Raw genomic sequence first — 288,358 nt, 5'->3', positions numbered from 1 at the left:
TGCAGACAATTCCCATTCAATCGACTCTATACGAGCCGCTTTCCATACAATCGACTCTATACTAGTCGATTTCCATCCAATCGATACTATTCTAATCGATTTCCATCCAATCGACTCTATCCCAGCCGATTCCCCTACGACTCTATACTATTAGATTTCTGTCAAATCTACTTTATCGTAATCGATCCTTATCCATTCGACTGCATTTTCGTGGATTCCGAACCAATTGGCTCGATTTCAGTCAATTCATATACAATTGATTCTATTCACGACAAGTGTTTAATAATACATTTATTTATGGATTTTAAAACAAATTTGAAATAAAATGTGTATGAAGCAGAAAAAGAAATTTGTGCAAATTATTAAAAGTTAAATGTACTTTTGAGTAAAGATTATACCATTTCTTCAACCGATTGCATGACGCATATTAAATTGCCAAAAACAATACCGCATAACATAGATAAACAGGTAGTATTTCTCAATTCAAATAGTCCATAAATGCTAAAATCAAACTTTCGATATTGAAACTGCAACATGGTCCATTCCAACTAGAAAAAGTGGAAGAGAAACCAATCACCAAATAGATAATTATCCAATTCATATTATTATTTTAAATAAGAATTCTCAACTAAGCAAATTGTATAACATTCGCTATAGAATTTCAAATTTTACTCACACTTAGAATCAATTCATCTTTGGGAAACTCTTGGCTGACATTCTGAGTTGCATATAAACTAATTTGATAAGCCAACTGACCCATATCGTTAAAACTATTTATGATTAATTCACAAATATTAAACAGTAATAGAATATTACATAACATTAATATAAACAGAAATACAAGTAAACTTAGGTGCGTTAGAGTTACTAAATACATAAATCTTATAAATAACTGTATTAAAGTAAATGTTAGAGCCACTAAAGTTAATAATAAACTTAGCAAAAGAAATAATAATTGTATTTTGAAAATGCTTAAAAACTCTTCGCAAACATTTTTTAACTGACACTCATCTTGGGCAATTGCAAAAACTTGTCGGCTTAATTTCTGTCGCCATATTTTAAGCCTATTAAGATCAATAACATTCTGTTCTTTAGAAATCTGCATATCCCTTTCCAATCTTCTTAAACGTTCCAACAACATTTGCACAAACATATAGATGAATACCAAAGCAATATAAATATTAACATCCACCAATATGTAGTACATATCTACGATAATTGATAATATGTTATTGATCATATAAGTAAAATCACAGTTTACACAGTATTAGGGATGCCAAACGGGACTGGCTTTTACAAATCCCGGGATTCGGGATTTTGAAAATTGCAATCCCGGGATCCCGGGATATTTCGGGATCCCGGGATTTTTCGGGATCCCGGGATTTTTCGGGATTTCGGGATTTTACGGGATTTCGGGATTACATAAATTTAATTATTTTATACATGAAAATCTGAAATCTTCATGTTTGTGAAGAAAATTGTTTAATCTTGTGAAAATTAATCGACAGAAGATAAATTATTTATTTTTCATAAAAAATTTTTTGAATTTTACCTTAATTCCGATGTATTTAAGCAATTTATTGATGAAAAACTAAATTTCTAAAAGGCTTTATATGGGAGCTAGGGTCAAATATGGGCCGATCCTCAAACATTTGGGAAGAGGCATGTAATTTTATATAAAGGTTAGTTATGCTGAATGTCATCGCGATACTAATGGTTATAAGTAAATTTTTGGACGTTTAAGATATTTTTTAATGGGGGCTAATGTTAAACGACGACTCAGAAAGCGATTCTGATTCGATCGGTATACTTTAAGGTGGGTGTAGGACCAATAGGTTATAATAAATATAACGTTCAATCCTTCGAATATCAGGTTAGATCATAAATGAACCTTTTCTTTGAAACATGTTATCTACATTCAGAACAATTTAATTTACCTTTACTGTTATCACTCAGATTTATAGAAAGCATTCCAGCAAAATTAAAACGAAGTACTTCCAAAAGTATACCATTTATCACCACTTTAAAAGTAGCACTAAGTGAATTTTTTAACCTTCTGAGGAAGTGATGTTTAAAGACTTCCGAAGATTGGAAAATAATTATATTTTTTCAAAGCTGAAGATATTTTTTTGTTCTTACATTCTTGGGAGATAAAACATTTTACTTTTCGGCTTCTGTTTTATTATATGTATCTATTACCCTTTATAGTTTTAAAATTATTTAAGGCAAATTAGTTGTATTCTATAATAATACAATTTCACTTTCGAATAACTTGCAAAAAATTATCATAAAAATTACTTCTTGAGAATGACTTCAGAAGTAGTAAATTTGGAATCAAATAAAAAGGACATCCCTCCTATGACAAGCCTGTGTTAAAATCATCACTTCTTCAGTTATTTTTCAGTACTTCCATGGAGTAAATTCTACTTCTTTTTCGCTTCTTTGGAAGTTCTTTTTTTGCTGGGTTGTAAAGCAAAACATTCTAGATATCATTTAAAAATTTATTTTATATTTGACTGTGCCGAAATAAAATAAATAAATATTCCGGTATGTGATGGAATTCGAACAATTTGAAATCAATAGATTTGAAAAGGTATGATTAATTTCAATCGAGGAATGGTTTATTATTTCAAAATACTACGCAGACAACAAAATACTTTCCATTTAAGAGAATCAATTTAAAAAATATGATAATTTGTATGAAAAGCCGCAGAAATTGAATATTACACAATTTTTGTATTATTTTTGTTGATTCAAATCGATTCTATTTTAAAAATGAATCTCATTAAATAGCTGATTGGTCAATACATTAATATTAGCATCAAATTGGTTTTCAGAGGAGGTGCTTTTAGGATTTCTTGTGTTAATTTTGGTCCAAATTTATGTCTACTATAGACAAAGAATGTGTATACTTTTTGGGTCTACGACGAAATGAAAAAATAAATTTGTATGTACTATATTTGGTATCATACCACTTTAAAAAATAAAAGGTTCAAAATGTACAAGAATAGCTGTGCTGAATAAGTCAAAAATAAACAAAGATCGTAATTTTGAAGCGAATTGAATGAAATTATGGCTCAAAAAAGAATTAAAAAAAATTTTTTAGTAATAAATCCCGGGATTCATTTTGAAAAATCCCGGGATTCGGGATATCCTAATCCCGAAAAAATCCCGGGATTTATTTTGCAAATCCCGGGATTCGGGATTTTCTAATCCCGAAAAATCCCGGGATTTTCGGGATCGGGATTTCGGGATTGGCATCCCTACACAGTATATATTATACTTTCGCCATTTAAGTTCCATAAAGAACATGATTAATTCACAAAAACATAATAGAAATTTCTTTAGTAATAGTTTTCTGACCAAGAGTATAAATTTACGATTTGCCTTTAAAGCTGTTAGATGATAATTAAATAATTGTTTAAATTTATTCAAAATTTCATAAATCCGTCGCCTTTTGGTCCAACTTTCGATCAGAATAGTCATAAAGGTGACATAAGTTAAAATTGATACTGATATATCCATTATTATAATAGGTTTTAGATGTGCACTATTGATGTTCCACATTAAAACAAGATAATTAGCAAATTGCACAAAAATTGCTATGGCTAAACTAATCAATGCAGAATAGCCTATAGTGGGCCAGTGGTATAAATTGTAATTATCTGTCCGACGATTATAGTGAATATTAATAACACCAATGGCAACGTTAAGATAATGATAGATCCATAATATAATAGACATGCCGGATGTTTTAAAAATTAACCAAACTCAAGGTATTTTTAAATATTTTATTTTATCCCGCTTTTTTAAAGTTTTCACGTAAAGTTTCTTATTTAAACTAAAGTAGTGAGCGTTTTACTTTACATATACTATATCTATTTGGATTTCCCTAATGATTTTTGTTTTAATATGTAATTAATACTTTTACAATTAATTTTATAAAGTTTATATAAAACATGTTTTAAGTTATTGCATTTTAATTGTAAGTTGTTGAACGTGCCAAATAGATCAAATCATTTTCAAAGATTCAAGCCCCTTTTTCAGGGATGACAGTTTTTTAGAAAATATATTCTCAACAAGTTTTTCTTAGAAATATTTATTTTCCAGACAGTTTCTTTTAGAAAAGCACCTACTTAAGTCTTTGTTTCTTCTTAAGAAAGTAAAGTTTCCTTTCAAAATAATTTTCTTTAGAAAAGTCTCTTTTTTTAAGAGAGTTTTTAAAGAAAAGTATTTTCTTCGGAAAATTGTTCACAAAATGTGTTCTCAAAAAAGTTTTTCTTAGAAATATTTCCAAGGCAGTTTCTTTTAGAAAAGCATCTATTTAAGAAAGTTTTCTTTCTTCTTAAAGAAAGTTTTCCTTTCAAAATAATTTTCTTAAAACAGAAAATTTTCTCAAAATAGTTTTCTTTAGAAGAGTAATTCATAAGGACTATTAAAAAAGTATTTTATGTAAATTTTAAAACATTTTTAAAAACACTCTTATAGAGATAGATTTCTTAAGAAAAAGTCTCTACTCGAGACAATATAAAAGTATCTTCTCTTTAGAAAATATTCTTATAGTTACAGTTTTCTTTAAAGAAATTTCTTCTAAAGACAGATTTCTTTAAAAAAATTGTCTAATCCATGAGACATCATTTATTTCGATTCTATTATAGTCGATTTCCCTTTAGTGTTTAACCACTATTCTAGGCAATTCCAATGCAATCAACACTATTCTAGTCGATTTACATCCAATCGACACTATTCTAGTTAGTCGATTCCCATCTAATCTAGGCTAACCTAGTCGATTCCTCTACAATCGACTCTATACTAGTCGATTTCCATCCCATCGAATCTAACCTAGTCGAATCCCATCCAATCGACTTTATCCTATTCGATTTCCATCCAATCGAATCTAACCTAGTCGAATCACATCCAATTGACTCTATTGTAGACAATTCCCACTCAATCGATACTATTCTAGTCGATTTCCATCCAATCGACTCTATCCCAGCCGATTCCCCTACGACTCTATACTATTAGATTTCTGTCAAATCTACTTTATCGTAATCGATCCTTATCCATTCGACTGCATTTTCGTGGATTCCGAACCAATTGGCTCGAGTCGATTTACATTCAATCGACACTATTCTAGTTAGTCGATTCCCATCCAATATAAGCTAACCTAGTCGATTCCTCTACAATCGACTCTATACTAGTCGATTTTCATCCCATCGAATCTAACCTAGTCGAATCCCATCCAATCGACTTTATCCTATTCGAATTCCATCCAATCGAATCTAACCTAGTCGAATCACATCCAATTGACTCTATTGTAGACAATTCCCATTCAATCGACTCTATACTAATCGATTTTCATCCCATCGATACTATTCTAGTCGATTTCCATCCAATCGACTCTATCCCAGCCGATTCCCCTACGACTCTATACTATTAGATTTCTGTCAAATCTACTTTATCGTAATCGATCCTTATCCATTCGACTGCATTTTCGTGGATTCCGAACCAATTGGCTCGATTTCAGTCAATTCATATACAACTCTATTCTTATTGATTCCACAACAAACGACTCCATTATAGTCTAATTCAATCCATTCAAACATTTTCCAGTTAATTCTTAGCCAATTTACTGTTTTCTCATCGACTCCAAACCAATCGACTTTATTCTCGTAGATTCCGAATCAATCGACTCGATTTCAGCCAATATAAAATCGATTGTATTAATCCATGAGACATCATTTATTTCGATTCTATTATAGTCGATTTCCCTTTAGTGTTTAACCACTATTCTAGGCAATTCCAATGCAATCAACACTATTCTAGTCGATTTACATCCAATCGACACTATTCTAGTTAGTCGATTCCCATCTAATCTAGGCTAACCTAGTTGATTCCTCTATAATCGACTCTATACTAGTCGATTTCCATCCCATCGAATCTAACCTAGTCGAATCCCATCCAATCGACTTTATCCTATTCGATTTCCATCCAATCGAATCTAACCTAGTCGAATCACATCTAATTGACTTTATTGTAGACAATTCCCATTCAATCGACTCTATACTAATCGATTTTCATCCCATCGATACTATTCTAGTCGATTTCCATCCAATCGACTCTATCCCAGCCGATTCCCGTACGACTCTATACTATTAGATTTCTGTCAAATCTATTTTATCGTAATCGATCCTTATCCATTCGACTGCATTTTCGTGGATTCCGAACCAATTGGCTCGATTTCAGTCAATTCATATACAACTCTATTCTTATTGATTCCACAACAAACGACTCCATTATAGTCTAATTCAATCCATTCAAACATTTTCCAGTTAATTCTTAGCTAATTTACTGTTTTCTCATCGACTCCAAACCAATCGACTTTATTCTCGTAGATTCCGAATCAATCGACTCGATTTCACTCAATATAAAATCGATTCTGTTAATCCATGAGACATCATTTATTTCAATTCTATTATAGTTGATTTTCCTTTAGGGTTTAACCACTATTCTAGGCGACTCTAATGTAATCGACACTATTCTAGTCGATTTACATACAATCGACACTATTCTAGTTAGTCGATTCCCATCCAATCTAATCTAACCTAATCGATTCCTCTACAATCGACTCTATACTAGTCGATTTCCATCCAATCGAATCTAACCTAGTCGAATTTCATCCAATTGACTATATTGTAGACAATTCCCACTCAATCGACTCTATACTAGCCGCTTTCCATAAAATCGACTCTATCCTAATCGATTTCCATCCAATCGACTCTATCCCAGCCGATTCCCCTACGACTCTATACTAGTCAGTCAATTCATATACAATTGATTCTATTAACGATAATTGTTTAATAATACATTTATTTATGGATTTTAAAACAAATTTGAAATAAAATGTGTATGAAGCAGAAAAACAATTTGTGCAAATTATTAAAAGTTTAATGTACTCTTGAGTAAAGATTATACCATTTCTTCAACCGATTGCATGACGCATATTAAATTGCCAAAAACAATACCGCATAACATAGATAAACAGGTAGTATTTCTCAATTCAAATAGTCCATAAATGCTAAAATCAAACTTTCGATATTGAAACTGCAACATGGTCCATTCCAACTAGAAAAAGAGCAAGAGAAACCAATCACCAAATAGATAATTATCCAATTCATATTATTATTTTAAATAAGAATTTTCAACTAAGCAAATTGTATAACATTCGCTATAGAATTTCAAATTTTACTCACACTTAGAATCAATTCATCATTGAGAAACTCTTCACCGATATTCTGAGTTGCATATAAACTAATTTGATAAGCCAACTGACCCATATCGTTAAAACTATTTATGATTAATTCACAAATATTAAACAGTAATAGAATATTACATAACATTACTATAAACAGAAATACAAGTAAACTTAGGTGCGGTAGAGTTACTAAATACATAAATCTTATGAATAACTGTATTAAAGTAAATGTTAGAGCCACTAAAGTTAGTAATACACTTAGCAAAAGAAATAATAATTGTATTTTAAAAATGCTTAAAAACTCTTCGCAAACATTTTTTAACTGACACTCATCTTGGGCAATTGCAAAAACTTGTCGGCTTAATTTCTGTCGCCATATTTTAAGCCTATTAAGATCAATAACATTCTGTTCTTTAGAAATCTGCATATCCCTTTCCAATCTTCGTAAACGTTCCAACAACATTTGCACAAACATATAGATGAATACCAAAGCAATATATATATTAACATCCACCAATATGAAGTATATATCTACGATAATTGATAATATATTATTGATCATATAAGTAAACTCACAGTTTACACAGTATGTATTATACTTTCGCCATTTAAGTTCCACAAACAACATGATTAATTCACAAAAACATAATAGAAATTTCTTTAGTAATAGATTTCTGACCAACAGTATAAATTTACGATTTGCCTTTAAAGCTGTTAGATGATAATTAAATAATTCTTTAAATTTATTTAAAATTTCATAAATACGTCGCCTTTTGGTCCAACTTTCGATCAGTATAGTCATAAAGGTGACATAAGTTAAAATTGATACTGATATATCCATTATTATAATAGGTTTTAGATGTGCGCTATTGATGTTCTTCATTAAAACAAGATAATTTGCAAATTGTACAAAAATTGCTATAGCTAAACTAATCAATGCAGAATAGCCTATAGTGGGCCAGTGGTATAAATTGTAATTATCTGTCCGACGATTATAGTGAATATTAATAACACCAATGGCAACGTTAAGATAATGATAGATCCATAATATAATAGACATGGCGGATGTCTTAAAGACACAGTGTATTTCAAATATTTTATACCGCTTTTTTGATGTTTTCACTTAAAGTTTCTTATTTAAACTAAAGCAGCGAACGTTTTATTTTACATGTACTATATCTACGCCGATTTCCCTAATGATTTTTGTTTTAACATATAATTAATACGTTTACAATTAATTTTATAAAGTTTGTATAAAACATGTTTTAAGTTATTGCATGAACGTGCCAAATAGATCAAATAATTTTTAAAAACTCCAGCCCCTTTTACAGGAATGACAGTTTTTTGGGAAAGTTTTTTCGAAAACATATTTTTAAGAAGTTTTTCTTAGAAATATTTATTTCCAAGGCAGTTTCTACTTAAGGCATGCAGCATCTACTTAAGTCTTTCTTTCTTCTTAAGAAAGGAAAGTTTCCTTTCAAAATAATTTTCTTTAGTTAGTTTTCTTTAGAAAAGTGTCTTTTTTAAGAGAGTTTTTAAAGAAAAGTTCTAGTTCAGTTCTAGTTCAGCTCTAGTTCTAGTTCAGTTTTAGTTCAGTTCTAGTTCAGCTATAGTTCAGTTATAGTTCAGTTATAGTTCATTTATAGTTCAGTTCTAGTTTAGTTGTAGTTTAGTTCTAGTTCAGTTTTAGTTCAGTTATAGTTCATTTATATTTCAGTTCTAGTTTGGTTGTAGTTTAGTTCTAGTTCAGTTATTGTTCAGTTATAGTTCAATTATAGTTCAGTTATAGTTCATTTATAGTTCAGTTCTAGTTCAGTTCTAGTTCTAGTTCAGTTCTAGTTCAGTTCTAATTCAGTTCTAGTTCAGTTCTAGTTCAGTTCTAGTTCAGTTTTAGTTCAGTTCTAGTTCAGTTCTAGTTCACTTCTAGTTCAGTTCTATTTCTAGTTCAGTTCTAGTTCAGTTCTAGTCAGTTCTAGTTCAGTTATAGTACAGTTCTAGTTCAGTTCTAGTTCAGTTCTAGTTCACTTCTAGTTCACTTCTAGTTCAGTTCTATTTCTAGTTCAGTTCTATTTCTAGTTCAGTTATAGTTCAGTTCTAGTTCAGTTCTAGTTCAGTTCTAGTTCAGTTTTAGTTCAGTTCTAGTCAGTTCTAGTTCAGTTATAGTACAGTTCTAGTTCAGTTCTAGTTAAGTTCTAGTTAAGTTCTAGTTAAGTTCTAATTCAGTTCTAGTTCAGTTATAGTTCAGTTATAGTTCAGTTATAGTTCAGTTCTAGTTCAGTTCTAGTTCAGTTTCTAGTTCAGTTCTAGTTCAGTTCTAGTTCAGTTCTAGTTCAGTTCTAGTTCAGTTCTAGTTCAGTTCTAGTTCAGTTCTAGTTCTAGTTCAGTTCTAGTTCAGTTCTAGTTCAGTTCTAGTTCAGTTCTAGTTCAGTTCTAGTTCAGTTCTAGTTCAGTTCTAGTTCAGTTCTAGTTCAGTTCTAGTTCAGTTCTAGTTCAGTTCTAGTTCAGTTCTAGTTCAGTTCTAGTTCAGTTCTAGTTCAGTTCTAGTTCAGTTCTAGTTCAGTTCTAGTCAGTTCTAGTTCAGTTCCAGTTCAGTTCTAGTTCGGTTCAGGTCTTCTCAGTTTATCCTAATAATATTTGTGTAGGGCATTTAATAGAAGAGCAGCACTAATGTGATTAATCAAAATCAAATTAAACAATAACGCGAAAAAGGGCATAAAAGGCTATTCTTCAAAAACATGTTTCACATGTTAAGAAACAGTTTTTGTTCTGTAAACAAAAGGTAAAGTGAAATAATAAAACATTTAAAACATTTTACGACATTGGTTTATGGGCCCCTTATTCGCCAGAATAATGATTTTGAGACGAATCATTTGGGAATTTTAATTAAGCATACAACAAAGTAACAATATTATATGCAGATTTATAATGAAAATATTTTGACAGTTTAAGCAAAGTAATACACAGTAAGACATTAAAAAACCGGAAAACAAGGAAAAAATTTTAAATTAAAAACTTTATATTGAAGTTTGTTTTCTTAAAAAATGTCCGAAATTTTGGGCATCTATTATTATCTGAATAATGCCATGGGCGTATTTAATATACATTATAATTCGCTAACAAATACCTACAATTTGAACCACTGGCCCACTTTGATCTATTGTGTCTCGTTTAATATACTTACCACTTTTTTACAGCTACTAGCCACATACCCTCTTTTGAAGTTTTTTTTTTATATTGTGTGCCTCTAGGTTTTCCGGTCATAATTAATATTTTTATTTTAATTTCCAATTGTGTTCTCTTTATCTGTATCGCAGCAGAAAGTTGGCGCAAAAGACAACGTATTTGTAAAATCTGTAATAAATTTAAAAATTTATTAAATTATTATTTATCCGATAAGAGTATTCAAGAAAATTATGATATTGTAATGCATAACCGAAAGATAAGTAATATAATTTTATTGTATAATATTTGTGAGTTATTGGTAAATAGCTTTAAGGAAATGGGCCAGTTGGTTTATCAAATTGATATGTATAACTCTTTGGGTACTAGAGATATATTTCTCAGAGATGAATTGTCTTTAAGCGTGAGTATGAAAGGTTCATATATTAATTGTTATTGAAAATATTAATATATATTTTTTTTTAGTTGGAGTTGTTTTTGCTACGGATTCAATATCGTGAATTAAAATTTAGCGTTTGTGGCTTATTTGTGATTAATAATAGTACTTGTATGGCTTTGTTAATTTCAGTTTTTTTAAATTTATTGTATCTTATACAATCAGTGTTTTTGGAATTTTAAAAAAATAAATTTATCAAAATTGTCATTGTTAAAGAAAAAAGTTTGGAACATTTTCATGAAATTTTACTAAAATCGTAATTAATATACTTGATCATAAACAATTATCCCCCTATTTTAGACATATATAACCAATCACAGATTCGAATTCTAACGATTCCTTTCCATCTTGACGCGATTTGAAGGCTTAAGTGCAATGGCGGAAACAACATTTCCCAAGCAGGCTGCCTCTAAGGGGCTACCCTTGTTAGTATAGTATGCAACGAGTACGATACTAAAATCTACCCCTCCCACCTGGCAGACTTCTGTCTTCCACATTGGGCGGTCTGTTAGGAATACTCTGTTGATTGCTTTTCCTGTCACTGAGACAGAACAATCAACAGAGAAGTCCGGATACCGACACTTAAGTGTGGAGGTCTGAAATTCATCTTCCAATATTGGGCCGGCGTTGTATCAGTTCTGGCAGTAGGTTATTAATAGTCCATTGGTAACACTATGCTCTATTGGCTTTAAAACAGTTGCCTATACCGACGATGTAGAAACTTTGTCTTAAGATTGGAACAATCTCTAAAGATCATTAGCTCATGTAAAAATCCAAATAAAACGGAACTTGTATTATTCTCCGTTAAATAAAAGATCTCTCTTTTTCATCTTGCTCGGTTAAATGGATAGCGCAAAATATTTTCCAGTTATCCTCGATAGGAAGTTATCGGGGGATATTAAAGTATTCTTTAGAACATCTCTGGTGCTTGAAGAACAATTCCCTCAAAGGCGTTGTTTGCTGTGCTCAACTGGCTTTCAGTACATCTTTTAGCCAAACAAATGTCAATGTGTACTGATGCCAGATTATGTTTAACTTGCAAATGGAATACTTGTTCCAGAGGTCACACGAAAATCACTAAAGACCCCAAAATGCCGTTGATTATTGCATCTCGGAATCGTCTCTATTAAGACAATTTCAATATCATATCTCTACGGAGTCGCCAGTATCCCTACTTCGTTAAATAGTTGTTTGTGTTGGTACACAGATGTATCTAAGACAATGAAAGTAGCTGGTGGTGGCAACTTCACTGAAGAATTTCGGACTAAAATCACTTTGAGTCTGTGCATTATTCTTTAAGCTGCAATATCAGCAATCAAGAGGGCATCATATTGGATAAGGTACTATCGCATATCTAACAGAGATATCTAATAGTCAAGCTGCTATTAAATATCTTATTGGTGTGTTAGAATTGTCCACGATTGACGGATGTCTCTCAATGAGAGGCATTCAAACATAACACTTATATGGGTCAAAGGATAGGGGACTACATATGGAAATTTATTAATTCTATGGAGTTCCACCACCTGTAATAAAAAGACAGATTATAGACATTTGTTATACCAATGTTCAGGACGGTTGTTCGAGTGAGTATGCCTGCTCGATCGCTACAGCGTTGTAGCTTCAGATGCTCACACGTAGACCTACTTCAACGACCTACTTCAACGATCTATCTGTTCTATCTAATGTTCAATTAGAACTATTCATTACAGTTTTGAAACTGTCAAAATGGGTGTGAACTTCTTACTAGGTTGGACGTAATCTTTATTTCTTTCTGTCTCTTTTATCTCTCTTTCCACTATCTCTATTCTTCTTGGGACCCAAGAAATGCAGTATTGACAACCTGTAAAAACCTAACCTGACCTACTCGACGCTAATCCAGTGGAATTCTATATAAACGATGATATATTATAGTCGATTTAAATGCTATAACTTTATTCTAGTCGTTCAAGTCAAGTCAATCAAATCCATTCTAGTCGATATTCCATCGAACAGCTCCTGTATATAAGTATTCACGATTCTAATCAATTTCAGTCAATTCATGTTCAATCGGCTTTATTTTAGACGATTTTAATGCAGTCGTATATATTCTAGTTGATTTCAAAACAATCGATACCATTCTGATCCATCTCAAGGCAGTTGATCCCATTTTAGTCGATTGTTAATCCAAATTAAGGTGAATTTAATTAACGTGAATTTATTAATATTATTTAAGCAGTGTAAGCAATATTATTATATATCCAATAAGAAAATGCAAATATGTATCGAATTAAGAAAGTTCTTCAACCGATTGTTGAACACACAATAAATTAGCTACAACTATAGAGTATATCATAAAAAAACAAGTTGAATTGCGCATTTCGAAAAAACCACATATATCCAAATCAATAGAACGATATTGAGATTCCAACGATAACCACTCCAACTGAAAAAATATCAAAAGACATTTAGAGATATGTACATTTTAATTACAAACTTAAACTTACTTTTAATACCAAATCATCTCTACGATATAATTCTGCAGAACCCATAGAGGCGTATAAAACTATTTTATGAACTAATTGACTAAAATCGTCAAAATTTTTCTTAATTTCTTCACAGATGTTAAACAGTAAAAACAGATTACTAACGACCATTACAGTCATAGATGTAAGAAAATATAAATGCTTTAGAGGTAAATATAGAAGTAATTTAGCAAAATACTGAAGCATAAAAAATATTAACACCACCAAACTAATGCATTCACTTAGAAATAACGTGAATAGTTGCAATTGATATATTTTTAAAAAATCGTTTAAAAAATTTTTCAACTGACACTCATCACGTGTTATTAGAGCTATTTTTTGGCCTAATAACAGACGTCTTCTTTTAAGCCTATTAAGGTTGACAACAACATTATCTCCCGTAAACCTTGTTAGACGATAAATTATCTTGACTTCTTTCTCCAGCTCCCTCAAACGTGCCATTAACATTTGTGCACACATATAGATGATTATAAAACCAATATAGATATTTATATCAAAAACTATGTAATAGAGATCAACTAGGAAAAAGAATATATTACTGATGGTGTGAGGCAAATTACAATTTGGACACACATGTAAATCCATACGATCGAGAATTTCCAAATACATAGCAGTTAGTTCACAAAGACATATTATACATTTTACCATTAGCAAAAATCGGGCTTGACGTATATAGGCATGCTTCTCAGGCGTATTCGTTACATAGTACTTGATCAAATTTTGAAACTTATTTAAAAGTCTATAGACACGTTGTCTTTTTCTCCAACTTTCCACTAATATAGATAGAATAAATATATAAATCGAAACTAAATGTGATAAATCCAATACTACTACAGCCGTAAGTTTTACATATTTTAAAGATCCTATCCAAAAGATATAGGTAGCAAAATGCTGATATATTAAAACGGCTAAATTAAACAAGCCACAATAGATTATAGTGGGCCAATGGTATAATTGATAGGAATTTCTACCAGGATTATAGTGAATATTTATAATACCAATAGCCACATTGAGGTAATGATATAGACAGCTGATAATGGACATGTTGAAAACTTTTTTTGTTGCCTTCCGCTTTTGAACTTTTCACCTACAGCTAATAACTTTAACTGGAAGAAAATACTAATAATTATAAAACGTTTAATCCGTCATATTTGCCTATGAGTAAGTTTAGTTCCCTTAAGATTTTGTAGTTTTTGTTTTTAAAGGTTAATTAAATTGGCTGCAGTTTGTGATGTATTAATTGCAGTATATAAAATATTGATTTTAGATGGACTATTTCCGATTTCAAGTTCACAATGTAACATTTGATTGTTCAATATAGAAATTTGTATTTAAGGTACTATACACTTTCATTTCCTTTGCTGTAATCTATCCAAGTTGTTTGTAATCTAAACGACTTTATCTTATAGGATCATCTAGGGACGATTTTTCTTCCATGAACTCTATTCTAGAGTCCTATTTATATTTCATTAGACTCTATCCAAGTTGATTTTAATCAAATCGATTCAATCCTAGTAATTTTTCCTGCAATGGACTCTATCCGAGCCAATTCTAAACCAATCAACTCTATATTAGTTTATTATTTTCTAGTTGATTCCACTGCTATCGGTTCTACTCTAGTTTATTATTTTCTAGTTGATTCCACTACTATCGGTTCTACTCTAGTTGATTACCTATTTTGTTCTAGTCGCTTTTAGTCCAATCTGGTTCTACTCTAGTTGATTACAATCTACTCTATTTTAATTGATTCTAGTCGACAAATTGACTTTGTTCTTATAGCTTTTAGTCCAATCTAGTTGATTGTAATGTTATCACCTTTATTCTAGTTGACTTCAATGAAATAAACTCCAATTCTAGCGGCTCAATTAAAGTCGATATATACAAAACTCTGGTAATGCAATCGACTCTATTCCTACCTATAACCACTCATCCAACTCTTTTTTCAGCTGAGTCGAATCCCATTAACTCCATTCTAGTCTGTTACTAGACTTTTGTTATATAACGTATTTGATTCCAAGGCAATTAACTTTATTATAGTTGCCTCCAATGATATGCAGTTTATTGTAATTGATTCCAATACTCTCTACTTTAGTCAGTTTTCAATGCAGTCGTTATTAATCTAGTTGATTCTTATCCAAGATATTCTATCCTAGTCGATACTAAAGCATACTATACTATACCCTTGTTGTTTGCAATATAATCGGCTCTATTCGATTGTGCTATAATCGGCTGGCTAGGATAGAGTCCATTGGATGGAAATAGACTAGTATGGGGTCGATTGGGTTTTAATCGACAGATTGCATTAGTATCAACGAGAATAAAGTCGTTTAGATGGGAATCGACTAGAATAGAGTCGATTGGATGGGACGTAATCTTTATTTCTTTCTTTTATCTCTCTTTCCACTATCTCTATACTTCTTTCTGTTTTTTTTTGGAGCCAAGAAATGCAGTATTAGCAACCTGTAAAAACCTAACCTACTCGACGCTAATCTAGTAGAATTCTATATAATCGATGATATATTATAGTCGATTTAAATGCTATAACATTATTCTAGTCGTTCAAGTGAATCAAATCCATTCCAGTCGATTTTCAATCAAACGGCTCCTGTATATATGTATATTCCAAACTAGAGTATATTAAATTGGAATCCAACAAGAATGTAGTCAGTCAATCGGTTTAGAATCGACTAGCATAGGGAATCGACTAAAATGAAGTCGATCACAATCGAATCAAGAAGAATGGAATTAATTTGGAATCAACTAGAACAGAGTCTTTTGCATTGAAATTAAGTAGATTAGTGGGGATTGGATGAAAATCGATTAGTTGAGAAGTGATTAAAAGTCTATTGGTTCGGAGTCGACGAGAGTAGAACCTATTAGTTTGGAATCGACAAGAATACAGTCGCTTAGTTGGAATAGTCGATCGCATTCGAATCAAGAAGTATGGGATTAATTTGGAATCAACTTAAATGGAGTTTATTGCATTTGAATTGACAACCATAGAGTCGATTGTATAAAAATCGACTAGTAAAAAGTCGATCGCATTGAAATCGACTAGAATAGAGTCGTTTGCATTGAAATTAATTAGATTAGTGGCGATTGGATGAAAATCGAAAAGAAAAAAATCGATTAGTTGAGAAGTGATTAAATGTCTATTGGTTCGGTGTCGACGAGAGTAGAACCTATTAGTTTGGAATCGACAAGAATACAGTCGCTTAGTTGGAATAGTCGATCACATTCGAATCAAGAAGTATGGGATTAATTTGGAATCAACTAGAATAGAGTTTATTGCATAGGAATTGGCAACCATAGAGTCGAATGTATAAAAATCGACTAGTAAAAAGTCGATCGCATTGAAATCAACTAGAACAGAGTCGTTTGCATTGAAATTAAGTAGATTAGTGGCGATTGGATGAAAATCGAAAAGAAAAAAATCGATTAGTTGAGAAGTGATTAAATGTCTATTGGTTCAGAGTCGACGAGAGTAGAACCTATTAGTTTGGAATCGACAAGAATACAGTCGCTTAATTGGAATAGAGCCGTATAGTTTAAAATTGTATACAAATGGCTCGATTGGTTCAGAATCTGCATTAAAATCGAGTTGATTAGAATCGACGATTATAGAGTCGATTTGATTGAAGGCGAGTCGACGAGAGTAGAACCTATTAGTTTGGAGTCTACCAGAATACAGTCGCTTAGTTGCAATAGTCGATCACTTTCGAATCAAGAAGTATGGAATTAATTTGGAATCAACTAGAATAGAGTTTATTGCATTGGAATTGACAACCATAGAGTCGATTGTTTAAAAATCGACTAGTATAAAGTCGATCGCATTGAAATCAACTAGAACAGAGTCGTTTGCATTGAAATTAAGTAGATTAGTGGCGATTGGATGAAAATCGATTAGTTGAGAAGTGATTGGATGTCTATTGGTTCGGTGTCGACGAGAGTAGAACCTATTAGTTTGGAATCGACAAGAATACAGTCGCTTAGTTGGAATAGAGCTGTATAGTTTAAAATCGCATACAATGGGCTCGATTGGTTCGGAATCTGCATTAAAATCGAGTTGAATAGATGGAAATCGACGATTACACAGTCGATTTGATTGAAGGCGAGTCGACGAGAGTAGAACCTATTAGTTTGGAGTCTACCAGAATACAGTCGCTTAGTTGCAATAGTCGATCACTTTCGAATCAAGAAGTATGGAATTAATTTGGAATCAACTAGAATAGAGTTTATTGCATTGGAATTGACAACCATAGAGTCGATTGTTTAAAAATCGACTAGTATAAAGTCGATCGCATTGAAATCAACTAGAACAGAGTCGTTTGCATTGAAATTAAGTAGATTAGTGGCGATTGAATGAAAATCGATTAGTTGAGAAGTGATTGGATGTCTATTGGTTCAGAGTCGACGAGAATAGAACCTATTAGTTTGGAGTCGACAAGAATACAGTCGCTTAGTTGGAATAGAGCCGTATAGTTTAAAATCGTATACAATGGGGCTCGATTTGATTGAAGGCGACTAGAGTAGAGCCGATTTCATTGGAAACAACTAGGGTAGAGTCTATTGCATTGAATCGTCCAAGAATAATGTCGATTGGATGAGTATCAATTAAAATAATGTTGATTACATTGAAATTGACTATAGTAGAGCATTGGAATTAATCAGGATAATGATATAACAAACATTGCAATGCAATTAAATTAATATTAAAAAAAAAAAACTTTAAAATCTTATGGGAATGAAACAAAGTCATAGGCAAATAACATTAAATATTTTTTAATTAATAGTTTTTTTTCCAGTTGAAATTAATAGTTTTAGCTGAAATGTTTAAAAACAGAAAGCACGAAAAAGAAAAATAATAGAAATCTTTAACTGATAGTTAAATAATAATTTCCAAATTTTGTTAACAATAAAGTTTTCAACATGTCTGTTATCATCTTCTTGTATTATTATCTCAATGTGGCCATTGGTATTATTAATATTCAGTATAATCCTCGAAGAAATTCATACCAATTATACAATTGGCCCACTATAATCTATTGTGGCTTGTTTAATTTAATCATTTTAATTTATCAGCAATTTTCCACATATATTTTTTGGATGGAAAGTTTAAAATATGGACAAATTACGGCTCTAGTAATATTGGATTTATCACATTTGGTTTCTATTTATTTATTTATTTTAACTATTCTGATGGAAAGTTGGAGAAAAAGACAACGTGTCTATAGGCTTTTAATTACATTTAAAAAATTAATCCATTACTATTTATCGGTTACGCATGAGAATCGTGTGTATATACGTAACGCCCGATATTTGTTAATGGTGAAAAGTTTTATATGTGTTTGTGAGCTAATTTCTTTCACTTTGGAAATTATTGAACGTATGGCTGTGCATATGGGTCCAAACTGTAGTTTGCCTCACACCATCAGCAATATATTCTTTTTCTTCATTGATTTCTATTATATTTTTCTGGATATCAATATATATATTGGTTTTGTTATCATCTATATGTGTGCACAAATGTTATTGAAACGTTTGCTGGAGTTAGAAAAAGAACTCAAGTTAATTTATAGCCATTCTAGGTTTATCGGAGTGAATGTTTGCCACCTTAATGGTCTTAAAAAAAGACGTCAGTTATTAAGCCAAAAACTAGATAGAATAGCAAGAGATGAGTGCCTGCTAAAAAATTTGTTACGCGAATTTTTAAATATATATCAATTGCAACTATTTCTACTATTCCTAAGTGAATGGATAACTTTGGTGGTGGTTATATTTTTCCTGATTCATTTTGTTAATATGCTTCAATATTTTTCCCTGAAGCATTTATTTTCGCTTTTTTCTATAGCGGTAATTTTTCTTGGTAATATCTTTTCATTGTTTAATATTTGTGAACAAATTAAGAAAACTTTTGAGAAAATGGGCCAATTGGTCCATCAAATTGGCATATATGCTTCTATGGGTCCTGCGCAAGTATTTCGCCGAGACGAATTGTTATTAAGGGTAAGTTTAAGTTTTTAATTAAAGCTAAATAACTGTAATATTTCTTTTTTGAATATTTACCAGTTGGAGTGGACAGCATTACAGTTCCAATATCGTGCTGCTGATTTGTCTGTATGCGGTTTTTTCGATATGCGCAATGCAACTTATTTATCAATAATATGCTCTATAGTTATAGCTAATTTATTATGTGTCCAACAATCAGTTAAAGAGGTTGTTTAATTGAATATTTAAAATTATTTCAGAAATATTTATGTTGCTTGACACTGCTTAAATTTTTATTAATAAATTTACTTTAATTTTAACAATGTACTACAATATTTATAGTCCATGCTGTGGAACCAATCGACTATAATAGAGTTATAATCGTCTGGCTAGAGGGGGATGGATGGAAGTCAACTAGTATAGGGTCGATTGAGTTGGAATCGACTAGATTGCATTAGTATCGTCAAGGATAGAGTCGTTTAGATGGGGATTGCATGGGAAACGACTAGAATAGAGTCGATTGTATTGGTCGACTAGTATAGGTTCGGTTGGGTTGGAATCGACTAGATTGCATTAGTATCATTAAGCATAGAGTCGTTTAGATGGGGATTGCATGGGAATCGACTAAAATAGCGTCGATTGTATAGGCAAAGGCTAGTATAGAGTAGGGTTCTATAAATCGACTTTCCGAATAATCGAGCAAACGACTTTTTGTCGAAAAAAGTGGAAAAGTCGAAGGCGACTATTTTGTTCCAAAAAACTCGACTATCGTCTATGAAAAAAGTCGAAAAGTCAACTTTGTAAATAAAAGTCGAAAAAATTCGGAAAAAGTCGAAAACTCGAAAATAGTAGAAAAAAGTCAAAAATAGTCGAAAATTTAAAAAAAAGTGGAAAAAAGTAAAACTCTAAAATAGTCGGAAAAACTCGAAAAAGTCAAAAAATATTCGAAAAAAGTCGAAAGAAGTCGAAAAAATAGTCAAAAAGTCGAAAAAAAATCGAAAAGTTGGAAAAACTCGAAAAGTCTACTATTTATAAAATACTAAAAGTCTACTTTTAATTAAATGAAAAAAGTCGAAAAATCGACTTTTCATAAAATGCAAAAAGTCGACTTTTAACTAAATGCAAAAAGTCGACTTTTCGTTTCAACTATAGAACCCTAACATAGAGACTTGACTAAGATACAGACTACTGAAGTGATATTTTAGTCTAGAATAGAGTCGATTGAATTAGAATTGAGTAGAATTTTATCGTTAATCGGATCGTTTGGATATGAATTGACTGAAATCGGGACGATTTGTTCAAATTTCACAAGAATCAATAAAGAATTTACAGGAATTGGATTTAATTGGAATACAATGGAATCAGCTAAAATAACAAATAATATCTAATAGTTTAAAATCGATTGGATAGAAATCAAGTAGAGTAGAGTCGATCGCATTGGAATCTAGCAGAATAGGGTTAAGTTCATTAGAAAATAGTTAATTGCATTGGAAACGATTGGAAAAGTCTATAGAATAGTAAACGACAAAACTAGAATCGATTAAATTGGAATTTAACTAGAAGTGGATCAGAAACGATTGGTATAAAGACAACTGTAAGGGAATCGATTAAAATTAAGTCGATAACATTCGAATCTGGTATAATAGGGTTCATTTGGTATCAACTAGAATAGAGTTTATTGCATTGGAATCGACTACGATGGAGACGATTGGATAGAAATCGACTACTATAGAGTCTATCGCATTGAAATCCACTAGAACATAGTCGATTGCATTGTAATTAAGGAGATTAGTGTCAAATTGATTAAATAAGAATATAATAAATTTGATTAGTGGAGAAATGACTGGATGTCTATTGATTCGGAGTCTACGAGAGTAGAATCTATTAGTTTGGAGTCGACGAAAATACCGTCGCTTAGTTAAGCACTGAGTGGAATAGAGTCGTTGGGATTTAAATCGTACACAATGGACTCGATTGGTTCGGAATCAATGAAAATAGAGTAAACTGTATTAAAATCGTTTAGCTATAGAGTAGAAAATCGATGAGTACGGGGTCGATTTGATTGAAATAGACTAGAAAAGAGTCTATTGGGAGGAAATCATTGAGAGTCGATTTTCATCCAAGCAACACTATTCTTGTCGATTTCCATCGACTCTATTCTTGACAATTCCCAACCAATCCCACACGATTCCCATTTAATCTACACTATTCTAGTCGATTCCTATTCAATTGACTATATCCTAATAGATTACCATCTAATCGCTTCTATCCTAGTCGTTTCGCATACAATCGTCTCAATTCTAGTTGATTCCCATTCAATTGACTCTATCCTAGTCGATTTATATCCAATCAACTACATCATTAGTATTTAAGCCAGACGTCTCTATTCCTCTCATTTCTTAACTAATCTACAGTATTCTCATCGACTCAGAAACAAACGTCATACAGTAAAATATTGACAAATCGATTTATTCTATTCCATTTTAGTCCATTCGAACTCAACTCTGTTGATTTCAATGCGATCGATTTATTCTATTCCATTTTAGTCCATTCGAACTCAACTCTGTTGATTTCAATGCGATCGACTGTATTCTAGTGCTATCGACTCTATTCTAGTTGGATCCAATGCAAACGAGTCTATTCGATTAGATTTCTATCCAATCGACTTTATCATAGTCGATTCTTATTCATTCGACTGTATTTTCATAGATTCTCAATCAATCGTTTCGATTTCAGGCAATTCATAACGACAATTGGGTATGTATTTAGTGATTAATAATACATTTATTTATGGATTTAAAACAAATTTTAAAGAAAAAATGCAGTACGTGAAAAAAATTGTGCAAATTATTAAAATTTTAAATATCATGAGCACTTTTGAGTAAAAATTTTCTTAAATCATTTCTTCCACCGATTGCATGACACAAATTAAATTGCCAAAAACTATACCACATAACATAGATAAACAGGTAGTATTTCTTAATTCAAATAGTCCATAAATGCTAAAATCGAAATCTCGATATTGAAACTGCAACATGGTCCATTCCAACTAGAAAAAGAACAAGAGAATACTATCAGATCAGTTACTAAAGTAAAATGTATAACATACGCAATTCATTTTTTCAAATATACGATTCAGTTACTCACACTTAGAATTAGTTCATCATTGAGAAACTCTTCACCGATATTCTGAGATGCATATAGACTAATTTGATAAGCCAACTGACCCATATCGTTAAAACTATTTATGATTAATTCACAAATATTAAAGAGTAATAGAATATTACACAACATTACAACAAACAATAAGACCAGTAAACTTAGGTGCGGTAAAGTTATTAAATATAAAAATCGAATAAATAATTGTATTAAAGTAAATGTTAGAACCACTAAAGTTATTAATATACTTAGTAAAAGAAATAATAATTGTATTTTAAAAATACTTAAGAAATCTTCACAAAAATTTTTTAACTGACACTCATCTTGGGCAATTATAAAAACTTTTCGACTTAATTTCAGACGCCATCTTTTAAGATCGTTAACATTTTGACCCTTAGAAATCTGCTTATAAGACGGCACTTTAATTTCCCTTTCTAAAAGTCTTAAACGTTCCAATAACATTTGCACAAACATATAGATAAAAATCAAAGCCATATAAATATTAACATCCACCAATTTAAAGTAGAGATCTTGAATGACTGATAATATGTTATTGATCATATAAGTAAATTCACAGTTTACACAGTGTGTATTATACGTTCGCCATTTAAGTTCCACAAACAACATGATTAGTTCACAAAAACATAATAGAAATTTCTTTAGCAATAGATTTCTGACCAACAGTATAAATTTACGATTTGCCTTTAAAACTGTTAGATGATAGTTAAATAACTGTTTTAATTTCCTCAAAAATCCATAAATACGCTTCCTTTTGGTCCAACTTTCTACCAGAATAGTCATAAAAGTGGTATAAGTTAAAACTGATAGTGATATATCCATTAATATAATAGGTTTCAGATGAGCGCTATTGATATTTTTAATTAAAACAAGATAATTTGCAAAATGTACAAAAATTGCTATGACTAAACTAAGTAATATAGAATAGCTTATAGTGGGCCAGTGGTATAAATTGTAATTATCTGCCAGAGGATTATAATGAATATTAATAATACCAATGGCGACATTAAGATAATGGTAGATCCATAATATAATAGACATGGCGGATGTTTTAAAAATTAACCAAACTCAAGGTATTTTAAATATTTTATTTTATCCCGCTTTTTTAAAGTTTTCACTTAAAGTTTCTTATTTAAACTGAAGTAGTGAACGTTTTACTTTACATATACTATATCTATTTGGATTTCCCTAATGATTTTTGTTTTAATATATAATTAATACTTTTTTACAATTAATTTTATAAAGTTTATATAAAACATGTTTTAAGTTATTGCATTTTAATTGTAGGTTGTTGAACGTACCAAATAGATCAAATCATTTTCAAAGATATAAGCCCCTTTTTCAGGGATGACAGTTTTTTTGAAAACATATTCTCAACAATTTTTTCTTAGAAACATTTATTTCCAAGACAATTTCTTTTAGAAAAGCATCTACTTAAGTCTTTCTTTCTTCTTAAGAAAGGAAAGTTTCCTTTCAAAATAATTTTCTTTAGAAAAGTGTCTTTTTTAAGAGAGTTTTTAATGAAAAGTATATACTTCGGAAAATTTTTTAGAAAATATATTCTCAAGAAGTTTTTCTTAGAAACATTTATTTCCAAAGCAGTTTCTTTTAGAAAAGCATCTACTTAAGAGAGTTTTCTTTCTTCTTAAAGAAAGTCTTCCTATCAAAATAATTTTCTTTAGAAAAATGTTTTCTTAAAACAGAAAATTTTCTCAAAATAGTTTTCTTTAGAAAAGTAATTCCTAAGGAGATTAAAAAAAGTATTTTATATAAGTTTTAAAACATTTTTTTAAACACTCTTATAGAGAAAGTTTTATTAAGAAAAAGTCTCTTTTCGAGACAATATAAAAGTGTTTTCTCTTTAGAAAATATTCTTATAGTTACAGTTTTCTTTAAAGAAATTTCTTCTAAAGACAGTTTTCTTTAAAAGATTTTTTTTATTTTTGTTTAGGAAACTGTCACCTAAGACACTTATCTTTGACAAAATATCTTTTAAAACCCGTTTTATTCAGAAAACTGCTTTCTAGACATTAGTTTTCTATAGAAAAGTGTATTCTCGCAATGGTTTTTTTTAGAAGAGTTTCTTATAAACACAGTTTTCTTTATAAGGGAGTCTTTTAGAAACAGTTTTCTTTTAAAAAATTTATTATAGAAACAAATTTTCTTTAGATAAGTTATTCTATATAAAGTTTTCTGTATAGAACTTCCACAAACAGATTTCTTTAGAAAATTTTCTTCTACAGTTAGTGTTTTCTTTAGAAAAGTATCTTCTTGAGACAGTTTTCTTTAGAAAAATGTCTTCTAGAGATAGTTTTCTTTAGCAAAATGTCTTCTAGAGGTAGTTTTCTTTGGACAAGTGTCTTCAGGAGACAGTTTTCTTTAGAAAATGTCATCTAGTGAAAGTTTTCTTTACAAAAGTTTTTTCTAGAAAGATTTCTTTAGAAAAGTTTCTTCTAGAGACCGTTTTCTTTAGAGAAGTGTCTTAAAGAGATCTTTTTTTTTAGGAAATTATCATCTAGGGGAATTTTTCTTCTAGAGAAAAATGTCTTTCTTTTGTTGAAAGCTTTCTATTTAGAACAGTATTTTTCTTTAGAATAGTGTCTTCTAGAGACAATTTTGTTTAAAAATATTTTTTCTCTATAGTTTTAATTATATTTTTAGGCACTTTTCGTGCTAATTCTGTCTTCTAGAGCCTGTTTCTTTAATACATTCTTTTCTCGAAAAGAGTAAGCTTTCTCTCAAGACATTTTTCTGTAGAAATGTGTCTTTTTACAAAAGTTTTCTTTAGATGTATTGTTTTAAACTCTTACCCCTTATATTCTAACGACATATAATATCGTGAATATTTTTATTATTTTTGCAACTATTTTCTTTTTATTTCTTTTTACTGCCATAAGGATAGCTGGAAAACGTAAATTAAATATATTAATCATTAATAAAGAAAAATAAAATTACCTTTTTTTTCTTGAGCCCATTTAACAATTATGTTTTTTACTTCATTCTTAAAATACGTTTCAATACTACAATTTGGCTTTTGTTTAAAACGTTCCTAAAATAGAAAAACAAAATAAGAATTAATACTAATGTTTAATCTTCTTACAATCTTAATGTATTTAAATGGTTTTTTTGTTTGTGGATGTTTAAAATGTTATGTTTCTTTTCATGAAATAACTAAAATTTATAGATAATTTCTAGTTAATAATTTTTTGTTTTTTGTTATGTTTTAGTTAAAATATTTTTTTTTTTTCTTTTCAAATCTTAAAGATCTTATAAAATAATTTACATTAAAAACTAATATGTTGTAAACATATTTGATATTTTCTTAGAAAAAAATATTTTTTTTGTTTATGTTTAATAATATAATATAATAACACGACCTAAATAATTTTTTCTTTTTTTATCATTTTGTAAGTTTTTGTTTTGTTTGAAAGTTAACCTTAATTAATCACAAAAAATGGCATAATAAATGAAAATTTTATAATGTAATGAAAATAAAAGGAAATAGAATATGAGAGTTTTTTGCCTTTATGAAGAGGAAATTAAATTTACAAAATATTTATAATATACACAGTTTATAAATTGTTGCATTTTGTTGGTTTTTTTTTTTGTTAGTTGTATATAGTTAAATTGTAACATAATTATTTCGTTGCTTAATTATTATTTTTTGTTGTTGTTGTTAAGTGATAAATGATTTGTTTTAAATTTATAGTAAAATAAAGAAAATTTGAAGAAATTTCTTTTAAGATTATCACGTTGTTTTTTATGTTTTTTTTTTTTGCATTTGGCAAAATGCTTATTTAAATTTATACAAAAAATACAAACAAATATTTTAAAACTATTATTATTTTTTTGTTTGTTTGTTTGTCTTTCCTTGTTTTTGTTGTGGGTTGATTGTAGTAAGTATTACACAATTTTTAAATAAAAAATAAAAAAACCTTTTCTTTTGTAATCATAAGCACTATATAGTAATTGCGCACATTTATAAATATAACTTTTTTTGTTTGTATTGTGACTATAGGATGTCTTTTTTCATCTCCTTTTGCAAATAGTTTTCTTTTATGCCACAATATGACTATTTTTATTTAGATCTGTTAAAAGTTCTGCATCTAAATCTTCTGCTTCGAGCAAATCAGTACAGGCATCACCATTAGGTATAATAGGTCTGGTTGTAGTATTAGAATTTGTTACAACAATAATATTGTTATCTATAGAATTTTGGCGTCGTTCACGTTCTCGAACTATGTGTGGTGCTTCATTGAATTCATCTAATTCATCCATGCCTAAAGGAATTAAAAAAATTAAGAAATTAGTTGGTGTTTAATAAGTGAGATAAGTGACATTTCGGGTTATATATTTTAGAAGTTTCTTCTAGAGACAGTTTTCTATAGAAAAGTTTTCTAGAGATTCAAGTTTCTCCTAGAGCCAGTTTTCTTTAGACAAGTGCCTTCCAGAGACAGTTTTCTCTAGAAAAATTTCTTCTTTTAGTTTTATTTAGCAAAGTGTCTTCTAGAGACAGATTTCTTTTGAAAAGTTCCTTCTACAGAAAGTTTTCTTTAGACAAGTGTCTTCCAGAGACAATTATCTCTAGAAAAGTTTTTTCTCGACTTAGTTTTTTTTAGCAAAGTGTCTTCTGAAGATAGTTTTCTATAGATAAGTTGCTTCTCGAGTTAGATTTTTTTAGCAAAGTGTCTTCTAGAGACAGTTTTCTTTTGAAAAGTTTCTTCTGGAAACAGTTTTCTTTAGACAACTGTCTTCCATAGACAGTTTTCTCTAGAAAAATATCTTCTCGAATTAGTTTTCTTCAGCAAAGTGTCTTGTAAAGACAGTTTTCATTTGAAAAGTTTCTTCTAGAGAAAGTTTTCTTTTGAAAAGTTTCTTCTAGAGAAAGTTTACTTTAAACAAATGTTATCCATAGACAGTTTTCTTTAGACAAGCGTCTTACATAGATAGTTTTCTCTAGAAAAGTGTCTTACATAGATAGTTTTCTATAGAAAAGTTTCTTCTAGAGACGTTTTGTTAAGAAAAATTTCTCCTAGAGTTAGTGTTCTTTAGCAAAGTGTCTTCTAGAGACCGTTTTCTTCTGAAAAATTTCGTTTAGAAACAGTTTTCTTCAGACAAGTGTCCTCTAGAGACAGTTTTCGTTAGAAACGTTTCTTCTAGAGACGGCTTTCTTTAGAAAAGTTTCTTCTCGAGTTAGTTTTCTTTTGAAAAGTTTCTTCTCGAGTTAGTTTTCTTTAGCAAAGTGTCTTCTAGAGACAGTTTTCTTTAGACAAGTATCATTCATAGTCAGTTTTCTTAAGAAAAATTTGTCCTAGAGACTGTTTGTCCAGAAAAGTTTCTTCTAGAGTTAGTTTTCTCTAGCAAAGTATCTTCTACAGACAGTTTTCTTTTGAAAAGTTTCGTTTAGAGACACTTTTCCTTAGACAAGCGTTTTCCAGAGACAGTTTTTGTAAAAAAACGTTTCTTCTAGAGACGGGTTTCTTTAGAAAAGTTTCTTTTCGAGTTAGTTTTCTTTAGCAAAGTGTCTTCTATAGACAGTATTCTTTTGAAAAGTTTCGTTTAGAGACAGTTTTCTTTAGATAAATGTCTTCCAGAGATAGTTTTCGTTATAAAAATTCCTTTTAGAGACTGTTTTCTTTACAAACGTTTCTTCTCCAGTTAGTTTTCTTTAGCAAAGTGTATTCTAGAAACAGTTTTCTTTTGAAAATGTTCTTCAGAAAAGTATCTTCTAGAAACAGTTTTCTTTAGAAAAGTGTCTTCCGAAGACAGTTTTCTCTAGAAAACTTTCTTTTACAGACAGTTTTCTCTAGAAAACTTTCTTTTACAGACAGTTTTCTCTAGAAAACTTTCTTTTACAGACAGTTTTCTTTAGAAAAGTTTCTTCTAGTGAGAGTTTTCTTAAGAAAATATTCTTCTAGAGACAGTTTTCTTTAAAAAACATTATTCTTGAAGCATTTTCTTTAGAAAACATTCTTCTAGAAATAGTTTCCTTTAAAAAAGTCTCTTTTTGAGACAGTTTTAATTAGAAAAATTTCTTCTACAGACAGTTTTTTTTGAAGCATTCTTTCAGAGGCAGTTTTCTTTAGAAATGTCTATTCTAGAGACAATTTTGATTAGAAAAGTTTCTTCTAATGACAGTTTTCTTTAAAAAAAAAAAATGTCTTCTGAAAGCAGTTTTCTTAGGAAAAATGTATTTTTGAGATAGTTTGCTTTAGTAAAGTTTATTCTAAAGAAAGTTTTCTTTAGAAAAAAATTAATTTGTCTCATCTAGAGACAAATTCCTTTAAAACAATCTCTTTTCCAGAAACTGTCTCATTAGAAATGTATCCTAGAGACAGTTTTCTTTAAAATGGTCTCTTATCTCTCTCGTTTAAGCTGTCTCCCTTGAAATGCCAAACATTTACATCAAAATCTTTTTCACTCACCTGCATATTTTGTACCAGTTAAAAGTAGATATTGTCCAGAACGATTTGGCCACAATAAACCGGTCATAACACAATAGGCCAAACAATCAGCTGAATTTGTAATACCCAGTAATAGCTTATAACGCCACATGGGACTAACCTGTAAAGCCACTATAGCCACAATGGGTAAATAAATAAACCAAACAAGACTTGAAGCTCCTAAATGTAAAAGAAAATCTAATTTCTTAGTCGAATGCTCATATTTCATAGTGTTGCGCAGTTCATACAAAAACCACAACATAAAAGTGGTGCTGGAAATATATCAAATAAAACAATTTAAAACAATTCTTAGAGAAGTTTAATACAACTCAACTTACCGCAATATTAAAACAATCCATCCCGGCCAGGTTTGATATTCATCAACATCGGATATAATATCCACCTCGGTCTTGAATAAAAAAAAAACACCAAAATTATATTTAAACTAAAAATTAAAAACTCAAAACTAAACTTACTCTATCCCAGTAGTAAAGGAACACATGAAAAGCACAATAGGGTACCCAGATACTCATTAAAATAATCCAGCCGGTGCGGCTAATTTGTTGACGAGTCACAGCCCAGCCTTTGGCCAACAATAGTAAAATTAACATAAAAGTAGTCTAGAGATATTAAAAACTTTTATTAAAATCAATTTCTTTCCCTCAAGCTTTCTATACAACTTACCCTACTAAATATATCTAATATGTCACCCGATGTTTGTACATTTGGCAAACCTTTACCATTCATGGCAAACTTTATCAAATGCGCTGATATCAATGCTAAGCTCACGAACTCGCTTAACAGACTCAGCGTAAATAATTTGGTAACAGGATGCTTTTGTAAACGTACAGCATAGATTTGCATTGGCAGGAGTATCATATAGACTAAGAAAAATATTAAATACATTTCTAAAAGATTTTGACGATCAAATGAGAATTCATAGGTTAACGGATGAGCAGCTGAATTATTTGGATGTCCATTCACTACGTGTATATCGTAGTGTATTTCGGAAATGCTGTTATTTAGAAATGAGGCAGGCGCTGTTAGAGTATCATAAGCATGCCATTTACATGTGGTGCGATTGCGATAACAAGCCACCATGGCAACGTACCAGAATCTAAAGATATTGATCAATGGTGGAAAATAAATTAAAGGAAAATATATTAACATTTCACTTAGTTTACTTTTTCATCAATATAATGAGTTAGTTCATTAATAAATGTTTTTGGCCGGAAGTATTTTTTTAGTATTAATGTTGAAGTTATGAAGCAGTTAAATCGAGGAAATGTCTGTAGTTGAATCATTGTTTATTCAGCTGTTTTAGCTGCATATTTTAAGAATTTAATTTTGAGGTTATTTCCCTTTGTTAGACACAATTCTATATTTAACTCTCTTCTTTAAACTCTTTTTTATTAAAAATATATCTCTAGTATACTTCTTTCTGAAGCAAAATTTTAGCATTTTGGGACTAGAACTGAACTACTACTAAAACCGAACTAAAACTAAATTAGAATCGAACTAGAACTAATATATAGAACTAAAAGTGAACTAGAACTTAACTAGAACTGAACTAGAACTGAACCAGAACTGAACTAGAACTTAACTAGAACTGAACTAGAACTGAACTAGAGCTGAACTAGAACTGAACTAGAACTGAACTAGAACTGAACTAGAACAACTAGAACTGAACTAGAACTAGAACTGAACTAGAACTGAACTAGAACTGAACTAGAACTGAACTAGAACTGAACTAGAACTAGAACTGAACTAGAACTGAACTAGAACTGAAGTAGAACTGAACTAGAACTGAACTAGAACTGAACTAGAACTGAACTAGAACTGAACTAGAACTGAACTAGAACTGAACTAGAACTGAACTAGAACTGAACTAGAACTGAACTAGAACTGAACTAGAACTGAACTAGAACTGAACTAGAACTGAACTAGAGCTGAACTAGAACTGAACTAGAACTGAACTAGAGCTGAACTAGAACTGAACTGGAACTGAACTAGAACTGAACTAGATTTGAACACGAACTGAACAAGAACTGAACTAGAACTGAACTAGAACTGAACAAGAACTGAACTAGAACTGAACTAGAACTGAACTAGAACTGAACTAGAACTGAACTAGAACTGAACTAGAACTGAACTAGAACTGAACTAGAACTGAACTAGAACTGAACTAGAACTGAACTAGAACTGAACTAGAACTGAACTAGAACTGAACTAGAACTGAACTAGAACTAGAACTGAACTAGAACTGAACTAGAACTGAACTAGAACTGAACTAGAACTGAACTAGAACTGAACTAGAACTGAACTAGAACTGAACTAGAACTGAACTAGAACTGAACTAGAACTGAACTAGAACTGAACTAGAACTGAACTAGAACTGAACTAGAACTGAACTAGAACTGAACTAGAACTGAACTAGAACTGAACTAGAACTGAACTAGAACTGAACTAGAACTGAACTAGAACTGAACTAGAACTGAACTAGAACTGAACTAGAACTGAACTAGAACTGAACTAGAACTGAACTAGAACTGAACTAGAACTGAACTAGAACTGAACTAGAACTGAACTAGAACTGAACTAGAACTGAACTAGAACTGAACTAGAACTGAACTAGAACTGAACTAGAACTGAACTAGAACTGAACTAGAACTGAACTAGAACTGAACTAGAACTGAACTAGAACTGAACTAGAACTGAACTAGAACTGACTAGAACTGAACTAGAACTAGAACTGAACTAGAACTGAACTAGAACTGAACTAGAACTGAACTAGAACTGAACTAGAACTGAACTAGAACTGAACTTAGAACTGAACTAGAACTGATTGAATTAGAACTGAACTAGAACTGAACTAGACTGTACTATAACTGAACTAGAACTGAACTAGAACTGAACTAGAACTGAACTAGAACTGAACTAGAACTCAACTAGAACTGAACTAGAACTGAACTAGAACTGAACTAGAACTGAACTAGAACTGAACTAGAACTGAACTAGAACTGAACTAGAACAGAACTAGAACTAAACTAGAACTAAACTAGAACTGAAGTAGAACTGAACTAGAACTGAACTAGAACTGAACTAGAACTGAACTAGAACTGAACTAGAGCTGAACTAGAACTGAACTAGAACTGAACTAGAACTGAACTAGAACTGAACTAGAACTGAACTAGAACTGAACTAGAACTGAACTAGAAATGAACTAGAACTGAACTAGAATTGAACTAGAACTGAACTAGAACTGAACTAGAACTGAACTAGAACTGAACTAGAACTGAACTAGAACAGAACTAGAACTGAACTAGAACTGAACTAGAAATGAACTAGAACTGAACTAGAAATGAACTAGAAATGAACTAGAAATGAACTAGAACTGAACTAGAAATGAACTAGAACTGTATTAGAACTAAACTAGAACTATAACTGAACTATAACTGAACTATAACTGAACTATAACTGAACTAGAACTGAACTAGAACTGAACTAGAACTGAACTAGAACTGAACTAGAACTGAACTAGAACTGAACTAGAACTGAACTAGAACTGAACTAGAAATGAACTAGAACTGAACTAGAACTGAACTAGAACTGAACTAGAACTGAACTAGAACTGAACTAGAACTGAACTAGAACTGAACTAGAACTGAACTAGAACTGAACTAAAACAGAACTAGAACTGAACCAGAAATGAACTAGAACTGAACTAGAACTGAACTAAAAATGAACTAGAACTGAACTAGAAATGAACTAGAACTGAACTAGAACTGTATTAGAACTAAACTAGAACTGAACTATAACTGAACTAGAACTGAACTAGATCTGAACTAGATCTGAACTAGAACTGAATTGGAACTGAACTAAACAGAACTAGAATTTAACAAGAACTAAACTAAAAATTAACTTGAACTTTACTAGAACTGAAATATTTATTCTAAAGAATTTTGTCTAGTAAAATTGCTATACTAAAAACGTCTGGTAATATGTCTAGTTTGTTTACTTAAAACCTTGTCCCTTCTCACGTTAAATTTAAATAAATATATACCAAATACCAATAGACTAATTTATTAAACTAATTTATTTAAAAGAAAGGAAAATAAATTACTTATTTTTATCTAAAACAACAAAGCAAACAAATACGTATTCAAAATGCAAAAAAGAACGTAAAATGTTTAGTAGCAACTGCTGCCAGAAGAAACCTACAACATTATCTTATCATTGAGGGACGGCTCTTATAAGATTTTTCAGTGATTTTTGTTAAGTTTTATATTGTTATTGTTTTACGCTGACAGAGATGGACACGTGTATAGAAACTTGTTTGCTGGCAAAACTAATGGGTGTAGAACTGTAGAAAAAGACTAATGACCCTGAATGTTTGAACCTTAAGTGTGTAGTTTGCCAATTGGCACTAAAGCAGCAGATGGCACTTGTAATAATGTGTTCAGGCCAAAGCAAACATTTGGTTTGCTCTACTTTTAAATATACAGCACTCACCTTGGCTGGGATACCTCACTGATAACGTAGGTAAATTGATTGCCAGCTATAACATTGTTGGGAGCATCCTCATCCACACATAATTTGCCCTGGGGACAGGGTATGCGCCTTAGAAAGTCCCGCTTGCCATGAGGATTGCAGTCTACATCATAGGCCAAAAGTTGGACATGTTGGAACATATGTTGACAGGCCAATTCACGGGCATAAATACTCAAACTACGATTGTTGTAGAAATCCACAAATGTTGATTTATCCAAGACCACCAATGTAACTGGCTGATGAAATTCTTGCTGAGAAGTGACATTGCCATAGATGTAACCAAACGAATCTTGTGGTCGATGCAGTTCAGCCTTTTGAAAACCGAATTTAACAATAAATTTAAAAAAATCTTGAGTATCAAAAGAACCCTTGAGATGAGTGGCAGCGACCCTGTACTGTTGATAGCAAACCAGGAAGGTTATAAGATGTAGGAGTAACCTTAACTGGGTACTCCCTTTTAAATTCATGTTTTTTTGCTTACACTTTTTTTCTTTCTCTTTTGTTGTATGTTTTTCTATTTTCTTCCTTTTTCTCTTACGCAGGAATTAATTATTCACCAAGTGTTAAACGTATTCAGTTTTTTTACTTTTACTTTTTTTCCTGTATGTTTTTTCTTTAACAATTAAAAAATTAAGCAATTATTGAAAAACAAAAACAATTTATCAATTACAATAACAAAAACACACTGTAAATTAATTGTCGCGTTGGTTTTGTTGTTCCACTGCTGTTGGGTGTGTGTATTTGATGTTTTTTTTTCAAGAAGTTTTATATTTTTTCCTTTTTCTAAACATTTGTTTTCTTTTTATTTATAATTAACTATTTGCCACATTATTATTATGTTTATATTTAATATTTCTAAATATAAATAACTTTATTTTCACTTAATTAAAACTATAAAAAAAACACCGAGCAATTCGCGTTTTGTGCAAATTTCAAGAGAAGTAAAATGTGAAAAAGAAGAAGAGGCGGACAAGTGTGTGGAATACAACAATAAAAATAAACATAAAAACAAATGTTGACGTGTATATTCACCATGCCCAGGGGTGTTAGATGTGACGTTTTTACGTCATTTTAACGATTTTTTTTTTGTAAATTTTTGATACAAAAATACTCGTATTTTGCCAATTTGTTCAAAATTTAATAAAAAAAGTAATATTTATAATTATTTTATTAATCACATTATTAAAATTTAGTTTGTCTCTCATTTATGTTTTTAATAAAATATAACAGGAGAATAATGAAAAACTCTTTAAGAGTTTGTATAGCACTGAGCTTGTGTTTATAACACAGATAAACAAAAAATAGCAAAAACAAAACTCTTATTAGAAAGAGGTGAGAAATGCAGAGTTTTTACAGTCAGGAGTTGTCGTATACGTTATTTAGATAAGACAATAAGAAAATTTAATTGTTGTTGTTGTTTTTGTTTCTTTATCAAACATGTCTGAAGGTTGGATATAATAAAGAAGGTTTTGCATCAAACACAACAGTTCTACATTAAAATTTCTATTGGAAAAATTGTTCTACATATATTTTTATAGAAAACTATTATCTTTCTATAAAAAAACTGTTCTACATATGTATATAGGGATAAACGAAATTTATATATAGAAAAACTGTTATACCGATATTTATCAGATGAAAAAACTGTTATATGATTTTTTTATAGAAGAAACTATTACAAAAATTTTTATCGAAAAAACTGTTATACTCAAATGTTTCTATAGAAAAAACTTTCATAATCAAACTTATGTATAGAAACAAAGGTTATACACAAACTTTTCTATAGAAAACCCAGTTATAAAGAAATTTTTCTGTATAACAGATTTTTTTATAGAAAAATATTTTCTATAAAAAAATCTGTTATACACAAAATTTTTATATAAAAAAATGGTAAATAGAGCTAATTGTTATACTGAAATTTTCCATAATTTTTAATAGAAAAAACTGTTATACTCTGTTTTTCTTATACATTTATTTTTCTATAGAAAACGCTATTATACACATATTTTCTATAAAAAAAACTGTGTATGTATAATATTTTTCTATAGCAAAAAATTTTTTTTACACAATTTTTTCTATAGAAAAACTGTTATACACAAATATTTCTATAGAATATACTGTTATACATACATTTTTCTATAGAAAAAACAAATTTTTCTATAGAAAATCATGTTATACAATTTTTTTTCTGTAAAATAAACTGTTATACACTAATTTCTGTAAAAAATAAACTGTTATACACAATTTTTTCTACAGAAAAATCTTTTGTACACATTTTTGCCATCAAAAAAACTGTTATAATAAGCATTTCTTGAAAAAAACACAGTTAAACACACTTCATAAATTTTTTATAGAAAAAACTGTTATACACATATATATATATCTGAAGAATTTACTGTTATGCACACATTTTTCTATAGAAAAAACTGTTATACATTAACTTTTCCATAGAAAAACTTTTATACCAAAAATTTTTCTATAGAAAAACTGTAATAAAAAAATTTTTCTACGAAAAAAACTGTTATACACAAAATTTTTTCTATTAAATAAACTGTTATACACTAATTTCTTTAAAAAAGAAACTGTTATACACAATTTTTATCTATAGAAAAATCTTTTGTACACATTTTTGCCAACAAAAAATAGAAAAAACTGTTATACACAAATATATATTTCTATAGAATATACTGTTATATACACGTTTTTATACAAAAAATTTTCTATAGAAAAAAACAGTTATACAAAATTTTTTCTACGAAAAAACACAGAAATTTTCCGTTACAAAATCACGTTATACAAAAGTTTTTCTATAAAATAAACTGTTATAGACTAATTTCTTTAAAACAGAAACTGTTATACATAATTTTTTCTTTAAAAAAAAATCATTTGTACACATTTTTGCGAATAGAAAAAACTGTTATAATAAGCATTTTTTGCAGAAAAAGCTGTTAAACACAAATTTTTTCATAATTTTTTTTTATAGATAAAACTGTCATATACACATTTTTTTGACAGAATAAACTGTTATTATACAGATTTTCGTATAGTACAAACCTGTTGTAGACAATTTCTACTATAAAAAATCTGTTATATACTAATTTCTGATTAAAAGAAACTGTTATACACAATATTTTCTATAGAAAAATCTCGATTAAACCATTTTTTCTAACTAAAAACTGTTATACAAGTATTTTTTGTATTAAAACCTGTTATATAAACATTTTTATAGAGAAAAGTATTCCATAGAAAAACTATTATCCATAATTTTTAATGATAAAAATTATTCTAAAAAATCATTTAATAGAAAAAATTTTTAACACATATTTTTCTATAAAAAAAAACTGTTATACATGCAATTTTATAATATTTCTTTAGAGAAAACTTTTATAAATAACATTTCATTTGAGAAAACTGTTATACAAATTTTTTTTTTGTATCAAAAGTTGTTATAAAATTTTTTTCGATTATTTTTAAAATAGTTGATTTTTTATTAAAAATCCCATTTTCACTGTAATATATAATTTTTCATTACAAATTCTTCACATTCACTAAAAAAAAACATTTTCACCAAAATAAGTTTTTTTTCACTATAAATCCGATTCTTTACTGAAAATACGATTTTCCACTAAAAAATCTGATTTTTCACTGAAAATACGATTTTCCACTAAAAATATGATTTTTCACTGAAAATCCAATTTTTCAATAAAAATTAAAATTTTTCATTAATTATTATTTACAAAATTTCTATAATTTTTTACTATAACGATTTTTTAGTTTGATTTACTAAGTATGCACTTTGCAACAACTACTTTTTTCTAAAAATTCTTTTCCTTAATCAAGGATTAAAAATTTTTAGCAAAAATTATTTTTTATTTTTTTAAAAAGTTGACTTTTTATTAAAAATCCCGCTTTCACTGTAATATATAATTTTTCATTATACATTTTTCACATTCACTAAAAAAAACATTTTCACCAAAATAAGTTTTTTTTCACTAAAGTACGTTTTTTTCACTAGAAATCCGATTGTTTACTGAAAATACGATTTTCCACTAAAAAATCTGAATTCATAAGAAATTAACACAATTTTGTTATATTTTTTTTCTCTCAGTGTAGAATATCAGTGTAAATACAACACTGTCCCATCGAATTCACCACAAAACAAAGTTAACCTTTGCTGTTGATGTTATTACTCACCTCTCTGCTATTTAAACTACAAAAACAGTTACAATCAATTTTCATTTCTGTTTTTTACACATTTTTGTTTAAATCTTAATAAACTTAAACAATCGGGGCTCCCTTTTGTCTATATATCCTTTATTGTTTGTGTATTTATTTAGGTTAAATGTTTTAGTTTTTGTTATTTCATTTAACTTGATTTGTATTGATCATAAATAACTATTTTATTTACAATTCTATTTTCAATCTTTTGTTTATTTTCGTATCCCTCTAAATGTAATGAAAACTATTCAATAATCAGGCTACTAAAGAAAAAAAATTCGCTGACAATGTGCAAACACACACTTATGTATGTACGTTCACTCGTTTCCGCACAAATAAACATTGGAGTTTTGTAGCTGACGCATTGGCAGCAGTAATTCACTTGATTAATTTAATAAAATGGCAAAAAAAAAAAACGAAAAAAATAAATAAATTTTGGACACATAAGCAAAAAAGAGCGCTTCATACACATGCTGTAACAATTTGTTGGGCAAAAAGACAATTGGTCGCCGAAATAGCGAGTTTTGTTTGGTTTGTAAAAAAAAACTATTAATAAAATTGATGTTTTGCTGAAAAGTAATTGTAAATATTTGTTTGGGTTTTTTTTTGCGTTTAAAAAGAAGTGTCACTTAAAGCAGTAGGGAGTATGTAATAGTAGGTTTCTATGAAAAAGTTGCATATACATACATACATATGTATGTATCAAATTCCAGGTTAATATTTCTAGAAGAAGAAAAACTATAGCCTAGTCTATAGTCTAGTCTATAGTCTAGTCTATAGTATAGTCTATAGTCTAGTCTATAGTCTATTCTATAGTCTATTCTATAGTCTAGTCTATAGTCTAGTCTATAGTCTAGTCTATAGTCTAGTCTATAGTCTAGTCTAGTCTAGTCTAGTCTAGTCTAGTCTAGTCTAGTCTAGTCTAGTCTAGTCTAGTCTAGTCTATAGTCTAGCTCTAGTCTAGTCTAGTCTAGTCTAGTCTAGTCTAGTCTAGTCTATAGTCTAGTCTATAGTCTAGTCTAGTCTATAGTCTAGTCTATAGTCTAGTCTAGTAGTCTAGTCTAGTCTAGTCTAGTCTAGTCTAGTCTAGTCTAGTCTAGTCTAGTCTAGTCTAGTCTAGTCTAGTCTAGTCTAGTCTAGTCTAGTCTAGTCTAGTCTAGTCTAGTCTAGTCTAGTCTAGTCTAGTCTAGTCTAGTCTAGTCTAGTCTAGTCTAGTCTAGTCTAGTCTAGTCTAGTCTAGTCTAGTCTAGTCTAGTCTAGTCTAGTCTAGTCTAGTCTAGTCTAGTCTAGTCTAGTCTAGTCTAGTCTAGTCTAGTCTAGTCTAGTCTAGTCTAGTCTAGTCTAGTCTAGTCTAGTCTAGTCTAGTCTAGTCTAGTCTAGTCTAGTCTAGTCTAGTCTAGTCTAGTCTAGTCTAGTCTAGTCTAGTCTAGTCTAGTCTAGTCTAGTCTAGTCTAGTCTAGTCTAGTCTAGTCTAGTCTAGTCTAGTCTAGTCTAGTCTAGTCTAGTCTAGTCTATAGTCTAGTCTAGTCTAGTCTAGTCTAGTCTAGTCTAGTCTAGTCTAGTCTAGTCTAGTCTAGTCTAGTCTAGTCTAGTCTAGTCTAGTCTAGTCTAGTCTAGTCTAGTCTAGTCTAGTCTAGTCTAGTCTAGTCTAGTCTAGTCTAGTCTAGTCTAGTCTAGTCTAGTCTAGTCTAGTCTAGTCTAGTCTAGTCTAGTCTAGTCTAGTCTAGTCTAGTCTAGTCTAGTCTAGTCTAGTCTAGTCTAGTCTAGTCTAGTCTAGTCTAGTCTAGTCTAGTCTAGTCTAGTCTAGTCTAGTCTAGTCTAGTCTAGTCTAGTCTAGTCTAGTCTAGTCTAGTCTAGTCTAGTCTAGTCTAGTCTAGTCTAGTCTAGTCTAGTCTATAGTCTAGTCTATAGTCTAGTCTAGTCTATAGTCTAGTCTAGTCTAGTCTAGTCTAGTCTAGTCTAGTCTAGTCTAGTCTAGTCTAGTCTAGTCTAGTCTAGTCTAGTCTAGTCTAGTCTAGTCTAGTCTAGTCTAGTCTAGTCTAGTCTAGTCTAGTCTAGTCTAGTCTAGTCTAGTCTAGTCTAGTCTAGTCTAGTCTAGTCTAGTCTAGTCTAGTCTAGTCTAGTCTAGTCTAGTCTAGTCTAGTCTAGTCTAGTCTAGTCTATAGTCTAGTCTATAGTCTAGTCTAGTCTAGTCTAGTCTAGTCTAGTCTAGTCTAGTCTAGTCTAGTCTAGTCTATAGTCTAGTCTATAGTCTAGTCTATAGTCTAGTCTATAGTCTAGTCTATAGTCTAGTCTATAGTCTAGTCTATAGTCTAGTCTATAGTCTAGTCTATAGTCTAGTCTATAGTCTAGTCTATAGTCTAGTCTATAGTCTAGTCTATAGTCTAGTCTATAGTCTAGTCTATAGTCTAGTCTATAGTCTAGTCTATAGTCTAGTCTATAGTCTAGTCTATAGTCTAGTCTATAGTCTAGTCTATAGTCTAGTCTATAGTCTAGTCTATAGTCTAGTCTATAGTCTAGTCTATAGTCTAGTCTATAGTCTAGTCTATAGTCTAGTCTATAGTCTAGTCTATAGTCTAGTCTATAGTCTAGTCTATAGTCTAGTCTATAGTCTAGTCTATAGTCTAGTCTATAGTCTAGTCTATAGTCTAGTCTATAGTCTAGTCTATAGTCTAGTCTATAGTCTAGTCTATAGTCTAGTCTATAGTCTAGTCTATAGTCTAGTCTATAGTCTAGTCTATAGTCTAGTCTATAGTCTAGTCTATAGTCTAGTCTATAGTCTAGTCTATAGTCTAGTCTATAGTCTAGTCTATAGTCTAGTCTATAGTCTAGTCTATAGTCTAGTCTATAGTCTAGTCTATAGTCTAGTCTATAGTCTAGTCTATAGTCTAGTCTATAGTCTAGTCTATAGTCTAGTCTATAGTCTAGTCTATAGTCTAGTCTATAGTCTAGTCTATAGTCTAGTCTATAGTCTAGGTCTATAGTCTAGTCTATAGTCTAGTCTATAGTCTAGTCTATAGTCTAGTCTATAGTCTAGTCTATAGTCTAGTTCTATAGTCTAGTCTATAGTCTAGTCTATAGTCTAGTCTATAGTCTAGTCTATAGTCTAGTTTATTGTGTAGTCTATAGTGTAGTCTATAGTGTAGTCTATAGTGTAGTCTATAGTCTAGTCTATAGTCTAGCCTAGTCTATGGTCTAGCCTAGTCTATGGTCTAGTCTATAGACTAGTCTAGTCTATAGTCTAGTCTATAGTCTAGTCTATAGTCTAGTCTATAGTCTAGTCTATAGTCTAGTCTATAGTCTAGTCTATAGTCTAGTCTATAGTTAGTCTATAGTCTAGTCAATAGTCTAGTCTATAGTCTAGTCTATAGTCTAGTCTATAGTCTAGTCTATAGTCTAGTCTATAGTCTATTCTATAGTCTGGTCTAGTCTATATTCTCGAATCCATCCGTTTTTGCCTTTGAAAAATGAAGCACCATTTAATCCAATTTCCATAAACTGTCTTGCCCGCGGTATTGTGCTTAATGTTCAGACTTAATTTTAATTAAATTGTTGTTTTCAACCACTTTATTATTTTCTAGACACGTGTTTTTAACTAAAATTTTGCGAACTCTTCAAAATACTTGTTAAACTCTCCAGCAGCTTTCATATAAATTGCTGCCAAAATTGAAAATAAAAACAAAATATAAACTGCAGTATGGAACATCTTCTTAATCATCAAACAGTTGCAACAAGCTGCAGGAAAAAAATCACACAATAAGATTTGAAAAAAAAGAAAAATGCAAAAGAATAGACCCTCGAAACTTGTAACCTTAAAGGATGCCTGCAACATGTCTATAAACAAAGATAATTCTCACACACAAACAATTATATTTGGGATGCCTACAGCAGCTACCCACTACTTAAAAAGGATTTTATGGCAAAACACACATAGGAGCATAAAATAACGTTAGTTTAGATGTATGTGTTTGTGTGCAAGAGTTTGTAAGCCTTGTAACCTTTATGAATCCTTTGGCACTTTCATATATATAGAAAGTATGTTTTGCTGTTGCATGCCTGCTGTTGCTATTGCTTATGTATATTGCCACACATATGTATGTATGCATATTGGTATTCATATTCAACACACCCACCAACAGCTAGAGGTGGCGGCGGCGGCAGGAGAGTAATGTGAAGACAAAAAATGAAACGTTATGAACTCTTCTCTTGTTAAATGAATACAAATGAATTTTTAAACGTTGCAACCCAACCATACCCAGACATTTTCAATATAGCGCAAAAGGTCTATCTATATAACATTAAACAAAAAATTGCAAATACTAACACATATACACATATTTACACATATATAGTAAAACAAGGATCCACACGTCTACTACAGCCAGATTTATGCAAAAAAAAAGAATATGAAGTGTTTATATTTTCTGTGTGAGATGAGTAAAAATGTTTGGAGTTGTTATGCGGACTTTATTATCATAATGATGCACTTCAATGAGACACATATTGCACGTCCGCATACGTACACACTCGCACACAAACTGAAAGCAAAGATCCTTAAATACATATACATAAGTTTAGACTTTAATGTGAAAGCTTGTGTATATATGTTGCATGTTTACAGGGTTATTTCAAAAAAAGAGTTATTTAAGGCGAAACTAAATTTTAAGGGAATACCTAAAAATTCCCAAGGCTCCAGTGTAAAAATTACTCATCATGTCTTAATCTTCAAACTATCACAACTTTCCAGTCACACCCTTTATTTTAAATCTCTGCTTAAATGTATTCCCATACACGTAGGTGGAATATATTTACTCAAAAACCCTTAAATATTTGTTCAAGTCGAAATGATTAAAATTAAAAAAAAAAAAAAAAACGAAACGAACGAAAATTATGATTTTGTTTCCATTTTTATTTTCGAGTAATTAAAATGTGTGTGAGCATTTGAAATGTAAACGCAGAAGCATTTTAAGTAAATGAGAAATAATTTCAATATCATTAGGAGAATATTTTGGATGTGTCCCAGCTAGATAAAATAATAAAAAGTCTGTCATTATGACAAAAGATGTCGTTGACTTGATGGATTAGATGAGTTGTTTTTTTTTTTTTCAAGTGCGTTGTACTTTAAAGGGAAAGAGATTTGCATTGTTGTAAACAAAACAATAATTTCAAGATAACTTAACAAAAAACCTGATAATTGGCTAGACTATAGAAAACACCACAGATTAGACAATAGAATAGGCTATATATTAGACTATAGATTAGATTATAGACTAGGCTATAAAATGGAAAATAGACTGGACTATAAACTAGAATATAAACTAGATTATAGAATAGACTATAGATTAGACAATAGACTAGCCTATAGACTAGAATACAAAATAACATATAGACTAGACTATAGCCCAGACTATATACTAGACTATAGACTAGACTATAGACTAGATTATAGACTAGACTATAGACTAGACTATATACTAGACTATAGACTAGACTATAGACTAGACTATAGACTAGACTATAGACTACACTATAGACTAGACTGTAGACTAGACTTTAGACTAGACTATAGACTAGACTATAGACTAGACTATAGACTAGACTATAGACTAGAATAGACTAGACTATAGACTAGACTATAGACTAGACTATAGACTAGACTATAGACTAGACTATAGACTAGACTATAGACTAGACTATAGACTAGACTATAGACTAGACTATAGACTAGACTATAGACTAGACTATAGACTAGACTATAGACTAGACTATAGACTAGACTATAGACTAGACTATAGACTAGACTATAGACTAGACTATAGACTAGACTATAGACTAGACTATAGACTAGACTATAGACTAGACTATAGACTAGACTATAGACTAGACTATAGAAGACTATAGACTAGACTATAGACTAGACTATAGACTAGACTATAGACTAGACTATAGACTAGACTATAGACTAGACTATAGACTAGACTATAGACTAGACTATAGACTAGACTATAGACTAGACTATAGACTAGACTATAGACTAGACTATAGACTAGACTATAGACTAGACTATAGACTAGACTATAGACTAGACTATAGACTAGACTATGGACTAGACTATAGACTAGACTATAGACTAGACTATAGACTAGACTATAGACTAGACTATAGACTAGACTATAGACTAGACTATAGACTAGACTATAGACTAGACTATAGACTAGACTATAGACTAGACTATAGACTAGACTATGACTAGACTATAGACTAGACTATAGACTAGACTATAGACTAGACTATAGACTAGACTATAGACTAGACTATAGACTAGACTATAGACTAGACTATAGACTACAATATGGACTAGACTATAGACTAGACTATAGACTAGACTATAGACTAGACTATAGACTAGACTATAGACTAGACTATAGATTAGACTATAGACTAGACTATAGACTAGACTATAGACTAGACTATAGACTAGACTATAGACTAGACTATAGACTAGACTATAGACTAGACTATAGACTAGACTATAGACTAGACTATAGACAGACTATAGACTAGACTATAGACTAGACTATAGACTAGACTAGACTACAGACTATAGACTAGACTATAGACCTAGACTAGACTATAGACTAGACTACTAGGACTAGACTATAGACTAGACTATAGACTAGACTATAGACTAGACTATAGACTAGACTATAGACTAGACTATAGACTAGACTATAGACTAGACTATAGACTAGACTATAGACTAGACTATAGACTAGACTATAGACTAGACTATAGACTAGACTATAGACTAGACTATAGACTAGACTATAGACTAGACTATAGACTAGACTATAGACTAGACTATAGACTAGACTATAGACTAGACTATAGACTAGACTATAGACTAGACTATAGACTAGACTATAGACTAAACTATAGACTAGACTATAGACTAGACTATATACTAGGCTATATACTAGGCTATAGACTAGACTATAGACTAGACTTTAGTCTAGACTTTAGTCTAGACTATAGTCTAGACTATAGACTAGACTATAGACTAGACCATAGACTAGACTATAGACTAGACTATAGACTAGACTATAGACTAGACTATAGACTAGACTATAGACTAGACTATAGACTAGACTATAGACTAGACTGTAGACTAGACTATAGACTAGACTATAGACTTAGACTATAGACCAGATTATAGACTAGACTATAGACTAGACTATAGACTAGACTATAGACTAGACTATAGACTAGACTAGACTATAGACTAGACTATAGACTAGACTATAGACTAGGCTATAGACTAGACTATAGAAACTAGACTAAGACTAGACTAGACTAGACTACAGACTAGACTACAGACTAGACTAGACTAGACTAGACTAGACTACAGACTAGACTATAGACTAGACTACAGACTAGACTATAGAGTAGACTATAGACTAGACTATAGACTAGACTATAGACTAGACTATAGACTAGACTATAGACTAGACTATAGACTAGACTATAGACTAGACTATAGACTAGACTATAGACTAGACTATAGACTAGACTATAGACTAGACTATAGACTAGACTATAGACTAGACTATAGACTAGACTATAGACTAGACTATAGACTAGACTATAGACTAGACTATAGACTAGACTATAGACTAGACTATAGACTAGACTATAGACTAGACTATTATTATGAACTAAACAATACGTTCCCTTGTTTCCATCCCTGGTTTTTCTTAATCTTTCACTTTTTCAATATCTCTTAATTTCTGTTCTCTTTCAATAAAAATAATAAAAATTGCATTTAGATACCTTAAGCAATTTGTTGCTGTTACAATTGATCCTGTTCGGACGCGTTTATTAAGTTCATTTATTTATTACAGCAAAACACTAACAACAAACGAAATGCGACGACAAGCAAACAAAATTTCAACACAAAATATAGACTATAGACTAGACTATAGACTAGACTATAGACTAGACTATAGACTAGACTATAGACTAGACTATAGACTAGACTATAGACTAGACTATAGACCAGACTATAGACTAGACTATAGACTAGACTATAGACTAGACTATAGACTAGACTATAGACTAGACTATAGACTAGACTATAGACTAGACTATAGACTAGACTATAGACTAGACTATAGACTAGACTATAGACTAGACTATAGACTAGACTATAGACTAGACTATAGACTAGACTATAGACTAGACTATAGACTAGACTATAGACTAGACTATAGACTAGACTATAGACTAGACTATAGACTAGACTATAGACTAGACTATAGACTAGACTATAGACTAGACTATAGACTAGGCTATAGACTAGACTATAGACTACGCTATAGACTAGGCTATAGACTAGACTATAGACTACGCTATAGACTAGGCTATAGACTAGACTATAGACTAGACTATAGACTACGCTATAGACTAGACTATAGACTAGACTATAGACTAGACTATAGACTAGACTATAGACTAGACTATAGACTAGACTATAGACTAGACTATAGACTAGACTATAGACTAGACTATAGACTAGACTATAGACTAGACTATAGACTAGACTATAGACTAGACTGTAGACTAGATTATACTAGAATATAAGTAGACTAGACTATATTTATTTCCATCCCTATATTGTTTTCCATCCCTGGTTTCTCTTAATCTTTCACTTTTGCAATATCTCTTAATTTCTGTTCTCTTTCAATAAAAATAATAAAAAATTGCATTTACATACCTTAAGCAATTTGTTGCTGTTACAATTGATCCTGTTCAGGACACGTTCAATAACTTCATTTATTTATTACAGCAAAAACACTAACAACGAACGAAATGCGACGAAAAGCAAACAAAATTCCAACACAAAATTATTAAAGGCAGAGAAGGAGCAGCGCTGCTGCTATATTTTATTTACGCACTTACATACATATTTGATTTTGAACTTATTCTTTTTTTTAATTTCAAATTTTATGAAAAGCTTTTTTGCTAAACCACACTTTATTATAAACACTTTTTTTATAAAAAAATTTTATAAAAAACTTATTTTAATTTTACTAAATAAGAAGAAATTACAAAAAAAAAAAAAAAAAATATTTAAAATTAAATTTTATTTAAAACAAATTTTTAATTAAATTAAAACTGATATTTTTAATTATGATTTTGCTTTTTTATTACACTTTTTTTTATTAAATAATGATCACTCGCGGTATTTTCCGATCACCGAACCGTCTTAAATGAAATGCTGTATTGAACTAAAATTGATTAAGAATTACATTAAAAGCATAAGTGTCAAAAATTCAAGTTGATCAATTAACAGCAACAAGTACATCATCTTAATGAGTGAAAATAATGAAATGTGCTCAATTTGAAATCGTAAAGGAGAGAGAGGAAACAATAAGAGGAGAAAATGTAATGTAAATTAAAGGAGTGTAATGCAAAACAACATCAGGGTTGCCATATAGTTGTTCATATATTATTAAAGAAGCTTTGCCCTTCCATAATCGTGAATTGACTATAAATTAGAATCATAATGGATCATACCATAGACGATACTAAGGACTGTACTACAGTTTAGATCATTCTATAGATTTTACTATAGACTTGACTATAGACTATACTATAGTGTAGACTATAGACAAGACTATAGACTAGACAATATAATAAATATAGACTTGACTAGACTATGAACTACACTATGGACTAGACTATAGGCAAGACTATGGACTAGACTATGGACCAGACTATAGCCAAGACTACAGTCAAGACTACAGTCTAGATTATAGACTAGACTATAACTAAACTACAGACTAGATTATAGACTAGACTATAGACTAGATAATAGACTAGACCATAGACTAGACCATAGACTATACTATAGACTAAACCAGAGACTTGACCATAGACTAGACCATAGACTAGACTATAGACTAAACCATAGACTAGACCATAGACTAGACCATAGACTATACATAGGACTAGACCATAGACTAGACTATAGACGAGACTACAGACTACACTATAGACTAGACTATAGACTAGACTATAGACTAGACTATAGACTAGACTATAGACTAGACTATAGGCTAGACTATAGACTAGACTATAGACTAGACTATAGACTAGACTATAGGCTAGACTATAGACTAGACTATAGACTAGACTATAGACTAGACTATAGACTAGACTATAGCTAGACTATAGACTAGACTATAGACTAGACTATAGACTAGACTATAGACTAGACTATAGACTAGACTATAGACTAGACTATAGAGTAGACTATAGACTAGACTATAGACTAGACTATAGACTAGACTATAGACTAGACTATAGACTAGACTATAGACTAGACTATAGACTAGACTATAGACTAGACTATAGACTAGACTATAGACTAGACTATAGACTAGACTATAGACTAGACTATAGATTAGACTATAGACTAGATATAGACTAGACATAGACTAGACTATGACTAGACTATAGACTAGACTATAGATAGACTATAGACTAGACTATAGACTAGACTATAGACTAGACTATAGACTAGACTATAGACTAGACTATAGACTAGACTATAGACTAGACTATGACTGACTATAGACTAGACTATAGACTAGACTATAGACTAGACATAGACTAGACTATAGACTAGACTATAGACTAGACTATAGACTAGACTATAGACTAGACTATAGACTAGACTATAGACTAGACTATAGACTAGACTATAGACTAGACTATAGACTAGACTATAGACTAGACTATAGACTAGACTATAGACTAGACTATAGACTAGACTATAGACTAGACTATAGACTAGACTATAGACTAGACTATAGACTAGACTATAGACTAGACTATAGACTAGACTATAGACTGACTATAGACTAGACTATAGACTAGACTATAGACTAGACTATAGACTAGACTATAGACTAGACTATAGACTAGACTATAGACTAGACTATAGACTAGACTATAGACTAGACTATAGACTAGACTATAGACTAGACTATAGACTAGACTATAGACTAGACTATAGACTAGACTATAGACTAGACTATAGACTAGACTATAGACTAGACTATAGACTAGACTATAGACTAGACTTAGACTAGACTATAGACTAGACTATAGACTAGACTATAGACTAGACTATAGACTAGACTATAGACTAGACTATAGACTAGACTATAGACTAGATATAGACTAGACTATAGACTAGACTATAGACTAGACTATAGACTAGACTATAGACTAGACTATAGACTAGACTATAGACTAGACTATAGACTAGACTACAGACTAGACTATAGACTGGACTATAGACTAGACTATAGACTAGACTACAGACTAGACTATAGACTAGACTATAGACTAGACTATAGACTAGACTATAGACTAGACTATAGACTAGACTATAGACTAGACTATAGACTAGACTATAGACTAGACTGTAGACTAGACTATAGACTAGACTATAGACTAGACTATAGACTAGACTATAGACTAGACTATAGACTAGATATAGACTAGACTATAGACTAGACTATAGACTAGACTATAGACTAGACTATAGACTAGACTATAGACTAGACTATAGACTAGACTATAGAATAGACTATAGACTAGACTATAGAACTAGACTGTAGACTAGACTATAGACTAGACTATAGACTAGATTATGACTAGACTATAGACTAGACTATAGACTAGACTATAGACTAGACTATAGACTAGACTATAGACTAGACTATAGACTAGACTATAGACTAGACTGTAGATAGACTATAGACTAGACTATAGACTAGACTATAGACTAGACTATAGACTAGACTATAGACTAGACTATAGACTAGACTATAGACTAGACTATAGACTAGACTATAGACTAGCTATAGACTAGACTATAGACTATACTATACTATAGACTAGACTATAGACTATACTATACTATAGACTAGACTATAGACTATACTATAGACTATACTATAGAATAGACTATACTATAGACTAGTCTATACTATAGACTAGACTACACTATAGACTAGACTATATACTAGACTATAGACTAGACTATAGACTAGACTATAGACTAGACTATAGACTAGACTATAGACTAGACTAGACTAGACTATAGACTAGACTATAGACTAGACTATAGACTAGACTATAGACTAGACTATAGACTAGACTATAGACTAGACTATAGACTAGACTATAGACTAGACTTAAGACTAGACTATATACTAGACTATAGACTAGACTATAGACTAGATATGACTAGACTATAGACTAGACTATAGACTAGACTATAGACTAGACTATAGACTAGACTATAGACTAGACTATAGACTAGACTATAGACTAGACTATAGACTAGACTATAGACTAGACTATAGACTAGACTATAGACTAGACTATAGACTATACTATAGACTAGACTATATAGACTAGACTACACTATAGACTAGACTATATACTAGACTATAGACTAGACTATATACTAGACTATAGACTAGACTATACTATAGACTAGACTATATACTAGACTATAGACTAGACTATAGACAAGACTATAGACTAGACTATAGACTAGACTATAGACTAGACTATAGACTAGACTATAGACTAGATATAGACTAGACTATAGACTAGACTATAGACTAGACTATAGACTAGATATAGACTAGACTATAGACTAGACTATAGAGACTATAGACGAGACTATAGATAGACTATAGACTAGACTATAGACTAGACTATAGACTAGACTCTAGACTAGACTATAGACTGACTATAGACTAGACTATAGACTAGACTATAGATAGACTATAGACTAGACTATAGACTAGACTATAGACTAGACTATAGATAGACTATAGACTAGACTATAGACTAGACTATAGACTAGACTATAGACTAGACTATAGACTAGACTATAGACTAGACTATAGACTAGACTATAGACTAGACTATAGACTAGACTATAGACTAGACTATAGACTAGACTATAGACAGACTATAGACTAGACTATAGACTAGACTATAGACTAGACTATAGATAGACTATGACTAGACTATAGATAGACTATAGACTAGACTATAGACTAGACTATAGACTAGACTATAGACTAGACTATAGACAGATATGGACTAGACTATAGACTAGACTATAGACTAGACTATAGACTAGACTATAGACTAGACTATAGACTAGACTATAGACTAGATATAGACTAGACTATAGACTAGACTATAGACTAGACTATAGACTAGACTATAGACTAGACTATAGACTAGACTATAGACTAGACTATAGACTAGACTATAGACTAGACTATAGACTAGACTATAGACTAGACATAGACTAGACTATAGACTAGACTATAGACTAGACTATAGACTAGACTATAGACTAGAGATAGACTAGACTATGACTAGACTATAGACTAGACTATAGACTAGACTATAGACTAGACTATAGACTAGACTATAGACTAGACTATAGACTAGACTATAGACTAGACTATAGACTAGACTATAGACTGACTATAGACTAGACTATAGACTAGACTATAGACTAGACTATAGACTAGACTATAGACTAGACTATAGACTAGACTATAGACTAGACTATAGACTAGACTATAGACTAGACTATAGACTAGACTATAGACTAGACTATAGACTAGACTATAGACTAGACTATAGACTATAGACTAGACTATAGACTAGACTATAGACTAGACTATAGACTAGACTATAGACTAGACTATAGACTAGACTATAGACTAGACTATAGACTAGACTATAGACTAGACTATAGACTAGACTATAGACTAACTATAGACTAGACTATAGACTAGACTATAGACTAGACTATAGACTAGACTATAGACTAGACTATAGACTAGACTATAGACTAGACTATGGACTAGACTATAGACTAGACTATAGACTAGACTATAGACTAACTATAGACAAGACTATACTATAGACTAGACTATACTATCGACTATACTATATAACTAGACTATAGACTAGACTATAGACTAGACTATAGACTAGACTATAGACTGGACTATAGACTAGACTATAGACTAGACTATAGACTAGACTATAGACTAGACTATAGACTAGACTATAGACTAGACTATAGACTAGATTATAGACTAGACTCGACTACTATAGACTAGACTATAGACTAGACTATAGACTAGACTATAGACTAGACTAAAGACTATAGACTAGACTATAGACTAGACTATAGACTAGACTATAGACTAGACTATAGACTAGACTATAGACTAGACTATAGACTAGACTATAGACTAGACTATAGACTAGACTATAGACTAGACTAGATAGACTCTAGACTAGACTATAGACTAGACTATAGACTAGACTATAGACTAGACTATAGACTAGACTATAGACTAGACTATAGACTAGAGATATAGACTAGACTATAGACTAGACTATAGACTAGACTTAGACTAGACTATAGACTAGACTATAGACTAGACTATAGACTAGACTATAGACTAGACTATAGACTAGACTATAGACTAGACTATAGACTAGACTATAGACTAGACTATAGACTAGACTATCGACTAGACTATAGACTAGACTATAGACTAGACTAAGACTAGACTATAGACTAGACTATAGACTAGACTATAGACTAGACTATAGACTAGACTATAGACTAGACTATAGACTAGACTAGACTAGACTATAGACTAGACTATAGACTAGACTATAGACTAGACTATAGACTAGACTATAGACTAGACTATAGACTAGACTATAGACTAGACTATAGACTAGACTATAGATAGACTATAGACTAGACTATAGACTAGACTATAGACTAGACTATAGACTAGACTATAGACTAGACTATAGACTAGACTATAGACTAGACTATAGACTAGACTATAGACTAGACTATAGACTAGACTATAGACTAGACTATAGACTAGACTATAGACTAGACTATAGACTAGACTATAGACTAGACTATAGACTAGACTATAGACTAGACTATAGACTAGACTATAGACTAGACTATAGACTAGACTATAGACTAGACTATAGACTAGACTATAGACTAGACTATAGACTAGACTATAGACTAGACTATAGACTAGACTATAGACTAGACTATAGACTAGACATAGACTAGACTATAGACTAGACTATAGACTAGACTATAGACTAGACTATAGACTAGACTATAGACTAGACTATAGACTAGACTATAGACTAGACTATAGACTAGACTATAGACTAGACTATAGACTAGACTATAGACAGACTATAGACTAGACTATAGACTAGACTAGACTAGACTATAGACTAGACTATAGACTAGACTATAGACTAGACTATAGACTAGACTATAGACTAGACTATAGACTAGACTATAGACTAGACTATAGACTAGACTATAGACTAGACTATAGACTAGACTATAGACTAGACTATAGACTAGACTATAGACTAGACTATAGACTAGACTATAGACTAGACTATAGACTAGACTATAGACTAGACTATAGACTAGACTACAGACTAGACTATAGACTGGACTATAGACTAGACTATAGACTAGACTACAGACTAGATAGACTAGACTATAGACTAGACTATAGACTAGACTATAGACTAGACTATAGACTAGACTATAGACTAGACTATAGACTAGACTATAGACTAGACTGTAGACTAGACTATAGACTAGACTATAGACTAGACTATAGACTAGACTATAGACTAGACTATAGACTAGACTATAGACTAGACTATAGACTAGACTATAGACTAGACTATAGACTAGACTATAGACTAGACTATAGACTAGACTATAGACTAGACTATAGAATAGACTATAGACTAGACTATAGACTAGACTGTAGACTAGACTATAGACTAGACTATAGAGACTATAGACTAGACTATAGACTAGACTATAGACTAGACTATAGACTAGACTATAGACTAGACTATAGACTAGACTATAGACTAGACTATAGACTAGACTGTAGACTAGACTATAGACTAGACTATAGACTAGACTATAGACTAGACTATAGACTAGACTATAGACTAGACTATAGACTAGACTATAGACTAGACTATAGACTAGACTATAGACTAGACTATAGACTAGACTATAGACTAGACTATAGACTATACTATACTAGACTAGACTATAGACTAGACTATAGACTATACTATACTATAGACTAGACTATAGACTATACTATAGACTATACTATAGACTAGACTATACTATAGACTAGTCTATACTATAGACTAGACTACACTATAGACTAGACTATATACTAGACTATAGACTAGACTATAGACTAGACTATAGACTAGACTATAGACTAGACTATAGACTAGACTATAGACTAGACTATAGACTAGACTATAGACTAGACTATAGACTAGACTATAGACTAGACTATAGACTAGACTATAGACTAGACTTAAGACTAGACTATATACTAGACTATAGACTAGACTATAGACTAGACTATAGACTAGACTATAGACTAGACTATAGACTAGACTATAGACTAGACTATAGACTAGACTATAGACTAGACTATAGACTAGACTATAGACTAGACTATAGACTAGACTATAGACTAGACTATAGACTAGACTATAGACTATACTATAGACTAGACTATACTATAGACTAGACTACACTATAGACTAGACTATATACTAGACTATAGACTAGACTATATACTAGACTATAGACTAGACTATACTATAGACTAGACTATATACTAGACTATAGACTAGACTATAGACAAGACTATAGACTAGACTAGACTAGACTATAGACTAGACTATAGACTAGACTATAGACTAGACTATAGACTAGACTATAGACTAGACTATAGACTAGACTATAGACTAGACTATAGACTAGACTATAGACTAGACTATAGACTAGACTATAGACTAGACTATAGACTAGACTATAGACTAGACTATAGACTAGACTATAGACTAGACTATAGACTAGACTATAGACTAGACTATAGACTAGACTATAGACTAGACTATAGACTAGACTATAGACTAGACTATAGACTATACTATAGACTAGACTATAGACTAGACTATAGACTAGACTATAGACTAGACTATAGACTAGACTATAGACTAGACTATAGACTAGACTATAGACTAGACTATAGACTAGACTATAGACTAGACTATAGACTACTATAGACTAGACTATAGACTAGACTATAGACTAGACTATAGACTAGACTATAGACTAGACTATAGACTAGACTATAGACTAGACTATAGACTAGACTATAGACTAGACTATAGACTAGACTATAGACCAGACTATAGACTAGACTATAGACTAGACTATAGACTAGACTATAGACTAGACTATAGACTAGACTATAGACTAGACTATAGACTAGACTATAGACTAGACTATAGACTAGACTATAGACTAGACTATAGACTAGACTATAGACTAGACTATAGACTGATAGACTAGACTATAGACTAGACTATAGACTAGACTATAGACTAGACTATAGACTAGACTATAGACTAGACTATAGACTAGACTATAGACTAGACTATAGACTAGACTATAGACTAGACTATAGACTAGACTATAGACTAGACTATAGACTAGACTATAGACTAGACTATAGACTAGACTATAGACTAGACTATAGACTAGACTATAGACTAGACTATAGACTAGACTATAGACTAGACTATAGACTAGACTATAGACTAGACTATAGACTAGACTATAGACTAGACTATAGACTAGACTATAGACTAGACTATAGACTAGACTATAGACTAGACTATAGACTAGACTATAGACTAGACTATAGACTAGACTATAGACTAGACTATAGACTAGACTATAGACTAGACTATAGACTAGACTATAGACTAGACTATAGACTAGACATAGACTATAGACTAGACTATAGACTAGACTATAGACTAGACTATAGACTAGACTATAGACTAGACTATAGACTAGACTATAGACTAGACTATAGACTAGACTATAGACTAGACTATAGACTAGACTATAGACTAGACTATAGACTAGACTATAGACTAGACTATAGACTAGACTATAGACTAGACTATAGACTAGACTATAGACTAGACTATGGACTAGACTATAGACTAGACTATAGACTACTAGACTATACTATAGACAAGACTATACTATAGACTAGACTATACTATCGACTATACTATATACTAGACTATAGACTAGACTATAGACTAGACTATAGACTAGACTATAGACTGGACTATAGACTAGACTATAGACTAGACTATAGACTAGACTATAGACTAGACTATAGACTAGACTATAGACTAGACTATAGACTAGATTATAGACTAGACTATCGACTATACTATAGACTAGACTATAGACTAGACTATAGACTAGACTATAGACTAGACTATAGACTAGACTATAGACTAGACTATAGACTAGACTATAGACTAGACTATAGACTAGACTATAGACTAGACTATAGACTAGACTATAGACTAGACTATAGACTAGACTATAGACTAGACTATAGACTAGACTATAGACTAGACTATAGACTAGACTATAGACTAGACTATAGACTAGACTATAGACTAGACTATAGACTAGACTATAGACTAGACTATAGACTAGACTATAGACTAGACTATAGACTAGACTATAGACTAGACTATAGACTAGACTATAGACTAGACTATAGACTAGACTATAGACTAGACTATAGACTAGACTATAGACTAGACTATAGACTAGACTATAGACTAGACTATAGACTAGACTATAGACTAGACTATAGACTAGACTATAGACTAGACTATAGACTAGACTATAGACTAGACTATAGACTAGACTATAGACTAGACTATAGACTAGACTATAGACTAGACTATAGACTAGACTATAGACTAGACTATAGACTATAGACTAGACTATAGACTAGACTATAGACTAGACTATAGACTAGACTATAGACTAGACTATAGACTAGACTATAGACTAGACTATAGACTACTATAGACTAGACTATAGACTAGACTATAGACTAGACTATAGACTAGACAATAGACTAGACTATAGACTAGACTATAGACTAGACTATAGACTAGACTATAGACTAGACTATAGACTAGACTATAGACTAGACTATAGACTAGACTATAGACTAGACTATAGACTAGACTATAGACTAGACTATAGACTAGACTATAGACTAGACTATAGACTAGACTATAGACTAGACTATAGACTAGACTATAGACTAGACTATAGACTAGACTATAGACTAGACTATAGACTAGACTATAGACTAGACTATAGACTAGACTATAGACTAGACTATAGACTAGACTATAGACTAGACTATAGACTAGACTATAGACTAGACTATAGACTAGACTATAGACTAGACTATAGACTAGACTATAGACTAGACTATAGACTAGACTATAGACTAGACTATAGACTAGACTATAGACTAGACTATAGACTAGACTATAGACTAGACTATAGACTAGACTATAGACTAGACTATAGACTAGACTATAGACTAGACTATAGACTAGACTATAGACTAGACTATAGACTAGACTATAGACTAGACTATAGACTAGACTATAGACTAGACTATAGACTAGACTATAGACTAGACTATAGACTAGACTATAGACTGACTATAGACTAGACTATAGACGACTATAGACTAGACTATAGACTAGACTATAGACTAGACTATAGACTAGACTATAGACTAGACTATAGACTAGACTATAGACTAGACTATAGACTAGACTATAGACTAGACTATAGACTAGACTATAGACTAGACTATAGACTAGACTATAGACTAGACTATAGACTAGACTATAGACTAGACTATAGACTAGACTATAGACTAGACTATAGACTAGACTATAGACTAGACTATAGACTAGACTATAGACTAGACTATAGACTAGACTATAGACTAGACTATAGACTAGACTATAGACTATATAGACTAGACTATAGACTAGACTATAGACTAGACTATAGACTAGACTATAGACTAGACTAGACTAGACTATAGACTAGACTATAGACTAGACTATAGACTAGACTATAGACTAGACTATAGACTAGACTATAGACTAGACTATAGACTAGACTATAGACTAGACTATAGACTAGACTATAGACTAGACTATAGACTAGACTATAGACTAGACTATAGACTAGACTATAGACTAGGCCATAGATTGGACTATAGACTGGACTATAGACTAGACTATAGTTATAGGTATTTTAGCTTGAGCTTTCCACCGTAGATTAATTTACTTTTTATATTGTTATAATTACTTTTTATATAAAAAGCAAATAAACTTTATAACGGCAGTCGTTATATAACATTAATGTTATATAAAATATAATTGATATTATCGTATGGATAGTTACATACGTTCCCGTTTTTCTGCCTGGCAGTCAGAATTATCAACAACAATGATCATAAAAAGGAACCTTAATTGCTGGAAGCAATCCAGAACCATTTCATGCCAAACGAACGATATGAATTAAATAATTCCAGATAGTTTTCATGGCAGTGTTTTGGTTTTTATACATTTTTATACGTTTGTATAAAAAGAAGGAAAAACTATATGCACGATACAGTTATGAGCAAAAATACAGTGAATGTTAAAATTAATTAGACTTTTAATATTTTTAAATTTTATAAACATTTTGTAAACTATTTATAAAACCTATTTAGTTTAACAGACATATTTGATTAAGAACAAATTTTCTTATACGGCAGCTTAGTTAGATTATTTTGGCATTATTTGTTTTGTTTCGCACTGTACTGCAATAATATAACCTACAACGCCAAAAAGTATGCTCTTACAAAACCACACAAAATGTCATCATCCTGATGTTGATGATGAGCATCATGGATTCGTATGTTATCGTGTATACATGAAACATCAAAGGATTTTTTCTCACTACTACAACTATAAATATCCACAGACACCTACCAGGTTTTATACATACTCCTGAATGCGTGTGGGTTTTGGGTGAACATAAAAGTATACTCACCCTGGTTTCTGGACACTGACTATTTTCGGATTTTTTTTCACTGATGCAATACATGATCCATACAATTGTGACTTAAACAGAATTACAATTTTATTTTAATTTGCATTTAAATGAGCTTAATAGTAAATAAAAGAACATACACTCATACGAAAGCAATACAATTGACAAAAAAAACTGCATATTGTAGAATAAAGGATAATATTGGAAAAAAGTAACAAAACTTCGTGAAAAAACACAGAATTTACAAAAATAAGCGGTAAAATGCTGAAAAAAAACATTTACTTGTTAAATGATGTTCTGTTGTTGAGTTGGTTTGTCTATAGACCAATTGTGGGTGTGCGGTTAGGGAGTAGATGGAGAACAAAATGTAACAATAGTGTGTAGTATATGTTTCCATATGAGTACATTTAAATAATACCACATTATGTGGGTTTCAACAGAAAATTGCAATATTTTTTACTTAAAGGCCAATATTATTATGCTACATTTAAAGTGGATGAAAGAGGTAGTGCGTTACTTTTTTTTTTGGTTAGTTTGAGCTGATTGGGAAAAGATGTGGCACCACATATAAACTTTTGACTAAACTATAAAGTCTGGGTTTTAGTCTAGTCTGGACTATAGTCTAGTCTATAGTCTAGTCTATAGTCTAGTCTATAGTCTAGTCTATAGTCTAGTCTATAGTCTAGTCTATAGTCTAGTCTATAGTCTAGTCTATAGTCTAGTCTATAGTCTAGTCAATAGTCTAGTCTATAGTCTAGTCTATAGTCTAGTCAATAGTCTAGTCAATAGTCTAGTCTATAGTCTAGTCTATAGTCTAGTCTATAGTCTAGTCTATAGTCTAGTCTATAGTCTAGTCTATAGTCTAGTCTATAGTCTAGTCTATAGTCTAGTCTATAGTCTAGTCTATAGTCTAGTCTATAGTCTAGTCTATAGTCTAGTCTATAGTCTAGTCTATAGTCTAGTCTATAGTCTAGTCTATAGTCTAGTCTATAGTCTAGTCTATAGTCTAGTCTATAGTCTAGTCTATAGTCTAGTCTATAGTCTAGTCTATAGTCTAGTCTATAGTCTAGTCTATAGTCTAGTCTATAGTCTAGTCTATAGTCTATAGTCTAGTCTATAGTCTAGTCTATAGTCTAGTCTATAGTCTAGTCTATAGTCTAGTCTATAGTCTAGTCTATAGTCTAGTCTATAGTCTAGTCTATAGTCTAGTCTATAGTCTAGTCTATAGTCGTCTATAGTCTAGTCTATAGTCTAGTCTATAGTCTAGTCTATAGTCTAGTCTATAGTCTAGTCTATAGTCTAGTCTATAGTCTAGTCTATAGTCTAGTCTATAGTCTAGTCTATAGTCTAGTCTATAGTCTAGTCTATAGTCTAGTCTATAGTCTAGTCTATAGTCTAGTCTATAGTCTAGTCTATAGTCTAGTCTATAGTCTAGTCTATAGTCTAGTCTATAGTCTAGTCTATAGTCTAGTCTATAGTCTAGTCTATAGTCTAGTCTATAGTCTAGTCTATAGTCTAGTCTATAGTCTAGTCTATAGTCTAGTCTATAGTCTAGTCTATAGTCTAGTCTATAGTCTAGTCTATAGTCTAGTCTATAGTCTAGTCTATAGTCTAGTCTATAGTCTAGTCTATAGTCTAGTCTATAGTCTAGTCTATAGTCTAGTCTATAGTCTAGTCTATAGTCTAGTCTATAGTCTAGTCTATAGTCTAGTCTATAGTCTAGTCTATAGTCTAGTCTATAGCCTAGTCTATAGTCTAGTCTATAGTCTAGTCTATAGTCTAGTCTATAGTCTAGTCTATAGTCTAGTCTATAGTCTAGTCTATAGTCTAGTCTATAGTCTAGTCTATAGTCTAGTCTATAGTCTAGTCTATAGTCTAGTCTATAGTCTAGTCTATAGTCTAGTCTATAGTCTAGTCTATAGTCTAGTCTATAGTCTAGTCTATAGTCTAGTCTATAGTCTAGTCTATAGTCTAGTCTATAGTCTAGTCTATAGTCTAGTCTATAGTCTAGTCTATAGTCTAGTCTATAGTCTAGTCTATAGTCTAGTCTATAGTCTAGTCTATAGTCTAGTCTATAGTCTAGTCTATAGTCTAGTCTATAGTCTAGTCTATAGTCTAGTCTATAGTCTAGTCTATAGTCTAGTCTATAGTCTAATCTATAGTCTAGTCTATAGTCTAGTCTATAGTCTAGTCTATAGTCTAGTCTATAGTCTAGTCTATAGTCTAGTCTATAGTCTAGTCTATCTAGTCTATAGTCTAGTCTATAGTCTAGTCTATAGTCTAGTCTATAGTCTAGTCTATAGTCTAGTCTATAGTCTAGTCTATAGTCTAGTCTATAGTCTAGTCTATAGTCTAGTGTATAGTCTAGTCTATAGCCTGGACTTTAGTCTGGACTTTAGTCTGGACTTTAGTCTGGACTTTAGTCTGGACTATAGTCTAGTCTAGTCTATAGTCTGGACTATAGTGTAGTTTATAGACTGGATTATATTACAGTCTATAGCCTGGACTATAGTTATAGTCTGGACTATAGCCTTGCGTATAGTCTTGATTATACTCTATTCTATAGACTGCACTATGGTCTACTCTATAGTCTAGTCTGTAGTCTAGTCTATAGTCTAGTCTATAGTCTAGTCTATAGTCTAGTCTATAGTCTAGTCTATAGTCTAGTCTATAGTCTAGTCTATAGTCTAGTCTGTAGTCTAGTCTATAGTCTAGTCTATAGTCTAGTCTATAGTCTAGTCTATAGTCTAGTCTATAGTCTAGTCTATAGTCTAGTCTATAGTCTAGTCTATAGTCTAGTCTATAGTCTAGTCTATAGTCTAGTCTATAGTCTAGTCTATAGTCTAGTCCATAGTCTAGTCTATAGTCTAGTCTATAGTCTAGTCTATAGTCTAGTCTATAGTCTAGTCTATAGTCTAGTCTATAGTCTAGTCTATAGTCTAGTCTATAGTCTAGTCTTTAGTCTAGTCTATAGTCTAGTATGTAGTCTTGTCTATAGTCTAGTATGTAGTCTAGTTTATAGTCTAGTCTATAGTCTAGTCTATAGTCTAGTCTATAGTCTAGTCTATAGTCTAGTCTATAGTCTAGTCTATAGTCTAGTCTATAGTCTAGTCTATAGTCTAGTCTATAATCTAGTCTATGGTCTAGTTCATAGTCTAGTCTATAGTCGAGTCTATAGTCAAGTCTATAGTCTTGTCTATAGTTTAGTCTATAGTCTAGTCTATAGTCTAGTCTATTGTCTAGTCTATAGTGTAGTCTATAGTCTAGTCTATAGTCTAGACTATAGTCTGGATTATAGTCTAATTTACAGTCTGGACTACAGTATAGTATATAGTCTAGTCTATAGTTTAGTCTATAGTCTGGATTATAGTCTAATTTATAGTCTGGATTATAGTTTAGTTTATAGTCTGGACTATAGATTAGTCCATGGTCTGGACTATAGATTAGTCTATAGCTTGGACTATAGTCTAGTCTATAGACTGGACTATAGACTATTCTATAGTCTGGACTATAGCCTCTCCTATAGTCTCGATTATAGACTATTCTATAGACTCTACTATGGTCTAGTCTATAGTCTAGACTATAGTCTAGTCTATAATCTGGACTAAAGACTAGTCTACGCTCTGAGCTATAGTATAGTAGTTACAATCAGGCCAATAGTCAGATTTATAGACTGAATCATTGTCTTATTTATAGTCTGGACTATAGTCTAATATGTGCCCCTTATACATACCACTAGTTCATTTCATTCCGACATTCGCCGCCAAACCAATGAGTGTATCTTTCTTATTTGCAATTTTTTCCCCAATTTAATTGCCCTCTGCTCTTTTGTGTGCTTTTTTAAGAAAATACCACATATTTTTTGCGTTTATATTTAAACTTTTCGTTTTTAATTTCATTTTATTTCGTTTTTTTTTTCGCTCTGTTTCGACATAAAACTCATCAACAGATGCTCGCCCATCAAAGGGCATTTAAGTGGTTTTCCAATGAAGTCCTAAGAGATGCAGCAGTAATATGTAGATAGAATACAATGAAACATATGTGTATGATGAAAGTAAGTGTGAGTGTGTGAAAGTATAAAAGTGTCTTTATTAAACGGCAGTATTAATATCCTGTAAGTGCATTGGATTAAATTTTTAATAATACACTGTTACATTTATATTTATTTTTTATTTTCACAATAAAATAACCAAAAACAAAATTGACATGTACAGATATACACACGTATTTATGTTAATTGAGAGGTAATTCGAAAAGTCACTTTAACTTTTTCTGTCGAGTACTGCTGTGAATTTCTTTAATTTTTTCAACGAACTTTTTTAGATTGACCTTGTGCAAACAACTTCATACATATTTTGAAAACTGACTCATTAGCAAGACTCATTTTAATTGTGTATGTGTGTATTTAACTGTTAAACGGAACTGAAATGTTCAAAAAATATTTACCAATCGGCAGTCCCTTTGTATTGTTTTCAAGTATGAACGTCCCCTTTCCTTTGATTTCTCACAACAATCCCTTAACGCTGCATATTTTTATTTTACTTCCTTTTACACTTTCTGTAGTTTGCTGTTTGTATAAGTTCTTTTTAAAACTTTTTCTCGTGTTTTTATATAAAAGAATGTATGTTCATTTTTTATGTTAATCAAATAATGATAATGAAGTGGCTTTATTGTAAATACTCTTTTCTACATGATGACCGTAATGATGCTAGTGATGGTGGTGTTGGTGGCTTCCACCATGGACAATTGTTCAATGCTGGTCATTTTCTTTTAGTATAAATCCGTTGTCGTTTACCCTTTTTTGTAAGTTTCATTTAACAATTCTTTTATTATAAAATATTTTTTGCAGTAATAATCCATAAAGATTGATTAAAAATAAATGAACATTGGTTGTTGTTGGTTTTTAATGTTTGTTGTTACATTCCTTATTTCTGTGTGTTCTTTTAATGGCCATTTAAATTAAAATGTAAGTGTTTTGAGAGGGATTTGGTAAGAAAGTCATTTAAAAAGGGGATTTGAAATAAAGAAAATTAAAATAGTTTATAAAGCTATTAGTAAGGCCACAGACATGACTATATACTATAGACCAGACTATAGACTAGACTATAGACCAGACTATAGACTAGACTATAGACTGGACTATAGACTAGACATAGACTAGACTATAGACTAGACTATAGACTAGACTATAGACTAGACTATAGACTAGACTATAGACTAGACTATAGACTAGACTATAGACTAGACTAGACTATAGACTAGACTATAGACTAGACTATAGACTAGACTATAGACTAGACTATAGACTAGACTATAGACTACTATAGACTAGACTATAGACTAGACTATAGACTAGACTATAGACTAGACTATAGACTAGACTATAGACTAGACTATAGACTAGACTATAGACTAGACTATAGACTAGACTATAGACTAGACTATAGACTAGACTATAGACTAGACTATAGACTAGACTATAGACTAGACTAGACTAGACTATAACTAGACTAGACTAGACTATAGACTAGACTAGACTATACTATAGACTAGACTATAGACTAGACTATAGACTAGACTATAGACTAGACTATAGACTAGACTATAGACTAGACTATAGACTAGACTATAGACTAGACTATAGACTAGACTATAGACTAGACTATAGACTAGACTATAGACGACTAAGACTAGACTATAGACTAGACTATAGACTAGACTATAGACTAGACTATAGACTAGACTATAGACTAGACTATAGACTAGACTATAGACTAGACTATAGACTAGACTATAGACTAGACTATAGACTAGACTATAGACTAGACTATAGACTAGACTATAGACTGACTATAGACTAGACTATAGACTAGACTATAGACTAGACTATAGACTAGACTATAGACTAGACTATAGACTAGACTATAGACTAGACTATAGACTAGACTATAGACTAGACTATAGACTAGACTATAGACTAGACTATAGACTAGACTATAGACTAGACTATAGACTAGACTATAGACTAGACTATAGACTAGACTATAGACTAGACTATAGACTAGACTATAGACTAGACTATAGACTAGACTATAGACTAGACTATAGACTAACTATAGACTAGACTATAGACTAGACTATAGACTAGACTATAGACTAGACTATAGACTAGACTATAGACTAGACTATAGACTAGACTATGACTAGACTATAGACTAGACTATAGACTAGACTAGACTAGACTATAGACTAGACTATGACTAGACTATAGACTAGACTATAGACTAGACTATAGACTAGACTATAGACCAGACTATAGACTAGACTATAGTCTAGTCTATAGTCTAGTCTATAGACTAGACTATAGACTAGACTATAGACTAGACTATAGACTAGACTATAGACTAGACTATAGACTAGACTATAGACTAGACTATAGACTAGACTATAGACTAGACTATAGACTAGACTATAGACTAGACTATAGACTAGACTATAGACTAGACTATAGACTAGACTATAGACTAGACTATAGACTAGACTATAGACTAGACTATAGATAGACTATAGACTAGACTATAGACTAGACTATAGACTAGACTATAGACTAGACTATAGACTAGACTATACTAGACTATACTAGACTATAGACTAGACTATAGACTAGACTATAGACTAGACTATAGACTAGACTATAGACTAGACTATAGACTAGACTATAGACTAGACTATAGACTAGACTATAGACTAGACTATAGACTAGACTATAGACTAGACTATAGACTAGACTATAGACTAGAATATAGACTAGACTAGACTAGACTATAGACTAGACTATAGACTAGACTATAGACTAGACTATAGACTAGACTATAGACTAGACTATAGACTAGACTATAGACTAGACTATAGACTAGACTATAGACTAGACTATAGACTAGACTAGACTAGACTATAGACTAGACTATAGACTAGACTATAGACTAGACTACAGACTAGACTACAGACTAGACTATAGACTAGACTATAGACTAGCTATAGACTAGACTATAGACTAGACTATAGACTAGACTATGACTAGACTATAGACTAGACATAGACTAGACTATAGACTAGACTATAGACTAGACTATAGGCTTGACTATAGACTAGACTATAGACTAGACTATAGACTAGACTATAGACTATATTATAGACTTGACTATAGGCTAGACTCCAGACTAGACTATGGACTAGACTATAGACTAGACTATAGACTAGACTATAGACTAGACTATAGACTAGACTTTAGACTAGACTATAGACTAGACTATAGACTAGACTATAGACTAGACTATAGACTAGACTATAGACTAGACTATAGACTAGACTATAGACTAGACTATAGACTAGACTATAGACTAGACTATAGACTAGACTATAGACTAGACTATAGACTATAGACTAGACTATAGACTAGACTATAGACTAGACTATAGACTAGACTATAGACTAGACTATAGACTAGACTATAGACTAGACTATAGACTAGACTATAGACTATAGACTAGACTATAGACTAGACTATAGACTAGACTATAGACTAGACTATAGACTAGACTATAGACTAGACTATAGACTAGACTATAGACTAGACTATAGACTAGACTATAGACTAGACTATAGACTAGACTATAGACTAGACTATAGACTAGACTATAGACTAGACTATAGACTAGACTATAGACTAGACTATAGACTAGACTATAGACTAGACTATAGACTAGACTATAGACTAGACTATAGACTAGACTATAGACTAGACTATAGACTAGACTATAGACTAGACTATAGACTAGACTATAGACTAGACTATAGACTAGACTATAGACTAGACTATAGACTAGACTATAGACTAGACTATAGACTAGACTATAGACTAGACTATAGACTAGACTATAGACTAGACATAGACTAGACTATAGACTAGACTATAGACTAGACTATAGACTAGACTATAGACTAGACTATAGACTAGACTATAGACTAGACTATAGACTAGACTAGACTAGACTATAGACTAGACTATAGACTAGACTACAGACTAGACTATAGACTAGACTATAGACTAGACTATAGACTAGACTATAGACTAGACTATAGACTAGACTATAGACTAGACTATAGACTAGACTATAGACTAGACTATAGACTAGACTATAGACTAGACTATAGACTAGACTATAGACTAGACTATAGACTAGACTATAGACTAGACTATAGACTAGACTATAGACTAGACTATAGACTAGACTATAGACTAGACTATACTAGACTATAGACTAGACTATAGACTAGACTATAGACTAGACTATAGACTAGACTATAGACTAGACTATAGACTAGACTATAGACTAGACTATAGACTAGACTATAGACTAGACTATAGACTAGACTATAGACTAGACTATAGACTAGACTATAGACTAGACTATAGACTAGACTATAGACTAGACTATAGACTAGACTATAGACTAGACTATAGACTAGACTATAGACTAGACTATAGACTAGACTATAGACTAGACTATAGACTAGACTATAGACTAGACTATAGACTAGACTATAGACTAGACTATAGACTAGACTATAGACTAGACTATAGACTAGACTATAGACTAGACTATAGACTAGACTATAGATTAGACTATAGACTAGCCTATAGACTAGACTATAGGCTAGACTATAGACTAGACTATAGACTAGACTATAAACCAGACTATAGGCTAGACTTTAGATTAGACTATAGACTAGACTATAGACTAGACTATAGACTAGACTATAGACTAGACTATAGACTACTCTATAGACTAGACTATAGACTAGACTATAGACTAGACTATAGACTATAGACTAGACTATAGACTAGGCTATAGACTAGACTATAGACTAGACTATAGACTAGACTATAGACTAGACTATAGACTAGACTATAGACTAGACTATAGACTAGACTATAGACTAGACTAAGACTAGACTATAGACTAGACTATAGACTAGACTTAGACTAGACTATAGACTAGACTATAGACTAGACTATAGACTAGACTATAGACTAGACTATAGACTAGAGATATAGACAGACTAGACTATAGACTAGACTATAGACTAGGCTATAGACTAGACTATAGACTAGACTAAAGGCTAGACTATAGACTAGACTATAGACTAGACTATAGACTAGACTAAAGGCTAGACTATAGACTAGACTAAAGGCTAGACTAGACTAGACTATAGACTAGACTATAGACTAGACTATAGACTAGACTATAGACTAGACTATAGACTAGACTATAGACTAGACTATAGACTAGACTATAGACTAGACTATAGACTAGACTATAGACTAGACTATAGACTAGACTATAGACTAGACTATAGACTAGACTATAGACTAGACTATAGACTAGACTATAGACTAGACTATAGACTAGACTATAGACTAGACTATAGACTAGACTATAGACTAGACTATAGACTAGACTATAGACTAGACTATAGACTAGACTATAGACTAGACTATAGACTAGACTATAGACTAGACTATAGACTAGACTATAGACTAGACTATAGGCTTGACTATAGACTAGACTATAGACTAGACTAGACTAGACTATAGACTATATATAGACTTGACTATAGGCTAGACTCCAGACTAGACTATGGACTAGACTATAGACTAGACTATAGACTAGACTATAGACTAGACTATAGACTAGACTATAGACTAGACTAAGACTAGACTTTAGACTAGACTTAGACTAGACTATAGACTATATAGACTATAGACTAGACTATAGACTAGACTATAGACTAGACTAGACTAGACTATAGACTAGACTATAGACTAGACTATAGACTAGACTATAGACTAGACTATAGACTAGATAAGACTATAGACTAGACTATAGACTAGACTATAGACTAGACTATAGACTAGACTAGACTAGACTATAGACTAGACTACAGACTAGACTATAGACTAGACTAGACTAGACTATAGACTAGACTCTATAGACTAGACTATAGACTAGACTATAGACTAGACTATAGACTAGATAGACTAGACTATAGACTAGACTATAGACTAGAACTATAGACTAGACTATAGACTAGACTATAGACTAGACTATAGACTAGACTATAGACTAGACTATAGACTAGACTATAGACTAGACTATAGACTAGACTATAGACTAGACTATAGACTAGACTATAGACTAGACTATAGACTAGATATAGACTAGACTATAGACTAGACTATAGACTAGACTATAGACTAGACTATAGACTAGACTATAGACTAGACTATAGACTAGACTATATAGACTAGACTATAGACTAGACTATAGACTAGACTATAGACTAGACTATAGACTAGAGACTATAGACTAGACTATAGACTAGACTATAGACTAGACTATAGACTAGACTATAGACTAGACTATAGACTAGACTATAGACTAGACTATAGACTAGACTATAGACTAGACTATAGACTAGACTAGACTAGACTATAGACTAGACTATAGACTAGACTATAGACTAGACTAGACTAGACTATAGACTAGACTATAGACTAGACTATAGACTAGACTATAGATAGACTAGACTAACTACAGACTAGACTATAGACTAGACTATAGACTAGACTATAGACTAGACTATAGACTAGACTATAGACTAGACTATATTAGACTAGACTATAGACTAGGACTATAGACTAGGACTATAGACTAGACTAACTAGACTAGATTCTATAGACTAGACTATAGACTAGACTATAGACTAGGACTCTAGACTAAGACTATAGATCTAGATATAGACTAGGACTCTAGACTAGACTATCGACTAAGACTTAGAGACTAGAACTATAGACCTAGACTATAGACTAGACTCTAGGACTAGGACTATAGACTAGACTATAGACTAGACTATAGACTCGACTATTAGACTAGACTATAGACTTAGGACTATAGACTAGGACTATAGACTAGGACTATAGACTAGGACTATAGACTTAGGACTAAGGACTAGACTATAGACTCGACTATCGACTAGACTATAGACTATACTTATAGGACTAGACTCTAGACTAGACTCCAGATGGACTAGGACTAGACTATAGACTAGTACTATAGACTAGACTATCGACTAGGACTATAGACTAGACTATAGACTAGGACTATAGACTAGACTATAGACTAGACTATAGACTAGACTATAGACTAGACTCTAGGACTAGGACTATAGACTAGACTATAGACTAGACTATAGACTAGACTATAGACTAGACTATAGACTAGACTATAGACTAGACTATAGACTAGACTATAGACTAGACTATAGACTAGACTATAGATTAGGACTATAGACTAGACTAGACTAGACTATAAACCAGACTATAGGCTAGACTTTAGATTAGACTATAGACTAGACTATAGACTAGACTATAGACTAGACTATAGATTAGACTATAGACTAGACTATAGACTAGACTATAGACTAGACTATAGACTAGACTATAGACTACTCTATAGACTAGACTATAGACTAGACTATAGACTAGACTATAGACTAGACTATAGACTAGACTATAGACTAGACTATAGACTAGGCTATAGACTAGACTATAGACTAGACTATAGACTAGACTATAGACTAGACTATAGACTAGACTATAGACTAGACTATAGACTAGACTATAGACTAGACTATAGACTAGACTATAGACTAGACTATAGACTAGACTATAGACTAGACTATAGACTAGACTATAGACTAGACTATAGACTAGACTATAGACTAGATATAGACTAGACTATAGACTAGACTATAGACTAGACTATAGACTAGGCTATAGACTAGACTATAGACTAGACTAAAGGCTAGACTATAGACTAGACTATAGACTAGACTATAGACTAGACTAAAGGCTAGACTATAGACTAGACTAAAGGCTAGACTATAGACTAGACTATAGACTAGACTATAGACTAGACTATAGACTAGACTATAGACTAGACTATAGACTAGACTATAGACTAGACTATAGACTAGACTATAGACTAGACTATAGACTAGACTATAGACTAGACTATAGACTAGACTATAGACTAGACTATAGACTAGACTATAGACTAGACTATAGACTAGACTATAGACTAGACTATAGATAGACTATAGACTAGACTATAGACTAGACTATAGACTAGACTATAGACTAGACTATAGACTAGACTATAGACTAGACTATAGACTAGACTATAGACTAGACTATAGACTAGACTATAGACTAGACTATAGACTAGACTATAGACTAGACTATAGACTAGACTATAGACTAGACTATAGACTAGACTATAGACTAGACTAAAGGCTAGACTAGACTATAGACTAGACTATAGACTAGACTATAGACTAGACTATAGACTAGACTATAGACTAGCTATAGACCAGACTATAGACTAGACTATAGACTAGACTATAGACTAGACTATAGACTAGACTATAGACTAGACTATAGACTAGACTATAGACTAGACTATAGACTAGACTATAGACTAGACTATAGACTAGACTATAGACTAGACTATAGACTAGACTATAGACTAGACTATAGACTAGACTATAGACTAGACTATAGACTAGACTATAGACTAGACTATAGACTAGACTATAGACTAGACTATAGACTAGACTATAGACTAGACTATAGACTAGACTATAGACTAGACTATAGACTAGACTATAGACTAGACTATAGACTAGACTATAGACTAGACTATAGACTAGACTATAGACTAGACTATAGACTAGACTATAGACTAGACTAAAGGCTAGACTATAGACTAGACTAAAGGCTAGACTATAGACTAGACTATAGACTAGACTAAAGGCTAGACTATAGACTAGACTATAGACTAGACTATAGACTAGACTATAGACTAGACTATAGACTAGACTATAGACTAGACTATAGACTAGACTATAGACTAGACTATAGACTAGACTATAGACAAGCCATTGTTTATACAAAAGACTATTTTATAGGCTATACTTTAGACTGTAAACTAGACTTTAGACTAGATTTTAGTCTAGACTTTAGACTAGACTATGGCCCATACTATATGCAAGACATTGTAAATGCTGTCGAAAAAATTTTCTGTTTTGTTTGTGTGTGGAATGTATTATACTTGTAATTCTCTATTGTTCACAAATTTTCCATATTTTTGTTACCAAAAAACCTGCTTATCTTTCACATCTGCTACACTGAGATTTTATCCTTAAACAGACATCATTAGTACCTGTAAGTGTAGTATGACTTTGCATACGAAATTAAATAATTGTCCTGTTTTGGAATTCATTTCAAAAATTTACTGCAAGTGTTTAATTTCACATGAATTTTGTGTATTTTTTTATCCTATTGTTTGCTAGAAAACTCCATATGTACAGGACCTTATGTACGAGCACTCCACATTCATCAACCACTTATGGGAATGGAAAAACTTTGTCATTTTTAATTACACCAAAATTAAAACAGGAATAAAACTTTCAACGAAATTTCTAATTCCCAACATTTCAGTATAGTTTTGGCAAGTGACAGATAAAGTTGAGTTTGAAAACAAGCTATATTTAAAACAAAATTTTTAATTGTGCAACAATTTGTGGCACACAAAAAATTCTATGCACAAAATTGTCAATTAAATTTCTAGTTATTTAAAAATTACTTAAAAATGAATAATTACAAATATAAAGGTTTATTACTGCAAAATGATTTTGAACATGATGAAGAGGATTTCCCTGAATCCCATACAGCCTCCACAGTTACGCTGATAAGTCAACGGCACCAGCAGCAGCAACAATTTAACAAAAGATTGTCTATGACGAAACCTAACAATCAAACACGAATTACCCAAGTTAAACCATATGAAAAATCAATTCAATTGCAGCAAGAGCAACAATTGCAACCATATAATATTCCCGGTATGATAAACAATATTCCCCCGTATGGAAAACACTATAACAATATCAATGAAAACAATTTCATAGCAGTTAGACGAATCCGTAAACCTTCGCTATGGCTGGGAAATGTTGAAAAAGCTAAACAACAACAACTACAACAAGAGCAGCAGCAAGTATTAAGAAATAAATCTAGAAATAATGATGCCATGACCTTTGACAATGACACGCTGATGATGAATGTTGCAAATAACGATGTTGCTGGGGATTTAACGCCACGCAGAATGCTGTGTAAAGGCGGATTAGTGTCGAAAGTCAAAGCGTTCATTATCGAATTCTTGCAGGATTCGTCTATACATGGTTTTGTGTATTTAGCGAAAATTGGTTTAAGTTTGATAGAAAGGTATTGCAATTAAAGGAAATAGTAAACTTTAAATCAGAATGTAAAATATGAGTTAAGAAACATATTTCGAGACTATATACACTGTAGGATAGACTATAGTCTATACCATAGTCCAGACTATAGACAACTCTATAGTCAAGATTATGGTCTACTCTATAGTCCAGATTATAGTCTACTCTATACTCCAGACTATAGTCTACACTATAGTCCACCCTATAGTCTACTCTGTAGTCCAGACTGTAGTCTACTCTAGTCCAGAATATAGTATACTCGATAGTCCATACTATAGACCACTCTGCAGTCCTGACTATAGTCTACTCTATAGTCCAGACTATAGTCTATTCTATAGTCCAGACTATAGTCTACTCTATAGTCCAAAATATAGACTGCTCTATAGTCCAGACCATGGTATACTCTATAGACCAGACTATAGTCTACTCTATAGTCCAGACTATAGTCTACTCTATAGTTCGGACTATAGTCTACTCTATAGTCCATATTATAGTCTACTCTATAGTCCATACTATAGTCTACTCTATAGTCCAGACTATAGTCTACTCTATAGTCCAGACTATAGTGTACTCTATAGTCTAGACTATAGTCTACTCTATAGTCCATACTATAGTCTACTCTATAGTCCAAACTATAGACTGCTCTATAGTCCAGACCATGGTATACTCTATAGACCAGTCTATAGTCTACTCTATAGTCCAGACTATAGTCTACTCTATAGTTCGGACTATAGTCTACTCTATAGTCCATATTATAGTCTACTCTATAGTCCATACTATAGTCTACTCTATAGTCCAGACTATAGTCTACTCTATAGTCCAGACTATAGTGTACTCTATAGTCCAGACTATAGTCTACTCTATAGTCCATACTGTAGTCTACTCTATAGTCCAAACTATAGACTGCTCTATAGTCCAAATTATGGTATACTCTATAATCCACCCTATAGTCTAGCCTGTAGTCCTGACTGTAGTATATTCTAGTCCAGAATGTAGTCTACTCTAGTCCAGACTATAGTCTACTCTATAGTCCAGACTACTCTATAGTACAGTATATAGTCCATACAATAGTCCACCCTGCAGTCCAGACTATAGTCTATAGTCCAGACTATAGTCTATAGTCCAGACTGTATTCCACTCTATAGTCCAGACTACATTCTACTCTATAGACCAGACTATAGTCAACTCTATAGTTCAGACTATTTTCTATACTATAGTCCAGACTATAGTCTACTCTACAGTGTAGTCTACTCCATAGTCCTTGTAATAGTCCACTCTATAGTCTACACTACAGTCTGCACTATAGTCTAATCTATAGTCCAGGCTATTGTCTAATCCATAGTCCAGACTATAGTCTGCTCTATAGTCCAGACTACAGTCTACTCCATAGTCAAGACTATAGTATACTCTATAGTCCAGACTATAGTCTACTCTACAGTCCAGACTACAGTCTACTCTACTGTCCAGACTACAGTCTACTCAATAGTCCAGACTATAGTCTACTCTATAGGCTACACTATAGTCCAGACTATAGTCTACCCTATAGTCCAGACTATAGTCTATTCTATAGTCCAGACTATAGTCTACTCTATAGTCCAAAATATAGACTGCTCTATAGTCCAGACCATGGTATACTCTATAGTCCAGACTATAGTCTACTCTATAGTCCAGACTATAGTCTACTCTATAGTTCGGACTATAGTCTACTCTATAGTCCATACTATAGTCTACTCTATAGTCCATACTATAGTCTACTCTATAGTCCAGACTATAGTCTACTCTATAGTTCAAACTATTGTGTGCTCTATAGTCCAGACCATAGTCTACTCTATAGTCCAGGCTATTTTCTACTCCATAGTCTTGATTATAGTTCACTCTATAGTCTACACTACAGACTAGACTATAGTCAAAACTATAGTCCAGACTATAGTCTACTCTATAATCCAGCCTTTAGTCTGCTCTATAGTCCAGACTACAGTCTACTTTATTGTTCAGACTATATTCTACTCTATAGTTCAGACTATAGTCTACTCTATAGTCTAGCCTTTAGTCTACTCTATAGTCCAGACTATAGTCTACTCTATAGTCCAGACTATAGTCTACTCTATAGTCCAGACCATAGTCTACTCTATAGATGAGGCTATAGTCTATTGTAAAGTCCAGGCTATAATCTACTCTAAAGTCCAGGTAATAGTCTACTCTATAGTCCAGACTATAGTCGACTCTATAGTCCAGAATATAGTCGACTCTATAGTCCGGACTATAGTCTACACTATACTCCAGACTAAAGTCTACTATATAGTCCAGACTATAGTCTACTCTATAGTCCAGACCATAGTCTACTCTATAGTCCAGATCATAGTCTATTCTATAGTTCAGGCTATAGTCTACTCTTAGGTCCAGACTATAGTCTACTCTATAGTCCAGACCACAGTCTACTCTATAGTCCAGATCGAAGGAAATAGTCTACTCTAGAATCCAGACTATAGTCTGCTCTATAGTTCGGACTATAGTCTACTCTAAAGTTCAGATAATAGTCTACTCTATAGTCTAGACTATAGTCCATTCTATAGTCCAGACTATAGTCTACTCTATAGTCCAGACTATAGTCTACTCTATAGTCCAGACTAAAGTCTACTCTATAGTCCATACTATAGTCTACTCTATAGTCCATACTATAGTCTACTCTATAGTCCATGACTATAGCTTAATCTAGTCTAATTTTGTTAGTTTCTTTTAGGGTTTCCATATTCGATTTAACTCTACTATATATTCTTCATTACGAAAACAAATACATTTCTGATTGAATATTTTAGCCACTTATACGTATGATTATTAATTTGTGAATTCCCTAAACTCATACGCCATGGGTGACATTTCTAAATAAAAGTTATAACGAATTTGACATTAATTTCTAAAAAATGTAATAAATATTTTACATAAAGGTATTTAAAAAATTGTGTACATAATCGTACAGTTGATAAAAAAGCTGATTTATTGCCATGGATTTTTTCAGATTAAATTGCATATAGAAAAATATTTAATTAAATAAATAAGACAAAATATTTTTGTTAAAAAAAAAAAATAATAATAAATCTTTTCCCCCATTTCATCACAGTAATAAATTTTAACTTTAATCCGTATATTTTATTTTTCATTTGAATAGATATTTTACTTGGAAAATAATTGCAATTTAAAATAAAATTGTTGAAGCTGCTGTTGATTTTCCAGAAAATAGAAAAATAAATCTATAAAATATTTCTTTTTATAAATATAACATTTACTAAAAAATACCACTTGTTTTTATTTAACAAATATTTTATTACATTTTTGTTAAACTGCTGCCATATTTAAAACCATTTTCATTTACTTTTTTCAACAATTTTCTCCACATTTTTAGAACATTGTGGTTTGCATTTATTTGCGTGGCAATATTTAGTATTATTTCACTTAGTCGTCGCACCTGGCAACGTTTTCAAACCTCACCAATGGTCATATCAATGGATCGTAATAAATTGGTTTGGAATACCAGTTTTCCATCATTGACTGTGTGTCCTCATAAACGCATCGATGAGCTTAAAGTTGAGGAATATATTATGTAAGTACTAAATACAGATATTACTACACTAACACAAAAACAGAGAATGTTTTTCTGTGTCCTTCACTTACATTCTTACTCCTATACAAACCGCAACACAACATGAACAGATTGATTCGTAGTGGATTAAAATTTATTGGTTCTTTTGGCTGGACAATTTGGCAACAAAAAGAATAAAACGGCCAGAAAAAAGAAAAATTGATCGAAAAATAAAACGTAACACAGCTGTGTAGAGGGAAATTAAATTGAAAATCCAAAATAATTATCGCCATACGAAACGGAACAAAAGACAAATGTGTTGGGAGAATTGGGGAAAATTTGGCAAACTTTTCACTTTTACAGCAATGAAGATTGAATGACTTGATAATAGCTTTAAATAATTATTTTATTAATCTATTCTATAGTCCAGACTATAAATTCTATAGTGAAGACTATAGTCTTAACTATATATAGTCTGGACCATAAAATAGACTACAGTCAATTCTAGAGTCCAAATTATAGTCTATTCTATAGTCCAGATTGTAGTCTATTCTATAATCCAGACTATATCCTATTATATAGTCCATACTATAGACTATTCTGTAGACCAGACAATAGTCTATTTAATAGTTCAGGTTATAGTATGTCCTATAGTCCAGATTATAGTCTATTCTACAGTCCAGATTATAGTCTATTCTATAGTCTATTCTATAGTCCAGACTATAGTCTATTCTATAGTCCAGACTATAGTCTATTCTATAGTCCAGACTATAGTCTATTCTATAGTCCAGACTATAGACTATTCTATAGTCCAGACTATAGTCTATTCTATAGTCCAGACTATAGTCTATTCTATAGTCCAGACTATAGTCTATTCTATAGTCCAGACTATAGTCTATTCTATAGTCCAGACTATAGTCTATTCTATAGTCCAGACTATAGTCTATTCTATAGTCCAGACTATAGTCTATTCTATAGTCCAGACTATAGTCTATTATATAGTCCAGACTATAGTCTATTCTATAGTCCAGACTATAGTCTATTCTATAGTCCAGACTATAGTCTATTCTATAGTCCAGACTATAGTCTATTCTATAGTCCAGACTATAGTTTATTCTATAGTCCAGACTATAGTCTATTCTATAGTCCAGACTATAGTATATTCTATAGTCCAGACTATAGTCTATTCTATAATCCAGACTATAGTCTATTCTATAGTCCAGACTATAGTCTATTCTATAGTCCAGACTATAGTCTATTCTATAGTCCAGACTATAGAATAGACTATAGTCTGGACTATAGTCTATTCTACAGTCCAGACTGTAGTCTATTCTATAGTCCAGCCTATAGTCAATTCTATAGTCCAGACTATAGTCTATTCTATACTCCAGACTATAGTCTATTCTATAGTCCAGACTCTAACCTATTCTATAGTCTAGACTAAAGACTCTTCTATAGTCTATTCTATAGTCCAGACTATAGTCTATTCTATAGTCCAGACTATAGTCTATTCTATAGTCCAGACTATAGTCTATTCTATAGTCCAGACTATAGTCTATTCTATAGTCCAGACTATAGTCTATTCTATAGTCCAGACTATAGTCTATTCTATAGTCCAGACTATAGTCTATTCTATAGTCCAGACTATAGTCTATTCTATAGTCCAGACTATAGTCTATTCTATAGTCCAGACTATAGTCTATTCTATAGTCCAGACTATAGTCTATTCTATAGTCCAGACTATAGTCTATTATATAGTCCAGACTATAGTCTATTATATAGTCCAGACTATAGTCTATTCTATAGTCCAGACTATAGTCTATTCTATAGTCCAGACTATAGTCTATTCTATAGTCCAGACTATAGTCTGGACTATAGAATAGACTATAGAAGAGTCTTTAGTCTAGACTATAGAATAGACTATAGTCTGGACTATAGTCTATTCTACAGTCCAGACTGTAGTCTATTCTATAGTCCAGCCTATAGTCAATTATATAGTCCAGACTATAGTCTATTCTATACTCCAGACTATAGTCTATTCTATAGTCCAGACTATAACCTATTCTATAGTCTAGACTAAAGACTCTTCTATAGTCTATTCTATAGTCCAGACTATAGTCTATTCTATAGTCCAGACTATAGTCTATTCTATAGTCCAGACTATAGTCTATTCTATAGTCCAGACTATAGTCTATTCTATAGTCCAGACTATAGTCTATTCTATAGTCCAGACTATAGTCTATTCTATAGTCCAGACTATAGTCTATTCTATAGTCCAGACTATAGTCTATTCTATAGTCCAGACTATAGTCTATTATATAGTCCAGACTATAGTCTATTATATAGTCCAGACTATAGTCTATTCTATAGTCCAGACTATAGTCTATTCTATAGTCCAGACTATAGTCTATTCTATAGTCCAGACTATAGTCTATTCTATAGTCCAGACTATAGTCTATTCTATAGTCCAGACTATAGTCTATTCTATAGTCCAGACTATAGTCTATTCTATAGTCCAGACTATAGTCTATTCTATAGTCCAGACTATAGTCTATTCTATAGTCCAGACTATAGTCTATTCTATAGTCCAGACTATAGTCTATTCTATAGTCCAGACTATAGTCTATTCTATAGTCCAGACTATAGTCTATTCTATAGTCCAGACTATAGTCTATTCTATAGTCCAGACTATAGTCTGTTCTATAGTCCAGACTATAGTCTATTCTATAGTCCAGACTATAGTCTATTCCATAGTCCAGACTATAGTCTATTCTATAGTCTGACTATAGTCTATTCTATAGTCCAGACTATAGTCTATTCTATAGTCCAGACTATAGTCTATTCTATAGTCCAGACTATAGTCTATTCTATAGTCCAGACTATAGTCTATTCTATAGTCCAGACTATAGTCTATTCTATAGTCCAGACTATAGTCTATTCTATAGTCTATTCTATAGTCCAGACTATAGTCTATTCTATAGTCCAGACTGTAGTCTATTCTATTGTCCAGACTATAGTCTATTCTATAGTCCAGACTATAGTCTATTCTATAGTCCAGACTATAGTCTATTCTATAGTCCAGACTATAGTCTATTCTATAGTCCAGACTATAGTCTATTCTATAGTCCAGACTATAGTCTATTCTATAGTCCAGACTATAGTCTATTCTATAGTCCAGACTATAGTCTATTCTATAGTCCAGACTATAGTCTATTCTATAGTCCAGACTATAGTCTATTCTATAGTCCAGACTATAGTTTATTCTATAGTCCAGACTATAGTCTATTCTATAGTCCAGACTATAGTATATTCTATAGTCCAGACTATAGTCTATTCTATAATCCAGACTATAGTCTATTCTATAGTCCAGACTATAGTCTATTCTATAGTCCAGACTATAGTCTATTCTATAGTCCAGACTATAGAATAGACTATAGTCTGGACTATAGAATAGACTATAGTCTGGACTATAGTCTATTCTACAGTCCAGACTGTAGTCTATTCTATAGTCCAGCCTATAGTCAATTCTATAGTCCAGACTATAGTCTATTCTATACTCCAGACTATAGTCTATTCTATAGTCCAGACTATAACCTATTCTATAGTCTAGACTAAAGACTCTTCTATAGTCTATTCTATAGTCCAGACTATAGTCTATTCTATAGTCCAGACTATAGTCTATTCTATAGTCCAGACTATAGTCTATTCTATAGTCCAGACTATAGTCTATTCTATAGTCCAGACTATAGTCTATTCTATAGTCCAGACTATAGTCTATTCTATAGTCCAGACTATAGTCTATTCTATAGTCCAGACTATAGTCTATTCTATAGTCCAGACTATAGTCTATTCTATAGTCCAGACTATAGTCTATTCTATAGTCCAGACTATAGTCTATTCTATAGTCCAGACTATAGTCTATTCTATAGTCCAGACTATAGTCTATTCTATAGTCCAGACTATAGTCTATTATATAGTCCAGACTATAGTCTATTATATAGTCCAGACTATAGTCTATTCTATAGTCCAGACTATAGTCTATTCTATAGTCCAGACTATAGTCTATTCTATAGTCCAGACTATAGTCTGGACTATAGAATAGACTATAGAAGAGTCTTTAGTCTAGACTATAGAATAGACTATAGTCTGGACTATAGTCTATTCTACAGTCCAGACTGTAGTCTATTCTATAGTCCAGCCTATAGTCAATTATATAGTCCAGACTATAGTCTATTCTATACTCCAGACTATAGTCTATTCTATAGTCCAGACTATAACCTATTCTATAGTCTAGACTAAAGACTCTTCTATAGTCTATTCTATAGTCCAGACTATAGTCTATTCTATAGTCCAGACTATAGTCTATTCTATAGTCCAGACTATAGTCTATTCTATAGTCCAGACTATAGTCTATTCTATAGTCCAGACTATAGTCTATTCTATAGTCCAGACTATAGTCTATTCTATAGTCCAGACTATAGCCTATTCTATAGTCCAGACTATAGTCTATTATATAGTCCAGACTATAGTCTATTATATAGTCCAGACTATAGTCTATTATATAGTCCAGATTATAGTCTATTCTATAGTCCAGACTATAGTCTATTCTATAGTCCAGACTATAGTCTATTCTATAGTCCAGACTATAGTCTATTCTATAGTCCAGACTATAGTCTATTCTATAGTCCAGACTATAGTCTATTCTATAGTCCAGACTATAGTCTATTCTATAGTCCAGACTATAGTCTATTCTATAGTCCAGACTATAGTCTATTCTATAGTCCAGACTATAGTCTATTCTATAGTTCAGACTATAGTCTATTCTATAGTCCAGACTATAGTCTATTCTATAGTCCAGACTATAGTCTATTCTATAGTCCAGACTATAGTCTATTATATAGTCCAGACTATAGTCTATTCTATAGTCCAGACTATAGTCTGTTCTATAGTCCAGACTATAGTCTATTCTATAGTCCAGACTATAGTCTATTCCATAGTCCAGACTATAGTCTATTCTATAGTCTGACTATAGTCTATTCTATAGTCCAGACTATAGTCTATTCTATAGTCCAGACTATAGTCTATTCTATAGTCCAGACTATAGTCTATTCTATAGTCCAGACTATAGTCTATTCTATAGTCCAGACTATAGTCTATTCTATAGTCCAGACTATAGTCTATATAGTCTATTCTATAGTCCAGACTATAGTCTATTCTATAGTCCAGACTATAGTCTATTCTATAGTCCAGACTATAGTCTATTCTATAGTCCAGACTATAGTCTATTCTATAGTCCAGACTATAGTCTATTCTATAGTCCAGACTATAGTCTATTCTATAGTCCAGACTATAGTCTATTCTATAGTCCAGACTATAGTCTATTCTATAGTCCAGACTATAGTCTATTCTATAGTCCAGACTATAGTCTATTCTATAGTCCAGACTATAGTCTATTCTATAGTCCAGACTATAGTCTATTCTATAGTCCAGACTATAGTCTATTCTATAGTCCAGACTATAGTCTATTCTATAGTCCAGACTATAGTCTATTCTATAGTCCAGACTATAGTCTATTCTATAGTCCAGACTATAGTCTATTCTATAGTCCAGACTATAGTCTATTCTATAGTCCAGACTATAGTCTATTCTATAGTCCAGACTATAGTCTATTCTATAGTCCAGACTATAGTCTATTCTATAGTCCAGACTATAGTCTATTCTATAGTCCAGACTATAGTCTATTCTATAGTCCAGACTATAGTCTATTCTATAGTCCAGACTATAGTCTATTCTATAGTCCAGACTATAGTCTATTCTATAGTCCAGACTATAGTCTATTTTATAGTCCAGACTATAGTCTATTCTATAGTCCAGACTATAGTCTATTCTATAGTCCAGACTATAGTCTATTCTAGTCCAGACTATAGTCTATTCTATAGTCCAGACTATAGTCTATTCTGTAGTCCAGACTATAGTCTATTCTATAGTCCAGACTATAGTCTTTTCTGTAGTCCAGACTATAGTCTATTCTATAGTCCAGACTATAGTCTATTCTATAGTCCAGACTATAGTCTATTCTATAGTCCAGACTATAGTCTATTCTGTAGTCCAGACTATAGTCTATTCTATAGTCCAGACTATAGTCTATTCTATAGTCCAGACTATAGTCTATTCTATAGTCCAGACTATAGTCTATTCTATAGTCCAGACTATAGTCTATTCTATAGTCCAGACTATAGTCTATTCTATAGTCCAGACTATAGTCTATTCTATAGTCCAGACTATAGTCTATTCTATAGTCCAGACTATAGTCTATTCTGTAGTCCAGACTATAGTCTATTCTATAGTCCAGAATATAGTCTATTCTATAGTCCAGACTATAGTCTAGTCCATATTCCAAACTATAGTCTATGCTATAGTCCAGACTAAAGTCTAGTCCATAGTCCAGACTATAGTCTGTGCTATAGTCCAGACAATAGTCTATTCTATAGTCCAGACTATAGTCTGTTCTATAGTCCAGATTATAGTCTATTCTATAGTCCAGACTATAGTCTATTCTATAGTCCAGTCTATAGTCTATTCTATAGTCCAGACTATAGTCTATTCTATAGTCCAGACTATAGTCTATTCTATAGTCCAGACTATAGTATATTCTATAGTCCAGACTATAGTCTATTCTATAGTCCAGAATATAGTCTATTCTATAGTCCAGACTATAGTCTATTCTATAGTGCAGACTATAGTCTATTCTATAGTCCAGACTATAGTCTATTCTACAGTCCAGACTATAGTCTATTCTACAGTCCAGACTATAGTCAATTTTATAGTCCAGACTATAGTCTATTTTATAGACCAGACTATAGTCTATTCTATAGTCCAGACTATAGTCTATTCTATAGTCCAGACTATAGTTCATTCTATAGTCCAGACTATAGTTCATTCTATAGTCCAGACTATAGTTTATTCTATAGTCCAGACTATAGTTTATTCTATAGTCCAGACTATAGTCTATGGACCAGACTATAGTTTATTCTTTAGTCCAGACTATAGTCTATTTTATAGTCCAGACTATAGTATATTCTACAGTCCAGACTATAGTTTATTTTATAGTCCAGACTATAGTTTATTCTATAGTGTAGTTCTGACTATAGTCTATTATATATTCCAAACTGTAGTCTCTTTTATACTTCAGACTGCAGTCCCTTTTATAGTCCAGGCTGTAGTCTATTCTATACTTTCTCAACTTTATTGTAGTCATTATTTTAAAAATTTCTCCTGCTCTTGCGTATTACAGGTCCCACCCTGATGTTTTCACCTCCCAAGAGGATGAAGAAGGCTTTAAAGATTTCGTCGACAAGTTGGCACGACTCTCCTATGACAACATTGAACATTTACCCATGAACAAGACATACGGCATAACAAGTGACAAATATCTAGATTTACTCTATGAATTAAAATGGCAATTTGAGCCGGAAATAAGTAGTGGTGCCGCTGTCAAAATGTTTATCTATGAAACTCAAACTGAATTTGGTATTTGTCATTCCGTCAATAGTCTGGTGGCTCGCTACAATTCATATGAATATTGGAAAAATAATGAGTGGGATTTGTTGGATCATGGCGAGCGGGTGACGGTACATCCGTTAGATGGTGAAATTTATGCACAAATTATTAATTTATCTACAGCCTATGATGTGTATTTTCATAGTTCGGGTGATATACCGAGTATAACAAAGCAACGTTATACATTTCCCGAAACCGATTATACAACAGTAGAACTGATTGCTTTGGAAATTTATACAGATGAGGCGGCAAAAGCGTAAGTTAAGGGGTGGGGGGAGTAGAAAGTTTATTTAGCTGTGATTAATTTTGGAAAAAATATTTTTTTTGTTTTAGTTTTTCCACTAAACAGCGTAAATGTCGTTTTAAATATGAGGCGGAGGAAATGCTAACGGCACCCATCTATAGTTTTGGTTTGTGTTTGGCCGAGTGTCGTTTATTTTTGGCCTTAAGAGTTTGCAGTTGTGTGCCTCATTTCTATAGGAATACATGTAAGTTTAAAAGGAACTGTGGTTAGACTAAAACCACTAGACAGTTTGGTTTATAGTTTAGAAAAATTCGAAATTCATAAAACTTTTTTTTTTCATCGCAGTACGCAATGGACGAGTTCTGCCAATATGCGGTTTAAGAGGACTGGCTTGTATTGCTAAACTTAAAAGTGAGTTAAATTGTTTAAACAATGCAAAAATTTTGTTTAAATCGAAATTAAACTTATAATGCTTTTCTTTTCTAGAGGAAATGATTTCCTTAAAATCGAATCGCTATAAAATCGATTGCAATTGTCTGGCTAATTGTGATGACTCTAATTTCTTTGTACAATCTTATGTGGGTATTGAAATATCAAAGATTTCTTAACAAAATATTTAGAAATTTAAAAATTATATTTTATTATCTAGCGTTCTAGAGTTTGGTTTTTGGGTGCTAATCTACAATGGGGCATTATTGACTATCCCAAGATGCAGCTGCGTCGTGATGTTATTTTCTCATTTGCTGATGTATTGGGTGTGTTTACTGGACAATAACTAATCATTTTTTTTTTAACTTATACAAGTTCTTATTTATTACAGTTTATATTGGCGGTTTGGTTGGCTTTTTCTTGGGCTGCAGTGCTTTGAGTTTCATGGAAATTATATATTATTTTACCATAAGATTTGCGCGAAGATTAATGGCTTAAATTTGATCAGAAAAATATTAAATTTATTCAAAATTATTAATAAATTAATCTCGAAGATAATAAAACTCTTTAAAAATTATAGTCCAGACAACGTTTAATTATAGAGTCCAGAGTATTGTTTCCTTAGTCAAGTTTATAGTCTATTCTATAGTTTAGAATATAGTCCAGATGGTAGTCTATTCTATAGTCCTGACTATAGTCTACTCTACAGTCCAGGCTATAGTCTATTCTATTGTCAAGACTATAGTCTTTTCTATAGTCCAGACTATAGTATATTTTATAGTTCAGACTATAGTCTATTCTATAGTCCAGACTATAGTCTATTCTATAGTGCAGACTATAGTCTATTCTACAGTCAAGACTATAATCTATTCTATAGTCCAGACTATAGTCTATTCTATAGTCCAGACTATAGTCTATTCTATAGTCCAGACTATAGTCTATTCTATAGTCCAGACTATAGTCTATTCTATATTCAAGACTATAGTCTATTCTATAGTCCAGACTATAGTCTATTCTATAGTCTAGACTATAGTCCAAACTATAGCCTATTCTATAGTCCAGGCTATAGTCTATTCTATAGTCTAATCTATAGTCTATTCTATAGTCCAGACTATAGTCTATTCTATAGTCCAGACTATAGTTTATTCTATAGTCCAGACTATAGTCTATACTATAGCCCAGACTATATTCTATTCTATAGTCCAGACTATAGTCTATTCTATAGTCCAGACTATGGTCTATTCTATAGTCCAGACTATAGTCTAATCTATAGTCCAGACTATAGTTTATTCTATGGTCCACACTATAGTCTATTCTATTGTCCAGACTATAGTCGATTATATAGTACAGGCTATAGTCTATTCTATAGCCCGGTCTATAGTATATTCTATAGTCTAGACTATAGTATATTCCTTAGTGCTGACTATAGTCTATTCTGGAGTCCAGACTGTAGTCTATTCCATAGTCCACACGTTCCATAGTCTATTTTATAGTCCCGACTATAGTCTATTCTGTAGTCCAGACTATAGTCTATTCTATAGTCCAAGTTATAATCTATTATATAGTCCAGACTATAGTCTATTATATAGTCCACACTATAGTCGATTTTATAGTCCAGACTATAGTCTATTCTCTTGTCCAAACTGTAGTGTATTCTATAGTCCACACTATAGACTATATTAAAGTCCAGCATATATTCTATTCTATAGTCCAGTCTATAGACTTTTCTATAGTCAGGACTATAGTATATTCTACAGTCCACATACTGTGTTCTATAGTTCAGACTATAGTCTTTTCTATAATTCAGACTATAGTCTATTCTATAGTCCAGACTATAGTCTATTCTATAGTCCAGACTATAGTCTATTCTATAGTCCAGACTATAGTCTATTCTATAGTCCAGACTATAGTCTATTATATAGCCTTGACTATAGTCTATTGTATAGTTCAAACTTTTTAAATTTTGTCTGTAATTTGTAAATTATATTCAACTATTTCTTTTCTTTCAACTTCTGTTCAAAATTCTTTACCTCTAGAGTATTAAACAATTTGCCAAAAATATTATATGTCCGCTTGTTAAGAAAAAAATTTATCACCAACCAACCATCAAGTCTATGAAATTAAAATTGCAAATTTTATGCAAAAATTTAAAAAAGTTTTTTTTTTCTTTTTTTGGGCATAAAAAAGAAAAGCTCACGTGATTTTCTTTAGAACAACAATAGCAAGAAAGAATATTGAATATGAAAATAACTCAAGGGAAAATTTTCACAATAAAATTTGCACGAAACACATGAGCAGTTTAACGGAAGTTAAAATTAAAATATAACAACAGCAACGACAATAATGACAGAAAGAAACCTACAGGCTTTAAAGAGAAAATTTAAAACTTAAATAATATAAATGTCAGTTGCATAAATTATACAAGAAAAGGAAGTAAAGTGCGAAGTGTAAGGAAAAAAATTATATATTTTTATTTATGTAAATTTTTGTTGAAAAATAAGTTTTACGGGATAAATAAATATAAATTGTAGAGCTTATGTTAGTTAAAAAAGACACTAATCTATTTGTTGTTTAGCAATGACAAGTGACAAGCGTAAAATGCTGCAATTTATAGAAAATTAATTTGCAATCAACCCCTTAGAATGGTGATGATGTGTGTTGTTATGTAAGGATAATATTTGCGAAATTTTTGTATAAAGAAATGTTTCGTTGTAAAGGGTGGTGGTCGTGGAATCAGGGAAATCTTTTGGCAAAATCAATTCAACCAACATTTTCTATAGAAAGTTATTGAATTTTCTATAGAAAAGTTATAGAATCATGACAATTCTATTGAAAAGTTATCGATATCATGACTTTTCTATAGAAACGTTATCGATATTAAGACATTTCTATAGAAAAGTCATGATATCGATAACTATTCTATAGAAAAGTCTTAATATCGATAACTTGACTTTTCTATAGAAAAGTTATCGATAACTTGACTTTTCTATAGAAAAGTTATCGATAACTTGACTTTTCTATAGAAAAGTTATCGATAACTTGACTTTTCTATAGAAAAGTTATCGATAACTTGTCTTTCTATAGAAAAGTTATCGATAACTTGACTTTTCTATAGAAAAGTTATCGATAACTTGACTTTTCTATAGAAAAGTTATCGATAACTTGACTTTTCTATAGAAAAGTTATCGATAACTTGACTTTTCTATAGAAAAGTTATCGATAACTTGACTTTTCCATAGAAAAGTTAACGATAACTTGACTTTTCCATAGAAAAGTTATCGATAATTGATTTTTCTATAGAAAAGTTATCGATAACTTGTCTTTTCTGTATAAAAGTTAACGATAACTTGACTTTTCTATAGAAAAGTTATCAATATTGTGTCTTTTCTAGAGGAAAGTTACCGATATCATGGCTTTTCTATAGAAAAGTTATCGATATTATGACTTTTCTATAGAAAAGTTATCGATATTATGACTTTTCTATAGAAAAGTTATCGATATTATGACTTTTCTATAGAAAAGTTATCGATATTATGACTTTTCTATAGAAAAGTTATCGACATTATGACTTTTCTATAGAAAAGTTATTGATATCGATATTATGACTTTTATATAGAAAAGTTATTGATATCATGACTTTTCTATAGAAAAGTTATTGATATCAAGACTTCTATAGAAAAGTTATCAATATTATGACTTTTCTATAGAAAAGTTATCGATATTAGGACTTTTCTATAGAAAAGTTATCGATATTAGGACTTTTCTATAGAAAAGTTATCGATATTAGGACTTTTCTATAGAAAAGTTATCGATATTAGGACTTTTCTATAGAAAAATTATCGATATTAGGACTTTTCTATAGAAAAGTTATTGATATTAGGACTTTTCTACAGAAAAGTTATCGATATTGGGACTTTTCTACAGAAAAGGTATCGATATTGGGACTTTTCTACAGAAAAGTTATCGATATTGGGACTTTTCTACAGAAAAGTTATCGATAACATGACTTTTATATAGAAAAGTTATCGATATAAAGATTTTTCTATCGAAAATTTATCAATATCATGGTTTTTTTTTATCGGAAAGTTATCGATATTAAAACTTTTCTATAGACAAGTAATCGATATCAAGACTTGTGTGTAGACAAGTTTTCAATATCATTACATTTCTATAGAACAGTTAACATATCATGACCTTTCTATTAAAAAGTTATCGATATCGGGATTTTAGAAAATTCATCGATATCATGGTTTTCCCTTAAAGAAGTTATCAACATTATGACAACAATGCTACATCATATTCCTCATGACTAATTAATTTTGTATTATTCATTTTACCTTTTGCATATGTGAACTTATTAAATTAATATATATACATGTGTCTGTGTGTATGTTTATTTTTAGATGAAATCCATCTTTAAATTTTAAATAAATTAAAAAAGCCGGTTTAAGTGGATACAGGTGTTGGTTGTTAATCCAAATCATGATACATACACTCACACGCTCTCAGATATTTTTACAAACAGATTTGTTACCAACAATTACATCGACTTAAGCCTCTTGCTCCATGTCCCCTTGCCGTATGCTATACATTGGTTTAACAAACTAAAATCCTTTTTGTTATAGCTTAAACCCCTTCCTACACTTACCAGCTTTTATTTTCTGTAAAAGGAAAGAAAAAAATTGTTGATTAATTTAAAATTCTCTTTGTCTGTTACAAATTTTTACACCAAAAATACAGATGATAAAATAACACACATATACACATACAAATAGTGAATCCTGGCACTTTTTACAAACATGTAATATTGTCTCTGTGTGAATGTGTTTTTTTGTTGTATAAATTGGGAGGAAAACTGGGGTTATATAAAACATTATAAATATGCATATGTAAATTGAAAATTTTTCAGAGTGTAGTAAGAGTTTTTGGTTTAAACAAAAACAAAAAAGGACTAATGTCTGTAACAACTCAACTTAACTCAAACTGTACAAATATGTTTGCCAACACCCTGGCCCTGTAAAAGCAGCATAAACTGTAACAAGTCCATTTCTGTTTGAGTATTAATGGAAGGACAGACGGACAGATGGATGGATGTACTTGAACACTGTAAATATGCATGCGAACAAAAGGGTTTTTTATAAAGATGTGTTAAAGGTTTGATTAATTAAAAAGTATTGGATTATAGTCTGTGGCTAACTGTTATCTAATGTTCCTCTAAGACTGTACCTTATTTATACAAATACAAATACCACCTTCTACCAGCAATACCCTGTTAACCGAACGAGTAATATACATATGTAATTGTCTATTGTCCCAAGTGTGTTTTAAAAGGTTTGTCACACTGCACCTTATGACTTAATTTACCCCAAAAACATGTAAATGTGTGTACACACAAATACAAATACAATCAGACACAAACACACACACACATACACATACATTTACTCCAAAAAACAAACACACACAGAGGTGTGTTTTTGTGTAATTGTATGAGTGTGAGTATTGGTTTTTATTATGGCAGATCCATTAACACATTTGCATAAATATTCATAAATGCAAAAATGTTGAAAAAAAAGGAAATTATTACAAGCAAAAACCAAACAGAAAATATAAAATAGTGAAAAAATAGCATCAAAATGAAAAAGTAATTTTCCATTTGTTTGACTATAGTTAAGCCCAGTCATCTGGCTTTAGGACAAGCTACCAAGCAAGTAAAGTAAGCAAAAAGCTTTGAATGATGTCAGTCAAATCCCAGCGAAGAAACAAAAAACAAGTGAAAAAAAAAGGATTTGTAATGTTGTTTGTCTGCTACGAAATATCAGAGACATAAAGTCAATAACTGGCATAAGAAAATTTGAATAATTATGCACAACACAAAGAGGTGTAATTATGCTGTTTTTGTTTTTTTTTTATATTTAAGTAAAAGTTCAAGTTTTAAACAAATTTTGTAGATTTTTCTTTAGAAAAGTAATCCAAATCAAGACTTTTCTATCCAAATCAAGACTTTTCTATCGAAATTAATACTTTTCTATAGAAAAGTTATCGATAACAACTATGGAAAAGTTATCGATATTAAGACTTTTCTATGGGAAAGTTATCGATAACAAGACTTTTCTATGGATAAGTTATCGATATTAAGACTTTTCTATGGAAAAATTATCGATATTAAGACTTTTCTAGAGAAATTTTATCGATATCAAGATTTTCCTTAAGAAAAGTTATCGATATCAAGTTAATTGCTATATAACTTATTGATATCGAGACATTTCTATGGAAAAGTTATCGATATCAAGACTTTTCTATAGTAAAGTTCTGGATATCAAGAATTTTCTATGGTAAAGTTATTGATATTAAGACTTTTCTATAGAAAAGTTATCGATATTAAGAATTTTCTATATATTTAAGTTATCGATATTAAGAATTTGTGTAGAAAAGTTATTGATATTAAGATTTTGGTGTAGAAAAGTTATCGACATTAACATTTTTCTATAAAAAAGTTATCGATATTAAGACTTTTTTATAGAAAAGTTATCGATATTAAGACTTTTTTATAGAAATGTTATCGATAGTAAGACCTTTTTATAGAAAATTTATCGATAATAAGATTTTCTATAGAAAAGTTATCGATATTAAGACTTTTCTATAGAAAAGTTATCGCTATTAAGACTTTTCTATAGAAAAGTTATCGCTATTAAGACTTTTCTATAGAAAAGTTATCGATATGAAGACTTTTCTATAGAAAAGTTATCGATATAAAGACTTTTCTATAGAAAAGTTATCGACATTAAGACTTTTCTATTGAAAAGTTATCGATATTAAGACATTTCAATAGAAAAGTTATCGATATTGAGACATTTGTATAGATAAGTTATCGATATGAAGACTTTTCTATAGAAAAGTTATCGATATTAAGACTTTTCTATAGATAAGTTATTGATATTAAGAGTTTTCTATAGAAAAGTTAACGATATAAAGACTTTTGTATAGAAAAGTTATTGATATTAAGACTATTCTATAGAAAAGTTATCGATATTAAGACTTTTGTATAGAAAAGTTATCGATATTAAAACTTTTCTATAGAAAAGTTATTGATATTAAGAGTTTTCTATAGAAAAGTTAACGATATAAAGACTTTTATATAGACAAGTTACCGATATTCTATAGGAAAGTTATCGATATTAAAACTTTTCTATAGAAAATTCATCGATATTAAGACTTTTCTATAGAAAAGTTATCGATATTAAGGCTTTTCTATAGAAAGGTTGTCGATATTAAGGCTTTTCTACAGAAAAGTTATCGATATTAAGACTTTTCTATAGAAAAGTTATCGATATTAAGACTTTTCTATAGAAAAGTTATCGATATTAAGACTTTTCTATAGAAACGTTATCGATATTAAGACTTTTCTAGAGAAAAGTTATTGATATCAAGACTTTTCTATAGAAAAGTTATCGATATCAAGACTTTTCTATAGAAAAGTTATTGATATCAAGACTTTTCTATAGAAAAGTTATTGATATCAAGACTTTTCTATAGAAAAGTTATTGATATCAAGATTTTTCTATAGAAAAGTTATCGATATCAAGATTTTCCTATAGAAAAATTATCGATATCAAGATTTTTCCATAGAAAAATTATCTTAATCTAGTCTTCTCTATAGAAAAGTCTATATTAAGAAAATTTTTTCTTGAACTTATATATTCCAACTACAAACTTTTTTTCCCATCAAGTGACATTAAGAATAAGTCAGTGATTATCCGTCCATACATATGAATACAAAAGACATATAAATTATGTGCTTATAAATAATTTGCAAAAGTTTTGATAAAAATAAAAACCAAATCAACCCATAACTAAGTAGTAGTTAAAAAGAAAACAACTTGAAACAGTCACAATTTACTGATTGGCCACTTTGATTTTTGTCTTGTCTCGTTGTTTTTGAGCTAAAACTATATCTAGAGTTCTTAGAAAAGTTTTTGTGTGTGGGGTAGTTATGGAATGTTTTTTTTTTTTTGTCAACTCATCATATCCATGACACATCCTATAAGTATGCTATATAACCATGTCAAATTATATGTAATTGCTGATTTTATTATAGCTGATTGCCTGTGTGTGTGTGTGTGTTTGACCCCCAACTGTATAAAAAGTATATACAAACAAACAAATAATAATAACAACGATTACTACTTATCAGTGTAAGTCTTAAAGCAGAACAAATACTTATAATAACACACATACATACGTATACACATATGAGAGTATAATAGTTTTTCTACTCACCCCCTTATACCGTTAGTTTGGTAAACAAGAGTGTGGGGTGTATGAGTATTCGTTAGCTTATTGTTGTTGTTTTGTTTATTTAGTTTTAGAATATTTACCCCTAACAAACACTTACACATACATATACACTCGCATAGATGAAGGAATTTTTTTTATTTAATATTTTATGATTAAATGAAATGTCAACATCAGCATTTACTCTCTTTTCTCTAGTTTTATCATCAATTCAAAATTGTCAGTAGTTAAAATACAACATTTCCAATAGAAAATCTAAATAATCTACAGTTTCCTTTGGTTTATACTATTTGTGTATGTTTACATTGTATAGATTTTTATTAAAGGAAATGGTGTTATTTTCATATCATGTTTTGTGTAACAAAAAATAATAGTTTTTCCAACAATCTATATGAATTTTTTCAAATAAAACGTATATTTACTTGTATGATTACATATTTTTCGATTTTTTGGCCAGTTATGTAGTAATTTTGTTTTTCTTTTATAACTGATATTTGGTGTTGATGTCATACGTTAATGATAAAAGAAGATTTTTATATACTAAGATGTCATAGACCTGGAAACAGGAAGTATGTATTTTTATGTAATCAAGCAATTGGCTTAAAATAAACAATTAGTGATAAGACAATTAATTACTTTAACTTTCTATAGAATATTAATCGATATCAAGACTTTAGTATGCCAAAGCTATCGATATCAAGACTTTTCTATAGAAAAGTTATCGATATCAAGACTATTCTATAGGAAAGTTATCGATAATAAGACTAGAAATGTTATTAATATCAAGACTTTTCTATAGAAGAGTTAGCGACGTCAAGACTTTTCTATAGAAAACTTATCGATGTTAAGATTTTCTATGGAAAAGTTATCGATATCAGGACTTTTCTATAGAAAAGTTATCGATATGAAACTTTTCCATACAAAGGTTATCGATATCAGAGCTTTTGTATAGACAATTTATCAATATCAAGAATTTTCTATAGAAAAGTTATCGATATTAAGTCTTTTGTATGGAAAAGTTATCTATACCAAGACTTTTCTATAAAAAAGTTATCGATGTTAAGACTTTTCTATAGAAAAGTTATCGATATTAAGTCTTTTGTAGTGGCCTCCGGTAGGTTAGTGGTTAGTGTTCTAGTCTGGTAGACCGGAGGTGGTGGGTTCGATTCCCACCTGAGGCACTGGTTAAGGAGCGCACAACAGGCCCGATAGAGGCCTAGGTGTATTTCTTCGGATTTGATGTATATTCATCCTCCTTTCAAACTAACTAACTAACTAACTAACTAAGTCTTTTGTATAGAAAAGTTATCCATATCAAGACTTTTCTATAGAAAAGTTATCGATGTCAAGACTTTTCTATAGAAAAGCTATCGATATTAAGAATGTTGCATAGAAAAGTTATCGATATCAAGAATTCCTATAGAAAAGTTATCGACATCGTGACTTTTCTATAGAAAAGTTATCTATATCAAGACTTTTCTATAGAAAACTTATCGATATGAAGATTATCTGTAGAAATGTTATCGATATCAAGGATTTTCTATAGAAAAGTTATCGGTATCAAGACTTTTCTGTGGAAAATTTATCGATATCAAGTCTTTCTATAGAAAATTTGTCGATAGCGAGACTTTTCTATAGAAAACTTATCGGTAATAAGACATTTATCAAGACAACGATATCAAGAAAAGTTATCGATATCAAACATTTTCTATAAAAAAGTTATCGATATTAAGATTTTCCATAGAAAAGTTATCGATAACAAGACTTTTCTATAGAGTAGCTAAGGATATCAAGACTTTTCTATAGAAAAGTTATCAATATCAAGACTTTTCTATAGAAAAATTATTAAGACTTTTCTGTAGAAAAGTTATCGTTATCAAGGCTTTTCTATAGAAAAGTTATCGGTATGAAGACTTTTCTATAGAAAATTATTAAGACTTTTCTGTAGAAAAGTTATTGTTATCAAGGCATTTCTATAGAAAAGTTATCGATATCAAAACTTTTCTATCGAAAAGTTATCGATATCAAGACTTTTCTATAGAAAAGTTATCGATATCAAGACTTTTCTATAGAAAAGTTATCGATATCAAGACTTTTCTATAGAAAAGTTATCGATATCAAGACTTTTCTATAGAAAAGTTATCGATATCAAGGCTTTTTGTAGAAAAGTTATCGATATTAAGACTTTTCTGTAGAAATGTTATCGTTATCAAGGCTTTTCTATAGAAAAGTTATCGATATTAAGACTTTTCTCTGGAAAAGTCTTGATAAAAAAAGTTATCGATATTAAGACTTTTCTATAGAAAAGTTATAGATATCAAGACATTTATATAGAAAAGATATAAAAATGTTTATTTTTTATTTTTAATATTCCACCGTTTCTGTCAACTTTTTTTTAAAAACATTAAGATAAATTTCATGTTTACTAGTTAACTTAACTGTAAATCAAAACAAAAATCCTGTGTTGTTAAAACAATAGCAACAAAAAGTTCTTATACACCCCTCAAGAAGTCTGTTGTAAATTACTCTCTATTTAAATCTTAAAAAATAAAAATTTTTGTCACTCATACGCCTTGATGCACATTTTAATTTTGTTAAAATCCAAGAACGTACTCTACAACAACACTATAACAGTTACAATTTGTTGAACTCCTTCATTGTTTTTTTCTTTTTCTTCATAAGATGAAAATAAAATGGAAATCTACCTTTTCACAGTGTGTATTTCAAGGCATTAAACTGTTTTTAGTTGTCGTGGTAAAAAATGTCTAAAGATAAACTTTACTTAACATTATGTTACACTTTTTCATATGAATGCATTTTGGTATGTTTGTGGGAGTGTATACACACACACACGCATACATATAATATTTTTTATATGTTTTACTGCCATGTCAGGATATTTTATTAAGTTGAAATAGACGACTTTAAATAAATCCCTGTCTTGTAAGAATAAATGTTTGTGTGTGTGTGCAAGTGTATGAGAGCAAGAGACTCAAGACAAAACAAAAAGTCTCTCGTTTTTTTTTGCGTTTTTTTTTTCTTAAATTCATTTCTTTAACTGTTAACTGCTACCATAGTGTTGTTGTTTTAATTTTCCTCTACTCACTTAGTTTTATTCATTTTAAATCACAAATGCAAGATATGTTGTGCTTTTTTCCTGCAGTAGTTTTTGTTGCAACTCCTTTAGTTTCTCGGTAATGGTAATTGTAACAGGGTGTTTGTGGAAATGTGTGTGTTTGTTGTACATTCGTTGTTTTATATGATTGTATACATTTTATGTTGATTAATTGTTGCATTTTAATTTAAATTGTAACTTTTACAACTTTGTCTGTACAATAAAAGAAGAAAGCTTTTTCGTTACATACATATGTATGTATGTATGTATGTATGTATGTATGTATGTATGTATGTATGTATGTATGTATGTATGTATGTATGTATGTATGTATGTATGTATGTATGTATGTATGTATGTATGTATGTATGTATGTATGTATGTATGTATGTATGTATGTATGTATGTATGTAGTATGTATGTATGTATGTATGTATGTATGTATGTATGTATGTATGTATGTATGTATGTATGTATGTATGTATGTATGTAGTATGTATGTATGTATGTATGTATGTATGTATGTATGTATGTATGTATGTATGTATGATGTATGTATGTATGTATGTATGTATGTATGTATGTATGTATGTATGTATGTATGTATGTATGTATGTATGTATGTAGTATGTATGTATGTATGTATGTATGTATGTATGTATGTATGTAGTATGTATGTATGTATGTATGTATGTATGTATGTATGTATGTATGTATGTATGGTATCTCCAATTTTTCTTAAATTTATCATATGTTATATTGTAGTGAGTGTATTTTTTCTTAATTTTTGCAATTTCTAATTAAAATTAAATTGCTTTGCTGGATATGTATGTGACTTATATATTTCTATATGGATTTTTTTTAGAACAAGTTATAAAAAAATTAAAGAAAGTTTAAGAAAACTTTTGCGTAAAAGTCTTAATATCGATAACTTTTCTATAGAAAAGTCTTCATATCGATCACTTTTCTATAGAAAAGTCTTAATATCGATAACTTTTCTATAGAAAAGTCTTATATCGATAACTTTTCTATAGAAAAGTCTTAATATCGATAACTTTTCTATAACTTTTCTATAGAAAAGTCTTAATATCGATAACTTTTCTATAGAAAAGTCTTAATATCGATAACTTTCTTATAGAAAAGTCTTAATATCGATAACTTTCCTATAGAAAAGTCTAAATATCGATAACTTTTCTATAGAAAAGTCTTAATATCGTTAACTTTTCTATAGAAAAGTCTTACTATCGATAAGTTTTCTATAGAAAAGTCTTAATATCGATAACTTTTCTATAGAAAAGTCTTAATATCGATAACTTTTCTTTAGAAAAATCTCATATCGGTAACTTTTCTTTAGAAAAGTCTCAATATCGATAACTTTTCTTTGGAAAAGTCTTAATATCGATAACTTTTCTATAGAAAAGTTCTGATATCGAGCTTTTCCATTGAAAAGTCCTGATATCGATAGCTTTTCTACAGAAAAGACTTAATATCGTTAACTTTTCTATAGAAATGTTTTGATATCGATAATTTTCATATAGAAAGTCTTGTTAACGATAACTTTTCTGTAGAATAGAAAAATGTGTAACTTGACTCCTCCTCTTATAAATAAATTACTTGTCTAGTATAATTGTTATTTGGTTCTTATATTTACTTTTATATTTTATATATTAATATATTGTTTTACTCCCCTTTTTGGGGAATTTTTTTTATATGGGGCATCACATAAATGACTTTTAGCTTTATTACTATATTTAATACTTTTTTTTGGTAACTATCCCGTAGAAACACACATAAGTATCAGGCTATTAAAGCCCACAATTTGTGAACGAACAAAAAAACACATATTAATAAAATGGCATAAAATGTAACACCCACACTTATGAAATAATTTTCTATGGTAATATTTAACAGAAAAAAAATTAAACAAACTATATATTTTACTGTTAGAAAGTCAAAATAATAAAAGACCACTTAAATTTTACCCACAAAGTGATTAAAAACGGAAGTGTGTCAGGGAGGAAAACGCACACACACACATATGCACAAATAGCAAATGAACTTTAGAAGTTAGCATTAACACCCCTCTATGCATCTTACCAACGTTGTATGTTTTTTATAGAAAACAATATTTTTGGAAGATTCGTTTAAACATAAAAACTGTTTTACTCTTGTCTGTATTAGTTCGTTTATCGTTATTTTTGATAGGTGTGAGTTTCATTCTATTACTGGTTAAGAAAAAAAAAAACAACAAATAAATTGCTGTTGTATTTGTTAATTTTGTTCTCTCTTCTCGTTTCTCTTTAAGTCTATTTCAAATTATTATTATTTGTGTTTTTCATATGAAGAATGGTTGTGTGGTTACAACCCACTTTTTTATTATTTTCAATTTATTTTTAAATAAATAGTCGTACATTTATCTTTTTTTTATAAAACCGAGAGCTACACAAGGGATGTAGGTATAAACAGTTTATAGTATTTAATATAGTCTAGAGTAGTCTATAGACTGACTATAGAGTAGTATATAGTTTCGACTATAGAGCAGTCTATAGTCTCGGCTATAGAGAAGTCTATAGTCTTAACTATGGAGTAGTCTATGGTATCGACTATAGAGCAGTCTATAGTCTTGACTATGGAGTAGTCTATGGTATCGAGTAGTCTATAGTCTTGACTATATATTCGACTATAGAGTAGCCTATAGCCTAGACTATGGAGTAGTCTATAGTCTTGACTATAAAGGAGTCTATAGCCTAGACTATGGAGTAGTCTTTAGTCTCGACTATAGAGTAGTCTATAGTCTCGAATATAGAGTAGTCTGGGCTAAACAGTAGTCTATAGTCTCCGCTATAGAGTAGTCTATGGATTTGGCTATACATATAGTAGTCTATAGCCTAGTCTCGACTATAGAGTCGTGACTATAGATGAGTCTATAGTCTCAACTATAGAGTAGTCTATAGCCTAGAATATGGAGTAGTCTATAGCCTCGACTATAAAGTAGTCTATAGCCTAGACTATAGAGAAGTCTATAGCCTTCACTATGGAGTAGTCTATAGCCTCGACTATAAAGTACTCTATAGCCTAGACTATGGAGTAGTCTATAGACACAACTATAGAGTAGTCTATAGTCTCGATTATAGATTAAACCATATAGTAGTCTATAGCCTAGACTATGGAGTAGACTATAGTCTCGACTATAGAGTAGTCTATAGTCTTAACGCTTAATGTCTCAGCCTATATGGAATCATCTATAGTTTCTTCTATGAAACAGTATATAGTCCTAAAACGTAGAGCATACACAAATCCTTTAAAAACAGTCAGCTTTTACCGAATAATCTTTAATCTTTTTTTTTTTTATTTAAAATCCAAATATTTTGCATAAAAGGAGTTTCCTTGCTATCTCATTTTTTTACCACTTCTTTTTACTATATTTCCTAGATTTTAGTCAATTTCTTTTTTTTTCTCTTCTATTCGTTTGTTTAAAATTTATGTTTTAACATATTTCATTTGCATTTATACTTTTTTGTATATACTTTGCTTTATATTATTTAAATATTTGTAAAACAAAATACCCCAAAATTAGACCACAAAAAAGTACCTTAACATCCTCTCAAAAATATGCAACGAAAAAAGAGATAACACTAGAAAAAACCCTTTTTTGTATATATATGTATGTACCAGGAAAATAAATAAAAATCAAGCGTCTATTTAGTGATTTATGTAAAATAATTTTTTAAAATATTTAACAACTTGTTCAGTTTTCTGCAGGGAGTGGAGGGATAAAGGGTGGAACAATCATGTTTTTATAATTTGTTATCAACATGTTTTTTTAAGGGTGAAAAATAAATTGAATTTGAAAATGTTTGTTTTTAAGTTCAAGTTCAGTACTAATTCAGATCTAGTTCTGTTCTAGTTCTGTTCTAGTTCTGTTCTAGTTCTGTTCTAGTTCTGTTCTAGTTCTGTTCTAGTTCTGTTCTAGTTCTGTTCTAGTTCTGTTCTAGTTCTGTTCTAGTTCTGTTCTAGTTCTGTTCTAGTTCTGTTCTAGTTCTGTTCTAGTTCTGTTCTAGTTCTGTTCTAGTTCTGTTCTAGTTCTGTTCTAGTTCTGTTCTAGTTCTGTTCTAGTTCTGTTCTAGTTCTGTTCTAGTTCTGTTCTAGTTCTGTTCTAGTTCTGTCTAGTTCTGTTCTAGTTCTGTTTCTAGTTCTGTTCTAGTTCTGTTTCTAGTTCTGTTCTAGTTCTGTTCTAGTTCTGTTCTAGTCTGTTCTAGTTCTGTTCTAGTTCTGTTCTAGTTCTGTTCTAGTTCTGTTCTAGTTCTGTTCTAGTTCTGTTCTAGTTCTGTTCTAGTTCTGTTCTAGTTCTGTTCTAGTTCTGTTCTAGTTCTGTTCTAGTTCTGTTCTAGTTCTGTTCTAGTTCTGTTCTAGTTCTGTTCTAGTTCTGTTCTAGTTCTGTTCTAGTTCTGTTCTAGTTCTGTTCTAGTTCTGTTCTAGTTCTGTTCTAGTTCTGTTCTAGTTCTGTTCTAGTTCTGTTCTAGTTCTGTTCTAGTTCTGTTCTAGTTCTGTTCTAGTTCTGTTCTAGTTCTGTTCTAGTTCTGTTCTAGTTCTGTTCTAGTTCTGTTCTAGTTCTGTTCTAGTTCTGTTCTAGTTCTGTTCTAGTTCTGTTCTAGTTCTGTTCTAGTTCTGTTCTAGTTCTGTTCTAGTTCTTGTTCTTAGTTCTGTTCTAGGTTCTGTTCTAGTTCTGTTCTAGTTCTGGTCTAGTTCGGTTCTAGTTCTGTTTTTAGTTCGTTTAGTTCTGTTCTAGTTCTGTTCTAGTTCTGTTCTAGTTCTGTTCTAGTTCTGTTCTAGTTCTGTTCTAGTTCTGTTCTAGTTCTGTTCTAGTTCTGTTCTAGGTTCTGTTCTAGTTCTGTTCTAGTTCTGTTCTAGTTCTGTTCTAGTCTGTTCTAGTCTGTTCTAGTTCTGTTCTAGTTCTGTTCTAGTTCTGTTCTAGTTCTGTTCTAGTTCTGTTCTAGTCTGTTCTGTTCTAGTTCTGTTCTAGTTCTGTTCTAGTTCTGTTCTAGTTCTGTTCTAGTTCTGTTCTAGTTCTGTTCTAGTTTCTGTTTAGTTCTGTTAGTTCTGTTCTAGTTCTGTTCTAGTTCTGTTCTAGTTCTGTTCTAGTTCTGTTCTAGTTCTGTTCTAGTTCTGTTCTAGTTCTAGTTCGTTCTAGTTCTGTTCTAGTTCTGTTCTAGTTCTGTTCTAGTTCTGTTCTAGTTCTTTTCTAGTTCTGTTCTAGTTCTGTTCTAGTTCTGTTCTAGTTCTGTTCTAGTTCTGTTCTAGTTCTGTTCTAGTTCTGTTCTAGTTCTGTTCTAGTTCTGTTCTAGTTCTGTTCTAGTTCTGTTCTAGTTCTGTTCTAGTTCTGTTCTAGTTCTGTTCTAGTTCTGTTCTAGTTCTGTTCTAGTTCTGTTCTAGTTCTGTTCTAGTTCTGTTCTAGTTCTGTTCTAGTTTCTGTTCTAGTTCTGTTCTAGTTCTGTTCTAGTTCTGTCTAGTTCTGTTCTAGTTCTGTTCTAGTTCTGTTCTAGTTCTGTTCTAGTTCTGTTCTAGTTCTGTTCTAGTTCTGTTCTAGTTCTGTTCTAGTTCTGTTCTAGTTCTGTTCTAGTTCTGTTCTAGTTCGTTCTGTTCTAGTTCTGTTCTAGTTCTGTTCTAGTTCTGTTCTAGTTCTGTTCTAGTTCTGTTCTAGTTCTGTTCTAGTTTTCTGTTCTAGTTCTGTTCTAGTTCTGTTCTAGTTCTGTTCTAGTTCTGTTCTAGTTCTGTTCTAGTTCTGTTCTAGTTCTGTTCTAGTTCTGTTCTAGTTCTGTTCTAGTTCTGTTCTAGTTCTGTTCTAGTTCTGTTCTAGTTCTGTTCTAGTTCTGTTCTAGTTCTGTTCTAGTTCTGTTCTAGTTCTGTTCTAGTTCTGTTCTAGTTCTGTTCTAGTTCTGTTCTAGTTCTGTTCTAGTTCTGTTCTAGTTCTGTTCTAGTTCTGTTCTAGTTCTGTTCTAGTTCTGTTCTAGTTCTGTTCTACTTCTGTTCTAGTTCTAGTTCTGTTCTAGTTCTAGTTCTAGTTCTGTTCTAGTTCTGTTCTAGTTCTGTTCTAGTTCTGTTCTAGTTCTGTTCTAGTTCTGTTCTAGTTCTGTTCTAGTTCTGTTCTAGTTCTGTTCTAGTTCTGTTCTAGTTCTGTTCTAGTTCTGTTCTAGTTCTGTTCTAGTTCTGTTCTAGTTCTGTTCTAGTTCTGTTCTAGTTCTGTTCTAGTTCTGTTCTAGTTCTGTTCTAGTTCTTCTGTTCTGTTCTAGTTCTGTTCTGTTCTAGTTCTGTTCTAGTTCTGTTCTAGTTCTGTTCTAGTTCTGTTCTAGTTCTGTTTCTAGTTCTGTTCTAGTTCTGTTCTAGTTCTGTTCTAGTTCTGTTCTAGTTCTGTTCTAGTTCTGTTCTAGTTCTGTTCTAGTTCTGTTCTAGTTCTGTTCTAGTTCTGTTTCTAGTTCTGTTCTAGTTCTGTTCTAGTTCTGTTCTAGTTCTGTTCTAGTTCTGTTCTAGTTCTGTTCTAGTTCTGTTCTAGTTCTGTTCTAGTTCTGTTCTAGTTCTGTTCTAGTTCTGTTCTAGTTCTGTTCTAGTTCTAGTTCTGTTCTAGTTCTGTTCTAGTACTGTATAAATCTAGGAAAAGAAACTATCTTTATTCTTCTAATTCTTTATCTTAATTTGTAAAAGAACTTTTTCTTAAACAAAGCATCCTGTTTGCTTTGTTATTGTTGTTGTTTGTAATTATGGTTATTGTAAGCTTTATTTATTCAGCCATTTCCCTGTAAATATTTACTCAGTACCTCTCTTACAACTTAAAACATGCATGTACGTTTGTTTGTTTTGTTTTTCAAACACTTCCCCTTACAGTTTGACTCCTATGCTCTCATGAAGTACTTTTTTAAGCTTTCCTTAAAATACAGGTAAGCTAAAAATATAACTTTTGCTTTAAACATTAAACTTAGTTTTTGTTGTAGTTAGTTTTGCTTTATATTTATGTTGTTGGTGTTTTGTACTCTTCAGCATGTTTTCACCTGTTTTGTTGTTTGGTTTTGTGTAAATTCTGGCCATCATGATGATGATGTTGATGTCGATGTGGTTGAGAGGAGTTTTTGTAAATGTTGTTGTTTTTTAGTTAATAGAGTAAAAATAGGTGGAAAAAATATAATAAATAAACAAAAACCCAACAAAGTAGCAAACGTCATAGAGAAAAATAAAATGGTGTATAAATGTATGTATATAGGTACATATGTATGTATGATTGTATATGTATGTATGTATGTGTTTTCAAGCCTACTTGTATAAAATTTTTTGTTGTTGGTTTTTGTTTTGTTTTTAAGGCTTTCACTTTGACATTCAATGTGCAGAAAATGTTTTTACTAACAGAGCTAAAGCAAAAACAAAAAAGCACTGGAAAAAGTTGTAGTTTTATGCTGGCGCAAGGAAAAAACTATTTTTAGTTTTGTTGCTTTTGTTGGTTATTTTCAGTAAAGGTAACCTTTTCATTTTATTTTTCATGTTATTTTTTTCGCATTTTTTCTCTTTTTGTAGTTAAATTGAAAAGACCGTTTTTTGTGTTAGTATGTGTGCAAGTAGTGGTTTATTTTTGTTTACTGCTTGTTTTTTCGCTTTCGTCCTTTTTATATTTTTCTCCCATTTAGTGGTAACACTAGTTTTTATATGTTTGCTAGTTTTTTGAGAATGTTTTTTTTGTCAGAAATTAAAAACAAAACTAAATACCACATAAAACAGAAAGTCCTTTTTCCCAGCTATTATTGAAACAAAAAAAAAAAAAATCGTATAAAAAGAGGTGAAAAATGAGGCTGTTTTGTGTGTCCCAAAGAAAAAGCTGCAACAAAAAAACGTCAAGCGAAATTAGGGCAATTGGTTTGTTAATAAACAGCAGTCTTAAATAAGCATAAAAAGTTAAATGTGATTAAAAGTGTGTGTGTAATTTGTAAAGGCTATGAAATATGCAAATGCCGCCAAAAAGCTTTTACTTCAACCACAATAACGTATGAGTAATATTTGTGTAATTTTCACACAAAGTAAATAAATATTACTTATACGTAAATGAATTACAAAGCAAATAATAAAATTTATTCAATACCTTTTTATTAAATGAAAAAAGTAAATTTTTGTCATAAAAGGATATATGGCAAACTTCTTAAATATTTGTTTTAGAACAAATTTATTAACATATCCTGAAACTGTAATTAAAACTAAAAGTAGTGTGGAAAAAATTTATCAAAAAATTTAGTCCTTGCTGTAGAAAATTTTCGTTTTATTACAAAAAAGCTATAATTTTTTATTTATATGGTTAAGAAATATGTTAGTGTTATTTTAGTTTTCAAATTAAATTAAAAATTTCAAAAATTCTTAAGTTCCCAAAAAAGGATATATGACAAACTCCTTAAATATTAGTGTTAGAAAAAATACTTTTATATATTCTGAAACTATATTTGAAACTACAAGTTTTGTGGAAAAACTTTTTCAGAAAATATAATCCTTGCTGAAAAAAAAATTTAATTTCAGTGTAAAAAGCGTCTAAATTTTCATTTATTTAAGCAAAAAATACTTTAATTTTATTTTAATTCCCAAATTAAATGAAAAAAAATTAAAAATTCTTAAGTTCTTAAAAAAGGATATATGACAAACTACTTAAATATTGGTGTTAGAAAAACTATTTTTAAATATTCTGAAACTAAGGTTAAAAGAACAAGTTTTGTGGAAAAACATTTCTAAAAATTTAGTCCTTGTTGAGCAAAATGTTAATATCATTGTAAAAATGGCTTAAATTTTAACTTGTTAAGACAAGAAATATTTTACTTATATTTTAGTTTCTAAATTAAGAAAAAAAAATTTAAAATTCGCTTGTTCCCAAAAAAGGATATATGATAAACTTCTTAAATATTGGTGTTAGAAAAAATATTTTTATATCTTGTGAAACTATGATTAAAACTACAAGTTTTGTGGAAAAAGATTTTCGAAAAATGTAGTCCTTGTTGAACAAAATTTTCATTTCCTTGCAAAAAAACGTCTAAATTTTCATTTATTTAAACAAGAAGTACTTTAATTTTAGTTTAGTTTCCAAATTATACGAAAAAAATTAAAGAATTTTAAATTCTCAAAAAAGGATATATGACAAACTCCTAAAATATTTGTGCTAAAAAAAATATTTTTATGTATTATGAAAGTATGATTAAAACTACAAGTTTTTGAAAAACATTTTGTACTGCTTGCTGAACAAAATTATTGTTCCTTAAAATAACCAAGATTATTTCTCTTAATATTATTAATTTATTTGCATAATTGAAATTGTTATAATTATTAAAATATTTACATAATTTTATGCCAAATCTTGCATTTGCTTACCAAAGCTACGATAATTTGGATTTTGAATTATAAGCTAGAACACACTACAATGCAGCAAAAAAGTCAACTAGCCTATAATCAAATCCAGTAAATGTTAACCCAAATTTCTTCTTTACTAAAAGGCATACAATTTTCATATCAAAATTTCCATTTATATATTCCTTCCTTTGTGTAGTCTACAATTTACAAAACTATAATTTGTAATTAAATAGTCAATCAAACATTTGTCAATTATATTTTGTAACTATTTATATAAATGCATATGTTTGCATATACATATATACAAATGTCCTTATATGTTTCAATGATTGTTTATTCTATACTTGTTATAAACATTAAGTATTCACAAACATTTATAATGTCATAACTTTGTTTAAATCATCATCATCATACTATTATTACAAAATGCATTTGACAAATCCATCTATAACAATCAATTCAATTTTATATGCTCAAATAAATACTCTCGCATAATAATCGTAATCGTGTGTATGTATGTATTTTACATTTAAACACTTAAAAACATAAATACATACACGCACACAAAACGGATACTTATTTATATAGATATTAAGAGCACAAACTTAACAGTTACAAATACCACAAAACATTAACAATTACAGGAACTTGTACAGTTGTAATGTATGTATGTGTTTGCAAAGATTCAAGGCAGACAAACAGTATAATACTTCTACATTAAACTTAACAATAATTTATATAGGGAGGTTCAATATAAAAGTCCTTTTGAAAATTTCTAGTTCAATTCTAGGTAAGTTCTAGTTCAGTTCTAGTTCAATTCTAGTTCAGTTCTAGTTCAGTTCTAGTTCAGTTCTAGTTCAGTTCTAGTTCAGTTCTAGTTCAGTTCTAGTTCAGTCTAGTTCAGTTCTAGTTCAGTTCTAGTTCAGTCTTCAGTTCAGTTTCTAGTTCAGTTCTAGTTCAGTCTAGTTCAGTTCAGTTCAGTCTAGTTCAGTTCTAGTTCAGTTCTAGTTCAGTTCTAGTTCAGTTCTAGTTCAGTTCTAGTTCAGTTCTAGTTCAGTTCTAGTTCAGTTCTAGTTCAGTTCTAGTTCAGTTCTAGTTCAGTTTCTAGTTCAGTTCTAGGTCAGTTCTAGTTCAGTTCTAGTTCAGTTCTAGTTCAGTTCTAGTTCAGTTCTAGTTCAGTTCTAGTTCATGTTCTAGTTCAGTTCTAGTTCAGTTCTAGTTCAGTTCTAGTTCAGTTCTAGTTCAGTTCTAGTTCAGTTCAGTTCAGTTCTAGTTCAGTTCTAGTTCAGTTCTAGTTTCAGTTCTAGTCAGTTCTAGTTCTAGTTCAGTTCTAGTTCAGTTCTAGTTCAGTTCTAGTTCAGTCTTCAGTTCTAGTTCAGTTCTAGTTCAGTCTAGTTCAGTTCTAAATAATAAAAAAAAAAAAAAAAAAAAAAAAAAAAAAAAAAAAAAAAAAAAACAAAAAAAAAGTTCTAGTTCAGTTCTAGTTCAGTTCTAGTTCAGTTCTAGTTCAGTTCTAGTTCAGTTCTAGTTCAGTTCTAGTTTCAGTTCTAGTTCAGTTCTAGTTCAGTTCTAGTTCAGTTCTAGTTCAGTTCTAGTTCAGTTCTAGTTCAGTTCTAGTTCAGTTCTAGTTCAGTTCTAGTTCAGTTCTAGTTCAGTTCTAGTTCAGTCTAGTTCAGTTCTAGTTCAGTTCTAGTTCAGTTCTAGTCAGTTCTAGTTCAGTTCTAGATCAGTTCTAGTTCAGTTCTAGTTCAGTTCTAGTTCAGTTCTAGTTCAGTCTAGTTCGTTCTAGTTCAGTTCTAGTTCAGTTCTAGTTCAGTTCTAGTTCAGTTCTAGTTCAGTTCTAGTTCAGTTCTAGTTCAGTTCTAGTTCAGTTCTAGTTCAGTTCTAGTTCAGTTCTAGTTCAGTTCTAGTTCAGTTCTAGTTCAGTTCTAGTTCAGTTCTAGTTCAGTTCTAGTTCAGTTCTAGTTCAGTTCTAGTTCAGTTCTAGTTCAGTTTCTAGTTCAGTTCTAGTTCAGTTCTAGTTCAGTTCTAGTTCAGTTCTAGTTCAGTTCTAGTTCAGTTCTAGTTCAGTTCTAGTTCAGTTCTAGTTCAGTTCTAGTTCAGTTATAGTTCAGTTCTAGTTCAGTTCTAGTTCAGTTCTAGTTCAGTTCTAGTTCAGTTCTAGTTCAGTTCAAGTTCTCTAGTTCAGTTCTAAGTTCAGTTCTAAGTTCAGTTCTAGTTCAGTTCTAGTTCAGTTCTAGTTCAGTTCTCGTTCAGTTCTAGTTCAGTTCTAGTTCAGTTCTAGTTCAGTTCTAGTTCAGTTCTAGTTCAGTTCTAGTTCAGTTCTAGTTCAGTTCTAGTTCAGTTTAGTTCAGTTCTAGTTCAGTTCTAGTTCAGTTCTAGTTCAGTTCTAGTTCAGTTCTAGTTCAGTTCTAGTTCAGTTCTAGTTCAGTTCTAGTTCAGTTCTAGTTCAGTTCTAGTTCAGTTCTAGTCAGTTCTAGTTCAGTTCTAGTTCAGTTCTAGTTCAGTTCTAGTTCAGTTCTAGTTCAGTTCTAGTTCAGTTCTAGTTCAGTTCTAGTTCAGTTCTAGTTCAGTTCTAGTTCAGTTCTAGTTTCAGGTTCTAGTTCAGTTCTAGTTCAGTTCTAGTTCAGTTCTAGTTCAGTTTCTAGTTCAGTTCTAGTTCAGTTCTAGTTCAGTTCTAGTTCAGTTCTAGTTCAGTTCTAGTTCAGTTCTAGTTCAGTTCTAGTTCAGTTCTAGTTCAGTTCTAGTTCAGTTCTAGTTCAGTTCTAGTTCAGTTCTAGTTCAGTTCTAGTTCAGTTCTAGTTCAGTTCTAGTTCAGTTCTAGTTCAGTTCTAGTTCAGTTTTAGTTCAGTTCTAGTTCAGTTCTAGTTCAGTTCTAGTTCAGTTCTAGTTCAGTTCTAGTTCAGTTCTAGTTCAGTTCTAGTTCAGTTCTAGTTCAGTTCTAGTTCAGTTCTAGTTCAGTTCTAGTTAAGTTCTAGTTCAGTTCTAGTTCAGTTCTAGTTCAGTTCTAGTTCAGTTCTAGTTCAGTTCTAGTTCAGTTCTAGTTCAGTTCTAGTTCAGTTCTAGTTCAGTTCTAGTTCAGTTCTAGTTCAGTTCTAGTTTAGTTCTAGTTTAGTTCTAGTTCAGTTCTAGTTCAGTTCTAGTTCAGTTCTAGTTCAGTTCTAGTTCAGTTCTAGTTCAGTTCTAGTTCAATTCTAGTTCAGTTCTAGTTCAGTTCTAGTTCAGTTCTAGTTCAGTCTAGTTCAGTTCTAGTTCAGTTCTAGTTCAGTTCTAGTTCAGTTCTAGTTCAGTTCTATTTCGGTCCTAGTTAAGCTCTACTTCACCTCTTTCTACGATTTTTAAAATCAATTTCTCGCCTGCTTTCTGTATATATAAATCTTTAACTGTTTGTATACTTCTATTCTCCGAGTATATGTGTGCGTTTGTGAATAGTATATCCTTTGTATGTATAAATTTATATGTTTGTATGTTAAGTGTAAAACTCTTTTGTATAAAAGGCAATTTTCATAGGAAATTATTTGCAAAACCAACTTTACCAACTTTATGGTAATGTTGTTTTGTTCTGTTGAATATTTACAAACAAATATAAATACACATATATTCCTCAGATATACATATGTATGTATGTACAAGTATGTATAATACATATAGAGTTGCACAAAGCAAATGTTTTTATGCATATGAACTGAAGAATAAATGAATGAAGGAATGATGGAATGAATGAAAAGTGAAGTATATGGATGGATGGATGTTATAAACGAAACATACCAATCAATCGATATGTTAAATACAATCATATTAAAATCTATATTGACTATAAATACATATCAGTATATATACATATGAGTATGTTTATATTACCAGACATGTATAAATACTTGCTTATGTATTAACGTATATAAACTTTGTAATGATTTGTTATAATGAAATTTAAAAGGACCAGCTAAAGGTTTATTTCAATAAGTTTTTGCGGGCATTCAATTTCAGTTCTAGTGCGGTGTTCGTTCTGTTCTAGTTCAGTTCTAGTTCTGTTCTAGTTCTGTTCCTAGTTCTGTTCTATTCTTGTTCTAGTTTTGTTCTAGTTAGTTCTAGTTAGTTCTCGTTCTGTCTAGTCTGTTTAGTTCTGTTCTAGTTCTGTTCTAGTTCTGTTCTGTTCTAGTTCTGTTTATGTCTGTTCTAGTTCTGTTCTAGTTCGTTCTGTTTAGTTTGTTCTAGTTCTGTTCTAGTTCTGTTCTAGTTCTGTTCTAGTTCGTTCTAGTTCTGTTCTAGTTATGTTCAGTTCTGTTCTAGTTCTGTTCTAGTTCTGTTCTAGTTCTGTTCTAGTTCTGTTCTAGTTCTGTTCTAGTTTGTTCTAGTTATGTTCTAGTTCTGTTCTAGTTCTGTCTAGTTCTGTTCTAGTTCTGTTCTAGTTCTGTTCTAGTTCTGTTCTAGTTCTGTTCTAGTTCTGTTCTAGTTCTGTTCTAGTTCTGTTCTAGTTCTGTTCTAGTTCTGTTCTAGTTCTGTCTAGTTCTGTTCTAGTTCTGTTCTAGTTCTGTTCTAGTTCTGTCTAGTTCTGTTCTAGTTCGTTCTAGTTCTGTTCTAGTTCTGTTCTAGTTCTGTTCTAGTTCTGTTCTAGTTCTGTTCTAGTTCTGTTCGTTATGTTCTAGTTCTGTTCTGTTCTGTTCTAGTTATGTTCTGTTCTGTTCTGTTCTAGTTTCTGTTCTAGTTCTGTCTAGTTCTGTTCTAGTTCTGTTCTAGTTCTGTTCTAGTTCTGTCTAGTTCTGTTCTAGTTCTGTTCTAGTTTCTGTTCTAGTTCTGTTCTAGTTCTGTTCTAGTTCTAGTTCTGTTCTTAGTTCTGTTCTAGTTCTGTTCTAGTTCTGTTCTAGTTCTGTTCTAGTTCTGTTCTAGTTCTGTTCTAGTTCTGTTCTAGTTCTGTTCTAGTTCTGTTCTAGTTCTGTTCTAGTTCTGTTCTAGTTCTGTTCTAGTTCTGTTCTAGTTCTGTTCTAGTTCTGTTCTAGTTCTGTTCTAGTTCTGTTCTAGTTCTGTTCTAGTTCTGTTCTAGTTCTGTTCTAGTTCTGTTCTAGTTCTGTTCTAGTTCTGTTCTAGTTCTGTTCTAGTTCTGTTCTAGTTCTGTTCTAGTTCTGTTCTAATTCTGTTCTAGTTCTGTTCTAGTTCTGTTCTAGTTCTGTTCTAGTTTCGGTTCTAGTTCTGTTCTAGTTCTGTTCTAGTTCTAGTTCTGTTCTAGTTCTGTTCTAGTTCTGTTCTAGTTCTGTTCTAGTTCTGTTCTAGTTCTGTTCTAGTTCTGTTCTAGTTCTGTTCTAGTCTGTTCTAGTTCTGTTCTAGTTCTGTTCTAGTTCTGTTCTAGTTCTGTTCTAGTTCTGTTCTAGTTCTGTTCTAGTTCTGTTCTAGTTCTGTTCTAGTTCTATTCTAGTTCTGTTCTATTTCTGTTCTAGTTCTGTTCTAGTTCTGTTCTATTTCTGTTCTAGTTCTGTTCTAGTTCAGTTCTAGTTCTGTTCTAGTTCTGTTCTAGTTCTGTTCTAGTTCTGTTCTAGTTCTGTTTTATATCTAGTCTAGTTCTGGTGTAGTTCTGTTGGTTCCATTTATCCCTACATAACATATCGTGGCCTGTATTTCTAAAACAAAACAACTTAAATTTCCTTAGCAGTTTTAACAAGTTATCAGTAATTTTTTTTTAATATTGAAATTGTTATATTTATTGTAAGAAAACGACTTCATGAGAAAACATTTTACAATTTACAATAAAATTATTGGAAAAGCATTTAACAATTCTTTTTACTCAAGCACAAAGAAGAAAAGTCAACATGTATTCGTAAGTTCAACATTGGGACTTCAGAAGCCAAATGTATTAACTTGATTTAGAAAAATGTAAAAATTTATATAACTGAACTGTTTATTATTTAGTGCAGACATGTTTTACTATTTTAATAGAAATAAAATAGTGGAGTTAAGCACTTTTGTTTATAAGTCTTACGTATAATGATGTATGTTTGCGATACAAAGAGAATAACTTTGTAATTAAGTACATATAGGTTTTATATTAAATAACATGTTATTTATTTAAAAATAAATAAAATAGAAGAATTAAAATTCTTGGAATTTTATTTCTATGAAATGCTGACATAACAAAATTACTTGTATAATCAGTTAAATATGTAATTGAAAGCCTATTTGCTTTGTTTTGATAATTTTAGATTCCTTACTAAAGTGTCAACATCAAAATAATATATTAAACGTTATAGGAAAATAAAAGCTCACTCGTCTCTTCCTCTTCTTGGACCATAATATTTTCTGTTTTTTTTTCAAAACAATCCCAATTTAATTATCTTAAAATCATTGGAGATTTACAGAAAACTTTCAATTACTCATAAACAGAACAAACAACCAAAAATCTAGAAAAACCTCAAAACTGAATAAAACTTAAAAAAAGTATTAAAAAAGTGAAAACACACAACTTTCACCACTGTTTACTAACAAATAATACGATAAAATATTAAAATGAAAAAAAAACCGAAAATTCAATACATCATAAATAAAATAGAAAAACTTTTCAGCCACTAAAACCAATAACAACTTCACACCTTCGTCTACAGACAAACCAACAATACTCAATATTTAAAGGTTTTAAAACCCCCCGCCCCGAAAAAAGTTGGTAAAACTAACACCCAAATAAATACATTTACAAACACACTTTCAACGATAAACGGCTGAAAGATGACTTAGTAGTTTTAAGCAGCAAGATGAGCAAGCAGCATCAAATATCTTTCGATCTATAAGGAAACCAATTGAAAGTCATTGATGTGTAAAATATATGTTTTACCATGAACTTACACTTTTCAGGTTTTAACTTTTCTTTGCTTTTTTCTGGAAAGAAAAACTTTCTTTTATGTTTTTTGTTGTTGTTATAAAGATGTAAAAAAGTTGTATTCTTCTCATCATTGCAAAGATATACATTTAGATAGAGAATAAAGAAAATATTTAATTTCATTTACAAGATTTTGGATAAAAAACAGGTTAACACGAACCTATGTAACCACTATTACTCTAAAATGGACCAGAGTTCACACATCTCACTAAATAATAGAATGTACTATAGACAAGACCATAGAACACAATACGTCTATAGAATAGACTATAGACTAGATCACAGACTAGACTATAGACTAGACTATAGACTACGCTATACACTACGCTATAGACTAGACTATAGGCTAGACTATCTAGACTATAGACTAGACTATAGACTAGACTATAGACTAGACTAGACTAGACTAGACTATAGACTAGACTATAGACTAGACTATAGACTAGACTATAGACTAGACTATAGACTAGACTATAGACTAGACTATAGACTAGACTATAGACTAGACTATAGACTAGACTATAGACTAGACTATAGACTAGACTATAGACTAGACTATAGACTAGACTATAGACTAGACTATAGACTAGACTATAGACTAGACTATAGACTAGACTATAGACTAGACTATAGACTAGACTATAGACTAGACTATAGACTAGACTATAGACTAGACTATAGACTAGACTATAGACTAGACTATAGACTAAACTATAGACTAGACTATAGACTAGACTATAGACTAGACTATAGACTAGACTATAGACTAGACTATAGACAGACTATAGACTAGACTAGACTAGAATAGACTAGACTATAGACTAGACTAGACTATAGACTAGACTATAGACTAGACTATAGACTAGACTATAGACTAGACTATAGACTAGACTATAGACTAGACTATAGACTAGACTATAGACTAGACTATAGACTAGACTATAGAATAGACTATAGACTAGACTATAGACTAGACTATAGACTAGACTATAGACTAGACTATAGACTAGACTATAGACTAGACTATAGACTAGACTATAGACTAGACTATAGACTAGACTATAGACTAGACTATAGACTAGACTATAGACTAGACTATAGACTAGACTATAGACTAGACTATAGACTAGACTATAGACTAGACTATAGACTAGACTATAGACTAGACTATAGACTAGACTATAGACTAGACTATAGACTAGACTATAGACTAGACTATAGACTAGACTATAGACTAGACTATAGACTAGACTATAGACTAGACTATAGACTAGACTATAGACTAGACTATAGACTAGACTATAGACTAGACTATAGACTAGACTATAGACTAGACTATAGACTAGACTATAGACTAGACTATAGACTAGACTATAGACTAGAGTATAGACTAGAGTATAGACTAGACTATAGACTAGACTATAGACTAGACTATAGACTAGACTATAGACTAGACTATAGACTAGACTATAGACTAGACTATAGACTAGACTATATACTAGACTATAGACTAGACTATAGACTAGACTATAGACTAGACTATAGACGAGACTATAGACTATAGACTAGACTATAGACTAGACTATAGACTAGACTATAGACTAGACTATAGACTAGACTATAGACTAGACTATAGACTAGACTATAGACTAGACTATAGACTAGACTATAGACTAGACTATAGACTAGACTATAGACTAGACTATAGACTAGACTATAGACTAGACTATAGACTAGACTATAGACTAGACTATAGACTAGACTATAGACTAGACTATAGACTAGACTATAGACTAGACTATAGACTAGACTATAGACTAGACTATAGACTAGACTAGACTATAGACTAGACTACTAGACTAGACTATAGACTAGACTATAGACTAGACTATAGACTAGACTATAGACTAGACTATAGACTAGACTATAGACTAGACTATAGACTAGACTATAGACTAGACTATAGACTAGACTATAGACTAGACTATAGACTAGACTATAGACTAGACTATAGACTAGACTATAGACTAGACTATAGACTAGACTATAGACTAGACTATAGACTAGACTATAGACTAGACTATAGACTAGACTATAGACTAGACTATAGACTAGACTATAGACTAGACTATAGACTAGACTATAGACTATAATATATATTAGTCTGTAAACTATACTATAGGCTACGCTATAGACTATTCTATAGACTACACTATAGACTAGGCAATAGACTAGACTATAGACCTGGCTATAGACTACACTAAAGACTAGGCTATAGGGTAGGCTATAGATTAGACTATAGGCTAGACTATAGAATATTCTATATACTTCAAGAGTTATTTAATGGCCGATATTCATGCCCTAATTTGTGCAATATTAATTTTCCTTTTAATTACATAAATATATTTTATTTATTTTTAATTTACTTAAAATACCTGCCGCAAACAATAAATGTTTCATACAAAAAACACAAGTAAACTTTGAAAGAGAAGAAAAAAAGCAACCAAGACTTTTAATAAATTTCTTGTTATTTAAAGATAAATCTATGTAATCAGTCCGTTAGGCATTAAAAATAAAAAAAAAATACACTTGAGATTTAAATTGAGTGGAAACCCTTGTGCAAATAAAGCAAATGTTTTGTGTATAAAGAAAGAAATAATAATACATAATGGAAAAATATTAAGTACTTAAATGTTAATTATTTAGAAAGCCATAAGATTTCTAAGGGGAAAAAACAACAAAAATGAAAAATTATATAGTAATTTTTCACAAAACTCAAAACCATGAAATATTCTTATTGAAAAATACAGTAGGAAAAAAACTAAACATACTACAGGCTAAGCATGTTTTTACTTTTGGTTTTTTATATTGGTAACTACATGGTGGTAACTACATGGACTTGAATTTGTTAATAATGTGTATGTACTTGTTGTTGTTTGCTTTTGTTATTAATGAAAAACTCTGTGATGAGCTTAACAACAACTACAACAAAAATGGGAAAACAGAGTAAAAATCTCGGACTTTAATGTAAATAAATTCATAAAAACCAACACAAATACATACAAACATAAATAAAAAAATCATATATACAAAAGTGATTAAGTCATTTGTCGTTAAAGCTACAAAACAGTGTGTAACACACACATACATATGTATGTATATAAAAATAATCTCTTAGTAAGTTTGTATATTTGTTATGGTTACTCAGTTATTGTTGTTAAAACATAAATCTTCAACACTACTCAGTAGTGGTCGAAACTCTATGGAGAGTAAAAACAGTTATTTTGTTTGTACATATGCCGGTATATAAAGGAGATATATATGTGTTTGTAAAACTCCTTTTGTGTGTACTTTTTTCCTTTACTCTACTTTTCATATTTTTCTTAAATACAAATAAACACAGACGGAAAAAAAAAACAAGCAGAAAACCCTACAATATCACTGTAATAACTTTGTTATAATAATTTGTTATGTTGCCTGCTTTTGGGGCGCTGGTGGTGGTTTTTTGCTGCTTTATAATAATTTTCCTGCTGTTTCGTAGTTGTTGTTATTGTTACTGCTTTGCTACAATTTGACCTAGTGATTTTATATGCAATTATGATTTTGATTAAGTAAAAATCTAGTTTTTTTTCGGTTACTTTTTGTATTACTTACGTTTAATACATTTTTTTCTTGGTTATTTTGTAATTTATATATTTGTTCTTGAAGTTAGGTTTACTTTGTACACTTCTTTAATAAAACTTTTATATTTTTAGGGATATTTATGTGTTAAGTTTGTTAGAGGTAAAAAACTTCGAATCTTTTAAAAATCTACAAGTTTAAATTAGAAAAGATAAACACATTTTTAAACATCGTATAGGCTCAGCTATTGCTTGGTCTAGAAATAGAGCTGAACTAGAACTGAACTAGAACTGAACTAGAACTGAACTAGAACTGAACTAGAACTGAACTAGAACTGAACTAGAACTGAACTAGAACTGAACTAGAACTGAACTAGAACTGAACTAGAACTGAACTAGAACTGAACTAGAACTGAACTAGAACCTGAACTAGAACTGAACTAGAACTGAACTAGAACTGAACTAGAACTGAACTAGACTGAACTAGAACTAACTAGAACTGAACTAGAACTGAACTAGAACTGAACTAGAACTGAACTAGAACTGAACTAGAACTGAACTAGAACTGAACTAGAACTGAACTAGAACTGAACTAGAACTGAACTAGAACTGAACTAGAACTGAACTAGAACTGAACTAACTGAACTAGAACTGAACTAGAACTGAACTAGAACTGAACTAGAACTGAACTAGAACTGAACTAGAACTGAACTAGAACTGAACTAGAACTGAACTAGAACTGAACTAGAACTGAACTAGAACTGAACTAGAACTGAACTAGAACTGAACTAGAACTGAACTAGAACTGAACTAGAACTGAAACTAGAACTGAACTAGAACTGAACTAGAACTGAACTAGAACTGAACTAGAACTGAACTAGAACTGAACTAGAACTGAACTAGAACTGAACTAGAACTGAACTAGAACTGAACTAGAACTGAACTAGAACTGAACTAGAACTGAACTAGAACTGAACTAGAACTGAACTAGAACTGAACTAGAACTGAACTAGAACTGAACTAGAACTGAACTAGAACTGAACTAGAACTGAACTAGAACTGAACTAGAACTGAACTAGAACTGAACTAGAACTGAACTAGAACTGAACTAGAACTGAACTAGAACTGAACTAGAACTGAACTAGAACTGAACTAGAACTGAACTAGAACTGAACTAGAACTGAACTAGAACTGAACTAGAACTGAACTAGAACTGAACTAGAACTGAACTAGAACTGAACTAGAACTGAACTAGAACTGAACTAGAACTGAACTAGAACTGAACTAGAACTGAACTAGAACTGAACTAGAACTGAACTAGAACTGAACTAGAACTAGAACTGAACTAGAACTAGAACTGAACTAGAACTGAACTAGAACTGAATTAGAACTGAACTAGAACTGAACTAGAACTGAACTAGAACTGAACTAGAACTGAACTAGAACTGAACTAGAACTGAACTAGAACTGAACTAGAACTGAACTAGAACTGAACTAGAACTGAACTAGAACTGAACTAGAACTGAACTAGAACTGAACTAGAACTGAACTAGAACTGAACTAGAACTGAACTAGAACTGAACTAGAACTGAACTAGAACTGAACTAGAACTGAACTAGAACTGAACTAGAACTGAACTAGAACTGAACTAGAACTGAACTAGAACTGAACTAGAACTGAACTAGAACTGAACTAGAACTGAACTAGAACTGAACTAGAACTGAACTAGAACTGAACTAGAACTGAACTAGAACTGAACTAGAACTAGAACTGAACTAGAACTGAACTAGAACTGAACTAGAACTGAACTAGAACTGAACTAGGACTGAACTAGAACTGAACTAGAACTGAACTAGAACTGAACTAGAACTGAATTAGAACTGAACTAGAACTGAACTGGAACTGAACTAGAACTGAACTAGAACTGAACTACAACTGAACTAGAACTAAACTAGAACTGAACTAGAACTGAACTAGAACTAAACTTAAACTGATATAAAACTTAAATAGAACTGTACCTGTTTTTCCTCTTACCTGTAGGCGTATGATAATATTTAATACAACTATTAACACTCATACGCCCAGGTAAACAACTCTTAATATCTATTTGTATGTGACTAAATATATATTTTTCCCAACTAAGAGAGGAAAGTATCAAGTCATATCTTTATAGCTTTTAAGTTGTATAACACGATAAATAAATATAAATTTTTATAGACCATAAACTCCACTAAATAAATGTATTAGAAATTTATCACAAAAGCTATTAATTTGACAACGACTTACATTATTTTTATGGCCACTCAACCATACATTCCAATGTTGTGAAAAAAAACAGCTTATGTTTGCAGCTACCACACAGATACTAATTGAGTTGACATTTAATTGCCACATTTTGTAGTAAGTTTATGGCGGTATTTATTGGCAACATAAGGAATGTGCTGTTGAAAGGAAATGATAACGCATAAAAATTTGTAAAAAAAAATATTAAAGGTTATTGTCGCTATATTTGGGTGATGAAAATCTTAATTTAGAAATGAAATAAAAGAAAAAAAAACTTATCATAATAAAATTACAGGTGTTAAAGCGAAAGCCAGTAGACGTGAAACCAAAAAAAAAAAAAAAGAAAAAAAAAAAAAAACTGAACAATAATAAAAATAAAGCCATTAAGATAATAAATAATGAAAATATTTCGTTTATAAGAAAACAAACAGCATTAATTTTGAATTTTCTGAAGAAAGTAAATAAATAAATAATTTTTCTTGGATTTAAGTTTAGTAATATAAAGAAAAGATATACAATGAAGTCTAAAATATATAAAAATTAGATTTTTTTCAAGTATTATTATTAATAATTTCTAAACTATCTAGACCATGTTTAAAGAGAGAGAACTCTTACTTAGAACTTTAATATTTAGTTTGGTTTAATAAAAAAAAATTATTTTCTAAGACATTTTCCCCCTTCACTGTTAAAAGCTTAAACATGTCTATTGTATTTTATTGTGTTTATCTTGTTGTTATTTTTCTTTTTTTTTTTTTTTGCAATATTTATTTTTCATTTTTTCTGTACTTGTCTAAGTAAGATGAATGTATATTTTTCTTTTACTTTATCTAGTCTTTAGTATTTCATTTAAGGCTTCTTACACGTTAACTGTCAAATAAAACGCTTCATCTTCAGCAGCAAAGCAAAATCGAAAAAATTATTTTATTTTGGCCTTTAATATTTTACCAGCAAAAACCTTGGCTGACCCTTTCTCCACAAGTAGAAAGTAGAGCATTTATATGGGTTTTTTTTTACTTTATTAAAAGAAAATCATTGACATTTGTACATTTACGAAAAAAGCTACTTTTCTCCTCTTATTTTATTTATCAAATATTCAAAAACCTCAAATACCAAATGAATAGACTCTTTAACTGGTCAGTTGTTTGTAGATTTTGGATTTCTGGTTATTTAACCACCAACTGTGCAGGATAAAAGTTTCTTATTTAACGCCTGTCTTTAACATTTTTGAAAAACTTACGCCAATCTTCTGATTTATTTAATTTAAAGATAAAGTTACACAGTTGTAAAAATACTCTACAAGAGACAATACAGACCATACTAAAGACTATATTGTAAACTAAAAGATAGATAGGACAATATACTAGAATGGTAACTGTACTATAAACTAGACTAAAGACTAGACTATGGGCTAGACTATAACCTAACTTTCAGCCAACACACTATACTAGACGACAGATTCGACCATAGACTAGACTATAGACTAGACTAACTAGACTAGACTATAGACTAGACTATAGACTAGACTATAGACTAGACTATAGACTAGACTATAGACTAGACTATAGACTAGACTATAGACTAGACTATAGACTAGACTATAGACTAGACTATAGACTAGACTATAGGACTAGACTATAGACTAGACTATAGACTAGACTATAGACTAGACTATAGACTAGACTATAGACTAGACTATAGACTAGACTATAGACTAGACTATAGACTAGACTATAGACTAGACTATAGACTAGACTATAGACTAGACTATAGACTAGACTAGACTATGGACTAGACTATAGACTAGACTATAGACTAGACTATAGATTAGACTATGGACTAGACTATAGACTAGACTATAGACTAGACTATAGAATAGACTATAGACTAGACTATAGACTAGACCATTGACTAGACTATAGACTAGACTATAGACTAGACTATAGACTAGACTATAGACTAGACTATAGAATAGACTATAGACTAGACTATAGGCTAGACTATAGACTAGACTATAGACTAGACTATAGACTAGACTATAGACTAGACTATAGACTAGACTATAGACTAGACTATAGACTAGACTATAGACTAGACTATAGACTAGACTATAGACTAGACCTATAGACTAGACTATAGACTAGACTATAGACTAGACTATAGACTAGACATAGACTAGGACTATAGACTAGACTATAGACTAGACTATAGACTAGACTATAGACTAGACTATAGACTAGACTATAGACTAGACTATAGACTAGACTATAGACTAGACTATAGACTAGACTATAGACTAGACTATAGACTAGGACTATAGACTAGACTATAGACTAGACTATAGACTAGACTATAGACTAGACTATAGACTAGACTATAGACTAGACTATAGACTAGACTATAGACGAGACTATAGACTAGACTATAGACTAGACTATAGACTAGACTATAGACTAGACTATAGACTAGACTATAGACTAGACTATAGACTAGACTAGAATAGACTAGACTATAGACTAGACTATAGACTAGACTATAGACTAGACTATTAGACTAGACTATAGACTAGACTATAGACTAGACTATAGACTAGACTATAGACTAGACTATAGGCTAGACTATAGACTAGACTAGACTATGGACTAGACTATAGACTAGACTATAGACTAGACTATAGATTAGACTATGGACTAGACTATAGACTAGACTATAGACTAGACTATAGAATAGACTATAGACTAGACTATAGACTAGACCATTGACTAGACTATAGACTAGACTATAGACTAGACTATAGACTAGACTATAGACTAGACTATAGACTAGACTATAGACTAGACTATAGACTAGACTATAGGCTAGACTATAGACTAGACTATAGACTAGACTATAGACTAGACTATAGACTAGACTATAGACTAGACTATAGACTAGACTATAGGCTAGACTATAGACTAGACTATAGACTAGACTATAGAATAGACTATAGACTAGACTATAGACTAGACTATAGACTAGACTATAGACTAGACTATAGACTAGACTATAGACTAGACTAGACTATAGACTAGACTATAGACTAGACTATAGACTAGACTATAGACTAGACTATAGACTAGACTATAGACTAGACTATAGACTAGACTATAGACTAGACTAGAACTAACTATAGACTAGACTATAGACTAGACTATAGACTAGACTATAGACTAGACTATGACTAGACTATAGACTAACTATAGACTACGTACTATAGACGGTAGACGTATAGACTAGACTATAGACTAGACTATAGACAGACTATAGACTAGACTATAGACTAGACTATAGACTAGACTATAGACTAGACTATAGACTAGACTATAGACTAGACTATAGACTAGACTATAGACTAGACTATGGACTAGACTATAGACTAGACTAGACTAATAGACTAGACTAGACCATAACTATAGTATAGACGAGACTATACTATAGGCTGGACTATATTCTATGTCTATACTATACGCCAGTAGTGTAGGATGCTTGTTGTAGAGTACGTTCTTATTCGCTTTGTTCATTTAAAATTTGTTTCATCCCCATTTTATTATTTTGTAAACCAAATGCGACAATCATTCATTCATTTATCTATTTTTTCAAAGCTTTTTTTCATATTATTTCATTTTTTTTTTCTTTAACATATAAACTTTTTTACTGATTCGTCCATTAAGAGGGTTAGACCAACAAAGTCATTGATCAAATGGTGATTTTATAGAAAATTGTTTTCAATAAGCTTCAGTCATTCACTTTAAGTGTGAAAGATAGATGATTTGATGAAAAAAGGATGGTAATTTAATAGATAAAAGGGACACACTCTTTAAGATATTTAGCATGGTGTTCGTTTTCCCTTCTTTTAAGGATAATTTAATAAGAAATTTTAGGATTCGTTTAAAACAATCAGAGAGGAAAATAAGAATATTTGATAACATTTATTAAAAAATGGTTTTATTATGTTTGTATAGCATACGCAACTGGGCGTATGAGTGATAGTTTTATAAATTCATATAAATCATTCGTATTTAAGTATTTACCTTTAGTATCTCGTTAAAAATAATTAAATTTACTTTATTGCAATATTAAAGGTAATCTATTTTATTATTAAACAAAAATTTTAATTCACCTTAAGCTTTTGAGAAGTATTTTTTTGACACGGGCAATTTTACAAATAAAACCATAAATAAATTACTCTCTTTATTTATTTGTGTTTTTTCTTGCCATTACTGTTTTTATGTCATGTCACAATTGAAATGTAAATGCTTCAAAGAAATAATAAAAAAGTGATAATCAAAAAAGGGTGCATATGTATACAATTATTGTGGCTTTGTGTTATTTAATTTACTCTTTTGTACCCTTTCAAAAATTTGCGAAATAAAATCTGAATAAATCTTTTCAAAAAATTTTATAAAGGCTCTTAATTTGCAAAAGAAAAACACCATATAAAGCCATGAAGCTTTATAATGTAAATTTTTAAATAAAAAATTCTTTATTTGATGGATAAATAAAAACTTATGTGCAACAAAAGATTTGTTCTTATAAAAGAGTTGAAAGAGCTTTAGGAATATATTGAAAAAATAAACAATAGAATGAGCAGACAATTCTAGGAAATATTTTATATAAATGCATATGTATATCACACTTAGACGAGACATATACCAGACTATACTCAAGCCTATAGGCAAGAATATAGAACAGAGAAAATACTGTAGACACTCTGTTCCAATACAGTTCTAGTTCAGTTCTAGTTCAGTTCTAGTTCAGTTCTAGTTCAGTTCTAGTTCAGTTCTAGTTCAGTTCTAGTTCAGTTCTAGTTCAGTTCTAGTTCAGTTCTAGTTCAGTTCTAGTTCAGTTCTAGCTTCAGTTCTAGTTCAGTTCTAGTTCAAGTTCTAGTTCAGTTCTAGTTCAGTTTCTAGTTCAGTTCTAGTTCAGTTCTAGTCAGTTCTAGTTCAGTTCTAGTTCAGTTCTAGTTCAGTTCTAGTTCAGTTCTAGTTCAGTTCTAGTTCAGTTCTAGTTCAGTTCAGTCTAGTTCCGTTCTAGTTTCAGTTCTAGTTCAGTTCTAGTTCAGTTCTCGTTCAGTTCTAGTTCAGGTTCTAGTTCAGTTCTAGTTCAGTTCAGTTCTAGTTCAGTTCAGTTCTAGTTCAGTTCTAGTTCAGTTCTAGTTCAGTTCTAGTTCAGTTCTAGTTCAGTTCTAGTTCAGTTCTAGTTCAGTTCTAGTTCAGTTCTAGTTCAGTTCTAGTTCAGTTCTAGTTCAGTTCTAGTTCAGTTCTAGTTCAGTTCTAGTTCAGTTCTAGTCAGTTCTAGTTCAGTTCTAGTTCAGTTCTAGTTCAGTTCTAGTTCAGTTCTAGTTCAGTTCTAGTTCAGTTCTAGTTCAGTTCTAGTTCAGTTCTAGTTCAGTTCTAGTTCAGTTCTAGTTCAGTTCTAGTTCAGTTCTAGTTCAGTTCTAGTTCAGTTCTAGTTCAGTTCTAGTTCAGTTCTAGTTCAGTTCTTTCAGTTCTAGTTCAGTTCTAGTTCAGTTCTAGTTCAGTTCTAGTTCAGTTCTAGTTCAGTTCTAGTTCAGTTCTAGTTCAGTTCTAGTTCAGTTCTAGTTCAGTTCTAGTTCAGTTCTAGTTCAGTTCTAGTTCAGTTCTAGTTCAGTTCTAGTTCAGTTCTAGTTCAGTTCTAGTTCATTAGTTCAGTTAGTTCAGTTCTAGTTCAGTTCTAGTTCAGTTCTAGTTCAGTTCTAGTTCAGTTCTAGTTCAGTTCCAGTTCAGTTTTCTTTTGTTGCGGCGTATGTGAAATAAATTATATATAAAAATTAAGCATACGCACTGTTGGCTAACTTTTATTGCATTTTATTTTCTTCGTAATTTAAACAGCAACACGAAATATTTTCGCTTAAAAGCATGTTTGTAACATTAAACAAATTCAGCTTAAATCCTTTACTGTCCTTCAGTTCAAGAACATTACTTTTTCGCAAAATATTGCACCACATTCGTTTATGATTTATTTTCCATTTCAGTTCTGTGTATATGATTTTTTTTCGCATTCGACTCTTGTGCTGTAATAACTTCAATTAAAAAAAGAGTATAATAAACCAACAAAATACATTTATAAATATATATTTTAAATCACTTCACTTAATATCATTACATTCAACGTCAATCACACACACATACGTGAACACCAACACATCATCATAAAGTTGATGATGGTGCCAAAACCACATACAGCTCAAGCTACAATTTTTAACTCATACATGAATACATCAATCAAATGATATATACATATTTACATACATGTAGTCATACATACAATGTTTTCAATGTCATTCATAATTTATGCGCATAAATTTGTAACTTTGTATGTAAATGAACTACCTAGCAGTTTTTGAAAGCGACGGCATCCCAGTACTTTTGGGGAATACCTAACTAATCTTGTGAATTTAATTTATATATTCTTAAAGCCAGCTGATACGTTTGATGTGTAGTCACCGAGAACTGCAGGCTACAGGAACAACAACATTTACAACAAATATGTATTTCCCTATGAGAGTTTATATGTGTTGTATATCTTTGGCAAAAGGCGGCTTGTCAGTTTGAAATTTATAAAAATATAAAAGTATTTTTTTTTGCATCTATACATAAATAAATATAAAATACAATACAAATGAAAACATGTGTATATACAAAGGCACACAAACACATGGAGCCCTGCATATATTAAAGAAATGTTGCGAAAAAACAAACTGAAAATATTTAAATACCCAACATGTCAACTTACAACAGCTGCAGTAAACAACAACAACAGTAAACACAAGACAATGACAAGCAGCAGGAAGGAATTATACATCCGGGAAATAAAGACGAAGTTTTTTTTCGCATTTATTTAAATATATAGACATTAAATAAGGAATTAAAATATTTATGTTCGTAAAGAATTTATTTAAATCATAATTTTCATAAAAATAAGGTGTAAATTGAAAGGCACGAAAAAGAGTTGAGTTTAAGACGCTTAAATAAGGATGGTGGGATTTTAAATTAAAGAGATTTTTGTAAAGGAAATGAAACAGAATTTACTTTTAAAATGTATGCTTTAAGCAGCTCACTGATCGAAATAATATATTATATAGTAGATCATAGAATATGCCAAGAAATAGACTTGACTATAGACTAGACTACGGACTAGGCTGTGACTTAATTAAAGATTATATATTGATTATCCTATTGACTACACTACAGACTAGAGTATAGACAGGACTATACAATAGACTACAAGACTATATAGACAATACTATATAGAATTGACATAGAATAGGACCATAGAATTAGATCCATAGAATAGAACTATAAACTAGACTATAGACTAGACTATAGACCAGATTATAGACTAACTATAGACTAGACTATAGACTAGATTATATACTAGATTATAGACTAGACTATTAGACTAGATTATATAAGACTAGATTATAGACTAGACTATAGACTAGACTATAGACTAGACTATAGACTAGACTATAGACTAGACTATAGACTAGACAATAGACCTAGACTATAGACTAGACTATAAGACTAGACTATAGACTAGACTATAGACTAGACTATAGACCTAGACACTATTAGACTAGAATATAGACTATAGACTAGACTATAGACTAGACTATAGACTAGACTATAGACTAGACTATAGACTAGACTACAGACTAGACTATAGACTATAGACTAGACTATAGACTAGACTATAGACTAGACTATAGACTAGACTATAGACTAGACTATAGACTAGACTATAGACTAGACTATAGACTAGACTATAGACTAGACTATAGACTAGACTATAGACTAGACTATAGACTAGACTATAGACTAGACTATAGACTAGACTATAGACTAGACTATAGACTAGACTATAGACTAGACTATAGACTAGACTATAGACTAGACTATAGACTAGACTATAGACTAGACTATAGACTAGACTAGACTATAGACTAGACTAGACTATAGACTAGACTAGACTATAGACTAGACTAGACTATAGACTAGACTATAGACTAGACTATAGACTAGACTATAGACTAGACTATAGACTAGACTATAGACTAGACTAAAACTAGACTATAGACTAGACTATAGACTAGACTATAGACTAGACTATAGACTAGACTATAGACTAGACTATAGACTAGACTATAGACTAGACTATAGACTAGACTATAGACTAGACTATAGACTAGAATATAGACTAGACTATAGACTAGACTATAGACTAGACTATAGACTAGACTATAGACTAGACTATAGACTAGACTATAGACTAGACTATAGACTAGACTATAGACTAGACTATAGACTAGACTATAGACTAGACTATAGACTAGACTATAGACTAGACTATAGACTAGACTATAGACTAGACTATAGACTAGACTATAGACTAGACTATAGACTAGACTATAGACTAGACTATAGACTAGACTATAGACTAGACTATAGACTAGACTATAGACTAGACTATAGACTAGACTATAGACTAGACTATAGACTAGACTATAGACTAGACTACAGACTAGACTATAGACTAGACTATAGACTAGACTATAGACTAGACTATAGACTAGACTATAGACTAGACTATAGACTAGACTATAGACTAGACTATAGACTAGACTATAGACTAGACTATAGACTAGACTATAGACTAGACTATAGACTAGACTATAGACTAGACTATAGACTAGACTATAGACTAGACTATAGACTAGACTATAGACTAGACTATAGACTAGACTATAGACTAGACTATAGACTAGACTATAGACTAGACTATAGACTAGACTATAGACTAGACTATAGACTAGACTATAGACTAGACTATAGACTAGACTATAGACTAGACTATAGACTAGACTATAGACTAGACTACAGACTAGACTATAGACTAGACTATAGACTAGACTATAGACTAGACTATAGACTAGACTATAGACTAGACTATAGACTAGACTATAGACTAGACTATAGACTAGACTATAGACTAGACTAGACTAGACTATAGACTAGACGACTATAGACTAGACTAGACTATAGACTAGACTATAGACTAGACTATAGACTAGACTAGACTAGACTATAGACTAGACTATAGACTAGACTATAGACTAGACTATAGACTAGACTATAGACTAGACTATAGACTAGACTATAGACTAGACTATAGACTAGACTATAGACTAGACTATAGACTAGACTATAGACTAGACTATAGACTAGACTATAGACTAGACTATAGACTAGACTATAGACTAGACTATAGACTAGACTATAGACTAGACTATAGACTAGACTATAGACTAGACTAGACTAGACTATAGACTAGACTATAGACTAGACTATAGACTAGACTATAGACTAGACTATAGACTAGACTATAGACTAGACTATAGACTAGACTATAGACTAGACTATAGACTAGACTATAGACTAGACTATAGACTAGACTATAGACTAGACTATAGACTAGACTATAGACTAGACTATAGACTAGACTATAGACTAGACTATAGACTAGACTATAGACTAGACTATAGACTAGACTATAGACTAGACTATAGACTAGACTATAGACTAGACTATAGACTAGACTATAGACTAGACTATAGACTAGACTATAGACTAGACTATAGACTAGACTATAGACTAGACTATAGACTAGACTATAGACTAGACTATAGACTAGACTATAGACTAGACTATAGACTAGACTATAGACTAGACTATAGACTAGACTATAGACTAGACTATAGACTAGACTATAGACTAGACTATAGACTAGACTATAGACTAGACTATAGACTAGACTATAGACTAGACTATAGACTAGACTATAGACTAGACTATAGACTAGACTATAGACTAGACTATAGACTAGACTATAGACTAGACTATAGACTAGACTATAGACTAGACTATAGACTAGACTATAGACTAGACTATAGACTAGACTATAGACTAGACTATAGACTAGACTATAGACTAGACTATAGACTAGACTATAGACTAGACTATAGACTAGACTATAGACTAGACTATAGACTAGACTATAGACTAGACTATAGACTAGACTATAGACTAGACTATAGACTAGACTATAGACTAGACTATAGACTAGACTATAGACTAGACTATAGACTAGACTATAGACTAGACTATAGACTAGACTATAGACTAGACTATAGACTAGACTATAGACTAGACTATAGACTAGACTATAGACTAGACTATAGACTAGACTATAGACTAGACTATAGACTAGACTAAGACTAGACTAGACTATAGACTAGACTAGACTAGACTATAGACTAGACTATAGACTAGACTATAGACTAGACTATAGACTAGACTATAGACTAGACTATAAACTAGACTATAGACTAGACTATAGACTAGACTATAGACTAGACTATAGACTAGACTATAGACTAGACTATAGACTAGACTATAGACTAGACTATAGACTAGACTATAGACTAGAATATAGACTAGACTATAGACTAGACTATAGACTAGACTATAGACTAGACTATAGACTAGACTATAGACTAGACTATAGACTAGACTATAGACTAGACTATAGACTAGACTATAGACTAGACTATAGACTAGACTATAGACTAGACTATAGACTAGACTATAGACTAGACTATAGACTAGACTATAGACTAGACTATAGACTAGACTATAGACTAGACTATAGACTAGACTATAGACTAGACTATAGACTAGACTATAGACTAGACTATAGACTAGACTATAGACTAGACTATAGACTAGACTATAGACTAGACTATAGACTAGACTATAGACTAGACTATAGACTAGACTATAGACTAGACTATAGACTAGACTATAGACTAGACTATAGACTAGACTATAGACTAGACTATAGACTAGACTATAGACTAGACTATAGACTAGACTATAGACTAGACTATAGACTAGACTATAGACTAGACTATAGACTAGACTATAGACTAGACTATAGACTAGACTATAGACTAGACTATAGACTAGACTATAGACTAGACTATAGACTAGACTATAGACTAGACTATAGACTAGACTATAGACTAGACTATAGACTAGACTATAGACTAGACTATAGACTAGACTATAGACTAGACTATAGACTAGACTATAGACTAGACTATAGACTAGACTATAGACTAGACTAGATTAGACTATTGACTACATAGGCTGTAGACTAGACTATAGGCTAGGCTATAGATTAAACTATAGGCTAGACTATAGCTAGACTATAGACTTTAGACTAGACTATAGACTAAACTATACCCAAGACTTATAATTTTCTTTGCTTATTTAACAAACATTCCTTTTGCTGTTTCCCGGAAATCAAACTAAAGCAATTTAAAAACCTATATTTTTATTGTTGTTTATAACACTGTACCATTTTAAGTTTCTTCCATATATTTTCTCAAAAAAAGTGAATAATATGCATTTTTATATAAAACCATTGAATCTTTGCATCAGTGAAAAAAAATATTTTTTCGTACCCAGTTTCATATATGAATTTCCAACTAAAACTGGCGTCATGCTTATGACTGCAACCAGGCAACGAGTGCAGCTATAATTGTGCATGTGTATGACTGTTCGGGGTTAGACATTTTACAAAAGTAATTGTGTGTTAACAAAAAAAAAACTGGCAAACAAAACATAAATGAAAAAAAGGCAATCACTAAAAAAAGGAAACTGGAATATAGAAGTATCTACGCATTTTTGTGCAATAGTTTTTAATTTTCTATGGAGAACAAGGAGAGAAAAATTATTAGAAATGTTTTTTGGCAATAAAGTGAAATGTTATGAAAAAAAAAATATCTAAAACAATATGTATGCAGTTTTATAAATAATCATAAAAGAGCAATGACTCTTTTTGTGCTAGAATACTTTTAGGAGCAAAGAATTTTTATTTAATATTGCATATATTTTAGGCGTCATTACGAAATGCTTTTTATTTATTTTTTCTACTTTTTTAATAAAAATTGTGATGTGTTAACAATTTATTTTGTATTTAATTTAATATAAATTCTATATTTGTTTTTCATCCTTTTTGTTAATAAAAATTTCGTTTTAGTTGGATTTATATCCGTAAATATTATAAACAAATATTTATGATGTAGAAAACAACTTCCTTTATTTTGTTTAATTTTCTGTTTATGGAGTTATAAAAAAAATTTGTAGTTCAGCCATATAAATATATTTTGCGAAATGAAAAAAATTATTCATAAATATTCATATTGGCTTTGTGCAAATAACTCAATTAAATTTGAATATTTTTTTTCCGGTTCTTTTTTATTATAATAATTTTTTAACATAAATTCTTTTATTAATATTTGTTAAAGCAAAGCGTATAAAAATACCGACATAAACATTTATTTGAATTTAATTTTTAGAGTGAAAAGTATAATATTCTGCACATGTGGTGTGCAATTCAAAGGAAGTCAGTTAATAAAGTCAAAATATTTGCATGTTTGTGTAGAATTAACTATATCAGTGTGAGTGTGTGTGTGTGTTATATAGTTTTTCCTCTTAATATTTGTATAACAAACTCGTATATAGTTTTAATAGAATTTCATGTCGCAGTATGTTAGCAACTGCATAGAAATAATATTTCCTTTTTAGTTCAGTTACGTACATATGTATGTGTATGTATTCATGTTCAGTCTTAAAAAATTTTATATTTTAAGTTATTTCCTTTTATATATTTTCGTTTTAATAAAAATTTTTAGTTTGCTCAATTTCTTAATATGAAACCTCTCTGGCGCCTGTCATATTCAGTAGAATTTTAAATTTTTGCTTCACTATTCTGTTCTCCACCAAGTCAAATAAAAACTTTCAACCAATAGCCTTCAATATAGTTACGTCTATAGATAAGTCTATAGTTTGACTCCACTATAGTCTATAACATATTATATAGTCTAGTCTAGTCTCTAGCATAGTCTATAGTCTGGTGTATATTGTAGTCTATTGTCTAGTCTATAGTTTAGTATCGTATATAGACTATCGTCTGGACTGTATTCTAGTCTATTGTCTCGTATATAGTATAGTCTAGTGTATAGTCTAGTGTATAGTCTATATATAGTCTAGTGTATAGTCTAGTGTGTAGTCTAGTGTGTAGTCTAGTGCGTAGTCTAGTGTTTAGTCTAGTGTATAGTCTAGTATATAGTCTAGTGTGTAGTCTAGTGTGTAGTCTAGGGTGTAGTCTAGTGCGTAGTCTAGTGTTTAGTCTAGTGTATAGTCTATATAGTCTAGTGTATAGTCTAGTGTGTAGTCTTGTGTGTATTCTAGTGCGTAGTCTAGTGTTTAGTCTAGTGTATAGTCTAGTATATAGTCTAGTGTGTAGTCTAGTGTGTAGTCTAGGGTGTAGTCTAGTGCGTAGTCTAGTGTTTAGTCTAGTGTATAGTCTAGTGTATAGTCTAGTGTATAGTCTAGTCTATAGTCTAGTCTATAGTCAAGTCTATAGTCTAGTCTATAGTCTAGTCTATAGTCTAGTCTATAGTCTAGTCTATAGTCTAGTCTATAGTCTAGTCTATAGTCTAGTCTATAGTCTAGTCTATAGTCTAGTCTATAGTCTAGTCTATAGTCTAGTCTATAGTCTAGTCTATAGTCTAGTCTATAGTCTAGTCTATAGTCTAGTCTATAGTCTAGTCTATAGTCTAGTCTATAGTCTAGTCTATAGTCTAGTCTATAGTCTAGTCTATAGTCTAGTCTATAGTCTAGTCTATAGTCTAGTCTATAGTCTAGTCTATAGTCTAGTCTATAGTCTAGTCTATAGTCTAGTCTATAGTCTAGTCTATAGTCTAGTCTATAGTCTAGTCTATAGTCTAGTCTATAGTCTAGTCTATAGTCTAGTCTCTAGTTAGTCTATGTCTAGTCTATAGTCTAGCCTATAGTCTAGTCTATAGTCTAGTCTATAGTCTAGTCTATAGTCTAGTCTATAGTCTAGTCTACAGTCTAGTCTATAGTCTAGTCTATAGTCTAGTCTATAGTCTAGTCTATAGTCTAGTCTATAGTCTAGTCTATAGTCTAGTCTATAGTCTAGTCTATAGTCTAGTCTATAATCTAGTCTAAAGCCTAATCTATAGTCTAGTCTATATTCTAGTCTATAGTATAATTGTCTGTAGTATAGTCTAGTATATAGTCTAGTCTATAGTTTAGTGTCTAGTCTAGCCTGTAGTCTAGTCTGTATTCTAGTTTATAATATATTCATCTACCACTCCCAAAAAAGTTGAAATTTGTTTAAGCAGCAACAAATCATACATTTTCCTCTTTAAACTTTCGCCCACATGGTCTCACCTTTACCCCTAGAAAAAGTGATTTCTTTGTTCCCTCACTTTTTTCCATTTAAACTTACGTATCGAAATATTTTCCAACAGACGCGTCTGTATTTTATTGAATTTATAAGCTGCTTCCCCTTGGTTTTTATAACATTGGCCATGAATTGTGAATAGGAGAGAGAAATGGCAAAGAATTGCATTCCATATCTTAAGGTAGAAAAGTAGGAACAACAAGAATAATATTCAATAGTCATAAATCGACGGCTAGACGGCTATTGTAGTTTTTTTAGTATTTCTAATACTAACAGACATATACAGTTGTTGTTAGACTATTTACACTATAAAGCAGACTGGGTAGAGATTTTTTTGCTCTCTAAGTGTCATTATACTTGTTGTAAAGGAATTATTGATATGTCTAGGTTTTTCTGCTTCATAAGAGTAATAATAAGGACTCTAAGGACTTAGAGTCAATAGTTGGAAGAGTTTGGAAATGTAAGTGTTGGAATTTGAGTATTAATTTGAGTAAAAACTTGTAATAAATTTTGGTTTTGTTTGGATATTAAGAAAATTTTTAAAGAAATTTTTGGAAAAAGTACTTGTAATGACTATAGCCCAGTCTATACTTTAGCTTAGCTTATAGTTTGGTCTGGGCTATAATCAATACTATGAACTAGACCTATTGTGTTTCGGAAAAGTTTTATAAAAAACATTTGTTATTTATGTAGGAACTCCAGTACGTATGAGTTAGATGTATATTAAGTATACGCCTACGATTTTTCATATCATTTGTTAAATATATTTACAATTTTGCTAATCTATTTGCAATAGGAAGGTTGCAGGACTCCCATATAATGAATGTGTTCAATATTTTTAAGTTCCACAGCAGATAAGTTATCATTCAAGCGTCCGTCTTTCTTTTGAAAACAATTTTCATAAAAGCTCAGTAAAGTTGGGGTAAAAATTAACTTTATCATTCCGTAATTGATTGTTGTCTAGAGTAAGACATACCAATTTATTTAGCAATTAAACCATTCTCACTTATTTTAATTCTATTTCAAAATACTCTGCTAAACACCCATAACTTATATTCAATATATGTACATACATCTCTTCAAAGTTGCATGAAAAAAAAATTTATTTAATAAACTACTTACTTTCGTTTTCCATAAAATCCTAATACATTTAGTAATAAACAAGTATGCAAACGTATATCTCTATATTTTATTTACCTTAGACAGACATCATCATAGACAAGGTAATTTATCTTTTAACATACACACACACACACAATTTCATTACACGAGTTACTACATTACATTATTTACATCAAAATACAACATATACAACGTCTAAGTATAGATATATCTTGTACAATAAACACATTCATTATATGTTGAAAATGTAACGTGTTCCATCTTAATGCTGCTAAGCTAAACGATGTGGAAAACAGTGAATGGGTAAAGGGTAAGTGTTAGCTTTAATAATCATTGCTTAAGATTGTGTACTACTGAATTCGTGCCTCATTGAGGGATGTCTGTTTGAATGTAATATATTGTTAGAGCAGAATAAAATCTACACGTTTTTCATCTTTCTAGATATTGGTTCTAAGGTGGGTGCTACGCAGCTGAACAGAGTGTGTTTAGTTTCTCAAAAGCTTTTCCAGTTCCTAATAGAAAGCAGCCTCAGTACCCACATTCATAACGAAAGTTTTTCTAATAAACTATTGGGTACCTATCAGTTTCCCATACTGGACATGGTAAGAAATCATTCTTGGATATTCTATGCAAAACCCCTTAGGAAGCATTCTCCATAGTCGTTTTTGTCCTACAAATCTCAGCCTTGCTTTTAGTAGTGAACACATATTCTCTCTGACTTGTAAAACATTTAATAATCCCCGGTTTTCTATTTTTTTTTGTGTAATCCAGTTTGTCATGTCATGTCAGTATTTTTAAAGGATTTATTGCCTTCTTGTCTAGCACTCGCAAGCTCATAGTAAATACGCATAAACGTTAACGCACTTATTACATTTTCTATAAAAACTCACACACATTCGCACATCTCTCACATTTTCAATAAAATTTTAACAACTATGGGAAAATCATATCTTAATGTATAGAAATACTTTGTACTAAGTATCAACTAGACTACAATACACAGTATAGTCTATAGTCTAGTCTATAGTCTAGTCTATAGTCTAGTCTATAGTCTATAGTCTAGTCTATAGTCTAGTCTATAGTCTAGTCTATAGTCTAGTCTATAGTCTAGTCTATAGTCTAGTCTAGTCTAGTCTATTCTATAGTCTAGTCTATAGTCTAGTCTATAGTCTAGTCTATAGTCTAGTCTATAGTCTAGTCTATAGTCTAGTCTATAGTCTAGTCTATAGTCTAGTCTATAGTCTAGTCTATAGTCTAGTCTATAGTCTAGTCTATAGTCTAGTCTATAGTCTAGTCTATAGTCTAGTCTATAGTCTAGTCTATAGTCTAGTCTATAGTCTAGTCTATAGTCTAGTCTATAGTCTAGTCTATAGTCTAGTCTATAGTCTAGTCTATAGTCTAGTCTATAGTCTAGTCTATAGTCTAGTCTATAGTCTAGTCTATAGTCTAGTCTATAGTCTAGTCTATAGTCTAGTCTATAGTCTAGTCTATAGTCTAGTCTATAGTCTAGTCTATAGTCTAGTCTATAGTCTAGTCTAGGGAATGGTAAATCGACTTCGATTATGACTATTAATCGATTATTGCTGTAAAAAATCGATTATTTTGCGATCGATTCTACACTACCAATTTTATACTGAAATCGATTTTCTGCATCGATTAATCGAAAATTTTGCTACTCAAAATAAAAAGCATAATGTTTCAAATTTTTAATTACCAAATTTTACACAAATTATTTTTCTATAACTCTCTTAAATATTGTGAAAATCGGTCCACATTTGTCAGCAGTCTCTATAAAAAAAGCACAACAACCTATAGGTATAGTGATACAATTCTACACAAACAAGTTTTATGTGAACCATGACATAGCTCTGCCATAATGTGAACCTACATACATATGTATGTATATCTCTAATACATTTCATGGAAAAATCGTGTTGTTACCCCTCTTAAAATTTAATTTGCTCTGTTTTAGAGACTAGCGATAACCATTCGTAAAGTGGACAAATTTTAAAAAAGGTATTTTCTAATTATTTTTTTAAATTTTAGTTTATGGGCAATTTCGGGAGGTAACAATAACACGATTTTAGTTTCAATGAAATTTTTTAGTGATATATGTAAGTAGGTTCACATCATGGCAGAGTTTCGCCACGACCCCCTCTAAGTCCGGCAGTTCTTGACCGATAGAGCTGAAAATTTCTGTTTGGCTACTTTACAATAGTACTAACCTTGGTTGGGTCACTTGACACGAAATTGCCCATATATATTTTTGATACAATATATATGGGTTATCATTTGAAAGGCCGCATCCAATGGTGAAAAATCATAAATAACGGCCTCCTTATAATTGTCATATTCCAAACAAAATATGTATATAATTGTAAGGTTTTTATAAAAATTAAAAAAAAATGCACAACATTATCAAGTTTTGTACACTGCACTATGATTCAGACGACCACTTTCAATGCAGTATTGTAGGCCCATACCTCGGAGCTATAGAAAATGTATTTTTTTTTTATCAACATTAAATTACTCTTTAATAATAAGCCACTAAAGTTGCTTTTTTAATAAAATGTAATTTAGAATACAGATTTTTGCAGATTAATTTTTCCACTTTCAGCGATAAAAAAAAACAAATTAAAAAATGAATGTTGGATATAAAAGAAGGAAGTACTTTAATAACACAAGTTTACAAATTAATATTTTTTGTTTGCTCATGGAATGAAACATATATTTTAGGAAAGGGCTATGTCCGGTGGTTAATTATCAATTTTTATTTTTTTCCTATACGTCGAAATTTTGAGATAAAGTGGTTTTTATTAAGCATCCTTCTCCAGTAGTGCTGGAAAAATATTTAAAAATGAGAATTGTTTTTTGGGTGCTTCCTCCTGTTTTGGGAACCTAACAACCAAATTAAAAAAAATTCAATAATATAAAATTTAGGACTTTCTTAACCCATTTTTTACCACTTTTTTTGTGTTTTACCCGATTTTTAGTAATTGTTTTGTTAGATTTTTTTAAAAAATTAAAAAAAAAATAATTTCGAAAAAAAATTATTGACATATTATTCCAAACAAACTGTATTTATCCAACATAATTCATTTCTTACATTCTCATTTATACATTTTCTAAAAAAATCTTAAAAGTGTGAGTGATAAAAATGGCATATATTCACCAAGATTTAAGATTATTGCAACGTAATTTTTAATATTTTCGTGACAGGAATCGATTGTTAGAGTGTTGTAAGGAAGACAAGTAAAATTTTTTATATAAAAAATAACTACAACTCTAAATATCCAATTTTTTCCAAATAATAATAATTCAAAAATTCTACGTCCTAGATTTTTTTAATATTTTTTCTGGACTTAGACGGCCAAAATAAAAAAATTTATATAGGTTTTATATCATGAGCAAAATCGTTGTAAACTAGTATAATTAACGTAAAAAGCTGACCCAAAAAGAATGTGGGGGCACGTAAAACATGGATGTTTGGTATAACTTCTTAAATCTTTGCGATCTCCAACTTCATATAAGCTTTTAAAAAAAGTCCGACCTCTTCTCTTTAGAAAATTAAAATATATCTAAAGAGAATAAAAGAATGGTTTTTCAACCTGGGTGAATTTTCCTTCTAAATATGTAAAAACTGTCCAGCTTACGAAGGGACAACAGTAAACCCCATAACAATAAATATTTTAAGAAGGGTAATTAAAGCACCTTTTTTGAGGTGCATCTAATATTTTAATTAGATTTCGAACGAATATAACATTTTTAACTGTTTTTAATTAAAAAATGGAAATATTTTTATATAAAAAATTTTAAAAATAGTCGTAATCGGTCAAAATAATCGATTATTGGGTCCGATTAATCGACTTAAAAATGGAAACCAAAATAGTTGATCGAAAAAATCGAAAATCGATTATTGGCTTTTCATACCATTCACTAGTCTAGTCTATAGTCTAGTCTATAGTCTAGTCTATAGTCTAGTCTATAGTCTAGTCTATAGTCTAGTCTATAGTCTAGTCTATAGTCTAGTCTATAGTCTAGTCTATAGTCTAGTCTATAGTCTAGTCTATAGTCTAGTCTATAGTCTAGTCTATAGTCTAGTCTATAGTCTAGTCTATAGTCTAGTCTATAGTCTAGTCTATAGTCTAGTCTATAGTCTAGTCTATAGTCTAGTCTATGTAGTCTATAGTCTAGTCTATAGTCTAGTCTATAGTCTAGTCTATAGTTAGTCTATAGTCTAGTCTATAGTCTAGTCTATGGTCTAGTCTATAGTCTAGTATATAGTCTAGTCTATAGTCTAGTCTATAGTCTAGTTATAGTCTATCTATAGTCTTGTTATGTAGTGTATAGTCTAGTGCTATAGGTCTAGTCTATAGTCTAGTCTATAGTCTTAGTTTATAATCTAGTGTATCGTCCTTAGTATATGTCTAGGATACGTCATAGTCCTAGTCTATAGGTCTAGTCTATAGTCTAGGTCCTATAGTCTAGTCTATAGTCTGTATAGTCTAGTCTATAGTCTAGTCTATGGTCTAGTCTATAGTCTAGTCTATAGTCTAGTCTATAGTCTAGGTCTATAGTCCTAGTCTATAGTCTAGTCTATCAGTCTAGCGATAGTCTAGTCTATAGTCTTGTCCTATGTCTAGTCTATAGTCTAGTCTAAGTAGTCTAGTCTATAGTCTAGTCTATAGTCTAGTCTATAGTCTAGTCTATAGTCTAGTCTATAGTCTAGTCTATAGTCTAGTCTATAGTCTAGTCTATAGTCTAGTCTATAGTTTAGTCTATAGTCTAGTCTATAGTCTAGTCTATAGTATAGTCTATAGTCTAGTCTATAGTCTAGTCTATAGTCTAGTCTATAGTCTAGTCTATAGTCTAGTCTATAGTCTAGTCTATAGTCTAGTCTATAGTCTAGTCTATTGTCTAGTCTATAGTCTAGTCTATAGGCTAGTGTATAGTCTAGTCGATAGTCTAGTGTATAGTTTAGTCCATAGTCTTGTCTATAGTTTTGTCTATTGTCTTATGTATGGTCTAGTCCATAGTCTAGTCTATAGTCTAGTCTATAGCCTAGTCTATAGTCTAGTCTATAGTGTCGTGTATAGTCTACTCTATGGTCTAGTCTATTGTATAGCCTGTAATCTAGTCTATATTCTAGTCTATACTCTGGTCTATGTTCTAGTCTGTAGTCTTGTCTATAGTCTATGCTATAGTCTAGTCTATAATTTACTCTTTAGTCTAGTCTATTGTCTAGTCTAAATATAGTTTACAGTCTAGTCTATATTATACATATATAGTCATTAAAATTAAGAAAATTAAGAAAATTTTTAAATTTCCTTTAGAGGACATCTTTATTGCTACTACATTTAACCTACATAAATCTATTTCCACATTTAATATTTCATTTAAAGCCTCTTTCTGTAACAATTTAACGTTTTTCTTTTATGAAAATTAAACAACAGAAAGAAAAACTCTCCACATTTCTATTTTCAAACTTTGGCAAACGAAACCTGCTACAAACAAACATATTAAGTACACTTATAACTTATATTTTTACAATATTTGTTTCTTTTTTTTTTTTTTTGCTGCTTTTTTATTATTATTTTATATTTTCACTCAACATTAAACTGTTATACAGAAATTTACCTTTGACTACTCAACTATGATTTCTTGCACTTAAAATGGCAGAAGGGAGGAAAGTATGAAATAAAAACTCTAGCAAAGAGTTGAAACCAACTTTGTTTGTAAATATTTTGTGTTTTTTTTCGTTATTTTTCTATAGCAGCATTTGAGGCTTAAATGTGGAAAAAAGTAAAAAACTTTTTTGTTAAATATTTTACACACAGCCAAAGCATCAAAAGTAGTTAAATGTTGTAATATATTTACAAAAAATAAACTATTAATAGTTTTATGATATTTTTTGCCAACATATACTTTCAATGACCTTGTTTTTGTTATAGAGAAAAAGTTAATAAATAATAAATTTAAAAAAGCGAAAACTTTTTTAACTTGATTTTGTGTAAGTTTATTAGAGAGAGAGAGAGAGAGAAAAATTATAAAACTATCAAACTAAAATTTTATTGAAATGGAAAATGCTATAAACTTAATAATAGTAAAGAGACTTTATCTTGTCAACACATCATGTAAATTGAGACAATTTATATTAGAGATTTTTTATTTGGTTTTCAAATGCATGTGTGTATGATGTGCACAAGTATTTGTGGTAAATATACATATATATCCAACAATATTACATTTTAATATGACTCTTGAAACTGAAACACTATTGGAACAATAACCCGCCTAATGTTCTTCAATGTAAACAAATTCTTTCTTAATATATTCACACTTACCCTTAAAGCAATTGGCCACTCTAATCTTTCCATTACATTTCCATTTCAAAATAATCTCGTTTTATTCAACTTATTGTTTTTCTAAACGGAAAAAATAAAAAGAAAATAAATAAAAATAACAAGAAAAATTTAGCTATTTATAACAAATTCAATTTATTTTAAAATACATTTTTTTTATCTCAACATTGTTTAGTTTTATTACTAAAACATTGATGTCTACATAAGGAAGACATCATACATATATAAACATTGTCCTGTTCTAAACAACATGAGTGAAGTGTCTATACGCTATTTCCGTTTCCGATATTCAAATTTTATTCTGTCTCTATTTCTCGCTCTCTCTTTATGGTTTCATTTTTCTTCATGTACTTTATATATTGTTTGTATATGTTGTAAACTGTAGACCATTTAAAAGAAAGCACTTAACCCAATAAACATAACTGTAGAAATTCAAGATGAGGAAGAGCCAAAACTGAGTCGACTATTATATCAAGTAATACAGACTAAAGTCTAATCTAAAGTCTAGTCTAAAGTCGAGTCTAAAGGCTAGTCTATAGACGGGACCACAGTTTAGTCTATAGTCGAGACTATTCCCTAGTCTTTAGTAGAGAGTATAGTCTAGTCTATAGTCAAAATTATTTTTATACAATTCTATAGTCCAGACAAAAGCTAGGCAATTGCCTTGTCTGTAATCGAGACTGTAGTCTAGCCTATAGTCGATACTATAGCCTATTCTATAGTCGATACTATAGTCTAGCATATAGTCGATACTATAGTCTAGCCTATAGTCGATACTATAGTCTAGCCTATATTCGATACTATAGTCTAGCCTATAGTCGATACTATAGTCTAGCCTATAGTTGATACTAAAGTCAAGCCTATAGTCGATACTATAGTCTAGTCAATAGTCGATACTATAGTCTAGTCTATAGTCGAGACTATAATCAAATCTACAGTCGATTCTATAGTCTAGTCTATAGTCTTGTCTATAGTCTAGTCTATAGTCTTGTCTATAGTCTAGTCTATAGTCGAGTCTATAGTCTAGTCTATAGTCAAAATTATAGTCAAGTCTATAGTCTAGTCTATAGTCGAGACTATAGTCTAGCCTATAATCTAGTCTATAGTCGAGCCTATAGTCTATAGTCTAGTCTATAATTAAGTCTATAGTCTAGTCTATAGTCGAGTCTATAGTTGATACTATAGTCTAGCCTATAGTCGATACTGTAGTCTAGTCTATAGTCGAGACTATAATCAAATCTACAGTCGATTCTATAGTCTAGTATATAGTCGAGTCTATAGTCGAGTCTATAGTCTAGTCTATAGTCGAGTCTATAGTCTAGTCTATAGTATAGTCTATAGTATAGTCTATAGTCGAGACTATAGTCAAGCCTATAATCTAGTCCATAGTCGAGCCTATAGTCTATAGTCTGGTCAATAATCCAGTCTATAGTCTAGTCTATAGTCGAGATTATAGTCTAGTCTAGTCTATAGTCGAGACTATAGTCTAGTTTATAGTCGAGCCTTTAAACTAGTCTATAGTCGAGACTATAGTCTAGTCTATAGTCAAGACAATACTCTAGTGTATAGTCGAAACTATAGTCTAGTCCTGAACTATAGACTAGACTATAGTTTAGTCCATAAGAGTCTATAGTCTAGTCTAAATCGGGACTATAGTCTTGCCTGTAGTCAAGGCTATAGTATAGTCTATAGTCGAGACTATAGTCGAGACCATAATCTAGTCTATAGTCGTGGCTATAGTCTATCCTATAGCCGAGACTATAGTCTAGTCTATAGTCGAGACTATAGTCTAGTCTATAGTCGAGACTATAGTCTAGTCTATAGTCGAGACTATAGTCTAGTCCATAGTCGAGACTATAGTCTAGTCTATAGTCGAGACTATACCCTAGTCGAGACTATAGTCTAGTCTATAGTCGAGACTATAGTCTAGTCTATAATCGAGACTATAGTCTAGTCTATAATCGAGACTATAATCTAGTCTATAGTCGAGATTATAGTCTCGTCTATAGTCGAGACTATAGTCTAGTCTATAGTCGAGACTATAGTCTAGTCTTTAGTCTAGACTGTAGTCTAGTCTTTAGTCGATACTATAGTCTAGTCTTTAGTCGAGACTGTAGTCTAGTCTATAGTCGAGACTATAATCTATTCTGTAGAAGAGACTATAGTCTAGTCTATAGTCGGGACTAAAGTCTAGTCTATAGCCGAGACTATAGTCTAGTCAATAGTCGAGACTTTAGTCTAGCCTATAGTCGAGACTGTAGTCTAGTCTATAGTCGAGACTTTAGTCAAGATTATAGTCTAGTCTATAGTCGAGACTATATTCTAGTCTATAGCCAAGACTATAGTCTATTCTATAGCCTATTCCATAGTCGAGACTATAGTCTAGTCTATAGTGGAGACTATAGTCTAGTCTATAGTCGAGTCTTTAGTTTAGTCTGTAGTCGAGACTATAGTCTAGTGTATAGTAGAGATCAGTCTAGTCTATTCTATAGTCAATTCTATAGTATATTCCATAGTCGAGACTATAGTCTAGTCTATAGTCGAAACTAGGCTCTAGTCTATAGTCGAGACTATACTCTAGGCTATAGTCGAGACTATACTCTGGTCTATAGTCGAGACGATAGTCTAATCTATAGTCGAGACTATAGTCTAGTCCTTAGTAGAGATCATATTCTGGTTTATAGATGAGACGATGGTCTAGTCAAAAGTCGAGGCTATTGTGTAAAATGTAATCTACTTTTTATTCTAGTTTATACCCTCTTCCTTAGTATAGTCAATCATCTAGTGAAAAGTTTATTCTACAGTCTAGTTTCTACCGCACTTAGTTTTGAATTTTATAACTTTGGGCTAGTCGTTTATTGGTTAAGCTGAGACCAAGCAAAAAAAAAAATCGAAACTGTCGCAATAAATATTATAGCATAATATTAACCCTGAGTTCCTGTATTTTCTTTAGCTATAACAAAATTGTTGTTCTATTATTAGTATTGAAAATAAATTGCCAAAAATTGAAAATAGAAAGAGAAATATGCAATAGATACAAGGAAATTTTTACTTTCCATCTACATACACTTGAACAACAACTACTAATGTTACAGCATGAAGAGGAAAAAAAGGGAAAGAAAAAGCAATAAAGCTGAAAGTATGCATATAAACAGGAAATGCTTGAGTAGCTGGTATTTCCAGCCATTTATACTTACTATGGTACTTGTTCGTTTTCCATTTGGAAGCAAATAAAATATTGTTTAAAAAATATGCAAATTTTCTTTCTTTTTTTGGTAAGTAAGGTGGTAAGGGACTGATAGTCAATGCATTTTTGGAAAAACGGTTTTTTTGTTTAGAGGGTGTTTTGTATTTGTATCTTTTTTTAGGGGGAGTTTATATTTATGTCCTTAGATTTGTTTATGTTTTATTGGTTTGTTGTACTGTTTTGTTTATTTATTTCTATTACCCATATAATACATATATCCTTTTAAGTATCACCCTCCTGATGGTGATAGTGGTGGTGTTGTTTTCTTTTTTTTATTAAAGAAAATTGTTATTAACATCTATAAAACATGCAAAAGCTGTTTTTTTACTAAAGTGTTGATACATTAAAATTTTTGTCTATGACATTGTCAATAATCGTAATGTGTTTGTAAAGTAATTGAAATCGTTATAGTAACATATGGTCTCAGAAATATGTAGAATAATAAGTGCTGACGAAAAGGGTTGAGATGTGTGACTAAGTAACATATTTTGGGGAATGCAAATTAAATCAATAAAACATTAATTTTGATTGACTAAGGAGTATAAGGAAACTAAGTACTTACATGTAAAAGTTCTGAAAAGATGTCTGACATACATCTATATAGACTATAGACTACTCTATATTCTAGACTACCACCGAGTCTATGGTAAAGACTATCGTTTAGTCAACATTCGAGAATAGAGTCTAGTCTATAATCTAGACTATAATCTAGTCTATAGTCAAGTATATAGTCTAGTCTATAGTTGAATCTATAGTCTAGTCTATAGTCGTGACTATAGTCTAATCTATAGTCGAGACTATAGTCTAATCTATAGTCGAGACTATAGAAAAGTCTATAGTCTAGACTACCGGTTAGTCTACATTCGAGACTATAGTCTAGTCTATAGTTGAGACTATCACCTAGTCTATAGCCGAGCCTTATGTCTAGTCTATAGTCGAGAATATAATCAAGTCTACAGACCATAGTCTCGACTATAGACTAGACTATAATCTAGTCTATAGTTGAGTCTATAGTCTCGACTATAGACTAGAATATAGTCTCGATTATAGACTAGACTATAGTCTCGACTATAGACTAGACTACAGTCTAGACTATAGGGTAGTCCATGGTCCAGACTATAGTCTAGTCTATAGTCGAGACTGTAGACTACACTATAGTCTCGACTATAAACTAGACTATAGTCTCGACTATAGACTTGACTATAGTTTCGACTATAAAATTTACTATAGTCTGGACTATAGACTTTACTATAGTCTCGACTATAGACTGGTCTATAGTCCAGACTGTAGTCTGGTCTATAGTCGATACTATAGTCAAGTCTATAGTCAAGAATATAGTAAATTCTATAGTCGAGACTATAGTCAAGTCTATAGTCGAGACTATAGTCAAGTCTATAGTCGAGACTATAGTCAAGTCTATAGTCGAGACTATAGTCAAGTCTATAGTCGAGACTATAGTCAGGTCTATAGTCGAGACTATAGTCAGGTCTATAGTCGTGACTATACTCAAGTCTATAGTCGACACTATACTCAAGTCTATATTTGGCGACTATAGTCAAGTCTATATTCGACACTATAGTCAAGTCTATAGTAAGGTCTATAGTAAAGTCTATAGTCGATACTATAGTATAGTCTATAGTCGAGACTATAATCTAGTCTATAGTCGAGACTATAGTCTAATCTATAGTCGAGACTATAGGGTAGTTGATAATCGCGACTATAGTCTAGTCTATAGTCGAAACTATTGTCTAGTCCATAGTCGAGACTATAGTCTAGTATATAGTCGAGACTATAGTCTAGTCTATAGTCGAGACTATAGTCTAGTATATAGTCGAGACTAGACTATAGTCGAGACTATAACCTAGTCTATAGTCGAGACTATATTCTAGACTATAGTCTAGTCGAGACTATAATCTATAGGCTGGTCGTTAATCGCGACTATAGTCTAGTCGATAATCGTGGCTATTGTCTAGTCTATAGTCGAGACTATAGTCTAGTTTATATTCGAGACTATAGTCTAATCTATAGTCGAGGTTATAGGCTAGACGATAATCGCGACTATAGTCTAGTGGATAGTCGAGACTATTGTCTGGTCCATAGTCGAGACTATAGTCTAGTCTATAGTCGAGACTATAGTCTAATCTATAGTCGAGACTATAGGGTAGTTGATAGTCGCGACTATAGTCTAGTCTATAGTCGAGACTGTTGTCTAGTCCATAGTCGAGACTATAGTCTAGTCTATAGTCGAGACTACTGTCTAGTCCATAGTCGAGACTATAGTCTAGTCTATAGTCGAGATTATAGTCTAGTCTATAGTCGAGACTATAGTCTAGTATATAGTCGAGACTATAGTCAGGTCCATAGTCGAGGCTATAGTCTAGTCTATTGTCGAGACTGTAGTCAAGTCTATAGTCGAGGCTATAGTCTAGTCTATTGTCGAGACTATAGTCTAGTCGATAGTCGAGACTATAGTCTAGTCTATAGTCGAGACTATAGTCTAGACTATAGTCGGGGTAATAGTCTAATCTATAGTCGAGACTATAGTCTAGTCTATAGTCGAGACTATAGTCTAGTATATAGTCGAGACTATGGTCAAGTCTATAGTCGAGGCTATAGTCTAGTCTATTGTCGAGACTATAGTCTAGTCGATAGTCGAGACTATAGTCTAGTCTATAGTCGAGACTATAGTCTAGACTATAGTCGGGATAATAGTCTAATCTATAGTCGAGACTATAGGCTAGTCGATAATCTCGACTGTATATTCTATTTTATTGACTTAATTATATTTCAGACTATAGATTAGATTTAAAATTTAATTTCTATTTTTTTATAAAACTATTGTTTTTTACCAGATTTTCTCTTAATTCTTGTTAACAATTTATTATGACCCAAATCCCTAGCACTTTTCTTTTTTATAGTATTATTAAAATAAATCATGAACTTACGCAACATAAATCTAATACTTTTAGCCAAAAATTTATGGTCAATTTTTTATTGATAAATTACACTATAAACCATAAACTACTTAGCTAACATGCTTAGACGTTCATGTCTTTATAGCTTTTCAATAAATATTGACAAAATAGTATATGGAATGCATAAACAAAATGCTGACAAGCAGCGAAATAGCAAAGTTTTTCTACTATTTGACCACATAAAATTTAATTATCCAAAAACATTCTTATATGAAATAAAAAATTTATATCGCTGACATAGATTCTATTATAAGACGACAAGGGAGACTGGAAGAGATTAACATAGAGACAAGTTGAAAATTTTCTTTATCATTTATCATGCATTATGTTTATGACCATGAAATAAAAATTGTTTTACTCATTTGTATTTTCTTGAAACAATGCTGAATGATATTAAAATAAATGTAAATGGTTCTTATGGCCATTAATGAATATTAAACCGTATTCAAAAATACCCTTATGTGCATGAATATGTTGTCTTAATGCGTTAACGTGTCTTTTACAAATAGTCTAGAACAATAACAGCAGAAAAGAAATCGAACTATTTAAGATGTTTTAATTATGTAGTAAAGACTCTAAACTGGACTTAAGTTGACATTACTTGAATCTAGTCTATTATCGCCACTATAGGAAAGGCCATAGCCAAGAATATAGTTAATTGTCTGGATTATAGTCCAGGCTATAGAGTTGTATATGGTATCGTCTATGTTATAGTTTATAGTTCGTCTATAGTTTTATCTATAGTTTGGTCCATAGTTTAATCTATAGTTTGGTCTATAGTTTATAGATTAGTCTAGTCTATAGTTTAGTCTAGTCTATAGTCTAGTCTATAGTCTTGTCTATAGTATAGTCTATAGTCTTGTCTATAGTCGAGACTATAGTCGAGATTATACTATAGACTATAGTCGAAACGATAGTCTAATCTATAGACGAGACTATAGTCTATGGTCTAGGGTATAGTGTAGTCTATAGTCTAGTATATAGTCTAGTCTATGGTCTAGTCTACAGTTTAGTCTATATTCTAGTCTATAGTCAAGTCTATGGTCTAGTCTATAGTCTAGTCTATAGTCTGCTTTATAGTCTAGTCTATAATCCAGTCTATAGTCTAGTCTATAGTCCAGTGTATAGTCTAGTCTATAGTCAAGTCTATACTCTAGTCTATAGTCTAGTCTATAGTCTAGTCTATAGTCTGGTCTATAGTCTAGTCTATGGTCTAGTCTATAGTCTAGTCTATAGTCTAGTCTATAGTCTAGTCTATAGTCTAGTCTATAGTCTAGCCTATAGTCTAGTCTATAGTCTAGTCTATAGTCTAGTTTATAGACTAATCTATAGTCCAGCCTATAGTATAGTCTATAGTCTAGTCTATAGTCTAGTCTATAGACTAATCTTTAGTCTAGCCTATATTATAGTCTTTAGTTTAGTCTATAGTCTAGTCTTTAGTCTAGTCTATAGTCTAGTCTTTAGTCTAGTCTATAGTCTAGTCTATAGTCTAGTCTATAGTCTAGTCTATAGTCTAGTCTATAGTCTAGTCTATAGTCTAGTCTATAGTCTAGTCTATAGTCTAGTCTATAGTCTAGTCTATAGTCTAGTCTATAGTGTAGTCTATAGTCTAGTCTATAGTTTAGTTTATAGTCTAGTCTATAGTCTAGTCTAGTCTAGTCTATAGTCTAGTCTATAGTCTAGTCTATAGACTAATCTATAGTCTAATTTATAGTTTAGTCTATAGTCTAGTCTATAGTCTAGTCTATAGTCTAGTCTATAGTCTAGTCTATAGTCTAGTCTATAGTCTAGTCTATAGTCTAGTCTATAGTCTAGTCTATAGTCTAGTCTATAGTCTAGTCTATAGTCTAGTCTATAGTCTAGTCTATAGTCTAGTCTATAGTCTAGTCTATAGTCTAGTCTATAGTCTAGTCTATAGTCTAGTCTATAGTCTAGTCTACAGTCTAGTCTATAGTCTAGTCTATAGTCTAGTCTATAGTCTAGTCTATAGTCTAGTCTATAGTCTAGTCTAGTCTATAGTCTAGTCTATAGTCTAGTCTTTAGTCTAGTCTATAGTCTAGTCTATAGTCTAGTCTATAGTCTAGTCTATAGTCTAGTCTATAGTATAGTCTATAGTCTAGTCTATAGTCTAGTCTATAGTCTAGTCTATAGTCTATATAGTCGAGACTATAGTCTAGTCTAGTCTATAGTCTATGGTTTAGGCTATAGTGTAGTCTATAGTCTAGTCTATGGTCTAGTCTATGGTCTAGTCTATGGTCTAGTCTATGGTCTAGTCTACAGTTTAGTCTATATTCTAGTCTATAGTCGAGTCTATAGTCTAGTCTATAGTCTGCTTTATTGTCTAGTCTATAATCCAGTCTATAGTCTAGTCTATAGTCTAGTCTATGGTCTAGTCTATAGTCTAGTGTATAGTCTAGTCTATAGTCTAGTCTATAGTCTAGTTCATAGTCTGGTCTATAGTCTAGTCTATAATCTAGTATATAATCCAGTCTCTAGTCTATGTTTACAGTCTCGTCTATTCAGGATTTGCTTAGTGAAAAGCTTCTTTAATTATAAATTCGGCTTCTGGCAACCCTATTTTTACATTTTCTCCTCTTATTCTTTCCTCTCTCTCCTATACAATTTCACGATTCAAATTGAGCTCCTTTCATTATTTTCACTCAAGATGCTGTTGTTGTTGTCGTTAATTGATCAATTTGAATTTTTGACACTTCTGCTTTTAATTTTATTCTTAAGCAATTAGTTTAATACAGCATTTCTTTTAAAACGGTTCGGAGATCGGAAAATGTCGCGAGTGATCTTTATTTAATCAAAAAAGTGTAATAAAAAAGCAAAATCATATTTAAAAATATCAGTTTTAAAATTATTCAAATTAAAAAAGTGTTTTGAATAAAATTAAATTTTAAATAAATTTATTGTAATTTCTTCTTAAATAGTCAAGATAAAATAAGTGCTTTAGCAATTTTTTTTATAAAAGAGTAAAATCTAATATATTTAAGTTTTTAAAATAAAAATGTGTTCTAGAAAAAAGCCTTTCATAAAATTAGTAAATTAAAAAAAATAAGTTCCAAATAAAATATATATGTAAGTGCGTAAATAAAATTCAGCAGCAGCTCTGCTATTTATTTGCCTTTCATGGTTTTGTGTTAAAATTTTTCAATTTCCTTTTCGTCGCATTTCGTTCGTTGTTAGTGTTTTTGCTGTAAGAAATAAATCGAATCATTGAGCCTGTCCGAACAGGCTCATTTGTAAATGCAAGAAAATAACAACAAAATTCTTAAGGTATGTAAATGCAATTGTTTATTATTTTTGTTGAAAGAGTGAAGCAATGAAGCAATTAAGCAAAAATGAAAGATTAAGAGAAACCAGGCATGGGAAATAGAGAAGTCTATTGCTTAGTTCATTGTGTAGTCCATAGTCTATTATATATCCTATAGTATATTCTATGGTCAAGTATATAATCTACCGTATAGCCTAGTCTGTCCAGTCTATAGTTCAGTCTATAGTGTAGTCTATAGTCTAGTCTATAGTCTGGTCTATAGTCTAGTCTATAATCTAGTATATAGTCTATAGTGTAGTCTATAGTCTAGCCTATAGTCTAGCCTATAGTCTAGTCTATAGTCTAGTCTAGCCTATAGTATAGTCTATAGTCTAGTCTATCCTATAGTCTAGTCTCTAGCCTAGTCTATTGTCTAGTCTATAGTCCCGTCTATAGTCTAGTCTTTAGTCTAGTTTATAGTCTAGTCTATGGTGTACTATATATTCTAGTCTATAGTCTGGTCTATAGTCTAGTCTATAGTCTAGTCTTTAGTCTAGTCTATAGTCTAGTCTATAGTCTAGTCTATAGTCTAGCCTATAGTCTAGTCTATAGTCTAGTCTATAGTCTAGCCTATAGTTTAGTCTATTGTCTAGTCTATAGTCCCGTCTATAGTCTAGTCTTTAGTCTAGTTTATAGTTTAGTCTATGGTGTAGTATATATTCTAGTCTATAGTCTAGCCTATAGTCTGGTCTATAGTCTGGTCTATAGTCTGGTCTATAGTCTAGTCTATTGTCTAGTCTTTAGTCTAGTCTATAGTCTTGTCTATAGTCTAGTCTATAGTCTAGTCTATAGTCTAGTCTATAGTCTAGTCTAGTCTATAGTCTAGTCTATAGTCTAGTCTAGTCTATAGTCTAGTCTATAGTCTAGTCTATAGTCTAGTCTATAGTCTAGTCTATAGTCTAGTCTATAGTCTAGTCTATAGTCTAGTCTATAGTCTAGTCTATAGTCTAGTCTATAGTCTAGTCTATAGTCTAGTCTATAGTCTAGTCTATAGTCTAGTCTATAGTCTAGTCTATAGTCTAGTCTATAGTCTAGTCTATAGTCTAGTCTATAGTCTAGTCTATAGTCTAGTCTATAGTCTAGTCTATAGTCTAGTCTATAGTCTAGTCTATAGTCTAGTCTATAGTCTAGTCTATAGTCTAGTCTATAGTCTAGTCTATAGTCTAGTCTATAGTCTAGTCTATAGTCTAGTCTATAGTCTAGTCTATAGTCTAGTCTATAGTCTAGTCTAGTCTATAGTCTAGTCTATAGTCTAGTCTAGTCTAGTCTAGTCTATAGTCTAGTCTATAGTCTAGTCTATAGTCTAGTCTATATTCTAGACTAGTCTATAGTCTAGTCTATAGTCTAGTCTATAGTCTAGTCTATAGTCTAGTCTATAGTCTAGTCTATAGTCTAGTCTATAGTCTAGTCTATAGTCTAGTCTATAGTCTAGTCTATAGTCTAGTCTATAGTCTAGTCTCTAGTCTAGTCTATAGTCTAGTCTATAGTCTAGTCTATAGTCTAGTCTATAGTCTAGTCTATAGTCTAGTCTATAGTCTAGTCTATAGTCTAGTCTATAGTCTAGTCTATAGTCTAGTCTATAGTCTAGTCTATAGTCTAGTCTATAGTCTAGTCTATAGTCTAGTCTATAGTCTAGTCTATAGTCTAGTCTATAGTCTAGTCTATAGTCTAGTCTATAGTCTAGTCTATAGTCTAGTCTATAGTCTAGTCTATAGTCTAGTCTATAGTCTAGTCTATAGTCTAGTCTATAGTCTAGTCTATAGTCTAGTCTATAGTCTAGTCTATAGTCTAGTCTATAGTCTAGTCTATAGTCTAGTCTATAGTCTAGTCTATAGTCTAGTAGTCTATTCTATAGTCTAGTCTATAGTCTAGTCTATAGTCTAGTCTAGTCTAGTCTATAGTCTAGTCTATAGTCTAGTCTAGTCTAGTCTAGTCTAGTCTATAGTCTAGTCTATAGTTTATTCTATAGTCTAGTCTATAGTCTATTCTATAGTCTAGTCTATAGTCCAGTCTATAGTCTAGTCTATAGTCTAGTCTATAGTCTAGTCTATAGGTCTATTCTATAGTCTAGTCTATAGTCTAGTCTATAGTCTAGTCTATAGTCTAGTCTATAGTCTAGTCTATAGTCTAGTCTATAGTCTAGTCTATAGTCTAGTCTATAGTCTAGTCTATAGTCTAGTCTATAGTCTAGTCTATAGTCTAGTCTATAGTCTAGTCTATAGTCTAGTCTATAGTCTAGTCTATAGTCTAGTCTATAGTCTAGTCTATAGTCTAGTCTATGTCTATAGTCTAGTCTATAGTCTAGTCTATAGTCTAGTCTATAGTCTAGTCTATAGTCTAGTCTATAGTCTAGTCTATAGTCTAGTCTATAGTCTAGTCTATAGTCTAGTCTATAGTCTAGTCTATAGTCTAGTCTATGGTCTAGTCTATAGTTAGTTTATAGTCTAGTCTATAGTCTAGTCTATAGTCTAGTCTATAGTCTTGTCTATAATCCAGCCTATAGTCTGGTCTATAGTCTTGTCTATAGTTTGTTCGAAAGTCTGGTCTATAGTCTAGTCCATAGTCTAGTCTATAGTCTAGTCTATAGCCTAGTATATGGTCTAGTCTATAGTCTAGTCTATAGTCTATTGTACCCTTTTCTTCAGCACGTATTATTTTAAAATTTAAATATTTCTCAGACTCTGAGATTTCTGTGAAAGTCACTTACCTTTAATAACTTTTTAAAATCGGAACATCTTAATTTTTCTTTTATGATTATTTACATTTTTTTCCATTTTCATAAATTTATAATTGCTTTCCTTATTTTCTTTGCTTTGATATAATACATATTTTATTTCTTTTCCATTTACTTTTTTATTTATTCTAAATTATGATTACTTTTCTTTTTTTCTTTGCTTTGACGTAATTTATTTACTTCTGCATTTACTTTTGCTTTTTTTGTAATAACTACAATAACAACAACATCAAAACAATATACTTTTTTTCTCACATATTTATCTCCCAACTGCACTCTCACTTGTTGTGCTCACGTTTTTTTTTTTGCCACCCAACGAAATGCCAAATAAAAGCAAGAAGCCGACCGGCCGGCTTTTGCATTAATTTTCTATTGCAATTTGCCAAAATTTTAACACTTTTTTCACTTAATTATTTAACACTTTTTTACGATATTTTTTTATAAAACAATTAAATAACATTTTATTAATAATTTAAAACAAAAATGTTGCAAATTAACCGCTTAATTAATGCGTTATCTGGGATTTAATAAGACAAACAAACACCAAACAACCGTACATATGAAAAATTTCTAGAAAACTAAAGAAGAATGCAAGTAAATAAAGAATTAAAAGAAACTTGTTATTGTTGTTGTTGTTTACTGCTATTTGTTAGACAGAGTTACTAAAACAAAAACAGTGGGATGCTACTAGTGATGGGTGATTAGTGGGTGGTAAGTACTTGTTTTAACTTAGGAGTAAAAAGGGGAGAATGTAAACTTTTACATTGTTAATGAACTAGAAACATGCAAGAAAGTACAGTCGTTTGTGGCCGACCATATGATACCCTACATCAGTTATGAATATTATATGTGATTTATATCTACATATACATATATACAAATTATAACGTTACTAGCTGACTGATTCATTATCGCACATCCTAAACTTTGGACAGGATCCACTAAGAAGGATATACTTGTGGATAAAAAGGGTAAAAACGTGTAAATTCGGTAACTACATACCTCCCAAACTATAAAATACACAAAAACAGTTTTAAGCTTATAGTTATTCATTTCAAAATAAGCGGACAGGTGTCTGGTACTTTTTTCAAATTCGGCCCCTTTAGGGAATAAACGGGTAAAAACTGTATTTTGGTACTTTTTTTTTTGCTGCCCATGTATATATTAACTTCATGAAAAAATTTAAAAATTAATTTAGTACATTTCGGATTTTCGGTCGTTTAAGATTGAAAGAGTACCCATTTTTTGGTACTTTTGCATAAAACTTTTATTTCTTATGTATTGACTTGAACATAAGAATACTTAATAATGGGCTATCACTACGATATTTCTACGAATTTTTGTAATAAAATGTTTATTACTTCAATAGGGAGAAAAAAAGTACCAAAAGGGGAAAACGGGAAATAGTATTGTATTCAAACTGATTGGAGCAATTTCAATAAAATTGGAGAAATTGGTAAATTTAGTAACATTAAATATGCTAATGGGGTGTTACTTGGAACTCCGGCATAAAGGTTTGGTACCTTTTCGTTTTTTTTAGCTGGTACTTTTTGTTTTTTATAATATTTACCCTAGAAACATGAAATTAAGCATGCGGAGCCCGGAGTTAATCAGAATCTATAAAATCGAAATTTTTGGTACTTTTTCGTTCTTCAAAAGTACTAAACCTGGAAAAATTATATTAAGCCTTTAAAAGGGGACTTTTTGGTACGTTTTGAATTTTCTATAATATTGAACCAAGAAATATGAAAGCAAGCATGTAGAGCCCGAAGTAAATGAAAAGGGGAATTTTTAGTACCTTTTCGTTCTATAACTGGTACTTTTTAATTTTTTATATTATAAAATTTAGGGACATGAAATTATGTAAGTATGCAGATCGCGAAGTAAATGAGAACCTATAAAAAGAGACTTTTTGGATTTTCTATAATTTTCAACCAAGAAACATTCAATTAAGCATGTAGATACCGTAGAAAATGAAACCCTATTAAGGGGAATTTGTAGTACCTGTTCTATTTTAACTGCTACTTTTCTGGTAGTTTTCTGTAATATTAGAAACATGTAATTAGGCATGTAGAGCCAGGAGTAAACGAGACTCTACAAAATGGGACTTTTTGGTACTTTTTTATTTTCTATAATATTGAACCAAGAAACATGGAATTAAAAGTGTAGAGCCCGGTGCAAATGATAAAATATAAAATGGGACCTTTTGGTACTTTTTCGTTCTTCAATTGGTACTTTTTGAGTTTTCTATTATAACGAGCATAAAAACATAAAACTAAGCAATTAAGGACTTGAGTGAATGAAAATTTAAAATAGAGTATTTTCCGATACCTTTTCGTTCTTTAACTGCTACTTTTTCACTTTTCTACATATAATATTGAACGTAGGAACATGAACATAAAATAAAAGGTCTTTTGTTACTTTTCGTACTTCAACTGGTACTTTTTGAGTTTTTTAAAATATTGAATACATAAATATAAAATTAAACACGCAGTGTCCTGATTAAAGGAATATTTATAAAAATAAACTTTCTGGTACTTTTATATTCTTTTCGAATTATCTATAATATTAAATTTAAAAACATAAAATTGGACTCGCAGCTTCTGGATTGTATAAAAATCTGTATGATAGGAATTTTATGGTTGAAAATTAAGCATCATCCTTATTTAATGCAAATCTATAAAAAGGTTATTTTCTAATTTTTTGTATTATTGAGACTAGAATCATAAAATGTAAGATTTGTAATATTGAACCTAGAAACATATTAAATATTACCTAGGTTCCGATATACATATTTAAGACGCAATTTATAAAAGAAAAACTAATTTTCTGAAAGGGATTTTATATGGGGGCTGAGGGATATACGGACAATCATTTCCTGTATAAATGCTGCCATTTATCGAGATATATATTTAACATAGTTATAAACTCAAGTCTGTTCTTTAGTCAAGTCTATTGCCTGTTATATAGACGAGACTATAGTTTATTTTATCTTCCGTACTGTACTTTATACTATACTTGTGACATTATACTGTTCATTAACCGAGACTATAATTTGTTCTATAGTAGATAGTTTGTACTATACACAAGACTAAAAACAGTTTTATAATCGAGACTATACATATATGTATGTATGTGTATTCTGTTCTAAATGCTAAAGAATATGGTCTGTTCTTTATGCGATGCTAAAGTTTTTTCTATATGCGAAACTATAGTCTGTTCTATAGTCCAGACTTAAGTCTGTTCTTAAGTCGAGAATATTCTTAGTATGTTGTTTAGCCTAGATCATAGTCTGTCCTATATTCGAGTTAGTCCAGAATGTCGGTCCTATATAAAAAACGTTCCAGTTAAGAAATGAGTAATAATAGCTTTAATTTAAAACCACTTAAGGTGGAAGTACACAACACGTGTTGAGGCAACGCATTTTATGCTTTTTAAACTATTCGCGCTTTACATGCCGAAAGTTACACACCACGCGTCATTGTGATATTTCTTATAATGTTATTTAAGATCATTACTTTTTTAAAAAATCTAAATTTAAAATTTTTGTTAATTTTTTTAATATTTTCTTTTCATTGTTAGTGAAATTTATTAAATTTTAGTTTATTTTTATTCTACACAAAACAAAATACAACCCTGATCGGTTGCCGACGCGTCAAAAGTTGCTGAACTTTTCGCGGCAGACGAGCTATAAACTACAGTGTGTAACTTGTTACATGAAAATGCACTATTTCAACTTTTTTGGAGAGAAGCCTATAACGCGTTGCCGCGTACAACGCGTGTTGTGTACTTCCACCTTTAAAACCAGCTGTATTTTAAAAATAAACGTTCCAACTTAGAAAAAAATACAATCTGTGATCAATCATGTTTACCCTATAATAATCGATATTTACATACATATATCAAAAGCTTAATATCGGTTTTTGATCTTTAAATGACGTTCCAATTGAGAAAATTATGAAAATTTATTGTCATTTTAAATTCATTAACAATATAAACATTTCACTCCCTTTTTACTCCTAAATAAAAACAATACTTACTACCCACTAATTACCCAACACTAGCAGCATACCATTGTTTCATTCTTTAGTTGCTCTGCCTGCCTGCAATAAACAACAACAACAATAGCAAGTTTTTTTTAACTCTTTATTTACTTGCATTCTTCTTTAGTTTTCTAAAAATTTTTCAAATGTTCAGTTGCGTGGTGTTTGATTGTCTTATTAAATCAAAGCTAACACATTAATTAAGTGATTAAATTGCAATATTTTTGCTTTAAATTATTAACAAAATGTTAATTAATTGTTTTATGAAAAAATATCCTTAAAAATTATTAAATAATTAAGTGAAAAAAGTGTTAAAAGTTTGGCAAAATGCAATAGAAAATTAATGCAATTGTTTGGCCAGAAGCCGGTCAGCAGCATCTTGCTTTTGTTCGGCCTCTCAAAAACTTAAGAGCGCAACAAGTGAGAGGAAGAGGGAGATGTAGTGAGAGAAAAATATGCATTGTTTAGTTGTTGTTGTTATTATATGTAGCTATTACACAAATAAGCAAAAGAAGGGCTTTAAATAAAAGTAAATGCAAAAGTAAATAAAATAAATCAAGAAAATCAGAAAAGTAATCATAGAAAAAGAGAAATTAAAAAAAAAAAAATCAAAAAACATAAATAAAATGTCTCGATTTTAAGCAACTATTAAGGGTAAGTGACTTTCACAGATTATCTTTATCAATTGCGCCGTTATCTAAGGATCAATATTTAGTTTCTAATATAAAAATCTATTTTTGAGGGAAAATATGGGGGATTACAGATAATCACAATTTCCTTAATAGTATAGTCACAAAGTCTATTGACTTATCTATGGTCTAGTCTATAGTCTAGTCTATAGTCTAGTCTATAGTCTAGTCTATAGTCTAGTCTATAGTGTAGTCTATAGTCTGGTCTAGTCTATAGTCTAGTCTATAGTCTAGTCTATAGTGTAGTCTATAGTGTAGTCTATAGTCTAGTCTATAGTCTAGTCTATAGTCTAGTCTATAGTCTAGTCTATAGCCTAGTCTATAGTCTAGTCTATAGTCTAGTCTATAGTCTAGTCAATAGTCTAGTCTATAGTCTACTCTTTAGTCTAGTCTATAGTCTAGTCTATAGTCTAGTCTATAGTCTAGTCTATAGTCTAGTCTATAGTCTAGTCTATAGTCTAGTCTATAGTCTAGTCTATAGTCTAGTCTATAGTCTAGTCTATAGTCTAGTCTATAGTCTAGTCTATAGTCTAGTCTATAGTCTAGTCTATAGTCTCTAGTCTATAGTCTAGTCTATAGTCTAGTCTATAGTCTAGTCTATAGTCTAGTCTATAGTCTAGTCTATAGTCTAGTCTATAGTCTAGTCTATAGTCTAGTCTATAGTCTAGTCTATAGTCTAGTCTATAGTCTAGTCTATAGTCTAGTCTATAGTCTAGTCTATAGTCTAGTCTAGTCTAGTCTATAGTCTAGTCTATAGTCTAGTCTATAGTCTAGTCTAGTCTAGTCTATAGTCTAGTCTATAGTCTAGTCTATAGTCTAGTCTATAGTCTAGTCTATAGTCTAGTCTATAGTCTAGTCTATAGTCTAGTCTATAGTCTAGTCTATAGTCTAGTCTATAGTCTAGTATAGTCTAGTCTATAGTCTAGTCTATAGTCTAGTAGTCTATAGTCTAGTCTAGTCTATAGTCTAGTCTATAGTCTAGTCTATAGTCTAGTCTATAGTCTAGTCTATAGTCTGGTCTATAGTCTAGTCTATAGTCTAGTCTGGTCTTAGTCTAGTCTATAGTCTAGTCTATAGTCTAGTCTATAGTCTAGTCTATAGTCTAGTCTATAGTCTAGTCTATAGTCTAGTCTATAGTCTAGTCTATAGTCTAGTCTATAGTCTAGTCTATAGTCTAGTCTATAGTCTAGTCTATAGTCTAGTCTATAGTCTAGTCTATAGTCTAGTCTATAGTCTAGTCTATAGTCTAGTCTATAGTCTAGTCTATAGTCTAGTCTATAGTCTAGTCTATAGTCTAGTCTATAGTCTAGTCTATAGTCTAGTCTATAGTCTAGTCTAGTCTATAGTCTAGTCTATAGTCTAGTCTATAGTCTAGTCTATAGTCTAGTCTAGTCTAGTCTATAGTCTAGTCTATAGTCTAGTCTATAGTCTAGTCTATAGTCTAGTCTATAGTCTAGTCTATAGTCTAGTCTATAGTCTAGTCTATAGTCTAGTCTATAGTCTAGTCTATAGTCTAGTCTATAGTCTAGTCTATAGTCTAGTCTATAGTCTAGTCTATAGTCTAGTCTATAGTCTAGTCTATAGTCTAGTCTATAGTCTAGTCTATAGTCTAGTCTATAGTCTAGTCTATAGTCTAGTCTATAGTCTAGTCTATAGTCTAGTCTAGTCTAGTCTATAGTCTAGTCTATAGTCTAGTCTATAGTCTAGTCTATAGTCTAGTCTATAGTCTAGTCTATAGTCTAGTCTATAGTCTAGTCTATAGTCTAGTCTATAGTCTAGTCTATAGTCTAGTCTATAGTCTAGTCTATAGTCTAGTCTATAGTCTAGTCTATAGTCTAGTCTATAGTCTAGTCTATAGTCTAGTCTATAGTCTAGTCTATAGTCTAGTCTATAGTCTAGTCTATAGTCTAGTCTAGTCTATAGTCTAGTCTAGTCTATAGTCTAGTCTATAGTCTAGTCTATAGTCTAGTCTATAGTCTAGTCTATAGTCTGGTCTATAGTCTAGTCTATAGTCTAGTCTATAGTCTGGTCTTTAGTCTAGTCTATAGTCTAGTCTATAGTCTAGTCTATAGTCTAGTCTATAGTCTAGTCTATAGTCTAGTCTATAGTCTAGTCTATAGTCTAGTCTATAGTCTAGTCTATAGTCTAGTCTATAGTCTAGTCTATAGTCTAGTCTATAGTCTAGTCTATAGTCTAGTCTATAGTCTAGTCTATAGTCTAGTCTATAGTCTAGTCTATAGTCTAGTCTATAGTCTAGTCTATAGTCTAGTCTATAGTCTAGTCTATAGTCTAGTCTATAGTCTAGTCTATAGTCTAGTCTATAGTCTAGTCTATAGTCTAGTCTATAGTCTAGTCTATAGTCTAGTCTATAGTCTAGTCTATAGTCTAGTCTATAGTCTAGTCTATAGTCTAGTCTATAGTCTAGTCTATAGTCTAGTCTATAGTCTAGTCTATAGTCTAGTCTATAGTTAGTCTATAGTCTATAGTCTAGTCTATAGTCTAGTCTATAGTCTAGTCTATAGTCTAGTCTATAGTCTAGTCTATAGTCTAGTCTATAGTCTAGTCTATAGTCTAGTCTATAGTCTAGTCTATAGTCTAGTCTATAGTCTAGTCTATAGTCTAGTCTATAGTCTAGTCTATAGTCTAGTCTATAGTCTAGTCTATAGTCTAGTCTATAGTATAGTCTATAGTCTAGTCTATAGTCTAGTCTATAGTCTAGTCTATAGTCTAGTCTATAGTCTAGTCTATAGTCTAGTCTATAGTCTAGTCTATAGTCTAGTCTATAGTCTAGTCTATAGTCTAGTCTATAGTCTAGTCTATAGTCTAGTCTATAGTCTAGTCTATAGTCTAAGTCTATTTTATAGTCTAGTCTATAGTCTAGTCTATAGTCTAGTATATAGTCTATCCTATAGTCTAGTCTATAGTCTAGTCTATAGTCTAGTATATAGTCTAGTCTATAGTCTAGTATATAGTCTAGTCTATAGTCTAGTCTATAGTCTAGTCTATAGTCTAGTCTATAGTCTAGTCTATAGGCTAGTCTATAGGCTAGTCTATAGTCTAGTATATAGGCTAGTCTATAGTCTAGTCTATAGTCTAGTCTATAGTCTAGTCTATAGTCTAGTCTATAGTCTAGTCTATAGTCTAGTCTATAGTCTAGTCTATAGTCTAGTCTATAGTCTAGTCTATAGTCTAGTCAATAGTCTAGTCTATAGTCTAGTCTATAGTCTAGTCTATAGTCTAGTCTATAGTCTAGTCTATAGTCCAGTCTATAGTCAATAATCTAGTAATAATATAGTCTAGTCTATGTTATATTTATAGGCTGGTCAATTGTCTACTCTTTAGTCTCGTTTATATTTTAGTCTACAGTCTAGTTTATATTCTAGTCTATAGCTGCCTTGTACGTTATCTAGTCTTGATTTGGTCTAGTGTATAGTATAGGCTATACTCTAGTCTATAATCAAATTCATTTCTGCTTCATTTGAAAACCACCTACTACCTTAAACCAACACAACATAAGCACTTCCGTTTCCTTTTAACCTACATAAACAAATTAATGCACAAGAATGATCATTAAGATTATTTCCTGTTATTGTAATAATAAATTATAATAATAATCCGGTTAAATAAAACTCTTTATAATTTTTATGTTTTTTTTTTTTAATTTTTATTTCTTTATTTTTGTCCACCTTTTTCAGTCTTTGTATAAGAAATAACATTTTTTTAATTTTAGTTTGTATTCATTTTTGTTCTTGTTGGGTTCTTTTATTAGTATTAATATATAATTAATTTTAATTTTAATAATTTTTTTTCTTAATTTATATTTTGTGTCGTTTTTGTTAATTTTTTTACTTTATTAGTTTTTAATTAAGTGTAAAGATTTTTGTATTTTTTTATTTTCATTTTAAAGAATTATATAGTGTTAATTAAATATTTAGAATGAAGTATAAAAAATTATAGGTCTTGTTGCATTCTGCCAGGACTTTATTTATTATTTTTTTGAAATGAAGATGCAGTAATTTGAAAGGATATTTTTTTACCAAATAAAATTAAAAACGAAACCTAAAAAAATGTTTAAATTGCGAAAATTTTCGAATACATTTAAACAATTGTAAAGCGTACTTTTTGCAAAATAACTTTCGTAGTTTTTCCAAAACTGCTGTCCTAAAACCTTGTATCAGTATCCATTGGATACTATCCAACTTCGTTATTACAGCATCGTAAACAATATTTGCCTTTTCTTGTAGTAAAATAGACATATTCTAGATTTTAGATTACTTTTCAATACCTAGAACTCCAAACTTTGAGGGCGATAACCCGAAGATCTTATCCAGTAGCATCAAACTACAGGTTTTTTATAATTTTACCACTACACAGCTTAGAACCTTATGAAAAGCTAGAATATAGTCTAGTCTATACTGTTGCCTCTATAGTATTGTCTATAGCTTAGTCCACAGTCCACAGTCCATAGTCTGTTATCTAGTCTATTCTATTGTCTATTCTGATCTATAATCTAATCTATAGTCTATTATATACACTAGGCTATAATAGTCTAGTCTATAGCGCAATCAATAGTACTGTCTTAAGTCTGATATATAGTCATATATAAATGTAGACTATATTGTATTCTAATGTCTAGTCTACAGTATAGTCTATATTCTGGTCTATAGTTTAGTTTATAGTCTAGTTTATAATCTAGCCTATAGGCTAGCCTAATGTCTAGTCTGCTCTCTAGTCTAGTCTATAGCCTAGTCTGTTGCCTACTGTACTCTAACGTTTAGTCTACATATGTTCTAGTATATAGTCTAGCTTATAGTCTAGTCTATAGTCTAGTCTGTAGTCTAGGTTGCTCTCTAGTCTAGTCTATAGGCTAGTCTGTTGTCTATACTGTATCCTTACGTCTAGTCTAGTTTATGGTCTAGTCTATAGTCTAGTCTATAGTCTAGTCTATAGTCTAGTCTATAGTCTAGTCTATAGTCTAGTCTATAGTCTAGTCTATAGTCTAGTCTATAGTCTAGTCTATAGTCTAGTCTATAGTCTAGTCTATAGTCTAGTCTATAGTCTAGTCTATAGTCTAGTCTATAGTCTAGTCTATAGTCTAGTCTATAGTCTAGTCTATAGTCTAGTCTATAGTCTAGTCTATAGTCTAGTCTATAGTCTAGTCTATAGTCTAGTCTATAGTCTAGTCTATAGTCTAGTCTATAGTCTAGTCTATAGTCTAGTCTATAGTCTGGTCTCTAGTCTAGTCTATAGTCTAGTCTATAGTCTAGTCTATAGTCTAGTCTAGTCTGCAGTCTAGTCTGTAGTCTAGTCTACAGTCTAGTCTGTAGTCTAGTCTATAGTCCAGACTATAGTCTAGTCTATAGTCTAGTATATAGTCTAGTCTATAGTCTAGTCTATAGTCTAGTCTATAGTCTAGTCTATAATCTAGTCTATAGTCTAGTCTATAGTCTAAAGTCTAGTCTATAGTCTATTCTATAGTCTAGTCTATAGTATAGTCTATGGTCTAGTCTATAGTCTACAGTCTAGTCTATAGTCTGTTCTATAGTCTAGTCTATAGTTTAGTCTATAGTTTAGTCTATAGTCTAGTCTATAGTCTAGTCAATAGTCTAGTCTATGTATAGTCTATAGTCTAGTCTATAGTATAGTCTATGGTCTAGTCTATAGTCTACAGTCTAGTCTATAGTCTGTTCTATAGTCTAGTCTATAGTTTAGTCTATAGTTTAGTCTATAGTCTAGTCTATAGTATAGTCAATAGTCTAGTCTATAGTGTAGTCTATAGTCTAGTCTATAGTCTAGTCTATAGTCTAGTCTATAGTCTAGTCTATAGTCTAGTCTATAGTCTAGTCTAGTCTAGTCTATAGTCTAGTCTATTGTCTAGTCTATAGTCTAGTCTATAGTCTAGTCTATAGTCGAGTCTATAGTCTAGTCTATAGTCTAGTCTATAGTCTATTCTATAGTCTAGTCTATAGTCTAGTCTATAGTCTAGTCTAGTCTATAGTCTAGTCTATAGTCTAGTTTATAGTCTGTTCAATTGTCTAGTCTAAAATCTGGTCTATGGTCTGGTGTATAGCCCAGTCTATATTATAGTTCATAATTTAGTATATGGTCTAGTCTATAGTCTGGTTCATAGACTAGTCTATAGTTTGATCTACAGTGTAGTCTCGCCTATATTCCAGTGTATAATCTAATTCTAGTCTAGTATAAATTCTGGTCTATAGTCTGTTATTTTGTTTAGTTTGTAGTCTAGCCTATAGTGTAGTCCACAGTCTATACAATGTTCGAAAATCTGAGTTTTTGTTGGAACCTGGGAAAACGTCAACAACTCTAGGAAAACATTTTATTGAACTTTTTAAATAAAAACCAATTTAAGTTTTGTTTTATTTTTTTTTTAATTAAAAAAAGAACTTAAATTTTTATTTATGAAATTATTTACAAATTTGTTGTTTTAATAATGGTTGGTTTTTATAATTAAAGTTTTTGCTTTTTAAATGTAAGTTTATACTATATACAATAGATAATAATTAATTTTAATTTATTTATATATATTTTTTGCTTTTTAATATTGTCATTTTATTTTAAGTTACTTAAACATATTAACCTGTAATAGAAAAAAAAGAAAGAAAAGAAAAAAATTATTTAAAATAATAAAAATATAACTAAAAACTAAAAGTTTTTTTAACAAAATATTAAAGTGTATTAAATTTAAAGAAAGGTAAAGAACTGATATAAAGCAGAGGAACTTTTGTTTATAAATGTTTTTGTTTTAAATATTTTTTTGATTTTTATAAAAATATATACTTTTTTGAAAAGAAAATAGTACAAAATTATGTGCAAGTAGAAAGAGAGAGAGCAGAATAACAGTTTGTTTTATTGGTTAGAGGATTTTTAAAAAAGACAGAAAGTTATAGTTTTGTATATATGTACGTTCTCTACTAGTGTTCGTAAACATGTTGCTAAACATTTCAAATGTTGCAAGTTAGATCTTAAAGTACTAAAGAAATTTTCTGCTAGAGTTGCACTACAGGCGACACTACAGAGTAGACTAGACTATAGCCTTGACTATAGGCTAGACTATAGGCTACACAATAGACTATACTATAGACTATACAACAGAATATATTATAGACTAGACTATAGACTATACTATAGACTAGACTATAGACTAGACCATAGACTGGACAATAGGCTAGAGTATAGACTCGACCATAGACTGGACTATAGGCTAGACTATAGACTAGACCATAGACTGTACTATTGACTAGACTATAGACTAGACTATAAACTAGACTATAGACTAGATTATAGACTAGACTGCAGACTAAACCATAGACTGGACTATAGACTAGACTGTAGACCAAACAATGTACTGGACTATAAGCTAGACTATAGACTAGAACATATGTTAGTCCTTAGACTAGACTATAGACTGGACTATCGATTGGACGATAGACCAGACTATAAACTACACGATAAACTAGAGTATAGACTGGACTATAGACTAGACTATAGACTAGACAATAGAGTGAACTATAGGCTAGACTGTAGACTAAACAATATACTGGACTATAGGCTAGACTTTGGACTATAGACTAGTCTATAGAATAGACTATATACTAGACTATATACCAGACTATAGACCATAGATTAGACCATAGACTGGAGTATAGACTAGACTATAGACTAGACTATAGACTAGACTATAGACTAGACTATAGACTAGACTATAGACTAGACTATAGACTAGACTATAGACTAGACTATAGACTAGACTATAGACTAGACTATAGACTAGACTATAGACTAGACTATAGACTAGACTATAGACTAGACTAAAGACTAGATTGTAGGCTAAACAATAGACTAGACTATAGACTAAACTATAGACTAGACTATAGACTACACTATAGACTACACTATAGACTAGATTATAAACTAGATATAGACTAGACTACATACTAGACTGTAAACTAGACCATAGACTAGACTATAGACAAGACTATAGACTTGACTATAGACTTGACTATAGACTAGACTAGACTATAGACTAGACTATAGACTAGACTATAGGCTAGACTATAGTCTAGACTATTCTATAGAATAGCCTATAGACTAGACTATAGACTAGGCTATAGACTGGGCTATATGCTAGACTATAGAGTAGTCTATAGACTAGATTTTAGACTAGACTATATACTACACTATAGACTAGACTATAGACTAGACTATAGACTAGACTATAGACTAGACTATAGACTAGACTATAGACTAGTCTATAGAATAGCCTTTAGACTAGACCCTAGGCAAGGCTATAGACTATGCTATATGCTAGACTATAGAGTAGTCTATAGACTAGTTTTTAGACTAGGCTATATACTACACTATAGACTAGACTATAGAATAGACTTTAGATTAGGCTTTTGACTAGACTATAGACTAGACTAAACTATAGACTAGACTATAGACTAGACGATAGACTAGACTAGAGACTAGGCTATAGATTAAACTATAGACTATACTATAGAGTAGACTATAGACTAGATTATAGACTAGACTATAGACTATACTATGGACTAGACTATAGACTATACTATAGACTAGACTAGTAATACGGCACTTTACAGATGTTTCTAAACATGTAGCTAAACATTTTAAATTGTCAACATGTTGCCAGGCTATTGCAAAAAGTTTGGTTCTAAAATCGTATACAATTTTTTTATATTTATCAACTTCCACCAAATCAAACTAAACTGTTAATTCCCCAAAATTACTAAATCAAAATCGATAATAATTGTTATAAATTCTTTTGATTTATTTCCTTTTCAAGTATTTTTTTTATATGCAAATATATATTTCTGTATTATTTTTAAACTATTTTGCTGTATTTACAATTTTATATAATTTTTCCATAATTTCTTTTTTTAGCAAAAAAAAGTAACACTTTATTACAGTATATTGGCCTTAAACTGTTAAATAAATATTTTTGTTTTTTTGTTGCCATTAATTTAGTATTTATTTATTTATAATTTCTAGGTTTTTTTACCATTTTGTTTTTTCATTATATAATGTTTTGTTGTTGTTTTTTATTAATATTTATTTTCGGTTTTTTTCTTGTTCAATTTAAATTTTTAATTTATGGTGTTATGAATTCTAGTTATTATTAGTAATGAAATATTTGAAAATAAAAATATTCTTTTTTTGTTTTTTTTTTTTTTTTTGTTTTTTAATTTAAATTTTATATAATCCCTTGTTTCATTTTGCTTGTTATTTTATTTATTTATTTTGTTTTTCTTTTATTTATTATTTATATATAAATACATATTTAATAATAATTTGTTTTGTATAGTTGGTTTTTTTCTTCTTGTTGTTATTTTCCATTAAACAAAAGCTCATAAATTTTTTAACTAAAAAAATATGTTTGTGTTTATAAAGAACAGAAAAAAATCGGTAACAAATTAAAGAGATTTTAATGAAAATTGGAAAAATTATTAAAGGTAATAAATGACATATTGCTTTTGACCATATAACAGGTAATTAAAGTTAAAGCTTGAAGCTTTTTTTGTTGAATTTAATTAAGTTTTTTTTTTAAGGCAATTTTTTATACACAATGAACTTTAACTTTGAGCCTTCATATAGGAAAACTTTATTTACTTTTCTAAGTTATTTTTTAGTCAAGCTTTTATTACTTTACCAGAGCTTTTAAACTATAAATAGAAATAGAAAGAACAAAGTATTTTGTTCAACTAATTGCTTTATATCCCATTTTTTTATATGGAGCTTTCGAAGCTAAAAGCCTTTTTTTAAGCTTTATTAAAAGTTTTTATAAAAGCTTTATTAAAAGTTTTTATAAAAGTTTTTTTAAAACTTTTATTATTAAAGTTTTTTTTTTTTTAATTTTGTTATAAAAGCTTTATTCAAGCTTTTATTATAAAATCTTTTTAAAACTTTTTTACGACTTTTGCCATAAAACTTTTATCAAAACTTTCATAATAAAAACATTTTTTAAAGTTTTTTTCAAACTTTTATCATAAAAGCTTCTTCAAACATTTTCTTAAAAGCTTTTTTAAACTTTTATTTTAAGAGCTTTTTTTAAACTTTTATCATAAATGCTTCATTAACATTTTTATATTTTTTAAACTTTTTTTTAATCTTGTTGTAAAAGCTTTATTCAAACCTTTATTATAAAAGCTTTTTAAAACTTTTATTCTAAAAGCTTTTTTAAAACTGTCATCATAAAAGTTTTTTAATTTTGTTTTACTACGATTACATGAAAACTTTTAGAAATATTTTCTTAACTAGATGTTTTCTAAATATTTTTGCGTAATAAAGCTTGAAAGTTTTGACAATTAAAAAACCTATTAAAATAAGAGCTTTTTATATAAAAACATTCTACTACAACTAATTGTAAACTCTAATATCGTGATACCCAGAAAAAAACTTCGTAACTAGAAGCTGCTTAAAACATTTTTATGTAATAATGCTTGAAAGCTTTTTATTTTAAATTAAACTGAAAGTTAAATACTTTTTGTTTTTAAACGATTTGCTTATTTAATTAACTTTTTTAGGTCTTTAATAAAAACGTTTTTAAATTGAAGCTTTTGGAAATACTTTTATGAAACAAAGTTTGAGCTTTTTCTAAAAAAAATGTAATAAATTTAAATTTTTAATAGTTTTGCTGACTTCATTAACATTTTGTGCACTAAAGATTAAAAGCTTTGAATATTTTTAAAGAAAGTACTTTTCAAACTAAGAGCTTTTAATAACTTTTTGTTGAAATGTTATTTTTACTACAACTAAATTTGAACTCTGCTAAGTTTTGAAATAAAAACGTTTCAATTAAAAGCTTCACGGAATATTGTTAAGCGATAGAGCTTTTTACATTAATACAAATTATGGTTAAAATACTAGTAATAATTACAGAATTCTTATTTTAAACACACTTTAACAAGTTTTCTTTAAAAAGCTTTTTAAATTAAAGCTTTTTGAAAGAATTTTATACATATATTTGGGAGCTTTTAACTACATATACAACAAAAATGCAATTAAAGCTTAAACATTTTACAATTTTAAATCATTTTATGGATTTAACTAAATTTGAAATGTTTTCATGAAAAAGCTTTTTTCATTATGAAAGCTTTTAGGGGAAAAGATTTATTGTATGTAGCTTTTAAGCAGTCCTTGGTTTTAAAGCAGTTTTGGAAAAGATCTGGCAAAAAAAGCTTTTCAATTTTTTTTTTAAATTTAAAGCTTTTATTTAAAAGCTTTTTGTGTTTTGCCTTAAAATTTTCTTTAAAATCTCTTTAATTTTTATTTGAATCTTGAAAAAAATTTTGTAAAAATTAAAAACTTTCAATAAATTTTTGTTTTTTTAAGTAAGTTTCTCTTAACTGTTCCTCTTTACCAAGTTTTTTATCTTTTTTTTTGGAAAATATTTATTTACTTTATTTTAAATAAATCCTCTACTATACTTTGTAAGTTGTTTTAAGTTTTCAGTTTTTACTTTTTACTACAAAGTTTATTATTTCATTTATTTTTCCTTGTTCATGCTAAATAAGTTCCCTGTTTTTGCCAAGTTAATTAATGTTATTAAATTATTTATATAAGAGTATGTGTTTTTTGTTTGTATAATGTGTTACTAAGTAGTTAATATCGGGTAAGTAGTTAAGGAGAAACTGTTAGAAGTTTTTTTTTTCTTTTTTTTGTGGAGTTTTTCTTTATGATAATTTAAATAAACTGGCCGTTTTTTTGCTTTCAACCAAAATGTTTAACATACTTTGTTTTGATAGTTTTAGTATTAATAAGAAGTTTTTTTTTTCGATTTTTATACTAATTTAATATAACTACACATTGTATTATAATTATTATTTAAACAATTGCTTAATGCCACAGTATCACTAGTAGATCCTGATCCTTCATCAATGATCAACTTTTCTCTACCATTATATCATACATAGACTATATGAGGTTTATTAAGAGTACCAACACCACCACCACCACCAACAACACTACTACCCATACTACCAATACCGTTATTCAGGCCCCCACTACTGCTTAAAAGCTGTGCTGAGGCATGTTTATTTTGATTATTCATTAAATGTTTACCATTTGTGGTCTTTGACATTGTATGTGCATCGGGATAGTCATAATGATCGAATTTCTCATATAAATGTTCAGGTTCATCGGTATAGGTGTTAGAATCCTTGACAGGTGGCAATTCCCAGGGTTTTAAAGCTCTATATTCATTAGCTATAGCCTGGGCAGTTAAATATCTCTCCAACTCTAGTTTATCCACCTGAGGCATGGTTTGATGATAGTCCTGATGATGCAGCGGATGCATATTATGATGGGGTAGTGTTGATCTTTGGCTTTGCAAAGTATGATGGGGATATGAACCATTCATTAGTGTCCCCGGTATGCCACCATTAGCTTGAGCACTTAAAGGTTGATGCGGTAAAATACGATCATGTACATTTACTATTGATTTGCCAGAACGTAAACTACGATCATGCATTAACTTCCTTCTACGCTTCACAAATCTCATATAGAATACTATACTGGCTCCGGTCATTACCACCAGCAGACAGGTGAGCACTGCACACACTATAGTTACCACATGTGCGGGACAGGTGATTTCTCCCTCTGTCATAGCTGCCAAATGTTTACGTGTTCTCTTACTATCATGCCATATTTCACAGCCTATACGTTCTGAATCCAATTTCAGAAAACCACTATTCATAGTTGCCGCTGGATTGGTATATTTAAATTTCGAACTAACATCCTTTTTACGTTCGGCCACATAGGCCGCTACTCTTACTAGATTATCATCTGTTTCGGAATTTAAATCTGCTCCCAAAGCTGCCACAGAGCCGGCATCATGGGACATCATCATATTATCCGGTTTCATTTCATTACCCTGTTGTCCATTATCAAAATTGCCCGTTACCAAACGCCACAGCCAGAAGAGTGTACAATTACACTGTAGCGGATTATCGCCCAAATAAAGCTTTTCCAATTGATCGATAGGGAATTGAGCAGCATAGAGGGTTTGTAAGCTATTGGCCTGCATGTAGACCTCTACAATATTAGGATTTCCCTGGAACATGCGCATGGGTATATCACTGAGTAAGGGATTATTGTTTAGATACAATATTTGCAAGTGGGTGTTGTCTACAAAAGCTCTGTAAGTAAAGAAGGGAAGAAAAAAATTTAATTAGTATTAAAAGTTTAAATTTAAAACTAAAAAATTTAATTTTTAGGGAGGTTTAATTATAGCTTTTGTAGATAATGATATATAAACATGATCTAAAGATCACACTAAAAGCAGATTTATAGAACAAGCTAGATATCCATCCACAACCCAGAATATAAACTGATCTATAGACCAGAATATTAAGAGATCTGTAGATCACAGTTTAAACTAATTTGTAGACCAGCCTATAGACTAATCTATAGTCTAGACTATAGACTAACTTATAGTCGGAAGTATTAACTTTTATATATATATCAGACTGTAGACAGATCGATAAACTGATCTGCAGACTAGACTATAGAATAATCTATAAATGCGGTCTATAGTCCAGACTATAGACTAATCTATAGACTGATCTGCAGACTAGATTATAGAATAATCTATAGACTGATCTATAGGCCATACTACAAAATGATCTATAGACCAGACTATAGACTGATCTATAGACCATACTATAGACTGATATATAGACCAGACTATAGACTAATCTATAGACCAGACTATAGACTAATCTATAGACTGATGTGCAGACTAGACTATATATTGATCTGCAGACTAGCCTATAGAATAATATATAGACTGATCTATAGACCAGACTATACTCTGATCTATAGACCAAACTATAGACTGATCTATAGACCAAACTATAGACTAATCTATAGACTGATCTGCAGACTAGACTATAGACTGATCTGCAGACAAGACAATAGAATAATGTATAGACTGATCTGTAGACCAGACTATAGACTAAGCTGTAGACCGGACTATAGACTGATCTGTATAGGAAATTATAAACTGGTCTGTACACCAGAGTATAGACTGACTTATAGTCCAGACTCTGGACTGAACTATAGTCCAGACTATAGACTGATCTATAGTCCAGACTCTAGACTGAACTATAGTCCAGACTATAGACTGATCTATAGTCCAGACTATAGACTGAACTATAGTCCAGACTGTAAACTGATCTATAGTCCAGATTATAAACTGATCTATAGTCCAGACTATAGACTGATCTATAGTCCAGACTACAGAGTGATCTATAGTCCAGACTACAGAGTGATCTATAGTCCAGACTATAGAGTGATATATAGTTCAGACTATAGAGTGATTTATAGTTCAGACTATAGTGAGATCTATAGTTCAGACTATAGAGTAATCTATAGTCCAGACTAGAGACTGATGTATGGTCCAGACTATAGACTGATCTTTAGTCCAGACTATAGACTGATCTATAGTTCAGACTATAGAGTGATCTATATTTCAGACTATAGAGGGATCTATAGTCCAGATTATAGAGTGATCTATAGTCCAGACTATAGAGTGATCTATATTCCAGACTATAGAGTGATTTTTAGTCAAGACTATAGAGTGATCTATAGTCCAGACTATAAAGTGATCTATAGTCCAGACTATAAAGTGATCTATAGTCCAGACTATAGAGTGATCTATAGTCCAGACTATAGATTGATCTATGGTCCAGACTATAGACTGATCTTTAGTCCAGACTGTAGACTGATCTATAGTCTAGACTATAGACTGATCTATAGTCCAGGCTATAGACTGATCCAGACTATAGATTGATTCATAGTTCAGACTATAGACTAATCTATAGTAAGACAAACATATATCAGGCATTGAACCTCTAAGGGCTAAATATTGAACAAAATACTTGCTTGTTTGGAATTTACGCAAAAAATTCCATTAATTTTTCATCACTAACTATTACACAGCCACTGAACCTCTCTAACCTCCCTAGAAAAATTCATGTGTTTTGATATTTTGTTAAATATTTTTATGACAAGACAAGTCATATTAATCTAATAAACAGCTCCATGATGTTCTTTTAGCAAGTGACAGGTATATTAAAGCTAAAAATGAAAAGTTGATTAAGAAATACACAAAAAACAAGCACAAAACGTTTTACTAAAAGAAACAGACGGTAAAGTTTATTATGAAAAATGTGTCAACTGAAAAAGCTAAGTGGCATGTTAAATATGCCACATAAATTATGTTTAAAATATGAAAAACAAATGGAAAATTAGAAGAGAGAAAATAACTTAAGTTATTGTTAAAGAAAAATTCCCTTTAAAAATTGATTAAAAATTCAAGGTTGTTATTTATTTAAAACGAAAATAAATTACAATTTTACTTTTCGCTTTCTAGTTTAAAAAAAACAGCCAGACAGTTTGAGTGTCTTATTTCAAAACCTAAGAAATTAATTTAGAAATTTGTTGGGTGTAAATGGCAAATTACAGTCTTTCGATGTGTTAGTATGTTTGTATGTTGTGCTTTTAATTGTTTTGTTGTTGGTAGTTAAAGAATTTTAACTACAATACTAAATATTTACCCTTAAAGGAAAGACATAATAAGACAGAAAAAGGGTTGCTTAAGTTATTCACCTTTTGACAAACTATAAACATTAGCTGGGCTCATGAAGAAGGTAGCAGCTACCCCCTAAAACTGAAGTTTATTACAATTTTCTCAAAATGTTTAAGTTAAAAATGATCTTTGAAATAAGTTAACTTCAATTTACAGAAGTAACTAAAACTACCATTATGTATTACATACAACATGAGCCATTCTACGTTTTAAAATATATAGCATAATTTTAGGGTTTGTTTATTTAACTACATGTTATCTATAAGCTTTAGCCCTTTTAAAATAATACCCATTTTTTTGTTCTTTTCAAAAAAGCACTAAAATTATTATAGTATTTCAAAAATGTTTGTTCCTTTTTCACCTCTCTCACAACCTTTCAACAAAAGGTAACAAGTCATATTGAAATTGTATACTATTTATTCTCAAATTTTATGCATTTTACCATTGAAGTGTTAAAATACATTTCAGTTTGGCAAACAGGGAAGTTTAACAACAATTTGTTTATACACATGTTTGTTAAATGTTTGAAAAAAGAACTTTTTTTATGCTTAATTTACTTTTGGGGGGAGGGTGGAGGTCGTAGGAACTGGTTTTGTAAAATGAGTGTGAGAAAGGTTAAAAAACAATAGAAATAAATCAATACGTTTTAAAATATTGAATATCACATGCTCAATAAACAAATTGAAATAATACTCTTAATATTTAAATACATGGAAAGTTGGAGATATTAAATTACTTAAAAGAAATTTATGGGGGGGGAAGAGAGAGAGAGCTCACAACTAGAGAATAGCCGTTAGTCGTATGAACTAACAAAAATATTTTGAACTGCAGATCAGTCTTTATTACTGTACTGCTCAATAGTAAAAAAAACAGATCAGTCTAAAGTAAAGATCAGAATAAGGTCTGAACTGTAGATCGATCACTCTATGTCTTAACTATACAGCACTCTATATTTTGAAGTACAGATCACTCTATAGGCTGGAGTATATTTAAGTATATCACTCTATATACATAGATAGATAGATGGGCTATAGATAACTCCATAGTCTTGACTATAGATCACTCATTGGTCTATATTACAGATCCTTTTATGTCTGTTCTAGTTTTATTCTAGTTCTGTTCTAGTCCAGTTCTGTTCTAGTCTAGTTCTGTTCTGTTCTAGTCTAGTTCTGTTCTAGTTTAGTTCTGTTCTAGTTTAGTTCTGTTCTAGTCTAGTTCTGTTCTAGTTTAGTTCTGTTCTAGTTTAGTTCTGTTCTAGTCTAGTTCTGTTCTAATTTAGTTCTGTTCTAGTTTAGTTCTGTTCTAGTCTAGTTCTGTTCTAATTTAGTTCTGTTCTAGTTTAGTTCTGTTCTAGTCTAGTTTTGTTCTAGTTCTGTTCTGGTTCTGTTCTAGTTCTGTTCTAGTTCTGTTCTAGTTCTGTTCTAGTTCTGTTTCTAGTTCTGTTCTAGTTTTGTTTTAGTTCTGTTCTAGTTCTGTTCTAGTTCTGTTATACTTCTGTTCTAGTTCTGTTCTAGTTCTGTTCTAGTTCTGTTCTAGTTCTGTTCTAGTTCTGTTCTAGTTCTGTTCTAGTTCTGTTCTGTTCTAGTTCTGTTCTAGTTCTGTTCTAGTTCTGTTCTAGTTCTGTTCTAGTTCTGTTCTAGTTCTGTTCTAGTTCTGTTCTAGTTCTGTTCTAGTTCTGTTCTAGTTCTGTTCTAGTTCTGTTCTAGTTCTGTTCTAGTTCTGTTCTAGTTCTGTTCTAGTTCTGTTCTAGTTCTGTTCTAGTTCTGTTCTAGTTCTGTTCTAGTTCTTTTCTAGTTCTGTTCTGGTTCTGTTCTAGTTCTGTTGTAGTTCTGTTCTAGTTCTGTTCTAGTTCTGTTCTAGTTCTGTTGTAGTTCTGTTGTAGTTCTGTTCTAGTTCTGTTCTAGTTCTGTTCTAATTCTGTTCTAGTTCTGTTCTAGTTCTGTTCTAGTTCTGTTCTAGTTCTGTTATACTTCTGTTCTAGTTCTGTTCTAGTTCTGTTCTAGTTCTGTTCTAGTTCTGTTCTAGTTCTGTTCTAGTTCTGTTCTAGTTCTGTTCTAGTTCTGTTCTAGTTCTGTTCTAGTTCTGTTCTAGTTCTGTTCTAGTTCTGTTCTAGCTCTGTTCTAGTTCCGTTCTAGTTCTGTTCTAGTTCTGTTCTAGTTCTGTTCTAGTTCTGTTCTAGTTCTGTTCTAGATCTGTTCTAGTTCTGTTCTAATTCTGTTCTAGTTCTGTTCTAGTTCTGTTCTAGTTCTGTTCTAGTTCTGTTATACTTCTGTTCTAGTTTCGTTCTAGGTTCCTGTTCTAGTCTGTTCTAGTTCTTGTTCTAGTTCTATTCTAGTTCCTGTTCTAGTTCTGTTCTAGTTCTGTCTCAGTTCTAGTTCTAGTTCTAGCTTCTGTTCTAGTTTCTGTTCTAGTTCTGTTCTAGTTCTGTTCTAGTTCTGTTTCTAGTTCTGTTCTAGTTCGGTTCGAGTTCTGTTTAGTTCTTGTTCTAGTTCTGTTCTAGTTCTGTTCTAGTTCTGTTTCTAGTTCTGTTCTAAGTTCTGTTCTAGTTCCTGTTCTAAGTCTCTGTTCTATGTTCTGTTCTAGTTCTGTTCTAGTTCTGTTTCTAGTTCTGTTCTAGTTCTGTTCCTTAGTTTCTGGTTCGAGTTCTGTGTCTAGTTCTGTTATAGTTCTGTTCTAGGTTCTGTTCTAGGTCTGTTCTAGTTCTGTTCTAGTTCTGTTCTAGGTCTGTTCTAGTTTATGTCTAGTTCTGTTCTAGTTCTCTGTTCTAGTTCGGCTGTTCTCGGGTTTCTAGTTCAGGTCTATTCGGTTGCTAGTTCCTGTTCTAAAGCTTCTGTTCTAAGTTCTGTTTCTAGTGTCATGTTAGTTCTGTTCTAGTTCTGTTCTAGTTGCTGTTCTAGTTCTGTTCTAGTCTTCGTTCTAGCTCTGTTCTAGTTCTGTTCTAGTTAGTTCTGTTCTAGTTCTGTTCTAGTTCTGTTCTAGTTCTGTTCTAGTTCTGTTCTAGTTCTAAGTTCTGTTCTAGTTCTTTTCTAGTTCTGTTCTAGTTCTGTTCTAGTTCTGTTCTAGTTCTGTTCTAGTTCTGTTCTAGTTCTGTTCTAGTTCTGTTCTAGTTTTTTCTAGTTCTGTTCTAGTTCTGTTCTAGTTCTGTTCTAGTTCTGTTCTAGTTCTGTTCTAGTTCTGTTTATTCTGTCTAGTTCTGTTCTAGCTCTGTTCTAGTTCTGTTCTAGTTCTGTTCTAGTTCTGTTCTAGTTCTGTTATACTTCTGTTCTAGTTCTGTTCTAGTTCTGTTCTAGTTCTGTTCTAGTTCTGTTCTAGTTCTGTTCTAGTTCTGTTCTAGTTCTGTTCTAGTTCAGTTCTGTTCTAGTTCTGTTCTAGTTCTGTCTAGTTCTGTTCTAGTTCTGTTCTAGTTCTGTTCTAGTTCTGTTCTAGTTCTGTTCTAGTTCTGTTCTAGTTTCTTTCTAGTTCTGTTTCTAGTTCTGTTCTAGTTCTGTTCTAGTTCTGTTCTAGTTCTGTTCTAGTTCTGTTCTAGTTCTGTTCTAGTTCTGTTCTAGTTCTGTTCTAGTTCTGTTCTAGTTCTGTTCTAGTTTCTGTTTAGTTCTGTTCTACGTTCTGTTATACTTCTGTTCTAGTTCTGTTCTAGTTCTGTTCTAGTTCTAGTACTGTTATAGTTCTGTTCTAGTTCTGTTCTAGTTCTGTTCTAGTTCTGTTCTAGCTCTGTTCTAGTTCTGTTCTAGTTCTGTTCTAGTTCTGTTCTAGTATGTTCTAGTTAGTTCTAGTTCTGTTCTAGTTCTGTTCTAGTTCTGTTCTGTTCTAGTTCTGTTCTAGTTCTGTTCTAGTTCTGTTCTAGTTCTGTTCTAGTTCTGTTCTAGTTTGTTCTAGTTCTATTCTAGTTCTGTTCTAGTTCTGTTCTGTTCTAGTTCTGTTCTAGTTCTGTTCTAGTTCTGTTCTAGTTCTGTTCTAGTTCTGTTCTAGTTCTGTTCTAGTTCTGTTCTAGTTCTGTTCTAGTTCTGTTTAGTTCTGTTCTAGTTCTGTTCTAGTTCTGTTCTAGTTCTGTTCTAGTTCTGTTTCTCGTTCTGTTCTAGTTCTGTTCTAGTTCTGTTCTAGTTCTGTTCTAGTTCTGTTCTAGTTCTGTTCTAGTTCTGTTTCTAGTTCTGTTCTAGTTTGTTCTAGTTCTGTTCTAGTTCTGTTCTAGTTCTGTTCTAGTTCTGTTCTAGTTCTGTTCTAGTTCTGTTCTAGTTTCTTCTAGTTCTGTTCTAGTTCTGTTCTAGTTCTGTTCTAGTTTGTTCTAGTTCTGTTCTAGTTCTGTTAGTTCTGTTCTAGTTCTGTTTAGTTCTGTTCTAGTTCTGTTCTAGTTCTGTTCTAGTTCTGTTCTAGTTCTGTTCTAGTTCTGTTCTAGTTGTTCTAGTTCTGTTCTAGTTTTGTTCTAGTTCTGTTCTAGTTCTGTTCTAGTTCTGTTCTAGTTCAGTTCTAGTTCAGTTCTAGTTCAGTTCTAGTTCTGTTCTAGTTCTGTTCTAGTTCTGTTCTAGTTCTGTTCTAGTTCTGTTCTAGTTCTGTTCTAGTTCTGTTCTAGTTCTGTTCTAGTTCTGTTCTAGTTCTGTTTAGTTTGTTCTAGTTCTGTTCTAGTTCTGTTTAGTTCTGTTCTGTTCTAGTTCTGTTCTAGTTCCGTTCTAGTTCCGTTATAGTTCTGTTCTCAGTTCTGTTCTAGTTCTGTTCTAGTTCAGTTCTAGTTCAGTTCTAGTTCTGTTCTAGTTCTGTTCTAGTTCTATTCTAGTTCTGTTTTTGTTCTGTTCTAGTTCTGTTCTAGTTCTGTTCTAGTTCTGTTCTAGTTTCGTTCTGTTCTAGTTCTGTTCTAGTTCTTTCTAGTTCTGTTTCTAGTTCTGTTCTAGTTCTGTTCTAGTTTGTCTAGTTTGTTAGTTCTGTCTAGTTCTGTTCTAGTGATGTTTCTGTCTAGTTTCTGTTATAGTTCTGTTCTAGTAGTTCTGCTGTTCTAGTTCTGTTCTAGTTCTGTTCTAGTTCTGTTCTAGTTCTGTTCTAGTTCTGTTCTAGTTCTGTCTAGTTCTGTTCTAGTTCTGTTCTAGTTCTGTTCTAGTTCTGTTCTAGTTCTGTTCTAGTTCTGTTCTAGTCTGTCTAGTTCTGTTCTAGTTCTGTTCTAGTTCTGTTCTAGTTCTGTTCTAGTTCTGTTCTAGTTCTGTTCTAGTTTCTGTTCTAGTTCTGTTTCTAGTTCTGTTCTAGTTCTGTTCTAGTTCTAGTTCTGTTCTAGTTCTGTTCTAGTTCTGTTCTAGTTCTGTTCTAGTTCTGTTCTAGTTCTGTTCTAGTTCTGTTCTAGTTCTAGTTCTGTTCTAGTTCTAGTTCTGTTCTAGTTCTGTTCTAGTTCGTTCTAGTTCTGTTCTAGTTCTGTTTAGTTCTGTTCTAGTTCTGTTTCTAGTTCTGTTCTAGTTCTGTTCTAGTTCTGTTCTAGTTCTGTTCTAGTTCTGTTCTAGTTCTGTTCTAGTTCTGTTCTAGTTCTGTTCTAGTTCTGTTCTAGTTCTGTTCTAGTCTGTTCTAGTCTGTTCTAGTTCTGTTCTAGTTCTGTTCTAGTTCTGTTCTAGTTTCTGTTCTAGTTCTGTTCTAGTTCTGTTCTAGTTCTGTTCTAGTTCTGTTCTAGTTCTGTTCTAGTTCTGTTCTAGTTCTTTCCGGTTCTGTTCTAGTTCTGTTCTAGTTCTGTTCTAGTTCTGTTCTAGTTCTGTTCTAGTTCTGTTCTAGTTTTGTACTGTTCTGTTCTAGTTCTGTTCTGTTCTAGTTCTGTTCTGTTCTGTTCTGTTCTAGTTTGTTCTAGTTCTGTTTTAAACAGTCTAAAATTTTGTGTTTAGGAAAGTTTGCTTTATTATTTAACTGTTATGTAGCCATTATAAACATATAATTCAACATTAATAAAGATTTAACATTTCAATTTTAGTTCCATCTGAAACTTGTTCATATAATATTACAAGAAAAATATGTTAAATTCCCTAAAATACAAATAAACGTAAATGTTTTATTTATTTGTTATTTTAGAGCTGAGAATAAACTCAGCAGTTAACAAAAAAGAAAAATAAACGAAATATTTCAAATTTCAATATAAAACCTTAAAATGTTATAAAACTGAACAGGTAGAGGCATGAGAATGAAATAGCCTGGGAAATTAGACAACTGGTTATACAGTTATATTCACTAACATACATACATATATGCAAGTGGAATTTCCAATGAAAATAAACCGCATTATATAGTAGATAGGCTCGAAATTTGAAGTGAGAAGAAATCAAGTTTGTGGAAATCCTTACGAAATATTTTTTTTGGGGAAAGCTCAAAACTTAGTTAGATTGTAAATAACTTTGTAAATCACAATTTTTCTTGATTTTTAGATTCGTAAGCCAGCCTATTACTTATACTGTTTTGAAAATGTTTAGCATATGCTTAGGCACAATAACCTGTTGCATATTAGCAGGCTGTAGAAAAGCTTTATACGTTTTTCCCTTTAATGCTTTTAGGCTTTGAAAACTTGTTTTATGCCAACTATTAAGAGAAATTAATATAGATATCATTACCAGTGTAGGGTATTTGCTGAGTATGAAGTAGTATAATGGGAAAAAAAAGAAACGTTAAACTGAATTAATGTTAATGATATCACATACAGACAGATAATGCCATAACATTTAAACGTTTGCAATTTAATGTTAGATAATAAGTATTTAATGCAATAAACAACACGTTTACAGTGTATTTAATATAACGGGCCTATAACGAGGTTGTTTGGGAAAGTTTAAGGCAAAGGTTAAAGGTTACATTAAGCAAAGCCTAAAAATATGCAACATTTTTTGCAATTACTATAACGAGGTTTTGCAGCAAGTTGTATGTAATAGGACAATGACTAATAAGGGTTTCTGTAGTTCCCACTTGGTTCTAATGTTTCCACTCGTGGGAAGGAAAACCCTTGAGTAGGAAGATTGATCTTGTTTGAAGAAAACTAAGTTTACCAAGTTCTTTGTGAAAAAATATTGAAACAATGACATATAACTGAATCCTTTAGAAACAACCCTCCTCGTTCAACAAACTGGCATTAATAAATAATGTTGTTGTCGAGAAAAAAAGACTGAAAATTCGGTTAAATTAGCATAATTTTGTTGTAAAAATTACCCAGAATTGGAAATGATACATTTATAAATACTCTGAACAAATATACAAAGTTAGGCAAATACCCGTACCCCTATCAATCATACACATACAGGTAAAGCTATCCCAGCAAACACAAATCAACAAAATAGTTTACAACAAACAAATTATAACATGTCTGATCTAACTGATACCAAACATTTAATATTTCTCTAAAATTTCATACTTGTTATCAAATCGAAATGTCTGTTGGGTTATTACCAAACATGTAATCTCATATGTATGTATTTTTTTTCGTGTAACAAAAACACATGTAATTCATTACTAATATTGCCTGTTATTTTAATGACAGCGTAATTTGAAGGTATTTTTAATTTAATCTGAATACTTAGTTAAATACTTTAGACAAGTGAAAAAAAAACACATGAGCTTAAAACATTTACCAAATCATTAATATTAATTATTTTCTGTGAAAATTATTTATAAACATATTATATTACATGTACGGTAATTGTATCGTTTATTTAATGATTTTGTTTTAAAGACAATTTATTTTTAAAAAGAGAAAAATTATGTAAAATTAAATTAATACTCAACTTACCTTGAGTCAATGCGTTGCAGAAAAATCTAAACGATTTAAATGTAATTCCCTTAAATGGAATAGATTTAAAAAGCCCACCGCTGGTAAATAGGTAAAACGATTACCGCTTAAGGTTAAATGTGTTAGATTTGATAATTTGGAGAGTTGTAGAGTAGGCACCATCTGAAAGGAGAGAGAAAATGGGATTAATAAGTAAAATTTAAAATTAAAATTGGAATGAAATTAAAGAACTAGAACAGAACTAAAAACGAACTGGAACAGAACTAGAACAGAACTAGCACAGAACTAGAACTGAATTAGAACAGAACTAGAACAGAACTAGAACAGAACTAAAAAAGAACTAGAACAGAACTAGAACGAACTAGAACAGAACTAGAACAGAACTAGAACAGAACTAGAACAGAACTAGAACAGAACTAGAACAGAACTAGAACAGAACTAGAACAGAACTAGAACAGAACTAGAACAGAACTAGAACAGAACTAGAACAGAACTAGAACAGAACTAGAACAGAACTAGAACCGAACTACAACAGAACTACAACAGAACTACAACAGAACTAGAACAGAACTAGAACAGAACTAGAACAGAACTAGAACAGAACTAGAACAGAACTAGAACAGAACTAGAACAGAACTAGAACAGAACTAGAACAGAACTAGAACAGAACTAGAACAGAACTAAACAGAACTAGAACAAACTAGAAGAACTAGAACAGAACTAGAACAGAACTAGAACAGAACTAGAACAGAACTAGAACAGAACTAGAACAGAACTAGAACAGAACTAGAACAGAACTAGAACAGAACTAGAACAGAACTAAACAGAACTAGAACAGAACTAGAACAGAACTAGAACAGAACTAGAACAGAACTAGAACAGAACTAGAACGAACTACAACAGAACTAGAACAGAACTACAACAGAACTAGAACAAACTAGAACAGAACTAGAACAGAACTAGAACAGAACTAGAACAGAACTAGAACAGAACTAGAACAGAACTAGAACAGAACTAGAACAGAACTAGAACAGAACTAGAACAGAACTAGAACAGAACTAGAACAGAACTAGAACAGAACTAGAACAGAACTAGAACAGAACTAGAACAGAACTAGAACAGAACTAGAACAGAACTAGAACAGAACTAGAACAGAACTAGAACAGAACTAGAACAGAACTAGAACAGAACTAGAACAGAACTAGAACAGAACTAGAACAGAACTAGAACAGAACTAGAACAAACTAGAACAGAACTAGAACAGAACTAGAACAGAACTAGAACAGAACTAGAACAGAACTAGAACAGAACTAGAACAGAACTAGAACAGAACTAGAACAGAACTAGAACAGAACTAGAACAGAACTAGAACAGAACTAGAACAGAACTAGAACAGAACTAGAACAGAACTAGAACAGAACTAGAACAGAACTAGAACAGAACTAGAACAGAACAGAACTAGAACAGAACTAGAACAGAACTAGAACAGAACTAGAACAGAACTAGAACAGAACTAGAACAGAACTAGAACAGAACTAGAACAGAACTAGAACAGAACTAGAACAGAACTAGAACAGAACTAGAACAGAACTAGAACAGAACTAGAACAGAACTAGAACAGAACTAGAACAGAACTAGAACAGAACTAGAACAGAACTAGAACAGAACTAGAACAGAACTAGAACAGAACTAGAACAGAACTAGAACAGAACTAGAACAGAACTAGAACAGAACTAGAACAGAACTAGAACAGAACTAGAACAGAACTAGAACAGAACTAGAACAGAACTAGAACAGAACTAGAACAGAACTAGAACAGAACTAGAACAGAACTAGAACAGAACTAGAACAGAACTAGAACAGAACTAGAACAGAACTAGAGAAAGAACAGAACAGAACAGAACTAGAACAGAACTAGAACTAGAACTAGAACTAGAACAGAACAGAACTAGAACAGAACTAACTAGAACAGAACTAGAACGGAACTAGAACGGAACTAGAACAGAACTAGAACAAACTAAAAAGAACTAGAACAGAACTAGAGCAGAACTAGAACAGAACTAGAACCGAACTAGAACTAGAACAGAACTAGAACCGAACTAGAACTAGAACAGAAATAGAACTAGAACAGAACTAAAAGAACTAGAAAAGAACTAGAAACTAGAACTGAACTAGAACACAACAGAACTATAATTGAAATTTAATTTAAACAAATTTTTAATATAATGTCTGTTAATATTAATTTGCTTTAGGGGTTTTGAGATTTTTATTAAAATTCAAGTTCAAGTTTAAAGTTTTTTTTTCTGTAAATAAATAAGTATATGTGTACGTTAACTGAAATCCTGTGATATTTTTATTTTTTGCTCAAGCCAAATGTTATTTTCACAGCTAGACTAGCTGCAGCAAAAACAACAACGAAACAACATAATTCTTATTATTGCCACTTTTTCATGTGGCATTATTCAGAGGCACGTATTGTTTATAACGTTATCGCGATCTAGTGGCACGTTTTTAAGCTACAATTTTTTTCTAGAGGTTTAATTTTTTTGATAGCAGTTTTTTACATTTGGCTCTAAATCAGGTTATATTTTGGTAGGATTTATTTTTGTTAAAAAACAAAACAAACAAAAAGCTCTCTCAGGTGGCTGTTTTGGCAGAGTGTTAAAGACACAGTCAGTCCAATAACCAGCTAGACCAACAATGGAAACAAGGCGAAAGTAAGTTGTTTTTTGTTGACTCAGTCACAGTTATAAAGTGAAATGGCTAAACATTTTTATACACTTTTTTTAGCTTAAAGAAGAGGGTGATATTTTATTTGGTTGTGTTATAACAAATTTGTTGGATTTTTTTTTTGCTTTTTTTAGAGGGGTAGAGAGTTAAAAGATTGATTTTATTACCCTGCTTTAAACTCCAACTACTGCATATTGCTGCCAATAGAAAGGAAACTGAAAACTACTTTCTGTATTGTTCTAGTGGCTGGGTTATGGTCAGTAATACTCCTACACATTAATATAAACGAATTTATTTTTGTTTGTAGCACAAATTTGTTTGAGTTTGGGGAAAATATGAAGCAAAAAAAAATCTTTATAAAAATATTGCTGCAGAGTTTAGTTGTTGTTAAAAGGAAACACTGAACATACGTTTCCGTTTCCTTTCTAGATTTTTTTCATATTTAGAGCAACATTTTTAAGAGGGAGCAAATTTCATTCATTTTTTTTATCCTTCAGTAGTAAAATATTATTATACATTTATACTTTCATAGCACAAACTGTATGTATTTGTTTTAAAATTGAAGCTTTAGTTGCTGAAATTCCTTTTCTACACAAATATTGTTTGTTCTCTGCAGTTGTTGTGTTTTTTTTTCCTTAAAACAATTTCATGTGGTGCTGTCGTAAAAAGGTCACGTATTTTTATATTTTTTCTTTAGCTTCTTTTTTTTTTTTTTTGGTAACTGACAAAATAATCAACAACAATGTTTTTTATTTGCCACATTGTTGTTAACATCATATTTTATTGTTTTTTATAGTTAAACTCATGATTTTTAAGGTTAAAATTTGTTGTTAAAATTTTTAATATTTTTTTTATTAGCAAACTAAAAAGGTTTAATTAACACAGAAATTTTATTGGTTTTAATTACTTTTTAAAGATAAAGTTCTAACTATAAAAGCAAAAAAGTGTTTTGTAATAAAGTTCAGTTATCATTCAGTTGTAGTTCTGTTCTAGTTCTGTTCTAGTTCTGTTCTAGTTCTGTTCTAGTTCTGTTCTAGTTCTAGTTCTATTCTAGTTCTGTTCTAGTTTTGTTCTAGTTCTGTTCTAGTTCTGTTCTAGTTCTGTTATAGTTCGGTTCTAGTTCTGTTCTAGTTCTGTTCTAGTTCTATTCTAGTTCTGTTCTAGTTCTGTTCTAGTTCTGTTCTAGTTCTGTTCTAGTTCTGTTCTAGTTCTGTTCTAGTTCTGTTCTAGTTCTGTTCTAGTTCTGTTCTAGTTCTGTTCTAGTTCTGTTCTAGTTCTGTTCTAGTTCTGTTCTAGTTCTGTTCTAGTTCTGTTCTAGTTCTGTTTTAGTTCTGTTCTAGTTCTGTTCTAGTTCTGTTCTAGTTCTGTTCTAGTTCTGTTCTAGTTCTGTTCTAGTTCTGTTCTAGTTCTGTTCTAGTTCTGTTCTAGTTCTGCTTTAGTTCTGTTTAGTTCTGTTCTAGTTCTAGTTGTCTAGTTCAGTTTTCTAGTTCTGTTCTAGTTCTGTTCTAGTTCTGTTCTAGTTCTGTTCTAGTTCTGTTCTAGTTCTGTTCTATTTCTGTTCTATTTCTATTCTAGTTCTGTTCTATTTCTATTCTAGTTCTGTTCTAGTTTTGTTCTAGTTCAGTTTTAGTTCAGTTCTATTTCTGTTCTAGTTCTGTTCTAGCTCTGTTCTAGTTCTGTTCTAGTTCTAGTTCTGTTCTGTTCTAGTACTGTTCTAGTTCTGTTCTAGTTCTGTTCTAGTTCTGTTCTAGTTCTGTTCTAGTTCTGTTCTAGTTCTGTTCTAGTTCTGTTCTAGTTCTGTTCTAGTTCTGTTCTAGTTCTGTTCTAGTTCTGTTCTAGTTCTGTTCTAGTTCTGTTCTAGTTCTGTTTTAGTTCTGTTTTAGTTCTGTTCTAGTTCTGTTCTAGTTCTGTTCTAGTTCTGTTCTAGTTCTGTTCTAGTTCTGTTCTATTTCTGTTCTATTTCTATTCTAGTTCTGTTCTATTTCTATTCTAGTTCTGTTCTAGTTCTGTTCTAGTTTTGTTCTAGTTCAGTTTTAGTTCAGTTCTATTTCTGTTCTATTTTACTTCTAGTACAGTTCAAGTTCATTATCTCATATTTCTATTTTCTTTTATTAATTTATCTTCCAAAAGTAAATTTATTTGTTTTATTTTAAGTATAACACTTATCTCAAATATGTAGTTTAAAACTCCTTAAAACTATTTTTTCTAACATTTTTAAAACTATAGTTTAAAATATTTTTTTAACTAAACTAAACATGCACTTAAATTTCTCCTTTTATATTTAACTTTATATAAAATTCCTGTTTGGCTAAATGTATTTGTATCTATTTGCCAAAAAATATAATATAGAAGAGAAAATATTCCAGGAAATTCAAAATATTTCATTTCGTAAGTTATTAAAATCCACAATCTAGGAAAAGAAAAACTAAACGGAAATACTTTTAACTCAACAAATAAAATACCAAAAATATCCTTTTTAATTCAACACACAGACAAACAATGGGATAGACGGATAAATTTCTTGAACAATAAACAGGTATTTTACTAAAACACATACTAACAAATTCTGGAATTGGGGAAAAGACAAATAGATACAAACATAAGCAAACATATGGTAGCGCTCAAACTTATGCAATGAAATTTTTCTTTTTCATACAAAAGTATGAAATAGTAAAGAATTTTTGAAAGATATTTTAAGTAGTTTCCTGTTAGAAAAATGTATGTGGTTTGGAAAACCAGGTCCTGTTTAAGTGTGTGAAGTGCTGTTTCTAGTTAAACATATTCCAAAGGCTGTATTAAAAATAAGTATATACGACTCTATACTGTGTTAACAATGACAATAAATTCTATACTCTTGTTTAAACAAAGTCCTGCATATTGTTTTAAGTATTTGGGTATGTGTGTGTCTGTGTTAATACAGGTCCTGCTGTTTTATAACCCATGTTTCTAAGAACCATATAAGCCAGAGAGCCATAATATGTTTTTGTGGTTCTTGCAGGGGGAAAAAGCAACAATAAAATTTCGAGACATATTTAAGCAAGTATTTTGTTAACAATTATATTTATAAAAGTGTATGTGTGGGGGTCTGTTGGGAAAAACTTAAAAATAGATAAAAATATTTTTACTTATTTGTTTTATTTCAAAAAATAGTTTGTTCCAGGAAATAACAATATTTTTAAAGTAACAATTTTAACACTTGAAAATATTTAGAAAATTGAAGCAAGTATTGAGGAGTTTTACAAGTGCAAAATCCTATATTTTCATTATCAAAGCATGCACTAGAAGAAAACTAGAACAAGTAGGGAAGTTTCAGTTGGTGAAACAAAAATAGAACTAGAACTGAAATAGAATTGAACTAGAACTGAACTAGAATTGAACTAGACCTGAACTAGAACTGAACTAGAACTGAACTAGAACTGAACTAGAACTGAACTAGAACTGAACTAGAACTGAACTAGAACTGAACTAGAACAGAACTAGAACTGAACTAGAAAAGAACTAGAACTGAACTAGAACTAAACTAGAACTGAACTAGAACTGAACTAGAACTGAACTAGAACTGAACTAGAACTGAACTAGAACTGAACTAGAACTGAACTAGAACTGAACTAGAACTGAACTAGAACTGAACTAGAACTGAACTAGAACTGAACTAGAACTGAACTAGAACTGAACTAGAATAGAACAAGAACTGAACTAGAACTGAACTAGAAAAGAACTAGAACTGAACTAGAACTGAACTAGAACTAGAACTGAACTAGAACTGAACTAGAACTGAACTAGAAAAGAACTAGAAAAGAACTAGAACTGAACTTGAACTAAACTAGAACTGAACTAGAACTGAACTAGAACTGAACTAGAACTGAACTAGAACTGAACTAGAAAAGAACTAGAACTGAACTAGAACTAAACTAGAACTGAACTAGAACTGAACTAGAACTGAACTTGAACTGAACTAGAACTGAACTAGAACTGAACTAGAACTGAACTAGAACTGAACTAGAACTGAACTAGAACTGAACTAGAACTGAACTAGAACTGAACTAGAACTGAACTAGAACTGAACTAGAACTAGAACTAAGAACTAGAACTGAACTAGAACTGAACTAGAACTAGAACTAGAACTAGAACTAGAACTAGAACTGAACTAGAACTGAACTAGAACTGAACTAGAACTGAACTAGAACTGAACTAGAACTGAACTAGAACTGAACTAGAACTGAACTAGAACTGAACTAGAACTGAACTAGAACTGAACTAGAACTGAACTAGAACTGAACTAGAACTGAACTAGAACTGAACTAGAACTGAACTAGAACATGAACTAGAACTGAACTAGAACTGAACTAGAACTGAACTAGAACTGAACTAGAACTGAACTAGAACAGAACTAGAACTGAACTAGAACATGAACTAGAACTGAACTAGAACATGAACTAGAACTGAACTAGAACTGAACTAGAACTGAACTAGAACTGAACTAGAACTGAACTAGAACTGAACAGAACTGAACTAGAACTGAACTAGAACTAGAACTAGAACTGAACTAGAACTGAACTAGAACTGAACTAGAACTAGAACTGAAGAACTGAACTAGAACTGAACTAGAAAGAACTAGAACTGAATTAGAACTGAACTATAACTGAACTAGAACTGAACTAGAACTGAACTAGAACTAGAACTGAACTAGAACTGAACTAGAACTGAACTAGAACTGAACTAGAACTGAACTAGAACTGAACTAGAACTGAACTAGAACTGAACTAGAACTGAACTAGAACTGAACTAGAACTGAACTAGAACTGAACTAGAACTGAACTAGAACTGAACTAGAACTGAACTAGAACTGAACTAGAACTGAACTAGAACTGAACTAGAACTGAACTAGAACTGAACTAGAACTGAACTAGAACTGAACTAGAACTGAACTAGAACTGAACTAGAACTGAACTAGAACTGAACTAGAACTGAACTAAGAACTGAACTAGAACTGAACTAGAACTGAACTAGAACTGAACTAGAACTGAACTGAACTAGAACTGAACTAGAACTGAACTAGAACTGAACTAGAACTGAACTAGAACTGAACTAGAACTGAACTAGAACTGAACTAGAACTGAACTAGAACAGAACTAGAATTGAACTAGAACTGAACTAGAACTGAACTAGAACTGAACTAGAACAGAACTAGAACAGAACTAGAACTGAAGTAGAACTGAACTATTTGATGTTTTTAACATAAAGTTTTATCCTTTTCACATCCTTATTTGCTCTTATAAAAATTATGTTTTTTTGTGAGTAAAATATTGTGCATGTTTAGGAATGCATATTGTAATGGCTTTAAAACTATTATCTTTACAACTGTCTGCTACAATTCCCAGGCACTTATGTTGGGAATAGTTTTTTTGTGGCTAATTTCTGTTTTGCTATGGTAGTTACGTGCAACAACATTGGTGTGCTTTTAAAGCTTGAAATGATGTGAGGTTTCTGGGGGTAAAATATTTAAAGTAAAAGGAAGTTTGAAGAGATCGGTAACAATTATATAAGGTTTTATTAAGGAAAAATAAAGAGATCATTTAATTAGTAAACTGTTAAATATGTGTTAAAAGTTTAAACAGCCTTAGTTTATGCTTTAGATATAGTTAAGCCTAAAACTAGGCTTTATATTTAGTTAACTTACCGTTAAATTGTTAACTGCCAAATCCATATGTTTCAGCGTTATTAAACCCTCAAAAGCACTTAAATCCAATTCACTGATAACATTTCCTCTTACTGTCAAAGTCACCAGTTCCCTCAGACCCTCAAAACTATCATTGCGCACATATTCCACTAGATTATCAGATAAATCCAATGATTTTAAAGAATGCAAATGTTGCAAATTATTGGCGGGCACATCCAGCAGTTGATTATTTTTAAAAATTAAAATTTCCAAAGACATTAAATTACGAAATGTATTATCCTCCAAACTAACAATATTATTATTGGTCAAATCCAATTCTATCAGTGAGGATAAATCATACATGGCCGAAGGATGCACCATATCAATGCGATTGGAACTCAGATCCAACACTAGTAAATTGGTTAAACCTTTAAAGGCATCCTTTTGCAGAGAACTCACCAAATTATGACTCAAATTTAAGGTTCTCATTTCAGTTTGATATTCGAAATTTTTCGAACCCAATGTCTCGATAATGTTACGCGATAAATCCAATATTTCCAATTTCATATAGAAGGGTAAAGTAAATTCTATATTGCGTATTTTATTTAAAGTTAAATTAATATATTTGGTCTCTGGATTCAATTGTATTGGCACATCTTCTAATGCAGCATCGACACAATACGCTTTCGTATTGGCATCACTGCCCAAACACTGACACTTGGAGGGACAAAAGGGCCTGGGTATATTGTGTGTGATAGCTGAGCAGGATTAATAGTAATGAGCTTAAATGTAGCCAAGGTATACTTCTACTGCTACTACTACTACTACAGCTTAAGGATGTTAAACGCCATCTTACATGGGTAATTCTGTGTAAATGTTTCATTTTTCTATACAGTGACATGGTGTTTATGGAGAAGGAGGTGGAGGAGCTGAAGCAGCAGGTTTTGTTTGTATTTGTTTGTTTATAAAGCTCAAAGAAATTATAAAGTATTAAAAAAAAAAATAAAAAGAATCGTTAAAAAGATTTTTAAAGTTGAAAAATATTTAAACGATTCATGGAGTTTGATTTGTTGTCTCGATTCTCCTTAAACATATGAGAGCAGCATTTTGTTGTTAAGATCTAAAAAGAGAAAGAAAATAAAATATATTATTAAAAAACTCCTGAAGATATGCTACACTTTCTATAAATCACAAACAAATTAATTTTTTAAATAAATTTTTATTTAAAATGCAACAATAATTCTTTAATTTATAAATAAAAATCGAATAATTTTTATGCTACATAAAAAAATTAAGGTTTTTAACTCACTATCAGTAAAGTTTTAACAAATTCCACTAAAAAGTTCGTTAAAAATTTTACTATAAAAAACCCGAAAAAAAAAAAAACATTTCCCTATAAAAAACTTTCGCCAAAAAATGTTATACTCTTTTATTTCTCAATTATTATGGCCATTATTTTTCTTGATTTTTATTCCAACAAATAATGAACTTCATGCATTCGTTTATATAATTTATCTTTGGCCGAAAAGTTTCTGTAGAAAAACTTACACAAAAAGCAACGACTACAGCTAATCAAAAATACATTTAACGTTTTTCTATTTGTTCCGTTTTGCAAGCTCAACTTTACCATTATTGTTTTTCTGTTTGTTTTTTTGGGGGGGATTTTAAAAAGTGCGCAAAACAAAAACAAGAAATTGAAAATTTGTTACAAATTAAAAGTTTATGGTAAAAAAGCAGAAAGCGATAGAAAACAATGAAAAACAAACAACTAAGGGAAAAATATTGAAAAGATTTAAGTAAAATGGATATTTATGTGAAATCAATAAAATATCAACAGTTTATTATCACAGAAAAAAGTTTCATATTTTTTAAGGGCTTTAAACGAGCAAAAAATAATTTAATTTAAGCTGTTTAAAGGCCAAAAAAGACAAAAGTAATTTATGGAATGCCCAAAGTATGCCATAGTTTTTTTTTTTGGCCCCCCCCTTAAAGTATGTAAAAATTTAAATAAAACTTAAACAACTTATTAGGAATGATTCGAAACTGATATAGAACAGAACTAGAACAGAACTAGAACAGAACTGGAACAGAACTAGAACAGAACTAGAACAGAACTAGAACAGAACTAGAACAGAACTAGACAGAACTAGAACAGAACTAGAACAGAACTAGAACAGAACTAGAACAGAACTAGAACAGAACTAGAACAGAACAGAACTAGAACAGAACTAGAACAGAACTAGAACAGAACTAGAACAGAACTAGAACTAGAACAGAACTAGAACAGAACTAGAACAGAACTAGAACAGAACTAGAACAGAACTAGAACAGAACTAGAACAGAACTAGAACAGAACTAGAACAGAACTAGAACAGAACTAGAACAGAACTAGAACAGAACTAGAACAGAACTAGAACAGAACTAGAACAGAACTAGAACAGAACTAGAACAGAACTAGAACAGAACTAGAACAGAACTAGAACATAACTAGAGCAGAACTAGAACAGAACTAGAATAGAACTAAACAGAACTAGAACAGAACTATAACAGAACTAGAACAAAACTAGAACAAAACTAAAACAGAACTAGAACAGAACTAGAACAGAACTAGAACGGAACTAGAACAGAACTAGAACAGAACTAGAACAGAACTAGAACAGAACTAGAACAGAACTAGAACAGAACTAGAACAGAACTAGAACAAACTATAAAAAACTAAAACAGAACTAGAACAGAACTAGAACAGAACTAGAACAGAACTAGAACAGAACTAGAACGGAACTAGAATAGAACTAGAACAGAACTAGAACAGAACTAGAACAGAACTAGAACAGAACTAGAACTAGAACAGAACTAGAACAGAACTAGAACAGAACTAGAACAGAACTAGAACAGAACTAGAACAGAACTAGAACAGAACTAGAACAGATCTAGAACAGAACTAGAACACTAGAACAGAACTAGAACCAAGAACTAGAACAGAACTAGAACAGAACTAGAACAGAACTGAACAGAACTAGAACAGAACTAGACAGAACTAGAACAGAACTAGAACAGAAACTAGAACAGAACTAGAACAAAACTATAACAAAACTAAAACAGAACTAGAACAGAACTTGAACAGAACTAGAACGGAACTAGAAACAGAACTAGAACAGAACTAGAACAGAACTAGAACAGAACTAGAACTAGAACAGAACTAGAACAGAACTAGAACAGAACTAGAACAGAACTAGAACAGAACTAGAACAGAACTAGAACAGAACTAGAACAAAACTAGAACAGAACTAGAAACAGAACTAGAACAGAACTAGAAACAGAACTAGAACAGAACTAGAACAGAACTAGAACAGAACTAGAACAAACTAGAACAAAACTAGAACAGAAACTAGAACAGAACTAGAACAGAACTAGAAAAGATAGAACAGAACTAGAACAGAACTAGAACAGAACTAGAACAGAACTAGAACAGAACTAGAACAGAACTAGAACAGAACTAGAACAGAACTAGAACAGACTAGAACAGAACTAGAACAGAACTAGAACAGAACTAGAACAGAACTAGAACAGAACTAGAACAGAACTAGAACAGAACTAGAAAGGAATTAGAACTGGATTAGAATTTAAATTTCTTTCATAAACAATTTTTTAAATTTTCTTATCTTTCTGTCTGATTTAGCACTTTTGAATAGTGTTAAATATTTTTGTTTTGCAATTCACTTGATAATAAAGATATTGTCTGCTGCTCGACTTCCAAAGACCACGATTGTATCATGTTCGTTTAAAATTGTTCACCATTTTCTCATAATTGTTAGAGACAACCAAAAAATGTCACAATTTATACAGTCAACAAAGATAAAACAAATAAAATAAAAATGTTTGGCTAAGAAAAAAACTACAACCACTTTTTTATTTGCGAAAAAAAGTTTTCAGACATGTTTCGTTAAAAGAAAATTTTGTTTCACAAAATGCATTTTACCAAATGCATTCAGCCATGCTAACCATACCATCAACCAACCAACAGACGGAAGGACGGACAAACAAAAAGAAACGAGAGACACGCAAACCATTTTACAAATGTATTTGTAAATTGAAAGCGACGGACAGACAGTCGGTTTAAACAACCAGACATCATTCGCTCGCTTGGTGACGCCACAATAGCTACGTTTTAAATGCAATACAATTGCTTTCTTTCCTTTTTTGCTTCTATATTATTTTTGCACATTTCTGTTTGTTTTTGAGGACATACAAAATCTGTAAAAATTGTTGGAAAAATCAACAAATACACAAAAATTAAAAACAAAAAAAATTTTTTATTTTTGAAAAATTACTTTAGAATTTCTATTCTAATAGCGAGTGTGTTGCTTTCCGTTTGTTTGCTTGATGTCTTTAGACACCGAGTCTAAAATTTCCACTTAAAACACAACAATCTGCACACATATTCTCTAAATAAAGTTATCATCATAGAAACAACAATGCTACAGGAATAAAGATGTTGCAACATGCACATCATCAAAACATGAAATATATTTAATGAACAAAATTTTATTTTTTTTTGCAATGAAATAATATTTATGTTGCAAAAAAAAAAGGTATTTAGCTCACAAATCTTTTAATGTAAAGAAACAAAGGTTAAACTACTTTTAAGTACATGTTAAAAGTTCAAATTTCGTAAAATAAAGGGGGCTTGGGCATTTTTTTTCCAGTTAAAAACAAATATTACAAGTTTAAGTTACTAAAAGTATACTTTTAGGGGCAGTATGCACAACAAAATGTAATGTTATTTTCTAGTTAAATATGGTTTAAGGGGTTGATGTCAAAGAACTAAAACTGTATTAAAACTGAACTAGAACTAGAACAAAACTTGAACTGAACTGAACGGAACTATAACTGAACTAGAACTGTACTAGAACTGAACTAGAACTGAACTAGAACTGAACTAGAACTGAACTAGAACTGAACTAGAACTGAACTAGAACTGAACTAAACTGAACTAAAACTGAACTAGAACTGAACTAGAACTGACTAGAACTGAACTAGAACTGAACTAGAACTGAAACTAGAACTGAACTAGAACTGAACTAGAACTGAACTAGAACTGAACTAGAACTGAACTAGAACTGAACTAGAACTGAACTAGAACTGAACTAGAACTGAACTAGAACTGAACTAGAACTAGAACTAGAACAGAACTAGAACAGACTAGAACAGAACTAGAAACAGAACTAGAACAGAACAGAACTAGAACAGAACTAGAACAGAACTAGAACAGAACTAGAACAGAACTAGAACAGAACTAGAACAGAACTAGAACTGAACTAGAACTGAACTAGAACTGAACTAGAACTGAACTAGAACTGAACTAGAACTGAACTAGAACTGAACTAGAACTGAACTACAACTGAACTAGAACTGAACTAGAACTGAACTAGAACTGAAATAGAACTGAACTAGAACTGAACTAGAACTTAACTAGAAATGAACTAGAACTGAGCTAGAACTGAGCTAGAACTGAACTAGAACTGAACTAGAACTAGAACTGAACTAGAACTTAACTAGAACTGAACTAGAACTGAACTAGAACTGAACTAGAACAGAACTAGAACTGAACTAGAACTGAACTAGAACTGAACTAGAACTGAACTAGAACTGAACTAGAACTGAACTAGAACTGAACTAGAACTGAACTAGAACTGAACTAGAACTGAACTAGAACTGAACTAGAACTGAACTAGAACTGAACTAGAACTGAACTAGAACTGAACTAGAACTGAACTAGAACTGAACTAGAACTGAACTAGAACTGAACTAGAACTGAACTAGAACTGAACTAGAACTGAACTAGAACTGAACTAGAACTGAGCTAAAACTGAACTAGAACTGAACTAGAACTGAACTAGAACTGAACTAGAACTGAGCTAGAACTGAACTAGAACTGAACTAGAACTGAACTAGAACTGAACTAGAACTGAACTAGAACTAAACTAGAACTGAACTAGAACTGAACTGAACTGAACTAGAACTAGAACTGAACTAGAACTGAACTAGAACTGAACTAGGACTGAACTAGAACTGAACTAGAACTGAACTAGAACTGAACTAGAACTGAACTAACTGAACTGAACTAGAACTGAACTAGAACTGAACTAGAACTGAACTAGAACTGAACTAGAACTGAACTAGAACTGAACTAGAACTGAACTAGAACTGAACTAGAACTGAACTAGAACTGAACTAGAACTGAACTAGAACTGAACTAGAACTGAACTAGAACTGAACTAGAACTGAACTAGAACTGAACTAGAACTGAACTAGAACTGAACTAGAACTGAACTAGAACTGAACTAGAACTGAACTAGAACTGAACTAGAACTGAACTAGAACTGAACTAGAACTGAACTAGAACTGAACTAGAACTGAACTAGAACTGAACTAGAACTGAGCTAGAACTGAACTAGAACTGAACTAGAACTGAACTAGAACTGAACTAGAACTGAACTAGAACTGAACTAGAACTGAACTAGAACTGAACTAGAACTGAACTAGAACTGAACTAGAACTGAACTAGAACGGAACTAGAACTGAACTAGAACTGAACTAGAACTGAACTAGAACTGAACTAGGACTGAACTAGAACTGAACTAGAACTGAACTAGAATTGAACTAGAACTGAACTAGAACTGAACTAGAACTGAACTAGAACTGAACTAGAACTGAACTAGAACTGAACTAGAACTGAACTAGAACTGAACTAGAACTGAACTAGAACTGAACTAGAACTGAACTAGAACTGAACTAGAACTGAACTAGAACTGAACTAGAACTGAACTAGAACTGAACTAGAACTAGAACTAGAACTGAACTAGAACTGAACTAGAACTGAACTAGAACTGAACTAGAACTGAACTAGAACTGAACTAGAACTGAACTAGAACTGAACTAGAACTGAAGTAGAACTGAACTAGAACTGAACTAGAACTGAACTAGAACTGAACTAGAACGGAACTAGAACTGAACTAGAACTGAACTAGAACTGAACTAGAACTGAACTAGAAGAACGGAACTAGAACTGAACTAGAACTGAACTAGAACTGAACTAGAACTGAACTAGACTGAACTAGAACTGAACTAGAACTGAACTAGAATTGAACTAGAACTGAACTAGAACTGAACTAGAACTGAACTAGAACTGAACTAGAACTGAACTAGAACTGAACTAGAACTGAACTAGAACTGAACTAGAACTGAACTAGAACTGAACTAGAACTGAACTAGAACTGAACTAGAACTGAACTAGAACTGAACTAGAACTGAACTAGAACTGAACTAGAACTGAACTAGAACTGAACTAGAACTGAACTAGAACTGAACTAGAACTGAACTAGAACTGAACTAGAACTGAACTAGAACTGAACTAGAACGGAACTAGAACTGAACTAGAACTGAACTAGAACTGAACTAGAACTGAACTAGGACTGAACTAGAACTGAACTAGAACTGAACTAGAATTGAACTAGAACTGAACTAGAACTGAACTAGAACTGAACTAGAACTGAACTAGAACTGAACTAGAACTGAACTAGAACTGAACTAGAACTGAACTAGAACTGAACTAGAACTGAACTAGAACTGAACTAGAACTGAACTAGAACTGAACTAGAACTGAACTAGAACTGAACTAGAACTGAACTAGAACTGAACTAGAACTGAACTAGAACTGAACTAGAACTAGAACTGAACTAGAACTGAACTAGAACTGAACTAGAACTGAACTAGAACTGAACTAGAACTGAACTAGAACTGAAGTAGAACTGAACTAGAACTGAACTGAACTAGAACTAAACTAGAACTGAACTACAACTTAATTGTTATATATAGCATGCTGTAAGGCGCTTACTATATTATCAATAATAAGGATACAATCTCAAGAATTAAATTTAATGAAAAATATTTATTTTTTTTTTGTTCCACTCCAAAGAAAGTTAACCTTAATCGAAAAACTAATTAAGCTGAATGAAAACAACTCAATCTGCCACCATTGCACACAATCACAAAAAGTAATCCTTTTTAGTTTTTGCTCTCGTGACTTTACTTTTAAGCCTTTATTCTCGAACAAGTGAAAGTGCAAAGTAGAAAAACATTCAATATTTGCATGTGTCATTGAAAAACTCGCTCACCCAGCTCACTCCTGTCGTATTAGTGACAAACTTCTCAATTTGAAATTAAGTTCGTTGTTTTCTTTTCCATTTGCGAAACAGTTTTCTTTTCCTTCGCGACCACAATTCAATTCAATTGTAGCATTTAGTTTTTAATACCAGCCAAAACTATTGTTCATATTGAAACTTATGTTGCATGCAACAACAGCAACGACGAACTGTTTACTTTAGCTAAAGCTGCAACGTCAAATGAAATTGAGATCCGTGTGTATTGAAAAACAAAGTTGTGGTGTTTAGTTTCTATTTGTGTTTTTATTTCTATTTATTTATTTATTTAATTTGACTATACTGCCACAGGCAGGTAGTCAAGGTAAAAACAAAAAACTACAATTCAATGAAACAACAACAAAAAAATAGTTTAAAACAAAACAAGTCCGTACAGATGAATGGAAAAGTTTATATTTTATTTTTATTTCAGTTTCAATTTTGTTTTCTCGTTGTGGCAAATAAAGGAAACGTGTTAACGACACGTACTATTTGCAGCAGCAAAACAATTGTTGTAATAAACAAAAACCAATTTCTTAAATAAAATTGTCACAAACACACGTTTGTGCTGCTGAAAGAGTAACGAGAAAAAGTTACAACTTTTTTTTTTTGTTCTGCAACTTTCAGTTTCGAAAAGGTAATGAAATTCCATGGTAACGATTTCAATTGTTCAGGTTTTTTCTTAAACGTTTCGTTTTTTTTTCTATAATTAAAGTAGTTTATTACTTTTTACAGGCTGTTGCCTGCTTTTGAAAGGTTCATTATAAAGTAATAAGAATAAAAAAGTTTATGAAGTTGTCAACTTAGGCTGAGAATTGCAAAATGAAAGGAAAGCAATCATTTGTATATTTAGTGTTTTGAGACGTTAAAATGATTTAGTCTAGACTTAACGATTAAGTAAGTAAATAAGCAAATAAAAGGTTTAGAACATGAAAACAAATTAAATAAACTATTTTTTTAAACTAAATAGAGGAATAAAGGAAATTTATACAAATTTGTAAGTTGAGTTCCAGTTCTGTTTTTAGTTCTGTTCTAGTTTTGTTCTAGTTCTGTTCTAGTTCTGTTTCTAGTTCTGTTCTAGTTTCTGTTTCTAGTTCTGTTCTAGTTCTGTTCTAGTTCTGTTCTAGTTCTGTTCTAGTTCTTTTCTAGTTCTGTTCTAGTTCGTTCTAGTTTCTTCTAGTCTGTTCTAGTTCTGTCAGTTCTGTTCTAGTTCTGTTCTAGTTCTGTTCTAGTTCTGTTCTAGTTCTGTTCTAGTTTCTGTTCTAGTCTGTTCTAGTTCTGTTCTAGTTCTGTTCTAGTTCTGTTCTAGTTCTGTTCTAGTTCTGTTCTAGTTCTGTTCTAGTTCTGTTCTAGGTTGTTCTAGTTTCTGTTTCTAGTCTGTTCTGTTCTAGTTCTGTTCTAGTTCTGTTCTAGTTCTGTTCTAGTTCTGTTCTAGTTCTGTTCTAGTTCTGTTCTAGTTCTGTTCTAGTTCTGTTTCTAGTTCTGTTCTAGTTCTCTTCTAGTTCTGTTCTAGTTCTGTTCTAGTTCTGTTCTAGTTCTGTTCTAGTTCTGTTCTAGTTCTGTTCTAGTTCTGTTCTAGTTCTGTTCTGTTCTAGTTCTGTTCTAGTTCTGTTCTAGTTTGTTCTAGTTCTGTTCTAGTTTTGTTCTAGTTTTGTTCTAGTTTTGTTCTAGTTTTGTTCTAGTTTGTTCTAGTTCTTGTTCTAGTTCTGTTCTAGTTCTGTTCTAGTTCTGTTCTAGTTCTGTTCTAGTTCTGTTCTAGTTCTGTTCTAGTTCTGTTCTAGTTCTGTTCTAGTTCTGTTCTAGTTCTGTTCTAGTTCTGATCTAGTTCTGATCTAGTTCTGTTCTAGTTCTGATCTAGTTCTTTTCTAGTTCTGTTCTAGTTCTGTTCTAGTTCTGTTCTAGTTCTGTTCTAGTTCTGTTCTAGTTCTGTTCCAGTTCTGTGCTAGTTCTGTTCTAGTTCTGTTCTAGTTCTGTTCCAGTTCTGTTCGAGTTCTGTTCCAGTTCTGTTCAGTTCTGTTCTAGTTCTGTTCTATTTCTGTTCTAGTTCTGTTCTAGTTCTGTTCTAGTTCTGTTTCTAGTTCTGTTCTATTTCCTGTTCTAGTTCTGTTCTAGTTCTGTTCTAGTTCTGTTCTAGTTCTGTTTCTAGTTCTGTTCTAGTTCTGTTCTAGTTTCTGTTCTAGTTCTGTTCTAGTTCTGTTCTAGTTCTGTTCTAGTTCTGTTCTAGTTCTGTTCTAGTTCTGTTCTAGTTCTGTTCTAGTTCTGTTCTAGTTCTGTCTAGTTCTGTTCTAGTACTGTTCTAGTTCTGTTCTATTTCTGTTCTAATTCTGTTCTAGTTCTAGTTCTTTTCTAGTTCTGTTCTAATTCTGTTCTGTTCTAGTTTCTTTTCTAGTTCTGTTCTAGTTCTGTTCTAGTTCTGTTCTAGTTCTTTTCTAGTTCTTTTCTAGTTCTGTTCTAGTTCGGTCTAGTTCTGTTCTAGTTCTGTTCTAGTTCTGTTCTATGTTCTGTTCTAGTTCTGTTCTAGTTCTCTGTTCTAGTTCTGTTCTAGTTTGTTCTAGTTCTGTTCTAGTTCGTTCTAGTTCTGTTCTAGTTCTGTTCTAGTTCTGTTCTAGTTCTGTTCTAGTTCTGTTCTAGTTCTGTTCTAGTTCTGTTTCTAGTTCTGTTTAGTTCTGTTCTAGTTCTGTTTCTAGTTCTGTTCTTAGTTCTGTTCTAGTTCTTTTCTAGTTCTGTTCTAGTTCTGTTCTAGTTCTGTTCTAGTTCTGTTCTAGTTCTGTTCTAGTTCTGTTCTAGTTCTGTTCTAGTTCTGTTCTAGTTCCGTTCTAGTTCTGTTCTAGTTCTGTTCTAGTTCTGTTCTAGTTCTGTTCTAGTTCTGTTCTAGTTCTGTTCTAGTTCTGTTCTAGTTCTGTTCTAGTTCTGTTCTAGTTGTCTAGTTCTGTTCTAGTTTCTGTTCTAGTTCTGTTCTAGTTCTGTTCTAGTTCTGTTCTAGTTCTGTTCTAGTTCTGTTCTAGGTTCGGTTCTAGTTTGTTCTAGTTCTGTTCTAGCTCTGTTCTAGTTCTGTTCTCGGGGTTGTTGTCCTTGCTAATCCAACATATGTCTGTTGTTTAAAATTCACTTTCATCTCTTATATGATTCCTTTGTCTCTTCTTTGGCTCTTAATTCAAAAACATGTTATCTGTCTAAATAAATCTTTGTTCTTATGCTGTCATCTTTCAAATGCTATAAAAACTAATTTTGCCAAAATTTTCTTTATACGCAATATATGCAGCATATGTTTTGGCACTCATTCACAATGTTGAGAAAAAAACGTAAATACTTTTTTTTACAAAATATCATATTTTATTAACTTGCCACAAAAATTCTTGTGAAGAAAATATTCAAAATATCTTCATAATTTATGACAACATAATTTAGTTTTTTTGTACAGAAAAAAACAAATTTAAATAAAATTTATTAATTGGCATTTAAAGAATTTACACATTCATTAATTAAACACAGCATTTAACAAACACTCGTAGATTTTATGGACTCCTCCTCCCTGAGAGGAACAGTATTACAGAAAATTTAATAAATTAATAAATTATGAAAAGAAGAAAAAAACTTTTTATGATTTGAAACACATTTTTTATTAACACATATTTGAAAGCTTTCATAAGTTTTTAATATGTATTTAGCTCACCCACTCATTCATAGATTGGTGGATATTTTATATGGATTTTAGTTTATCACTCATTTAACACATTTTGTGTTTTCCAAATTTAAGGTGTTTTTCTTAGTAAATTTTATTTGTTTAAAATACGTGATGCTGTGGCTGTTGTCGCAATAAGTAAATTTTTCTTTCCGCCATTTATCTATAGAGTTCTTTAAAAACAAAATATTGTTGTAAATAGTGCCAGCTGTTGAACTTTTAACTTCATAAAATTTATGACTTTAGAAAGAATAGAAAATGAGTTTTTAGCAGAAAAAAAATTTGCTGTGTCAATTAAGAAATTAATGGAATTTTACTAAAAGATCAAAATTTGCCATAATAAGAAAGAAATCAAGAAATAGCTAAAAGAAACATGAAAATATTTAGCCAAACGCCTAAAAATTTGCTATGAAACACTAGAGTCAAACACAGCCTAATAGTAGGCAGTAATTTCTTTTACCTCAATAATTTTTAGAATTTAATTATTTTATTTCTTTTGCCCTAAACTCCCTTATCCCACAACTCAAAATCACCTAAAAATAATTCACTTTAATTTCCAACTCCATTTAACCTGTTATTTAGGAAATCACAGAAACATAACTCTTCCTCTAGTTTGCACTCCAAAAAAAGCTTCATATCAAATGACATTTTTAGCCTTGGGCTCCAGCTGACTGATGATACAAAATGCTCACTTTAGTTTAAGACTCCAGGGGGATAAATTTTACAAAAACATTACATTTTTTTCATTTTTTCCTGATGGCAGCTGAATGAATACTCCAGCGAACACTTAACATGACAAATAAACTACGTGTAATCTTGATTTACAACATTAAATTATAAAATGCCTTCAAACGTTTTACAAAGTTTTTTCTTGCTGTATTTTTTTCTATATTTCAAGTTTTGGTTTGAGCCCAAGGTGTTTTTTTTTGTGGCAGCTGAAACGAAAAAATCATGCTGAAGCTGGAGTAATTTTATGAATATTTTACTTTTCTTATTTTTTATTAAATTACATTACTCAGGTAAACCATAATGATTTGATGAATGTCTGTAAATGTGTTTTTGTAGGAGTTTTTTGGTTTGCTTTGAATGAATCTTTTAAAAAAGGTTGTTGGCATTAACCGTTTAGTAACGGAAAGGTTAAATGAAGGTTTATTTAAGAAACTGAACTAGAACAAAACTGGAAGAGAACTAGAGCAGAACTAAAAAAGAACTAGAACAGAACTAGAACTAGAACAGAACTAGAACAGAACTAGAACAGAACTAGAACAGAACTAGAACAGAACTAGAACAGAACTAGAACAGAACTAGAACCGAACTAGAACAGAACTAGAACAGAACTAGAACAGAACTAGAACAGAACTAGAACAGAACTAGAACAGAACTAGAACAGAACTAGAACAGAACTAGAACAGACTAGAACAGAACTAGAACAGAACTAGAACAGAACTAGAACAGAACTAGAACAGAACTAGAACAGAACTAGAACAGAACTAGAACAGAACTAGAACAGAACTAGAACAGAACTAGAACAGAACTAGAACAGACACTAGAACAGAACTAGAACAGAACTAGAACAGAACCTAGAACAGAACTAGAACAGAACTAGAACAGAACTAGAACAGTAGAAACAGAACTAGAACAGAACTAGAACAGAACTAGAACAGAACTAGAACAGAACTAGAACAGAACTAGAACAGAACTAGAACAGAACTAGAACAGAACTAGAACAAACTAGAACAGAACTAGAACAGAACTAAACAGAACTAGAAACAGAACTAGAACAGAACTAGAACAGAACTAGAACAGACTAGAACAGAACTAGAACAGAACTAGAACAGAACTAGAACAGAACTAGAACAGAACTAGAACAGAACTAGAACAGAACTAGAACAGAACTAGAACAGAACTAGAACAGAACTAGAACAGAACTAGAACAGAACTAGAACAGAACTAGAACAGAACTAGAACAGAACTAGAACAGAACTAGAACAGAACTAGAACAGAACTAGAACAGACTAGAACAGAACTAGAACAGAACTAGAACAGAACAGAACTAGAACAGAACTAGAACAGAACTAGAACAGAACTAGAACAGAACTAGAACAGAACAGAACAGAATTAGAACAGAACTAGAACAGAACTAGAACAGAACTAGAACAGAACTAGAACAGAACTAGAACAGAACTAGAACAGAACTGGAACAGAACTAGAACAGAACTAGAACAGAACTAGAACAGAACTAGAACAGAACTAGAACAGAACTAGAACAGAACTAGAACAGAACTAGAACAGAACTAGAACAGAACTAGAACAGAATAGATAGAACTAGAACAGAACTAGAACAGAACTAGAACAGAACTAGAACAGAACTGAACAGAACTAGAACAGAACTAGAACAGAACTAGAACAGAACTAGAACAGAACTAGAACAGAACTGGAACAGAACTAGAACAGAACTAGAACAGAACTAGAACAGAACTAGAACAGAACTAGAACAGAACTAGAACAGAACTAGAACAGAACTAGAACAGAACTAGAACAGAACTAGAACAGACTAGAACTAGAACAGAACTAGAACAGAACTAGAACAGAATAGAATAGAACTAGAACAGAACTAGAACAGAACTAGAACAGAACTAGAACAGAACTAGAACAGAACTAGAACATAACTAGAACAGAACTAGAACAGAACTAGAACAGAAATAGAATAGAACTAGAACAGAACTAGAACAGAACTAGAACAGAAGTAGAACTGAAATAGATGTGAACTAGATATAAACCGAACAATTTTAAAATTAATTTTAAACTTACAGAAATTTTAAAAGATTGTCTGTAAATGACATATTCAAACTTGCTCAAACTAATCTCTCAAGTAGTTCACAACATGTTTGACATGCTTTACCATATTTTGGCATAATTTTTTTTCAATGATTTGTTTCCTACTTAAAAAAACAGAAAAAGCTCCATATTTACCTCAAACGCTATTAAACTGTCATAATCATAAGTTTTATTTAACAACAACCGCAAGGTATATTGTCAATGTCAAAAAGTTAAACGCTCAACTCTTTTGTTTCACTTACTCACAGCTCTCCTACCACCCTCCTATAAAACATTCTGCTTGACTTGACCGAAATGATCGACACTTTTCTAACCCACTCAATGTGTTTTGTTTTCAACAAAAACATCAATCATATCGTTTGGACATTTGAACAGGAAGTTGGTCGTCGGTCGCTGTTGATTGAGGATGAAGATGATGGTGCTGTTGTCAAAAGCATTTTGCCATAAAAGGCTCTTTTTTTGTGTTTTAGTGGGATGTGTAGTATTTGGTAACCTTTTTCTAGTTGTTGTTGTTGTTGTTGTTGTATAACAAGGGGCTATAAAATATTTGTAGGTTCTAAATATTTTTCAAAAGTGTCATCATTCCACAACTTTGTTAGCTCTTTATTAAAGGAATTTTATGGGTTTTTTTTGGAATGTGAAATATTTAGAAGAGAAGTAAAGACAACAACTGGTTTGGTCCTTTATAACGACTATTTACTCATTATATTGTTAAAATGCTTTAAAATAAAAACCATTTTTTTTATTCTCTACAAATAGACCAAACAAATGAATTGTAAAAAATGAGCAAACGCTTGGTTAAATACAAAATAAAACTTTTTTTATAGAATAAAACAAAAAAAATTGTCTGTCCTTCCAAAAAAAAAAACGCTAAGCATTTCGTTATTTTTATGTATTTTGTTATAAAAGTGATTTTTATGACATTTACAAAAGCCAACCGGGGAAAAAGAGAGAAAAAAAACAACAACAAAATCTGGTTGTATTTTATGATTAAGATACACATTTATTATTTGACTAGATTAACCAGAGACCAAATAGATAAAATACACCAAACTAAACACTGTCACGTTGCTAAAGACAGAGCAGCAACCGCGCTGCTTTGTTTGTGTAAAAACCAGTGAATATTGTCAAAAGCTTTTGGAGATTATTATGAATGGCTAAGAGTTGGAATTCTTTTACTTTTATGGCCAAATGCTTAATAAAATACTTGATGATTGTGATGATGTTGTTGAAATAAAAAGGGCAAATGACAGGTTGGTATTTAGTTTATTAAGGTAGTAAGAGAGAGAGAGAGAGAGAAAAAGGGGGAGGGGTGTTTCTTTCCTATAAAATGTGGAAAAAATTTAAAAATGTTTAAGAGGCATAAATTTAAAGAGTTTTTAAGGGCTTGCTACTTTTTGTGGCAAAGAAATATTTAAAATTTTTGAAGGCTACTGATGTTGTAGAAACTAGAAATATACAAAAATTGGTTGAATTTTGTTGTTAAAAACTTGTTAGCAAAAGTCTTTTATCAGTAGCTAGTTAAAGCTTTGTAATCGTTGTTTAAGTAACTTTATTTTTTTTTTTGTAAAAAAAAGTTGTCAAAGATAAAGCTCATCAAAAAACTGAAGCCATTTTTAAGTATATAAAAACGCTTTAAAATAAAGAGCTTTTAAACAAAGCTTTAATATAAAAAAGCTTTTACACAAAGTTTTAATATAACAAAGCATTTACATAAAGTTTTAAATTAAGGAGCTTTTACACAAAGCTTTTATATAAAAGAACTTTACAAAAAGCTTTTATATAAAAATGTTTTTACAAAAAGCTTTCATAAAAACATACTTTGAAACTAAACTTTAATATGAAACAGCTTTTATACAAAGCTTTTACAAGGGTTTTTATATAAAAGAATAGCTTTAATAGAAAAAGGTTCTAATATAATAGAGCTTTTATAAAAATTTAAACAAAATAAGCTTTAATTGAAACAATGTTTAATGTATAAAAGCTTTCAAATAAACAACTTTCACATGAAAAGCATGAAATTCTTTAATATAAAAAGCTTTTGTGTAAAAAACATTATTACACAAAATTTTATATAAATTAGTTTTATTACAAAAAACTTCGATTTAAAAACGCTTAATGTAAAAAGCTTTAGCAAAAATATATGTAAAAAGTTTTTTTTTAAAACCCTAACAAAAAAGCTTCTATACAAAGCTTTAATATAAAAAATCTTTAATACAAAATCTTTCATTTACAAAAGTTTTTACAAAAAGCTTTTCCATTCAGTTTTATTTGGCAAAAACTAAAAAATCAATTACATATAAAAAACTTTAATACCAAAAAGCTAAATAAAAATCAGGTTTTACAAAAAGCTAAAAATCAGGCAAAAAAAAGCTATGATGTTTAAAACTTTAACGAAAAGCTTTTATAAAATGATTATCTTAGAATTTTTTACAAAATGCTTTAAAGCTCTTTACATAAAAAGCTTTTAAAATTGGTTTCCATGTAAGAAATCGATTTTTTTTATTTTTAGTGACAAATCGAATTTTTACAGAAAAAACTGATTTTAAGTGAAAAATTTGATTTTTAGTGAAAAATCGACTTTTTGATGAAAAATCTAATTTTTAGTGAAAAATCCAATTTTTAGTGAAAAATGTAATTTTTAGTAAAAAATTTGATTTTTATTGAAAATCGAATTTTTTGTGAAAAATCAGATTTTTAGTGAAAACTCAAATTTTTAGTGAAAAATCGATTTATAGTGAAAATTTTTAGTTGAGAATCAGATTATTATTAAAATTAAAATTTTTTATTGAAACTTTAAAAAAAGCTTTTACAAAAACATTTTATAAAAAGCTCTTCTAACATATTTTTAAAAAAAGCTTTAACAAAAATTTTTTAAAAAATCATGTAAATAATTACTTTTTTGAAAAGCGTTTATAAGCTTTTATATACAGAAAGCCTTAAAAGCTTTTAGAGAAAGTTTTAAAAGCTTTTACAGAAAGCTTTAAAAGCTTTTATAGAAAGCTTTAAAGTTTTTAAAGAAAGTTTTAAAAGATTTCACAGAATGTTTTAAAAGCTTTTAAGAAAGCTTTTACAGAAATCTTTAAAAGCTTTTATAGAAAGCTTTAAAGTTTTTATAGAAAGTTTTAAAAGCTTTTACAGAAAGTTTAAAAAGCTTTTACAGAAAGCTTTTACAGAAATCTTTAAAAGCTTTTATAGAAAGCTTTAAAGTTTTTATAGAAAGTTTTAAAAGCTTTTACAGAAAGTTTTAAAAGCTTTTACAGAAAGTTTTAAAAGCTTTTACAGAAAGATTTAAAAGCTTTTACAAAAAGCTTTTAAAAGCTTTTACAGAAACCTTTACATTTTTTACAGAAAGCCTTAAAAGCTTTTACAAAGTTCTTTAAAAGCTTTTACTATAAGCTTTTATTAGAATATTTTTTAAGTTATATTATATATTATTTTATAAGTTAATTAAGAAAGCTTTTTATATTAATAGATGAAATACCAAAACAAGCTCTAAGCACAACCTTTAAAATAACCCTCTAAATCATGTTGTATTATGTCTAATCTTGCAACAACAATCAGAAACATGTTTAATTTGTGATTTTCCTCAGTTTTTTGTTTAATTCCCCTTAGAAAACCACAGTAAATGCCTAAACATTAGTTTATTTGTTTCGTTTTTTTTTTTGCGCCAAAAACCGCTAATAACTTTTTGGTATATTTCGGTTGATTTCAAAACGAAAGTCGTAGAATTGCTATGTCTACTAAAACAAACTATAACCCGGAAGAAAACATTGTATAGAGAAAAACACTTTTCCCTTTTCGAAAAAAGGAACAGACTGTCAAACCAATCAAATCATTGAAACAAACAAAGCTAACAAACAGCCTGGTAAAGGCAGACAGACAAAACCGCCATTCAGTCAAAAGTTGTTAGATGACAAGCCAAGCGTTTTACAGAGCCAGACATAAAACAAATCCTAAAATGTTCAAATCAAAACCACACAATTTTCAATTTCAGTTACATTTTATAGGACTTTTAAATACATTGTAAAATGGTATTGACTTTCTAAAAAAAAAAAACAACCACAAACGGAAGGCAAAAGTGAAAAACTTCCAGGCAATCTAGCATAATACATGCAGGACTAAGTAAACGGCTTAAGTAAAAACAAATTCAAGGCAAAACTTTCACCAAAAGCTTACAATGTTTTATTAGTCTCTGCAAATGCTTTTTACTTTCTCCCCTTTATTTTTTACTTTGATTTAAAACAACAGAAAGGTAAATATTGTTAAATATTGAAATACTTCTAAAAAATCATTTAAAAGAACTTTTACTAGACAAATAAACAACAACAATTTCTTTTTTGGTTCCTATAAACATTATCTGTTAAAACTCTAACTTTCTGTCTATTGTACTTATTTGCTTATTGGTAAAGAAAATGCCAGACAGAATCACATTTTCAAACAATATTCAAGGACAACTTGACTTCAACCCAAAGACAAAGGTACTCTCAGTTGTCATTACGGTTTGTCAGGGAATCAACAACAATAATAATCAAAAGGATTTCTTTTGTTTTTTATCCAGATTTTTCTTGTTTATTAGACCAGAGTATAAAATTTGACTTAAGGCGTTGATTATTAACTTACAAAGTCAAAGTATTTAAGGATTTGCAAGGTGAAATCCTTCAATATTGGAAATCTTAAAGCTTAAAATATTTATGGAAATGTATGGAAATCTTTAAAGCTTAAATGCATGAACTTGAACAGAACTAGAACAGAACATAGAACAGAACTAGAGCAGAACTAGAACAGAACTAGAGCAGAACTAGAACAGAACTAGAACAGAACTAGAACAGAACTAGAACAGAACTAGAACAGAACTAGAACAGAACTAGAACAGAACTAGAACAGAACTAGAACAGAACTAGAACAGAACTAGAACAGACTAGAACAGAACTAGAACAGACTAGAACAGAACTAGAACAGACTAGAACAGAACTAAACAGAACTAGAACAGAGCTAGAACAGACTAGAACAGAACTAGAACAGAACTAGAACAGAACTAGAACATAACTAGAACTAGAACAGAACTAGAAAGAACTAGAACAGAACTAGAAAGAACTAGAACAGAACTAGAACAGAACTAGAACAGAACTAGAACAGAACTAGAACAGAACTAGAACAGAACTAGAACAGAACTAGAACAGAACTAGAACAGAACTAGAACAGAACTAGAACAGAACTAGAACAGAACTAGAACAGAACTAGAACAGAACTAGAACAGAACTAGAACAGAACTAGAACAGAACTAGAACAGAACTAGAACAGAACTAGAACAGAACTAGAACAGAACTAGAACAGAACTAGAACAGAACTAGAACAGAACTAGAACAGAACTAGAACAGAACTAGAACAGAACTAGAACAGAACTAGAACAGAACTAGAACAGAACTAGAACAGAACTAGAACAGAACTAGAACAGAACTAGAACAGAACTAGAACAGAACTAGAACAGAACTAGAACAAACTAGAACAGAACTAGAACAGAACTAGAACAGAACTAGAACAGAACTAGAACAGAACTAGAACAGAACTAGAACAGAACTAGAACAGAACTAGAACAGAACTAGAACAGAACTAGAACAGAACTAGAACAGAACTAGAACAGAACTAGAACAGAACTAGAACAGAACTAGAACAGAACTAGAACAGAACTAGAACAGAACTAGAACAGAACTAGAACAGAACTAGAACAGAACTAGAACAGAACTAGAAACAGAACTAGAACAGAACTAGAACAGAACTAGAACAGAACTAGAACAGAACTAGAACAGAACTAGAACAGAACTAGAATAGAACTAGAACAGAACTAGAACAGAACTAGAACAGAACTAGAACAGAACTAGAACAGAACTAGAACAGAACTAGAACAGAAAGAACAGAACTAGAACACAGAACTAGAACAGAACTAGAACAGAACTAGAACAGAACTAGAACAGAACTAGAACAGAACTAGAACAGAACTAGAACAGAACTAGAACAGAACAGAACTAGAACAGAACTAGAACAGAACAGAACAGAACAGAACTAGAACAGAACAGAACTAGAACAGAACAGAACTAGAACAGAACAGAACTAGAACAGAACTAGAACAGAACTAGAACAGAACTAGAACAGAACTAGAACAGAACTAGAACAGAACTAGAACAGAACTAGAACAGAACTAGAACAGAACTAGAACAGAACTAGAACAGAACTAGAACAGAACTAGAACAGAACTAGAACAGAACTACAATAGAACTACAATAGAACTAGAACAGAACTAGAACAGAACTAGAACTAGAACAGAAATGGAATTAAGAAAAAATTTTATTACAAACATTGCTATAAAAGCTTTTTCAGAAAGCTAACGTCTAAAAAACTTTTGCAAAGAGTTGTTATTGTAAGAAAGCTTTTATAAAGTCTGTAATATAACAAAAAACTTTTACAAAATTATTTACAAAGAAATTACGCATTAATAGTACTTTTTTTTTGAGTTTTTGAGTTTTTTAGAAATATTAGAGCTTTCTATAAGAAATAATATATTTATATTCATATTTCCCCTTAAAGCTGTTAATAACTATCCTTTTAGCAAAATGTTGTAACAAATTAAATTTAAATAAATATTTTAATTTGTCCAAGCAATACATTAAAACAAATTGAGTTTTTAAACTCTCCCTAACAATAAATTTTCAAAATTATTGCTTTATATTAAATTTAAAAAGCTTAGCAATATATCATATACTCTAAAAATGTCAAAAATAAGGAGTTATAATTTGTTAACACTCACATATAGAGGAAAAAAAAATATTAAACTTTTGCTTATGATCTCCATTAAAACTGCACAACACATTATTGAGCAGGACAAAAAAAAAGGAAAAACTTTTAACATGAAATAGAGTTTTGCTCGTAATACACCCTGGTATAGAAGTCAAATGTTGTCACATTTATATTTTATGCAACGACAGAAAACACAGAACTAGAACAGAACTAGAACAGAACTAGAACAGAACTAGAACAGAACTAGAACAGAACTAGAACAGAACTAGACAGAACCAACTAGAACAGAACTAGAACAGAACTAGAACAGAACTAGAACAGAACTAGAACAGAACTAGAACAGAACTAGAACAGACTAGAACAGAACTAAACAGAACTAGAACAGACTAGAACAGAACTAGAACAGAACTAGAACAGAACTAGAACAGAACTAGAACAAACTAGACAGAACTAGAACAGAACTAGAACAGAACTAGAAACAGAACTAGAACAGAACTAGAACGAACTAGAACAGAACTAGAACAGAACTAGAACAGAACTAGAAAGAACTAGAACAGAACTAGAACAGAACTAGAACAGAACTAGAACAGAACTAGAACAGAACTAGAACAGAACTAGAACAGAACTAGAACAGAACTAGAACAGAACTAGAACAGAACTAGAACAGAACTAGAACAGAACTAGAACAGAACTAGAACAGAACTAGAACAGAACTAGAAACAGAACTAGAACAGAACTAGAACAGAACTAGAACAGAACTAGAACAGAACTAGAACAGAACTAGAACAGAACTAGAACAGAACTAGAACAGAACTAGAACAGAACTAGAACAGAACTAGAACAGAACTAGAACAGAACTAGAACAGAACTAGAACAGAACTAGAACAGAACTAGAACAGAACTAGAACAGAACTAGAACAGAACTAGAACAGAACTAGAACAGAACTAAACAGAACTAGAACAGAACTAGAACAGAACTAGAACAGAACTAGAACAGAACTAGAACAGAACTAGAACAGAACTAGAACAGAACTAGAACAGAACTAGAACAGAACTAGAACAGAACTAGAACAGAACTAGAACAGAACTAGAACAGAACTAGAACAGAACTAGAACAGAACTAGAACAGAACTAGAACAGAACTAGAACAGAACTAGAACAGAACTAGAACAGAACTAGAACAGAACTAGAACAGAACTAGAACAGAACTAGAACAGAACTAGAACAGAACTAGAACAGAACTAGAACAGAACTAGAACAGAACTAGAACAGAACTAGACTCGAACTAGAACTAGAACTAGAACAGAACTAGAACAGAAATAGAACAGAACTAGAACAGAACTAGAACAGAACTAGCAGAACAGAACTAGGAACAGAACTAGAACAGAACTAGAAACAGAACTAGAACAGAACTAGAACAGAACTAGAACAGAACTAGAACAGAACCTAGAACAGAACTAGAACAGAACTAGAACAGAACTAGAAACAGACAGAACATAGAACAGAACAGAACAGAACTAGACCAGAAACAGAACTAGAACAGAACAGAACTAGGAACAGAACCTAGAACAGAACTAGAACCGAACTAGAACAGAACTCGAACAGAACTAGAACAGAACTAGAACAGAACTAGAACAGAACTAGAACAGAACTAGAACAGAACTAGAAAGAACTGAACGAACTAGGAACAGAACTAGAACAGAACTACGAACAGAATATTACAATAGACTACAATAGAACTACCCCGAACTAGAACTAGAAACAGAACTAGAACTAGAACAGAAATGGAATTAAGAAAAAATTTATTACAAACATTGCTATAAAAGCTTTTTCAGAAAGCTAACGTCTAAAAAACTTTTGCAAAGAGTTGTTATTGTAAGAAAGCTTTTATAAAGTCTGTAATATAACAAAAAACTTTTACAAAATTATTTACAAAGAAATTACGCATTAATAGTACTTTTTTTTTGAGTTTTTGAGTTTTTTAGAAATATTAGAGCTTTCTATAAGAAATAATATATTTATATTCATATTTCCCCTTAAAGCTGTTAATAACTATCCTTTTAGCAAAATGTTGTAACAAATTAAATTTAAATAAATATTTTAATTTGTCCAAGCAATACATTAAAACAAATTGAGTTTTTAAACTCTCCCTAACAATAAATTTTCAAAATGATTGCTTTATATTAAATTTAAAAAGCTTAGCAATATATCATATACTCTAAAAATGTCAAAAATAAGGAGTTGTAATTTGTTAACACTCACATATAGAGGAAAATAAATATTAAACTTTTTGCTTATGATCTCCATTAAAACTGCACAAATACATTATTGAGCAGGACAAAAAAAAAAGAAAAAACTTTTAACATGAAATAGAGTTTTGCTCGTAATACACCCTGGTATAGAAGTCAAATGTTGTCACATTTATATTTTATGCAACGACAGAAAAAAAGCGACGATGATATTTATTTAGTTTAGTCTATACAGCAGTTTATGTAAAGCTAAACAGTTCAAAACAAAAGTAAATGAACAGAAATTTTAAGAAAGTTTCATATTGATATAAGAAAGCTTTTTGGGTTTACAGCTTCCTTAAAGAATAAGTTATTTTAGATTATGTTTTAAGGAAAATATTTTGATTTATTGGTTTAACTTTTGTCACCCACTGTTTGTATGTGTTTAAAATTATTGTGTACAAAATGTTCGACAACTAAATGTATTTATAGCTTTAGTGTGAAACTAAACACACTCGATTTTCGTTTGGAACAGCAAAAATATCCATGACTGTTGCATTTCAATTGGTGGGTGGGTGGAAAGCCAACAAAAACTTAACTATACTCTATTCTACATCAGCAGACGAGACGTGTAGCTACAATTTCATACCAGAAGTTTCAAATAAACTTTTTCAATTTTATACTTCCAGTATTATTTTTCTTCTTCTATGTATTTTTTTTTTTTTGCACCATACACTTTTTCTTTGACTCTACAGCAAATATGTCGGTGTATGTATGTGTGGGAAAAATCGTATTGAATTTCACAGAATTATAAAAAAAAATAATTCAATATTTATTGCTTGTTAAAATTGTATAGAGTATGAAGTGTTGGAAAAAAATACAAGAATAACAAACTCGACTCGACTGAACTTGACAAAAGGAAAAAAAGAGATATAAAATCAGCTATCGCTTTAACAAGAAACAGAGAAATGAATATCGTTACTAAAACGACAAACAAATTTATTTAAATATTAAATAAATTCAATAAATTCGAAGGAAATTGACAACAAATTGTTAGGTTTTCGTTAAACAAAGCTATTAAGATATTGAAATATTAAAGCAAATCAACAATGGTTTAGAAAATTAAATAATAAAATGATTTTTTTTTATATAAAAGCTTTTATTAATGTTCAAATATTGTTGCAAAGGCTCTTTATTACAAAAATTTAGTGGAAGTTAGTTAGTGGAAGTGTATATTGAAGTTTTTTCTAAATATTATTTTATTAATTCTTTATGTAAAGACTTTATTATTAAACCTTTTTGTAAAAACTTTATTAGTAAAGCTTTTTGCAAAAACTTTTTCATTAAAGCTTTTTATAAAAACTTATTATTAAAGCTTTTTGTAAAGACATTTTCATAAAAGCTTTTTGCAAAAATTTTTTCATTTAAGTTTTTTGTAAAAACTTTTTCATAAAAGCTTTTTGTAAAAACTTTTTCATTAAATCTTTTTATAAAAACTTTATTATTAGAGCTTTTTATTGAAGCTTTTTATATTAAAGGTTTTCATAAAAGCTTTCTTAATAAAATTTTTGTATAAAACCTTTTTTAATCTTCTTGTGAAATCCATTTTATATTAAAGCTTTTTGTAAAAAACGTTTTACGTAAAATTTTTAGCAAAATCTTTTTAATATCAAACTTTATTATATTAAAACTTTTATCAAAATAAATTTTTATAATTTTTTTTTTTATTAAAGATCTTTGCAAAATTTTTTGTATACTTAACTGTTTTAAAAGCTTTTTTCTACACTTTAAGGAAAGCTTTTTTCTAAAGAAAAAACTTTAAGGAGAGTTTTTTTCTAAATTAAGCTTTTAGAGAAAGCTGTTTGTAATTTGATTTATTGTGAACAACTATTTTACACTGGAAAAGCTTTATATTGTTATATTTAAACTTTCTACATTGGCCTTCTTAAAACATATTAATGGTTTAGATAATGCTTTTGTGCTTCTAAAAAAACTTTTTGAATTACAGCTTTTAGAAAAAGCTGTTAGATATCGAATTTATTTTGAAAATGTATTTGATGCTGGAAAAGCATCCCATTTTATATTAAAATTTGCATTTTAAGCTGTTTTATAATAAAGCTTTAAGTAAAAGAGTTTTTGAAAAGGTCTTCTTCATTTTAAAGCTTTTAGAAAAAGCTTTCCTATATCAAGACATTTAGAAAAAGCTCTTTATATCAATTTATTTTGAAAATATATTTTGAGGTGAAAGAACTTTTTAAACGGAAAAAGCATTTTCTTTCTATTAGAACTTTTAGGAAACCCTGTTTTTTTGTTATAGCTTATTTACACTAAAATTTTAAAAGTTTTATTTAGAGAAAAATTTTAGATAAGCTTTCTATTCTTTCTATTAAGAAAGCCTATTTTTATATTAAAGCTTTTAATATACAATTTTTTTAAGAAAAATTACGTAATTTTTTTATTAACATTTTAAGAAATAAAAATATTTTTAATTAAAGCATTTAGGGAAAGCTCTTTTATATTAAAGCTTTTAGAAAAGGTTCCATATATTTAATTTTGAAATGATATTTAACACTGAAAAAGTTGTCTTCTAAAAGTCTTTCATATTAAAGCTTTTTTACATTAAAGTTTTTTATTTAAAGAAAAATATAAAAGCTTTATAATTAATAAGAACATTTTGAAAGCTTATATATGTTAAAGCTTTATTAGACCTTTAAAGAACAACTTTTGCTTGTTAGAGATTTCAGAAAAAGCTTTCGTATGTTAATGCTTTTTTTTATAAATAATATAAAAAATATTAATAATTCTATAAAATGTTTTCTTATATTAAATGTTAAACATTAAAGCTTTAAAAAAGCTTTTTTTATTTTTAGGCTTTCGAAAAAAATCGTATATTAATTTTTTTTTTTAAATTATTTTTTCTATAAAGCTTTCTTATACAAAAAATTTTGCAAAAAAGATTAAGAGCTTTTTCAGGGAAATTTTTATAAATTAAAATTGTTTAAAGAAGCTTTTTTGAATTAAAGCTTTAAACAATTAAAGTTTTTTGTGACATCGTTTTTAATTTATTGTAAATATTATTAATATTTAAAACAGTTTTTCTGAGCTTTATTAGTAACTATAGTAGGTGTTTTTTCCTCTTAAAGCTTTTTAGCTAGATTTTATAAAAACAATTTCATTCAATATTAAACAGCCATCAGCCATTGTCATCTTCTTTTTTTTTAATGTTATTGCCTTAATATTCATTAAACCTTAGACCATAAATTTTCGCAAGTAATTGAAAACTTATTAAAGTTTATCCCCTGATGATAGTAAGAAAAACAAGAAAAATTAAAAACTTTTCCATTGGATATTAACTAAAGCTATTCTCAGCAACTAAAACTTTAAAATTAACATTATATATTTTTTTTCTTATTTCCACCAAAAAGCTTTTTATATATATGGTTTGTCTCAAGTTGCTTTAGCAATAAACTATCACTTAAAATGCTAATGACATTGTCATTAAAGTTGTGGTAAGAAGGAAAAGCAGTGTTTAAAACGGTGGTGTTTTTAATTTTCTTTTTTTTCTATTGGCTGGTTGAAGGCATTTCCAACACACCATCATAATCGTTATCAACAACCAAAAAATCTTTCATTCTCCCAAAGCTAAAGGAAAAACTTTTTTATTCTGTAAGCAGAGTTAAAAAAAGTGAGATAAAATTGACGATTATGGTTAAGTTTTTGTTTTGAGGTAATTCATTTTTTTAGGAATTTTTTAAATATAAGGAGTGTACATTGTAAATAAGAATAGAAGGCGTTACAGGAAATTAAATATTATTCAAAGTTTTAATTTAAAATTCCACAAGTAACTTTTAATAAGTTTCTATTTAAGACAGACATTAAAGCAAATAGACAAAATTTTAAGATTTTATTTAATGATTAAACTCTTAGATGATTTAGCACTATTTCAATACGTCCACAAGCTTTCAAAAGCTTCATTTCTTTTGAAATAACAATACTCTATTGCTTGGGTGTCTTTTAACATATTCTCTCTTTAATTTGCCACAAAAGCTATACTCCGGTAAATTGAAACTAAAACTTACATATCTGCTAATATCTCTCTATTACAAACTTAACTGCCTACTTTATGGCTTTAATATTTAAAGCATACTTTTGGGTGTTTTGCTAATTAATTACTTAAATCATTTATTAAATTTTTCTAAACTTTATTGTCGTTTTAATTGCTTGCTATTTATCTTCTCTGGCTTCATTTTATCTGCAACCATGTTGTTTAATTATTGACTTTGGTATTGGTTTGTTTTAAACGATATTTTTTATATTTTTTTCTCTAACAACTTTTCTCAAAACTTTTACTTGTAGTTTTCTTGGTCATTTTTTATTTCTGGCTTGAGTTTTTGCTCCTGTCTAGATATTTATCTTGTTAAAGTTATAGACAGCAATTTTATTGCTAATGGGCTAAAGGGAAGAGAAGTAGGAAATATGGGATGGTTTGTTAAAGTAAAAGAATTTGTAAGTCAATCATTACTAAACAAGTTCCTAGTAATCTATAGGATAAACAGTATTCTTCAAAGGTAAGATAATATGTACTGTTATGTACTTCCTTTTGCTTTTTTATTATCTCCGAGCAGGTTTGTTATTGTGTTTTCAACAAGATTTTTAATTTAAATTTTTAACTAATATTTATTTTTAACAAAAAATTTATAGAGCGTAAAATTGCTTTCATAAAATAAGATATACAGACACACATACAAAAATAAACACAGATATAATCACATCAGGGGTGGAAACTACAACTGAACTAGAACTGAACTAGAACTGAACTAGAACTGAACTAGAACTTAACTAGAACTGAACTAGAACTGAACTAGAACTGAACTAGAACTGAACTAGAACTGAACTAGAACTGAACTAGAACTGAACTAGATCTGAACTAGAACTGAACTAGAACTGAACTAGAACTGAACTAGAACTGAACTAGAACTGAACTAGAACTGAACTAGAACTAAACTAGATCTGAACTATAACTAGAACTGAACTACAACTGAACTAAAACTGAAATAAAACTGAACTAGAACTGAGCTTAAACTATAACTGAACTATAGTCTAGTCTATAGAACAGAAGTCTATAGTCTAGTCTATAATCGAGTCTATAGTCGAGTCTATAGTCTAGTCTATAGTCTAGTCTATAGTCTAGTATATAGTCTAGTCTATAGTCTAGTCTATAGTCTAGTCTATAGTCTAGTCTATAGTCTAGTCTATAGTCTAGTCTATAGTCTAGTCTATAGTCTAGTCTATAGTCTATAGTCTAGTCTATAGTCTAGTCTATAGTCTAGTCTATAGTCTAGTCTATAGTCTAGTCTATAGTCTAGTCTATAGTCTAGTCTATAGTCTAGTTTATAGTCTAGTCTATAGTCTAGTCTATAGTCTAGTCTATAGTCAAGTCTATAGTCTAGTCTATAATCTAGTCTATAGTCTAGTCTATAGTCTAGTCTATAGTCAAGTCTATAGTCTAGAATATTGACTAATCTATAGTCAAGCCTATAGTCTAGTGTATAGTTTAATCAAAGAGTAATATTATATAACAGTTTCCAGCCCTGCCTTACATCTACACATCTTAACACACATTGATATAACTATGGCGTTATATACAATAAAGTCAATTGAAGTCAACACCCCAATAGAGACCTTAACTGTATATGTAATCACAATACAACAACAACAAGAACAACCATAAGGACATCAAAAATTATACTTTTATATAAGAAAAAAAAAAAAATATTTATATGTTTAGGTGTTTGTATGTCGGTAATAAACGTAAACTTTCTTTTAACAGCAGACAAAAAAAAAACAAGGAAAAACTTGTCTTAAGGAAGTAAAAGAAATATTCTTAAAGAAAATTTTTGTTTTTTTTTCAGTCCACACAGATATAAGCTTAAAGATAAAGATTGCATTGTAATGATATCCAACTCGATATATAATAGACACAAATACATTTGAAGACACACACATACATGTTTAGGTAGACTTATTGAATTTGACATAGATACGGAGATAATACATACACAAGTTTATGGTTTTTAACATGTATATACTTTAAGAAAGTTTTAGTCTGTTTCCTATTGTTGAAACCCTGTACATCTGGTAACAGAATTCGGATTTAAAATTTTGGTTTAATTCAAAAAAAGTACAAATGACATTACTGTGGAATGGTGGTGTATATGTGGCTTGTTGCTTAATTAATCATATCATGTTTTCTTGCTCTAACTGAAGAGTTGGCAAATGCTCCTTTTCAAACTGCAGGGTATTCACAATCTTAGACTAAATGTAACCAAGTTTTTTATATGCTTAAGATGTGGAATATATTTTTGTATTATTGAACCATGTTAAAGTTAACAAGGCAGAAAAATAGTTACCTCAAGAAAAGTTTTGATTTTAAAATAGAAATTAATTTATTTTATATTTAGACAAGACAATTAAAAGAAGAAAGTTGAAAAAAAGATTAAGAAAGTTAGAGATTTTATTTTAAAGAAACAGAATTAAAAAAAATCAGAATCAGAACGGAACTATAACTGAACTATAATAGACCTAGAACAGTATTAGACAATAACTACAACAGAACTAGAACAACATTAGACAATAACTACAACAGAACTAGAACAGAACTAGAACAGAACTAGAACAGTACTAGAACAGAACTAGAACAGAACTAGAACAGAACTAGAACAGAACTAAAACAGAACTACAACAGAACTAGAACAGAACTATAACAGAACTAGAACAGAACAGAACTGGAACAGAACTAGAACAGAACAGAACTAGAACAGAACAGAACTAGAACAGAACAGAACTAGAACAGAACTAGAACAGAACTAGGACAGAACTAGAACAGAACTAGAACAGAACTAGAACAGAACTAGAACAGAACTAGAACAGAACTAGAACAGAACTAGAACAGAACTAGAAGATAACTAGAACAGAACTAGAACAGAACTAGAACAGAACTAGAACAGAACAGAACAGAACAGAACAGAACAGAAAAGAACAGAACAGAACAGAACAGAACAGAACTAGAACAGAACTAGAATAGAACTAGAACAGAACTAGAACTAGAACAGAACTAGAACAGAACTAGAACAGAACTAGAACAGAACTAGAACAGAACTAGAACAGAACTAGAACAAGAACAGAACAAGAACAGAACAAGAAGAACTAGAACAGAACTAGAACAGAACTAGAACAGAACTAACAGAACTAGAACAGAACTAGAACAGACCTAGAACGAACTAGAACAGAACTAGAACAGAACTAGAACAGAACTAGAACAGAACTAGAACAGAACTAGAACAGAACTAGAACAGAACTAGAACAGAACTAGAATAGAACTAGAACAGAACTAGAACAGAACTAGAACAGAACTAGAACAGAACTAGAACAGAACTAGAACAGAACTAGAACAGAACTAGAACAGAACTAGAACAGAACTAGAACAGAACTAGAACAGAACTAGAACAGAACTAGAACAGAACTAGAACAGAACTAGAACAGAACTAGAACAGAACTAGAACAGAACTAGAACAGAACTAGAACAGAACTAGAACAGAACTAGAACAGAACTAGAACAGAACTAGAACAGAACTAGAACAGAACTAGAACAGAACTAGAACAGAACTAGAACATAGAACAGAACTAGAACAGAACTAGAAACAGAACTAGAACAGAACTAGAAACAGAACTAGAACAGAACTAGACAGAACTAGAACAAGAACTAGAACAGAACTAGAACAGAACTAGAACAGAACACTAGAACAGAACTAGAACAGAACTAGAACAGAACTAGACCAGAACGAGAATAGAACTAGAACACTAGAACACTAGAAACAGAACTAGAACAGAACTAGAACAGAAACTAGAACAGAAACTAGAACGAACTAGAACAGAACTAGAACAGATTTAAACATAAGATTTAGTTTTTCTTTAATATCTTTTTTACTTTCAATTACCAACTTTAGTAATTGCAGCCGATTCTCAAAATGATTTAACCAATTGTTAAACTCATAAAGGCGTTTCTTAAATACTCTACCTTCCAGAATCTTCCTAATAAAATACATACTGTTTACTTAACGCAACTTAATGATACCAACTAAGGCCACAACCATTTCTGCTCATCTCTACTAAAAAATTCCTTTGCCAAAGTTAAAAACCAGCGTAGGTTATTTAATAAAAGCGTGACTTAAGGTTACATTTATTAACCAAACAGATCATCATCGGCAGCGATGCATCAGGCAGCCGCACAATTGCGTTGTTGTTGTGGCTGCCAAGTTCTGATTGTGGTTGGTGATTTAGCTAAAGAAAGGTAAAATGGGTGTGTATCATAAAGTGTTTAAATTATAGGATTTTAAAAAACAGTTTAAATACTGGTTAATAAAGAAAAAAACGTATGAAAAAAGATTTCAAAGGAAATTATTACTAAATAATTGGTCAATTGTTTGATTTTGGAAAGGATTAAAAAGTTTGGAAAAAAATACGTAAATGTGTTTACAAGAGTAATAATTTAAACGTTTAAGATGACTTAAAGATGCGCTAAAGTTTTGATAAGAAAAAAATATTCTAAAAAGCTTTTAAAATATTTTCTAATTAAGCTTTTAAAAGAGTTTTTTGATTAAGTTTTTCTATGAAGCTTTTTAATAAAGTTTTAAAAAAGTATTTTAATTAAAATTTATTAAAAGCTTTTTAATGAAGCTTTTGAATAAAGCTTTTAAATAGCTTTTTAATAAAGCTTTTGCAAAATCTCTTCAATTCGGGTTTAAAAAAGCTTTTCAATGAAGCTTTAAGAAAGCTTTTGTAATAAAGCTTTCTAATAAAGCTTTTAAAAATCTTTTCAATTAAGATTTAACAAAGCTTTTTAATAAAGCTTTTACAAAATCTCTTCAATTCGGCTTAAAAAAAGCTTTTCAATTAAGCTTTAAGAAAGCTTTTCTATAAAAGCTTTCAAAAAAGTTTTAATAAGAATTTAAAACTTTAAATCCTAAGCAATACTAAGAAAAAATTTGATAATTTCAGTTTTAAAATCTCTAATTTTTAGTCAACTGTCTGAAAATAACTCTTTTCCTTTCTATTCATTTCAAAATTGACTTCCTAGTGATACAATCTTTTTTTCGTTAATCATAAACGTGCCATGAATAAGCACAAATACAACTTCATCAATTCTATAAAATGTTCAACTTATTACACTCATATACTAGTACAATACAATAACTCGGCAAGTACTAACATCACATAACCAAAGCTTTCTGCTTTTGTAGTTAAATTTCAAATCACTATCTCTCTTGTTGTGTGAGAACTGACCAGAAAAAAAAAGAACTATTTTATTTTATAACATCTTAAAAGATTTCTTATATACTTATTTCATACTCTTAATATAAATTCTTTTTGGATATTTTTCCTTTTGTTATGGCTCATTTTTTATTTACAACAATTTGCAATGGTCAGTCAAGTCAGAGTCATTCATACACTTAGTTATGTTCGTCATTATATACGGACGAGTTGGTCTTTCTTTTCTTTGTGTTCAGTTTGATTTTTTTGTTTTGATAGTTTTTTAGCTCAACTATGTCCATACTCTAACAGTGATTATCAAAACTACTTTAAAATTACTATATAGTTTAAGGGTTAGCCTTAAAGAGTTTTAATAAAAAAGGCTTTTTTGTAAAAATTTATGTTTTAAATTCAAAGTTCTTTAAATGTTCTTTAAAAATGTTTTACACAGACATACGGACAGACAGAAGGACGGGCAGACAGACAGACAGACGGACGGACATAGCTAAATCGACTCACTAATAGTGTTGGAGGATATCAAAAAGCTTCAAAACTTTTTTCTTAAAATTATTTTTCTTTTAAGGTTTTATTAAAGCTTTTCAACATTGAAGCTCCACACGTAACTAAAAAATCATAGAAAAAACTTTTTTAAGAATATGACACAAAAATGTTAAATATAATTCATTCCATAAAGGCTTCAAAGATGCTTAAAGTTTTTTCCTAAAAGCCCAAAAAAGCTTTATTTAGAAGCTATAATCAATGCTAGTAAAAGTTTTTAAATAAAGCTTTCTAAAAAATCGGCTTTTTATAAAATCTTTTGGTAGAAATAAAAAAAAAAAGTTTTATAAAAAAGCTTTTGTTAAAATTTTCAAAACAACATTTTCACAATACAAAACTTCAAATAAAAGTTTGAAAAATCTTTATATAAAAGCTTTAGAAGCTCTATATATAAAAACTTATAAAGTACCAAGTTAAAATCAATTTTGGAAAAGTTTCCGAAAAGCTTTTGGTAAAAGTTTCAGAAAAGCTTTATATAAAGTTTATTAAGGTTTAAAAAAGGCTTCAAAAAATAGTTTTTCGTAAAATTTTCAAAACAATTTATATAAAAGTTTCAAAATGTATAATTTTCCAAAAAGCTTTTGATAAAAGTTTCAAAAAGCTTATAAAAAGTTCTATATATAAAAACTTATACACACCATTATATAAAAACTTATAAGGAACTTTTTATAAAATTGTCTATATTCTTTTGGTAAAAGTTTCAGAAAAAGCTTATGGTAAATGTTTTAGAGAAAGCTTTTGGTAATAGTTAAAAAAAAACTGTTGGTAAAAGTTAAAAAAAAGCTTTTGGTAAAAGTTTTACAAAAAGCTTTTGATAAAAGTTTTACAAAAAACTTTTGGTAAAAGTTTTACAACAGCATTTTCAAAAAGTTTTATATTAAAGCTTAGAAAAATCTCTATGTATATAAAATCGTATAAAGAGCTTTTGGTAATGGTTAAAAAAAACCTTTTGCTAAAAGTTTTAGAACAGCTTTTGGTAAAAGCTTACATATAATGTATAAAGTTTATGAAAGTTTACTTCAGAAAGTATAATATTCAAAAAATCTTTTGGTAAAAGTTTACAAAACTGTTTTTTTTACAATACCTTCTATAAGATTTTGTAAAAGTTTTCAAAAAAGCTTTTGGTTCAAGTTAAAAAATATATTTTTTATAAAAGCTTTTCTTAAAATCTTAAAAAAAAACTTTTGATTAAAGTTTCAACAATCTATTAACAAATAGCAACAAACACTTTTGATAATAACTACAAAAGCTTATTGGCAAAAGCTTTAGAAACGTATGATAAAAGATATAGAAAGCTTTTGTTAAATGTTTCAGAAAGTTTTTTTTATTAAAAAATTTCAAAATAATTTCATTAAATCTTAAACAAAACTTTGTCTAAATATTTGAAAAAAAGCTTTTAGTAAAAGTTTCCAATTAGCTTTTTCATATAAGTTTTTGATTAAAGTTTCAAAAACTGAAAATAAAAGCTTTAAAACATGTTTCTTAAAAATGTCAAATACCTTTTGATAAAGGCTTAGAAAGCTTTCGCTTAAAGCTTTAAAAGGCTTTGGTAAAAGCTTTAAAAAGTTTTTGCTAAAAGCTCTTTTTTTGATAAAAGTTCCAAAAAATGATGACTAAAAGCTCTTTTTTGCTAAAAGCTCTTTTTTTAAAAAAGCTCCAAAAACGGTTGACTAAACTGTAGAAAGCTTTAGAAAGTAAAACTGAACTATAACTGACATAAACTTTTTTTGCTTACCCTAATCGAACGTTCCTGTCTACTCCCTCTTCAAAATCATTATCATTTTAAAATAAACGTAGTTATACTCCCCAGTACGTAACTAAAAAACATAATAAACTCTAACAGAAAAAAAACCACAACAACTACAATACGTGTAACTACTCTGGACATGCAGGACGACGTATGTATAACAGTCTGTAACCTTTCTTCTTCCGTCCAATTGTATATAAATACATTTACTTATTTACTACCATGTTCTTTGTCCAATCTATAGATAACTCCATTTTTTATCCAAGCGATTACATCCTCAGTTTTAGTGCAAGTTGCAAGAAGGAAAAGATATGCTAAAGAAAAGATAAAATATCTACAATATTGTAGATATTGTATTGTTAAAAATTAAAAGCTTTTTTTGTTCTACAACTTCAACTTGCAACAGCTAAAGGAACTTTGAAAAGAAACATTGGTTCTGGTTGAACTATAAGTAATATTTGATGTAAAGTTTTGTGTTTTTTTTTTATTTTTGTGGTTAGAAAAAGAAGGCAAGCTTTAGCTTTTTGCAATAATTTAGCTTTTTTTTAAATAAGAAAATTTTATGAAATATGTTTGAAAATGTTGCTTTAATTTCACACTTAATTTTTGTTTATAAGAGACTTGGGCAATAATTTTTCAATTGCTGCTCTATGAAAAATCCAATAATAAAATTATAACAGAATAAAATTTAACAAAATTGTTTACACACAATTATTTGAAATTACTTAATAAAAAAAATTTTGTAAAATAAATAACCAATAATAATGTTTAAACACCCTCATCAAAAATTTAACAAACCATAAAAATGGATCAATGTTTAATAAAACAAAATTGTAAATGATTTCATAATAAAATCATTTAAATAACACCACAGGTGGTGGTAGTATCTTCTCTTTTTTTGGTTTTACAATAATTTTCAGATTTTTTTTCATTTCAACATTTTTATGAAGACTTTTTGAAATAAGTCACGAAAATTGTGTTTAAATTAATTGAGTGCTAAAGTTGCTTAAAATTGTATATAATTCAAGCTGTTTTTAAACATTTTAAACAATTATAGTTAAATTGTTATATTGAAATAAACATTACACTGCCAGTTCTCTTTTGTGTAATTGTCTGCCAGCCTGCCTGGCTCTGTCTGTGAGTGTTTATTTTATAAATGACACATTTAATTTGTATTTGAGTTTTTTATTTGAATTTCAATTGTTTTTTTGCTTTTCTAGCCAAAATCTATGTGTGAGAAAAAACATTAAAGTTTTCAACACCATGTGGTAATATTGGGCAGCTTTTTAGTTTATTTATAAAATTTGTAATTAATTTTAGGGAAAAAATTGTTTTGCTTTACTTTTTTCTATTTTTTTGCTCAAGTGCTTTAATGCAATAAATTAATTATGAAAGTTTGTTATTTTTTTCACACAGGCAAAAATGAAGTGCAAATGAATTAATTAATTTTGTAAGTACATATGTAGAAAATTTTATAGAAAAATATATAAATAAATTTTATTATACATTAAATGGTTTTTACCTTAACCACAATACACCAGAAAAGGCAGACTATGGGAGACATTGTATAGTAATTTTGGCATACAATATAAGTGAAACAGAACTGAATTAGAATTAAAATAAAGCTAAACTAAAACTGATGTAAAACTGAACTATAATTGAACTAGAACAGAACTAGAACAGAACTAGAACTGAACTAGAACTGAACTAGAACTGAACTAAAACAGAACTAGAACAGAACTAGAACAGAACTAGAACAGAAGTAGAACAGAACTAGAACAGAACTAGAACAGAACTAGAAGAGAACTAGAACAGAACTAGAACAGAACTAGAACAGAACTAGAACAGAACTAGAACAGAACTAGAACAGAACTAGAACAGAACTAGAACAGAACTAGAACAGAACTAGAACAGAACTAGAACAGAACTAGAAAAGAACTAGAACAGAACTAGAACAGAACTAGAACAGAACTAGAACAGAACTAGAACAGAACTAGAACGGAACTAGAACGGAACTAGAACAGAACTAGAACAGAACTAGAACAGAACTAGAACAGAACTAGAACTGAACAAGAACTAGAACAGAACTAGAACAGAACTAGAACAGAACTAGAACAGAACTAGAACAGAACTAGAACAGAACTAGAACAGAACTAGAACAGAACTAGAACAGAACTAGAACAGAACTAGAACAGAACTAGAACAGAACTAGAACAGAACTAGAACTGAACTAGAACTGAACTAGAACAGAACTAGAACTGAACTAGAACTGAACTAGAACTGAACTAGAACTGAACTAGAACAGAACTAGAACTGAACTAGAACAGAACTAGAACTGAACTAGAACTGAACTAGAACAGAACTAGAACAGAACTAGAACAGAACTAGAACTGAACTAGGACAGAACTAGAACAGAACTAGAACAGAACTAGAACAGAACTAGAACAGAACTAGAACAGATCTAGTACAGAACTAGAACAGATCTAGTACAGAACTAGAACAGAACTAGAAGATAATAGAACTAATACTGGACTAGAACTAAGCTTTAGATATTATTTACCTCCAAGCTTATCCTAATAGCTTTTATGGACTTTTATGGTCGGAAGTTTACCTGTAAATATAAAAGAAAAATAAAAGTTATTAGAATTGAAATAACAATTAAAAAGTTACATACATAAAAAGATTATTCTTAATAACTAATTAATTCCCCTTAAAGCTAATTTGCTCAAAGCTTTCAAAAACTTAAAATTCTTTAAGTTTTTACTAAAAGTTTTCAACACAAAAACTTTTAATATGCCATTAAACTTTTGCACTTGAAACTATAACGAATACTAACAACATATTTACCTGATTTTATGTAAATTGTTTTTCTTTAACAAATAAACTTTTAGCTTAAGCTTTATTTCTCTATTTCTTTTTCTCTTTTTGCTGCATTTTGTTAAACCATTGAATTTTAATGTGGTTTTAAATGTATGTAGATTTAAGTGTATAAAATGCATTTTACATATCGATTTCTGTTAAAGAAGCGACAGGAAAAAGTTAAAAAATAATTTGAATATATTTTTACTCGATATTTTATTTTTTTCGTAATAAGAAAATTGATATGCTAGTTTTTCCTAGGATTTTCTTCTTTTTTCTCATACTTGCTTTGATAACATTTGTTTAGCATCATGGTTGTTGGGTTTTGAATATAAATGGCGTTTTTATTTGTTTGTCAAAAGTTTATAATTAAATTTCATTAAAAAGTTTTCGCTCTTCTTTTAGATTTTTTCGCTGTTGAAAGAAGATTCTTGCTTCCCGGCAAAGCAATTTGTTTGTTCATAAATATTTTTTTCGTTTCGTATTTTATTTTCTGGTAACATTTAGTTTTCTTTGGTAGTCTCGAGCTTATTTTAAAGTTTAGTTTTATTTTCTTTGCAAGAGGAGTTGTTATAAATGATTAAAGTTTACTAATAGTTTTGTTGGTACAAAATTATTTTATTTTTGCGCTGTTTTTTTTGGGGAAGTTCTTTAGCATAATTCGCGTTATTTTATTCAATTTCTTTTTGTAATTTATTGCTTAAGATTTTGTGCATTCAAACAAGTTGTACAAACAAATATTTTTATTATTAAAATTTTTGTGCTTCGCTTTTTTTGCAGTTGTGTTGTTGGAAAGGAAAGTTCTGAAGAAGAAAAAGTTTTTTTAGTTTTTTTTAAAGAAAACTATAATTTTTGTAAGGGAAATTAATTGAAAATCAAAATGCTTTTAGTTAATAATATTGTAAGAGTTTTTCGAGGAAGATCAATATAAATTAGGGAAGTTATTTTATAACAAAAATTTAAAGCTTTCATAAAGAGCAAAATAACTCAAACAAAACTAAAAGAGAACTATAAAAGAACAAGAACAGAACAAGAGCACAACAAGAACAGGACTAGAACAGAACTAAAAAGAACTAGAACATAACTAGAACATAACTAGAACAGAACTAGAACAGAACTTGAATAGAACTAGAACAGAACTAGAACAGAACTAGAACAGAACTAGAACAGAACTAGAACAGAACTAGAACATAACTAGAACATAACTAGAACAGAACTAGAAAAGAACTAGAACAGAACTAGAACAGAACTAGAACAGAACTAGAACAGAAATACAACAGAACTAGAACAGAACTAGAACAGAACTAGAACAGAACTAGAACAGAACTAGAACAGAACTAGAACATAACTAGAACAGAACTAGAACAGAACCAGAACAGAACTAGAACAGAACTAGAACAGAACTAGAACAGAACTAGAACAGAACTAGAACAGAACTAGAACAGAACTAGAACAGAACTAGAACAGAACTAGAACAGAACTAGAACAGAACTAGAACAGAACTAGAACAGAACTAGAACAGAACTAGAACAGAACTAGAACAGAACTAGAACAGAACTAGAACAGAACTAGAACAGAACTAGAACAGAACTAGAACAGAACTAGAACAGAACTAGAACAGAACTAGAACAGAACTAGAACAGAACTAGAACAGAACTAGAACAGAACTAGAACTAGAACAGAACTAGAAAAGAACTAGAACAGAACTAGAACAGAACTAGAACAGAACTAGAACAGAACTAGAACAGAACTAGAACAGAACTAGAACAGAACTAGAACAGAACTAGAACATAACTAGAACAGAACTAGAACAGAACTAGAACAGAACTAGACAGAACTAGAAACTAGAACAGAACTAGAACAGAACTAGAACAGAACTAGAACAGAACTAGAACAGAACTAGAACAGAACTAGAACAGAACTAGAACAGAACTAGAACAGAACTAGAACAGAACTAGAACAGAACTAGAACAGAACTAGAACAGAACTAGAACAGAACTAGAACAGAACTAGAACAGAACTAGAACAGAACTAGAACAGAACTAGAACAGAACTAGAACAGAAACTAGAACAGAACTAGAACAGAACTAGAACAGAACTAGAACAGAACTAGAACAGAACTAGAACAGAACTAGAACAGAACTAGAACAGAACTAGAACAGAACTAGAACAGAACTAGAACAGAACTAGAACAGAACTAGAACAGAACTAGAACAGAACTAGAACAGAACTAGAACTAGAACAGAACTAGAACAGAACTAGAACAGAACTAGAACAGAACTAGAACAGAACTAGAACAGAACTAGAACAGAACTAGAACAGAACTAGAACAGAACTAGAACAGAACTAGAACTGAACTAGAAACAGAACTGGAACAGAACTAGAACAGAACTAGAACTAGAAAAGAACTAGAACAGAACTAGAACAGAACTAGAACAGAACTAGAACAGAACTAGAACAGAACTAGAACAGAACTAGAACAGAACTAGAACAGAACTAGAACAGAACTAGAACAGAACTAGAACAGAACTAGAACAGAACTAGAACAGAACTAGAACAGAACTAGAACAGAACTAGAACAGAACTAGAACAGAACTAGAACAGAACTAGAACAGAACTAGAACAGAACTAGAACAGAACTAGAACAGAACTAGAACAGAACTAGAACAGAACTAGAACAGAACTAGAACAGAACTAGAACAGAACTAGAACAGAACTAGAACAGAACTAGAACAGAACTAGAACAGAACTAGAACAGAACTAGAACAGAACTAGAACAGAACTAGAACAGAACTAGAACAGAACTAGAACAGAACTAGAACAGAACTAGAAACAGAACTAGAACAGACTAGCAGAACTAGAACAGAACTAGAACTAGAACAGAAACTAGAACAGAACCAGAAACAGAACTAGAACTGAACTAGAATTGAACTGTAGTAGAACTAGCACATTAAAGCATATTATTAAGCTTTTTTAATTTATATTAAATAAAGTAGACTTTTTAGGCGTTACCAAATCAATCATGTTTTTGCAATAAATATGTACGATTTGTTATACTTATAACGCCATTTAAACACAATTTCATCAATTTATATGAAATTCTTTTCTACGTGTTTTTCTTCCTCCTGCAACAATTCTTTACGCATTTCCACACATGGAAGGAATCGTTTAGTTATACATCCTAAAGGGAAGATGCTGGGTAGAGAAAAAAAAAAAAAAAAACAACTGAAGTGTCTTGTATGTCAATTTCTGACATAAGCCACCTACCGCCTTGATTTCATTTATAATTTTATAGAATTTTTTGTTTTGTATTCACTACTCACTGCTCTTAAGCGGCTTCTGCTTGTCAAACACTTCAGTTAAATGCCACCGCCAAAAATGCTAAAGTTATAAGAAGAACAGCCTTCAAAACAGGCAGACAGACAGACATAAGGAAAGACGGACTAGGTTACATGTGGTGTTAAACAAAAACAAATCAAAATGCTTTTGGATATATAAAAAAAAAAACGACTTCATACCGAGTAATTCTGTAACTTAATACTTGACTCCCAAAAATAAAGTATGTAGACAAAAAAAGGTAATATGCAAGTCTAAAGAATGAACGACTGCTGCCACACTACTGGAAATCTTGTGTGAGATGTTTTTGAAAAAAAAAAAAAATACGGAATCAATGGCGACACATGAAATTCTTCTTTCTATATGAATATGTTTTTTCTTCTGTATGTATATCGTGCTGTGTCAAGTTAAGGAAGCAAACATTATGACAATGTGTAGCAGAGAGAAAAAAAGCTACCGAGTCTTGTTAAAAGTAAATGATTTTTTCATTCTTCACAGTTGATTCTTTTTTAGTTTGAAGAGGGGATTTTTACAATGTGTTGATTTATAGTTGTCGACTTTTTTTCGCTTTTTTTTCTGTATTTTTAGAAATATTGTTAAATTTGTTGGAAATAAAATGAGAAAAAAATCTGAATTGAAGTCTTATAACTAAAGTACTTTGCTTCTTGCGTTTGAACATCTAAAGCGTAACGTATGAGCTTGAAATAAAGCATAAATAATGTGACATTTTAGAAAAAAAAATATTTTTTTTCAGAAAATTTTTGCAGTGATTTAATCAAAGTTAGTTAGCGGCATGAGAAGTTAAAAGGTTTCGCCTGGGAAATAATAAAAAAGTTATAGTTTATTAAATGTAATAAAAAAAAAGCTCTAGTAAAGCTTTGTGAGAAGATTTGCAAGTTGAAGCTGAAAGCTTTGGAATATCATAAAAGTTTCTTTAAAGCTTATAAAAAGCTTTGGGAATACATTTTCTAAACTCTTTGATAAATTGGATTTTATTTATTATATAAATTAGAAAAGCTTTTCGCAAACGTTTAAAGAAGCTTTTAAAGCTAACGCTGTACATTTTAAATCTCACAAAAGTTTCTTAAAAAGCTTTTACAGAGCATTAGGAACACGGTTTTTTAAGCTTTTTGAAAAAATTTGATTTTGGTTAAAAGCTTTTAAGGTAATATTTGCAAAGCTTTAATACAAACTTTGAAAGCTTTTAGTGTTTTAACATTTTAAACCTCACAAAAGTTTCTTAAAAAGCTTTTACAAAGCATTAGGAACACGGTTTTTTAAGCTTTTTGAAAAATTTTGATTTTAGTTAAAAGCTTTTAAGGTAATATTTGCAAAGCTTTAATACAAACTTTGAAAGCTTTTAGTGTTTTAACATGCTACCGCGTTAGCTTTTAAAGCTAACGCTGTACATTTTAAACCTCACAAAAGTTTCTTAAAAAGCTGTTACAAAGCATTAGGAACACGGTTTTTTAAGCTTTTTGAAAAAAATTGATTTTGCTTAAAAGCTTTTAAGCTAATATTTGCAAAGCTTTAATACAAACTTTGAAAGCTTTTAGTGTTTTAAAATGCTACCACAAAAAAGCATTAAACTATGACTTAAAGCTTAAGAAAGCTTAATATTTATATCAAATATTTCAATCATTTCTATAAACTTTACAATCTTAAAGCTTTTCCACATACTTTTAAACAACATTCTTAAAGCTTTTTACCTAAATTATCATTAAATCAACCAAATATGTATTTAAATTATTTTCGGAATATCAATCTTCCATTCGAACACGAGAAAGACAGAAAAAAATTCGTTGCTCTTACCAAAAAATAGAAATAATCAATAAAATGATTAGATAACTTCAACATCAAACGAAAACCAAATGTGTATAAATAAAAGGAGGCTTCAAATTAACCTTAAGCTAAAATATTTTCAAACAATAAGTGTAAGTAAGTTTGTGTGCTGGCTGGTATTGACTTCCAGCTATTGTTGTATTTAGGAAACAGTAGATATTTCTGTGGTAGAGGAAGTAGTTGAAATACCCACCACAACAAATTCTTTATCCCATACTATAGAATAAATGGTCATAATAATAAAAATAAAACGTTTTAAGCGTTTATCTATGGCAAAATATCTAACAGCAACAAGAAAAATAAAAACAATAATAAATACCATAATATCTACAGACAAACATATGAGAAACCATAAAATACATTTAGTTATACCAAGGAATATATACCAAAAATACCTTAAAAAGTTTTTTTTTTTCTCTCCAACAACCAGCAGCAGCAAATAATAGGAAACAACGCATCAAACCACTGGTAAAAATTTACTATAAATAAAAAGGTCTTTCATTGCCTAACAGACGTATTTAAAGCTTCTGTTAAAGGCAATATTTATTTATATTTTCTCCCTATAGTTTGCCCAAAATAAAAATTTTTAAAGACAAACTAGCGAGGGAAAATATATATAGAAATTAATAAATATTCTTTTGCTTAAAGAGGAAATTAACGCGTTAAAAACCATAAGTACAGATCTAGAACTGAACTGTAACTAAACTACAACTGATCTACTAGAACTGGAACAGACCTAGAACAGATCTAGAACAGAACTAGAACAGAACTAGAAAAGAACTAGAACATAACTAGAGCACAATTAGAGCAGAACTGGAACAGAACTAGAACAGAGCTAGAACAGAACTAGAACAGAACTAGAACAGAACTAGAACAGAACTAGAACAGAACTAGAACAGAACTAGAACAGAACTAGAACAGAACTAGAACAGAACTAGAACAGAACTAGAACAGAACTAGAACAGAACTAGAACAGAACTAGAACAGAACTAGAACAGAACTAGAACAGAACTAGAACAGAACTAGAACAGAACTAGAACAGAACTAGAACTAGAACAGAACTAGAACAGAACTAGAACAGAACTAGAAACAGAACTAGAACAGAACTAGAACAGAACTAGAACAGACTAGAACAGAACTAGAACAGAACTAGAACAGAACTAGAACAGAACTAGAAACAGAACTAGAACAGAACTAGAACAGAACTAGAACAGAACTAGAACAGAACTAGAACAGAACTAGAACAGAACTAGAACAGAACTAGAACAGAACTAGAACAGAATAGAACAGAACTAAACAGAACTAGAACAGAACTAGAACAGAACTAGAACAGAACTAGAACAGAACTAGAACAGAACTAGAACAGAAACTAGAACAGAACTAGAACAGAACTAGAACAGAACTAGAACAGAACTAGAACAGTACTGGAACAGAACTGGAACAGAACTAGAACAGAACTAGAACAGAACTAGAACAGAACTAGAACAGAAGTAGAACAGAAGTAGAACAGAACTAGAACAGAACTAGAACAGAAGTAGAACAGAAGTAGAACAGAACTAGAACAGAACTAGAACAGAACTAGAACAGAACTAGAACAGAACTAGAACAGAACTAGAACAGAACTAGAACAGAACTAGAACAGAACTAGAACAAAACTAGAACAGAACTAGAAGAGAACTAGAAGAGAACTAGAACAGAACTAGAACAGAACTAGAACAGAACTAGAACAGAACTAGAACAGAACTAGAACAGAACTAGAACAGAACTAGAACAGAACTAGAACAGAACTAGAACAGAACTAGAACAGAACTAGAACAGAACTAGAACAGAACTAGAACAGAACTAGAACAGAATTAGTCTATAGTGTAGTCAATAATATAGTCAATAGTCTAGGCAATTGTCTATAATATATAGTCTATAATCTATAGTCTGTAGTATATAGTCTATGGTCTATAGTATAGTCTACTCTATAGTCTAGTATATAGTCTAGTATATATTCTAGTCTATAGTCTACTCTGTAGTCTAGTCTATAGTCTAGTCTATAGTCTAATCTTTCTATCTAATCTATGACTGAACTAGATTAATTTCTATTATTTGCTGATTTGGGTTCCCAAATGATTAAATATTTCTCTATGTTAGAACTTTATTAAAACGTTTTCTCCCTTTTGTTCATTTAGCAACAAAAGGGGCGTATTAAAAGCCTACTAAACAAAACCTTTAGAAGTTAAACAATAGGAAATATTTTAGCCAAGTCTAGGCACCATTTGCTAAACCTTAACTTTTTGCGTTTTTTTTTCTCCTAGACTTCATCAACGATTAACTTCTACTACTTACTACACACTACCGCATTTATTTTATTTAGCTTTTTTTGGCGGTAATAATACTCAATTGGTATTAAATTGTTTGTAACTACAAACAACCTCCACAATTTAATGTTAATACTCTGCGTACCTTAAAAAGTACAAAAAGAAAGAACGCCTTATAGATTTAAAAAGAAGACTACTACTTCTATTTTATGGCGAAGAACTCATATATCTTGGCGGTACGGGCACAAACCCTTTATAAGGCTGAAGTTTAAAGACTAAACAAAGAAGTCGTTTTTGCCAAAAATGAAAGAAAGACGTACCTTAATAACTTAAGTATTTAATAGTTTTTCGCCAATACCATTGTTATGCCTGGCTGTTTGCTTGGGGTGTCCGTCCGAACGTCTGTCTTTTTGCTTGGTGTGTTGCATTGTTGAAATCAGTAAATTAATCTTTAACATTGAATAAGATAAATAAATATCAAATTAACCGCCTGAAAAAAGAGTTTCGCGTCTATTCATTACCTTTAATTTCTTGGCAAATTTTTTTGTTTGGAGGAGCCAAACCTTAAATGTAAGTAACTAAAATGTACCAGGAAATTTTCAGATAAAAATTCTTGATAATGAATATTAACATTTTTTTAAATTTTAGCTTTTATGCTAAAGGAAAACAATGAGAAAACAGGAAGTTTTGATAAACTCCTACTTAAAAGGGCAACAAAATAAGAAAATTATATAAAAATAGTATTAGAGGTCAAAGGTCGTTAGAGTTTGAACCAAACACTATCAACTGTCATAGGTCTTCAGACAGAAAATTGAAGGATTTTTAGAATTTACTTAAGCTCCTAATAATTGCTCTTAATTTCCGCCTTTTTCGCTCCACCTTTTATTTCCTATTTCGTTTTTTTAGTTCGGATGGACAGACGGTAGATTGTAAAGACGGACAGACGACTTAGATTGTTTTAGACTTATGCTAGAATATTAGCTTAAATTACATAGAAATACCTAGATCTCCATAAAACCCATAAAATAAAAAACTTTGCTAAAGAACTTCAAATTCTTACATTTTAAACAAAATTTAAATATAAACAAATTTTCCTTCCCTTAAAGCTTAATCTTCTCTTTAAATGTTAAAAAAAAAATTCTTTAAAACCACAACATATTTGTAACATTAATTTAATTTTATTTTCATACTTTCTCAGACTAACAACTAATGTTTACAAACTTAAACACATTTTATTACCCATTCCATTGCAACAAAAATATCTCCTTCTCCTCCTCCATCAAATTCAAAATAAAAGTATGTCACGCATTTTTCTTATATATCTTAAAAAAAATAAGCTTCCAGAGCTCTTCATTATTTTGGGCTTTATTTCCAAAAAAACCTAAAACTCATTTCTTTAAAGTCTTCATCATCAAAAAGTAAATGCCAAAATTGTTACAGAAGATGACGCCAAAAATTGTGTTACCATTTTCACAGGGCAACAACCAGACTATGCCAGAGTTTTACCTTAAGAATTTTTAGTTTTATTTATGAGTGGAATTTATTTAAATTAGAGGTTCATTACTCTGACACAACATAGAAATGATGAGGAAAAAAAAAATGAAAAGCAACGCCTTTAATGATACATCAAGGAAGGAAGAACGAAAAAAAGCTTTGTGAGCCTGCTTCCTGGCAAAGCCAACAATGAAATAGCAAATGAATAGTAAAATAGGTAACAGATGGGAGGGGATGTAGGAAGTTATTTAAAGCAACATTTTTAAATTCTGAGTTACAAAGAAATTTACTTTAATTTAAAATAAAAAAGCAACAAAATTAGGTCAATTAACAAAACAGAACTAGAACAGAACTAGAACAGAACTAGAGCAGAACTAGAACAGAACTAGAACAGAACTAGAACAGAACTAGAACAGAACTGGAACAGAACTAGAACAGAACTAGAACAGAACTAGAACAGAACTAGAACAGAACTAGAACAGAATTAGAACAGAATTAGAAACAGAACTAGAACAGAACTAGAACAGAACTAGAACAGAACTAGAACAGAACTAGAACAGAACTAGAACAGAACTAGAACAGAACTAGAACAGAACTAGAACAGAACTAGAAGAACTAGAACAGAACTAGAACAGAACTAGAACAGAACTAGAACAGAACTAGAACAGAACAGAACAGAACTAGAACAGAACTAGAACAGAACTAGAACAGAACTAGAACAGAACTAGAACAGAACTAGAACAGAACTAGAACAGAACTAGAACAGAACTAGAACAGAACTAGAACAGAACTAGAACAGAACTAGAACAGAACTAGAACAGAACTAGAACAGAACTAGAACAGAACTAGAACAGAACTAGAACAGAACTAGAACAGAACTAGAACAGAACTAGAACAGAACTAGAACAGAACTAGAACAGAACTAGAACAGAACTAGAACAGAACTAGAACAGAACTAGAACAGAACTAGAACAGAACTAGAACAGAACTAGAACAGAACTAGAACAGAACTAGAACAGAACTAGAACAGAACTAGAACAGAACTAGAACAGACAGAACTAGAACAGAACTAGAACAGAACTAGAACAGAACTAGAACTAGAACAGAACTAGAAGAGAACTAGAACAGAACTAGAACAGAACTAGAACAGAACTAGAACAGAACTAGAACAGAACTAGAACAGAACTAGAACAGAACTAGAACAGAACTAGAACAGAACTAGAACAGAACTAGAACAGAACTAGACAGAACTAGAACAGAACTAGAACAGAACTAGAACAGACTAGAACAGAACTAGAACAGAACTAGAACAGAACTAGAACAGAACTAGAACAGCAACTAGAACAGAACTAGAACAGAACTAGAACAGAACTAGAACAGAACTAGAACAGAACTAGAACAGAACTAGAACAGAACTAGAACAGAACTAGAACAGAACTAGAACAGAACTAGAACAGAACTAGAACAGAACTAGAACAGAACTAGAACAGAACTAGAACAGAACTAGAAACAGAACTAGAACAGAACTAGAACAGAACTAGAACAGAACTAGAACAGAACTAGAACAGAACTAGAACAGAACTAGAACAGAACTAGAACAGAACTAGAACAGAACTAGAACAGAACTAGAACAGAACTAGAACAGAACTAGAACAGAACTAGAACAGAACTAGAAACAGAACTAGAACAGAACTAGAACAGAACTAGAACAGAACTAGAACAGAACTAGAACAGAACTAGAACAGAACTAGAACAGAACTAGAACAGAACTAGAACAGAACTAGAACAGAACTAGAACAGAATATAGTCTAGGTTATAGTCTAGTCTAGTTTATATTCTAGTTTATAGTCTAGTCTATAGTCCAGGCTATAGTCTAGTCTATAGTCTAGTCTATAGTTTGGGCTAGTCTATATATATATATATAAGTCTAGTCTATAGTCTATAGTTTAGTCTATAGTCTAGTCTATAGTCTAGTAGTCTAGTCTATAGTCTAGTCTATAGTCTAGTCTATAGTCTAGTCTATAGTCTAGTCTATAGTCTAGTCTATAGTCTAGTCTATAGTCTAGTCTATAGTCTAGTCTATAGTCTAGTCTATAGTCTAGTCTATAGTCTAGTCTATAGTCTAGTCTATAGTCTAGTCTATAGTCTAGTCTATAGTCTAGTCTATAGTCTAGTCTATAGTCTAGTCTATAGTCTAGTCTCTAGTCTAGTCTATAGTCTAGTCTATAGTCTAGTCTATAGTCTAGTCTATAGTCTAGTCTATAGTCTAGTCTAGTCTAGTCTATAGTCTAGTCTATAGTCTAGTCTATAGTCTAGTATAGTCTATAGTCTAGTCTATAGTCTAGTCTATAGTCTAGTCTATAGTCTAGTCTATAGTCTAGTCTATAGTCTAGTCTATAGTCTAGTCTATAGTCTAGTCTATAGTCTAGTCTATAGTCTAGTCTATAGTCTAGTCTATAGTCTAGTCTATAGTCTAGTCTATAGTCTAGTCTATAGTCTAGTCTATAGTCTAGTCTATAGTCTAGTCTATAGTCTAGTCTATAGTCTAGTCTATAGTCTAGTCTATAGTCTAGTCTATAGTCTAGTCTATAGTCTAGTCTATAGTCTAGTCTATAGTCTAGTCTATAGTCTAGTCTATAGTCTAGTCTATAGTCTAGTCTATAGTCTAGTCTATAGTCTAGTCTATAGTCTAGTCTATAGTCTAGTCTATAGTCTAGTCTATAGTCTAGTCTATAGTCTAGTCTATAGTCTAGTCTATAGTATAGTCTATAGTCTAGTCTATAGTCTAGTCTATAGTCTAGTCTATAGTCTAGTCTATAGTCTAGTCTATAGTCTAGTCTATAGTCTAGTCTATAGTCTAGTCTATAGTCTAGTCTATAGTCTAGTCTATAGTCTAGTCTATAGTCTAGTCTATAGTCTAGTCTATAGTCTAGTCTATAGTCTAGTCTATAGTCTAGTCTATAGTCTAGTCTATAGTCTAGTCTATAGTCTAGTCTATAGTCTAGTCTATAGTCTAGTCTATAGTCTAGTCTATAGTCTAGTCTATAGTCTAGTCTATAGTCTAGTCTATAGTCTAGTCTATAGTCTAGTCTATAGTATAGTCTATAGTCTAGTCTATAGCCTAGTCTATAGTATAATCTACAGTCTGGTCTATAGTCTAGTCTGTGTCTAGTTTATAGTCTGTTTAAGAGTTTAAATAGTTACTTTAGATTGTATTCTGTGGTCTCAGTCTTCTGCTGTTTCACACTCCAATAAATGTAGGACTGTTGCCTATTACTGCTTTAAACCAATAAAAGAACTTAATGCTAGGAAAAGCATAAACTGTTCTGCATGTATGGTTTAAAAGCACAATTGCGTTACAAATGTGCATCTTAAATTAGCGTTAAAATGTTTAAACAATTTCAATTCTTTGTAGCTCTTTCTTTTTTTGGTCAATTCAAGTTGGTTATGAGGCAATCAAAACAGTTCCTCAGTTGGTTATTCATTCACTCAGTTGGAAAGAAAAAAAAAAAACCATACCATGTATGGTATTTTATGCAATTCGTTTTTTTGCAAATGACCAAAGGGCTTTTTTCCGTTTGGTCTGGAAGCATTGGATTTGTTGGTTTGCGACTAAGAACTGTCATGGTCAAAATTCATGATTGATAGTTTTTGTTCTTTTTTTTTTTTCATCTGGTTTTCGTGTGTTCCATATAAGTTGCTGGCGACATGCAATTTGCTTTTCTTTGTTCAAAAAAATTAAGGTAATGATTTGGAAAATTTGTTTGAAACAAAAAAATGTCTTAAGATGTTAGGAATAATCTGTGAAACAATTGCCAAGGATATATGGAGAAGATTAATGGAGAGAATTTCTAATCCATTACATTTCTAGAGCCAGTTCTATGGCTGTTTTTTCGCTTAGTTAGGACTAGGGATGCCAAACGGGAATTCCCGATTCCCGAAAATCCCGGTATTTTCGGGAATTGAAAGTACCGAAAACCGGGATTTTAAAAAATGAAATTCCGGGAAATTTCGGGATTATAAAATCCCGAATTTTTAAAAGTATTAAATAAGAGAATTTTAAAAGATTAAGATTGGACTTAAGACGACTCTACTAACTTACAAGCTGAAATATCAAAAATAAAAAGGGCAATAAATAGGCATAGTAAGAAATTATAAGCGGGCAAGGACGACCATATAACCCCCTACACCAGTTATGAGAGTAAAATGTGATTTAGTTTTCATAATAAATCATTTAAGTTGATTTATACCTCGCCTCCGGTATATTTTAGCAATTTATTGTTAAAAAACTATTTTTCTGAAATATGCATGGGGGAAGCCTTCATATAAGTCGATCCTCATAAAATTTGGAGGCCGAATTTTCGGTTACAAAAAATTTATTTATGCTGAATTTCATTGCGGGACTTCTCTTTTGAAGCGAATTGTGGACAATAAATTCTTTTTTAAAGCTGTGCTTTGTATGGGGGCTAGGATCAGAAGAAGCCCGATCATTTCAAAATTTATCAGGGTATTTAAGGACAGTATAAAACAAAAGCACTTCTCCGGAGATACCCAATATACCATCCCCACTAAGGTGATGTAGGCGCAGTGTTATAAAGCCATAGGTAATAAAGCCATATGACCTTATTTCTCAATGAAATGAGAAATATAACCATATGGCTTTATTGCCTACACCCAAGTGCAATATCACCATAAACTAAAAGTAACCAAAGTGGAAATAACGCCATAACAGTGAAATAGTTACGGTTACAAATTGCCAAAAGAATCAGTTGCCAATAATTCCTCAAAATTCAAAAATGAAATAAATCCCTAAAAATATTTTTGGGAAGTTATTTCATTATATTACTTTTATATCACGAAATAAAAAAAATATATGTTTGATAGCCGGCCTTCGGCCGGGCGCCAGGGTTTTCTCCTCTGAGATATATTGGACACCGGCTTCGCTAAAAATACACTTTCCGTGTAACAAGAGCGTTCGACCTTAGGCCGGCTATTTAGGAATTCTTTATTAAGCGAAGCCGGTGTTGGACATATCATAGAGAAGAAAGTCCTTGCGCCCGGCCGTAGGCCGGCTATTTAGGAAATCTTTACTAAGCGAAGCCGGTGTTGGACATATTATAGAGTTGTAAATCCTTGCGTCCGGCCGTAGGCCGGCTATTTAGGAAATCTTTACTAAGCGAAGCCGGTGTTGGACATACCATAGAGAAGAAAGTCCTTGCGCCCGGCCGTAGGCCGGCTATTTAGGAAATCTTTACTAAGCGAAGCCGGTATTGGACATATTATAGAGTTGTAAATCCTTGCGTCCGGCCGTAGGCCGGCTATTTAGGAAATCTTTACTAAGCGAAGCCGGTGTTGGACATACCATAGAGAAGAAAGTCCTTGCGCCCGTCCGTAGGCCGGCTATTTAGGAAATCTTTACTAAGCGAAGCCGGTGTTGGACATATTATAGAGTTGTAAATCCTTGCGTCCGGCCGTAGGCCGGCTATTTAGGAAATATTTATTAAGCGATCATTGATCCATGATCCATGCAAACATTTCAAACTTTGTCAACCATGTTACCAACAACTGAAAGAAAGTGCTGAGCAAAAAGGAACACAAACATTGTGTCCAATTTGTCGTGCCATTATCAAGAATGGTACATTTATATATTATTAATTATTAAAAATTTTGAAACATTTCATTTGTGTACTGAATTTTATTACATTTCATTTGTGAACTGAACTTTATTATATTCATTTGTGAACTGAACTACATTTTTTTTGTAAATAAATTTGAATTATGAAAAAAATTAAATGAGCAATAACACCATAATGGTTTTATTTCATTCCTTACATGGAAATAAAGTCATATGGCCTTATTTCTCAATGAAATGAGAAATATAACCATATGGCTTTATTACCTATGGCTTTATAACACGGCGCCGGTGATGTAAGCTATAAAAAGGGCAATAATCGGATATCTAATGGGTGTATTAGAATCTATAATGGAGGTCAACCTGCCAATAAGATGGCAAGATGATAATTCCCTTATTTGGGTTAGAGAACACGGGATATAACTAAAAATAATATTGCTAGTACTTTGGCAAAAGGTGGAATTACGCATACTATCTAAATATTAGGTTTCATTAAATTGTAAATTTTGAAACCACTGTAAATTTGGATATCATGGGTAATATTTTATATTTAAAAGATATAAGAAGCTTTTGCTCAAAAGTAAGTTTTTATTCTACTATTCAGTATCTGGTATGGAAAGATTTTTATTCTAAATATTTTGAATTAATTTGTTTTTCTTTTCACAAAATGCTTATTGGAAAGTAAATACCTACTAAGTGTATTCATAATGCAATGTGAAATAGAGAAAGTTATTTTGGTCGGTAAATTATTAAGATTTTTTGATTTTTTTTATATTTTTCGGGATTTAGAAATCCCTAAAATCCCGGGATCCCGATATCGGGATTCCGGGATTTATTTAAAAATCCCGAATCCCGGGATTTCCAAATATAAGTCCCGATTGGCATCCCTAGTTAGGACCCCATTTTTTAATTTCTTTTTATACGTAAAGCTTACTTGTGTCTTATATGTATTTGTTTGACTTTTTGGCTTTTGTGTTTGTGGTCAAACCATCATCTTAGCCAAAGATTATGAAAATTATATTGGATCACTGCAACAAAGCTGCATAAGTACGGTAATTGCAAACAAATACATAATTTTAAACACGTACTAAAAAACCTGCTTTATAAAAATAACCCAGCAAACCTTACTTAAAGAAAGATGGAAAAATATCTTATTAAATATGTTGACTTTTGGTAGAATTTAAGAAAAGAAGTCAAACAATCATATTGTAACCCTTTTTCTTTTCATAACAAAACAATACAGAACTGAAAAAAAAGAAAATAAAAGCTCATTCCTTATAACGATTGTCTGATGATGATGATTGATTACAAACATATATTTTGATCGACAGACAGACGGACTGACAGACAATGAGGCCTAAACCACAAATAAACCAACAAAAACTCATCATCATCTTTAACATTTTATAACTACCAACAAAAAACAGGAGAGATAGAAAAAACTCTTCATAAAAGCTTTAACAAAAGTCATGAATTTTATTTATAAACAATTGTTGGAATGATGAAGTCAAAAAAACACATCATATGCTGGCTGTCCTACAAAAAAAAAAAAAAGAAAAGAATTCTTCATGCCTTAAAACCTGGAAACTAAATCAAAGATAAAATTATTTGTGCTTTTTTACGAATCTACTGCCAAAGAGTATTGTTTGGTTGTGGGCTGTCAAATTGTAGTACAACAACAAATGATTTCTACGTTTATAGGTTCCTTTAATCACATACACGTTTCTTTTCCTCAAAAACAATATTTTTTTGAAATATGATTACTTTTTTCCATCTACACAGAAATGTATTTTTAGTTACTTTTGTGTTGAGGTTTGATGAGGGTGAACTTTTGATATGATTTGAAGATTGAAATCTTTTTTTAAAGAAGCTTCCAGTAAAGAAGTTTTTAATGTCGTAGTAGGAACATCATAGATAAACAATTAAAGTTTTAAAAATGAATAACAAAGATCATCAATTTTGAAATAACATAAAAAGGGGTTTTATTGAACCAATTTAACTGAGCTAGAGCAGAAACAGAACTAGAACAGAAATAGAACAGAACTAGAACAGAACTAGAACAGAACTAGAACAGAACTAGAACAGAACTAGAAGAGAACTAGAACAGAACTGGAACAGAACTAGAACAGAACTAGAACAGAACTAGAACAGAACTAGAACAGAACTAGAACAGAACTAGAACAGAACTAGAACAGAACTAGAACAGAACTAGAACAGAACTAGAACAGAACTAGAACAGAACTAGAACAGAACTAGAACAGAACTAGAACAGAACTAGAACAGAACTAGAACAGAACTAGAACAGAACTAGAACAGAACTAGAACAGAACTAGAACAGAACTACAACAGAACTAGAACAGAACTAGAACAGAACTAGAACAGAACTAGAACAGAACTAGAACAGAACTAGAACAGAACTAGAACAGAACTAGAACAGAACTAGAACAGAACTAGAACAGAACTAGAACAGAACTAGAACAGAACTAGAACAGAACTAGAACAGAACTAGAACAGAACTAGAACAGAACTAGAACAGAACTAGAACAGAACTAGAACAGAACTAGAACAGAACTAGAACAGAACTAGAACTGAAATAGAACAGAACTAGAACAGAACTAGAACAGAACTAGAACAGAACTAGAACAGAACTGAACAGAACTAGAACAGAACTAGAACAGAACTAGAACAGAAATAGAACAGAACTAGAACAGAACTAGAACAGAAATAGAACAGAACTAGAACAGAACTAGAACAGAACTAGAACAGATCTAGAACAGAACTAGAACAGAACTAGAACAGAACTAGAACAGAACTAGAACAGAACTAGAACAGAACTAGAACAGAACTAGAACAGAACTAGAACAGAACTAGAACAGAACTAGAACAGAACTAGAACAGAACTAGAACAGAACTAGAACAGAACTAGAACAGAACTAGAACAGAACTAGAACAGAACTAGAACAGAACTAGAACAGAACTAGAACAGAAACTAGAACAGAACTAGAACAGAACTAGAACAGAACTAGAACAGAACTAGAACAGAACTAGAACAGAACTAGAACAGAACTAGAACAGAACTAGAACAGAACTAGAACAGAACTAGAACAGAACTAGAACAGAACTAGAACAGAACTAGAACAGAAGTAGAACAGAACTAGAACAGAACTAGAACAGAACTAGAACAGAACTAGAACTAGAACTAGAACATAACTAGAACAGAACTGAACTAGAACAGAACTGAACTAGAACAGAACTGAACTAGAACAGAACTAAAACAGAACTAGAACAGAACTGAACTAGAACAGAACTGAACTAGAACAGAACTGAACTAGAACAGAACTGAACTAGAACAGAACTAAAACAGAACTAGAACAGAACTGAACTAGAACCTCTTCAACGTTTATTTCTTTAGCTTTGTTCCGCTATTTTAAAACTATTTTCCTCTTATTTTAAATCAACCCCCTCATATAAACACCTTTTGCACTTATAATTTATGTCATACAAGTACAATAGTTTTGTATTTAAACTTTTAATTAAAGTTTAATTGTCCTTAAACACCCCTTAATAAAAATTTCATATTATTTAATGTTAATGTTTCGTCTCTTTAACGACCAAGAGGTATGAACAAATTCCGAAGGCGTAAATGTCATTAACATTACCATCAAACTCTCCTCCACCTCAACTAATGTGTATTTTTATCCTCGACCCTAATGTCCCCACGAAAATTTAATTTCATTTCCTTTTCCTAGCTACCTCAACTCCTCCTTTTTGTGACTGCCGTTTTTCTCTTTTTTATGTTGTTATTAAATAATAAGTAAATTTTAATTTAATTATGACCACGTTAATGTAATATTTCTTTTAGTTTTCTTTTTATTTTTATACCACAATATGTTGTAATAGTGTTGGTTTCTCTATTTAGCTTTTTCTGTAGAAGTTTTTTTTTTTTGTTAGAATAAAATTTTGTTTGTTTTATTTTTGCGTTAAAAATAATAAAAAAGGAAAATATTTGTTTATTACGTTGTTGGTTTATAGTGTTGGTGATGGTCCTTGCATGTCATATCTCATTAAGTTTTCTTCTTTACCCCCTCCTATGCTACCAAATCTGTCTATCTTTATTTGAAGGTATATAAACAATTTTGACGGTTATTCACTTCCCTGTCATTAAATTTATGCGAAATTACATTGTGGCAAGTTCAAAGAGACTGTTGCTTACTTTGTTTTTAAAAAAGAAATAGGGTTTTGCTTGCGCGAAAACCGGGTAAAAATTTCTGAAATCTGAACTATAGTCTATAGGAATATAGTCGGAACTATACACTAACCTCTAGTCTAGTTCTGTTCTAGTTCTGTTCTAGTTCTGTTCTAGTTCTGTTCTAGTTCTGTTCTAGTTCTGTTCTAGTTTGTTCTAGTTCTGTTCTAGTTCTGTTCTAGTTCTGTTCTAGTTCTGTTCTAGTTCTGTTCTAGTTCTGTTCTAGTTCTGTTCTAGTTCTGTTCTAGTTCTGTTCTAGTTCTGTTCTAGTTCTGTTCTAGTTCTGTTCTAGTTCTGTTCTAGTTCTGTTCTAGTTCTGTTCTAGTTCTGTTCTAGTTCTGTTTAGTTTGTTCTAGTTCTGTTCTAGTTCTGTTCTAGTTCTGTTCTAGTTCTGTTCTAGTTCTGTTCTAGTTCTGTTCTAGTTCTGTTCTAGTTCTGTTCTAGTTCTGTTCTAGTTCTGTTCTTTCTGTTCTAGTTCTGTTCTAGTTCTGTTCTAGTTCTGTTCTAGTTCTGTTCTAGTTCTGTTCTAGTTCTGTTCTGTTCTGTTCTGTTCTGTTCTAGTTCTGTTCTGTTCTGTTCTGTTCTAGTTCTGTTCTGTTCTGTTCTAGTTCTGTTCTAGTTCTGTTCTAGTTCTGTTCTAGTTCTGTTCTAGTTCTGTTCTAGTTCTGTTCTAGTTCTGTTTAGTTCTGTTCTAGTTCTGTTCTAGTTCTGTTCTAGTTCTGTTCTAGTTCTGTTCTGTTCTAGTTCTGTTCTGTTCTGTTCTAGTTCTGTTCTGTTCTAGTTCTGTTCTAGTTCTGTTCTAGTTCTGTTCTAGTTCTGTTCTAGTTCTGTTCTAGTTCTGTTCTAGTTCTGTTCTAGTTCTGTTCTAGTTCTGTTCTAGTTCTGTTCTAGTTCTGTTCTAGTTCTGTTCTAGTTCTGTTCTAGTTCTGTTTCTAGTTCTGTTCTAGTTCTGTTCTAGTTCTGATCTAGTTCTGTTCTAGTTCTGTTCTAGTTCTGTTCTAGTTCTGTTCTAGTTCTGTTCTAGTTCTGTTCTAGTTCTGTTCTAGTTCTGTTCTAGTTCTGTTCTAGTTCTGTTCTAGTTCTGTTCTAGTTCTGTTCTAGTTCTGTTCTAGTTCTGTTCTAGTTCTGTTCTAGTTCTGTTCTAGTTCTGTTCTAGTTCTGTTCTAGTTCTGTTCTAGTTCTGTTCTAGTTCTGTTCTAGTTCTGTTCTAGTTCTGTTCTAGTTCTGTTCTAGTTCTGTTCTAGTTCTGTTCTAGTTCAGTTCTAGTTCTGTTCTAGTTCTAGTTCTGTTCTAGTTCTGTTCTAGTTCTGTTCTAGTTCTGTTCTAGTTCTGTTCTAGTTCTGTTCTAGTTCTGTTCTAGTTCTGTTCTAGTTCTGTTCTAGTTCTGTTCTAGTTCTGTTCTAGTTCTGTTCTAGTTCTGTTCTAGTTCTGTTCTAGTACTGTTGCGGAAAAAGCAAAAGTAAGTCAGTCGAGCTCAAAGCTTTAGCAGACAGGTCAGGGCAAAAAGGTGATAATTATATATATTTAATAATTTATATTGTAGATTTTATTTAATTTAATTTTCGCTAAATTAAATTTCATTGTAGTACATGCTGCTAAACATTTTAACATAGTAATTGTTGTTTTTTAGTCGTTTTTGTTCTATAAATTTTATTTGGTCGCGTTTGTGTGTGTTTTACGAATTTAATTTGCACTTGACACGATATACAAGTTTTTTTGTTTCTTATTTCCTATGTGTTTGACAAAAGGAAGGAAAGTTAAAATGTGTTTTTTGATTGTTGTTAATTAATGAAAATTAAACAAGAAAATTCAATTTAGTTTTAATTTTTTTTTTTGTTTTAGTGTTACAATTACAAATGTATTAAGCATTGCAGAAATTGATGTTATTTTCAATAAAGTTTTTCAAAAGCATGCATGTTTCATAGGAGTCTTTGTGGATCTACATCCGAGGAAACTTCTGTTATACTATGACGACTTTTAATTAGGTAAATTTATTTAGTGTGGTGGCGCCATTAATGCCTTTTCCCTTTTGCAATTTTTTTTATTTTGTACTTTTTTTAAATTGACATTAAAACTTTTCTATGTTTTCCTTATTCCTGTTAAGAATTTTTAATTAATTCCTGTTAAATTTTTTTTCAAGAAGAATAAAACACATAAACAATATTACTTTATTTTATCAACAATTACACACATATATATAAAAATATATATATATATAAATATAAATGTGTGCAAATATAAATAAATAACGTATATTAGTCACACTAGAATTTAAAGAAAATATGATAAAAATATAATTTAAAGGAGTGAAATGTTTAAAATATGAAATTACGTGCAGTCTATAGACTAGACTGTAGACTAGACTATAGTCAATAGTCTATATAGACAATAGTCAATAGTCTAGTCTACAGTCTAGTCTAGTCTATAGTCTAGTCTCTAGTCTAGTCTATAGTCTAGTCTATAGTCTAGTCTATAGTCTAGTCTATAGTCTAGTCTATAGTCTAGTCTATAGTCTAGTCTATAGTCTAGTCTATAGTCTAGTCTATAGTCTAGTCTATAGTCTAGTCTATAGTCTAGTCTATAGTCTAGTCTATAGTCTAGTCTATAGTCTAGTCTATAGTCTAGTCTATAGTCTAGTCTAGTCTATAGTCTAGTCTATAGTCTAGTCTATAGTCTAGTCTATAGTCTAGTCTATAGTCTAGTCTATAGTCTAGTCTATAGTCTAGTCTATAGTCTAGTCTTAGTCTAGTCTATAGTCTAGTCTATAGTCTAGTCTATAGTACTAGTCTATAGTCTAGTCTATAGTCTAGTCTATAGTCTAGTCTATAGTCTAGTCTATAGTCTAGTCTATAGTCTAGTCTATAGTCTATAGTCTAGTCTATAGTCTAGTCTATAGTCTAGTCTATAGTCTAGTCTATAGTCTAGTCTATAGTCTAGTCTATAGTCTAGTTATAGTCTAGTCTATAGTCTAGTCTATAGTCTAGTCTATAGTCTAGTCTATAGTCTAGTCTTTAGTCTAGTCTATAGTCTAGTCTATAGTCTAGTCTATAGACTAGTCTATAGTCTAGTCTATAGACTAGTCTATAGACTAGTCTATAGACTAGTCTATAGTCTAGTCTATAGTCTAGTCTATAGTCTAGTCTATAGTCTAGTCTATAGTCTAGTCTATTGTCTAGTCTATAGTCTAGTCTATAGTCTAGTCTATAGTCTAGTCTATAGTCTAGTCTATAGTCTAGTCTATAGTCTAGTCTATAGTCTAGTCTATAGTCTAGTCTATAGTCTAGTCTATAGTCTAGTCTATAGTCTAGTCTATAGTCTAGTCTAGTCTATAGTCTAGTCTATAGTCTAGTCTATAGTCTAGTCCATAGTCTAGTCCATAGTCCAGTCTATAGTCCAGTCTATAGCCCAGTCCATAGTCCAGTCTATAGTCTAGTCTATAGTCTAGTCTATAGTCTAGTCTATAGTTTAGTCTATAGTCTAGTCTATAGTCTAGTCTATAGTCTAGTCTATAGTCTAGTCTATAGTCCAGTCTATAGTCCAGTCTATAGTCTAGTCCATAGTCTAGTCTATAGTCCAGTCTATAGTCCAGTATATAGTCTAGTCTATAGTCTAGTCTATAGTCTGGTCTATAGTCTGGTCTATAGTTTGATCTATAGTCTGGTCTACAGTCTAGTCTATAGTCTAGTCTATATTCTAGTCTATAGTCTAGTCTATAGTCTAATCTATAGTCTATGTAGTCTATAGTCTAGACTAGTCTAGTCTAGTACAGTCTATAGTCTAGACTAGTCTAGTCTAGTACAGTCTATAGACTAAAGTCTTGTCCATAGTCTAGTCTGTAGTCTTGTCCATAGTCTAGTCTGTAGTCTTGTCCATAGTCTATTCTATAGTCTTGTTCATAGTCTTGTCCATAGTCTAGTCTATGTTCTAGTCCATAGTCTAGTCTATAGTCTTAGTCTATAGTCTAATCTATAGTCTATTCTGTAGTCTAGTCTATGGTGTATACTATTGTCTGGTCTCCAGTCGATATCTTTAATCTGGTTTATATTATAGTCTTTAATCTATTCTTAAGCCCAATCTATGTTCTAGTTTTGTCACAATTCTTTTAGATATCTGCGAAATGTTTAGTAATTTTTGAGTTTATAAATTACGCGTCTTACATAAACATTACGTTGGCCTGATGTTGATAATATTTTGTCGTTTTCTTCTTGTTTTTGCTCTTAATGTTGTTGTTGTTGTTGGTTTTTTTTTGGGTTGAACTCCTCCCCGTTTTGTGTCATTGCGTTTGCAAGTCTAAAGTATAAATTGTGTCATTAACCATGTTTTCCGTATGAAACACTCCACTCTACTCTACACATGTGGATGTGATGAGTACTTGCGATACAAACATGTGTAATGTCTAGTGTAATGTTAAATTTACACGCATATAAAGAAAATGTATACAAACATATGGTGGAAATTTCAAATATTAGGGTGGCCCCTTTTAAGTAAAATAGCTGCAACACATTCTAAAAGAATTTTTGTTAGGTTTTTGTAAATCCTTAACACAGTATTCGCAATTATTAGTGTTTATTTCTGTTTTAAGGGAACGACCCTAATATTTACATGCATGAGTTCAGTGGTTTACTTGTGTGTATGCGAACCTATTTTGTTTATGTGTTTATAATGATATTTTGCTTAGTTGTTGTCCCTCCTTCTCACCATCATATTTCATAAGTTGTTCTTTTCATTTGCCTTCATGTTGTCTGTACACACAATGAGTAACAACAATAACTTTGTTAGCAACATTGTATGTATGTACTATTAGTATTGTCGTCGTTGTTGCTGCTGTTTATATTATTTGAAGTTGTTGTTATTTTAGTCATTGCTGTTGTTACAAATGATGCATTGCTAACATTTTAAACAGAAATTTTTTTTAAGCCAGAGAAGGCAAGACGGCAGTAACAGCAACAACAATAAGAATATGTAACAACGACAGCAACAAATGACTACTGAATGTTTGGTTGTCATTGTTGTTATTACTTTGAAAAAGGATGTGTGAGTACATGTCGTGTCTCATACTAAAATGTGTAATGAGGATGGGGTCATAACCCTGTAGCTTTCAAAATTAATAAACGGTTCCATCCAGTCTAGTCTATAGTCCAGTCTATAGTCTAGTCTATAGTCTAGTCTATAGTCTAGTCTATAGTCTAGTCTATAGTCTAGTCTATAGTCTAGTCTATAGTCTAGTCTATAGTCTAGTCTATAGTCTAGTCTATAGTCTAGTCTATAGTCTAGTCTATAGTCTAGTCTATAGTCTAGTCTATAGTCTAGACTATAGTCTAGTCTATAGTCTAGTCTATAGTCTAGTCTATAGTCTAGTCTATAGTCTAGACTATAGTCTAGTCTAAAGTCTAGTCTATAGACTAGTCTATAGTCTAGTCTATAGTCTAGTCTATAGTCTAGTCTACAGTCTAGTCTATAGTCTAGTCTACAGTCTAGTCTATAGTCTAGACTATAGTCCTAGTCTATAGACTAGTCTATAGTCTAGTCTATAGACTAGACTATACACTAGACTATAGACTAGACTATGTACTAGACTATAGTATAGACTAGCTTATAGACTATAGTCTAGTCTATAGACTAGTCTATAGTCCAGTCTATAGTAAAGTCTATAGACTAGTCTATAGTCTAGTCTATAGTCTAGTCTATAGTCTAGTCTATAGTCTAGTCTATAAGTCCTAGTTATATCTAGTCCTATAGTCTTCTTAGTCTAGTCTATAGTCTAGTCTATAGTCTAGTCTATAGTCTAGTCTATAGTCTAGTCCTAGTCTATAGTCCTAGTCTATAGTCTAGTCTATAGCTAGTCTATAGTCTAGTCTATAGTCTAGTCTATAGTCTAGTCTATAGTCTAGTCTATAGTCTAGTCTATAGTCTAGTCTATAGTCTAGTCTATAGTCTAGTCTATAGTCTAGTCTATAGTCTAGTCTATAGTCTAGTCTATAGTCTAGTCTATAGTCTAGTCGATAGTCTAGTCTATAGTCTAGTCTATAGTCTAGTCTATAGTCTAGTCTATAGTCCAGTCTATAATCTAGTCTATAGTCTGGTCTATAGCCTAGTCTATAGTCTAGTCTATAGTCCAGTCTATAATCTAGTCTATAGTCCTGGTCTATAGCCTAGTCCTATAGTCTAGGTCTATAGTCTAATCTATAGTCCTAGTCTATAGTCTAGTCTATAGTCTAGTCTATAGTCTAGTCTATAGTCTAGTCTATAGTCTAGTCTATAGTCTAGTCTATAGTCTAGGGCTATAGTCTAGTCTATAGTCTAGTCTATAGTCTAGTCTATAATCTAGTCTATAGTCTGGTCTATAGCCTAGTCTATAGTCTAGTCTATAGTCCAGTCTATAATCTAGTCTATAGTCTGGTCTATAGCCTAGTCTATAGTCTAGTCTATAGTCTAATCTATAGTCTAGTCTACAGTCTAGTCTATAGTCTAGGTCTATAGTCTAGTCTATAGTCTAGTCTATAGTCTAGTCTATAGTCTAGTCTATAGTCTAGTCTATAGTCTAGTCTATAGTCTAGTCTATAGTCTAGTCCTATAGGTCTAGTCTATAGTCTAGTCTATAGTCTAGTCTATAGTCTAGTCTATAGTCTAGTCTATAGTCTAGTCTATAGTCTAGTCTATAGTCTAGTCTATAGTCTAGCTATAGTCTAGTCTATAGTCTAGTCTATAGTCTAGTCTATAGTCTAGTCTATAGTCTAGTCTATAGTCTAGTCTATAGTCTAGTCTATAGTCTAGTCTATAGTCTAGTCTATAGTCTAGTCTATAGTCTAGTCTATAGTCTAGTCTATAGTCTAGTCTATAGTCTAGTCTATAGTCTAGTCTATAGTCTAGTCTATAGTCTAGTCTATAGTCTAGTCTATAGTCTATCTCTAGTCTAGTCTATAGTCTAGTCTATAGTCTAGTCTATAGTCTAGTCTATAGTCTAGTCTATAGTCTAGTCTATAGTCTAGTCTATAGTCTAGTCTATAGTCTAGTCTATAGTCTAGTCTATAGTCTAGTCTATAGTCTAGTCTATAGTCTAGTCTATAGTCTAGTCTATAGTCTAGTCTATAGTCTAGTCTATAGTCTAGTCTATAGTCTAGTCTATAGTCTAGTCTATAGTCTAGTCTATAGTCTAGTCTATAGTCTAGTCTATAGTCTAGTCTATAGTTTAGTCTATAGTCTAGTATAGTCTAGTCTATAGTCTAGTCTATAGTCTAGTCTATAGTCTAGTCTATAGTCTAGTCTATAGTCTAGTCTATAGTCTAGTCTATAGTCTAGTCTATAGTCTAGTCTATAGTCTAGTCTATAGTCTAGTCTATAGTCTAGTCTATAGTCTAGTCTATAGTCTAGTCTATAGTCTAGTCTATAGTCTAGTCTAGTCTATAGTCTAGTCTAGTCTATAGTCTAGTCTAGTCTAGTCTAGTCTATAGTCTAGTCTAGTCTAGTCTAGTCTAGTCTATAGTCTAGTCTAGTCTATAGTCTAGTCTATAGTCTAGTCTATAGTCTAGTCTATAGTCTAGTCTATAGTCTAGTCTATAGTCTAGTCTATAGTCTAGTCTATAGTCTAGTCTATAGTCTAGTCTATAGTCTAGTCTATAGTCTAGTCTATAGTCTAGTCTATAGTCTAGTCTATAGTCTAGTCTATAGTCTAGTCTATAGTCTAGTCTATAGTCTAGTCTATAGTCTAGTCTATAGTCTAGTCTATAGTCTAGTCTATAGTCTAGTCTATAGTCTAGTCTATAGTCTAGTCTATAGTCTAGTCTATAGTCTAGTCTATAGTCTAGTCTATAGTCTAGTCTATAGTCTAGTCTATAGTCTAGTCTATAGTCTAGTCTATAGTCTAGTCTATAGTCTAGTCTATAGTCTAGTCTATAGTCTAGTCTATAGTCTAGTCTATAGTCTAGTCTATAGTCTAGTCTATAGTCTAGTCTATAGTCTAGTCTATAGTCTAGTCTATAGTCTAGTCTATAGTCTAGTCTATAGTCTAGTCTATAGTCTAGTCTATAGTCTAGTCTATAGTCTAGTCTATAGTCTAGTCTATAGTCTAGTCTATAGTCTAGTCTATAGTCTAGTCTATAGTCTAGTCTATAGTCTAGTCTATAGTCTAGTCTATAGTCTAGTCTATAGTCTAGTCTAGTCTAGTCTATAGTCTAGTCTATAGTCTAGTCTATAGTCTAGTCTATAGTCTAGTCTATAGTTTAGTCTATAGTCTAGTCTATAGTTTAGTCTATAGTCTAGTCTATAGTCTAGTCTATAGTTTAGTCTATAGTCTAGTCTATAGTCTAGTCTGTAGTCTAGTCTGTAGTATACTCTATAGTTCAGTTTTACCCTGAGCTTTGCAGCCTCTGGTCTCGCCCTGAACTGCTGTGTTGTAGCAATATGTGTTTACTCACTCTCTCTTTATTTGGAGTTATTTATCATCATGAAAAATAAAAGTTATAAAACATTTTATCATTGTTATTGCTACTAATGAATGTTACACATACTGCCAAGGATACAAACTTACAGACACACACATAAACTCATATATGCATAAAAATGTCAGGACTACACAAACACACATTAATAACCCATACTTTTTACCAGCAAAAGATAACATTATATTTTTATTTTATTAAGAAAATAACATTATTTTGTCTAGAAAGTTTATGTTTTTTTCTTGTTTTTTGGAAACATTTTAACACTGCTGGTTTTTGTTATCGATAGGACATTACAATTTCTTGTTTTATTTTCGAAAAAGAGGAAATTTAGATTTCTTTCTCTTGGTTGTAAAAACAATTTAAAAATAAGTTTTTGCTTTCAGTACGGAAAACATTTTTGCTTAAAATTTTAATTTATTAAATGTGTGTAAGTAAGTACTACCATTGTTCATATAAATACAGCTTTTATATCAAACCTAAACAAATTGTTATAATCCCTAAATTCTTCTCACATAGTCATAATTTAGTCATTACACCATTTCAAAAAAAAAAAAAAAAACCCAACTCATCAATAATACATTAAATAATGTTACATTTTTATCTCTTATTTTTTTTGCTGTTTTAGTTTTTCTCTAGAAATTAGTAACACTCCGTAATGTAACCACCACCATATGCCAGAGGCATAACAAATCCAAAATGATTATACACCCAGTTTAAGTTGGGAAAAAAAAGATCTACAGACATATTAACACTAAATGGAAATTAAAACATTAAAAAAAATATTAATATGAAATTTGTGTTCATACACCGAGCATTAATTATGTTGTAACCTAAAGCGTAAAAATACAAAATATTTAACACAAGACGTAGTAAAAAGTTTGGCTGAAAAAAACCTAAGGACAAAAAAACTATATATAATGTATTAATGATGCTACATTAGAATATACACTCGAAGAAAATAATGTTATTAAAAATACAAAGAAAGTTTAGTTTGGAGTGCCTAATCTCAGGCTAAGTATAATCTAGTCTAGTCTATAGTGTATTTTATAGTCTAGTCTATCGTTTAGTTTAAAATCTATTCTATGCTCTAGTGTAGTCTATGGTTTGGTCTACAGCCTAGTCTATAGTCTAGTCTAGTCTATAATTAACTAACTAACTAACTAACTAACTAACTAACTAACTAACTAACTAACTAACTAACTAACTAACTAACTAACTAACTAACTAACTAACTAACTAACTAACTAACTAACTAACTAACTAACTAACTAACTAACTACTAACTAACTAACTACTAACTAACTAACTAACTAACTAACTAACTACTACTAACTAACTAACTAACTACTAACTAACTAACTAACTAACTAACTAACTAACTAACTAACTAACTAACTAACTAACTAACTAACTAACTAACTAACTAACTAACTAACTAACTAACTAACTAACTAACTAACTAACTAACTAACTAACTAACTAACTAACTAACTAACTAACTAACTAACTAACTAACTAACTAACTAACTAACTAACTAACTAACTAACTAACTAACTAACTAACTAACTAACTAACTAACTAACTAACTAACTAACTAACTACTAACTAACTAACTAACTAACTAACTAACTAACTAACTAACTAACTAACTAACTAACTAACTAACTAACTAACTAACTAACTAACTAACTAACTAACTAACTAACTAACTAACTAACTAACTAACTAACTAACTAACTAACTAACTAACTAACTAACTAACTAACTAACTAACTAACTAACTAACTAACTAACTACTAACTAACTAACTAACTAACTAACTAACTAACTAACTAACTAACTAACTAACTAACTAACTAACTAACTAACTAACTAACTAACTAACTAACTAACTAACTAACTAACTAACTAACTAACTAACTAACTAACTAACTAACTAACTAACTAACTAACTAACTAACTAACTAACTAACTAACTAACTAACTAACTACTACTACTAACTAACTAACTACTAACTAACTAACTAAATAACTAACTAAATAACTAACTAAATAACTAACTAACTAACTAACTAACTAACTAACTAGTCTATAGTCCAGTCTATAGCCTAGTCTATAGTCTAGTCTATAGTCTAGTCTATAGTCTAGTCTATAGTCCAGTCTATAGTCTAGTCTATAGTCTAGTCTATAGTCTAGTCTATAGTCTAGTCTATAGTCTAGTCTATAGTCTAGTCTACAGTCTAGTCTATAGTCTAGTCTATAGTCTAGTCTATAGTCTAGTCTATAGTCTAGTCTATAGTCTAGTCTATAGTCTAGCCTATAGTCTAGTCTATAGTCTAGTCTATAGTCTAGTCTATAGTCTAGTCTATAGTCTAGTCTATAGTCTAGTCTATAGTCTAGTCTAGTCTATAGTCTAGTCTATAGTCTAGTCTATAGTCTAGTCTATAGTCTAGTCTATTCTATAGTCTAGTCTATAAGTCTAGTCTATAGTCTAGTCTACAGTCTAGTCTATAGTCTAGTCTATAGTCTAGTCTATAGTCTAGTCATATCTAGTCTAGTCTATAGTCTAGTCTATAGTCTAGTCTATTAGTCTAGGCTAGTCTAGTCTATAGTCTAGTCTATAGTCTAGTCTATAGTCTAGTCTATATTAGTCATAGTCTAGTCTATAGTCTAGTCTATAGTCTAGTCAGTCTATAGTCTAGGTCTATAGTCTAGTCTATAGTCTAGTCTATAGTCTAGTCGATAGTCTAGTCTATAGTCTAGTCTATAGTCTAGTCTATAGTCTAGTCTATAGTCTAGTCTATAGTCTAGTACTATAGTCTAGTCTATAGTCTAGTCTATAGTCTAGTCTATAGTCTAGTCTATAGTCTAGTCTATATCTAGTATATAGTCTAGTCTATAGTCTTAGTTATAGTTAGTCTATAGTCTAGTTATAGTCTAGTCTATAGTCTAGTCTATAGTCTAGTCTATAGTCTAGCCTATAGTCTAGTCTATAGTCTAGTCTATAGTCTAGTCTATAGTCTAGTCTATAGTCTAGTCTATAGTCTAGTCTATAGTCTAGTCTATAGTCTAGTCTATAGTCTAGTCTATAGTCTAGTCTATAGTCTAGTCTATAGTCTAGTCTATAGTCTAGTCTATAGTCTAGTCTATAGTCTAGTCTATAGTCTAGTCTATAGTCTAGTCTATAGTCTAGTCTACAGTCTAGTCTATAGTCTAGTCTAGTCTAGTCTATAGTCTAGTCTATAGTCTAGTCTATAGTCTAGTCTATAGTCTAGTCTATAGTCTAGTCTATAGTCTAGTCTATAGTCTAGTCTATAGTCTAGTCTATAGTCTAGTCTATAGTCTAGTCTATAGTCTAGTCTATAGTCTAGTCTATAGTCTAGTCTATAGTCTAGTCTATAGTCTAGTCTATAGTCTAGTCTATAGTCTATAGTCTAGTCTATAGTCTAGTCTATAGTCTAGTCTATAGTCCAGACTATAGTCTAGTCTATAGTCTAGTCTATAGTCTAGTCTATAGTCTAGTCTATAATCTTGTATATAGTTTAGTCTATAGTCTAGTTTATAGTCTAGTCTATAGTCTAGTCTATAGTCTAGTCTATAGTCTAGTCTATAGTCTAGTCTATAGTCTAGTCTATAGTCTAGTCTATAGTCTAGTCTATAGTTTACTCTATAGTCTAGTCTATAGTCTAGTCTAGAGACTAGTCTATTTTCTAGTTTATAATCTAGTATATAGTCTAGGTTATAGTCTAGTCTATAGTCTAGTCTATAGTCTAGTCTATAGTCTAGGCTACAAACAGTCCTATCTACAGTCTTGTCTATAGTCTAATATAGCCCAGTCTATAGTCCAATGTACCCCAGTGTATCTAATCTACAGTCTTTTTTATATTCCAGAGTTGCTGTTTACTACTACAGAGTCTTTAGTACAGACTAAGGAGTAAACTGTGGAGTAAACTATAAACATATCAATTTATAGTCTTGGCGTTGTTCCAGTGTATAGTTTATTCTATTTATAAGCCAGACAATAGTCTGCTGTAATTGTGTTAAATTTATTTTTCGAGTGTACTCATAAATATAACATTTATTTTGGATAATTTGTTTCTTATTATTTTTTGCTCCGTCTAACCTTCTTCATAGTTTTTTTTTTAGCTTAAGGTCATAAACGCGAAGCTAAGAAAATGTTATGATTTACATAAATGTTACTTAAATCCAGCAAAATATTAGGAATGCTGAGAAAATGCCCTCATATAATGATGCTCTAGGTGAGTTTACTTAATCTTTAAGATATTTCTACTAAACTTAGTTTATATACTTGGGGAAAGAGTCTTTAATAATCATACATTTGTCTAAAGTGTGTGAGAATTATATGCTTAAGCCTGGGGGATGACCCTCTTGTGCAAAGCTTACTATTATTATAATTTATGTCTGTATATTGGATGTGATATTTTAAGAGATTATTAATTAACTAAATTAGGTATTAATTGCTTAAGGAATATTTTTGCTAAAGAAAAATATGTGAAATTAGACTTAATGATGGGTTTGGTTTTTGGAAGCAAAAAAAAGATGAAAGAAATGATTCAAAATTTGTATATAATTAGTGGTTTTTGCATATGGAAGAACATGATAATTAAAATTTGAGTTTTTAGTTAAAGCTTACCCCGGGTTATGAGATAACTTATAAGTATGATGCCTTACCTGTAAAGAAATTAATAAAATATAAATAAATTATTGATATTGAAAAGCTTAACAATAAGTGAGGAATTTTAGTACATGCCTTAAAGTAGGCTAAACTTTTTGGGCATATTTAAATAACAAGTTTATCAGCTCTGGGAATATTCACGAATATATGTGATAATAAAGAAATCAAGACAAAATTTGCTTATTAGGCTTCTATTATTGTTAGTTTTCTGTTATCCATTTCAAATATGTCCCCTTTGGTTGTTTTTATTACAAAATTGTTCCCTTTTATTTAATAATTAAAATTATATTTTCTATTGAATGTTATCTTTGGTTGCCTGCATTTGAATTTCAATTACATTTCAATATTACGCTAAACAATTTACCAGATGTTAGAGGTTTAATTTATATTTTTATGTAATTTGGCTCGCAAATAATCAATGATTTTTTTTTGTTTTCAATATTTTCTAATTGTGGGCAAAAACTAATCGCTTTTAAGCCATTATGTGGAGAGGCCAATACAGTTCAATACAACAGCCAATAATACCATACAAAAATAATTAAATTAAAATTAAACAATAATGTACAAATAGAATTTTAATTACAAATTGTATATGTAACTCACACACATACACATTCACATAAAAATATGTTTATATAAATAGATAAAATAATAAAATTTATAGGGAATAATCTACACAAAAGGGTCTAAGGATTGAACTCCCCTTTTTGAAAACAATTAACAAAATGACAAATTGCTTTTTTTTGGATTGTAGAAGCAACAAAAATTAAAGGATTTTTAAATGAAATTTTTATGACCTGTAAAAAACACTAAAGTCATTTAAACTGAAAATTATAAACCTTAATAGTATCAGAAAAAAGGGCCAAAAAGAATTCTTGGTAACATGTTTATTATCTAGTTGCCCAAAAGGGATAACCAGCATACATAACTAAACACCGTTAGAGGCTATATCAACTAACAGAAAAAGGATAATAAAACCCTTTTTTTCTTTTTCAACAAAAACATTTTTTTTTTTGATAAAAATAAATTTCTATGAATTTTTGTTTAAATTGTTAACAATATCTTTACAATTTCAAAAAACTTAAATATTTACTACATAAATGTATTAAATTTTAATTAAATTTCTGTTGCTAAAGTTCTACACTTCATTATTCATTTGTATTTAACTTATTGTTAAATTTAAACTTAAATTTAGCAACATATCTGTGGTTACAACAACTGACATCTGAGCCTTTAACAATAAACGCCTACTAACCCAATACTTTTTTCTCGCCCAACAAAGCCAAGTAAATATTTTACATGAAAAGCTCTTGTTTCTTAAGAAAAACCGCAAAATGTGTTATTTACTTCATTACAAGAGGAAGGGTTAGGTTTTGAATATACAATGTTAAAGTGGTAAATGTTTTATTAGGGTTTTAATAGTTGGTCTTAAAATATAGACAGACAGACAGTAGGGCAGACAAAATAAACTTAATGGACGTTGGCCACAGAACTATAAACAGTTTGAGAATAAATATTTAAATACAATAATAGTAAAGTATAAAATAGAAAATTGTAGTTAAATAAGGAATAAAGAAATTTTTTTTCTTAAAATAGACTAGAGTATATACTATACAATAGACCACAGACTAGACAATAAACTAGACTATTGATTAGACAATAGACTAGGCTATATATAGACTAGACTATAGACTAGTGTACATATTAGACAATAGACTAGTCTACACTAAATATTATTGACTGGACTATTGGCAAGATCATAGATAAGACTATAGACTAGACTATTGACTAGACTATAGACTATTTTATAGACTATACTATAGACTTGAATATAGACTAGAATATAGACTAGAATATAGACTACAATATAGACTTCAATATAGACTAGACAATAGACTAGACAATAGACTAGACTGTAGACTAGACTGTAGACTAGACAATAGACTAAACAATAGACTAGACTGTAGACTAGACTGTAGACTAGACTATTGACTAGAGTATAGACTAGACTATAGACTAGACTATAGACTAGACTATAGACTAGACTATAGACTAGACTATAGACTAGACTATAGACTAGACTATAGACTAGACTATAGACTAGACTATAGACCAGACTATAGACTAGACTATAGACTGGACTATAGACTAGACTAAAGACTAGACTATAGACTAGACTATAGACTGGACTATAGACTAGACTATAGACTAGACTATAGACTAGACTAGACTAGACTAGACTAGACTATAGACTAGACTGTAGACTAGACTATAGACTTTACTTTAGACTAGACTATAGACTAGCCTATAGACTAGACTATAGACTAGACTACAGACTAGACTATAGACTAGACTATAGACTAGACTATAGACTAGACTATAGACTAGACTAGACTATAGACTAGACTATAGACTAGACTATAGACTAGACTATAGACTAGACTATAGACTAGACTATAGACTAGACTATAGACTAGACTATAGACTAGACTATAGATTAGACTATAGACTAGACTATAGACTAGACTATAGACTAGACTATAGACTAGACTATAGACTAGACTATAGACTAGACTATAGACTAGACTATAGACTAGACTATAGACTAGACTATAGACTAGACTATAGACTAGACTATAGACTAGACTATAGACTAGACTATAGACTAGACTATAGACTAGATTATAGACTAGACTATAGACTAGACTATAGACTAGACTATAGACTAGACTATAGACTAGACTATAGACTAGACTATAGACTAGACTATAGACTAGACTATAGACTAGACTATAGACTAGACTATAGACTAGACTATAGACTAGACTATAGACTAGACTATAGACTAGACTATAGACTAGACTATAGACTAGACTATAGACTAGACTAGACTATAGACTAGACTATAGACTAGACTATAGACTAGACTATAGACTAGACTATAGACTAGACTATAGACTAGACTATAGACTAGACTATAGACTAGACTAGACTATAGACTATAGACTAGACTATAGACTAGACTATACTAGACTATAGACTAGACTATAGACTAGACTATAGACTAGACTATAGACTAGACTATAGACTAGACTATAGACTAGACTATAGACTACTATAGACTAGACTATAGACTAGACTATAGACTAGACTATAGACTAGACTATAGACTAGACTATAGACTAGACTATAGACTAGACTATAGACTAGACTATAGACTAGACTATAGACTAGACTATAGACTAGACTATAGACTAGACTATAGACTAGACTATAGACTAGACTATAGACTAGACTATAGACTAGACTATAGACTAGACTATAGACTAGACTATAGACTAGACTATAGACTAGACTATAGACTAGACTATATAGACTATAGACTAGACTATAGACTAGACTATAGACTAGACTATAGACTAGACTATAGACTAGATTCTAGACTAGACTATAGACTAGACTATAGACTAGACTATAGACTAGACTATAGACTAGACTATAGACTAGACTATAGACTAGACTATAGACTAGACTATAGACTAGACTATAGACTAGACTATAGACTAGACTATAGACTAGACTATAGACTAGACTATAGACTAGACTATAGACTAGACTATAGACTAGACTATAGACTAGACTATAGACTAGACTATAGACTAGACTATAGACTAGACTATAGACTAGACTATAGACTAGACTATAGACTAGATTATAGACTAGACTATAGACTAGACTATAGACTAGATTATAGACTAGACTATAGACTAGACTATAGACTAGACTATAGACTAGATTATAGACTAGACTATAGACTAGACCATAGACTAGACTATAGACTGGACTATAGACTAGACTATAGACTAGACTATAGACTAGACTATAGACTAGACTATAGACTAGACTATGGACTAGACTATAGACTAGACTATAGACTAGACTATAGACTAGACTATAGACTAGACTATACACTAGACTATAGACTAGACTATAGACTAGACTATAGACTAGACTACAGACTAGACTATAGACTAGACTATAGACTAGACTATAGACTAGACTATAGACTAGACTATAGACTAGACTATAGACTAGACTATAGACTAGACTATAGACTAGACTATAGACTAGACTATAGACTAGACTATAGACTAGACTATAGACTAGACTATAGACTAGACTATAGACTAGACTATAGACTAGACTATAGACTAGACTATAGACTAGACTATAGACTAGACTATAGACTAGACTATAGACTAGACTATAGACTAGACTATAGACTAGACTATAGACTAGACTATAGACTAGACTATAGACTAGACTATAGACTAGATAGGACTAGACTATAGACTAGACTATGGACTAGACTATAGACTAGACTATAGACTAGACTATAGACTAGACTATAGACTAGACTATAGACTAGACTATAGACTAGACTATAGACTAGACTATAGACTAGACTAGACTAGACTATAGACTAGACTATAGACTAGACTATAGACTAGACTATAGACTAGACTATAGACTAGACTATAGACTAGACTATAGACAAGACTATAGACTAGACTATAGACTAGACTATAGACTAGACTATAGACTAGACTATAGACTAGACTATAGACTAGACTATAGACTAGACTAGACTAGACTATAGACTAGACTACTACTAGACTAGACTATAGACTAGACTATAGACTAGACTATAGACTAGACTATAGACTGGACTAGGCTCGACTAGACTATAGACTAAACTATTGATTGGACTAGGCTTAAGACTAGCTAATGAACCAGATATATATTTGGATGCAGATATGCCAATGTTAGACCTGTTTTCTAAAAAAGTACCACATTATAACTTAAAGTTTATCATCTTAAATTAAATTTTTCCCCTTGTATACTTCTAGTCCAATTTTAAATTTTCATTTAAATTATTCATGCCTTTTATGATTAGTTTCCTTGTTTTTGTTTGTTGTTATTGTTGTTGTTTTTTTTTTCTACCATACTGGCCTTATAATTGATTAAACATTATAAATACCCTCATAAAATTATTTGTTTTCAGAGAAAAAAATCCCTTTTTCCGGCCTGCTTTAATCAAAACCCTCATATATTCATATCCTTTGAAATTGAAATTTTGTTATTTGGAAATTGGCCGTTTATATGAAAAAAGCTGAAATTTTTTTCTATTAAATTAAGCAACTAACAAGAGTTTTTTTTAACAGAATATTTTTCTGTTCTATTCATGGTAATTTAAATTTAACCAAGCAGAAAAGTTTGAAGAAAAAAGAAGAAAATAAAAGAAATCCTGTAAATATAGAAAAACAACTACAAGAAAAGGGCAGATGTCAGTAGGATGAAATATACATTTATTTTATCTACTAACATGTTAAATATATGTTTGTTTAAGGATAATAAACGTATGGTTCGGTTCATGTTAAACTGCTGCCTTTCTACTTATGTTAATCAAAAAAAATCTAATAGAAAAACAAACATGAAATAGTAATAGCCAACCCTGGTATTAGGGTAACAAACTCGGTATTAAATACTTAAACCATGTATTATAGTTCTGTTATTTTTTGTGGGTTTTACTGGTAAATAGATGACCATTATTTGTTTAGAGTTGGGGATATACATACATATTCAGTCAGTATTCATTTGTTAGAAAGCATTAAGTACAAAAAAAAAGAAGTCAAAAAGGTAAAAAAGTAGATATAAATAATGGGTCTATGTCCTGGTTGTTGGTAGGGAGAGTGATGGCTAGTATGTGGTGCTAGTATGTGGTGTGTAAGGTAGTCAGATTTGCCTTCAGTGTTAAGTGGGAAATGAATGATTGTTACTCACCTGGAAAAATGTATTATTTTTTAAAGTTAATGTTAGGGGATTTTAAAATTTTCAAAGCTTTTTTAAGCTTGAAATAAAAATTAATTAAAATTTGAAAACTTAGAAGACTTAAGACTATAGTTTTGACTAGGCTATAGTCCTGGCTAAAGGCTAGACTATAGTCTAGACTATAGTCTAAACTTTAGACTAGTCTATAGTAAGGACTATAGTCTAGGTTATAGTCTTGTCTATAGTCTAGTCTAGTCTATAGTATGGACTATAGTCTAGTCTATAGTATGGACTATAGTCTAGTCTATAGTCCGGACTATAGTCTAGTCTATAGCCCGGACTATAGTCTAGTCAATAGTCTAGACTATAGTCTAGTCTATAGTCTGGACTATAGTTTAGTCTATAGTCCGGACTATAGTCTAGTCTATAGTCTAGTCTATAGTCTAGTCTATAGTCTAGTCTATAGTCTGGATTATAGTCTAGTCTATAGTCTAGTCTATAGTCTAGTCTATAGTCTAGTCTATAGTCTAGTCTATAGTCTAGTCTATAGTCTAGTCTATAGTCTGGACTATAGTCTAGTCTATAGTCTGGACTATAGTCTAGTCTATAGTCTGGACTATAGTCTAGTCTATAGTCTGGACTATAGTCTAGTCTATAGTCTGGACTATAGTCTAGTCTATAGTCTGGACTATAGTCTAGTCTATAGTCTGGACTATAGTCTAGTCTATAGTCTGGACTATAGTCTAGTCTATAGTCTGGACTATAGTCTAGTCTATAGTCTGGACTATAGTCTAGTCTATAGTCTGGACTATAGTCTAGTCTATAGTCTGGACTATAGTCTAGTCTATAGTCTGGACTATAGTCTAGTCTATAGTCTGGACTATAGTCTAGTCTATAGTCTGGACTACAGTCTAGTCTATAGTCTGGACTATAGTCTAGTCTATAGTCTGGACTATAGTCTAGTCTATAGTCTGGACTATAGTCTAGTCTATAGTCTGGACTATAGTCTAGTCTATAGTCTGGACTATAGTCTAGTCTATAGTCTGGACTATAGTCTAGTCTATAGTCTGGACTATAGTCCAGTCTATAGTCTGGACTATAGTCTAGTCTGTAGTCTGGACTATAGACTAGTCTATAGTCTGGACTATAGTCTAGTTCATAGTCTAGTCTATAGTCTGGACTATAGTCTAGTCTATAGTCTGAAATATAGTCTAGTCTATAGTCTGAACTATAGTCTAGTATACAGTCTGGACTATAGTCTAGTCTATAGTTTGGTCTATAGTCTAGTTTATAGTATGAACTATAGTCTAGTCTATAGTGTAGTCTATAGTCTAGTCTATAGTCGAGCCTATAGTGTAGTCTATAGTCTGGACTATAGTCTAGTCTATGGTCTGGACTGTAGTCTAGTCTATAGTCTTGACTATAGTTTAGTCTATAGTCTGGACTATAGTGTAGTCTATAGTCCAGACTATAGTGTAGTCTATAGTCCAGACTATAGTGTAGTCTATAGTCCACACTTAAAGTTAATGTTAGGGGATTTTAAAATTTTCAAAGCTTTTTTAAACTTGAAATAAAAATTAATTAAAATTCGAAAACTTAGAAGACTAAAGACTTAAGACTATAGTTTTGACTAGACTATAGTCCTGGCTAAAGGCTAGACTATAGTCCTGACCATAGAGTATACTATAGTCTAGACTATAGTCTAAACTTTAGACTAGTCTATAGTAAGGACTATAGTCTAGGTTATAGTCTTGTCTATAGTCTAGTCTATAGTATGGACTATAGTCTAGTCTATAGTATGGACTATATTCTAGTCTATAGTCTGGACTATAGTCTAGTCTATAGTCCGGACTATAGTCTAGTCTATAGCCCGGACTATAGTCTAGAATATAGTCCATACTATAGACTAGACTATAGTCCATACTATAGTCCAGTCTATAGTCCGGCCTATAGTCTAGTCTATAGTACTATGGTGTAGTCTATAGTCCGGACTATAGTGTAGTCTATAGTCTGGACTATAGTCTGGATATAGTCTAGTCTATAGTCTGGACTATAGTCTAGTCTATAGTCTGGACTATACTCTAGTCTATAGTTTGAAGTATAGTATGGACTATAGTCTAGTGTATAGTCTGGACTATAGTCTGGTCTATAGTTTGTTATATAGTGTAATTAATAGTCTAGTCTATAATCTGGACTATAGTCTAGTCTATAGTCCAGACTATGCTCTAGTCTGTTGTCTGGAATAGAGTCAATAGTCTGTACTATAGTCTAGTCTATAGTCTGTGCTATATCCTAGTTTTAGTTTTGTCTATAGACTGGACTATAATCTAGTCTATAGTCTGAACTATAGTCTAGTCTATTTTCTGGACTATAGTCTGGTCTGTAGTCTAGTCTATAGTCTGGACTATAGTCTGATCTGTAGTCTAGTCTATAGTCTGGACTATAGTCTAATCTTTGGTCTGTACTATAGTTTAGTCTTTAGTCTGGATTATAGTCTGAACTATATTCGTGTCTGTTGTTTAGTCTATAGTCAGGACTATTTTCTTATCTAACGTCTGGACTATGTTTAGTCTATTCTATAGCTATGACTATAGTCATACATATTCTTTTATTTCTTACTCGTTATCAGATGACTAACTACAAGAAACGTTACATTTTTCAATCATCATTTTATCACTAAATTATAAATTTATATAATCCTCAAAAAAAAAAAACTTTTAAAAATTTAAAAAAAATACCCTTTTCTGTGAAACCTTTGTACTTTAAAACGCAAACTTATCAGATATTAAAGGCTTAATAACTGTTACAGTAATATTTATATTTAAGTATTTTTATGGAATAATTATTTATGTCTAGTCTCGATGACACAGCAAGAACATTTGCATTACAAATAACTGAATACTATCTATCTAGTTAGTTTATCTTAGACGCTTGGTTAAATGATATAGAATTAAATAAAAATAAAATAAAACACACAGTGAGTTGACAATAAAACAACAACAACAAAATGTAATGCATAATTAAAGCTTTTAAATGAATTAATGACGAAAGCATCATCATCAGCTGGCCGACGATAAAGCAGAAAGGTCGTTGGAAAAAGTATATAAATGCAATTAAAAAAAAGATAAAAGAGATAATTACAACAAAAAGAGCGTAAGAGAGAATAACAGAAATTGATAATAATAAAGCTTAGTACGAAAGATATCAGAACAGGGTTGCCAGTTTGTAAAATGTATTTCGAAAAAGATCATTTTGAAAAAGTTAGATCGTTGTTATAAAAAAGCTTTAATTAAATATTTTCAAGATTTTACAACATCAAAAGTTTGCCTAAATATTTAAAGAACTTTGTAAAATTTTATATTAATTAAAAACCTGGCAACTCGGTTTTATAATTTACGATCACTTCTCTTGCTTTTTTACGTTTACATTCTCTAATCTTTAGTGTTTTGTTCTGATTTTTGTATTTTTGCAACTCACAACAAAAACCATCTCCGCTTTCTCTACACAGTTTAGTTCACTCAAGTTCTCGTTCTAAACAACAACTGCAGTCGACTAGAAGTCCGCAGAAAGCACAAACATATCATGGAATTTTTGTTAATATTGTTGGCCTTAATAACATTGGCCTATTTTGCGATACGACGACATTACAGCTATTTTGAGCAACGTAATGTGGTCTACGAAAAACCCAATATATTCTTGGGCAATATGCATCAAGTGGGCAAAACGCAACCTTTAAAGCAGCCCTTTTACGATTTCTATCAAAAGTTCAAGGGCAAGGCCTTGTTTGGTGGTTTCTATTTGAGTTTACGTAAAGCTGTTATACTATTGGATTTGAATCTGATACAACAGGTGTTAATAACCGATTTTAATGATTTTGCTGCTCGTGGCAATTACTACAATGAAAAAGATGATCCGCTCTCGGGCCATTTGTTCAATTTGGATGGTCCCAAATGGAAAAGAATGAGAGCAAAATTGACTCCCACTTTTACCTCGGGTAAAATGAGATTTATGTTTCCCTGTGTAGTAGAAGTGGGTCAGAGGTTTGTGCAAGTACTCTCTCAGCTGTTGGAGAACAATAATAATACAGAAGAAGGTTTGGAAATACGCGAGCTATTGGCTCGTTTTACCACCGATGTCATAGGTTCCTGTGCTTTCGGTTTAGACTGCAACAGCCTAAAAGATCCTAATACTCAATTTCGTTTAATGGGTAAAAAAGCTTTTACCACACGTCGTCATGGCCGTCTAGTATTTTCCTTTGCTCAAGCTTATCCCCATCTCGCCCGTAAATTGGGCATAGCCTTGGCTCCTCAAGATGTTACGGACTTTATGATGAATGTTGTCAAACAAACGGTGGAGTATAGGGAACGTGAAAAGATTCATAAAAATGATTTTATGAATTTATTAATTGAATTGAAAAATCGCAATGATACCGAGGGTTTGTCTTTGGAGGAAATAGCTGCTCAGGCGTTTGTTTTCTTTTTGGCCGGTTTCGAGACTAGTTCCAGTACCATGGGTTTTGCTTTATATGAAATGGCAGTGAATCAGCATATTCAAAAGAAGGCACGGCGGGAGATTAATGATGTTCTGAAGAAATATAATAATGAGTTGACGTATGAAGGAGTTAAGGAACTGAAGTATCTGCAGCAAGTATTATTTGGTAAGATATTTTTAATGATATATTGGAAAGTATATAGTCAAGTCCATAATACAGTCGGACCAATACTCTGGTCTATAATCTAATATATTTTCTGGTCCTTATTCTGATCTACATTCTTTTCTGAAGTCCGGCCGATATTTGGGTCTATAAGCTGGTCTATATACTGGTCTATAGTCAGGCCTATAGACTGCTCTAAAGTCTGGCCTATAATCTGGTAAATAGTGTGGTCTGTACTCTCGACTATAAGCTGTTCTATTGTCCGGTCTATAATCTAGTCTATGGAAGGGTCTATAGTCCGATCTTTAGTCTGGTCTATAGTCTGGTCTATAGTCTGGTCTATAGTCTGGTCTATAGTCTGGTCTATAGTCTGGTCTATAGTCTGGTCTATAGTCTGGTCTATAGTCTGGTCTATAGTCTGGTCTATAGTCTGGTTTATAGTCTGGCCTGTAGTCTGGTCTATAGTCTGGCTTATAGTCTGGTCTATAGTAGGGTCTGTAGTCTTGTCTATATTCTGGTTTATAACCTGGAATATAGTCTTTCCTATAATATGTTCTATAATGAGATCTACATTCTGGTCTATAGTCTAGTCTACAGTCCAATCGATAGTCCATGTACAGATCTATATTCTGATCTATAGTCTGGTCTATAATTTAGACTATAAGCTGATCTATTGTCCGGCCTAGTGTGAACTATAGACTGTTCTATAGTCGGTTGGTCTATAGTCTGTTAGCTTGGTCTATAATCTAGTCTATAGTCTGGTTTATAATCTGGACTACTGTCAGGTGTATAGTATCTTCTATAGCTTGATATGGTATACAATATGGCCTATAGTCTGGACTACTGTCTGGTCTATAGTTTTTTCTATAGCTTGGTCTATAATCTGGTATATAATTCGTCCTATAGTCTGGTGTATAGTCTGCTCTGTACTCCGGTCTGTAGTTTAGTCTATAGTTTGATCTATACTCTGATCTATATTCTATGATTTGGGATAAAGTCCTCTATAATCTGGTCTATATTCTGGTCTTTAGTCTGATCTATAATATATTCTTAAATACTTCTCTCTTCTTTCAGAAACCATGCGAAAATACTCCATCGCTTCCATCACCATGCGTAAAGCTCTCAACGATTACAAAGTACCCAACTCTCCCCATACCATCGAAAAAGGAATGGTTATCATTATACCCATAGATGCCATACATCATGATCCGGATATTTACCCCAATCCCTCAGAATTTATACCCGAACGTTTCACACAAGAAGAAATTGCCAAAAGACATTCAATGTCTTGGCTGCCATTTGGTGAGGGACCACGTAATTGCATAGGCCTAAGATTTGGTAAAATGCAGGCTATGATTGGTTTAGCTTTGCTATTGAAAAATTTCAATTTTACTTTATCGCCCAAAACACCAGTGCCATTGGAATATGACGAGAAATCGTTTGTGTTGACCGCAAAGGGAGGAATATTTTTAAAGTTAGAAAAGGTACAGGAATAGGAGGGAAAGGGGAGAAATTTTAAGCTTGTGATAAGTTGTGGTAAATGTGGTAAAGTATTATTATAATTGGTAGTAGTTTAGTAGTTAAAATCAATTTTAGCAGAACATTTTATAATTATATGAAAATTTTTAATTTTAAGACAAAACTTTATAAAGTTATAATTAAAACAGTGCTTATAAATAAAATTGCATTTATGTTAAATAAATTTAAATTTTCCATAAAATTTTAAACTTTAATCTTTAATTTTACAAAATATCGCGAATTTCTCAAGAGCTGAGAATATTCGCGAATATCTTTAAAAGTGTATTTTTCAGAATATTATTTATTTCTTTGGTATTTTCATGTATTTTCCTTTCACTATGCTATATGACAGTTACATTTCACTAACTGCAGCTATAGTTTCTTCAAAATAAATCCGTGTAAATTAACTTAAACAAATTAATCACTTTGGCAAGTGGACAAGAAAATCTCTCTAAATAAATCAATTTCATCGACAAACAAACTAAATAAACAAATGAAAAAAAAAGAACAATTTTTACAAGATATTTAATCATTAGTTAAGATGTAGCAAATAAACATCAACAAAAACAAAATTATAAAAAATTTAAGCGCAAACAGCCAACAATCATTTGTATTAATCACTTGCACACTGTCTAAAAAAACATACACACACACAAAATACAAACAAACACTATAAAGCCCGCATAAATTAAGACATTTTTTCATTCTCTAGGTCTCTTGTAAATCATTAATATCATAGACTCTATAGCTCCAAGATTATTAGGTTTGGGTGAGTGTTTGATTGTTTTTTTGTTAAGCCTGTCAAACGTTTATCAACATAATGACAATCATACACAATTGACAAAAGTCAACGCTGCTGCCCGCTCCACCACTGTGGGAATAATAACAATAATAAATAGATTTTGATAAACAGACTCTAATGAATGCAGCATATTAAGCGTAAAACTTTGTCCATTATACTCATATTTTGTATGTTTTTTGCTTATTTTATATAAAGCAACAATAACAATAAAAAATTGCGTGTTTGTTGTGTATAAATCGTGTATTAAAATTGAATGAATACGAACAAAAAATACTAGTAAACTAAACATAAATACAAGGCTGGTCCCACAAAATTATCAAAATGGAACAGAACGGAACAGAACTAGAACAGAACTAGAACAGAACTAGAACAGAACTAGAACAGAACTAGAACAGAACTAGAACAGAACTAGAACAGAACTAGAACAGAACTAGAACAGAACTAGACAGAACTAGAACAGAACTAGAACAGAACTAGAACAGAACTAGAACAGAACTAGAACAGAACTAGAACAGAACTAGAACAGAACTAGAACAGAACTAGAACAGACTGACTAGAACTAATACAGAACTAGAACAGAACTGTCTATAGTCTAGTCTATAGTTTAGTCTATAGTCTAGCCTATAGTTTAGTCTATGGTTTAGTTTATAGTCTAGTCTATACTTTAGTCTATAGTTTAGTCTATAGTTTAGTCTATAGTTCAGTCTATAGTTTAGTCTATAGTTTAGTCTATAGTTTAGTCTATAGTTTAGTCTATAGTCTAGTATATAGTCTAGTCTATAGTCTAGTCTATAGTCTAGTCTATAGTCTAGTCTATAGTCAAGTCTATAGTCTAGTCTATAGTCTAGTCTATAGTCTAGTCTATAGTCTAGTCTATAGTCTAGTCTAGTCTATAGTCTAGTCTATAGTCTAGTCTGTAGTCTAGTCTATAGTCTAGTCTGTAGTCTAGTCTATAGTCTAGTCTATAGTCTAGTCTATTGTCTAGTCTATAGTCTAGACTATAGTCTAGTCTATAGTCTAGACTATAGTCTAGTCTATAGTCTAGTCTATAGTCTAGTCTATAGTCTAGTCTATAGTCTAGTCTATAGTCTAGTCTATACTCTAGTCTATACTCTAGTCTATAGTCTAGTCTATAGTCTAGTCTATAGTCTAGTCTATAGTCTAGTCTATAGTCTGGTCTATGGTCTAGTCTATAGTCTAGTCTATAGTCTAGTCTATAGTCTAGTCTGTAGTCTAGTCTATAGTCTAGTCTGTAGTCTAGTCTGTAGTCTAGTCTATAGTCTAGTCTATAGTCTAGTCTATAGTCTAGTCTATAGTCTAGTCTATAGTATAGTCTATAGTCTAGTCTATAGTCTAGTCTATATCTAGTCTATAGTCTAGTCTATAGTCTAGTCTATAGTCTAGTCTATAGTCTAGTCTAGTCTATAGTCTAGTCTATAGTCTAGTCTATAGTCTAGTCTATAGTCTAGTCTATAGTCTAGTCTATAGTCTAGTCTATAGTCTAGTCTATAGTCTAGTCTATAGTCTAGTCTATAGTCTAGTCTATAGTCTAGTCTATAGTCTAGTCTATAGTCTAGTCTAGTCTATAGTCTAGTCTATAGTCTAGTCTATAGTCTAGTCTATAGTCTAGTCTATAGTCTAGTCTATAGTCTAGTCTATAGTCTAGTCTATGGTCTAGTCTATAGTCTAGTCTATAGTCTAGTCTATAGTCTAGTCTATAGTCTAGTCTATAGTCTAGTCTATAGTCTAGTCTATAGTCTAGTCTATAGTCTAGTCTATAGTCTAGTCTATAGTCTAGTCTATAGTCTAGTCTATAGTCTAGTCTATAGTCTAGTCTATAGTCTAGTCTATAGTCTAGTCTATAGTCTAGTCTATAGTCTAGTCTATGGTTTGGTATTTGTTTTCCCTTTATTTGGTGCTTGCTAATACATGTTTCACTTTTTTCTTTGTTTGTTTATAATTCCAGTTTTTACACTCTCTCTCTCTATCTCTGTCTCTCTTGTTGTCTAAAGCTTTTTGTAAAAAGACTTAATTTATGTGAGAGTTTAACTACATGTATCTGCTGCTTTTTATGGATTCAATAAGAAAAAAAACTTTAGTAATACAGTTTTCTTTTCACTCAAACACTTACTCTAGTTACAATTGTAATCTTAACATTTAGACGTTGGATTACAATTGCGACCACAACTACGGATTTGAAAATATTTCGCTGTTTTTGATGCTTTCTTTCTTTCTCTGGTGTTGTATTCTTATGTGTTTTAGTGTTAAATTGTTAGGTTTAGATCGTTTGTGGTTTGTATTATGGTTTTGTTATATCTTTTAAAAAATTTTACTTTTGAAAGATAATTTGTTGTAAATTTGTTATTAATTTATCACACTTGCTTTTGTTGCAACCATAACTACTTGGACTTACTGTTATTATTTAAATTGTTTACAAGAAAAGATCTTATTTTTTAGATTATTTTGGATTTTTTTCTTTTCTTAAACTAATTATAGCAATTTGTTTTATTTATACAATTTTGTTTTTTGTAGTTGTCTAACTAGGGCTGGCTTTAAGTTTCAACTGGCGATAACTTAAGAGGTCATTGTTATATATTGTTTCTTGATTTATTCTTTTAAAGAAAAAAATTCTATTTAAATAATTCTTTATCATTTTGTGTTAAGAAGTGATAAGCTGCTTTTAACACCATACAAATTTTTTTTTGTTATTGTTTGTTAAGGAAAACAGTAATTAATAAAATTTCTTGTTTTCAAATTGACTTAAGACACATTAATTAAGAAAATTTGTTTATTTTAACAGACAAGTAAATAAGAAAATTTTTGGAAAATTACCTTTTAAATTAGGTTATTAGATTTAGGTAATTATAAATAAATATTAAAAGTAAACAAAAGGAAATTTTGTAATATAAGCAAAAATAATTAATTGAATTTTAATGGAAATTGAATAGTACACAAATGTTTACTAAATATAACAGATTTGTTAAACTAAATTTCAAATTAAGGAGACTTTTGTCTTTAATGTTTAATTTTAGAAAATTTTCATTATTTTTTCAACCTCCCCCCTGTTCCCTTTTCTCTTAAAAAAGCAAACATCAATCATTATTTTCCATTATAAGATTCTTTTAGGCTTTTATTGCGACTTTACTACTACTACTCACTACAAGTATTTACATTAAAATCATTTTCTATATAAACAATCACATTTCACTTGTCACTTTGACATTTCACAAATATTTACGCTCTCACAACAGCAAAAACAACAACATTACCGAAACTGCTAAAAGAGTATGTACTTAACAGACAGACAGATGGAAGGACGGACAGACAGACGGACGGAAAGACAGACAAGCTATAGCAAATGCTAAAAGTAGTAGTTAAGTAGTTTTATCATTTAAAATGGGAATTATCACTACAGAAGTGGAAAAAAGAACGTATGAAAATAATAAGGGTTGTAAAAAGAAAACATTGTTGACAGTCTTCTTACACATGATGTAAATTTTGTATGCATTTTTTTGTTAAAGTATATGTGAAAGATTATGTGCACATTTAAGTGGTTTAAAATCTTCTGGTCTAAATAACGCCATCACTCATATTGAGCTCTACGTTAAAGATTTATTTCAAGTCAATAAATTTGTGCTAAAAATAGAATTGAAAATTATGAAAGTTGGTCAACCAAACCTATTGAAAGCCCTCGCTGCAAATCGATTTATTAACTAAGGGACAGATTTAAACAACATTCAAGATTACTCTAGGATTATCTAAGTACTACCCATATTAAGAGAGATAGGCATAAGATTCCTTCTAGGATTCCTTTATCATGATCCCCTGGTGTACATATCGGTTATCATTTTGTCTCTATGTTAAACTATAGGATCGCATGTGATCACAACTGACCCTCGGATTCAAAACTGATATTGATTTTAGGACTTCACAAGACCACATATTACACTTAAAGAGTTTGTCCGCCGATCTGTGGAAAGCGAAAACGAACGTCATCTTTTATTTTAGAATTATGCTAAGGGAGAACAAAAAAGCTCTGTCAATTATATAAGCTTATTGGTAGTCCAATGCTTTTGTCTGCCAGAAAAGAGCGTTTACGATATTTAGACTGGAAATCTCGCTACATTAGAATAGAGAGTAAAATTGTTCTCCTACGATCCCTAGTCTGAGAATGGGAATATTAAAAAGTTGATCGTCTACAGTATCCGACTATCAAAGTAAAATGACACGATCCCTAATCTAAGGATCTTGCTAAGGGAGAACAAAGAAAATAAACTAAATGACTCCCTAATGAGGGGTCGTGCTTCATTAAAATTGAGAGGAAATACAATAAATCTAAAATCTATTAGATGATAGATCATACATTGTACTTGACTGTCAAAGACGAACCTACCCTACGATCTGTTGAATTCGAAAATGAATGTGAAGATTATGCTAAGGGTGAAGAAAGAAACACTGTCAATTATATAAGCACATTGATCATCCGACAGAGAATAGCGTTTACGATCGTTAGCTTGGAAATCACGCTACATTAGAATAGAGAGAAAATATTGTTCTCCTCGATCGCTAGTCTGTGGATCGTGCTGCAGTTGAATGAAGAGAAGAAACTGGAGGTCTAAAACGCTTTTTGTAGTATAAGTATGAGAATGATGATCTTCCACAGTAGCCAACTATCACAGAATAATAACATCATCCCTAGTCATCATGACCCCTAGGATCATGCTAAGGAAAAACCAAGAAGAAGAAAGTAAATGGCTAAAAATGTTTCCTAATTTCCTGAGAGGAAAAACAAAACATCTAAAATCTTCTCTAATATATTAGATTGTTGATCTTGCATTGTACTTGATTGTCAAAGAAGAACTTACCTTACGATCTGTTAAATGTGAAAATAAACATGATCTCTAATATGATTATCATACAAAGGGAGAACCAAGAAGATACGAGTTATTGATCGGTTCTTGACAAACAGAGAAAAGTTGTTGAATCTGAAAATTATCAAATGATCTCTAATATGATTATCATGTTAGAGAGAACAGTGAAAATACAGGATGTTAATCGTCCATTGCTCTTGACAGCCAGAGAAAAGCTCTTACGATCACTAGCCTAATGATTGTAGAATAAAGAAGAGAAACTAGACATCTAAAAACGCTCACTCTAGTAATATTACATAGTTAATCGTCCAGCGTAATTATCAATCATAACATAAATAACCCTACGATCTGTTAAAAATGTAAACGATCATGATCGCTAATCTGAGGATCATGCTAAAAGAGAACAAATAAGCTAAATTTGTATAAGGGAATTGATTGTTCAACGTTATTGCCAGCCCTAGAAAAGCTCTTACGATCCCTAGTCAGAGGATCATGCTGCGAAATGAGTAAAGAGGGAAAAACTCCCTCCCTCTATAATGGACTCCTATTAAAGAAATAAAGAGGTTCATGCTAAAAGAGAACAAAGAAGCTAAAAAAGCAACCTATATTTGTATAAGGGAATTGATCGTTCAATGTTATTGATAGCCTAAGAAAAGCTCTTACGATCCCTAATCAGAGGATCATGTTGCAAATGAATAAAGAGAGAACTGGTCTTTCCCTCTTATCAAAGAAACAAAGAGGATCATGCTAAAAGAGAACAAATAAGCTAAAAATTCATTCTATATTTGTATAAGGGAATTGATCCTTCAATGTTATTGATAGCCCAAGAAAAGCTCTTACGATCGCTAGTCAGAGGATCATGCAGCAAAGAGAGAAAAAGTCTCTCCCTCTATTATTTAAGATAGTGGATCGTCCAATATACTTGACTATCTCAATTGATAGAGAAAATATCTTGCGATCTCTAGTCTGATTATCATGCTATAGTAGTATAGAGCGGAGAAACATTTAGCAGCTAAGCATGCCGCTCATCGCCTCATGTTAGACTAGTTACAGCTGAATATCGAACACTGTTTTCGGCGTTTTAATTATAGTGAGAAAATCTTTAATTTTTATGATTTCTTAGTTGTCGCTGTTCTTTTTTCTTTACTATTAAATTATTTTTAATGTGATTTTAAAAACAATCATCTAAGTAAATACGCCCTAGACGGCCCCGATAATAATTATAACCCACAATTAACAACATGTCTCTTTTGTTCAAATTAAATTCGAGAAAAAAACAATATTTATTTAAATTTAACCCCATAAATATATATATTTTTTTCTGTTCTTAAACAATGTATATAAAAATAATAATAATAATAATAATATTAAGAAAATTTTTAATAGCATGACAGAGATGAGAGTTAGAGTGTAGTGACATATGGAAAAATTCCCACACATAGACAAAACATTATAATTAAATTGTTTAGACAGACAACTATAATAACACACAGATACAATATAATATATATTCTGCAGGCAGAAAGATACAACAGCCACTCGACATCAAAAAAAAAAAAAAAAAAGTACTGGAACAAGGAAACTCAAACAAGAACGTAGATTTTTATAATTTATATACTTCAGGGGTGAGTTTATTTTAAAATTAAAAAAAATCTTTAAAAAAATTCATTATGTTTTGAGTTTGAGTGCAAATCTGGGTATTAGTTTTTGCTTTATAATGAAACAATTTCAAAATTTGTATTGTTTCGCTTAAAGTTCCCCCTTTTTTTTCGAAAATGCTATTTTTATTATTTTGAAAGATGTCACTTTTTAAGAAGACATGTCATTGTTGTTAAACTGACATTTCCATAAACATTGCATTAATGCGTTTTACATTAAGTAGCAGCAAAAAAAAAAAAACAACAACAACAAATGCGCAAAATTCCAATAACAAATCACCAAAACCTCTATAATGGACTCTTACCAACGAAACAAAGATTTCTCATTAAGTGCTTGTTGCAAAAGTTTCATTTATGTGTTTTAGTCATACATCAACTATCAAACAGTCAATCAAAATCCATCATCAACCACCACTTTGGCCCGGGACTGCTGCTCTTGAAACCGATAAATGATACTCTGTGGTAGGTAATAAATTTTAAGAAAAAAATGATTTTGTCCATTACCTTGTAATACATTATTGGATTTTTTTTTTGTGTTTGTATGTTTACTTCATTTTCTTTGGTTGTTGTTTTTTCTTTGCTGTCATTTCGTTAAATTTTAACACTTGTCATTTATTAGTTGCAGTGATTGAGGAATATGTGAGAACCCTACTTGCCAGAAGTTATGCATGTTTAGTTTAACACTTAACCTTGGAACATATAAAGAAATTTTACAGATGCAGCTTTACAATGACAATGGAATTGACAATAGTCGTAGCTATAGTTCAACATAGACTCTAGATTATTGTACATTCCATGGACCAGACTGTAACCTAAACAATAGCATAGACTATAAACCAGACTTGATTCCCGACTAAAGTCCCGATGAAAGTTCAAACCAAAGTCCATAGCATAGTCCAGATTATAAAGCAGATCAAACTCCATATTATAGTTCAGTACCTTTTGATATCGAAAAATACCTCCACGACATTTTAGATAATTGTTATAGTGTAGTCTATAGTCTAGTCTATAGTCTAGTCTATAGTCTAGTCTATAGTCTAGTCTATAGTCTAGTCTATAGTCTAGTCTATAGTCTAGTCTATAGTCTAGTCTATAGTCTAGTCTATAGTCTAGTCTATAGTCTAGTCTATAGTCTAGTCTATAGTCTAGTCTATAGTCTAGTCTATAGTCTAGTCTATAGTCTAGTCTATAGTCTAGTCTATAGTCTAGTCTATAGTCTAGTCTATAGTCTAGTCTATAGTCTAGTCTATAGTCTAGTCTATAGTCTAGTCTATAGTCTAGTCTATAGTCTAGTCTATAGTCTAGTCTATAGTCTAGTCTATAGTCTAGTCTATAGTCTAGTCTATAGTCTACTCTATAGTCTAGTCTATAGTCTAGTCTATAGTCTAGTCTATAGTCTACTCTATAGTCTAGTCTATAGTCTAGTCTATAGTCTAGTCTATAGTCTAGTCTATAGTCTAGTCTATAGTCTAGTCTATAGTCTAGTCTATAGTCTAGTCTATAGTCTAGTCTATAGTCTAGTCTATAGTCTAGTCTATAGTCTAGTCTATAGTCTAGTCTATAGTCTAGTCTATAGTCTAGTCTATAGTCTAGTCTATAGTCTAGTCTATAGTCTAGTCTATAGTCTAGTCTATAGTCTAGTCTATAGTCTACTCTATAGTCTAGTCTATAGTCTAGTCTATAGTCTAGTCTATATTCTAGTCTATAGTCTAGTCTATAGTCTAGTCTATAGTCTAGTCTATAGTCTAGTCTATAGTCTAGTCTATAGTCTAATCTATAGTCTAGTCTATAGTCTAGTCTATAGTCTAGTCTATAGTCTAGTCTATAGTCTAGTCTATAGTCTAGTCTATAGTCTAGTCTATAGTCTAGTCTATAGTCTAGTCTATAGTCTAGTCTCTAGTCTAGTCTATAGTCTAGTCTATAGTCTAGTCTATAGTCTAGTCTCTAGTCTAGTCTATAGTCTAGTCTATAGTCTAGTCTATAGTCTAGTCTATAGTCTAGTCTATAGTCTAGTCTATAGTCTAGTCTATAGTCTAGTCTATAGTCTAGTCTATAGTCTAGTCTATAGTCTAGTCTATAGTCTAGTCTATAGTCTAGTCTATAGTCTCTATAGTCTAGTCTATAGTCTAGTCTATAGTCTAGTCTATAGTCTAGTCTATAGTCTAGTCTATAGTCTAGTCTATAGTCTAGTCTATAGTCTAGTCTATAGTCTAGTCTATAGTCTAGTCTATAGTCTAGTCTATAGTCTAGTCTATAGTCTAGTCTATAGTCTAGTCTATAGTCTAGTCTATAGTCTAGTCTATAGTCTAGTCTATAGTCTAGTCTATAGTCTAGTCTATAGTCTAGTCTATAGTCTAGTCTATAGTCTAGTCTATAGTCTAGTCTATAGTCTAGTCTATAGACTAGTCTATAGTCTAGTCTATAGTCTATTCTATAGTCTAGTCTATAGTCTAGTCTATAGTCTAGTCTATAGTCTAGTCTATAGTCTAGTCTATAGTCTAGTCTATAGTCTAGTCTATAGTCTAGTCTATAGTCTAGTCTATAGTCTAGTCTATAGTCTAGTCTATAGTTTAGTCTGTAGTCTAGACTGGAATAGACTTTATAGTCTGGATTACAGACCGTTTTAAAACGGTCTGTAGTGTATAGCCTATTTTCCAGATTATAGCTCAGATTATAGTTCAGTCTAAAGTTAGGACTATCCTTTGCCTTTGTCTAAAACTTTAAAACACAAAACCGCAACATTTCCTTTTCAAAAATATATAAGCATTTTCTTTAAATTTAATTTTTTTTACTAATTTTTCCTTTTTGTTTTCAGCTTTGCTAAATCTTAAGAAATAAAGAAAAGTAGAAGGTATAACAAAAATTATTTTTTTTTTCTTAAGCTTGCTTTTCTGTTAGTTCTTATCTTTGGAGCATATTATATATTCTACTTAACGTAAATACTATTTAACTATAATACGTTTTTGTTTCCTTTTGCTAGTATTCTTTCATACTTTTGTCACTACTGTGACTACTTTTTTTTCAACACCATTTTGTAAGCTGTTTCCTTTTGTATAGCTTTAGCCCAAAAAAAAATATATATATATCTTTTTGTAAGTTTGTCAAAAAAAAAAACGTAAGATATTTTTGTATAATAGCCAGACAATACATGAAATTGCGTAGAAAAAAAGCATAAAAAAAGGATTAAGTTTTAACAAGTATTTCTTTTAGTTTGTTCTCTGTTATCTTTTCTTTACTTCTAACACCACCCAACAGCAGCAACCTTACACTGCTTATTACACCTCTTACAAAAGGGTGATTTTTATTATTATACAATTCCATTCCATTTCGTTTTTTTTTTCTTTGGCAATAGTAGCTGCAGATAAATAATACCATATCTATTCGATTTTATTCCATTTGTGCAAAAGACAATTCTATTGATATAAATAAGAAAATAATGATTTACATTCATTGATTATGTATTTTACTTTTATTTGATATGCTGGCTGACTGGCTACTGTATAGAAGATTTTTTCGGGGAAAGGGTCTAAGAAGGAGGGTTTTTGTTAAAGAAAATTTATTTCAAATATTGTGGGTTACTTTTTCTAAATGTATGTATATCAACTAACTATTGTTTATTCAGGCGTATTGGTCGTAATTTAAAATATTACTTTATATGTAAATCCTTTAGAACAAAAAAAAAAAAGTAAGTTCAAAAGAAAATAGTAATATAGAAAAAGGGAATAAAAGCAAGATTCTAAGCTTAAAAGAAAAAAATTATATAATTTTAAAAATTTTTTGGAAATTTAAATTAAAAAGTTCAGATTGTACAACAAACTATATTTCTGAACTTTTTTTTTCAGACTACGGACTAGACTATTGTCCATACTCTAGTTCAGAACAAAGTTCAGTATATAAGTAGTATAGACTCTTATACAGAGTCCAGACAACAGTATTGACTACAGTTCAATCTATAGTACTTACCATTGTTCAGGCTACATCCTTGACTATAAATAGTCCAGACTATAAACTAAACTGCTGTCGAGAATATAGACTAAACTACTGTTCAGAATATAGGCTAAACTATAGTCCTGACTATAGTCCGGAATATAGACTAGACTATAGCCAGATATTCCAGACTACAGTCTAAACTATTTTTCCAGACTATAATTAACAATTCGGATTATAGTTTAAATTAAAGTTCAGATTATAGTAGAGAATATGGCTTACACTACAGTTTAGACTATAATCAGGACTATATTTAAGTCTGCAGACATGGGCATAGTTCTGATTATAGATGAGAATATAGTCAGAAGTAAAGTTCAGACTATAGTCAAAACTATGTTTCAGACTACAGTCAACACTTTAGTCAAAGCTAAAGTTAAGTAATAGTGCAGACTATTGTTCATACTATGGTCAAGACTATAGATAAGGCTATAGTTAAGACTATAGTCAAGGCTATAGTCAAGTTAAGACTACAGTCAAGACTATAGTTCAAACTTTAGTCAAGACTATAATTCAGACTTTGGTCAAAACAATAGTTCAGACTATAGTCAAGACTATAGTTTAGACTATAGTCAAGACTATAGTTTGGACTATAGTTTAGACTATAGTTTTAACTAGAGTTTTGACTATAGTTTTGACTATAGTTTAGACTATAGTAAAGACCATAGTATAGAATATAGTTAATACTATAGGTTAAACTATAGTTTAGACCATAGTTTAGACTGTTTAGAATATAGTTAAGTCAATAGTTTAGACTATACATAAGACTCTAATTCCGAATATAGTTCCGATTACAGTCAATACTCTAGTTTAGACTATAGGCAAGACTATAGTTTAGACTATAGTTCAAAATATTGCTTAGACTATAGTCAAGACTATAATTCAGACCATAGTTCAGATTGTACTCAAGAATATAGTCAAGATTGTAATAAAAACTATATTACTGAATAAAGTTCGGATTATAGTCAAGACAGTAGTCAATACTATAGTTCAGACTACAGTTAAGACTATAGTTTTGACTATAGTCAAGACCACAGTTTAAACTATAATCAATGTTATAGTTCTGATTATAGTTAAGATTATAATTAAGACTATAGTTCAGACTATAATCAAGACTACAGGTTAGACTATAGTCAAGACCATAGTTTAGACTATAGTCAAGACTATAGTTTAGACTATAGTGATGACTATAGTTAAGACTATAGTCAAGGCTATAGTTTAGATTATAGTCAAGACTATAGTTTAGACTATAGTCAAGACTATAGTTTAGACCATAGTCAAGACTATAGTTTCTATAGTCATGACTATAGTTTCTATAGTCATGACTATAGTTTAGACTATAGTCAAGACTATAATTAAGACTATAGTCACGACTTTATTTCAGACTATAGTCAAGACTATAGTTAACACTATAGTCAAGACTATAATTAAGACTATAGTCAAGACTATAGTTTAGACTATAGTCAAGACTATAGTTTAGACTATAGTCAAGACTATAGTTAAGACTATAGTTAAGACTATAGTCAAGACTATAGTTAAGACTGTAGTTAGGTCTATAGTTAAGACTATAGTTAAGACTATAGTCAAGACTATAGTTCAGACCATAGTCAAGACTAAAGTTTAGACTATAGTCAAGACTATAGTTTAGACTATAGTTTACACTATTGTCAAGACTATAGTTTACACTATAGTCAAGACTATAGTTAAGACTATAGTCAAGACTATAGTTAAGACTATAGTCAAGACTATAGTTAAGACTATAGTCAAGACTATAGTTTACACTATAGTCAAGACTATAGTTTAGACTATAGTCAAGACTATAGTTAAGACTATAGTCAAGACTATAGTTAAGACTATAGTTAGGACTATAGTTAAGACTATAGTTAAGACTATAGTCAAGACTATAGTTCAGACCATAGTCAAGACTAAAGTTTAGACTATAGTCAAGACTATAGTTTAGACTATAGTTTACACTATAGTCAAGACTATAGTTTACACTATAGTCAAGACTATAGTTTACACTATAGTCAAGACTATAGTTTAGACTATAGTATAGACTATAGTTTAGACTATAGTCAAGACTATAGTCAGTACTATAGTTTAGACTATAGTCAGGACTATAGTTTAGACTATAGTCAGGACTATAGTTTAGACTGTAGTCAGGACTATAGTTTAGACTATAGTTCAGACTATAATCAAGACTTTATTTCAGACTATTACCAAGTCTTTTGTTTAGACTATAGTTCAGACTATATTCAAGACTATTGTTCAGACTTTAGTCCTGCCTACATTTAAGAATATTAGCAATACGTTAGTTCAAACTATAGTTAAGCCCTAGTTTAAACTTTAGATTATGCTATAGTCTATTGGTTTTTTATTATTTATACAATTTATTCCCTGAAACCACATTTCTGCTTCTTTTCATGATTTACTTGGCATTCTCCAAATCATTTTTTTTATATCTGCAAATAATAGAATTTCTTTCTTTAATTAGAAATTTCCTGTTAAAACAATTGCCATTTTAATTAGACGACTAGTACTGTTTTTTTCCTATTTATGACATAAATTAACACTTTTAGGTCAAATAAACCAGACAAGATTTGTTGGAAACGATATAGAGAGATAAAAATTACAAAGAATTTATGGCATAATTGTATTCTTCAGAATTGCAAAGAAAAGAGGGAAAAGATGAAGTTGTTGCAATTAGTATAGACATATTTGTAATAGAAGAAAAATATTTGTGGAAATCAAGAAAATTTTTGGGACACATTTTCTGAGATTATGGGACAAAAGGGGTGAATATTTAGAATACCAAAAGTTTTCTGATTTTATTATATTATTTCCCCTTATTTTGTTCAAAATTTTAAAAAGTACCAAAAAAGTACTTTCTACTTTATTAGTATTTTATATTTATTTTATTGTTTTCAACAGTTTTATATGATTTTTTTTAACATTTTATTCAATTTTTAGAAAAGTACCAAAAAAAGTACTTTTTATAAAAAAACTTAATTTAAACGTTTTTGTAATTATTTTTGAGGATTCCTAGTATAATTATGTTATTTCCACACATTTTGAGTAAATTTGAAAAATGTACCAAAAAAGTACTTTTTCATTTAAGGGTATTTTTAAAGGAATTTAAGTGAATTTGATTTTTTTTATTTTAAAGGATATTTTTATCCTTTTTTGTTAAGCTATTGGGTACTTTTTGTTAAATTTCGCCCCATATTTTGTTAAAATTTTTAAAAAAGTGCCAAAAAAAGTACTTTTCAGTTTATTAGTATTTTATATTTATTTAATTGTTTTCAACAGTTTTATATGATTTTTTTAACATTTTAGTCAATTTTTAGAAAAGTACCAAAAAAAGTACTTTTTATAAAAAATTTTATTTTAAACGTTTTTGAAAGTTTTTTTAAGGTTTCCTAGTAAAATTATGTTATTTCCACACATTTTGAGTAAATTTGAAAAAAGTACCAAAAAAGTACTTTTTCATTTAAGGGTATTTTTAAAGGATTTTGTTAAAATTTGTAAAAAAGTACCAAACAAGTACTTTTCAGTTTATTAGTATTTTATATTTATTTAATTGTTTTTATATGATTTTTTTTTTACATTTTAGTCAATTTTTAGAAAGGTACAAAAAAAGTACTTTTTATAAAAAAACTTAATTTAAACGTTTTTGTAAGTATTTCTGAGGATTCCTAGTATAATTATGTTATTTCCACACATTTTGAGTAAATTTGAAAAAAGTACCAAAAAAGCACTTTTTGATTTAAAGGTATTTTAAAGGAATTTAGGTGAATTTGAAATTTTTTTATTTTAAAGCATAAAAAGGTCACAATTTTGTTAAGCTGTTGGGTACTTTTTGTTAAATTTCGCCCCATATTTTGTTTAAATTTTTAAAAAAGTACCAAAAAAGTACTTTTTAGTTTATTAGAATTTTATATTTATTTTATTGTTTTCAACAGTTTTATATGATTTTTTTTAACTTTTTAGTCAATTTTTAGAAAAGTACCAAAAAAAAAGTACTTTTTATAAAAAAACTTAATTAAAACGTTTTTGAAATTTTTTTTTAAGGTTTCCTAGTATAATTATGTTATTTCCACACATTTTGAGTAAATTTGAAAAAAGTACCAAAAAAAGTACTTTTTGATTTAAGGGTATTTTTAAAGGAATTTATGTGAATTTGAAATTTTTTTATTTTAAAGGATAAAAAGGGCACAATTTTGTTAAGCTGTTGGTTACTTTTTGTTAAATTTCGCCCCATATTTTGTTAAAATTTTTAAAAAAGTACTAAAAAAGTTACTTTTCAGTTTATTAGTATTTTATATTTATTTTATTGTTTTAAACAGTTTTGTATGATTTTTTTTTAACATTTTAGTAAATTTTTAGAAAAGTACTAAAAAAGTACTTTTTATAAAAAAAAAAACTTAATTTAAACGTTTTTGAAAGTGTTTTTAAGGTTTCCTAGTATAATTATGTTATTTCCACACATTTTGAGGAAATTTGAAAAATGTGCCAAAAAAGTACTTTTTCATTTAAAGGTATTTTTAAAGGATTTTGTTAAAATTTTTAAAAAAGTACCAAAAAAAAATTTTAACCAAATATGGGGCGAAATTTAACAAAAATTACCCAACAGCTTAACAAAATTGTGCCCTTTTTATGCTTTAAAATAAAAAAATTTCAAATTCACTTAAATTCCTTTAAAAATACCCTTAAATGAAAAAGTACTTTTTTGGTACTTTTTTTCAAATTTACACAAAATGTGTGGAAATAACATAATTATACTAGAAAACCTCAAAAATACTTACAAAAAAGTTTAAAATTAGTTTTTTTATAAAAAGTACTTTTTTTTGGTACTTTTCTAAAAATTTACTAAAATGTTAAAAAAATCATATAAAACTGTTGAAAACAATTAAATAAATATAAAATACTAATAAACTGAAAAGTACTTTTTTGGTACTTTTTTAAAAATTTTAACAAATTTAGTAAATTTTTAAAAAAGTACCAAAAAAAGTACTTTTTATAAAAAAACTTATTTTAAACGTTTTTGTAAGTATTTTTGAGGTTTCCTAGTATAATTATATTATTTCCACACATTTTGAGTAAATTTGAAAAAAGTACCAAAAAAGTACTTTTTGATTTAAAGGTATTTTTAAAGGATTTAACGCGAATTTTTCCTGAAATTTAAGTGAATTTTTTAGTTTAAAGGGTACTTTTTGTTAAATTTCGTTATTTTGGAGGAAATTTGTTTTAAATCTTCTATTTTATTAAAGGAATAACAGCTGTTTTCGTTCTTTTCTTTATATTTTAAAAACTCTTTAAAGTTTTTCTTTTGTTATTTTTAATTTTACCTTTTCTTGTTAAACTCCTTTTGGGAAAATTAACACATGATACCAGCAAATAATTGTAGGTTTTTCTCACTCACCTAAAAAGAGAAAAATAGAAAAAATTTAATGGTTAAA

The 288,358-nt window shown here is 30.9% G+C and overlaps 4 protein-coding genes across 6 annotated transcripts; 2 read left to right on the top strand and 2 right to left on the bottom strand.

Annotated features, from left to right (window-relative positions):
* Positions 1–26,565: 26,565 nt before the first annotated feature.
* Positions 26,566–34,506, bottom strand: LOC119605015 (integral membrane protein GPR180). 2 transcript variants are annotated; one of them, XM_037957948.1, is made up of 7 exons: positions 34,242–34,506; positions 33,517–34,168; positions 29,689–30,121; positions 29,481–29,624; positions 29,343–29,413; positions 28,987–29,276; positions 26,566–26,841 (listed from the first exon to the last, which is right to left on the bottom strand). In XM_037957948.1, exons 2-7 carry the CDS (start codon positions 34,020–34,022, stop codon positions 26,618–26,620), a joined length of 1,668 nt encoding a protein of 555 aa, XP_037813876.1. In that variant the 5' UTR covers positions 34,023–34,168; positions 34,242–34,506; the 3' UTR covers positions 26,566–26,617. The 2 variants fall into 2 exon arrangements, with proteins under 2 accessions (XP_037813876.1, XP_037813877.1); XM_037957949.1 differs by having other exon boundaries at positions 33,517–34,155.
* A 38,217-nt stretch (positions 34,507–72,723) lies between these two features.
* Positions 72,724–85,701, top strand: LOC119605014 (sodium channel protein Nach). Of its 2 annotated transcripts, XM_037957947.1 has the most exons (9): positions 72,728–72,997; positions 73,064–73,376; positions 76,788–76,985; positions 84,259–84,780; positions 84,858–85,012; positions 85,114–85,179; positions 85,255–85,346; positions 85,418–85,523; positions 85,589–85,701. In XM_037957947.1, exons 1-9 carry the CDS (start codon positions 72,748–72,750, stop codon positions 85,693–85,695), a joined length of 1,809 nt encoding a protein of 602 aa, XP_037813875.1. In that variant the 5' UTR covers positions 72,728–72,747; the 3' UTR covers positions 85,696–85,701. The 2 variants fall into 2 exon arrangements, with proteins under 2 accessions (XP_037813874.1, XP_037813875.1); XM_037957946.1 differs by having other exon boundaries at positions 72,724–73,376.
* Positions 85,702–169,034: 83,333 nt separating this feature from the next.
* LOC119605012 (slit homolog 1 protein) lies at positions 169,035–288,321 on the bottom strand. The gene is given in 6 exon segments (XM_037957944.1): positions 169,035–170,798; positions 180,981–181,003; positions 181,005–181,142; positions 189,391–190,126; positions 190,128–190,489; positions 288,248–288,321. Coding segments are annotated over 5 exon segments (2,274 nt in total). The 5' UTR covers positions 190,271–190,489; positions 288,248–288,321; the 3' UTR covers positions 169,035–169,564.
* LOC119605013 (cytochrome P450 6a8-like) lies at positions 268,925–271,768 on the top strand. Its single transcript, XM_037957945.1, has 2 exons — positions 268,925–270,069; positions 271,141–271,768. Exons 1-2 carry the CDS (start codon positions 268,995–268,997, stop codon positions 271,560–271,562), a joined length of 1,497 nt encoding a protein of 498 aa, XP_037813873.1. The 5' UTR covers positions 268,925–268,994; the 3' UTR covers positions 271,563–271,768.
* Positions 288,322–288,358: the final 37 nt, after the last annotated feature.

The sequence above is a fragment of the Lucilia sericata genome, unplaced genomic scaffold, assembly GCF_015586225.1.
Source record: "Lucilia sericata isolate MDLA Ls3-8-SP2 unplaced genomic scaffold, ASM1558622v1 Contig000451F_arrow, whole genome shotgun sequence".
NCBI lineage: Eukaryota > Metazoa > Arthropoda > Insecta > Diptera > Calliphoridae > Lucilia > Lucilia sericata.
This window is presented reverse-complemented; position numbering and strand designations above follow the sequence as displayed.

Excerpts from the sequence above, each read along its gene's own strand:
- LOC119605015 (XM_037957948.1), bottom strand. The coding sequence starts at position 34,022 with ATGAATTTAAAAGGGAGTACCCAGTTAAGGTTACTCCTACATCTTATA. Across the intron at positions 30,122-33,516 it reads AGTGAGGTATCCCAGCCAAG|ATTCTGGTACGTTGCCATGG; the intron begins GTGAGTGCTGTA and ends CAATATCTTTAG. Across the intron at positions 29,277-29,342 it reads TGGATTGTTTTAATATTGCG|CACCACTTTTATGTTGTGGT; the intron begins GTAAGTTGAGTT and ends ATATATTTCCAG.
- LOC119605014 (XM_037957946.1), top strand. The coding sequence starts at position 72,748 with ATGAATAATTACAAATATAAAGGTTTATTACTGCAAAATGATTTTGAA. Across the intron at positions 73,377-76,787 it reads GGTTTAAGTTTGATAGAAAG|AACATTGTGGTTTGCATTTA; the intron begins GTATTGCAATTA and ends CCACATTTTTAG. Across the intron at positions 76,986-84,258 it reads AAAGTTGAGGAATATATTAT|GTCCCACCCTGATGTTTTCA; the intron begins GTAAGTACTAAA and ends TGCGTATTACAG.
- LOC119605013 (XM_037957945.1), top strand. The coding sequence starts at position 268,995 with ATGGAATTTTTGTTAATATTGTTGGCCTTAATAACATTGGCCTATTTT. Across the intron at positions 270,070-271,140 it reads TCTGCAGCAAGTATTATTTG|AAACCATGCGAAAATACTCC; the intron begins GTAAGATATTTT and ends CTCTTCTTTCAG.